The 288,358-nt window shown below is 40.5% G+C and overlaps 3 protein-coding genes across 3 annotated transcripts; 2 read left to right on the top strand and 1 right to left on the bottom strand.

Annotated features, from left to right (window-relative positions):
* The first annotated feature begins 85,094 nt into the window (after positions 1 to 85,094).
* Positions 85,095 to 208,824, top strand: LOC126474781 (integrin beta-PS-like). The gene is made up of 14 exons (XM_050102258.1): positions 85,095 to 85,195; positions 90,802 to 90,941; positions 118,681 to 118,837; positions 131,471 to 131,696; positions 132,137 to 132,233; positions 132,316 to 132,486; positions 148,202 to 148,465; positions 163,609 to 163,881; positions 179,025 to 179,237; positions 186,483 to 186,758; positions 199,429 to 199,549; positions 199,635 to 199,778; positions 205,214 to 205,353; positions 208,650 to 208,824. The coding sequence occupies exons 2-14, from the start codon at positions 90,837 to 90,839 to the stop codon at positions 208,722 to 208,724; spliced, it is 2,262 nt and encodes a 753-aa protein (XP_049958215.1). The 5' UTR covers positions 85,095 to 85,195; positions 90,802 to 90,836; the 3' UTR covers positions 208,725 to 208,824.
* Positions 208,825 to 221,913: 13,089 nt separating this feature from the next.
* On the top strand, positions 221,914 to 222,534 carry LOC126474780 (jerky protein homolog-like). The gene has a single exon (XM_050102257.1). The coding sequence runs from the start codon at positions 221,914 to 221,916 to the stop codon at positions 222,532 to 222,534; it is 621 nt and encodes a 206-aa protein (XP_049958214.1).
* A 2,912-nt stretch (positions 222,535 to 225,446) lies between these two features.
* On the bottom strand, positions 225,447 to 261,756 carry LOC126473404 (NECAP-like protein CG9132). Its single transcript, XM_050100422.1, has 5 exons — positions 261,582 to 261,756; positions 261,091 to 261,296; positions 260,818 to 261,008; positions 240,804 to 241,087; positions 225,447 to 229,661 (listed from the first exon to the last, which is right to left on the bottom strand). The coding sequence occupies exons 1-5, from the start codon at positions 261,665 to 261,667 to the stop codon at positions 229,619 to 229,621; spliced, it is 810 nt and encodes a 269-aa protein (XP_049956379.1). The 5' UTR covers positions 261,668 to 261,756; the 3' UTR covers positions 225,447 to 229,618.
* Between the last annotated feature and the right edge of the window lie 26,602 nt (positions 261,757 to 288,358).

Below are 288,358 nucleotides of genomic sequence, written 5' to 3'. Positions count from 1 at the left end.
TCAACTCAGAAGTGTACATATTGCACATATACAATATATACCCACAGATACAGTGTTCAATAAATTCAGTCACACACCTATTACTCTATGACAAATAGCTCATACTACTCCACATACACTCACTCACACACAAACATATGCTGTTTACAAATAAATGTGCCCATTCTCTCACTGTTACCCAAGTGAGTAGTGAGAGTACAGGAGGGCCTTGATGCCATCCTCACAAATGAACTGTTTGTCATGATAGTGCAACAAACGAACAACTTTCATTTGCAATGTAGGGTGTACCACATGGTCTCATGATTGGATGCTTACTTGGTGAACCTTGTGCAGAGGAGGAGGAGGTACAGCACTGCCAGCGTCACCAAGCAGGCATTCATTGTAATCACCAGTTGTGAGAGCCATTGAGGCCACACGAGGCACACCCTTTGCCCAACTTTTGGTGGCACCTGTCACTGTACAGCAAGTGCACATTTTCTATCTGAGGTCTATAAATTCCACAATCTGTGACCCATTCACCAGATTTTTCATTAGATTGATAACCTTGTTTGCAGGTGTCATGCCATATGGATTATCAGCTGCAAATCCAGATTTGTCAAGTCACTCGGGGTGGCACCTTATTACTTCATATGGATCACAGCTCTTCACCCAATAGATGAAGCTGTATGCATCCATATAAAGTAAATTTGGATCTGCAAAATGAGTTCTTGCAAACCTGTGATGAAACTGGTACATGTAGGGTTTGGATAGGTCCAATATATACGTTGTTGTTGTTGGTCTAGTCCTGAGACTGGTTTGATGCAGCTCTCCATGGTTCTCTATCCTGTGCAAGCTTCTTCATCTCCCAGTACCTACTGCAACCTACATCCTTCTGAATCTGTTTAGTGTATTTATCTCTTGGTCTCCCGCTACGATTTTTACTCTCCACGCTGCCCTCCAATACTAAATTGGTGATCCCTTGATGTCTCAGAACATGTCTTACCAATCGATCCCTTCTTCTAGTCAAGTTGTGCCACAAACTTCTCTTCTCCCCAATCCTATTCAATACCTCCTCATTAGTTATATGATCTACCCACCTAATTTTCAGCATTCTTCTGTAGCACCACATTTCGAAAGCTTCTATTCTCTTCTTGTCCAAAGTAGTTATCGTCCGTGCTTCACTTCCAACCATGGCTACGCTCCATACAAATACTTTCAGAAACGGCTTCCTGACACTTAAATCTATACTTGATGTTAACAAATTTCTCTTCTTCAGAAACACTTTCCTTGCCATTGCCAGTCTAGATTTGATATCCTCTCTACTTCGACCATCATCAGTTATTTTGCTCCCCAAATAGCAAAACTCCTTTACTACTTCAAGTGTCTCATTTCCTAATCTAATTCCCTCAGCATCGCCAGACTTAATTCGACTATATTCCATTATCCTCGTTTTGCTTTTGTTGATGCTCATCTTATATCCTCCTTTCAAGACACTATCCATTCCGTTCAACTGCTCTTCTAAGTCCTTTGCTGTCTCTGACAGAATTACAATGTCATTGGCGAACCTCAAGGTTTTTATTTCTTCTCCACGGATTTTAATACCTACTCCAAATTTTTCTTTTGTTTCCTTCACTGCTTGCTCAATGTACAGATTGAATAACATCGGGGATAGGCTACAACCCTGTCTCACTCCCTTCCCAACCACTGCTTCCCTTTCATGCTCCTCGATTCTTATAACTGCCATCTGGTTTCTGTAAAAAATGGTAAATAACCTTTCGCTCCCTGTATTTTACTCCTGTCACCTTCAGAATTTGAAAGAGAGTATTCCAGTCAACATTATCAAAAGCTTTCTCTAAGTCTACAAATGCTAGAAACATAGGTTTGCCTTTCCTTAATCTAGCTTCTAAGATAAGTCGTGGGGTCAGTATTGCCTCATGTGTTCCAATATTTCTACGGAATCCAAACTGATCCTCCTCGAGGTCGGCTCAATATTTCTATGGAATCCAAACTGATCCTCCTCGAGGTCGGCTTCTACCAATTTTTCCATTCGTCTGTAAAGAATTCGCGTTAATATTTTGCATCCATGACTTATTAAACTGATAGTCCGGTAATTTTCACATCTGTCAGCACCTGCTTTCTTTGGGATTGGAATTATTATATTCTTCTTGAAGTCTGAGGGTATTTCGCCTGTCCCATACATCTTGCTCACCAAATGGTAGAGTTTTGTCAGGACTGACTCTCCCAAGACTGTCAGTAGTTCTAATGGAATGTTGTCTACTCCCGGGGCCTTGTTTCGACTCAGGTACTTCAGTGCTCTATCAAACTCTTCACGCAGTATCGTATCTGCCATTTGCATAGATAAGAGCAACACATACTGCTTACTGATATCTGCCCACATACCTTATATATTAAAGGCTGACAGGTAACAAAATTATTCGAAACAATTTAAAATCATCCCTACTTGACAATTCTTGCTACTCCACAGATGATTTTCTGTTACGATATAGGTAAATACCATATTATCATAATGTGTCTGTAATATCAGTACACTGCACCAGCCACAATGCAGCCCCACAGTGAACATTCTTCTCAAACACGGAACGAGTTGGCTGACATTCAAAAGTAGCTGTCAAGCGACTGGCTACTGCTGCGAACTGATTTGTTGGAAGAGTGTCATGAACCTGTGGTACCAAAAGTATCTCAAGTACTATTCTCCTCTACTGGAGGTGCAGGATCTGTCATTACTTGTTCACTAGACTCCAAGTGGCATGTCAATGATAGATGTAGCCATCCTGTACATGGTAGACGGAGACCAGGGAGGACTCAGTGGTTTATACCAATTCCCCCCAACCAACTTGTTTGAGGAGCTGTCTTTCAATGGAACTGAGACTGAGCCAGTAGGACTCACTTCACCCATTTTGGGGGAATCTGTTTTTGCTCTGTGTCAACAGTAGGCAAACACAAAAGAGTAGGAATCTATTAATCATCGTCAGTTCAAACATACAGCGAATAATGGTATCCCATAGGGAGAGGACAGCAAGGGATAGGGAAGAACACTAGGTGGACTCAGTGTGTATGCCTGGGGGTCTCATTCAACACAATGAAGAGGCTATTCCAGTAGCTATTGAGGGAATATGGTGTAACCAACTGCAGATTGTGACACACATTGGATCAAATGATGCCTGTCATCTGGGCTCTGAGGTCACGTTAGATCATTCCAGTGGCTGGTAGAGAAGGTTGAGATGAGCAGCCTGGTGCATGGAGTTTCAAGCAAAGCTCACAATTCACAGTTCTGTTCCCAGAACTGATCATGCCTTCCTGGTACTGAGTCAAGTAGAAGAAGTGAACCAGATGCTTCGAAGGATCCGCAGGAAGCTAGGCTGTGCCTTTCTGGACTTGTGCCACATGTGCTCAGAACTGTAGGGTCCCCCCCAAAATCAGTTAGATATGCAGTTTTTTTTACTGGTAGCTACAGGGGACCCATAGGTATAAGTGTAAGATCCAAAAGACCCCCCCCCCCCCCCCCCCCAAAAAAAAAAAGCAAGAGTATTAAAATCCTTGCAGTTAACCGCAAAAGCGTTCACAACAAAATGCCATAGATTGAAGCACTCCCAAAAGGAGTGAAGCTCATGTAACATGAGGTACAGATATTGCTGGCAGTGAGACAACCAGTCTATGCAGACAGGGTCAATTCCATCACAGTGACTGTGCTGAAGTATGAATGATAACAGGAGATTTGGCGTACATTACACTTCTTAAGCAATTTCCAGAAATTCAGCGACAGTTGCCCAAACTTGTGACCAGTGCAGCATAATACAGTGTACTACATAATGACAACACTAGGCCCACTGGGGATCAGCATTATAACCAGAATACTTGCTGAAAACCCTGCTCTCTACAGGTTAAGTATCATCATTAGCCGATCATGTGGAAATAAAGGAACACTTACACAAAATTTATTGTTGAAGTAATGAAAAGTAACCTTCTTTAAACATGCATAAATCCAAGGTAATATGCACAACAAAGAGAAAGTACCCACTAGTAACTAATGCAAGAATATGGGAACAAACACTTGGAGCATGTCACATCATGTGATACTAAGAATCACTATCTTAAATGAGACCTACATGTAGTATGTAAGGTGAATAAAAGACTAAAGTATATCAGATGGTTTTTTGTGAAAGTGCACTGCATCTGTAAAAGAACTGACTTACTAACCACTGGTATGGCCAATGTTAGAGTAGTGCTCCTGCATTTGGAGTCCTCATATAGCATTGACAACAGCAGGCATCATCATACAAATTCACAGACACACTGCTGGTCATGTATCCAGTTAGTGTAGTCCACATGAAAGTGAAACAGATGCTCATAGATTGTAAATGGGAATTTTTGGAAGAAAAGCAACATTGTTCTTGAGAATTGTCGGTAAATTTCAGGAAAATCTGTGTAACAATTCTCAAAGTATACCTCATATAGGGTTCCTGTGACTAAGGTAAGAGATAGTAGAACTTGTACAGATGCACACAGGCAGTCAATATCCTCCACAATAGACTGTACAGTGGTTTGTAGAGCGTGAAACCAGACACAGATGTGAACGCAGGAGGGTAACATTAACACAGAAGTATGAAGTTACAAGACTATGGAGACGGGAAGAATTAATTAATAAACTAGGCTGTAGGTATCAAAAGCTGGCTAGCTACATACATACCTATGTAAAAAGATTTTGTGAACTCCGTCAAATCCTTAGCCATTTCCAGAGTGAGGAATTCTTCATTGGTAGCCTATTTAAAATTTGGCCCGGTGATATAATTCCTTGTGCCATAGCCCCCCTTAGAGTGATAAACTGTATGAATTTCACATAGGTTCCTCAAATTTGCCATTGTCTTGCATTCTATAATACTTTTAAAAACTATTTTTCAATGTCACACTTTGTGACAGCCCTTATGTCAGTATCAACATCAATATAGCCCTTCAACCATTGTGGTTCCTTCAAGAACATAGCACACATGACTCTAATCAGTTTCATCTCCAACTTGATGCAATGCTGGAGGCATCTGTTGTGCGTTACATATCTCTGTTTATCCCCAGTATTGTCGCCAGCTTGGGGAGCGAACCACCACACAGAACTAGGCACTTCAGACATAGTGGCAAATCGCTGCAAACTGTCAGGTTATGCCAGTTCTGCCTCCATGACATATCCTACACCAGAATCCACAGCCCCATCCTTGAATTCACCTAATCTAATGATTTCTTGATTGGGCAGCCATTGAAACCATCTAATTGGCAAAATTTGTTGCATTAATTTGTTTACATCCAGGCACAGAATGTAACTCAAATTACTGGATCTTTACATCTACATCTACATATATGCTCTGCAAACCACTGTGAAGTGCATGGCAAAGGGTATGTCCCATTATATCAGTTATTAGAATTTCTTCCCATTGTATTCACGTATGGAGTGCAGGAAGAATGATTGACTGAATGCCTCTGTGCATGCAGTAATTATTCTAATCTTATCCTCATGATCCGTAGGTGAGCAATATATATGGGGTTGTAGTATCATCCTTGAGTGACCATTTAAAGGTGGTTCTTGAAACTTTGTTAATAGTCTTTCTCGGGACAGTTTACATCAATCTTCAAGAGTCTTCCAGCTGAATTCCTTCAGTATCTCTGTGACTCTCTCCTATGGATCAAACAAACCTGTGACCATTCATGTTGCCCTTCTCTGTACATGTTCAATGTACCTTGTTACTCCTATTTGGTATGGGTCCCACACACTTGAGCAATATTCTAGAACTGGTCACACAAGTGATTTGTAAGCAATCTCCTTTGTAGACTGTTTACATTTACCCAGTATTCTACCAATAAACCATCTGCTTTACTCACAACTGAGCTTATGTGATCATTCCATTTCATATCCCTACAAAGTGTTACACCCAGGTATTTGTAAAAGTTGGCTGATTTTAATAGTTGGTTGGTTGATTTGGGGGAGAGGACCAAACAGCGAGGTCATCAGTCACGTCACATTAGGAGAGGATGGGGAACCATCTCAGCATTTGCCTGAACCAATTTAAGGAAATCACGGAAAACCTAAATCAGGATGGCTGGAAGCATGTTTGAACCATCAACTTCTTCCTGAATGTGAGTACAGTGCGCTAACCACTGAGCCACATTGGTTGGTGATTTGAACAGTGACTCATTGATGTGATTGTCATAGGATACTATTTTTTTTAATTTTTTTTTTTGTTCAATTTGTGAAGTGCACAAATTTACATTTCTGGATACTTAAAGTAAGTTGCCAATCTTTGCACCACTTTGAAATCTTATCAAGAACTAACTGAATGTTTATGTGGCTACTTTTAGACATAAATAACTGCAAGAAGTATGAAGTTACTAATAATGTTATATGCAAGGTTATTAATATACAACATGAACTGCAAGGCTCCCAATTTGCTGGGGATCTTGGATCCCACATGACAGTCATCGTTTGTTCCAACGTGTGCCAAAATCAGCAGTTGGTTGCATACCGTTCCCCCAATGGCTGTTGGAATAGTCTCTTCAACATGTTGAATGAGGTCCTCAGGCACGCACACTTAGTGCACCTGGTGTCCTTTCCTGCGCCTTGCTGCCATTTTGCTAAGTGGTACCATCATATGCCACACATTTGAACTGCCAATGATTAATACACTTCTACCCTACTGTGTTTGCCTCCTCTTGACACTGGACAAAGCAGGTTTCCCCAAAACAGATGAAATGAGTTCCCGTGGCTCAGTTTCAGTGAAAGACAGTACCTCAGACTTGTTGGTTAGGGTGATCGGTACAACACGTGAGTCCTCCCTGGTCCCCGTCCATCCTGTATAGGATGTCTAGATCTATCAGGGCGATTTGCAGCTGCTTACGAACATTAGCCAACTCACCCCATGTTCGAGAGCAGCATTCACAGTGGGGTTGCATTTCAGCTGGTGCATTGTGGTACAGGGAAGTGAAGAAGTAATTTCAAATGAAGTCTGCTGATTATCTTTTAATCTGTTGAGTTAAGAAGTTGCTAATTCTCTATAAGAGTTGAAGGAAATACACAAAACAAGATTTCTATTAAGGCAACACAAAAACCTGTGGTAAAAATTACTAGTTGCATAAAATGTTTTGAGGTTAATTATAGTTGTTAGCAACATTTAATTTATGATAAATGTAGATAATATATTGGCATACACCTCTTTAAGTGCAAACTAGATCTAATACAATATGTTAGTTAGAATATCTGCTATAGTGACTAAATCACAAACGCTGATTTACTACAAATTGCTTGTAGATTATGCAAACGACAATGACAGCCACAAATTCTCCAAAATGCACCTTTATTTACATTGATATACTGAGAAATTCGAGGGTGATGTATTCTTTGGCAGTAATTATGAATCACAAATACTAACTTGCTACAAAACAAATTACATATGCAAAACACTCACAGCAGTAACTTATGAAAATATAATTCTGTAAGCGTCCAAAAATTCTCAAAAATAACATATTTCTCACACAATTATACAATTAAATTAGAAACCAATTGTTTTGAATGTGAACAGGCCTACAGTTCTCAAAAAATTTAAAAGAGCACAATTAAGTTTAAGCCTAGAATTAACAATCACAGTATGAATTTATCGCCCCACTTGTGAATGTTTGATATTTCACAACGTATTACAATACAAATGGGCATTGTTACAATCAATGAAAGATTATGCAGAAGCAATGCAAACAGTAAAATATGCGAATCTAGAACTTCATATTGGCACAACAATCTTGTGCACGCGATGTGTTGAACTCCTCACTTATTCATAGGTTATTTGCCTTGGCATGCCTATGGACCCATTGGCAAAGCCACTGTGGATTTCACCTTCAAAAAAAGGATAATGTCAGTATCCTCAATAGTTCACTGTTGACACATGTCTTTTTCAACATGGCTTCCCACAAAAGTCCGGCACATGTGCTAGAAGGCAGGGTCCACCACGTATGTGGCCATGCATACTGTCCAGACATCTGCATTGTAAATTCTCCCATACTCCTCTAAATTAGGGATGTAGAATTCCTGCCAAACATTCACTGCATGTCCGTACTCTTCATCTGTTATAGCACTTCCTGTAAGATTAATGATGAATGCAGTTATGTCAGGCTGTGTGGTTTTGTTGAGTCTCCCCATCAAATCCAGATCATTTTGGAAGACTCTCTTCTTCATCATGAGCTGAAACCTTGCTTGGTTTAAGATATGCTGCATGAATAATGCCCATATCCTCCGAATGCATTGTTTGAGCAAGCTTCTGAAGCATTCCGTGCACAAAATGTAACAAGTCTAGAAAGCAGAATGTAATGTTCTTGGTTTTATATTTGAAGAATGAGATGTATTTTTCAGCACTTTTGGCCAGGATACTAAGCTTGTCATTTTTAAGCCATTATAAGCCAAGTTCTCAACCATGAAGTGAGCATCAAATCTGCTCACATCATGGAAGAGAATATGTATGTGTTAAGGTAGCTGGTATTTTAAGCTGCATGCGTATAGTGTTGCACTTTCTAAATTCCCTGTTAGATGTCAGTGGTCAATACATGAAGTTTCCATTTGTCTGTATAAAGAGATGCCACAAATATGACACTCAGCTGCTTTCTTTAATAAATCGTCATTTTCCTGGGATATGGTCATGGCAATTTGTGTGCAATAAATCTCAACACCCTTCACAAGTCATTCAAGCTCAGAGAGCAACCACCTCGTAGGATTATCCCCAGTGTATGAATCACGCTTAACTACTTTTTCTGCACATTGTGCTCTTCTTCTGGCTTGCTTTCTTCCTCCTTCAGGCCATAAACATGAGCTGATGTTCATTCAAATGAAACCTGGTCAGTGTGTCTACTTTTGCCTTACACATAAGGAAGCACCACGTAGCTGCGGGTATGGTGGTGCCATCTATTGGTAGAGAGACTGACGCGTGCACACCGTTTGATGTTGCATAGCGCCAGTGTGGTTTCATGCCAGAGATAAGGTAATCACACAAGTTATCGTCCACTACTGAACATGCAGGTGAGTAAGCAGGAACAGTGAGGAGTGATTCAATTTTTGGTGGCAGAGGGAGTTGGAGGCCCTTAAATGTATCAACAGATGAAGTCTGTGTATGGTGAGTACAGTCTGAGTTGTTCAAATGTTGTGGAATGGCGCAAACAATTCCTTGAGGGGCATGAGGCACTGGAAGACAATGCTCATTCTGGACAGGCTCATCGTGTCATCACATTGGAAATGGTTGCGGAAGTGAATGCTTTAGTCTTGGACAACTGCAGAATCACTGTGGACGAGATCCTCCGGAATGGGCATTAGCATGGGCACCCCATAATGCGTCAGCACTTGAACTTTCAAAAAATCTGTGCGCAGTGGGTTCCCCACTAACTGACCGCCAAACAGCACAACACTCAAATGGCACTGTCTTTGTGTCATCTGCAATGTTATCATGAGGAAGAATATGGTTTCCTGTCACGTATTGTCACAGGTGACAAAACATGGTGTCACCATTTTGAACCAGAAAGCAAGCGTCAGAGCAAGCAGTGGAAACATGCAACTTCACCACCTCCAAAGAAATCAAAGGCCGAGCACACCAGTTCCGGTAAGGTCATGGTGCCTTCTTTTTTGATCACGAGGGCCCGCAGCTTGTCGAGTTCCTGGAATGGGAAACCACCATCAATGCTCTGCGTTATCAAGCCACTTTAGAGAACCTTAGACGAGCCATCAAGTCAAAATGCTGAGGCATGTTGTCCAATGGCATTATCCTCCTACATGGCCAATGTGGTGAAGATGACATTGCAGCAGTTTCAATGGAAAACGCTGGAACATCCATTGTACAGTCCTGACCTTTCACCATATGACTTCGATGTGTTTCGACCTGTAAAACATGCTATTTGCAGACATTGATTTGCTATGGACGATGAAGTGTGTGACTGGGTCCAGGCCTGGGTCCGACAGCAGGCTACTAGCTTCTTCAAGAATTGAATCAACCGGCTAGTGTCACAATGGGATAAATGTGCCAACAGTTTTAGTGACTATTTTTGAGTTTGTGTACTGTGTATAACTACATTTTTGAGTTAATGAAACTGTTACTGGTACTTTGCACTAGTGACTAGGTTTTATTTGAATACCCCTTATACTTGGATTCTTTCTAATTTAGGTATGACGTGAAGTTTAATGGGGAAATCAATACCATAAAATGTATAAAGTCCACATACTTCATCACCCATTCAGTATGTACTAGGACACTACATATTTCATGTAATTACTTTCACAAGCCAGACGTGATCAAGTAAAGCAAGAATCATCATCTTTTTTTAGGCATTAATACAGCCACATTTAGCAGCTATATCCTCCACAAGCAGGATACAGCTAGACCCCCTCCCATTTAATGTGTCAAAAATATGTGAGTTTATGTTGAGTTGGAGAGTATGAATGAGTGTGTTACTGAACCCTGTGTCCAGCATTTCAGAAAATTGGCCCTGTATGACTCTCAAGGTAAAAGTTCAGAACCATATCATGCCACAATTCCCCCCTCCCTCCAAATTAGACAATGCTTTTCTCCAATGTTATTTTGGGGGTACATGAGTTCACAGCATAAAACTGCACCTCACTGGTGTCACATGTAGGTTTGATAACTGTGACTGAAACACTTTCCCTTCTGTGCATTGAAATATGTGGGTTGGCTTACTTTGTGTCATTCATGTGGAACATGTTGTTGTGAGTGTTTGGTTACATTCATCATATTTTACAGCCATGACACCTGATACATTATTAAAATTTGATAGCCATCACAACATTAATTTGTAAAACTATGAGGTTTTGCAAAAAATGATAAATTTATGGTGAAGAGACAACTTTTTGAATAATACAAGATCTTAAGTCTCTGCCTCCATAGCTAAGTGGTCAGTGCAATAGATTGGCATGCAGAGGACCCAGGTTCATTTCCCACCACTGTCAGAGATTTTTGCTTTGGGCAAGGACTGGTACAGGGTGCAATCAGCCTCATGAGGACAACTGGGGAACTACTCGACTGATTAGTTGTGATTCCAATGTCAAGAAATCTGAGAACAGCTAGAAGAGTTGTGTGGTGACTACATGCCCCTTCATCTCAGTTCAGTGACTCAATAGGCAGAGAATGACATGACAGTCAGTCAGGCCTGGTTGGCCCTTCTATGGCCAGAATGTGAAACTTTGTTTGACAAATTTTAAATATGAAATATTTAACAAATGCAGGTATGAACGAAGATAATTAGAAGCATGTTAAGGTTCAAATGACAGCCAAATTTGCAGAAAATATTATTTCTTTTGGCAAAAACATATATAAAAAGTTATAATCAATGAAATATGGAAACACTGTTCACATACTAACTTAAATTAAAATACTCAAAGTGAGTAGTTAGTGTGATGCAATTCTGACATTAAATAAATATGACAATCAATGACAGTAGTAAATAGTATATGTAAGTGAAGCGTGTCACAGCACACCAAAATTTCAGAAACCTGACCTCAATCCAAATGACAGTTTTGCTCCAGACACCGAAAAGGTGTTATGAACTGTATATTTATTACGTCAAAATAAATATGGTTCAATGTCCAATTACGTTACCACTGCAACCAGAACATTGAAATTTGTGATTGACTGTCCAACAACAATAACTGAGCAGTGGTATGATGTGAATTTTTTCCAGAGCAAGGAAATTTTTTATTTATTGTGTAATTCTTATAACATGAATACCAGACTGCTGTGGTTCACGACTGAAGAGTATTCTACAAAACTATTAAAAATCTAGCTTTGTCTTGTCTAGAGAATAGATTCACACATGTGGTCAGCATTAGTAGTTTATCCTTGCAGTACATGCCACACAGGTCTCACACTGCCAAGGGCTCTGGAGTCTTACTCCGCAATTTTTAGGGGACAGTTATACTCAAATAATAATGAATAGAAACTAATAATACTATTCGATATTGTGTGCATGCAATGCAGCAATATTTTTAAATCAGAGTTTTTTTAAAGCATTGGAAATAATAGATCTCTGATGCAACCCTGTATGTATCTTCAAACAATTGAAAAATAGTTTGTATGTAACTCTATTATAGCACATATTATGTATTACAAATTGGCACATTCTGTTCCACCCTTATCTGCTGTGCATTGTTATGAATTTGTAAAATAAGAGGCCCTACTGTTGGTAGACTGCCTTACATACATCGGGAGGCCTGGCCCACAATAAAGAAATTGTCCACTGACCCACATGAACCTACACTATTTAGCAAATTAAATCACCCACCAACTTCTACTTGATGAGAAGTACTACAGTAAATACACTATATAAAATCAGAAACTAACAGCTTCAGCTGTCCCGCAACACTAGAAGAAATCACTAATTGTATCCAGGTTGTAAATGATGATAAAGCTATTGGGGCAGCCCCACACATGTGGAGTTGCTAAAACACCTGGGCAAAAGAGGTACCAATTGGCTCTACGAAACATTCAAACACTGCCTGCAAATGTTCAACATTCTAAAGCTCTGGAGACAATCTCATGTTATCAGCCTAATCAGCCCTGGAAAATCACCAGATGATCCAAAACATTTTTGGCCACTATCTTTCTCTGCTATCCATTCAAGCTATCTGAATAAATTCTTTTGGCCTGGCTCACTCCACACACTGAAGATAAAGTCATTAGAGAATAAGACAGCTTCCAACCTGGGCAATCTTGCATGTGGCAAATTTTGGACCTTATCCAGCATATTGAGAATATCTTTGACAAAGGTCTCATTAACAGTGTTGCCTTTGTTGACCTGAATGCAGCTTTCAACACAGCACAGATCAGAAGCCTTCTCCCAAAGGTGTACAACACTGCAACAGATTATGGCTTTATGAAGATCACTGCAGAGTGTCTCAGTAATAGAAGATTTTATGTTAGATTTCTAAACAACAAAATTTAGTCATGGAAAACAAAAAATGGTCTTCCTCAAGGAAGCATCCTTCCTCCTACTAATCAACTTTTGCACCAATGCTCCACCACATAAAAAGGCTTGCATCTCATTCGTTTATGCAGATGATCTGGAACAAAACAATAGTCAGCACTTTCTACTTCCCCAACAAACATTCTAACTGCAAGTTACAAGTCTCATGGCTGGGGATTCCTTTCAATCACAGCTCTATCCATAAGTACCACATGGTTATTCATGACAGGAATCTGACATTCAGAGAGCAATGTGACAGTGTCAGAACGAAGGTCTCATATCAAAACACTGTCTTAAGAAAAATGAAAGGCACAAATAGGGGGACAAGCCCACATGTACTTCGGATGTCAGCTCTAGCATTATGCTGCTCAGCAGGGAAATATACTCCCCTTGTGTGGCACCAATCATGCCACTCAAAACACGTTGACATTGCCCTTCACCAAAGTTGGTGCAAGGTGACAGGATGCTTGGCACCAATTGCAAGCTAGAAGACAAAAGTTCTGGCTGGATTAGCACCACCTGTCACCATCCAGGTAAATACAACAAATTGCACATTGTTATTCTACAGTTCCTCAGAATATGGATTGGGGCTGCTTTTGTCAATAATGAGACTTTCATGGGGTAACTTTGGGCAGTCCCAAAGATACCCCATGGTCGACTTTGGGACTGACCAAAAGTTACCCCACAGTTACATTTTAAATGATTTTGATTATCTCTTTTGTTCTAGGAACCATCAAAGTATGGCACAAAAATATAAACGGACCCTTGGGTCAAGGATGTAAAGAAATTATACTGAGGAAAGTCTCCAAGAGGGTATTAACGCTATTAAAATGAAAACCCTGACATACTGGAAGGCATGTCAAAATCATGGCAGTCCAAAGAACACTCTAATACTAAAAGTTGAAGAAAGGCATGGGGAAACAGTTGGCAGGCATTTTGTATTTACAGAGAGGAGCAGTTTGTTTCCCATGCAATAACTTTATCAAGTTTTGGATTCCCCATGCAGACACTCGGCCTCCAATGTACGGTAAAGATACCTTGACAGACGCAGCAGGAAGGAAGACAGGTTTAAAAACAACTTTCCTGGAATAGCAGGGCACAATGCTGTTTTGACACACAGGGTGGCAAAAAACATCTCGTATGCAAGTGCAGCAAATGACAAAGAAATCATGAATGCATTCTTTGACAATTTGCTGAAAGAGATGGAATGTATCCAGGACAAGTCACAAAAACAACAATGATGGGTAACATGGTGTCCACCATAGAAAAATGTGGAAACAAGTGGAAGTGGTCCAAGAAAGATGATGTTCTAGAATATGCTGCAGAAAAAGTTATCCAAATCATCAGCCTGGCAGAGCAAGTTGGTCGTCGAGGTATTTTTTACATAATGGAGTTAGGACTGTATGAAATGTGTATTTTATGACATGCCTTTTTTTGATTTTCAATATTTTTCATGATTTTGTATCTTTTGTATCTCTGCACAGTTCCTCAAACTCTTTAATGTGTTAAATCTATTATTTTTTAAATTTCTATGTTACTAATTACTTTTATGTCATTGCAGTGAAGCCAATACTGGTCCAAATAAAGAATTGGTCATCTAACATTTGGATAGTTATTTTTGTTTACTGATTTTAGCCAGAAAAATGACTTGTTCAAATGTTACCCCAACCGATGGGGTAAAATTGGGACAAAATTGGGGGGGGGGGGGGGGGGGGGCGGCTCACTAGGAGGAATGGTTACAGAACATAATGCCTTTCAAATTCAAAAAGCAAGGAAAATACTAAAATCCGTCACAAAGTAACCCCAAACGATTGATAATTTCAACCCAGCATTTTTTTTAATGACAATTACTTTGATATTAAAAGGGGAGAATACTTCAGTGCTATATGCCAAGCACCAATATATCTTTTGATATTATGCTGCCTCTTCGATTTTACGATCTGTAATTACACCCTCATCTGATTAAATCCAGCATATTCAATGAGTAAGGAAATTGAGATAGAAAATACACACACACACACACACACACACACACACACAAAAATAAAGATATTTTTATTTGTGTACCAATAATGGTAGGTCAACTCTGAAAGGATTAAAAATCTAAAATAGGAAAACATATCAAAAAAGACAGATAAACCTTTATGTTATTAACAAAAATAGCCAGCAAAAATACAACTCATTAATATTCCTGAAAGTGGAGAAAATAAATATTAAAAACTTTTATTCAACATTGATGTCATCTATGTCACTGTTCGCTTACAAAACTTGATGTCTAGTTGTTAACTGACTTATTGTCATTATTTTCATCCCTGCTATATTTTAAAGTTGGCTGGCATACATAAAGCTAAATCAAATGTGTTTTGAAAGATACATTTTTGGATTGTTTGGGTAAAGTGTGACCCAGGACCAGAATTTGTCAAGATGAACCCTGAAAGCAACCTCATATTGGCCTGTATGATTGAGTCATGACAGTTGACGACTGAACCAAGAAGGTTCTTATCACACCAGTATTAGACAGTATCGTACACACATACCAACTGGACTGCTAAATCTGTATTAAATGTGCAAACAAACTTGACACTCAGCACAGTGGCTGATGGGAGTGATTGTAAATGGGAAATGCCTTTACAGTCACTCACATCACCCACTGCACTGAGTGTCAACTTTGTTTGCTAGTACAATAATTCTATGACAGCATGTTGTGCCGAGTTCCTGGAAGAAAGGAGTGCTAGTCCCACAAGTTACGCAGGAGATCTGTGATGTCTGGAAGGTAGGAGATGAGGTAATAACAGAAATAAAACTTTGGGGATGGGTTGTGAGTTGTGCTTTGGTAGTTCAGTTGACAGAGAGAGCATTTGCCTGTGAAAGGCAAAGGTCCCAGGTTTGAGTCCTGATCCAGCGCACAGTTTTAATCTGTCAGAAAGTTTCAACATTAATGCACTCTGGTGACCACTCTGTCTGTCACACAGAATTGCAACTCTAATAGTTTGCATACCTGCTGACAATGTGTACGTGTGCAAAATTCACTGACATATGGCCATGTCTCCAGGGCACTTCACTTTTTTGGCAGGCAGTAAATGCCATTGCATCTTCATAGGTATCATCCCTATCAATGCACTCATACATTTCAGCGCATTTGGTTCATTTTATATGGGTCATCACTGCAGAAAAAAACGAAGTTAGCATCTTTATTTGTTTGCAGATGTAGCACAGACTGAAATCCCTGTAACATAGCACACTGAAGGGAGAAACAAAAACAGAATGGTACAGCCAACACATAAAGTGGAGTATCATGCAATAATTAGTTTTCTGCATTTCGAGGGCAACAATGCTGCAAAAATCCTTGCTGAGCTGGTGGAAGTGGACAGCAGTAAGGTAGAATGTTGGAGCACTTTTCGGGATTTCACCACTAGCTAGGCCTGTAATATAAATTTAATATATTTTCTTATTCCATTACATAAGTTACTCAGGAAAATGAAGGTTTTTCCAAATGTGAAAAAGTGTTCCGAGGTAGAACATGGTCATATATGTAGGAACAAATATTCTATTGAAATTTAAATGTGTTGCAACTGAAAAAGTCTCCTCAGTACTGTATTTCATAGTCTGTTACATTATTAATTTACTATGCACCTATAATCAGTTAGTGAAAACAAATTAAGTAGAGGTATTATCAAAAACGAATTAAAAGTTAAATGCATTTTGAAATACAAGGTACTGAAAATCAACACAGGTTTCTATTTCCAAGACAGATAAAATTGTTAAGATATTAAAGAAACTCAGTTAATTACGAAATATCACATGTTTCATTGTAGAAGAACTTTTTCCACTTCAGAGTGCGAGATGTTGCACAACTAACAAAGTGTGGCTTAGCTGTACACAGGTTTATAACAATTTTAAAAAATACATTGAATTTTGTTTACCACAAAATTCTGTAACTGAAAATTAATGATATCCACCAAATAGCTTTAATATATTACACAGCACTTGCGTATGTAGATCTGAAAAATTTACAACAAATGAAAAAACACACGGCCTCATGTATCACAACTACAAAAACGGTAGAAAATGCCAGACGTTGCTGATGGCTCTCTCTAGCAGGCGTTCCTTCATGTGATTCTAAAATCGGTCACTAGATTTAAACAACAACCAAGAAACAGTGAGTGTTCCTTGGTACACCATCCTCAAGTTACAACACTCTTCCATAATGTTACATTGTATGACCCGTACATAACCCCAGTGTGGTCAAATGAGTCTGAATGTTGAACAAAAAAGTGGCCATCAATTAGTCTACGAAGGACCGGAAATCGCAAGAGAAATGATGACCCTGGTGCACGAAGATAGATGTGTCATAATCGAGGTGACAGGGGAAAACTGAAAAACAGTCATGGATCAGTTTTCAACATCTTGCACAACAATCTGAACATGTCAAAATCACCAGCCACTGGCTTCTGTGACTGCTCATAACCATTCAAAACATCTCCGAACCCAGTCAGCAGCGGAAATTTTGCAGCTGTGTCAGGCCAATCCAGATGACTTATTTAGCTGCCTCATGTCTATGGAAGAGTGCTGTGTATACCACTGTGACCCCAAGACAGAATAGCAAAACAATCATTGGGTATATGTGTATTCACTATTGCTGTAAAAGTCAGAGACCAAACCATCACTGCGCAAGGTGACACTGTTTTCTGGGTAGTGCTATTGCTAGGCATTTTGCTTCCCTAGGCAAGAACAAAATTGATGTCCTCTCTCTTTTACTACCAAAAGTTTCCTGCCCGGTATCTATCATTAAACTAAAGTGACCAGACATCCTCATTTTCTGCTGACAGTCCACAATTTTCATGCATTGTCCTCAGTTCCTTTAAGTGTTAATGACAACAAGTGTCTTCAATTTCCTATTTCTTCTCCTCAATTTCTGAATTTTCCAAAAATAATTGAAATAGGAAGAATTTAAATTATAATTCAGCTCAATATACCAGTGCATCCAAATTTGGTATCAATTACTTCTTTTATTTAATTGCAAGAAAATAAACTAATAAAGGTGTGGAAAAATATTCTGGTGCAAATTAATTATGCTGTACTGATGGGAGACATGCCAAAGCAACAAACTAGGTCATGTGGATAACCATGGTGTTTCTGTCTTAACTGAAATAATTTTAGAATAAGGAATAAATTTCATCTTTTCCAGCATCCAGTTTCTTGTGATTAAACAAGTAAATGGTGCCTTGTTTGACTTTTTCTATTGAGTGCTCTACAACTTTTGTCAGCCAACCTGGTACAGCAGTGGGCTAAGTGATTGGCATCTGATCATTCGTCAGATATGGGTTTGGGTTCGAATCCTGGTGGGGCATGTCTAAAGACACTGTGTCTTTCCTTTCCCTAGAGTCAGTGGCCCTAAATTAGGAACAGGCAACTGCTTGTAGTCCATTGAATTGCTCATGGTGGTCGTTAAATCGTAAGTAAAGAGAAAACATTTCTTAAGTACATTTTTTCATTAAACTCTTTCTTCAAACAAAGTGACTGAACTTGGAATATTCCTTCTATTGTACAGTAAATTTTTGGCTTCACATTTTTTTCTTGTACACAATCACAATGAGATTTCAGTACGAAATGAAATTGTAGCTTTGTTTTTTATGTATTGCACCCTAAGAGTAACATTTAAACTTTATCAGAAGTAATACTCTGCACGATAGTACTTTATTCTTATTTTATGCTTATTTCACATGAAAAGCATCACTCAGATTCATTGTATGTTTACTGGACACTCGTGATACAGTTCACAAATTCTTTGTTATCTTCAGCAAGCCAGCACACGCACTCTGCTCCAGAGCTAAACAGAAATGAATCAATGATTGACAATATATTCCTGGACAGACAAAGAAGCATCAGTATTATTGTAAGTCAAACTCTCAATGGTTTGTCAGATCATGATGATCAGCTGCTTACAGTGAATGATATCAAACTGTGTGATAAACCAAATCACTCCCTTAAAACTGTCAGGCCAGTCAATAATGATAACTTAGAAATCTTCAACCTTCCCTTACAGCAGATCGACTGGACCGCTGTATTTATGGAGAGAGAATATTAATGAAAAATTTAATATGTTCTCTAATGAGTTTGTGTCATTGTTTGAAGCTGTATTTCCAAAAATAACCCAGATAAACAATCCTCAGGCCACAAAACAGAAACTTTGGATTGTTAAAGGAATCAGAATTTTCTGCACACCAAAAAGAGATTTATACGAATCCCTAAGGCTGTCGAATGATCCCGTCAAAAAAGAGGACTACAGATTGTACTGTAAAATTTTAAAAAGGGTAATAAAAAATCCAAAACTATGCACAGAACATCTGAAATTGATAACTCAAATACAAATCAAAAACCATCTGGTAAGTTATAAAAAGGGAGAGTGGTAAAAATGTAGAGTACATGACTGACACAGAATTAGTTCAGGATGGAAATATTGTAAAAGATACTGAGGAAGTTGCTAATATCCTCAATAAACATTTTTTAACAGCTACTGAAAAAATTGGCTGTGAAAGCTCAGTGAGTGATGCAATAGACCTTCTGCATAAAGCTAACAATGCCAGAGTTTGCCAGATGCAGGTAAGCCCCATAACAATTAGTGAGATCATTATGACAATCAGAGAGATGACGCTGTGGGGTCAATAACATTTCAACTAAGGTACTTAAGCACTGTGATAGTTATATAAATGCAGTCTTGTATGACATTTTTAATGAATCCCTAAAACAAGGTATCATTCCACTTACATTAAAATATGCCTGTGTGAAACCACTTTTCAAGAAAGGTGAAAAATTGATGTAACAAACTACCACTCAAAACCCCTCCTATCAAGTTTTTCAAAGATCCTTGAGAAACTGGTATTCAGGAGAACAGCCATAACATTCTCAGTCACTGGTTTCCGGCAAGGCCTATCCATTGATGATGCCATTTTCTCTTTCATCAATCAAATTCTTAAATCTCTTAACAGAAAATTTGCACCAACTGGAATCCTATGTGACCTCTCCAAGGCTTCTGACTGTGTCAACCATGAAATTCTGCTAAATAAAGCAGACTACTAAAGGTTAAGTGGAATAATGGGGACATGAGTTAAATCCTACCTTACAGATAGAAACAAAAGGTAGTAATTGCTGACAGTAATGGAATCCCAGCTTAATCCAAGTGGGGCACAGTCAACACTGAAGTGCATCAAGGCTCGGCATTGGGACTGTTACTGTTTCTTACATTTATAAATACCTCTCACACTGCACCAACTCAGTGAGCAAGTTCACCTTATTTGCTGACGATACATTTCTTCTAGTTGATAAAGCAACAGGAAACTACTGGGAAACATCTGCAAACAATAAATTTGATGACATTCGGAAATCATTTAACTGTAATGGACTCTTTCTGAATATAAAAAAAACTCATTGTATACAGTTTCATACGGAACATAAAGAACCAGAGGATATAAATATAGAATTAATGGACAACAAATAAAGCAAGTTGACACAGCTAAGTTCCTGGGTGTGTACATAGATTGCAAACTAAATTGGTCCAACCATATCGTAGATCTAGAAAAAAGGTTACATTCTGCAACATTTCCCTTACGCATAATTAAATCAACCACACATAAGGATGCCATAAGCGCTGCTTATTTCGGATATTTCCACGCACTTTTGTCTTACAGAATCATCTTTTAGGGCAACCAGCCCTTGGAAAAAAAAAGTTTTAATGCTCAGAAGAGAGCTACATGCATCAGGAGTGGTGTGCAATCAAGGCACTCACACAGGAATCTGTTTAGGAAACTATACGTATTTACAAAGATATCTCAGTACATATACTCCCTTGTGTGTTTCATTAATAAAAAACCACTGTCTCTACAAAACCAATAGTAAATATCATGGTCACAACACAAGGTCAAAAGCGGACTTTCTCAGCAGCCAGTCAGACTATATCCTTGAACAGAAAGTAGTGAATTTTACAGGCATCAAAATTTACAATGGTCTACCCAGTGTCATCAAAAGTCTTGCTCCTGAAACATCAGAGTTCAAGAGCAAACTGAAGGAATACCTACTACAAAAGTCACTCTATTCAATCAGTGAATTTTTTTAGTGCAGAGGAGCAAGTTTTTATTATACAATTGAGTTAGCCATTCAATGTAAGTGTATGTGTAAACTACTTGTTGCTGTAGTGTTATATTGTTGCTCAAATGCTTTGGTATTGCTAATTTCAAAGTGTACACACAAGTATTAATTCTGATGTGTATAATATGTTTTTATTTCTTTTAGTGTTCCATGTTGTTACTATGAGTCATGCATGAAATAACCATATTATGTACTGCTGTACTGTTAACATTGTAAGGATACTGATTCATTCCATACCGTTGCAACTCCATTGCTCACAGGATCAATGGAACTCGCAATAAAATAAATAAATAAATAACTGTCATGTTTGTTTCCGTTTCGTACGTAGTAGCTGCTGCTTAAGTTTTGAGGCAGGTAGAGGCAATGTGTTTACTTTTGTCAAAATGAGCAAAGACTTATTAAAGTCTTCCGTAAGTTTTTGAAAACAATTTGGCGTTTTAATGTTTCCTCGTTTTCATTTCTTCTCCCAACGCTCAAATTTTTTGCTATTTGATTTGAAATTAATTTTTTATGCCCATTGCCAGCCCCAGATTTTGCCACCATAGGCCGCCGCCTAGTCTGGCCTAGTGGTAGAAGCGGCCCTGTCTTTGGGGCTGCCATGATGTAGAGTTTTCAGATTATTCTCGTAAGGCGCAAACCGTTATACGAGCACGCTACCGTAATCTCCTGATGCGGCTACCGAGGCTGTGAAGCAAAACCTTCGCCATAAGTTATCCGAAGGGGTGTTTCTGCTACACAATGCCACAGCTCTTCCTGCGCAAGACGCCATCATGTACTGTCTCTTTTGTACGAGGTGTGGGAGGAAAGTCACGAGAGTGACAAAACTGCCACCGATCTGGCAACGTTGCGTTTTTCTACTTATGTAGGCCGGTGTGTTCATTCCTTCCAGATGCTGAGTCTTAAGTTTCAGCTCTGTGCAGACACCATGTGACTTTTGAGAGCGCCATCAGTGAAACCACAATCTATATTAGACTGTGGTGAAACTGTGTTCTTGTTGTGTGTTACGAAAATGGAACAGCGGATTTAGAGCAACGTTACACCATAAAGTTTTGTGTTAAACTTGCGGAATTTTGAAAAGCTGAAACAGGCCGATTGGGAACGTTCGTTACCAAGAGCACAAGTTTTTCGCTGGCGCAGATCACTTTCGGAAGGCGAGAACACGTTGAACACTCAGGCACACCTTCAGCTTCAAAAATCGACGAAAACGTCGAACGTGTGCATAATATTGTGAGATCAGGCCGACGTTTAACAAAACGGGTGATCTGTTAAATTTGAACACTTTCACCTTACATCAAATTTTAACCGAAGTTATCCATATACGAAAGTTTTGCATATTCTAAGTTTTGCATATGGTACCGAAAAACCTCACAACTGAGCAGAATAACAATCGAAGAAATGTGTGTGTTGATCATTTTGAGAGGATTACCAATGATCACTAATTGTTCAGTCGTGTGCTTACAGGCGATGAATCCTCGAGTTTTGAGTATGTTCCTGAGACAAACCGGCAAAGGGAGGAGTGGCACGCTGAGACGTCTCCTCGATCGAAAAATGCTTGAATCAAAGATGAAAGCAATGACAATTTACTTTTTTGACAGTAGGGGTATCGTCCACAAAGAATTTGTTCCTCCAGAACGAACTGCCAAACGAGTGTTTTATAAAAATGTCCTTGAAAGGCTCAGGAAAAGGGTGAAACGAGTGAGACCGGACAATGCAGACAAGTGGATGCTGCACCATGACAACGGCCCATGTCACATGGCCATTTCCATCACAGAGTTTTTGATCCCAAAAGGCAGTCCTGTTGTTCCACAGCCCCCCTATTCACCTATCTAAGTTCTTGAGACTTTTTACTTTTCCGGAAATTAAGAAATGTCTTAAAAGGATGTTATTTTGGGGCTCTGGAGAACATTTAAAAGAATGTGACACACCTGTTAAAGGCCCTACCAGTTGAGCGTTTCAGCGCGGCTGCCAATAATGGAAACGACTCCGTCAGTGAAGAGCTGCTGAATGGAAGTACAACAATATTGTTGTTTGAAAAAATTAAATCTTTGGTAGATAAAAAAATCAGTCTCGCTTCTTTTCTCACACACTTCGTACATCAAATTTTGACTCAGCCCACTTAGCCTCCTGGCTTGGTAGCTGGTGACTTATTCCTCTTACCTCAGGTGAAGAAACGATTTTTTTGGTAGACATATCCAGGATGGCGGATAAGGTGATTTTCGATTATGATGATGATACACTGAAACGCCAAAGAAACTGGCATAGGAATGCGTATTCAAATAGAGAGATATGTAAATAGGCAGAATAAGGTGCTGCGGACAACAACACCTATATAAGACAAGTGTCTGGCGCAGTTGTTAGATCGGTTACTGCTGCTACAATGGCAGGTTATCAAGATTTTAAGTGAGTTTGAACATGGTTTTATAGCCTGCGTGAGGTAGCGATAAAGTGGGGATTTACCCATACGACCATTTCACGAGTGTTTTGTGAATACCAGGAAACCAGTAAAACAGCAACTCTCCGACGTCTATGTGGCCGGAAAAAGATCTTGCAAGAATGGGATCAACGACGACTGAAAAGGATCGTTCATCATGACACAAGTGCAACTCTTCCGCAAATTGCTGCAGATTTCAATGCTGGGCCATCAACAAGTGTCAGAGTGAGAACCATTCAATGAAACATCAACGGTATGGGCTTTCGAAGCCGAAGGCCCACTCATCTACTCTTGATGACTGCACGACACAAAGCTTTACACCTCACCTGGGCATGATATTGGACTGTAGTTTACGGAAAACATGTTGGCTGGGCAGACGAGTCTTGTTCCAAATTGTATCGAAGGATGAACGTGTACAGGTATGGAGGCAACCTCATGAATCCATGAACACTGCATGTCAGCAGGAGACTGTTCAAGGTGGTGGAGGCTCTGTAATGGTGTCGGGCGTGTGTAGTTGGAGTGATATGTGATCCCTGATACGTGTAGATACGACTCTGATGGGTGACACGAACGTGACCATCCTGTCTGACCACCTGCACCCATTCGTGTCCATTGTCCATTCCATGGAGTTCAGCAATTCCAATAGGACAATGCGATACCCCACACCTCCAGAATTGCTACAGAGTGGCGCCAGGAACACTCTTCTGAGTTTAATACTTCCTCTGGCCACCAAACTCCCCAGACATGAACATTACGGAACATGTCTGGGATGCCTTGCAACGTGCTATTCAGAAGAGATCTCCACGTCCTCGTATGCTTACCAATTTATGGACAACCCTGAAGGATTCATGGTGTCAGTTCCCTCCAGTACTTCTTCAGACGTCGTGTTGCGGCACTTCTGCGTGTTCACAGGGTCCCTACACGATACCAGGCAGGTGTACCAGTTTCTTTGGCTCTTCAGTGTATCTGGTCTGTGTAGCACTCAACTGCGTGGTTATAAGCGCCCATACAAATTCCCAATCTTTGCACTGTCCAGTTCCGCCACTTTCCCGAATGATGATGAAATGATGAGAACAACCAAACTACCCAGTCCCTGGGCAGAGAAAACCCCCAACCCGGTCAGGAATCGAACCCAGGGGCCGCGATCCAGCGGCAGCAACGCTAGCCACTAGACAACAAGCTGAGGATATGATTTTCGAGGTGACCAGTTTTCTGAACAGCCAAAATGCTGACTTCTCTAGCCAAGATATCCGCCAAGTAGTCCATCGTTGGAAAGAAAATGTTTCGCAGTGTAGCGAGAATACATACATCTACAAAAGTTTTACCTCATCCAGATACGTCGTACAGGTGTTTTATTACTTTGACTGTTGATGCACCAATCGGAATATCACCCCTGACATTGTTTGTAAACAAATACACAGTTACCAAGAGCTACCTACGAGTAGAACACAGCACTGTGAGGGATGTTCCGATACCGTCGAAGTGGTGCCTGCTCGAATGAGTAGTGCTTCAATCATCTTACGATATTACTCATATGAATACTTCAAAAGTGTAGATAGCTACTCATATTGATACTTTTTTAATTTAAATTTTTATGCAAATGAATGCCGAGTACATATGGTATTTTACTTGATTGCCTATTTTATGTAGTCGAAAACAACACTTTAAGTACCTTTATTTCCTTATTAATGACGGTCCTTAAACAGAAAGTTCACCGATTGGAAGGTTTCCCCAACAGGAGCATTGTGTAAATGTTTAGGAGACAACTTATTTCTATTCTGAGCCATAGTTGCACAAACTTTTGAAAATAAAATAATACTCACGAGGCCCACGTGTTGCAACGACAATGAGTCATTGTTGAGCACATGTATACAAACTTGGGAAAATGACCTTCATGTGTTCCAATTACGCAAATGAATTTCTTTTTAAAGATATTACAGTGTTTGACAAACAAATAGATGCTTCATCACTTCGATGTATTTCCTTTTTCTTTGTTGCGGTGACGAGCTAGTTGTTTATAATGTTTCCGAAAGTCGTAATCGCGTGTTACCGTAGACGAATCATGATCTTTCTGTGATTCACTTGGGCTACTTGGTGCTTATAAACCATAATTTTCAGTTTTTGTGTGGCTCGGCTCGCCCACATGCTGCTGGATCTTGAAAATGCAGGTTTGTGAACCTTGGGTCCAACAGAGCGGCAATGGCTACGTAATCATCTATTTCAGTTAACCCATACTTTTACTTCAGCTCTCTCAATAAAACATCCTTGCATTCATCGACAGTTGGTGGGACTGGTGCAATACTAGTGAGTTCTGTTGCAAAGAATTAATCATTAGTGTAAATTTGGATACTGTAACATATTTTTGTCCAGATTCTTGTCTTGTGACTTATCCGTAAGACCTTAATAAAGCTGTATGTTGGGTGAGTGCCTCTATCTCTACAGCAGACACAAGCAAACAGTCACTTACTACTCGAATATGCGTGTAAAAGCAGTTCGATACAAATACTTCACTTTCGATACCGAGTAAGTATCTAAAGAATGATTCGATTTTAGAAGTACTTGGTATCGAGACAAAAGCATCGAATACCTTCCTGCCTTTACTTCTATCGGAACATCCCTACGCACACTAAAGGACTGCAGCATCAGTTCAGAGTAAAGCACCACTAGGGATGCATTGAAGTCGTCCGTGGAATAGTAGAGTGAAATTCCATCATGCCACCACGGACAATCACCACCAACGATCGATTTCGCCTAATCACGTTCGTTGCAGAAGTCTTGCCTACCAAGAAATTTGCTCGACGTGTGCACGGGAGTCAAAGTTATGTGGTGCGGAGGACACGGAATTGGTTCCAGTTGATAGGTGGTGCTGAAGACTTACACCGCACAGACCGTCCACGTTCGACAGGTACACGGGAAGATCGATATCTACGACTTTTAAATCAAAGGAACTGTGGACTGAGTGGTCCAGAGCCGAATTCGGTGTTCGAAGAAGCTGCAGAATGCCCTGTAGTCGCATCAGTTGTTAGGAGTCGATTGCATGGTACGAATCTCCATTCCCGACGATCTCGGCGAGCATCACGTCTTACACCACAACACCATGGACACCGTTCCTAATGGGCAAGAAATCATCCAAATGCCGGCCGGAGTGGCCGAGCGGTTCTAGGCCTTGCAGTCTGGAACCGCGCGACCGCTACGGTCGCAGGTTCGAATCCTGCCTCGGGCATGGATGTGTGTGATGTCCTTAGGTTAGTTAGATGTGGTGTCACCGCCAGACACCACACTTGCTAGGTGGTGGCCTTTAAATCGGCCGCGGTCCGTTAGTATACGTCGGACCCGCGTGTCGCTACTATCAGTGATTGCAGACCGAGCGCCGCCACACGGCAGGTCTAGTCTAGAGAGACTCCCTAGCACTCGCCCCAGTTGTGCAGCCGACTTTGCTAGCAATGGTTCACTGTATACATACGCTCTCATTAGCAGAGACGACAGTTTAGCATAGCCTTCAGCTACGTCATTTGCTACGACCTAGCAAGGCGCCATATTCAGTTACTATTGATATTGTGGATCATGTACCTTCAAGAGCGACGTTCATCATTAATGGATTAAAGTTAAGTATGAAACTAATTACGTCCGCTTTCTGAATTCTGATTCCATGTCATGTTCCAGATCTCACGTCAGTATAGTCCTTCCCTCCTCACGCCAGCCTGCGTGAGCTAAAACGCGTGCATTTCGACCTCCACTAGTAACACGGTGTTGGCTCTTCTGCCAACACAACATTAGTTTTAAGTAGTTCTAAGTTCTAGGGGACTGATGACCTGAGAAGTTAAGTCCCATAGTGCTCAGAGCCATTTGAACCATTTTTCATCCAGAATGGACACTCCAGGATTGGCATCGGATGTTGTTTACAGATGAAACTCGGATCTGTTTGTACCTTGACAATCACAGATAAAGTTTTTAGAGGGAATCCGGTAATATCTAACGCCTCCAACACTGTGATCTACAAATGCAACAAGGTGGCGGTGAAGTGAGGTTCTGTGGTGAGATAACATGGGTGCAGGCTATCTTCTCGTGGTTATTAAAAGCAGTCTCAGTGCTCTTGCGGTGCAGGGACGAGATTCTGCAAGCAGTAGTGGAATCGTATCGCCAACGTTTTGGTGACAGTTTCTTCTTGAGGGGTGATAACTCGCGTATTTATCGTGCTGTTCTAGTGAACCCGTTTCTTCAGCATTCTGTGATCACCAGAATGAAACAGTCTACCTGTTCCCCGAGCAAGAACCCTATCGATAATGTGCGGGAGCGACTGAAACGAGGTGTTTTTGGACGTAGACAAAGACCACTTACGGGCTGGCTTGATGGTATGGTCTCATCGATGGTATGCCGCAATGAATTCAAGCCTACATCCGAACAAGGTGACATTTCGCCACGTATTGACATTGCTCAGTAGTGCTGTGAAGAAACCCACATGGGAAACAGACGATTCTCTTATTACACAAATGTTTGACTTTCTGATTTGATGATCTGAACACATTACAAATACGCGCAGCTCAGAACCGTTTTTGTTTTCTGGATTTCGAAAGAAAGGTGTGCTGCAAAACTTTTTTTATGTGTATTTTTCGAGACGTCATCTCCAAGTTTTATACTCGCAACTTAATTTCTCGAGGTGATAGCTGAAACTTTATGACTATCCATCGTAAATGTGAAATACCCAGAGAGGCATACTCGGAGGTCAGTTGACTGGTGTAATAGCATAGATTAAGGGTCGACCTGCGACAGCAATCGCACAACTTGCGTACGGGGCGCTAGACGCCGCCGCGAGCGCTAAGAGTACATTGCGATAGCAGGCGCGCGTGTGCCTACGGGCCGCGAGGTGCCTCCACGAGCGCAACCGTATATAAGTGCAGACGGAGTTCGGCCAGCTCTCTCAGGCGATCATTGTAGGCAAAACCACCCCTTCCTTCCGCCTCCTTGATTTCTACATCACCATCTATGGCCGTCCTATCGCCCTCACTCCCACCCTTAAGTACCTTGGCGTCACCCTCGACCGTCGCCTCTCCTGGACTCCCCACCTCCGGACAATCCAAGCTAAGGCTCGCTCCCGACTCAGTCTCCTCAAGCTCCTCTCCGGCTGTACGTGGGGTCTGGACCCCTCCACCATCCTCCACACCTATAAGTCCCTCATCCGCCCTATCCTTTGTTATGCCCATCCGGCTTGGATCTCTACCCCCCCTACCTTTTATAAATCCCTCCAAATCCTTGAACGTCATGCTCTCTGCCTCGCCTATTGCATCCGTCTCCCCTCCCCCACGCGGATCCTGTACAATCTCATCCCCTTCCCCCACCTCCTCCTTTCCCTTGAAGGGATACGGATCCTGTACACCTCCCGCAAACTTGATCCTCCTCACCCGCTCGTCTCCCCGATCCTCTCCCACCCCCGCCCGCTGCCGCGCCTGTATTCGCACGTCCCACCCGGTCTCCATCTCTCCACCCTCCTTACCCTCTCCCAAGGTGGCTTCCGCCAGCTCCCACTCCCTGATGATGTCCTCCTCCCCTGCATCTACCCCTCCTATCAACTTTGATCCTCCCCCCCCCCCCACCTCCTGTGTCCTTTCCTTTAGGCACCCTCCCTCCCTCCCTTCCCTTCCCTTCTCTTTCCTTTCCCCCCTCCCTCCTCCCCTCTCCCCGGGCTTCCCCTCACCCTTCCTCCCTCCCCCTCTCTCCTTTGCCCATGGCATCTCTGCTCTCCCCTCTCCCATTCCCCTTCCCCTTCCTCCTCCTCCACCTCCTCTCTTGGCAGGTCCCCGGACTCGTACACGCTCAGTGAACATTCGCGCGCCGGAGATCATCGCCGTCAGTGTTTCGTGTGTGTGCCTTCGTTTGTGTGTAGTGTTGTTCGCCGTCACGCCACCACCGTTCACGTGCCGTCGCCATCATCCATGTTATGTGCACCGTGTCGCCTCGTGTTAGTGATGTTTCTCGTCCAGCGTGAACGGCTCCATGTTTTTTCGATTTTTAGTGTCTACATTTCTTTGCCCACCGTTTTTACTGTCTACTCTGTGCCACCTTTATGTACTACTTGTTGTCAAACTCAAGGCTGAAGAGCGGCGTATTGTGCTGCTGACAGCCCGCCGTTGTATAAGGTGTTTAAAATCACAATAAAGAAAAAAAAAATAATAATTCGGCCAGCTCTCATTTTGTTGGCATCTCATTTTTGCCTAGTCTCTTATTTGCTTAGTTGCTTAGCTCTTATTCGTTTACGGCTCATGTTACTGTGCTCTCTTTCAGCCATTCTGATTGTTTTGATTTACTCCCAATTGAGAAGTGCTCATTGTGGCATTTCACTTTTGCATATTAATCATTTTGCTAATAATATGTTCCTTAGCTTTTTGCAGTTAAATTGATTAACATAGTCTCATGTACTGTTTTTTCATTTCAGCCTGTTCATATTTTGATGTTCTTTAAATACTGTAATAATTATCGGAAGCATTTCTTCCCTTAAACTTGTATAAAGTATTCTCGATCTAGGATTTGTTCTGTGACACAGGTGTAAGGTTTTGAATATAAATTATATACGAAACTGTGCTTTAAAAGGAATTTTTCTCAGTTTGTACTACATCAGACGACAATTTTGTGACATGAGGGAGAAATTTGAGGGGCGAACCCATGGAAATAGTCTTAAGTGATCCCCTTTTAAAAATAAAAATTTGTATGACACTGAAAGACGTGACACTGTAGGCACCGAAAATGTATATATATAAAATTATACGTCACACTGGCAAGTGCGAAAAAGCCCCAAGGCACATTTTGTGTCCCTTTCTTTTCTTTCAGAGCACCCTCCTCAGCTATCTGTCTTCTTGCAGGCAAAGACCTACGGCTGGGAAAATCTCGTGTTCGCTTCCAGAGATGGAGACGCACCTGGTATTAAGCAAATGTTTGCGTTAGATAACGCAGTGCAACGTCAATGGCCGATCTCTGTGGAAGCCCAGCGACACATGCCGATTCGGTTTCAGATAAACGTGTGTGCCTACCGGCGTCTTGCGAATGTGACTCTACAGTTGCAGTGGCGTCTCTTCCATCTGCAGTCATGACAAGATCTGAACTGCGCGACAAATGCATTACCGCACCACGAACGTAAATAATTTTATTTTCAGGCTGTTTAAATCTTGCGAGTGACGTAAAGTTCTGGACTTTACATCTTCAACTCTTCCACCGAGTGTGAAATAACAGTGATGGCAAACGAGCGACTAACCCGTACATACGGAATATCCAGGCCAAGTTACCAAGCGCAACGAGGTAAGAAAACAGATTTCTTAGACTGCCAGATCTCGTTATGTTTTCTTTTTTTCCGTCGTTCTTCGATTTTAGTTTACCCTACATTTGGGTTGACTGTGTTTTGTTTACAGTTACAGTGCTTGCGATGGCTATTCTTCCAACCTTATGGCGCCAGTTTAATGCGAGATGAACTCTGTTCTTTAACAGTTATTTTGTATGCAAACGTTATTTGTCTGCTCCTTTTAGTGCCACTTCTTGTTAAGGTCTATATCCCTTGCAGAGAGAACACAGCTGTCCTAAATCTGAACACCGGAGAACTTTCCTAGGAATGACCCAGGGCTGGCGTTAGAATGTGTAAGAGAAGAAAAAGAATCCGGGTGCCTAACTAAACAGAAATCAATTTTCAACAAAAAGCCCGGGCCCTGGAGTCCCTCACTGAACCTGTGGGACTGTTTTAAGAAAACGTACATACATATAACTAGTTGTTAAATTAATACAAAATACTACGGTTCTGCACGGGAAGCACGACCAATACATCACACACTACAGAGCAAAACGTATTGTTACTACGTATGTGCAAATGGTGCCATATTTAGGAACAAATTTTAATTTCCATCAGTTGATATCACACTTTAACGAAAGTATCAGAAAAAATTAATAAAATGAGAACAGTATTTTAATTATCAAGTAGGTTAATTTCTAGTCATATCGAACGTGCATGTTAGCGTACATAATATGTATGAATACGCTTGAAGGAATTTTAAACATCACACCCTTGTCAGGTTTTAGTTTCGCATACTGACTGAACTGCAGCGCTGGTTTTGACAAGTTCAAAAAGTTTTCTGGATTCATATGATGATGATACAAGTATTTGAAGCATGTTCATTAGCAAAAGGATTAAGTGCCTTAAAACTATTTTTGTGTGTTGAGTGGCTTTTAATTTACCCTCCAGAGAAAAGTGTTGCATACGTGAAAAGTCTAACTAATTGACATCTACAACTTCTTCATTTCGTCGTTTCTAAACGATTTTCGGTTTGTAGAACATATGGGCGACACTGCAGACAAAAATGTTTACATTTCAGTCATTTTAAAATGGTTTACGCTTACACTTTCGTTTACTTGAGATGGCGGCCAGCCGGCTGAGCTACTGTCGGTCAGCCTGTACTATGAACTACAGTAGAGACCCGCAGGTTGAGAGCAAGTTTTGACAAACCGATATTAAAGCACCGAATACGCCGAATCCGTGCAAGTGTGGACATGCAAAAGTTTGCTTTGTTTGTATTGCGTTATTTGTATTGTCGTTACTCATAAGTCAGAATAGTCAGAATCAGTCGAGTTGAATATCTGCTGCACGCTCTCCTTTGGTTCAAATGGCTCTAAGCACTATGGGACTTAACATCTGAGGTCATCAGTCCCCTAGAACTTAGAACTACTTAAACCTAACTAACCTAAGGACATCACACACATCAACGCCCGAGGCAGGATTCGAACCTGCGACCGTAGCAGTTGCGCGGTTCCGCACTGAAGCGCCTACAACCGCTTGGCCACCGCGGCCGGCACGCTCTCCTTTGCTTTGGAGTAGTGTAGGAAGTTACGTTTTTTTATCGTTGCATCACACAGTTTTAACAGTTTGTTTATAGTAGAAACAAATGATCCGTGTGGAAAAAGGAGTCACAGTGCTTCATCCGGTTATCAAAAACGAAAGCGTAAGGCTGAAAAAGACAGTGCTGCGAATAAGAGACAGTCTTTGTTACCCTTTGTGCCACTCGCTAACCAGCGGTGTCGGGGGAGTCATATGAACGTGGAGATGACGTTGAGGCTTCAATAACTGATACTGAGCAATATCAGGAGTCTCAGAAACAAGATAGTTAGACAGTTCCTCTTATAACTGATTAGATGCAGTGCCTGGCTTTTCCCGGATGTTTAATATTTTCCATACAAACTGATTGGCCCTCTGCGTTGTTGATACTCACAGTGAATGCAAGCTGCCTGGGAAACTGCTGTTGTTTTAAATCAAAGTCTATATGGGAATCATGGTGTGTCAACGGAATGCCACGAATGAGTACGTCTCCACCTGCGACGTTCATAAATATCTGGTTCTAGGCTTCCGGTTCTGACCTTTGCAAACAGTCAAATAAGATATGCGGCAGTAAATGACTTTAAAACTTTCGCTTCCGGAGAAAGTTGAGTTGTGCTTTGTTATCAGTATTAGATAAACAGGACTTCGATATTTCCGTTAAAATTCGGTAGGAACTAAATGATTTTATATCAGCATTTTTAATTCATTTCTTCAAGCATATTTTCACAAACTTTGTATTTTCCCTGTATGAAAAGAAGATTAGTTGCGCTATCTGTTGTTACATTTCGCAATAAGTGTCTCATTGTGTTTTTGGAAAATTCGTCTTCTATTGTTTCAGCTCAGTTTTCACTGTTCAAGTACGGCTGTGCTGGAGCACGACTCGAACTGTTGAAACAGTTTACGTCACAGTTCGGGCAATCGCGGATTCTGTTAAAAGCTTTTGATCGGACCACGATCTAGTGACTTTTCTTGGTACTATATCCACGACCTGCCTTAGTGTTTATAAGGCACTGCGGAATATAATAACAAAAATAACTGTGAAACACCGATTAAAATATTTTCTAAGGGATATGTCATATACAACAACAGAAACCAATCAATAAATAAGAGTATAGGAATTACCGTGAGCCAACCACTTCGCGTCCTACCTCACCGACACCTTCACCATTCCAGACGACCCCCACTTCGATTACTCCTTGTTCCCGACAGTCAATGAGTGTATCAATACCTCCCTCCCACCCCTCGCTACTAGCTTCCAGTACCTCGACAAAACTCCACAGACAAAACTCAATACTGCAACAACAGCGCAAGACATTCAACAGACACTCCATTACAACGCAACACGGCTCCCGGTTACGACTGCATCACCTACAGACACCTGAAACACTGCCCTTTCTACTTCCTGGAAATCCTAGCCACCCTTTACAATGTAAACCTACACAGAGGTTTCTATCCTGAGCCTTAGAAAACCTTCCGAACCCTCCTCTTTCTCAAATCCAGCAAGCCTGCCACTGACATTCCTCCTACCGTCGCATTGGCCTCACCTCTCTGTTTAGCAAGGTTTCTGAGTTCATCCTATGTCAATGTATCCACACTACAACAATATCTATCCATTCATGTCCAGCAGAGTGGCTTCCGTCTCAATTTTTCCGATGACCAACTCCTATGCCTTACTCGCCTCCTACCCCATCATATCAACAACCGCAAATCCGCCATTTTTGTCTCCCTAAATGTAGGGAAAGCTTATGACTGTGTATGACATTCCAGGCTTATCTTTAAGCTCCAGACTTCCCATAAATTATGTCCATCTCATCGCCTCCTTTACCTCTTTCCCTCTTATGTCACCATGAACAACACCAATTCCTACATCTTCCATCCCACTGCTATTGCCCCCTAAGGCTCTGTTCTCTCGCCTCTCCTGTGTGTTCTCTACACTGCTGATATGCCAAAACTCCCTCCTCCTGTTCGTCTCCTCCATTATGCCTATGGCACTGCTTTTCTCGCCCTCTACCCTAGCCTCCGAAAATCCGAATGATCCCTCCAGTTTCGTCTCAATCAATTCACTTCCTGGCTCCTCAAAATCAACCCCATCAAAACCCAGATAATAGTTATTGGCTGTACCACCTGCAGCTCCTGCCCCATGTCTTACCCTACCATTTACAGACCGTCCTACCCTGTGAACTAACACTCTAAAATATTTCTGACTAACACTAACATGGGAGATTCATCTGTTAACCACTGAACAGAAAGCCCACAATAGCCAAAAATTACTAAAACTACTAACTGGCCGAACATGGCGATCATGGGGATTTCACACTTCCACAATCCACCACACTTAAAAAGCCCTCATCCCACCCATCTTGTGCTTCAACAACGTGGCATGGACCTCTGCTCCTCCCTCCTTGTATCACGCCTTACAGATCCTTGAACGCCATGTTATCCGCCTAGCCTTTCAAATCCGCTTGCCCTTCCCCGTCTGCATCTTTAACCAACTTACAAAATTCACCAGCCTATTCTTCCATCTTGAACACCTCCGAATACCCTACGTTACCCATAAACTCGACACTACTCACTCCCTAGTTTCCCTGCTGCTCAGTGACTTTGGTACTCTTCCATGCCTCTACTACCACATTCCCAAACACTAAACATCCACACCTTCCACATATTCTTCCAACAAAACTATAATCGCCTTCCCATACCCGGCGATGAAATCCGTCCTGATATATACCTGTACTACCAGACCTACCCACCCCTCTCAGAGCTCAATCCCCCCCCCCCCCCCACCCCCCCCCCAATCCTCGCCACCCACTACCTAAGTCGTAGTTCGGAACCACATCCCTCTACACTCTTCTTCCATCCCTCCTCCAAACATCCACCCACACGCATATCCTCCAACACACAAACTTCAAATAGTATGTTCCCCTGATACTCTTATCCCTGACATTCTACATCCAACCATCTCTTCACTCATCTGTGTATCTATTTTAATCAGTCACCACATCGGCCTTTTCATTTTACTTTATGCTACTGTCTATCTGTTTTTCTACATTCGTGTGTGACACTCATTTTCCATCCATCTGCGTCTAGATTTTAATTAGTCACCATATCAGCCTTTTATATTATAATTTGTGCAATGACGATTGTTTTTATTGAACAAATTGTTTATTTTTGTCAACCGCCACGTCCAGCTTTTATAGCATGTTTTCTACAATTGTAGTCTCACGTGGCTGAAGAGCGGCAACTGTATCCGCTGACAGCCAACCCCCTGCCCATATGGGGCGGGGAAGGAGGGGGAGGAGGGGGAAAAATAACAAAAGAAAAGAAATGGCAGTCAGTTTACCACGACGTGTTTCGTTTATAAGGCATTTAATTTTTCATTAATTTGCATCATTGTTTCATTTGAATGGAGAAATTTAAAGTAAATCTGTCAAGTACTTTTCGAGAATGTGGTAACGTTTCTCCTTTGTATGTATATATATATATAGTGCATATTTAAAAATATATATAGCTTATGTCTGCCCAAATGTTCATTAGGGGATCATATAGGAAATTAAAGTAAATCGGCCAAGAACTTTTATAGATTTTTGTTTACAACCTTTCCCCTTAATGTATTATATACACATCTTTTTCAAGTCAGATTACGATATCTTACGAAGACAGTGATTTTCCTCTTGTCTTGAAGGTAAGGTGTGCAAAATTTCATCAAGATTGGCATAAAACTGTAGATTTGGATGAATTACAGTCAAAGAAACAAATGGACACTCTTTACAAAAAGGTACGGCCAAACTTTCAGGAAACATTCCTCACACACAACGAAAGAAAATATGTTATGTGGACATGTGTCCGGAAACGCTTACTTTCCATGTTAGAGCTCATTTTATTACTTCTCTTCCAATCACATTAATCATGGAATGGAATCACACAGCAACAGAACGTACCAGCGTGACTTCAAACACTTTGTTACAGGAAATGTTCAAAATGTCCTCCGTTAGCGAGGATACATGCATCCACCCTTCGTCGCATGGAATCCCTGATGCGCTGATGCAGCCCTGGAGAATGGCGTATTGTATCACAGCCGTCCACAATACGAGCACGAAGAGTTTCTACACTTGGTACCGGCGTTGCGTAGACAAGAGCTTTCAAATGCCCCCATAAATGAAAGTCAAGAGGGTTGAGGTCAGGAGAGCGTGGAGGCCATGGAATTGGTCCGCCTCTACCAATCCATCGGTCACCGAAACTGTTGTTGAGAACCGTAAAAACACTTCGACTGAAATGTGCAGGAGCTCCATCGTGCGTGAACCACATGTTGTGTCGTACTTGTAAAGGCACATGTTCTAGCAGCACAGGTAGAGTATCCCATACGAAATCATGATAACGTGCTCCATTGAGCGTAGGTGGAAGAACATGGGGCCCAATCAAGACATCACCAACAATGCCTGCCCAGACGTTCACAGAAAATCTGTCTTGATGACGTGATTGCACAATTGCTTCCAGATTCTCGTCAGCCCACACATGTTGATTGTGAAAATTTACAATTTGATCACGTTGGAATGAAGCCTCATCCGTAAAGACAACATTTGCATTGAAATGAGGAGTGACACATTGTTGGATGAACCATTTGCAGAAGTGTACCCGTGGAGGCCAATCAGCTGCTGATAGTGCCTGCACACGCTGTACATGGTACGGAAACAACTGGTTCTCCCTTAGCACTCTCCATACAGTGACGTGGTCAACGTTACCTTGTACAGCAGCAACTTCTCTGACGCTGACATTAGGGTTATCGTCAACTGCACGAAGAATTGCCTCGTCCATTGCAGGATTCCTCGTCGATCTAGGTCTTCCCCAGTCGCGAGTTATAGGCTGGAATGTTCCGTGCTCCCTAAGACGCCGATCAATTGCTTCGAACGTCTCCCTGTCGGGACACCTTCGTTCTGGAAATCTGTCTCGATACAAACGTACCGCGCCACGGCTATTGCCCCGTGCTAATCCATACATCAAATGGGCATCTGCCAACTTCGCATTTGTAAACACTGCACTGACTGCAAATCCACGTTCGTGATGAACACTAACCTGTTGATGTTACGTACTGATGTGCTTGATGCTAGTACTGTAGAGCAATGAGTCGCATGTCAACACAAGCACCGAAGTCAACATTACCTTCCTTCAATTGGTCCAACTGTCGGTGAATCGATGAAGTACAGTACATACTGACGAAACTAAAATGAGCTCTAACATGGAAATTAAGCGTTTCCGGACACATGTCCTCATAACATCTTTTCCTTATTTGTTTGTGAGGAATGTTTCCTGAAAGTTTGGCCGTACCTTTTTGTAACACTCTATATATATATATATATATATATATATATATATATATATATATATATATATGGAGAGAGAGAGAGAGAGAGAGAGAGAGAGAGAGAGAGAGAGAGAGAGAGGGTGGTCGATTGATCGTGACCGGGCCAAATATCTCACGAAATAAGCATCAAACGAAAAAACTACAAAGAACGAAACTTGTCTAGCTTAAAGGGGGAAACCAAATGGCGCTATGGTTGGCCCGCTAGATGGCGCTGCCATAGGTCAAACGAATATCAACTGCGTTTTTTTAAATAGGAACGCCCATTTTTTATTACATATTCGTGTAGTGCGTAAAGAAATATGAATGTTTTAGTTGGACCACTTTTTTCACTTTGTGATAGATGGCGCTGTAATAGTCAAAAACATATGGTTCACAATTTTAGACGAACAGTTGGTAACAGGTAGGTTTTTTAAATTAAATTACAGACCGTAGGTACGTTTGAACATTTTATTTCGGTTGTTCCAATGTGATACTTGTACCTTTGTGAACTTATCATATCTGAGAACGCATGCTGTTACAGCGTGAGAGGATATAGGTAAATACCACATTAATGGAATAAATGCTCAAAATGATGTCCGCCAACCTCAGTGCATTTGGCAATACGTGTAACGACATTCCTCGCAAATGGTTCAAATGGCTCTGAGCACTATGGGACTTAACTTCTGAGGTCATCAGTCCCCTAGAACTTAGAACTACTTAAACCTAACCAACCTAAGGACATCACACACATCCATGCCCGAGGCAGGATTCGTCCCTGCGACCGTAGCGGTCGCGCGGTTCCAGCCTGTAGCGCCTAGAACCGCTCGGCCACTCCGGCCGGCACATTCCTCACAACAGCGAGTTCGCCTTCCGTAATGTTCGCACATGCATTGAAAATGCACTGACGCATGTGACAGGTGTTGTCGGTAGATCACGATAGCAAATATCCTTCAACTTTCCCCACAGATCCGGTGAGCGTGCGGGCCATGGTATGGTGCTTCGACGACCAATCCACCTGTCATGAAATATGCTATTCAATACCGCTTCAACCACACGCGAGTTATGTGCCGGACATCCATCATGTTGGAAGTACATCGCCATTCTGTCATGCAGTGAAACATCTTGTAGTAACATCGGTAGAACATTACGTAGGAAATCAGCATACATTGCACCATTTAGATGCCATCGATAAAATGGGGTCCAATTATCCTTCCTCCCATAATGCCGCACCATACATTAACCCGCCTAGGTCGCTGATGTTCCACTTCTCGCAGCCAACGTAGATTTTCCGTTGCCCAATAGTGCATATTATGCCGGTTTACGATACCGCTGTTGGTGCATGACGCTTCGTCGCTAAATAGAACGCGTGCAAAAAATTTGTCATCGTCCCGTAATTTCTCTTGTGCCCAGTGGCAGAACTGTACACGACGTTCAAAGTCGTCGCCAAGCAATTCCTGGAGCATAGAAATATGGTACGGGTGCAATCGATGTTGATGTAGCATTCTGAACACCGACGTTCTTGAGATTGGCTGAATACTTCCTGTTTCCTTAAATAACGTAAGTACCCGGTGAACTGTCTGGACTCTTGGATGATGTCGTCCAGGATACCGAGTAGCATACATAGCACACGCCCGTTGGGCATTTTGATCACAATAGCCATATATCAACATGATATCGACTTTTTCCGGAATTGGGGAGCAAAATAACTGATGATGGTCGAAGTAGAGAGGATACAAAATGTAGACTGGCAATGGCAAGAAAAGCGTTTCTGAAGAAGAAAAATTTGTTAACATCGAGTATAGATTTAAATGTCAGGAAGTCGTTTCTGAAAGTATTTATATGGAGTGTAGCCATGTATGGAAGTGAAACGTGGACGATAAATAGTTTAGACAAAAAGAGAATAGAAGCTGTTGAAATGTGGTGCTACAGAAGAATGCTGAAGATTAGATGGGTAGATCACATAACTAATGAGGAGGTATTGAATAGAATTGGGGAGAAGAGGAGTCTGTGCCACAACTTGACAAGAAGAAGGGACCGGTTGGTAGGGCGTGTTGTGAGGCCTCAAGGGATCACAAATTTAGCATTGGAGGGCAGCATGGAGGGTAAAAATCGTAGAGGGAGACCAAGAGATGATTACACTAAGCAGATTCAGAAGGATGTAGGTTGCAGTAAGTACTGGGAGATGAAGAATTTTGCACAGGATAGGGTAGCATGGAGAGCTGCATCAAACCAGTCTCAGGACTGAAGACCACAACAACAACAAACAATGTATCACGAAGCAAATACCGTCCGCACTGACGGAATGTTACGTGATACCACGTACTTATACGTTTGTGACTATTACACCGCCATCTATCACAAAGCGAAAAAAGTGGTCCAACTAAAACATTCATTTTCTGTACGTACTACACGAATATGTAATAAAAAATTGGGGTTCCTATTTCTAAAAAAAAAAAACGCAGTTGATATCCGTTTGACCCATGGCAGCGCCATCTAGCGGGTCAACCATAGCGCCATCTGGTTTCCCCCTTCAAACTAGACGAGTTTCGTTCTTTGTAGTTTTTTCGTTTGATGCTTATTTCGTGGGATATTTGGCCCGGTCACTATCAATGGACCACCCTGTATACATATATATACCCTCTCGTTCAAAAATTAGTGCCATTTTTCACAATTTTACAAATGTTGGTATGCAAGAGAGACGTTTAGAAGCACCTGTAGAATCCGCGGTGCAGAGGTGGGACCATGTCGATCAAGAGAGAGGCATCAGTAAGTGAGATAACACACAAGAAGAGTTTGTGACAGTTGGTACTAGAAATACCGTGGACAACCGAGCACGAGTAGAAGTCATCAGTTGCAAGCTGTAAGTCAGTCCGAATCTTGCTAGGGACTTCCTGCAGAAAGTTCGTGGTGTTTTCACGTCTTCATGTCGTCGAATGAGATAGAAACAGTGGTTAACAGATAGACAGTGATTAGTCTTCAGTGGAAACAGAATAGCCAATGTAATTATCGTGTAAGGTCAGAGACCACCTACCTAAAGATTTTACTGAGTACTGTTAGTTTGGAACTGTTCTTCGAATAGTCCATCAAGGCAGAAGATTAGTTTGCTTCCGACTTTAGTTCGTGTTCGTGGGACTGCTGCCAAAGAAGGACAGATAGTCTAAACCTGCGTTCTACAATTGTTATAAACAGCGTTGAGTGATATATGTATCATTGACTATTTGTGTTATGGTGTGCTGCTCTAGAACCCACGCATCGGGCCTACCAATACACCTTTATTTGTCTTTTTAGAGAAACAAGATTTTCATCAAAGTGGACGCCCCCAGTTCGCTGTACAATATGGGTGAATTTGTGTGGAGGAGGAATGCACACAAGAAAGTGAAAGCGATAGTGACGAAGTCGTTCCATAAACTGAAGATGTTTTCACCGGTAGACTGACGGGGAATGAGAAGCTTTTTGATTTCGATATCGATCTGTAGACCGAAACAAAGCGCTTCAGCAGTTTAGAGGTAGAAGAAACTGTTAGGCGAGGTCCTGAGCAAACAGCGAAAACAATGCCGCGGGAACGAAAATGTAATGAACCTTTCTCTTCAAATGTGTTTGAGCTCATCTTAAAAAATAGGAAAAATTTCAAAAATGGACTGGCATCGAAGCATTGTACTGCAAGCATTGTACTGGTTTGCTTGCCCATTGTTTTTGCGACACACAAATGTCTCTAAGTGGCGGTTACGGCTGGGGATTATCAAGAGGCTAGAAATATCCAAAACAAAAAGGGAGTGAACATGAGACAGCACTGACCACAAAACGTCTTACTTAGAATAGCGTAAATTAGCAAGTGCTTTAAGTGCTAGTTGAGCCATAGAAAATCATCTCGATCGAAACACTATAAGAGAAGGGCATTGTTGGATCGAATTAATGCATTGCGTTAACGAAAGCGAATCTTTTTCCCGCGGAAAGCTTTAGCTTTGCGACGAGATAGTAATTTCGTTGGTTATCGTCAAAATAGCAATTTTTCGGGCATATTAGAGTTTTTGAAGAAGTCTGATCCAATTATGCTAGAACATTTAAGAACATTAAGTGTTGCAACAAGGAAGAAAACGCCTTGATCATATCCTTCACGCGATTTTCAGAACGAATTCATTGAAGCAGCTGAAGACTTTGTTCGCCAAACCATTTTAACAGAGGTAAAATGTGTATAGACGACACTGTATGTCGTATAAAGATACCTGTAAGAGAAACTGGAAAGTTAAAGTGTGCACTGTAGAGACACAAGAGATCGCTGTTTCACCTGTTTTATTTAACATCGTCTCAGAGTAGATAGATAGAAAATTTAGTACAACTAGTCTATAAGTGATTTAAGTGCAGGAGATGAACATAGATCTACGCAGATGACGTAGCGTTAGTACACAATTCCAAAACAGAATTAATCAGAATAATTTAATTTATTTCAGAACCACTGAGAAAACAGGATTACGTGTCAATGAATAAAAGGCAGAATAAGTAAGAAAATCCGAAGTGTTGCAGCTTTGGTAGTAGGCTGATTCACTTTCAAGACTATTGACTGCTTCAAGTACTTGGGGAGGTTTTTCTTTTGGGAGTTTTTTTTTTTGGGGAGTTTTTTTTTTGTTTTTTTGTTTTTAGTATGGAGAAACACGGATATAGAAATAGATGCTTGTCTAGCAACAGCAGATAAAACACTTTTTATTTTTGCCGGCCTGAGTGGCCGAGCAGTTCTAGGCGCTACAGTCTGGAACCGCGCGACCACCACGGTCGCGGGTTCGAATTCTGCCTCGGGCATGGATGTGTGTGATGTCCTTAGGTTAGTTAGGTTTAAGTAGTTCTAAGTTCTAGGGGACTGATGAGCACAGCAGTTAAGTCCCATAGTGCTCAGAGCAATTTGAACCATTTTTTGAACTTTTTATTTTTATAAAAATCTTAATAAAAAGAGCACTCAGTGTTGACTTCAAAATCCGTTTGTATCAATTGACTAAAATACGGGTAACGTTACACGGTTGTGAAGCGTTAACATTTCGAAAGAAAGATGAAGAAAAACTGTTAATATTCAAGAGAAAAATAACAAGTAAAATATTTGGACCGTATGTGATGAAAATAGCATGGACTGGACGATAAGAAAAAAAATGAAGAATTAAGAAAGCTGTACAAACCACGTAACATCGTCGAACTGCTAAAGGAGAGAAGTTTGAACTGGGCCTGCCATAGGGCAAGGATGGTGGAGAATAGAATACCAGAAATAACCTTCGGTAGGACGATAGATGGTACGAAAGGAAGAGGGAGATCCAGAAGTAGGTGGCGAGATAACATCCGAGAGGGCACAACGAGGAGGAACATCAAGAAAGAATGCACAAACAGTGCGCTCGACAGAAAGAAATGGAAGAGGCTTGTAGAGCAGCTGTATGGTCGGTAAGGTCCTTGCCACACGTAAAGTAAGTGAACTATAATAAACACTTTTTCTGTTGTGGTGGATGCGACTCTTGATGAAGCTCAAAGAGAGCAAAATGTTTCTATACTGTCCTTGCTGAAGAAAATCAACTCAGAATTAGAGGCCGGTTTCTCGACTTTGTTGACTGCGAGCAGAAGACTGATCGGTCAGTTGCTAAAATGAATTGCGATGGGCTGAAACGTCGTGGCTTGCATCTTTCAGACTGTTGTGGGCAGGGTTATGACAGTGGTAGGGTAGTTACGTAAGTGGCATCTATCATGGAGATCAAGCGCATATACAAGGTGGTCCATTGATAGTGACCAGGCCAAATATCTCACGAAATAAGCATAAAACGAAAAAACTACAGAGAACGAAACTTGTCTAGCTTGAAGGGGGAAACCAAATGGCGCTATGGTTGGCCCGCTAGATGGCGCTGCCATAGGTCAAACTGATATCAACTGCGTTTTTTTTAAATAGGAACCCCCATTTTTTATTACATATTCGTGTAGTACGTAAAGAAATATGAATGTTTTAGTTGGACCACTTTTTTCGCTTTGTGATATATAGCGCTGTAATAGTCACAAACGTATAAATAAGTACGTGATATCACGTAACATTCCTGCAGGGCGGACGGTATTTGCTTCGTGATACATTACCCGTGTTAAAATGGACCGTTTACCAATTGCGGGAAAGGTCGATATCGTGTTGATGTATAGCTATTGTCATCAAAATGCCTAACGGGCGTGTGCTATGTATGCTGCTCGGTATCCTGGACGACACCAACCAAGTGTCCGGACCGTTCGTAGGATAGTTAAGTTATTTAAGGAAACAGGAAGTGTTCAGCCACATGTGAAACGTCAACCACGACCTGCAACGAATGATGATGCCCAAGTAGGTGTTTTTGCTGCTGTCGCGGCTAATCTGCACATCAGCAGCAGACAAATTGCGCGAGAATCGGGAATCTCAAAAACGTCGGTGTTGAGAATGCTACATCAACATCGATTGCACCCGTACCATATTTCTATGCATCAGGAATTGCATGGCGACGACTTTGAACGTCTTTTACAGTTCTGCCACTGGGCACAAGAGAAATTAAGGGACGATGACAGATTTTTTGCACGCGTTCTATTTAGCGACGAAGCGTCATCCACCAACAGCGGTAACGTAAGCCGGCATAATATGCACTATTGGGCAACGGAAAATCCACGATGGCTGCGGCAAGTGGAAAATCAGCGACCTTGGCGGGTTAATGTACGGTGCGGCATTATGGGAGGAAGGGTAATTGGCCCCCATTTTATCGATGGCAATCTAAATGGTGCAATGTTTGCTGATTTCTTACGTAATGTTCTACCGATGTCGTCGAACCACCGGATCTGAAGTCCCCGAATTTCTTTCTGTGGGGAAAGTTGAAGGATATTTGCTATCGTGTTCCACCGACAACGCCTGACAACATGCGTCAGCGCATTGTCAATGCATGTGCGAACATTACGGAAGGCGAACTACTCGCTGTTGAGAGGAATGTCGTTACACGTATTGCAAAATGCATTGAGGTTGACGGACATCATTTTGAGCATTTATTGGTTAATGTGGTATTTACAGATAATCATGCTGTAACAGCATGCGTTCTCAGAAATGATAAGTTCACAAAGGTACATGTATCACATTGGAACAACCGAAATAAAATTTTCAAACATACCTACGTTCTGTATTTTAATTTGAAAAACCTACCTGTTCCCAACTGTTCGTCTAAAATAGTGAGCCACATGTTTGTGACTATTACAGCGCCATCTATCACAAAGCGAAAAAAACAGTCCAACTAAAACATTCATATTTCTTTGCGTACTACACGAATATGTAATAAAATATGGGGGTTCCTGTTTAAAAAAACGCCGTTGATATCCGTTTGACCTATGGCAGCATCATCTTGCGGGCCAACCAAGCCCTTCAGGCTAGACAAGTTTCGTTCTTTGTAGTTTTTTCGTTTGACGCTTATTTCGTGAGATATTTGGCCCGGTCACGTTCAATGGTCCACTCTGTATTAAGTGGTGCTCTATCATTCGATAGTTGTGACACCGACACTGCGGAGAGTTGCGCGGATTTAGTGATTTTTTTTTTTAATTTCTTCGAAAAAAGATTTTTTTTTCGTTCTAGTTCGCAAAGATGAAAAGTTTTAAAATAAAATACTGGATCGTCCCTTTACGAGTTGTCGGTAACGAGATGGTATGCACGCACAAATGCCGTCCGTCCAAATGCTAAGAATATGTCTGAATTACAATGATGGCTGAAATTGCTTATAACTTCGTTTTACTCCAAGGCAAGTAATGAACTAAGGCGCATTTAGAAGTATCCGAAGTCATTTCAAAGAGTCTTGATGTGTTCATTGTGATACAAGGTATTAGCTGCAATAAATATACTTAACGATGTGCTTCAAGCAAGGGAAGCCACAATAGACATAGAAAGTAGCAATATTAAAGGTCTAGAGGAAGAATTTCATAAACTGAGAAATATCTGGAATACTATTTACGCGGAAAGTCGCAAGGTAGCAGAAAGTTTGGAATACCACATGACTTGAATGTAACGAATCGTCGCACTCAGAAACGGAAGGGCGAAAAAAAACTCGTTGTAGACTAAACATCGGAAGAAGATTTAAACTGAGCCCAGAGAACAGTTTTAAACTAAATGTTTTTAAACTTGTTCTAGATGCAGTTCTAGGTAACTTAACCACAGTGACCGAAAAAATCGAGACATCAAGAGGGAGTTGCGCGCCGTAAATGAAAGTTGGTAGGCGTGTTTCTACACGTGAAAGATGACGCATATTCAAATTTCAAGTCAGTCGCATAAGAGTGGTGCTAGCAGCGCCACTATGAGGACGAAAATCAGGTTTGCTTTAAATGCACGCTGTAATGGTTGTGAGCGTTAGCTACCTGTGACACTGGACGTGGTGAGTTGATGATAGTCAAGAATGGCTTTAAGGCGAGAAAGATGCCATTATCAACGCCTCACTGAGTTTGAACGGGGTTGTGAACAGGGTTACGAAAAGCTGGCTGTTCCTTCTGCGACACTGCAGAAACACTTGGCAGGAATGTCGCCACTGAACGTGACTGCTGGTAGTGGTGGTAACGAGAATATACACTGTCAAGAGGACTGGGCTCCGGATGGTCGAGTGGCACTAACCAGAAGAAAGACCACCCGTCAGCGTATGGCTGTGGCGCGTCATACTGCATCTGCAGGAGCAATTTGAGCAGGAGATGGCACCACAGTAACACAACAAACTGTTACAAATTGGTTACTTCAACGACTGTTCCGAGCCAGACGCCCTGTAGCGTGCATTCCACTGATCCAAAACCACCGCTATTTGTGTCTTCAGCGGTGTCAGGCGAGAGCTCACTGGAGGTTAGGGTGGAGGAGGTATGTTGTGTGTTCTGACGAAGGCTGGTTCGCCTCGGTGCCAGAGATGGCCGTGTGATGGTTAGAAGGAGGCTGGTTGAGAGTCTGCAACCAAACTATTTGCATGCTAGACACACTGGAACTACACCTGGAGTTTTGGTTTGGGGTGCGACTTCGTACTACAGCATAAGCACTCCCTTGGTTATCTCAAGAACCCTGACTGCAAATTTGTATACGTCAGTCTGGTGATGAGACCTGTTGTGCTGAGATTCATGAACAGCATTCCAGGGTTTTCCAAGAGGATAACCGCTCGCCCACATATCGCTGTTGTAACCGAAGTCGGTCTGCAGAGTGTCGACGTGTTGCCTGGGCCTCCTCGACCATCAGAACTGCTCCAGTCGAGCACATAATTGTGGGACATCATCGGACAACTCCAGCATCATCCACAAACAGCACTAACCGTCCCACTATTGACCGGCATTGAACTCCATCACACAAACTGACATCCGGCACCTGTACAACACAACGCAAGCACATTTGCATTCTTGCATTCAACATTCTGGCAGTTACACCGGTTGTTAATATACGAGCATTTCACATTTCCAATGGTTTATCTCGCGCTTACATTAACCTGTCAACAGAACACAGCATCATGTTCTCAATGGAGAGACGTCTACAGACGTTAAAGCAACCTCTGGCGTGCCACAGGGAATGTTATGTGACCATTGCTTTTCACAATATATATAAATGACCTAGTAGATAGTGTCGGGAGTTCCATGCGGCTTTTCGCGGATGATGCTGTAGTATACAGAGAAGTTGCAGCATTAGAAAATTGCAGCGAAATGCAGGAAGATCTGCAGCGGATAGGCACTTGGTGCAGGGAGTGGCAACTGACCCTTAACACAGACAAATGTAATGTATTGCGAATACATAGAAAGAAGGATCCTTTATTGTATGATTATATGATAGCGGAACAAACACTGGTAGCAGTTACTTCTGTAAAATATCTGGGAGTATGCGTGCGGAATGATTTGAAGTGGAATGATCATATAAAATTAATTGTTGGTAAGGCGGGTACCAGGTTGAGATTCATTGGAAGAGTCCTTAGAAAATGTAGTCCATCAACAAAGGAGGTGGCTTACAAAACACACGTTCGACCTATACTTGAGTATTGCTCATCAGTGTGGGATCCGTACCAGATCGGGTTGACGGAGGAGATAGAGAAGATCCAAAGAAGAGCGGCGCGTTTCGTCACAGGGTTATTTGGTAAGCATGATAGCGTTACGGAGATGTTTAGCAAACTCAGGTGGCAGACTCTGCAAGAGAGGCGCTCTGCATCGCGGTGTAGCTTGCTCGCCAGGTTTCGAGAGGGTGCGTTTCTGGATGAGGTATCGAATATATTGCTTCCCCCTACTTATCCCTCCCGCGGAGATCACGAATGTAAAATTATAGAGATTCGAGAGCGCACGGAGGCTTTCCGGCAGTCGTTCTTCCCGCGAACCATACGCGACTGGAACAGGAAAGGAAAGTAATGACAGTGGCACGTAAAGTGCCCTCCGCCACACACCGTTTGGTGGCTTGCGGAGTATAAATGTAGATGTAGATCTTGCAATGTTACTCACGTAAATATTTTACTTAAACAAATGTATTCCCAAAATTTCATCACTCTACTTCAATTATTTTTTGATGCCACGATTTTTTTTCCGTCAGTATATAAGCTTTAAACATCAGTATATAAGTTATTCCGCCACAGACGACATGATGGACACATTTGGTTTTTTGTGAAACTACTTAAGCCTAGATGGTTGTAGTGTAACAAGAGCGCGTAGAAAGCGGCATCTTTGCACAGCGTATGTTATATGTCGTGCAGGTAGCCGGAACGGGAGCCTGTAGGCGCAACCATATAGTGGCCCGCCAGTACCTCGTGTGGCCTGCCCCAGCGCTCTCAGAGACTGACATGCACTTACCGGGGTTTTCTGGACTGGAAGTTTAAAAAAATCGATTTTTATTGCGCATTTTGATACCTTATATTGTGGAGAACACGCATTCGAAACCGTTATGGCCGCAAACCATTGCATATAGTTGAAATACACGACCATCGGACCCGTAGTCCCGCGTCGTAGCCGCACGGTGTTGGGGGCCTTGTCATTGTTCGCGAGGCTTGCCCCGTCGGAGGTTCGAGTCCTCCCTCGGACATGGGTGTGTGTGTTGCCCTTAGCGTAAGTTAGTTTAAGTTAGATTAAGTAGTGTGTAAGTCCAGGGACAAGTGACTTCAGCAGTTTAGTCCCATAGGAACGTACCACAAATTCCCAAATTTTCCGCGTCGTCGGGCGCCTATTGACGGCACTCGGAGACAGTCAGACCTGTATACGAAGACCTATCGGATGACACTTTACTGGACAGATGTGTTGGCGCGAGCACTCAAAACTCTAACGACTCGATAAATTCGCTGATTTGGGCGCTTTCCCCGACACAGACTGAAGCGCCTAGAATCGCTCGGTCACATCGGCCGGCCAACTACGAACACCTTCCACAGATAAACATCAACACAGCTCATTATTATCCTACCTAACGACGTAATACTTACAAACTCTTAATTCATCTAACAAACTACTCAAATACTTCTGGTAATAATGTAATGACCTATTTCTCTTCACTTGAATATTAGAGTAGACAGTTTCATGTGCAGTCTAATATTTCTGCTTCTTTCAAGCTCATTCTAATACTTATGCTTCTCCTTCACTGCACAAAAAGTCATCCCGTCCATATTAGTCGAATATTCTGCAAACAAAACGTAACCTGACAATCCAAGCACTTTTCAAATACATTTTCGCCTTTAAATGGCAGCGAAAATCCACTGTGGAAGTGGAAAACCAGGAGCTAGAAATGGATTCCCAGAACAGATCTTGGAGTATTTACATGACCAACCAGAAACGGTATTGTGAAATCGGTTTACGAAATCCGATTTTGGAAGCTCCATGTAAACATAGTGACTATCTACATGTTTCTTTCCCATAAATCACCCGTCTACATATTCCTTTTAACTTACAGCTCTCTCTTCTCTGCTTAGTTAGTAGTGGCTAGCCAACTAAGCTCTTGTTCATACAGTGGATTCTCTTTTCTACAAAGATTTCTTTAATTTTGCTGTAGGAACAGGTATTTTATGAGTATGGATTAACAGTTGCTTCCTTCATTCCTTCATTTTTAGGTTCTTACATTTAACATTACATTGCAGATGGTTATATTAATATAGAAACACATATGTTTTGCAAAGATAGTATCCTTGGGAGATGATGAAGGTCACAATTTGTACAACGCAATGATAATATATGCGCTAGTGAAGACAGTCAGCAGTAAAGTGAGAGACGCATTTTGTGTGCTTGTGTTCAGATGGCTCTGAGCACTAAACGACTTAACTTCTGAGGTCACCAGTCGCCTAGAACTTAGAACTAATTAAACCTAACTAACCTAAGGACATCACAAACATCCATGCCCGAGGCAGGATTCGAACCTGCGACCGTAGCGGTCGCTCGGTTCCAGACTGTAGCGCCTAGAACCGCACGGCCACTCCGGCCGGCTGTGCTTGTGTAAACAACATTTACATTATTGCTGTTTTTATGGCCTTCAGTCCGAAGACTGGTTTAATTCAGCTCTCTTCTCTAGTCTACCTTGAGCAAGCCTCTTTATCCATATGCAATAACTTCAACGAAAATCCCTTTGAACTTACTTGTTTGTCCCTTGGTCTCCTTCTACAGTTTTAATCCCCTAAATTTCATTGTATCACCAAACTGACGATTCTTCGATTCCTCAGAATGTGTTCTTTCAGCTGATCACTTCTTACAGTCAAGTTGTGGAATAAATGTCTTTCTCCCCAAGTTCTGTTAAATACCTCATTAGTTACTCGATCTATCCATATAATTTTCAATATTCTTCTGTAGCACCATATTTAAAAAACTTCTATTCTCTTCAGTTCTGAACTTCATATCGTTCACATTTTACTTCTGTAAAAAGCTGTACGTCATACAAAAACCTTCAGAAAAGACTTCTTGATACTTAAATTTATGTTCGATCTCAACAAATTTCTCTTTTTTAGAAAAGATTTTCTTGTTATTGGCAGTTTACATTTTATATCCTCTCTGTTTCGGCCGTCATCAGTTATTTTGCATCCCAGGTACCAGCCCTCATCTACTATTTTTAATGTCTCATTTCCAAATGTAATTCCTTCAGCATTGCATAATTCAGTTCGACTACATTCCAATACCCCTGTTTTACCTTTGTTGCTATTCGCCTTATAACAGGACAATCCTTTATGTTCAACGGCTCTTTCAAGGTTTTTGCCTTCTTTAACAGAATTATGATGTCACTGGCAAACCTCGAAGTTTTTATTGCTTCTCTCTGAACTTTAATTCTGATTTGAAATTACTCCTTGATTTCCTTTACTGCTTGCCCAATGTAAAGATTGGATAACACTGAAGATAGGCTAGAATACCATCTCACTCCCATCGCGATTACTGCTTCCCTTTCATATCCTTGGCCTTTATAACTGTCGTCTTGTTTCTGTACAAGTTATACATAAACTCCCCCTCCCTGTATTTTATACCTGCCACCTTCAAAATTTCAATGAGTGACAGTCAACATTATGAAAAGCCCTCTCTAAATTTACAGGTCTTTTAAACAGAGAATTGACTTTCCTTAACCAAACTTATAAGGTAAGTCTTAGGGTAAATTTTATGGTCAGTATTGCTTCGAGTGTTCTTACATTTCTCCGGAATCCAGAATAATCTTCCACGAGGTCGGCTTTTACCAATTTTTTCATTTTTTTGTAAATAATTCGAGTTAGCCTTTTGTGACCATGACTTTTTAAACTGGTGTTCCTGTGATATTCACGTGCGGCAGCAGCTGCCTTCTTCAGAATAGTAATTATTGCATTCTTTTGAAGTCTGAGAGCATACAACCTGCATACAAGGTGGAATAGTTTTTTTATGGCAAGCTCATGGCTATATCTCCTCCAGATATCTCAATAACTCCGAGTGAATGTCGTCTATAACAACAGCCTTGTTTCGACTTCGATCTTTCAGAGTTTTGTCAAATTCTTGGCGCAGTATCTTATCCCCCATCTCTTCGACATTTTCTTCCCTTTCTCTTTCTATGGTATTGTATGTATGTTTGTTCCCTTACATAGACCCACTATGTATATACCTTCCAACTTTCAGCCCTGCCCCTTCTTTGTACAGTAATGGATTGAAATTTCACCCCTTAATATTCATATAGTTACTTCTATTTCCCTAAAGGTCTGTTTAATTTTCCTAAACCCTGCATCCATCGTTTGCATAGTCAGGTGTATGTTTCTACAGCCTTGTATTTCCGGCTAGCTATTGCTGCTTTGCCAGTTTGCACTTCCCGCCAACCTCACTTTTGACGCCTGCATTCCCTTTTGCCTGCTTCATTTGCTGCACTTTTGTATTTCTCCTTCCCTCAGTTAGCTTCAATATCTCATGCGTTATCCAAGGATTTATACTAGATAGGTCTTTTTAGCTATTTCATCCTCTGCTGCGTTCACTATTTCACCTCTAAGGGATACCCACTCGTCTTCTATTGCATTCCTTATTCGCGTTTCAGTCAGTCGTTGTCTAATGCTCCCTCTGAAACTCTCGAAAATATTTGGCTCTTTCACCCAGTTCCCGTCTCCTTCATTTCTTAGCCTTAATTTGCAGTTCATAGTCAGCAGATTATGGTCAGAGTCCACATCTGCCCATGGAAATGTTTTGCACTTTAAAACCTGGTTTCGTAATCTCTGACTTACCGTTAGGTAATCTATTTCAAACCTTTCGTTATCTGCAGGTCTGTTCTACGTATACAAACTTCTTTGACGATTTTAAACCAATTGTTAGCCATGACTGAATTGTGTTCGGTGCAAAATTCTGCCAATCAGCTTCCGCCTTTGTTCCACTCTCCCAGCCTATGTTTTCCTGTTTTTCCTTGCCTTTCTTTTCCTGTTACCGAATTCTAGTCCTCCATCACAATTAAATTTTTGCCTCCCTTCACTATTTCAATAACTGCTTGTATCTCAACATATATTCTTTCAACCTCTTCATCTTATGCAGAGCTAATAGGCATATAAATTTGGACTATTTTGGTGGGTGTTAACTTGATGTCTTTCTCGGCTACTATAAAGCGTTCACTATACTATTCATAGTAGCTTACCAGTATTCCAACTTCCTTATTCATTGTTCGACATACTCCTCCATTACCCCTATTTGATTTTGTTTTGATAACCCCGTACTGGCATGACTAGAAGTCCTGCTCTTCCAGCAACCGCTATATCGAACTTATACCTATTTATTTCTCTTTTAAAATTATCTAACCTAACCACGCGATTAACAGATATAACATTCCACGCAGCTCCTCCTGAGTAGTCGCTACTCTGAGATACAAATGTGGGGCTATTTTGCCTCTGAAACATTTACTCGAAGACTGCCATCATCATTAAGGGGACATTGTATGTCCTATGCGATAAAGTTAAATTATCGAATTTTGTGACCCATTATCTTGGAAACTTTTTAAGACACCAACTTATAATTTTCCATAATTATTGAATGCACCTTTCTAGATACACTGAACTACAATTATTAGTAAAATTATATTATGGGGCATGTTATCTTTTTTCTTTAAACACTCAATTTTTTGACAGAATTTTGTAAATAAATGAACATAAAACAAAATAATCCATGATATTTTAATTATTCCAGTTCCATATGTGTTGAATCTCACATTTGGCATACTGTGAAAATTTCATGCCTCTACCATCAGTACTTTTTTAGAAAACGGTTCATTTATTGCAAAAAATGTAGTTCAGAGATATTGTGGTTTAAAACTTTCTTTATTAGAAATTCTTATATAGACTTAAATTTCTGCATCATTTATGCACTAGAATTGCCCTGGCCCGTAGTCTGTGTCTTCTTCAGTGTCACAACAGCCCAGGGCTTGCCTCCTCCATTTCTTTCTTGCTTCTTTTATCATTTGCTGAGCAACTAACGCTGCTTCGCATACACGAAGCTCATCCAGTTCCCGTAGTACTTTAACTGTGTTCTGTCCACATCTTAACCCTAACTTCTCTGGAAACCTTAAGTCTTTCATAGTTCCCACCATTAAAAGTTATTACAGCATCAGACACAGCTAACTTTACTATCATAAGGCCAACAGATACATTTTTAGGCGCACGGCACCACAGAACATTATTGAAGGACTATTCACATTCTGGGTTTTCCCACATAAACACTTCTTTAGTAGCTCAGAATTTGCCGTATCTCTGTAAATAGGTTCCGTAAAACAGGGTGACTTGGGACACTTTTTGTGTTTCCTTAGCTATTTCTCAGAGCCCATGCAACTTATGAAAAGCATATGTATATCAAAAGTTAGGTCTGGGTCAGTAGATTGCATTTATGTATCAAATATTATCTTAAATTCTGTCATTTATTTTTAATTTAATTTTTTGCTGGTGTCCCAAGTCACCCTGCAGGGTGACTTGGGACACCTACAAATATTTTCCACAAAACTGCATCCACCTCACCAAAGAGGTGACTGGGGACAGTGAAAATGTTTTTCTTTTTTCATTTTAAATATGTGACACCAATTTTAGTGTCTTTTAAGACGAAATAATCAAAATTATGATACATTAAAATTAAAAACAAATCTTGAAAAGTTAAAAAAGGATGAAAAGAAATTTTTATGATATTTATTGTCTTAAAATAGTGTTTCACATATATAGAAGTACAAAAATGAATTGTTTCATGTTGTTTTTAATTACAGTAATTAGATTTTTTTCACATTAGGTACTCTGCAGTTTCATACGGGAACTTGTAACGACCACGACGAACAAAGAGGGAAACAAGTTTGCACAGAATTTGTGAAATAGAAACTTCTTGAATGTCTTCTACATTTGGAAAAACATGAATGTCTGATTGCTTCTGAGACTTTCTCATAAATGAAGTTTTCACTTTGGAATCTTTTATGGCCAATATTTTCCCTATGAATGTTTTCAGAACAACCTGGAATTTTCGTCCAACATAGTTAAACATTACAGAAATGAAGTCTCCTTCACTTAACTCATCCTCTGAAGTGATAGGTACTGGTGTATAAGTTTCTCTAATTGCAGCATCTGTCAGCTCATTATATTCGTCAGTTGAAAGATGGCCATCTGTGTCATTATCATAGCTCGGATATTTTTCACTCTCTGATCTTAAATTGTCCTCAGCATAAGGCTTAGAAGTTGAAGGTAGTAATGGAGCATTAGTGTCACTATTGTCATGAGAGTGTGAGTCATCAAGATCATCCAAATCTACATTTGAAATGCTTTTACCAGGTGGAACAGAGAGTCTCTTTCATCTCACACGAAGTGGCTGTGTCTCCTTTCTGAACAACTCACGCAAAAATGTACGAAATGCATTGTACAGTGTTTCAGAGTCACCTTCATTTTCAGTAGTTTTGGGAATGAGTTTCAAGACCTGTTGTGGATCAAATGGTAAAATTCCAGTTTTCTTGAATCCGGCTTTTAAGTTGTCTCGTTTGGTCATTGTAATTCATAATGTTGAGCGTCTTCTTCAGTAATGCAGGAAATTTGTCCTTCGTAACAGGACCCCAATTCTTCAGCTTCCATTCTTCTAAAACTTTGCGCCACTCAGCCTTCAGTGGACGGAAGTAAGCCACGTCAAGAGGTTGGCACAGATGTGTTGGATAGGGTGGCAATAATATAAATTTAATGTTATGCACCCTGCACTTCTGTAAAACATTTATGGAGATATGACTGGACACGTTATCTCCTATTACAGCCTTCGGTACTTCTTTGGGCAGCTTTTTCACATATGGAAGTATGATTCCTTCGAACCAATCTTAAAATATAATTTCATTAAACCAGGAAGTTTTTGAACATCCATAAAGTGCACCTTTTGGGCTGCCCTGCCTCCAAGTATTTTATTTATTTATTTATTTATTTATTTATTTACGTCCTGAATCTTTGTGGTACATATACCATACCTTAGATGTTGGACAAAATATTACATTAATATACTGTTACATTGGTGTATAAATTACATTTATAAATTGTTACATTTTTATATTGCTATGTTGTTACATTACATTTTTATACTGTGACAACCAACTTATTTTTCAAGATACTGTGTAACTGAGTAAAAACAGTTTTCCAAGAGATATGATGTTACAGATTTTTTAAAGCTATGGATTTTGTTTATGGCCTTTAGATTACTTGGCAGCTTATTAAACAAATGTGAACCTGAGTGATATACACCTTTCTTGCACAGTGTGGTATAACAATGATGTCTGTGTATGTCACTGTTTGCCCTTGTATGGTGTTCGTGTACAGATTTATTTTGAATAAATACATTTCCATTTTTTAGCATGCTCTTTTTTAGGAACATTACAACTTCTAGTATATAGATACATGGTAGGGGTAGAATCCCCAGTTCTTTAAAGAATGGTTTGCATGATTTTCGGCTGTTGGCATTTTTCATTACCCTCACAATCTTTTTTTGTTTCCGGAATGTGGTTATGCAATGAGGAGAATTTCCCCAGAATATGATGCCATATCTTAATAGGGAGTGTACGCAAGCGTAATACACTGCTCTAACTGTTTCAGAACTTGTGTTGTTCCATATAATCCTCATCGCATAAGTCATTTTGGATAGTTTAGAATTTAATGAAGTGATGTGGGAATTCCATTTAAGATTGTCTTGTAAGTGGATGCCAAGAAATTTTGCTTCAGTGACACTGTTAATTCTTTGGTTTTCTATTGACATGTTTGGTTTTAAAGGGTTTTTATTTTGTTGTGTATGGAAGTGTAAGACGACTGTTTTTTGAGGGTTTATCAGTAATTTATTCCTCATAAACCACTCTGAGACATTATCACTTGTGACTTTAGCATTTAAACTTAGAGCCATTTCGTTTTCACCTTCAATTAATATGCTTGTGTCATCTGCAAATAGCACTGGTTCGGAGTGTTGAACGTGTAGGGGGAAGTCGTTTATGAAAATTAGGAAGAGAAAGGGACCTAAAATTGAGCCTTGTGGTACACCGTGGGTTAATGTGGAAGGTTTCGATTGATAAGCTTGGAGTTCGTTTTTTCCCATGTGTTTTACCTCTGTTACCTGAGAGCGATTTTCTAGGTAGGATTTCAGCCACTCGTGTGGCAGGCCTCTTACACCATACCACTCTAACTTTCTTAGGAGAATTTCATGGTCTATTAGATCAAATGCTTTTGTTAAATCCAGGAAAATCCCCGTAACATTTTTGTGATTATCCACTGAATTTAAAATACGATTTATGAGGCTAAAAGTGGCTGTTTCAGTACTGCACTGAGGCCTGAAGCCATGCTGACATCCTGAAATCATATTTTTTTTGTTAAAGAAATCAGTTAGTTGTAGCAGAACTAGTTTTTCAATGATTTTTGAAAAACCTGATAGGAGTGACACGGGCCTATAGTTGACCATCTGCTGCCGATCGCCCTTTTTGTAAAGGGGTACAACTTTTGCAGTTTTTAACTGTTGTGGGAAAATACCACTTGATAGTGAAGAATTGCATATATCTAGCAGTGGTGCGAGTATCTGTTCAGCTGATACTTTTATAATATAGTCTGGCACATCATCGACACCGGCTGAATATTTATTTTTTAATGACTTTATACTGTTTAACAGTTCTTCCCTACTTATTGGACGGAGGAACATGGATGTATTTGTTACACTATTTCCAGAAATTTCCTGTAATATTTTGTTTGATGTTTTTCCCATTTGTTCCTTCGCTAACTCACGAGCAATATTGGTGTAGTAAGAATTGAAGTGGTTAGCAATTAATTTTGGATCAGTGATCTTGCTGCTCGCCTGTGACAATACAATATTTTTGTGTGTTTCCACCTTACCAGTAAGTCTCTGTACCGTATTCCACATTGTCTTAGCTTTGTTTGATGATTCCATAATAAGTTTGTCATTATCCCTTAATTTTGCTTCCCTTATTACACGACTCAGAGTTAACTTGTATTTTTTGAAGTGGTGAGCAAATTCAGGGCTGCTATCTGTTTTTGATAGTGCAAAAAGTTCCCTTTTTCTTCTACATGATACTTTGATCCCTGATGTAATCCAAGTTTTGGGTTTGCTGGGGCCTCTACAAATTATTTTCTTTTTTGGAAATGCATCACACACATGTGATGCACCACAAACTACATAAGGTGGAAGCAGCTCACCACTAGCTGTGCCACAGAACATGACACTAATACTACTTTTTTAACTGTCCATTATACGGTACACACGTTTTGATCCTCTTTGGCCAATGACCCTTTTAACTCCAGGATCGTCAGTAACGTTGGTTTCATCATAATTGATTATTGCTTCAGGAGGAATCCCATCTAAACTTTTTTGAAGTTTAGAAAAATATTCTTGCATCATTGTTTGGTCAATTCTAGCACGCGCTCTTTTGACATTCATACACCATCGCTCAGACAGAATTTGCTTGTGTCTTTTTAGGAAAGACACAATCCAGTCCCGTCCTGGAAGGTTGTTATATTAACTTTTTCACTCTTTTTCCCAGCCTGTCTAGATATTGGTTGACAATTACTCTAATATCCGTTGAAGTCATGAGAAAACTCCACTCACTCGCAGTTACCAATTTGCTTACTATGAGGTCTTCCTCACGAAAACTGAGAGAAGTTTGGCCACCGTCTTTCTTGGGTGGAGAGTCTTTTGCTGATGATACCCATCTCTGAATAGAGCTCTTGGGGACACTATACTAATCAGCTGCTTGTCTTACAGACAATGTTTTAGCTTGAATATCTGCCACAGCTTTTGCAAGATTCTCCATAGCATATCGTTTGTAAGGCCTACCACCAACCTTCCTAATATACTCTCTAGGCATCTGAAACAACATTAACAGTTTTCTTGTAGATATTTAAAGTAATATGTTCTTCAAACTATATTGCAAAACCAAACACATTCATAAACAAGTGCACACAGTAATATCAAATGCGATGTAACCTAACCCCTTAACCTAGCCATAACACAATAAGCAAATACTAACAATGACTCCAATGTGTATAAGAAACACCAACAACTTCATTTTAATGCGCTTTTGTGCGTATAACTCTCTTTAGTTAAGTCTAATGAAAGGTTTCTGCCAACCAACGACATGTCCCAAGTCACCCCAAGTTTGCTGTCATTTTCAAAATCGAAAATTTCAGTCCAAAATGTGGGCCTAAATTTTTATATTTCTGTGGTTATTATTAGAGATAGAAGTGGGGATCTCATTTAAATATTAACCACATTTTCACTATTAATCCATGACAACCAACAGGCCTCCCTATTTCATTATCATTTTTTTGTTAATATTTTTACAATTTTCAAATATTTAAAAGCAGTACTTACATTGATAACAAGTTGTTCCCTTCAGCCTGAGGACATCAGCACACCATAACATAAATGATAACAATGAGCAAAACACAGTTCTGGCCACCCACTGCTGCCGACATAATAAAAAATAAAACACTGTCAAAATGTCCTGAGTCACCCCACTGTCCCAAGTCACCCCCTTTTAAGGTTTGATTGCCTCCATTATTGCCAAAGGAAGAGAATGCTTATGTGTAAACTCATGCAGGGTGCCAGAAAATTCAGCTTGCCTATATTTACACCAAGTGTTTGGTGGAGGTGGACACAAAGCATGACATGGCTTTTCATCAATTGATATTCGATGAAAGAAAGTTCTCCACACAGCTCTTTACATCTTCTCCAAATTTTCACTGTTATCTCTAATGGCCTTCCCATAACATTCCTGTAATTCATGAATTACTTTGTGCATTAGTCCTCCAGCACATTTAATGTCTTGCCATCAAACAGTTTTGTGTTACCCAGCTTGGTTTTTAGGTTACACAGACGTGTTCCCATCGTTTTCTTGACATGTCCTACACACTCAAGTTTTTGTAGAGGAACATCATATGGCTGTTTTGTACTGCAATGAAAGCCTTGCTGTCTCCATCACCTAAATAATTCACATATCCGACACCTCTCTCCTTCTGTGAACGTTGGAAAATGTTAACTGCTCCTTTTACCCCCATTCCGCCACTTGTGCCATCATAATTTTTTATACACTGCTGCTTATGAAGTAATCTGTTCTTCTGGTTCATTGTACAACCTTGTCAGTACTTACTGAGAACTTCAAAATCCAAAACTTGTCCAGTGTCAATACTTACTGCAGATGTAAAACCATTTTTAGAACTAAATCCAGGCTTTTGTCAGGATCCATCCACAGTAATGCTGATGTCTGTGTCACCCTCATTTTGTTCTACAGCTTCTGATGTAGCAGCAACCATTGAATCTACAGCCACAGCATTTACGGAGTCCCCAATTGCTGTTATATATTTCGTATACCTAGAAGGTGGTTTTGGCAAATTCAACACAGTGCAGAGAACATTACCAGCCCTTGCACCTTTACCAATGCATCTAAGACATCAGAATAGTCTCACATTAGTTTCATGCAATTCATTACCTAAACACTTTGATGAAGTATGAAATGCTTTTTCGTTTTTGCACTTCTGACATTTAATAATTGATTTAGACACAACACCTATTCTAGCTCCAGTACCCTCATAAGATTTAACTTCACTACCACAAAGACAGCAAGAGACAGTTTCAGAAAGAACTTGTGCAAGGATTCGCAAATCAGTAATGATGTTGTCCAGAATATCATTACTTTGACCACTGTCACCCGTTTCTACGGTTACTTTCCTTTCCAATGCATTAGGGACGTGGCCACTTCGGAAACATTATCATGGTTTCCTTCACTGCTAGCACACATGTTTTCAAGTACTTCAGAAGAAAATGCAGGTCTCACATATTTGTTATCCGCTAATTTGCGTTTGTTGAAATTACTTTTAAGCTTAGTCATTTTACTTATGTATAAAAAGCAATAGAAGTTAGCTTACTACAAAAATAGCCGATAATCACAGTACTTTCAATGAAAACTAGTATCAGAAACAAAGGACTGATTTGTTTATTCGTAATGCCAACTTCTGAGACGTAGCAGTAGGCACAAAACAAAGGAATTCACAGTCTTCTAGACTGTGTATTTCCCAAGATTTGACTGCTCAAGTGTATATGCGTAGCCGCGAAATCTGACAGTCACAGGTCAACATTCAAAAAATTATTTGAAGGTTTCACAATTGTCTGATTTTAATGTATTATACACCTAAATGTTCAGGAAAGTCCAAAGTACATTACGGAGTAGAAAACAGAAAATGTCAAATTTCAACGAATTTCATGTACAATGTCCCCTTAAGCCATAGAGTAGAAATGCATGCCCTCGGGAAATACAGGGCGAAGATGAATAAAACAGATAAACTGCAGGGATGGACTCCTGACTGGAAATGGAGGAAAAGAGGTACCATAAACATGTGTCCGGAAATGCATCATTGCCACTGTAGATGGCGCTGATGAAAGACAGTTCCTCTGACCACGTGGCGTATTCCTTCTGTGTTGCAGGCTGTATGATTGACTCAGCGTACTGTAAGCAGCAAAATGGTCTGGTATATGTCGGGAACAAGCTGGAATTGTGTTTCTATAGGGCCAAGCAGATGGAAACGGTCGAGAGGCAGCACAGCTATATCAAAACAATTACCCTCACAGACACCAACCACATCAAATAACATTTCTAGCCCTTTTTTGGGCTTATGTGTGACCATGGGTGCTTTCAGACAGATGAACGTGCAGGGAGGCAGAGGAATTTGCGTATACCAAATCTGGAGGACTGGGTTCTACAGGATTTTGAGATAAAACCTAGTACAAGCTCCAGGCAAGTGGCTGGCAACACATGATGCGACGTGTGAATGCATGCTTTGCATCCCACGGAGGCCACTTTGAACATTTCTTGTGACGTGGATACGATGCAGCTCTGTATTGTGTTCTGGGACGATTTGTTGTTGTTGCATGCACACTGTCCACTTCCGGACACATATTCATAGAAGGCTGCTGCCCATCTAGTCTCTGCACGGATACCCCTCCTATGTGGTTGCATCTACATTACGCTGAGGCACGCAAGACAACCAGCCTTGCCAAGTCCATGGTTCGTCAGGGAGGTGGGAGGGGCGTTTATGTGTTTAGGATAGACTTTTGACACAGCTGACTGCAAAATATGTTTTGATATTCTGACGGTGTCAATCGCAAAATAGAGGGAGAGAAAATTAACTGCAGCTCGTACAGAAACCAGACTGCTTCTTGTTATTCAATCTGTACTCTCCTTCTTGTTATTCAATCTGTACATTGAGTCAGCAGTAAAGACACCAAGCAGAAGTTTGGCAACTGAACTGAAGCTCAGAGATTAGAAAATAATCTGTAAGGTGTTCAAAATGGCTCTGAGCACTATGGGACTCAACATCTGAGGTCATCAGTCCCCTAGAACTTAGAACTACTAAAACCTAACAAACCTAAGGATATCACACACATCCATACCCTAGGCAGGATTCGAACCTTCGACCATAGCAGTCGGGCGGTTTCGGACTGAAGCGCCTAAAACCGCTCGGCCACCGCGGCCGACTTTGCAAGGTGTGCTGATGACATTGTAGTTCTGTCAGGGGCGGCAAAGAACTAAGAAGATCAGTTAAACGGTCTGGAGAGCGTCTTCACAAAAGGTTCTACAATTAACATACATGAAATTAAAACGAGGCTTTCGGGATATAGTCGAATTAATTGAAGTGATGCTTGCGATATTACATTAGGAAATGAGACGCTGAAAGTAGCAGATGAGTTTTGCTTCTTTGGGCTACAGTAAAGAGGAGATTAAATTCATACTGGTAGTATCCAGAATTTTTTTAAAAAAACAGAACTAGGTTAATGCTGAAGACAAATTTAAGTGTTAGGATGTCTTTTCTTGAAGTATTTATTTGTGGTGTAGCACTTTATGGTAATGAAGCGTAGATGATAAACAGAACATACAAGAAGAGAAAGGAAACATTCGATGTGTGGTGTTATACAAGAATCCAGAAGGTTAGATGGGCATCTCGGATAATCAACAAAAAGGTGCTGCAGAGCTTTATGAGACAGCTTGACTAAAAAAGAAATGTGACAGTCTTGGACGACACATCCAATGGCAGCAAAGAATTGTTAATTTGGTAATAGAGGGAAGTGTGTGTGTGGGGGGGGGGGGGTGGATTGTAGAGAGAGCGAGAGAGAGAGAGAGACCAAGGCTTGGATACAAGAAGTAGATTCAAATGGATGATGTAGGATGTTCAGAGATAGACATGCACACTACAGACTAGCGTGCAGAGTTGCATCAAACCAGTCTTCAAAGTGATGACTACAGCAGTAGCAATATAAGCTCCAAAAATATGCTGCAGATAATTGGTATTGTAGTTCTGTGGTAGTCAAAGCCGAGACCAGAGACTTGGAATAGAATCACAGCCTTTTGGTTTGTGCAAAGAAGGTCGGCATGATGCATCTATGGTGATGGTGGTCTGGAATTTCAGCAGCTACTCTCATCTGGAAATCTACACCTGCATTTACAGCCATACTCAACAGTCCACTGTGACGTGCATATCGTCGCACCAATGACTGGAAACAGTCACACCCATAAAACACCTAGGAGTAGGTTTACGAAGTGATTTAAAATGGAACGACCATATAAAACTAATGACAGGTGAGGCACATGCCAGACTGAGATTCCCTGAAATAATTCTCAGGAAATGTAGTCGACCCACCTGGAGGTAGCTTACAAAACATCACTTTTGATCGAAACTAGAATATTGGTCGTCAGTCTGTGAGCCATACTAGATAAGGTTGATAAAGCAAATAGAGTAGATCTAAAGAAAAGCTGCATTTTTATTACAAGTACATTCAGCAAACAAGAAAGCGCCACAGACATGCTAAGCTGGTATGGTTCACTGTTAAAATTCCGAGAGCGTACGGTTCTAGAAGAGTCAACCAGTATAGTCCTTTCAGGCAGCTATATCTTGCGAAAAGACCATCATCTTCGTCATCAACATCATCTTCCTTTCAAAGATTAGGTTCTTGCTTGCACTGAGCATACAAACAAAATCATTCCCATGTCTTTCGAGGTCTTCCTACATCTCTTTTCCCATTCAGCTTGTAGATCAGGGTATTTTGGGGAATTCTGTGACTTGGCATTCTCTTGAGGTGTTGTTTCCAATCTTTTGTCTCCAATCTTCAGGATAGTTTTCAAGTTTTTAATTCATTGAAAATGTTTAGTAACTCTATTCTAACATCTTCGTTTCTAATCGCGTCTCTTCTTACGCAGCGCTTCGTCCTCCTCACGAACCTCAACTCCGTTGTTCTTGTCCTATTATTTGTTGTAACCCAGCCTTCAATTCTGTATGATACACAGCACCGCCATCACTTTAAAGAATTTTTTTGCACCGAATGTTTTGCTAATGGTACCACAGACAGCTTGGAATTTGTGTATTTTATTTTCAGCAACAAAATCAAAACTTACAGCAGAGCGTAAATAAGAGATGTGAGATACTTGTGAAACTGAATTACTCGAAATAATCTTTGATTTGAATGGATACTTTCTTCAGAATTCCTTATTTTCGTTTCATTTCTACAGATTGTAAAGCTATATTTCTTGCATATTTCGTTCAACTGGTATACTAAAGTTTGGAGGTTATCTTCATTCTTTTGAATAACAACAACGATAGCATCTGCAAACAAAACCAAATTCAGGTATACTCCATATGTTACCGGTATCTTAATTCCTTTGTTTGCTTTTCACTTCCGGTTACAAAGAATGAAGTCAATGTAAATATTAAAAAGGGTTGGTGATAGTCCACATCTTTGTGTTACATTTTGATTAATAATTGTTTCTTCTACTTGATTTGTACCCGTGTTTATTACAAATAGCATGATAGTAAAATTAGATAGATTGGAGCTTACACGGAGGCTTACCGTTGATCTTTCATTCCGCGAACCATTGCGACTGGAATATTACAAGAGGAAAGGGACAGTGTTACATGAAGTACTCTCCGTCAAGTACCCTAAGGTGATGTAGATGTAGATTAAGCCATTTTCCCGTTCCATTTAGGTATGGAGCGCGAGAAGAATGATTGCTTAAACGTCTCCGTGCGTTCTGTAATCGTGCAATCTTGTCTTCGCGGCTCCAACGGAAGCGGTACGTGGGCTTTGGAGTATGTTCCTACATTCCTAACTTCAATATGGCCCCTGAAACTTTGGAAGTACGTTTCACGGGATAGTTCGCGTTTATCTTAAAGTCTCTGCCAGTTCTGCTTTTTCGAGTTCTCCGAGTCGATCACCAATGCGTCAAGAACTTGTGACATTTCTAGCTGTCCCCCTTTGTCTACATTCAACATCCCCCGTTAGTCCTAACTGGTGCAGGTCCCTCACGCTTGAGTAACACTGAGAGATTTTGTAAGCAACCTTCTTTGTAGACTGATTGCATTTTCCGAGCATCCTGTCAATGAACCAAAGTCTGTCATCTTCTTCACCTGAGACTGAGGTTAGGCCTACATGATTGTTCCATTTCATCTGCTTATAAATTGGTAACACAGGTATTTGTATCCGTTGACCAATTCCAATCGTGATATTGCAATTATGGGATACTACTTTTTTTCGTTTTATAAAGCATAAGTTTTACGTTTCCTATTATTTAAAACAAGTTGACAATCTTTGCAGCGCTTTGAAATATTATCAGGATCTAACTGAATTTTGTGCGCTAAAAGATAAACAATTCAAAGGAGAGCTTATCACGGTCTCTGAGAGGTGCCCCAAATCCGCAGAAACTTATCAGTGACATCTGTTTCGAGTGACATATTGCGTCAGCGTGGTTCGTGAAAGAGTTGAATGTTCGATTATTGAGAATGCAGTTTCCGATGTGTGTCATATCAACGAAGGGCAGTTGAGTTCACTCGCGAAACATCGCTTTCATTACGAAACATTCTTTGCTAACTGAGAAAGTAAATAGAGAAGAACCATTGGCCACTTCTTGCAGATAAAGAGAATCGCTCACTCTGATGTGATGCTAGTGATCTGGGTGTGCTATGGTGTACCGATGTAAAGTGATTTCCGACCACATTCCTAATATTTAACCGAGGATATGAAAAGAAGAGTGGCAAGAAACATGATGGTTCAGGGGCTGTCATTTCTATAATGTACAACCTGCCCCTCCGTCTGCCCACTCTCCCTGCGATAGATGATGTCTAAGATCAGATAATCAGAGAAACTTCCCTCGCAATCTCCACAGAACAGGCATTACACGCTCCCCAACTTGTCTATGCGACACAAGATCACAAAATTATCAAAATCGCAACACGCTGCTCTTCAAAAACCCTTTTGAGTCCTAATAACACACAAAAAAATTAATTTTAGAAGTATTCGCAAAACTGATCTCTATCACCATAGCAAGCAATAAATACAGGAAAAAAATTGGCAAAATGTAAACAATCTATTATTTTTAAGGTGGTTTCAGTTCGGAATATAATTTTAAAATTTTTCACAAAATTAATTTTTATTATCCTGTTAAGCAACGAATACAACAAATAAACAGTAAGTTGTCTTAAGGAGGAGGTTTCACTTTGGAACCACTGGGACATGCAGTTTTCAACCATCCATCATTTCATGAAATATATTTGAAAGTAGTTTCGCATTTTTGCTAGACATAACCACACATCTCAAAACTTCCATACAACCATAATGCCTAAAACAAATTACACTTCTCAAAAACAAGTAAAAATGGGCCTAAAATTTAATGAATGTATATCAAAAGTACATACTGCTCCAGAGCTTTTATTTCGAAACCACTCTTAAAAACAGTAGTACAAACTCAATTTTTCGTTACAGTGACTTCAGGTATATGTAACTTTCACTGCACTGATGTCCTCAATATGATCACTGCAAAGAAAAGCACATCACCATCTCCTACAATCACGTAGCACTATCTCCGTGCCTAGTGTTGCTCCGAACGCTGTGACTGCTACAATGCACTAGATTCGTAGAAGTACCTCATTGTGCCAATAGACGTCCCTGTCTTGCAGTAGTATTGGTGATTTCATGTGAAAGCCTCTAGAACTTACAAAGATTTAATAAAATGGTGGTTTCAGGTAGAATAATGTGGCCTGTAGATGCGCAGTCGTCAGGCCAAACGTGGATAGAGCGTCAGTGGTGGAGGTTGCAGGCAGATGGTCAACGCAATGTAAGGAAAATTCTGAGCGCATGAAGATAAGTGTCGTTCTAAACTGAAGCCGATGCTCACATCTTACGTAAATATTAAGTGGTGCCCCTCCACACCCACACTTGCTTGGTAACTATCGAAAAAGATCAACTGTCACCTTCTGCTTTGGTTAGCGTCTAAAAAGAATTCCGCTGAAAATTCAACAACGGCAGCGATTTATTTTCGCCTCATTTGTTAACCATTTGTAACTTTCACAGAAGTGTCATGAGCGGTGAATTTTGAATAAAATCTACACTTCTCTTGTTGCCATGTTGAAATTTGCTTCCTTGCCACAATACATGTCGTGCAGATGCAGTTGTGGGAGAATTTTTAAACAGTGGTTTATTAAGTTTATTAAGTGAGATACTGAGGACAAGTAAGATCAATAGTTTACGAAAAAGCACATTCTTCCTATAAAAATAATGTGTAATTTCTTCACTTATGTTGTTCCAGAACCTGCAGCATTTCTCTTTTCACCAGTTCTTGAGGGCCCGCAAAAATTATAGTCTCTCATCGAAAAAGTCTCTCGTTGTTGTTGTTTTTGTTGTTGTGGTCTTCAGTCCTGAGACTGGTTTGATGCAGCTCTCCATGTTACTCTATCCTGTGCAAGCTTCTTCATCTCCCAGCACCTACTACAACCTACATCCTTCTGAATCTGCTTAGTGTATTCATCTCTTGGTCTCCCTCTATGACTTTTACCCTCCACGCCGTCCTCCAGTACTAAATTGGTGATCCTTTGCTGCCTCAGAACATGTCCTACCAACCGATCCCTTCTTCTAGTCAAGTTGTGCCACAAACTCCTCTTCTCCCCAATTCTATTCAATACCTCCCCATTAGTTATGTGATATACCCAACTAATCTTCAACATTCTTCTGTAGCACCACATTTCGAAAGCTTCTATTCTCTTTTTGTCTAAACTATTTATCGTCCATATTTCACTTCCATACATGGCTACACTCCATACAAATACTTTCAGAAACGACTTCCTGACACTTAAATCTATACGCGATGTTAAGAAATTTCTCTTCTTCAGAATCGCTTTCCTTGCCATTGCCAGTCTACATTTTATATCCTCTCTACTTCGACCATCATCAGTTATTTTGCTCCCCAAATAGCAAAACTCCTTTGCTACTTTAAGTGTCTCCTTTCCTAATCTAATTCCCTTAGCATCACCCGACTTAATTCGACTACATTCCATTGTCCTCGTTTTGCTTTTGTTGATGTTCATCTTATACCCTCCTTTCAAGACACTATCCATTCCGTTCAACTGCTCTTCCAAGTCCTTTGCTGTCTCTGACAGAATTACAATGTCATCGGCAAACCTCAAAGTTTTTATTTCTTCTCAGTGGATTTTAATACCTACTCCGAATTTTTCTTTTGTTTCCTTTACTGCTTGCTCAATATACAGACTGAATAGCATCGGGGAGAGGCTACAACCCTGTTGCACTCCCTTCCCAACCACTGCTTCCCTTTCATGTCCCGCGACTCTTATAACTACCATCTGCTTTCTGTACAAATTGTAAATAGCCTTTCGCTCCCTGTATTTTACCCCTGCCACCTTCAGAATTTGAGAGAGAGTATTCCAGTCAACATTGTCAAAAGCTTTCTCTACGTCTACAAATGCTAGAAACGTAGGTTTGCCTTTCCTTAATCTTTCTTCTAAGATAAGTCGTAGGGTCAGTATTGCCTCACGTGTTCCAACATTTCTACGGAATCTAAACTGATCTTCCCCGAGGTCGGCTTCTACCAGTTTTTTCATTGGTCTGTAAAGAATTCGTGTTAGTATTTTGCAGCTGTGACTTATTAAACTGATAGTTCGGTATTTTCACATCTGTCAACACCTGCTTTCTTTGGGATTGGAATTATTATATTCTTCTTAAAGTCTGAGGGTATTTCGCCTGTCTCATACATCTTGCTCACCAGATGTTAGAGTTTTGTCCTGACTGGCTCTCCCAAGGCCATCAGTAGTTCTAATGGAATGTTGTCTACTCCTGGGGCCTTGTTTCGACTCAGGTCTTTCAGTGCTCTGTCAAACTCTTCACGCAGTATCATATCCCCCATTTCATCTTCATCTTCCATTTCCATAATATTGTCGTCAAGAACATCCCCCCTGTATAGACCCTCTATATACTCCTTCTGTAGCTACTGGAATAACAAGGTAGCTAATAAAATTTCAAATAATAGCATTATGGAAAAATGTTCTCCTCATTGTATGTTATCATTTGCCAAATCTCGTTTCGATATCTCAAACCATATATGAAATATGAGCAATGTAATGGATATTTCATTCCGGCTTTATCGCTGGCGAGTGCGAACGCAAATGAATATGCTACAAAAGCCCAATTTTCTCGAGATTCGTGAAAGATAGAGACGTCTACCCAAGTCTAAAGAACAATTGAATATGCAGGAATATATATTATGCACCAAACGCAAAATCATAGTGACCCAATTTTTCATTGCTAATTTTTTCGAATTTTACGCAGTCTTACTCAGCTGCAAAAATCACAATAGCTATGACCATACCGAGCGAGATGGCGCAGTAGTTAGACACTGGACTCGCATTCGGGAGGACGACGGTTCAATCCCGCGTCCGGCCATCCTGATTTAGGTTTTCCGTGATTTCCCTAAATCACTCCAGGCAAATGCCGGGATGGTTCCTCTGAAAGGGCACGGCCGACTTCCTTCCCCATCCTTCCCTAATCCGATGAGACCGATGACCACGCTGTCTGGTCTCCTTCCCCAAAACCAACCAACCAACCAACCAAGCTATGACCATTAACGAAATGGTAGGCACTTCATAATGAACCTGATATATAAAGCTATAAGTAACGCAAAAATGAATTTTTTTACCGAATAGTTTCTGTAAAATTGAGTGAGAAACATTGCAGGGCGTGCACCTCGATTCTGTCACCGCAGCGCGTTGCCAACCGGCCGAAAGTGGCCTGTGTTGGGCTTCCCTGCTCAGAAAACGAATGGAATTGCTCAGCGCTTCGGACGGAAACTGGTTTCTGCACAGCGACCACTGTATCTTGCGTGGACTCTGCTCAAAAGTTCAAGGACGAGATAGATAAAATAACATAACATACTAACATCTCGGTAGAAATGGACTAAAGTGCGAGAGCGTGTTGCCAGATGTCTCCCAGTCGTGCACGGAAAGCTGGATGCCACATGGCGGGAGGTGAGCACGACTGTACCGAGTCCTGCAATACGAAGCACTTGAAGAAACGGTTGAAGACTGTGTCTCAATTAGCAAGCAGTTATGGTGTACTGTAATGGTGTTGTTCATTATAATAAGCATCAGAACCAACATTTGGATGACTTCACAAAGGAAGAATCACTGGGAAACTGGAAGAATGAAGCTATCACGGTTTCCAAATAACCCTGTGATGAAACGCGCCGCTCTTCTTTGGATCTTCTCTATCTCCTCTGTCAACCCGACCTGGTACGGATTCCACACTGATGAGCAATACTCAAGTATAGGTCGAACGATTGTTTTGTAAGCCACTTCCTTTGTTGATGGACTACATTTTCTAAGGACTCTCCCAATGAATCTCAACCTGGCACCCGCCTTACCAACAATTAATTTTATATGATCATTCCACTACAAATCGTTCCGTACGCATACTCCCAGATATTTTACAGAAGTAACTGCTATCAGTGTTTGTTCCGCTATCATTTAATCATACAATAAAGGAGCCTTCTTTCTATGTATTCGCAGTACATTACATTTGTCTATGTTAAGGGTCAGTTGCCACTCCCTGCACCAAGTGTCTATCCGCTGCAGATCTTCCTGCATTTCGCTGCAGTTTTCTGCCGCATGGAACTTCCGACACTATCTACTAGGTCATTTATATATATTGTGAATGCTGACAGCAAAAAATCTAGGTAGGCTGTGTTACCATTATGCCGACCCAGGGGGTGTGGGGTTGGCTACATTATCAGAATGTTGAATAGCTGACGGCTGAGGCTGGGTGGCAGGCCGATGAACGCCCAGAGCCAAGTGCCTGTCAAAATCAATAATTTATTTTCTACATGTACATCATCAGTGTGTTAATATGGGGAGACGACCACACAGACCCCACAGAAAGAGCGCCGGTTCCTAGCCATGCAGCTGCTAGTCACTGCCCAGCTGGCTGCAACACGTGCTTGTGCCCTGCTTTGCTGACACCTGCACTCAGTGCCCGGCATGCATCGCTGATGTGTGAGCCATAGCACCAGCGTCAGTGGCATGTAGAGAAAGACAGTAATCTTGAAGAGGTAGCCAACTCTGAGATGAATGACCACATCCCAGCGACCAAAGCGTGCAGTGAGGATGCACGCCCATCCCATTGTTTCAAGGAGCTGCCCCTGGACAGGCAGGAGTCTGCCTCATACTGGAGTGCGCGAGAAAGGCCTGCCATGCCGTGGCACCAAGTCTGAACAGTGGACTTAGTGCATGAAGCTATTACTGCAACAGAGACTCGAACTGGTTTCTGCTGCTGGCAGATCCATGTCGCCTTCTTATCTGGCGTAGTCCCATAGTTTTGGTAGACCGCTGGTCTGCGAATAAATCTGTGACAAAATCGACAGCTATTTATTCCAGACAGTAACACATTTGTTACACCACCGAAACCTAAAATGGAGAAATCGGCTTGCCTGCACTGCTGTGCAGTACCACTGTATGGGCAGATTACACCAAGTCAGCCTAGCCTGTCTCGTAATAAATCAACATTGTTGTTGCCTTAACCCAAATGACAATATGCTGTGCTCACCAGTTATCAGTGACTAATGAAATTTTTAACCCCACCGTCTCACAGATTTTGCCCTTGAAATGGCAGTAGCGCATCACGTTGAACAACCACTATAGCAACCCAGATGTGATTCATTGAGTTCAGATCAGGAGATTTAGTGACCAAGACATCACCTAATAAAGTTCACAATCATGCTCTCAAACCACTGATGCACGAATCTCTCCTTTTGGCATGGACATATATCATGCTGTAAGATGCCGTCACTGTTGGGGAATATATCAAACATGAATGGCTATGGGTGGTCCAGGCAGTTGTTCATATAGTCCACAGAAGTTAAAATGCATTTGCTGACTAAATTTATCCAATCGAAATCCAGGTGAATATCCATCATAGGATGCTACTGCCTCCACAACATTCAGAGCACTCTACCAATCGTTCAGTTCCTCAATAACAGAGAAATCTGCTCCTTGCTCATGGACCCACTTGATAACTTCTCCGTGAACTTCCTCGTCATCGAAAAATCTGTGACTACTGCACTCAGTTGCTTGGGCTTTGTCATCTGTGGTCGGTGTAATGGCATTCCTTCCTGATCAGCATCATCCACGCCTGTGTTGCCTTGGTCAAACTGTGTACTGTAACGTGGTACTTTTTTCCCAAAACTGTCAAGCAATATATTTTGCGGTATAATATTCTCACCCTCTTGCTCAATGTAGTCACACTTTTAGGCTGCATCACGGCTACAGACAGTATTCGGTATGTCCAGAGACCGCCCAGCTTATTGCCTATTTTCTTCCCTTGAGGGTTTGTTATTTTCTGCATATCTGAAAGCGTCCAAGCTGACTGGGAAGAGATAGGAGGTTACTTGAAGGGATAGGGAAAGTTATCATAAAGTTGTAGTGCCGAAGCCTCAGTCACAGCGCAGGTAGCAGAGGAAACAATTCACTTCGCTCCTGATCCCACTCTCCATCAGGTCGGGAGGATCACCTAAGAAACAGTATTGTTGGCGCTTGGGAAAAACCTTTTAGAAAGATAAACATCTAAGCCAGCTGCAGCCTGTCAAAGATGCAGTGGCGTGAGAAACGTCGTTGACCCAGCACTCATGCTGTGGAAGAAAGTTTCGTTTGAACTTTCGGAACAGGCATCCCCAGTGGTTCATTCTACACTGAAGAGCCAAAGAAAATGGTGCACCCGCCTAATATCGTGTAGAGCCCCCGTCAGCATGCAGAAGTGCCGCAATACGACATGTCATGGACTCGACTAATGTCAGAAGTAGTGCTGGAGGGAACTGACACCATGAAACCTACAGGGCTGTCCATAAATACGTAAAAGTGCAAGGGGGTAGTTGCAAAGCATCCCAGATACGCTCAACAACGTTCATATCTGGGGAGTTTGGTGGCCAGAGGAAATGTTTAAACTCAGAAGGGTGTTCCTGGAGCCACTCTGTAGCAATTCTGGACGTGTGGGGTGTCGCATTGTCCTGCTGGAATTTCCCCAGTCCGTCGGAATGCACAATGGACATGAATGGGTGCAGGTATCAAGCAGGACGCTTACGTACGTGTCACCTGTCAGAGTCGTATCTAGACGTATCAGGGGTTCCATATCACTCCAACTTCACACGTCCCACACCATTACAAAACCTCCACCAGCTTGAACAGTTCCCTGCAAACATGCAGGGTCCATGGATTCAGGAGCTTGTCTCCATACCCGTACAGGTCCATCTGCTTGATTCAATTTGAAACGAGACTCGTCCAACGAGGCAACATGTTTCCAGTCATCAACAGTCTAATGTCGGTGTTGACGGGCCCAGGTGAGGCGTAAAGCTTTGTGTCATGCTTTCATCAAAGGTACACGAATGGGTCACTGCTCCGAAAGCCCATATCGAGGATGTTTCTTTGAATGGTTCGCACGCTGACACCTGTTGATGGCGCCGCACTGAAATCTGCAGCAATTTGCGGAATGGTTGCACTTCTGTCACGTTGAACGATTCTCTTCAGTCGTCGTTGGTTCTGTTCTTGCAGGATCTTTTTTCGGCCGCAGCGATGTCGGAGTTTTGATGTTTTACTAGATTCCTGATATACACGGTACACTCGTGAAATTGTCGTACGGGAAAAATCCCCACTATATCGCTACGTCGGAGATGCTGTGTCCCATTGCTCGTGCGCCGACTATAACACCACGTTCAAACTCTCTTAAATCGTGAGAACCTGCCATTGTAACAGCACTAACCGATCTAACAAATGAACCAGACACTTGCTGTCTAACGAGTATATAGGCGTTGGCGCCCGCAGTGCCGTATTCTGCTTGTTTACAAGTGTAAGCTCTCCCATTTGTAAGCTTCGGAATCGTACCGTTGAGTGGGAGAGATTTTCTGGCCTCCTCCCCATGCCTCAGTACTGTTGATTAGTAATAAAGAAATCCACCGGAGTGTGTTCAAACTTCTTATAAAATTATTACTGGACGGAACTCGTAATGTCTGCTACTACTGGCTGGCGAGATTCCTGCTCTGGCAAGAACAGCCAAGTTTCAGGACATTAAGTTAGAGAACACTTATTGCTGGTCTTAGAAAAATACACACTTACCGTTAGACAATCGAAGAGAACACTTGCGGGCCGACGACAGAAGAGCAAAGACTGGCTGCAAGACTAACCTTGTGCTCCTAGAGAAGGATGACTTCACTTTAGCGCTGAGTAAACTCAGAATCTCTAGCCGCCACAGACCCTCTGTTCTTTTTTTAATCATTAACCAATCTTGTCAATCCCGTAGCCAAAGGGGGAGTCCAGGGGGTCCGCATCACCAATCAGCTAAACTACCTGCAGTCAAAGATACTTTGATTTTCAGTCATAAGACGAGAAAGGGATACACACTATCGATAACAAACATCGCCATAGATAGATTTAAGCCCTCGATATGTCGGTAACATTCTTGGCAATCACCCGCCCTATTTTAACCAAGACCAATTGTTGATCTTGCTTGAGCTCAGTTACTGTTTTGTTAATCAGTTCAGTTCTTACTTGCACTTGAATTTAGTGTAAGTACTACCGTTCATTATTTTCTGTTGTGTACTGTTGTGATAGTTTCTAATTAGGATTAGTCTGTAACAAGAAAGGAGAGGAAAATAGATTCCGATTCATCCACTGGCGTTATGGTAAATTAAAAATATCACTACTATAATAGTCTAATTACCTATTTATAGCAGTTAAATGTTAGCACTGGATTCGTTATTTGGAGGCTGGGAGAAATTTGGGTTGCAATATTTCAGTATTTCAGAAGACACTGGAGCGGTAAATATCGTTACAAAAAACATTAATTTAAAATCAGTACACAAACTTACCCTTGGATTTGCCTACGTCGCCGAAAAGCCGCGTGGATTAATAAAAACATCGCCCAAACGGTTATGGTTGCATTTCTTTTAAAAAAATCGCTCAATATTCTATTCAAATGGCTAAATATCGCCCAATCTGGTCATCCGGGCGGTACTCAGTCGTGAAAACCGGTTCCGATACAGAATTATGGGAAGGGGTTTGTGGCGAGCGGAAGGGGTACGGGATGACGGCACGTTCTGTAGTTCGCTCACTTCTACAAGATTTTTCCAGCGGTCTGCTTGAAGTCGATGGAGTTGGCTGCCTTCTCATACCTCCCTCGTCCAAAATGTGCTTACGCCATTGTAATACTATAATAACTGAAGCCAGCAATTCCATGCACAGTTAAATATTAAAATATGCATGCATTCATACACTATCAAATGACTACACATGCACAATTAAAGAAAAAATACGCAGTGTCGGAATTCAAAAAAATGGCTCTGAGCACTATGGGACTTAACATCTGAGGTCATCAGTCCCCTAGAACTTAGAACTACTTAAACCTAACTAACCTAAGGAGATCACACACATCCATGCCCGAGGCAGGATTCCAACCTGCGACCGTAGCAGTCGCGCGGTTCCGGACTGTAGCGCCTAGAACCGCGTGGCCACCACGGTCGACCAGTGCCGGAATTCGATCTTTCTTGTGATGTATTTTATTTTATTTTAAAACGATGTACAACAACCAGTATTTCCAAATTCTCCAACGACTTGGGTGGCTCGGCGTGTTCGGCCGCTGAGTTAGCAGTCCCTGGATGGTGGTCTGAATCCATCCACCAGCAATCTTGAAAATGGTTTCCCATTTTCTGTTTAGGCCAATGTCGAGGCTGGGCCATTATTATAGGCCACAGTCAATTCCTTCTCAATATCTTTCTTTCCTGATAGACTCCGATTCCCTTTGCTTGAACGGTAAACGGCTGCATCGAAGGTGAGCTGGGCATCTCTTTGGAGACTCCCGACAACAAGTCATATGATAAATAAATAATAATCCAAATTCTTCTCGTTTAGGCTCATGCATTTGTCTGACGGGACATTCTTTAATGCAGAAACTGATCTTCCTTACATTGAAAGAATTGAGAGATACATACTTAAATGAGAAAATTTGAATAATTCCGGAATATTTGCATTTACGCCATCAAAAATCGTTCTAGCTTCTCTGTCGAACAGAGATTTCTTTATTCCAAAAGCACTGTCCCAAAAAATTAGCGCTCGTCCGTTCCTGATCACTTCCTCGGCCCAAATCCAGGCTCGCAGAAGAAGAGTTAAAATGACCCAGGAGACTGGAGCATGACTGCTTCTTAGTGGTTTGCCAAAATACAGTACTCTTAAGTAAGGAGATACTTCCGCTTGGTGGAACCTCCGAGATCATTCCCGAATGAAATGGTTTATGATGGGTACCGTAACAGGCAATTCCTGCCTAATACCTGAAGAGAAGATGACGATAAAATGGTTTATCGTTTTTTATGGAAATCTTATGAATAAATGAAAATAAGACTTTCTAAGGTCCCCTGCAACAAATCAGAGCCCCGTCCTTGCTCTTGTAGTCCTTGGTCACGTTCACGATTCTCATAATCATGTTTTATTTGTATCATCTCATCCACCTGTACCAAGGTAAGATTTTACAATTATAATCCTTTGGCTTTATTCAGCTATATCAGTGGCTAATTCATATGTTGATGCTCTAAAATGATAAATTTGATAGTCTTAGTGACCACTTAGTTCTGATATGGACGGATTATCCCTCCTTTTAGTGACATACTTACGTCTGTGGTGTGGTACCAATAGTTTCATGCTTGAACCGGCCACCCCTATTAATTATCGTTTCAGCAAGACTTTTCCATTTTCACAACACTATCATTTCCTTAAAATGAATTTGCATGATCTTATGGGATACTTCCCTACCCTATAGGTTGTAATATTTCTGGCTTTACAGCCATCATATTCAGCTACTAGAAGCTCCTCTTAGAGCAGCTGAGAAGGCAGCAGTGGGTAAATGACGTAATGTGGTGCGAGATATCGGTTACAGACGATTTATTCGGTATGTTTATCATGAGAAAGGCCGCCTAAATTGTGGTTCTTCTCCGCGATTGGCTGCTGTGTTCGGAAATAGCGGGTCAAAATGATAAACCTCCGTTATGATATTAGAAAAACTGAAGAGTGAATTTACTTGCATTTCATATAAAAGCATCTCTCAACAGCACGCTATCATTCTATCATTTCACAAGTATTAATTACCAGCAGAATAATAAACAACTGCAAACGAAAAAGCAGACGTAGCACATCGGAGATCTTCGGGTGGCGCCTAATTTGGATGGCGGGTGAGGTGGTTCGGCTGTAAGATCGGAGCTAGATCGGCAGTTAAGAAGGACAGACATGTCTGCCGCGGTCTATAGTGGTTAAGAACTCAATTAGCAATCTCTGGTTTTTGGACGTGTAATTGAGAACTAGTTTGACAGTACTTACACAGACACACAGTTCGTTATTTTCTTTATTCTCTGTGAAAGTGCGAAGAATGGAAATTATTTGTGATTTATAAAGTGGATTATAATTGTGCAGTTTCTTGTATTCTGCTAATAGAAAGCGAGTGGAGTGAAGTAAAAAAAAAAAAAAAAAGGAAACAGCTCAAAATTTAATTATTTATACAACACCAATTTCTCGCTAATACATTACAGCTTCAAGATTACGGATTCGCGACATACATGCTGTTTTCTGCGCAAGAGACAACAATTATAGAGGACTACAAGTTGGTGAACATTATTCAGAACTTACCCATTCCACTCAAGGCGTTGGAAGCAACTAGGCACCTCATATGTACTCTAAACTTAGTACAAATGAGATCAGTGACACATCATCTACGGTAACACAGAGAAAGTATGAAGGGAGAAAATTTCGATGGAAGAGATTTATTGTACACACATAAATCCCCCTCGCTACCTGTGTCTCTCTTCCACTAGCCATAAGGTCTCCAAAGATCAGCCCATAGCAGCTTAGCGATATGCTAAACAGCACAACCGACATCCTACAGTACCATTTAAAATTCAAATGGTTCAAATGGCTCTGAGCGCTATGGGACTTAACATCTATGGTCATCAGTCCCCTAGAACTTAGAACTACTTGAACCTAACTAACCTAAGGACATCACACAACACCCAGTCATCACGAGGCAGAGAAGTACCATTTCACTACAGCTGGTCGTGACGCTGTATTTAGTCCATATACCACATATTTTATGGTAAATCTGCGTACAATGTAGACGTTTTGCCCACAGGAACCGTACCGGTACTGTGCCACGTGCTTCGACTTTGGAGTACGTTTCCAGTTGTTGCGCCATTTCATTCCCACGCTGTAATGCACTTGTTATTCGAACTGCATTAGAATTGTGTCTGCAGAAACTCAGAACGTATACTGTCTTCTGACAATGCACCATTCTTATTGTTCAGTAGTCTGAACTTGGGATCATATGTGTAGTTTACTTTTTTAAGTTCTCCTCGTGCCAGATACACATAATGACGAAACGACCACTCTATGGGCACAAGTTCACTTGAGAAGCCTTATAATACCGGTAAGACGTCTAACTAACATACTCCAGAACGTAATATATACGCTGAAGAGTCAAAGAAACTAGTACACCTACCTAATATCGTGTAGGCGCTCCGCGAGCACGCAAAAGTGCCGCAACACGACGCGCAGTGGACTCGACTCACGTCTGAAGTACATCTACATCTACATCTACATCTATACTCCGCGAGCCACCTTACGGTGTGTGGCGGAGGGTACTTATTGTACCACTATCTGATCCCCCCTTCCCTGTTCCATTCACGAATTGTGCGTGGGAAGAACGACTGCTTGTAAGTCTCCGTATTTGCTCTAATTTCTCGGATCTTTTCGTTGTGATCATTACGCGAGATATATGTGGGCGGTAGTAATATGTTGCCCATCTCTTCCCGGAATGTGCTCTCTCGTAATTTCGATAATAAACCTCTCCGTATTGCGTAACGCCTTTCTTGAAGTGTCCGCCACTGGAGCTTGTTCAGCATCTCCGTAACGCTCTCGCGCTGACTAAATGTCCCCATTACGAATCGCGCTGCTTTTCGCTGGATCATGTCTATCTCTTCTATTAATCCAACCTGGTAAGGGTCCCATACTGATGAGCAATACTCAAGAATCGGACGAACAAGCGTTTTGTAAGCTACTTCTTTCGTCGATGAGTCACATTTTCTTAGAATTCTTCCTATGAATCTCAACCCGGCGCCTGCTTTTCCCACTATTTGTTTTATGTGATCATTCCACTTCAGATCGCTCCGGATAGTAACTCCTAAGTATTTTACGGTCGTTACCGCTTCCAATGATTTACCACCTATGGCATAATCGTACTGGAATGGATTTCTGCCCCTATGTATGCGCATTATATTACATTTATCTACGTTTAGGGAAAGCTGCCAGCTGTCGCACCATGCATTAATCCTCTGCAGGTCCTCCTGGAGTACGTACGAGTCTTCTGATGTTGCTACTTTCTTGTAGACAACCGTGTCATCTGCAAATAGCCTCACGGAGCTACCGATGTTGTCAACTAAGTCATTTATGTATATTGTAAACAATAAAGGTCCTATCACGCTTCCCTGCGGTACTCCCGAAATTACCTCTACATCTGCAGATTTTGAACCGTTAAGAATGACATGTTGTGTTCTTTCTTCTAGGAAATCCTGAATCCAATCACAAACCTGGTCCGATATTCCGTAAGCTCGTATTTTTTTCACTAAACGTAAGTGCGGAACCGTATCAAATGCCTTCCTGAAGTCCAGGAATACGGCATCAATCTGCTCGCCAGTGTCTACGGCACTGTGAATTTCTTGGGCAAATAGGGCGAGCTGAGTTTCACATGATCTCTGTTTGCGGAATCCATGTTGGTTATGATGAAGGAGATCTGTATTATCTAAGAACGTCATAATACGAGAACACAAAACATGTTCCATTATTCTACAACAGATTGACGTAAGCGAAATAGGCCTATAATTATTCGCATCTGATTTATGACCCTTCTTGAAAATGGGAACGACCTGCGCTTTCTTCCAGTCGCTAGGTACTTTACGTTCTTCCAGCGATCTACGATAAATTGCTGATAGAAAGGGGGCAAGTTCTTTAGCATAATCACTATAGAATCTTAAGGGTATCTCGTCTGGTCCGGATGCTTTTCCGCTACTAAGAGATAGCAGTTGTTTTTCAATTCCGATATCGTTTATTTCAATATTTTCCATTTTGGCGTCCGTGCGACGGCTGAAGTCAGGGACCGTGTTACGATTTTCCGCAGTGAAACAGTTTCGGAACACTGAATTCAGTATTTCTGCCTTTCTTCGGTCGTCCTCTGTTTCGGTGCCATCGTGGTCAACGAGTGACTGAATAGGGGATTTAGATCCGCTTACCGATTTTACATATGACCAAAACTTTTTAGGGTTCTTGTTTAGATTGTTTGCCAATGTTTTATGTTCGAATTCGTTGAATGCTTCTCTCATTGCTCTCTTTACGCTCTTTTTCGCTTCGTTCAGCTTTTCCTTATCAGCTATGATTCGACTACTCTTAAACCTATGATGAAGCTTTCTTTGTTTCCGTAGTACCTTTCGTACATGATTGTTATACCACGGTGGATCTTTCCCCTCGCTTTGGACCTTAGTCGGTACGAACTTATCTAAGGCGTACTGGACGATGTTTCTGAATTTTTTCCATTTTTGTTCCACATCCTCTTCCTCAGAAATGAACGTTTGATGGTGGTCACTCAGATATTCTGCGATTTGTGCCCTATCACTCTTGTTAAGCAAATATATTTTCCTTCCTTTCTTGGCATTTCTTATTACACTTGTAGTCATTGATGCAACCACTGACTTATGATCACTGATACCCTCTTCTACATTCACGGAGTCGAAAAGTTCCGGTCTATTTGTTGCTATGAGGTCTAAAACGTTAGCTTCACGAGTTGGTTCTCTAACTATCTGCTCGAAGTAGTTCTCGGACAAGGCAGTCAGGATAATGTCACAAGAGTCTCTGTCCCTGGCTCCAGTTCTGATTGTGTGACTATCCCATTCTATACCTGGTAGATTGAAGTCTCCCCCTATTACAATAGTATGATCACGAAACTTCTTCACGACGTTCTGCAGGTTCTCTCTGAGGCGCTCAACTACTACGGTTGCTGATGCAGGTGGTCTATAGAAGCATCCGACTATCATATCTGACCCACCTTTGATACTTAACTTAACCCAGATTATTTCACATTCGCATTCGCTAATAACTTCACTGGATATTATTGAATTCTTTACTGCTATAAATACTCCTCCACCATTGGCGTTTATCCTATCCTTGCGGTATATATTCCATTCTGTGTCTAGGATTTCGTTACTGTTCACTTCCGGTTTTAACCAACTTTCCGTTCCTAATACTATATGCGCACTATTTCCTTCAATAAGAGATACTAATTCAGGAACCTTGCCCTGGATACTCCTGCAGTTTACCAATATTACGTTAACTTTTCCTGTTTTTGGTCTCTGAGGACGGACGTTCTTTATCAACGATGATAATGTCCTCTCTGGTAAGCCGTCAGGTATTTTATCGTTTCGCCCAAGGGGGGGTCCCTCTAACCTAAAAAATCCCCGTGTGCACGCCACACGTACTCTGCTACCCTAGTAGCTGCTTCCGGTGTGTAGTGCACGCCTGACCTGTCTAGGGGGGCCCTACAGTTCTCCACCCAATAACGGAGGTCGATGAATTTGCAACCATTACAGTCGCAGAGTCGTCTGAGCCTCTGGTTTAGACCCTCCACACGGCTCCAAACCAGAGGACCGCGATCGGCTCTGGGCACTATGCTGCAGATATTAAGCTCAGCTTGCACTCCGCGTGCGATGCTGGTTGTCTTCACCAAATCAGCCAGCCGCCGGAAGGAACCAAGGATGGCCTCAGAACCCAAGCGGCAGGCGTCATTCGTTCCGACATGTGCTACTATCTGCAGCCGGTCACACCCAGTGCGTTCAATAGCTGCCGGAAGGGCCTCCTCCACATTACGGACGAGACCCCCCGGCAAGCACACCGAGTGCACACTGGCATTCTTCCCCGACCTACCCGCTATTTTCCTGAGGGGCTCCATAACCCGCCTAACGTTGGAGCTCCCTATAACTAATAGGCCCGCCCTCTGTGACTGTCGGGACCTTGCCGGAGAATCGGCCACTGGCCCAACAGGCGAGGCATCCTGTGGTGGCTCGGAAACGATGTCATCACCACTAGGAAGCACCCCGCACCTGTTGGAAAGGGGTAAGGCAGCTGCCACGCGGCCAGATCCCACCTTCGCCTTTCGGCCAGGCACGCGCGAGCCCACCACTGTCCGCCATTCACCCTGGAGTGATGGCTGACCGGTAAGATGCTCACTGCCGGAAGACGCAGCGACATCAGGGGTTCCATGTGATTCCAAGGCCACCGAAGTAGGCATAGGTCTCACCACAGTTGCCCCAACGCCACTACGAGCCGACGCCTGCGCCTCGAGCTCGATGAGCCTAACAGACAAAGCCTCCACCTGCCCCCGAAGAGTGGCCAATTCTCCTTGCGTCCGCTCACAACAACCACAGTCCCTACACATGACTATGTTTACCCTACTCTATACGGTGACAAATTCCCAAGATAATCTTCTGATGAGCTACTCTGATAATCAAGAAACACTCACTGAAATACGAGACGCGAAAACTACGCTAGGTTTTCCCAGAAAAACTATTTAAAAGCTAAGCGCAGCAAATAAGTACAAAAACGCTTTATACAAACAGTACTCGCTGCTGCTGGTGCTCTCGCTCTGGCTGTCACAAGACAACTGCTGATTCAAGTGACTAGTGGCTAACGGCCGCGAAACAAACAAAAGACGGTTTTAGGGCGCTTTCTGTTCTAAACGATCAAGAAAACACTAAGAAATCTAACACGAAAACTACGTAAAGTTTTATCAAGAACTGTTAGTTACTATGCAGAGCAGATAAACACAAATAGAATCCCTTCCTTAGTGGAAGGTCGTAAACAAAATGCAAAATAAACGCTTTATACAAACAGTACTCGCTGCTGCTGGTGCTCTCGCTCTGGCTGTCACAAGACAACTGCTGATTCAAGTGACTAGTGGCTAACGGCCGCGAAACAAACAAAAGACGGTTTTAGGGCGCTTTCTGTTCTAAACGATCAAGAAAACACTAAGAAATCTAACACGAAAACTACGTAAAGTTTTATCAAGAACTGTTAGTTACTATGCAGAGCAGATAAACACAAATAGAATCCCTTCCTTAGTGGAAGGTCGTAAACAAAATGCAAAATAAACGCTTTATACAAACAGTACTCGCTGCTGCTGGTGCTCTCGCTCTGGCTGTCACAAGACAAGTATTGCAGGAGGGAACTGACACAATGAAACCTGCAGGGCTGTCCATAAATCCATAAAAGCACGAGATGGTGGTTGCAAGGCATCCTATATATGCTCAACAATGTTCATGTCTGGGGAGTTTGGTGGCCAGAGGAAGTGTTTAAACTCAGAAGAGTGTTCCTGGAGCCGCTCTGTAGCAATTCTGGACGTGTGGGAGGTTGCATTGGCTTGCTGGAATTGCCCAAGTCCGTCGGAATGCACAATGGGCATGAATAGATGCAGGGGATCAGACAAGATGCTTACATACGTGTCACCTGTCAGAGTCGTATCTAGACGTACCAGGGTCCCGTATCACTCCAACAGCACATTCCCCCCACACCATTACAGCGCCTCTACCAGCTTGAACAGTCCCCTTCTCAGATTCAGGGTCCACGGATTCACGAGGTCGTCTTGATACCCATACAGATCCATCCACTCGGTACAATCTGAAACAAGACTTTTCTGACCAGGCAACATGTTTCCAATCATCAACAGTCCAATGTCAGTGTTGAAAGGCCCAGGCAAGGTGTAAGGCTTTTTGTCATGCAGTCATCAACTGTACACGAGTGGGCCTTTGGTTCCGCAAGTCCACATGAATTATGTTTCGGTGAATGGGTCGCACGATGACACTTGTTGAAATCTGCAGCACTTTGCAGAAGGATTGCAGTTCTGTCACAATGAACGATTCTCATCACTCTTTGTTGGCCCCGATCTTGCTGGATCTTTTTCCGGTTGCAGCAATGTCAGAGATCTGATTCAGATGGCCCCAAGCTCTATGGGACTTAACATCTGAGGTCATCAGTCCCCTAGACTTAGAACTACTTAAACCTAACTAACCTAAGGCCATCACTCATCCATGCCCGAGGGAAAATTCGAACCTGCGACCATAGCAGCTGCGCGGTTCCGAACTGAAGCGCCTAGAACCGCTCGGCCATAACGGCCGGCGGAGATTTTATGTTTTACCGATTCTTCATACTCACAGTACACTCATGAAATGGTACACTCATCGCTACCTCAGAGATGCTGTGTCCCATCACTCGTGCACCGACTACAACACCACGTTCAAAATCACTTAAATCTTAATAACCTGCCATTGTAGCAGCAGTAACTAATCTAATAACTGCGCCAAAAACTTGTTGTCTTATATAGGCGTTCCCAAATGCAACGCCTTATTCTGACCGTTTCAATATCTATGTAGTTGGATACGCATGCCTGTATCAGCTTTTTTGGCGCTTCAGTGTACAAAAAAAGGAGCAATAATTACACTGGAGAATGAACCACTCATATTTTGTTGCCTTCTCTCTCTGTGGTTTAAATACGGTAGATCATGGAGCGACAGCTTCTCAATTCCCGCGGAAAACATTGTTGAAAACTAGATATGACATTGTGGGCTGCACTTATTTCCAACTTGATATTTTAAGCCGATGTTTTGAGGATGTTTTTTACAACGCGACCTGAATCTATCACTCAGATCACTTTGAAATGTTTCGGAACGTTTGTTTCAACATTCTCAGTGACCAGGTGTTGCCCTTTCTTTTGCATTTCATGACGGGTAAGCTGTCAACACTCCCATCTTCCAGCAACCAACAGAGCTGCACACTTGTGTTCCTCGTCTAATGAACACTTGGGCACCTCGACTGGCTCACTAAATCACCCGCTATTAATCCTGTAGAAAATTCATGGGGCTACTTGGGACATCTTGTAAAACCCAATAATTAATATCCATGCAGTTTGTTAGTTCTTTGGAATCTGATCATCAAAGATTAGCTTTAGCTGGATATGGCATGCCCGAAGAAACACGTAGGCTCTCTTGTTCGCCGAATTGGGGCCATTATCAAGGCTAGAGTCGGAGTTACACGGTATTAGCATGACGGCTAATTAATGGGGAAGTAATCTTTCGTTCTTTGTGCGTATTTACCAGTGTGCATATGCCGTTTCAGACATCTACTAAAATAGATGAAAAAATAAGAAGTGAACCAAAATATAAATACAAACAGTGCTCGATTGAAAATGTGATACACTGTGCGGTCAAAAGTATCCGGATACCCCCGAAAACATACGTTTTTTCATATTAGGTGCATTGTGCTGTCGCCTACTGCCAGGTACTCCATATCAGCGACGTCAGTAGTTATTAGACAACGTGAGAGAGCAGAATGGAGCGCTCCGCAGAACTCATGGACTTCGAACATGGTCAGGTGATTGGGTGTCACTTGTGTCATACATATCTGTAAGCGAGAGTTCCACTCTCCTAAACATCCCTAGGTCCACTGTTTCCGATGTGGTAGTGAAGTGGAAAAGTGAAGAGACACGTACAGCACAAAAGCGTACAGGCCGACCTTGTCTCAGAGACCGGAGACAGTTGAAGAGAGTCATAATTTGTAATAGGGGTTACATCTATCCAGACCAGCACACAGGACTTACAAACTGCATCAAGATCCACTGCAAGTAGTTTGACAATTGGGTGGGAGATGAGAAAACTTGGATTTCATGGTCAAATGGCTGCTCATAAGCAACACATCATACTGTAAAACCCAAACGATGCCTCGCAAGGTGTAAAGAGCGTAAACATTGGACGATTGAACAGTGGAGAAACATTATGTGGAGTGACGAATCACAGTACACAATGTGGCGATCCGATGGTATGGTATGGGCATGGCAAATGCCCGGTGAAAATCCTCTGCCAGCGTATAGTGCCAACAGTAAAATTCGGAGGCGGTGGAGTTACGATGTGGTCGTGTTTTTCATGGAGAGGGTTTGCACCCCTTGTTTTGCGGGGCACTATGACAGCACAGGCCTACATTGACGTTTTAAACTCATTCTTGCTTCCTATTGTTGAAGAGCAATTCGGGGATGGCGACTGCATCTTTCAACACTATCTAGCAACTGTTCATAATGCACGGCCTGTGGCGGAGTGGTTACAAGACAATAACATCCCGCTTCCCATTGTTGAAGAGCAATTTGGGGATGGCGACTGCATCTTTCAACACTATCTAGCAACTGTTCATAATGCACGGCCTGTGGCGGAGTGGTTACAAGACAATAACATCCCGCTTCCCATTGTTGAAGAGCAATTCGGGGATGGCGACTGCATCTTTCAACACTATCTAGCAACTGTTCATAATGCACGGCCTGTGGCGGAGTGGTTACAAGACAATAACATCCCGCTTCCCATTGTTGAAGAGCAATTCGGGGATGGCGACTACATCTTTCAACACTATCTAGCAACTGTTCATAATGCACGGCCTGTGGCGGAGTGGTTACAAGACAATAACATCCCGCTTCCCATTGTTGAAGAGCAATTCGGGGATGGCGACTGCATCTTTCAACAATATCTAGCAACTGTTCATAATGCACGGCCTGTGGCGGAGTGGTTACAAGACAATAACATCTCGCTTCCCATTGTTGAAGAGCAATTCGGGGATGGCGACTGCATCTTTCAACACTATCTAGCAACTGTTCATAATGCACGGCCTGTGGCAGAGTGGTTACAAGACAATAACATCCCGCTTCCCATTGTTGAAGAGCAATTTGGGGATGGCGACTGCATCTTTCAACACTATCTAGCAACTGTTCATAATGCACGGCCTGTGGCGGAGTGGTTACAAGACAATAACATCCCGCTTCCCATTGTTGAAGAGCAATTCGGGGATGGCGACTGCATCTTTCAACACTATCTAGCAACTGTTCATAATGCACGGCCTGTGGCGGAGTGGTTACAAGACAATAACATCCCGCTTCCCATTGTTGAAGAGCAATTCGGGGATGGCGACTGCATCTTTCAACACTATCTAGCAACTGTTCATAATGCACGGCCTGTGGCGGAGTGGTTACAAGACAATAACATCCCGCTTCCCATTGTTGAAGAGCAATTCGGGGATGGCGACTGCATCTTTCAACACTATCTAGCAACTGTTCATAATGCACGGCCTGTGGCGGAGTGGTTACAAGACAATAACATCCCGCTTCCCATTGTTGAAGAGCAATTCGGGGATGGCGACTGCATCTTTCAACACTATCTAGCAACTGTTCATAATGCACGGCCTGTGGCGGAGTGGTTACAAGACAATAACATCCCGCTTCCCATTGTTGAAGAGCAATTCGGGGATGGCGACTGCATCTTTCAACACTAGCAACTGTTCATAATGCACGGCCTGTGGCGGAGTGGTTACAAGACAATAACATCCCACTTCCCATTGTTGAAGAGCAATTCGGGGATGGCGACTGCATCTTTCAACACTATCTAGCAACTGTTCATAATGCACGGCCTGTGGCGGAGTGGTTACAAGACAATAACATCCCACTTCCCATTGTTGAAGAGCAATTCGGGGATGGCGACTGCATCTTTCAACACTATCTAGCAACTGTTCATAATGCACGGCCTGTGGCGGAGTGGTTACAAGACAATAACATCCCGCTTCCCATTGTTGAAGAGCAATTCGGGGATGGCGACTGCATCTTTCAACACTATCTAGCAACTGTTCATAATGCACGGCCTGTGGCGGGGTGGTTACAAGACAATAACATCACTGTAATGGACTGCCCTGCATAGAGTCTGGACCTGAATCCTATAAAACATCTCTGGGATGTTTTGGAATGCCGACTTCGTGCCAGGCCTCACTAACCGACATCCGTACCTCTCCTCAGTGCCACACTCTGTGAAGAATGGGCTGCCATTCCCCAAGAAACCTTCCAGCGACTGCCTGAACATACACCTGCGAGAGTGGAAGCTGTCTTCAAGGCTAAGAGTGGGCCATCATCATTTTGAGTTCCAGCATTACCGATGGAGGGCTCCACGAATTTGTAAGTCATTTTCAGCCATGTGTCAGGATACTTTCGATCACATAGTGTACATACTTTATCGGCACCTCAGTACACAAGCACATCAATGCCTCACATCAGAGAATAAATATACCTGTCATGTCATCATAAACAGTCCTATCCTAGGTATACCCATTCATACAGCAGAAACAGTAGCACACTCCTGTGTTGCTGCTGTTTGCCTCACGAACAAGCACCCACCACTCTGCCCACAGTTCAGTTGTAACTCTTATACATATAGGTGCCTACATGAAACCATTATGTGACAGTATGGGAAACTCTCATATTGGATTTCCAATGTGTACAGTTGCATATCGTTTGTGCAATCTCTGTAAAGCCTACAAGCTGACCTTCTAGATGTAATTACTATATTACTCTATTAATTTTGTGCGTATTCTTTACACAGTGTGTAACAGGTGTAATCACAGGTAATTTTATATGTGTTATTTAAGTATGTATACACATAAGTGTGTTGGTTGTTTTTTCTCTGTGTTAAACAATCTTCCCACAAATACTCATATAATTTACTACTTGATGTTTCCGGTATGGTCATAACTGCACCACTAAATGGACTACCCCTGCAGTACAGACTAACCATTTTGTGTCCATGCATCCACACTTCAATACCTGATGTGCTGCTCAGGGTAAAATAAGCACTGGTGGCTTTCTCTTGTCACTTGTACTTGTGGATACTAACCAACCTAAAAACATACTGCTCTGAATAATTATAATTATTAATTTGCAAATGTCCGCCCCCGGTATCTGAGTGGTCAGCATGACAGAATGTCAATCCTAAGGGTTCGGGTTAGATTCCCGGCTGGGTCGGAGATTTTCTCCACTCAGGGACTGGGTGTTCTGTTGTCCTCATCATCATCATTTCATACCCATCGACGTGCAAGTCGCCAAAGTGGCTTCAAATCAAAAGACTTGCACCTGACAAACTGTCTACCTGACGGGAGGTCCTAGTCACATGACATCTACATTTTTTTTAATGTGCAAATGAAGTAAATATTGTTTTAATGTTGTTCAGTACACTCTCTCTCAGTCACCAATAAAAATACCTTTACTGATATCCAGTACACCCTGCATTTTAAATTACAATACAGAATATTTATATAACCTTTTAATTGTACAGCATTGCTATGTATGTTAACCAAAGCAATGTTTACATATGTAACTGTGAAAAATTCTTGCATCAAGACTGAACTAATCACCGAATATAAAGTGTACCTCTCTAGGGTTTTGGAACAACACAATATTATTTTAACAGTTTATACTGATTAGTTCGTTTGGCCTAACACCTGTAATTGATAGACATACAGAATAAACATATACCATAGCTGAAAGTAATCTGAATCTGTGCAAACTAAATAAATACTGTTTCTTGAATGCATTCAACAATGTCTGAAACCAGCCCTAAGGATGATATGGCTTACCTATGCAACAATGGAAACGTAGCTAGATCCTGCAGTGCATGTCTACCTAGATAACAATAATCTTCAACAAGATGAGCTGGAAAAATCACACTTTTTTCGATAGTACACAAATAAATCTCACTAGGTGCAACGCGAATAATACTTAAAAAGTTCTGAACAGGCAAGTGGAATGTGAAGGCTCACTAAAAGTAACATGAAAACCACAGCAGTTTTTTTGGTGTATTAACCATCAAAGACTAACATGAAAGTAATTAGAAATTTGAACATATCTCCAGTGATTATCATTGCTATTAACAATTACTGTAATTTGAATATAAAAAAGAAAGCTCACAAAGCAGAACTTTCTCTTACATTCAGTACTTTAAAAAGAAAGCGGCAAAGAATGATGTGATGCTTTCCTTATTTCATGCATATTATGAAATGCTTAAACTGATAATGTTCTACTAGTCAAAACACATAGAAAAAGCTTTTACTGATAATGCTCCCTAAACATGACATTAAGTTTCCTGCAATAGCTATGTATGGGCAGATATTACCTCATCTGATATGTTCCAAGCTGTAGCAACTGCATTCCAAAATGAAGCCTCCACACAAACACAGCCAGGAGAAAACTTTCGAGTCTACCAATGCTGGACAAAGAATTGCTCGCCAACACAGACTGATTACGCTACAACAATATAAACTTGGGCATCCAAAGAGTCTCCACTAAACGTGTACTCAGGAAATATGCTTTCTGTGGCAAATATTAAAAATAAAACTGCCATCTCTCATACTATAGGAATCCTACAAATTGCTCTCTTGTTTTTTAAAAAAAATCGCTTTCTGCTGCGACCTTCATTAACATTTCCCCAAAAATTGACGTATAAGGTCAGCTTTTCCCCTTGGCAACCAGTAAAGCGAAAGCTCCCATTTTCTCCCAGTTACACTTCTTTCTCTTTTGAGTTCTCTTTGAGTTATGCTATTTTCTATTCCCTAATTATCATTGTTTTCCTCATTCCTCTTTCTCTTCCTCTTGCACCCTTTTCTTGCATGTCCATTGCTGCTAGTGCTCATAGTTAAAATCTGCTTTACCATCATTTGTATTTACTGTTGTACTTACCTTGAAAGAACATAATGTTTATATTTATCAGCACAATGCTCATTTATAAATGCTGCTATTTTCCTGGGCCAAATTGTGAAACTAATTAAAAAGTTAAAGTAGATAATTTTGTTACATTTACTATTTGTTGTAGGCATTAATGTTTGATTTCTGTTACAGGCTTTGGCCCAACGAAAGCAGCCTCGTATGTAATCATGCTGTGTTTATTAACACTTCCTACTTGCTCTGACCCTTGTCTCACCAAGCAAACTTGCTCGGAATGTATACAGACACCAGACTGTCTGTGGTGTTCTGACCCAGTAAGTATTTATCACCTATGAAAAACTATGCTCATAGAAGATTTAATAATATAGCTAGCATATTTAAAAGATAACTAAATGAAGCAATACTAATTAGTAAAGTATGAGGCTTCCTAGGTAACGTCAGTGACAAGTTCGATCCATCGCCATCGAAATGGTTCCTTGGTAAGCCACACAGCATTTATAACATGTAGTTCACTCTTCGTAACAGTGCTAGTTATCAGAAGCTGGAAACACCTTCTGGCTGTGTATTAAAGTCATTTGAAGTGGATTTTTGTCAGGAGGGGAAGAACAGAGCAATGGAATAGATTACCACAGACACATATAGGCAGCATCATAATTAGTAGCAAAAATTATAATCCGTTGACATACACAATAACAGAAGTGAAAATGTTACATTAAACATGAGGCCCATTTACCAGATAATAGGGAACTTGTGGTTACAAAGGGCTGTCACTGACTTACTGGGAAATATTCTCCTAGTTGGTACGAATGTATTTTAAATGTAAATTTTACGATTAAGTAAATAGGATCCGTTTTTCCAAAACTTCTCTGTAAATGAAATAACAGCCCTATATTCAAATTAGACTGCCAGATCAATTGAAATTACAAGCGATGTATGAAAGTATGCAAGTAACTTTAAAAAAAGGATAGCGAATTTAATAAGTACTTCTTTTCAGTTCTGCAAGGCAATGATTATTATGTGTAACTTTTCTGTGAGCTGAGTCCACTGGTTGAGTATGAAAATACAAGGCTACAGTGGCAGACTGGCAAACAGCTCATAAAACTGTTATCTCGCTAGAAAGGAGAGTCACTGGCGGGGATGAACTGGGCGATGGCACTTCTATGGGACGGGCACTGTGGTCCGCTCTCAGCCAAAAGAAGCTGAATTCAGCAAGTTGTAAACCAGCATTCTGAGATGCAGTGGAAAGAATGCTTTATAAAAAGGTAGGTATATGCATACGGATGGACAAACATGAGATTCTCAAAAGGAACCCTATGAGTGCGAGGTTGCAAAAGGTCCCACATATTGTCTCCCATGGAACAACAGTACTGGCTACTAACGGAAACAAGGAGCAGGACTGGATGTATCCAGTGTTGGGCACAGCATGAGCTACAGAGCTGAATGACAATGTAAACAAATGAATTCGACTTGCGTACAAAACAAAAAACTGGGATGGTAGCTGGTCACCACAGGTTCTAAGTCTACGCCAGTCATGGCATGGGGCAAACAACATAGTCAGCTTGACTGTTCTCTTAGGTATGGCTATCTGCATATTCTAGCAACGCCGCAGACTGAGGAAGTTCCTGGAGTAAATCTCGTCTTCTGTTTGAACTTTTCTGTGATGTCTCCGCACATGGTCTAGCGATAAACGGCGCAGCATCTGAATGCAACAGCTGTTATTTGAGACAAGTTATTGCCAAAATATTTATATTTTGTAACAGTTCTGTCCAAAAACATTTTTATGGCAGGTCTCTTGGCATACAGTCTGCTTCTAAACACCACATAAATTCAATAATTGCATTTCATGCTTGACAGCAACGCAGGCAGAGGACCCGTTTTAATATGATGAGTATTATTTTACATACTGTATTACATTAATGTGAAATACAAGAGTATGGTTCCAAATTAATTTTTATAACTTTTGATCGAATTTAAATACCTTGCCAAATTGTTTAACGTTATTATTATAGCTTTATATCTTGTTTATTTTCCTTTTGGAGACGATTTTTCATGCAATGATCTGTAGCAAAATGTCTTTTTCCACTGAACTTATATGGTCATCCAGAATGGAAACACGCATGTATTTGGTTTTTATGAGCATTACCTCCTGACGGCCTAAAAGGCGACATTAGAAACGATCTATATCTATGCCATGCAATTAGATTTAATCCACAGTTCCCCATTTTTGAAGCTTTGCGGCATGGAAGGAGGTTGTTGACGCTGAATTCATAAATTCAGCCTTGGGGATAGCAAAGCTAGTGACATTAGTTTCACTTAAATAGCATACAGCATGTGAAACACTGAGGTATACTTGCAATGATTACAATTTCCACAAAAAATGAATAAACACTTACAAGGAGTTCCTCGTGTGTGAGGCCACATAAGGTCAATGATGTTTAGCCACTCAACACCCCACATATTGTATACCACAGTATTACCTGCTAATGGCAGTAGGGAGCGGGACTGCAGGTATCTAATGGTGAGCACAGCATGAGGCTATGGAGCATAGTTGAACTGCTTAGTCGACGAGTCTCACAAAAATCAAACAATGGAAAATCCAGGATAGAATGTAACAATATTAAGGAAAGGATAATTGCTGATCACGATACAGCAGAAATGCTGAATCAGTGGTAAGCACAGCAAAAAAGAAAAAAAAAAGACTGTCACAAAATAAGCTTTCGGCCAACAAGACCTTTGTCAAAAATAGACAAACATATGAGTGAGTGAGTGTGACTGTTGTGTGTGTGTGTGTGTGTGTGTGTGTGTGTGTGTGTGTGTGTTGTCTATTTCTGAGAAAGGCATTATTGGCAGAAAGCTTATTTTGTGACAATCTTTTTTTGTTGTGCCTATCTGCAGCTCAGTATCTCTGCTATATGGTGAGTAGCAGCTATCCTTCCCATAGCACACTCTCACAAAAATGTTACAGTGCTAGTGGTGTTGATACAAAAGAAAGCAGTGGCAATGATAAACAAAGCAAACATTGCATTATATCTACAACAACAGCTGCCAAAGATGACATTTCACAAAATGAGAAAGACGTGCCAGACAAAATACTAGCTCCACTTCAAGGTGAGTCAGTGGAATGTGTGGTGTCATATATGCTCAACTGTGCAGACAGTGTACATGAGTACAATACAATAATGATGATAAGTTGTATATATGGTTCTCGGGCGAGACGCCGGATGTCATAGTGAAAATTCCACAATATTTCGTCAGCGCAACTGGCCGACATCTTCAGTGCAATGAACACACTGCTAAGGTAGGTTTTTTTTTTTTTTTTTTTTTTTTACTTTATTGTTATTTTAAAACCTGTACAACAGGCAGGCTGTCAGCAGCATTCAACGCTGCTCTTCAGCCATAGAATACACAATGAGAAAAAAACAGTAAGAATACACATAAGTTCCAGAACGGTGGGCAATAAAACAATAGACACATAAAGACAAACAGGGAGCCATTCACAATCGACGATAATCCACACGGCAAACTTTTGAAACTACGCACAAACAATGAAGATGTCGATGGCACAGGTGAACGATGGAGTGCGACGGTGAACACTGAACACTAAACACGACGGCACACACGAGACACTGAGGGCGATGATCTCTGTCGTGCGAAAGTCCACGTAGCGTGTGCGAGTCCGAGGACCTGCCAAGAAAGGAGGAGGGGGGGTGGGAGAGGGAGAGGGGAGAGCAAAGATGCCATGGGCAGAGGAGATAGGAGGAAAGGAGGAAGGGGGAGGGGAAGCTCGGGGAAGAGGGATGGAGGAAGAGGGATGGGGGGAAAAGGAGAGAGAAGGGAGGGAGGGGCCTAAAGGAAAGGACACCGGAAGTTGGGGGGGGGGGGGGGGGAGCAGGATCAAAGTTGATAGGAGGGGTAGATGGAGAGGAGGAGGACATCATCAGGGAGGGGAAGCTGGCGGAAGCCACCTTGGGAGAGGGTAAGGAGGGTGGAGAGATGGAGGCCGGGTGGGACGTGGGAATACAGGCGCGGCAGCGGGTGTGGGTGGGAGAGGATAGGCGAGACAAGTGGGTGAGGAGGATCGAGTTTGCGGGAGGTGTACAGGATCGGTATCCTTTCAAGGAAAAGGAGGAGGTGGGGGAACGGAATGAGATCGTACAGGATCCGCGTGGAGGAGGGGAGATAGATGCGATAGGTGAGGCGGAGAGCATGGCCTTCAAGGATTTGAAGGGATTTATAAAAGGTAGGGGGGGTGGAAATCCAGGCTGGATGGGCGTAACGAAGGATAGGACGGATGAGCGATTTATAGGTATGGAGGATGGTGGAGGGGTCCAGACCCCATGTACGGCCGGAAAGGAGCTTGAGGAGACGGAGTCGGGAGCGTGCCTTGGCTTGGATTGTCCGGAGATGGGGAGTCCAGGAGAGACGACGGTCGAGGGTGACGCCAAGGTACTTAAGGGTAGGAGTGAGGGCGATAGGACGGCCATAGATGGTGAGATAGAAATCAAGGAGGCGGAAGGAAGGGGTGGTTTTGCCTACAATGATCGCCTGGGTTTTGGAGGGATTGACCTTGAGCAACCACTGGTTGCACCAAGTGGTGAACCGGTCAAGATGGGATTGGAGAAGGTGTTGGGAGCGCTGCAGGGTGGGGGCAATGGCAAGGAAGGCGGTGTCATCGGCAAACTGGAGAAGGTGGATGGGGAGTGATGGCGGCGGCATGTCCGCCGTATACAAAAGGTACAGAAGGGGGGAGAGGACGGAGACTTGGGGCACACCGGTGGAGAGGAAAAAGGTGTGTTATGGATGGTGACGTAGGAAGGACGGTGGGAGAGAAAGGAGCCAATCAGACAGACGTAGTTAATGGGAAGGGCAAAGGTTTGGAGCTTGAAGAGGAGACCGGAATGCCATACGCGGTCATAAGCACGTTCGAGGTCCAGGGAGAGGAAGATTGCGGAGCGACGGGAATTAAGCTGGTCGGAAATGAGATGAGTGAGGTGAAGGAGGAGGTCGTCGGAAGAGAAGGATGGCCGAAAGCCATACTGGGTAACAGGAAGGAGGCGGTGCTGGCGGAGATGCTGGTGGATGCATCGGGTGAGGATAGATTCCAGGTCCTTGCTGAAGACCGAGGTAAGGCTGATGGGATGGTAGGAGGAGACAGCGGACGGCAGTTTGCCAGGTTTAAGGAACATCAGGATACGGGAGGTTTTCCACAGGTCGGGGTAGTAACCGGTGGACAGGACCACATTGTAGAGCCTGGTCAGAGTGGAGAGGAAAGCGACAGGAGCTTCACGAAGGTGACGGTAGATGACACGATCGTGACCAGGAGCGGTGTTGCGTTTTGTGTGGAGTGTAGCAATGAGATCCTGTGTAGTGATAGGGGCATTGAGTTCCGTGTGTCCAATGTTATCCAAGTACTGGAAACCAGGTGTGAGGGGAGGGACAGAGGTGTCAGCTCGATTGCGGACATCCGGGAAGAGGGAGTAATCGAACTGGGGATCATCGGGGATGGAAAACACATTGGAGAGGTAGGAGGCAATGTGATTGGCCTTACTAAGGGCGTCGGGGAGGGGGTGATCATCATGGAGAAGAGGATAGTAGGGGGAGGGTTTAGTTCCGGTAAGGCGATGGAAGGCTGACCAGAACTTGGACGAGATGATAGGTAGGGTAGCATTTAAACGGGTGCATGTCTGTCGCCAGTCCCGGCGTTTCTTAGCCACGAGCAAATTACGAAGGTGTCGCTGGAGTTGCCGGTGGTGCCGTAGTAAGTCCGGGTCACGTGTGTGGAGGAAGGCACAGTAGAGACGGCGGGATTCACGGAGGAGGAGGACGGCCTGTGGGGATATGGTAGGACGGTGGGGGTGGATGGCGACAGTAGGGACGTGGGCCTCCACGGCCTCAGACAAGGTCTGCTGGAGAAAGGACGCAGCATGGGTTACATCATCAGGGTGGTGGTAGGTGAAGGGGTGGCTATCGACCTAGGTGGAGAGGGTATCCCGGTAGGCATTCCAGTTGGCACAGGAATAGTCATGGACGTACTTAGGGGGAGGGTCATGACGAGGGTCGGGGCGGGGGCGACGACCGTCTGAAATGGTGAGGAGGACAGGGAGATGGTCGCTACCAATAGGCCCCAGGACATCCACTGTTATGCGGCCAAGGAGGTTGGGGGAGGAAAGGATAACATCGGGAGTGGAGTTGGATTCGGGACGGGTGTGCTGGGGGATGGGTAAGAGGTCGCCTTGAAGGGAGGAGAGAAACCAATGCCACCACCGTAACTGGGCGGCGGAACGACTATGGATGTTGAGGTCGGCAGCGATCACGTAGGAGGAGAAGGTACGGTCAATGTGGGAGAAGAAGTCGAAGGGAATAGGGGCATTAGGGCGGACATAGATGGTGGCGCAGGTAATGGTAAGGCTGGGGAAGAACAGACTAAGGATCAGGTGTTCGGTGGGGTCGGGAAGGAGAGGTTGGAGCCGAACGGGGATCTGGCGGTGGTGACCAATGGCAACTCCGCCACACACAATCAGGAGGGGATTATTGGAGTGGTGGAGGAGATAGGGCAAAGTGTGGACGGTGTGGTGGGGTTGGAGGAAGGTTTCATTGAGGAGGAAGGCATCCACGCAGTGGGTGGCAAGGGTGTGCAGGAAGAGGTTCTTGTTGGCGGGAAGGGAGCGGATATTGTTGAAAAGGATACGGTGCTGTCGCGCCATGTCAGGGATTTAGACAAGGGTGTCAAGACAGGAGAAGGTGAAATGGACGAAGACCAGAGTCCCACGCTGCTGGCGCTGACGGCGATGGCGATGGCGACGACGGGTGGCAGGAATGCCGCAGCTGCTGCTGCTGCCGCAGACGGGGCTGGGGCGGCTGCTGCTGCTGCTGCTGCTGCTGGGCTGGCTGGCTGGCTGGCTGGCTGGCTGGCTGGAACGCTGCTGCTGCTGCTGCTGCTGCTGGAGGACGGGCTGGCTGCTGCCGGCTGGACCGATGCTGCTGGCCAGGACCACTGCTGTTGGCCGGGGCTGGGACCGCTGCTGTTGCTGCTGCTACTGCTCGGCTGGCTGGCTGGCTGGCTGGCTGGCTGGCTGGCTGGCTGGCTGGCACCTGAAAAACCTAGCACTTTGGTTAGTGCTGGAATGGCACAATCGAAGGGCGGTAACCTTGTGGAGTACCGCCGGAGATGCTAAGGCAGGACCAGAGCCCCCTATTTATGCCAGTCATAGGCAGGAAGTGCGCATGCGTGGAGGCGCCAAATTCGATAGCCAATAATAGCGACGATATCAAACGATAGCTGGAAGGACAGCAACGCCACCTACAGGATGAAGAACCAAAGACTGCGACGCACGCGCGGAGGCTGCCACTGCTGTTCTGCACTGCCATCGGCTGCCCCAGCGACCTCTGGTCGGAAGCCGCAAGCAAAAATGCGCGTCCAACGTAGGCGCCTTGATTATCCTCCCGTTGTCAACAGAATATTTATGTTGCTGGCGAATCGTCATCTGTCTTATGACCAATAGTACTCCTCTCTGCTCGAAGCGACTTCAATATGGCCAGTGCTGGATCCCAAGCTGTACTAAGCTGAAAGCCCGTGTCTCTGTTTACAAGATTCGTCGAGCTACGTATTTCCACTGCTTCCTTAACAACACTGTCCCAGTAGGGACTCGTCGATGCGAGAATTTTTGTATGTTGATAATTCATAGAATGGCCTGTACTGAGACAATGCTCGGCCACTGCCGACTTTTCTGGTTGCACCAGACGAGTGTAGTGTCGGTGTTCAGTGCATCTCTCTTCTACAGTGCGACAAGTTTGTCTGATGTACGACATGCCGCAGCTACAAGGAATCTCGTAAAAACCGGGTCTTCTTAGGCTAAGGCTGTCCTTAGATGAGTCCAAGAGAGCTCTGAGTTTTGCCGGCGGACGAAAGACACATTTAACTTTATGCCTCTTCAATAATCTTCCTATTTTTGAAGAGACACCGCCGATGTATGGCAAGATGACCATCCCCCTTTCTTCTTCGTCTTCTTCCACTTCCTCACGTTGGGTAACCCGCTTCGGTTGTAAGGCACGGCGAATCTCCCGTTCGGAGTATCCATTTTGTTGGAAAGTGGTACACAGATGGAGTAGCTCATTGGATAAGCTGTCTGAATCTGATATGGCTCGTGCTCTGTGAACCAACGTCCTCAGTACGCCAATTCGTTGCGAAGGATGGTGACAGCTGGTGGCCTGTAAGTATAAGTCCGTCTGCGTTGGTTTACGGTACACTGCGTGACCTAATGTGCCATCTTCTTTTCTCCGTACCAACACGTTCAGGAATGGAAGTTCGCCGTTTTTCTCCATCTCCATAGTGAACTTGATGTTGGGATGAAGCGAGTTAAGATGCTCAAGAAAAACATTCAGCGATGCAATGCCGTGAGGCCAGATAACAAAGGTGTCGCCCACATATCGCCAAAAACACGTAGGTTTCAAATCCGACGTCTGGAGTGCTCTCTCCTTGAAGTCTTCCATGAAAAGATTAGCCACAATGGGTGACAAGGGACTACCCATTGCGACGCCGTCAGTCCGTTCAAAGTATTTTCCATTAAATAAAAAGTACGTCGAGGTGAGCACATGTTGGAATAAGTCTAAAAATTCCCCATCCAACTTTTCGCTAATGAGCAACAACGATTCCTGCAATGGTACTCGAGTAAAAAGTGAGACCACTTCAAAACTCACGAGTATATCTGATGGTGCAAGTCGTAAGTCATTGAGCCGACAAATAAAGTCTTGTGAGTTACGGATGTGATGCTCACACTTTCCTACTAAAGGGCTCAGTTGCGCTGCCAGATATTTCGCGAGATTATACGTTGGTGCCCCGATATTACTCACGATAGGCCGCAGTGGCACATTATCCTTGTGAATTTTGGGCAATCCGTATAGCCTGGGAGGGACGGGAGCCTGTGTACGTAGTCTCTTAGCAACCACATCGGAGATCATGCTGTTTTTGAGGAGTTCCAAAGTTTTTCGCTGAATTTTGGCTGTGGGGTCCTTATTTAGTGTGCGATATGCAGAGTCGTCCAAAAGCTGGTGCATCTTGCTCAGATACATTGACGTGGAGAGAATAACAGTCGCATTTCCCTTATCTGGCGGCAAAATTACAGTATCAGGATCTTCTCGTAGGGATCGAACCACTGACCTCTCTGCAGCTGTTATATTGTTCTTACAAGGGAACCTCCCCATCACACCCCCCCTCAGATTTAGTTATAAGTTGGCACAGTGGATAGGTCTTGAAAAACTGAACACAGATCAATCGACAAAACAGGAAGAAGTTGTGTGGAACTATGAAAAAAATAAGCAACATATACAAACTGAGTAGTCCATGCGCAACATATGCAACATTAAGGATAGGGTAAGCGTAGGAGTGCCGTGGTCCCGTGGTTAGCGTGAGCAGCTGCGGAAAGAGAGGTCCTTGGTTCAAGTCTTCCTTCAAGTGAAAAGTTCAATTTTTTATTTTCAGACAGTTATTATCTGTCTGTCCGTCCGTCTGATGCGAGGTAACTGTGCCGTAGTATCGGGCAAGGTAGAAGAATCTTCTTACCCATTCGCCAAGTGTGCAAGTTAGGTGGGTCGACAACATATTCCTGTCATGTGACGCATATGTCATCACCAGTTTCGTATAGAATATATCAGACGTGTTTTCCTGTGGAGGAATCGGTTGATTGCGATCAAATGTTTTCGGTTCCCATTGGAGAGGCACGTCCTTTCGTCTACTAATCGCATGGTTTTGAGGTGCGGTCGCAAAACACAGACACTAAACTTGCTAAACTTATTACAGTTTTTTTTCCGTTATTGATTGTTGTGTTTGGTCGTTGCGGACGTCGCAAGACATCCTGTTCAAGTTCGGCGGTTGATCCTTCCACTCAGTTTTTTTATTACAGAGGTCAACCGGCTCTCTGACCGAACACGCTGAGCTACCATTCCGGCAATTACAGTGAACAGAGACGTCAATGAGCAAACGGACAGATCATAAATAAATTAAACTTTTCACTCGAGGGAAGACTTGAACTGAGGACCTGTCGTTCCGCAATTGCTCACGCTAACCATGGTACCACGGCGCTCCTACACTTACACTATCCTTGATGTTGCCTATCTTGCGCATGGACTACTCAGTTTGTATATTTTGCTTATTTTTTCATAGTTCCACACAACTTCTTCCTGTTTTCTCGATTGATCTGTGTTCAGTTTTTCAAGGCCTATCCATTGTGCCAACTTATAACTAAATCTGAGGGGGGTGCGATGGGGAGGTTCCCTTGTTAGGTACTTGAGCCCATGTCAGAGCACGGCAAGTCTCCCGCCGGATCTCCTCGGCAGATTCCCTGGGAAGTTTTAGGATGCCTTGTTCGATGGAGCTAATGATGTACAGAACAGGTGGTGCCCTCGGAGTGGGTGCGAAGTTCAGTCCTTTCTCCAAGACCGATACCGCCGCGTCAGGCAAAGGTTTGTCCGCTAGACTGTATACAGTTAGTCTACGAACTTCGTTGTTCTCTTCTTGTGGTAAACGGTCTCTGAAGCGATGAAACTCATCAATTTGACGTGCTGCGTCTTGTTGTCGTTTCCAGCCTGACAACGCCCAAGTAGCGCTGTCAACCCACGTCCAAGAATCAGTGGACAGTCTTGACGATATCTTCAAATGAAGTGCCAAGAGCTCTCTGGATACGAAGTCCAGTTCTCGCCAAGTATTGTGAATCCTTTCTCTTACCAGTGCGTGGCTTGCTCGATTTTTTATCCCTTAGCGGCTGCAGAGGTTATGAAGTGCGTCACCTTAGCGAACATCGGAATAACTCGATCATCTCGGCATTTTAATAAAAACGTAAGGGCACATAGCAGTCTGCTCTTCTTATTCCGTAGTTTATCAAAGCTATTAACTTCTTTTACCATCTCCTCCTCATACAGGTATCGGATGTGTTGCTTGAGGCTTTCCCAATGGACATGTTGTATGTATGGTTCTCGGGCGAGACGTTGGATGTCGTAGTGAAAACTCCACAATATTTTTTCAGCGTAACTGGCTGACATCTTCAGGTGCTACGAACACACAGCTTGGGATCCAGCAGTGGCCATATTGAGGTCGCTTCGAGCAGAGAGGAGTACTATTGGTCATAAGACAGATGACGATTCGCCAGCAACATAAATATTCTGTTGACAACGGGAGGATAATCAAGGCGCCTACCTTGGACGCGCATTTTTGCTTGCGGCTTCTGACAGAGGTCGTTGGGGCGGCCGATGGCAGCGCAGAGTAACAGCGGCAGCCTCCGCACTTGCGGCTTCCGACAGAGGTCGCTGGGGCAGCCGATGGCAGCACAGAGCAGCGGCGGCAGCCTCCGCGCGTGCTCCGAAGTCTTTGGTTTTTCATCCTGTAGGTGGCGTTGCTGTCCTTCCAGCTATCATTTGATATCGTCGCTATTGGCCATCGAATTTGGTGCCTCCACGCATGCGCACTTCCTGCCTAAGACTGGCATAAATAGGGGGCTCTGGTCCTGCCTTAGCAGTGTGTTCGTCGCACCTGAAGATGTCGGCCAGTTGCGCTGATGAAATGTTGTGGAGTTTTCACTATGACATCCGACGTCTCGCCCGAGAACCATATATACAACATGTTTGTCTTGAAAGCCTCAAGCAACACATGATGATAAGTGTTTAACAAGTGAAATTGGAAGTGATATTGACACAGATGTCAAGCCATGTAGTTTATCATCCTTGTCAGGCAGGAAGCCAGAAATCCAATCTCCAGTGAAACACAGTAAAGAACAATTGTTGTCCAGGGAGCAGGTACTAAACATAATCATGTACATGGATGATCATCTGCAGCTTAGTAAAAAAAAAATTATAGGATATCTATGACAGTGACCTATTACGTTTCAGACAAAGCTTCAACTTGATGATGCACGGCACACTGTAGAATTGGCCCAAAATTTGTGGATAAGGTAAACAAACTTATCCCTTCATGGAGTAAGGAATTTATTTTCAGCTCTGACAATCCGAATTTGAAGAAAAATTAGAGGTTCGAAGAGAGTTGTATCAAGACCAACTTACATCAATTCCTTAATACATTCATACACAATTATGCTGAGTACTAATCTGGCTGACAAATTGGATGGAAAGTTGTTTATGGTGCTGCGAAAAGTTGGAGGCGCTGCCCCCTACAATTCTTTCTCATTTCCATTATGTTGCAAGGGCAGTAGCGAATATTTATGTCACAGCAAACAAGAATGGGAAAAAGGGTATAAGAGAACTACAACTATGGTATGAGCACTGCTTTCGGCCAATAGCTGGTCAAAATGACTTGATTTTGCTTGATTCCTAGTCTGTGTATAAAAATAATTAGAGCACTCTTTCCCTCCTGAAAAGTGTGTGACACTGCAATTCATACCACCAGGAACAACAGGACAAACTCAGCCTCTGGATGGTTTTTTTTCCATGCTTATAAATATATTATCACACTGTCTGAAGCTACACCTTAAAGAATAGCCAGTTTCATGATAAGATCCATTAGAGACTGTTTTGCATTTGGTTGCATACCATCACATTCCAGCAGTTTTCATAACCCCGTTACATCAATATGCATTCTTTAAGAGTGGATACCTAGCTGAACATCCTGCATGGTTTGTAACTCCCGAGGAGTTCGCCTTCGATCTTGATGGTGCAAAATCACTGTGATGTGCCATTTTTCATATTGTGTTCATGGTGCAGGTTAATGGTTTGGTTTGAACATTTATTGAGTGTCAATTATGTCCGTTTTGTGAAGTGTAACACATACATCCCATAGAACATTGGCCTCTGCATCTCCTGGACACTTATTTTCTGCCACCCTCCTGGTGCAAGTGGTGAGTCATTACCAGCTAATACTTTTCCTGTCCTAGTTGTTAACACAACACTTATAAATGTGCCTTACTAAAGATTGTACTTGTGACCTTACGTTCAAAGGTCCCTTTTCAGACTGAGAGGAATCTACTGGATTCAAAGGAGGTTAGCAATAACCGTTGTGGGTCCCAGGATTGTCTCATTAAAATTAATTTTGTAGTGGGGATCAAAACTGGCAAGTACCTACATACAACTGGTATTGTTGGCCGAGACATGAAATCAAACTCATAGTGGGATAGAATTTACAATTTCTTTCCCCATTGTAGGAGTGAAATGTGTATTACTGGTTAATCACAGATTTTTTGAGAGGACGGAGATTGCTAGTATTTTTACGAATTTTTCATTGGACAGAACTTGGAACATCTACAGTGAGTAGCTAATGAGAATCCACTGTGTCAGAACCAGCAAAAATCGTTTAGAGGAAGAGAATATGAACACTTCATTCTAGAGCTCCAGAGGGAACACTCAGGGTCTTCCACTGCACTCCCTTTGGGTGTTGGTTGTTTTCAGACTCTGTTTCAGGGAGAATCACAGATGCTGCATTTCAGCTTGTTACTTGCAGCTACAATTGCAGTGAATCTCTGCATTTGAGTGTTGGAACGACGGTAAGTATGTGCATTTTTTGCACAGGTCATGATGTGGACATGAAGTTATTTGTTTCAGGTTAGGGTCTTGCTTTTCTGAGTTAATTCATGCACTCATCTAGCTGAACTTGGCAAGCACTTAGCCAAGGGTATAGGTGTTCATATGTACTTTTCTGGGTCTTTCCTTTAGTCTGTTAACTAATTCAGCAAACATTGTTGGTTTAATGGACATAGCAAATTGTGTAACATTATAAGCATTTCCTTTGCAATTCCAGCACCCTGTGCCAAGGTATTATTGTGTAAGGCCAATAATCCATTTAAATCATTGTGAATTAAATATTTACTTGTATAATCTGATCAGTGTTTGTAGTCAAGTCAATGTGTTGTAGCAATAAAACAGGACTTTATTGTAACTTTTAGTTTAATTCCATAGTCTGATGAGATCCTTTCTCATTATGTCTAAGTGATTATTGATTGAAATGCTAACCACTTCAGTTTTAGGAAGACCCCGGACATAAAACTCAAAAGAATTGAGTCACATGACTTTGAAGCACCTACTCGACCTATCCGTTTTGGACCATACTGGGGAGTGAGAGATGTCTTACCTCAGCAACAAAATGTGTTGGTGCCCCATCATGCATGTACAACATTCCCCAATCAGGGACCATGGGTGAAAGTTGAGCCCAGTATGACGGGGATTTATTCAAAAAGTAACATGCTATCACAAGTCATCACTTGTAGCAGCATGTTTCAAAGTATGAGGATCACAGTCAACCAATTTCAAATCATTGAGGGACATTTCATTTCTGTTGTCCTTTGTTCCTGAGAAAGGTGCTTCGAAACTATTTTTGCACAGAGTTTTCTCATTCCTAATTCATTTTTCAAAATCTAATAAGTGGTGATTTCAATCAAAATCCTCTGTTTGCCAATCGTTCTTGCAGTTAACAGACAATCAGAACACTCAGTTTTCCTGATTCCATTGATATTTTAATCAGTTCTCGATCTTATTGTTTCTCTGTTTTAAAGCTTGTCTTAAGTCAATTATTGAAAACTTTATATTAGATAGTTCCACCGGAAAAGACTGAAACGTTGTGTGTTATAAGTGGGAGATGAAGAGACTGAATACTCTTTGTCTATGTATGTCACTATGAAAGATCACTGAAAAACTTTACTAAGAACCCTATATTCTTTTCCTATAAGCAAGGACAGTCATAATGCATAACAACATTTTTTGGAAGTTTTGCAGCAGAAATTCAATATTCAAAATTAACTCCATCACAATATTTATCGTCGATTTCAAAATCAGTCAACGAAACAGCCCCTGAAGACCTGCCCTGGGAGTTGCTGAACATCACCCCATGATGGATGGTCCTAGAATGGTTCATGCCTTACAAAACCGCTTCCCCTTCAACCAAGCTGCTCAGTTCCAATATACAAATATACACTGATCAGCCAGAACATTATGACCACTGACCTACTATTGATATAAACCCATTCATGCAGTAGCAGCGTCACCTGGCGAGGAATGACTGTTACTCAGACACAGGCATGGTGCATGTAGTATCAGTGAGTGTGCTGTCGATGTGTAGACCGGCTTGGCATGCATTTTGGAAATTGCACTACTTTTTGGGTGTTCAAGGAGGGCTATGGTGAGTGTCTTCAACAAGTGGTGAAACCAAGGTTAAACCCTGTCCAAACGTCATGGGGTTGGGCGACCACCCCTCATAACATATGTTGGACATTGTAGGCTGGGCAGACTGGTAAAACAGAACAGGCAGCGAACTATGGCAGAACTAACATCAGGCTTTAATGCTGAGCAAAGAGCATGTGTTTGTTCACACAGTGCACCAACTACCCATGAAAGTACCAAAGTTAACACCATGACATCAGCAACAACTGAAATGGGCTCGTGACCATCAGCACTGGACATTTGCACAGTGATAGAGCATTAGTTGCTCTAATGAATCATACCTTCTTCATCATGCTGATGTGAGGGCACGAATCCGTCACCTTCCAGCGAAACATCTCCTTGACACCTGCACTGCAGGATGGAGACAAGGTGGGGGCTACTCCTTAATGCTCTGGGGAACATTCATGTGGGATCCATGGGTCCAGTGGAGCTCATGCAAGGCACCATAGTGGCCAAGGAGTATTGCACGGAGGTTGCAGACTGTGAACATCACTTCATAGTGATCATGTTTCCCGATAGCAGTGGCATTTTTCAGCAAGGTAGTATGTGATGTCACAAGGCCAGAAGTGTGATGGAGTGGTTTGCGGAACACAATGGCAAGTTGCAATTGATGTGTTGGCCCCTAAAATCGCCATATTTAAACCTGATCAAACTCATTTGAGATGTGTCTGAACATGGCATCAGAGCTCATCGGCCCCTCCCTGGAACTTACGGGAATTAAGTGACTTGCCCTATGTTCAGATGTGGTGCCAACTCCCTCCAGCGACCTACCAAGTCCTCATTGGTTCCATCCAATGATGCATTGCCACTGTTATCTGTGCCAAAGGTACTAGGTAGATGGTCATAATGTTCTGCCTGATCAGTGTAATGACCCAAGGACTGGCCTAATCTATTAAAACTGTACACAAACTGAGTTTGTGAAACAGCTTCTGGTGCAGTACACCTCTAAGACAATTTCTCCCTGCAACTGTTACACAGCTACACCCCTGGGTCAGTTAACAGGATAGGAAAGCGAAGGTTCTACAACGCTCCAACAAATTAGTAACATGGTCACACAAATGAGTTGAAAGGTTTACTTACCTTTGTGACTTGTTTAATAGTGAAGTCTGCAGCACTGCATGTAATATAACACAAAAGAGCCCCTCAGTGGCTAAGTGCAAATAATCGTAGGCAAACTTCACAGTACATAGCATATGCAGTTTTACAACAACTGTCTGTTCACTTCTAAGAGTTCACTAAACAATGTTCCCCGTCTAAGTCAGCCCTTGACGATGATCTATAACCAAGTGGGTGATTGCTGCTCTTCTGTTTTCCGAGTAGGCTTCTGTCCATTGTCGTCCGGTTACTGGCAGATTGTACTCGGCCGGCAACTGGCCGAGATGAAGTCGATATCTTCATCCTCAGCGCCACCCATGGCGCTGGTGGAACTTGCGCAAGTGTCTAGTCTCTATGGCACTGGCACCAGCTTGCATCTTTGTGCCTGTAGTGCTTTTGATCTGGCTGTGTCTTATTCAGACTTCACAGCACTAAGATTTCAGTTCCATATACAATTCCAAACAACTATTGGTAATGATTATGTTACTATTGTTACAGTACTATTTTAAAAAGTTAATTTTTATTTTAGCATAGGAAAGTAATAAATGCATGTACATTACACCAAGTTTCAACCCTATATTTCCTCTCATTGCTTCCAGTAGTTTGAATTACTTAGGATTTATCCAGCTGAATGGAACTTATAGGATTCTCTCTGGCATTATTTACAACAGGCTAGTTCTATATGCAGAAGAGATTCTGGGAGAATATCAGTGCAGATTTCAACCTAAAAGGTCAACAACAAATCAGATTTTTGTGCTGAGGTAAATACATGAAAAGGCATATGAGTGTAATATTGAGCTTTATAACCTCTATGTAGACTTCAAGTGGGGCCTTCGATAGTCTTGATAGAGCAGAAATGCTAAATGATTTGCTACTGCTTTTTAATCTGACTCTTTAAGCAATCATTTAAAAGCTTCAAATGTCTGGTTATACAGGCACACAGTCAACACAGATGAGTGCAAATGCTGATGATTAGCAATTATTAGTATAAGAAGAGTCTCACTAGAGAGAACAATAGGTGACCTGAAAATAGCCACATTTCCTAGAGACCTTGCTGTTAATGAAAAGGGGACTAAATACATGAGCTTCACCAGGAAGTGAAACAATAACTTGTATAAACTATCAGCAGCTGATATAAGTTTTGAACATGTGTAGAACTTTGATTATCTGGGGTCTAATATTAATAGGACAAATTACACATCAACCAAAATAAAACAGTGCATCCTAAGTCATAATAGAAGGTTCCAGAAGTTTAAGAAATTATGAGCCTCTGAGTTGTAAATAGACAACTAAAACTTCAAATTTATAGGGCCAGTTGCTACCTACGAATGTAAAACATGGACACCAATGAGTTCTGATGGAAGTAGCTCAGGATATTTGAATGCAGGATTCTGCGCAAGATCTATGGGACAATTAAGGATAACAATGGTTTCTGGAGATCTAGAACAAACACTGAGCTAGATCGCTTCATACAAGGAGCTGACATTGTAAGAACAAAAAAGAAAAGGAAATTGGCCTGGCTTTGACATGTCCTTATGATGGATAATGGAGAAACAACTAAAAAGGTTTTTGAATGGAGGCCAGCTGGAAGAAGACAGAGAGGAAGACCTTGAAAGTGGTGGATAGATGATGTGGAAGAAGAAATAAAATAAATCAGAATTAGAGGATGGAGGAGAACTTTGCTGGAGAGGGCAGAATGGAGGAAACTTGTTGAAGATACTAAGACCCATACAGGGTTGTAACACCATGAGAAGAAGAAGAAGAGCTTACAGTTTGGACCCTAGTAGAGGACGTCACATGTAAAAATATGTTTGTTGCATTTTACAGACAACAATGTTGTTTTTGCACACACTGAAACTGAACCTTGTTGTGTGTTCTTAGCAATGGTCAATGATTTCTCCAATCTTGAATGTCTGTTCACATTGATGCAATATGTAGCTCTGTGATGATTCTTCCAAGTCTTTTGAAGAACAGCTGCTCTCTTGGCAATTTCTTTGTGTACTGAAGTCAGTAAGACACAAATGCTGCACACAGAAACTTAAAAGGGTGTCATAGAAAACAACTATTGCCATCAATTAGTGTTTGTTTAGATATATTTGTTACTGATAAAGTAAGTTCTTTCATACCTCCAGACCACTTTTTACGCTAATTACCTATCTTAATGCCATGTATGATAAATTACACTTTTTTTTCTTTTTGTGAAGTAATTGATCATAGGAGTGACATCCAAGAAATTAAAAACAAAGTATTAAATTGCTTACTGGCCACTTTGCTCTGAGGTCTTGACTCGTAGTTCTGTATATTTCTCAGCTGTGTCAATTTCCTTATGAGATGAAGCAGTCACATATCATTAGAAATAAAACAGTCATTAAATGTTGCATTTTAGCCCTTAGTTCACTGGTGAGATCAAGCTGTACCTGCCCTTACATCCACAAATAATGTTTTGTTCTGATGAGCTCTCATGGAAAATTGATTTACAGTTGAACTCAGCTCATTGGAGTTTGTAACTATCTATGCCATTTGCAGTAAATTGCCATCTAAAACAGCTTTCAGCAGCAAAATCTACTGCAATCACTTAAAAAAACATGGTTTGAGTTATTGGTATCCATAATGAATGACTACAACAGATTAAGTTATACTGAATTTTGGAAAAAAAGAAATACACCTAATTTCGCAAATTCACAGCTCCCCTAAGGTGGCCATCTGCTATGGTGATCAGCGACAGAAAAAAATGAACTTAGGTTTCGTCATGCAGCCAGGGGTTTAATCTACATAATTTTAAATTAATTTTATTTGTTACAGATCATTATTTATATCGTATAATTCTTAAACGTGTGGGCAGCATTATGTTGATGGTATATGTGGATGTCTCAACTGACATTGTACAGGGGATAGGCAAAATAATGTGAATACCTGTACTTACTTGGGAATGGTTTATTAATAAGGGGTTGGACCCCCATTTGCCCGTAATACAGCTGCAATTCTTCTTGGAATACTGGCAAATAATGATTTTATATTCTTCAGTGGAATGTTATACCACTCTTCAATCAGGACCTCTTCTAACTCCTGTAGTGATGAGGGAGGTGGAAACATGCTCCAGAGTCTGCACTCCAATACTGCCCACAAGGGTTCAATAATGTTCAAGTCTGGGGCCTGTGTTGGGCAGAGAAGAGCCTGCAGTTCAATTGCATGCTCCTCATACCACGATTGTGCTTTCCTGGCTGTGTGAATTGGTGCATTATCATCCTGAAATATGAGATCATTGTTGGGGAATAACATTTGAATCATGGGGTGCACCTGATCAGTTAAAATGATCACATAATCGTTGGCTGTAACACGCCCTTTGAGAGAAATTATGGGACGAACAGAAGACTACACCATCAAACTTCCACTTCCATGCTTAACCATTGGAAACAAGCAATCAGGACTGTAGGCTTCTTTTCGCATTCTCCAGACATAAACCCAGCCCAATGTTGGAAATATCGGAAGCATTGACTTGTTGGACCATATATGTGTTTCCACTGATCACCCATCCAGAATTTATGTTCCTGACACCATATTTTACACTTCTTTGCATTGATTGTCGTCAGTAAAGGTTTTGGTATAGCAGCTTGTCCATGAATATTCACTGTGTGGAGTTCTTGGCAGTGTCTATAGATACGGGGTCTTAAATACGGCTATTGAACTCTGCAGTCACTTAAGCCACCGTAGTTTAGTGTTGTTTTGACACAATTTGTGTTAGCGTGTTGTTTAGTTTTGATTCACGCCCTCTATTACATTTACACGATGATGTCTTTCCATGGTTTATGTAGGCTGTCATGATTGCTGAAACAATTGCTCTTGAAACATTCAATAAGTTGGCTGTTTTGATTACTGATGCTCCAGTTAATCGGGCCCCCACAATCTGTCCTCTGTGTAACTGTATTAAATCTTTCACTGCATGTTGACCTCAGCCTCTGAAAGCATATACAAAGTGTGCACTACTCATAAACAACCTGCACTTCTACCTAGTCCATACTGAACATGCACAGTCCAGCACAAAGTGCGACATGTCGCTTACCTGCATTGTTGACTGTCAAACACAACCATCCCATTACTACCACTGCTCACATTATTTTTCCTACCCCTTTATCTCAAGGGTGCATCACTAGAGCGTATAGAGTGTGGGCAGGTAGGGCAACTGGCCCTTACCCCATACCCTCCTCCTCACAGAAAAAGTCATTTTCGCAAATTGAATTTGCATCCTGCCCTGAAACATAGGCAGATATATCAATTCTATATCAGTTCGACAAAAGCGAATATGCACAACGGATATTTGCTAGATACTAATGTGCCTATACCTATTAGTCTGTTTCCCTGCTACTGCTTGCTAATGGTAGCCGTTGCATGCTATTACTATTGAACACTTGCCTGACAGAAGTTGCATTATAGCACAAATGTGGCAACATCATAATAACAAATAACATTTATTAAGAGTGTACGTCCAAATGGTACTTTGATACAATTTGATGCATGGCAGTTGATGTCCTAAGCCTAATACATTATATGTAAATATCTTTGCTGTCTTTTGGCAGTCTATGATATATATCAGATAGTAATGTTGCAGATACTCTTAACAGTCCAAGTTCTCTGTAAATAGCAACTGCTATGTCGAGAGGTAGTTTTCAGAGTACTGTGCTGAGTGGGCTGCAAGCACTAAACAAAATCTTCACCTGAGCCCACACTACATATGAAACCTAACTGATTCCTCAACAGCCGATGATTGTTTTCAGGTCACTTTACTAAACTATTTTATATCATTTGCTCGAGTACATTTTGAAGTGACAGTGGCCAGCAATATTGCCACATTGTCTTTCATGAATTGAGTGTTGGTGATACTGGCACTGTAATTATTGTGCTAAATTTGATACTTCATTCATTAAAAGCTGTTGTATAAGTGATGCCGCTAGTTAATCAGAACTTTAGTTTTAATGCATCTCTTGAAGGGTTAGCATATGTGTGTTTAAGTAAATGAGAATCAAAGAGTGGCAGTAGTCAGAGTACTGAGAACAACAAACATTAAGTACCGTACGAGTAGCATTGTAGTACTGGTATCTTTTTGAAAGCCTTAAATATATGTATAAAGCAGTTGTGATGGTATTCATCAATTTAGAGAACAAAAATTGCGATTTGCTGTACTATATTTTACTAACAAGTTCGTTCACTTTATACTTGTGTAGCGAACGCTACGTAACTCGATATTCTCTGCTGTGGTGGCAATTAAGTCATTTTCTTTTAATGTAAGAGATATCATATTTCGTGGAGAACATTTAACTAACTGAGTAAGGTCAATTTGTCACATACATGCATCTCTTCCATTTTTAAACCCTCGTCGCCAGTTTTGTGGAGGTTGAGTTGCCACTATTGTTAAGGTAGGCCAAGTTTGTGAGTTCATAAAATGGTTTCTGGTGCAGTACATCTCTAAGATAATTTCTCCCTGCTACTATTACACATCTATACTTCAAGTTCAAGTAACAAGATAGGAGAGTGAAGGTTCTACAACACTCCAACAAATTAGTAAAAAATTCATACAAATGAGTTAAAAGGTGTACTTATCTTTGTGACTAGTTGAAACATGAAGTCTGCAACACTGCTTGTAATGTAATAGCCAGCTGCTGTTATGGTCGCAGTTTTGAATCCTGCCTTGAGCACGGATATGTGTGATGTCCTTCGGTTCATTAGGTTTAAGTAGTTTCTAAGTCTAGGGGACTGATGACCTCAGATGTTAAGTCCCATAGTGCTTAGACCCATTTGAACCATTAGTAACATAACAAAGAAAAAGGCCCTGAATGGCTAAGTGCAAATAATCGTAGGTTAACTTCACAGTACATAGCAAATGATATTTACAACTACTATCTGTTCACGTCTAAGAGTTCACTAATGACCTCCTCTGTCTGAGTCATCTCTGGATGATGATCTATAACCAATTGGGCGAGAGCTGCTCTTCTATCTTCCGAGGAGGCTTCTGTCCATTGTCGTCCAGTCATTGGTGGATTGTACTCGGCCAGCAATTGGCCAGGGCAAAGTCGATATCTTCATCCACAGTGCCACCTGTGGTGCTGGTGGAACTTATACCAAGTGGCAAGTCTGTATGGCACTGGCACCATTTCACATCTTTGTGCCTGCGGTGCTTTTTCCCTGGCTGTGTCTTTCTCAGACGACACAACATACAATAAATTATGTGTGGGTATTTGACGCCATAAAACTCTAAAAACTTCCATACTGGTATTCACAATTTTTCATTGAGCAGCTATGGTACCACTAAATAATCTTTCTAGTTAAAAACTCATTACCGTGAAGAAGAATGGAAACAGCCATAGGGCAGTGGGAAATGGCCGACAGTATTACGACTGTCTACAATTTTTCTTGTTGACACTGAAAGGCAATCAGTTTTGGATAGAAATGAAGCTAGCCTTTGGTACTATAGGAATTGTGTGTGTATAGTACCCCATGATTATGGAGAAAGAGCAGCCATTCATAACACTCAATGCTGAGCTGACAATAACCCAGGGAGAATTAGCATGTGTGTGATCTATGGCGGGCAGTGCAGCAAAGTTAAGAATAGGGTAGATGACTGAATTATGATTAAACCTGCCACATCAGGCAAGAGGTTCAAGAGATGTTGCAAGTGTGCTAGATGTAGTCTAGATGTCTCACACAGCTTCACTGCTCCGGAGATTGTAGATGAAAATTTTCAGACAAGCCAAGCACTTCAGGAACATATAAGACAGATAAAAAAATACAAACTAACATTAGTAGTAGGTAGAGGGATAAAAAGACCAAGAAAGTCCTGCTAGTTAGTAATCATGAGAAAGGAATGTCTGAACTAGTACAGAACTCCCTGGGTAATGAACATCAGGAACTAGTATTTTTAAGTCAGATGGAGGGCTCAGCAGTGTCTCCTGTGATTTAGGCTCTCTGAGGAAAGATCTTGATAAAGACCATTTAGTGTTATTGAAGTTGCTGGGAATGCAGAGAGATTGAAAAACATGTCGTAGCAAGCTGAGATGTTTTCTAGTTTTTTATTTAAAATCTGGTGATAGGTTTGGTAGGTGATAGGAGAACGCAGTTACAAGTTTTCCCTTACCGTAGATACTGTCTCTTGTCCAAACAGTGTTGTATGTGGCTTCACTTTCTATCTCGGTGAATGTGAGTTTCTTATCTACTGTGACAAACACATCACCTCCATTTCCCATTAACTTTTCCTTCTGATTTACTCTTAGATTTACCCAAAAAATCTCATTGCTTTCTCTTTTGCATCTTAGCTAGCTTTCTGTTACTTAGTAATATGTGAGCTCAACTGATTTGTAGACTGCTTCAAAATCTGTGGCTTTGTTTTGACTGCTTCAGTAGTTTTAATCTTTTCATCTATCATAGGGGTCATTTCTTTGGGTGTTACAGTAATACTTAAGGAATTTCTACATGTGTTATTTTCTGGCTTCAGTGGACATTCACTTAAGCTGAAAAAAGACCTGGATGTAATCTGTACACAGTCAGCCTCCTGTGTGTAGCAGTGGAGGGTATTAACAGTGTTTTTGGAAGGTTCTTTACAGTGACAGTATACCATGGATGGTCCCTCTCATTATAAACTATTTTACTACCTACATAGCTTCCCAATGCACTCTTCACCCATTTAAGGGGACCCTTATCTGGATTTATTCATTCACTCATTCAGTTATTCATTCTGTTTATAGATTCCATCCAAAAGGAGAACCTCTAGTGATATGAAATGAATGACAGTCTAGATTAAAAAAGAGAACACCTCTTAAAATTTACTCTGTAAATGGCATTGACAGTAAACTATAACTATACTACTTCATAGTTTTTGTGCTTCTATGTGCTAAAGGAACCCTAGTAAATTAGCCCAAAACTGCTGCACCCTTCATGTATTAAATAGCTGCTGTTAATCACCTATTGGTAACTTGATATTTCCTTAGTTATTGAGAGGAAGTAGTTACCTACACTGTTGTAACTGTGATAGGAATGGTCGCAGGGTTGCCGCTAACGAAAACGCAGCGGGACCAAACGGGAGCGGCCCGCGAACAAACAAGATGGGCAACAGGAATGGAAGGACAAGCACGATGACAGACAACCAAGCCAAACACCAAGATCAACAACAAAGAATTAAACAATGGGATTACAAGAGATAACCTAACAAAATCAAAACAACGCCCACTCGTAAACGGGAAGTAAGCACACGCAACGTAAACACGATGTCTGTAAGCGAGATATCAACCAAACACGAATACCAGACTGCCTCGCTGAGTGAGAGGCAGCCGCCTAAATACATGACAGGGTATGTCACTATTGGCCGCTGGGTCCATGTGCTCCGCAGAGGCACCCTCATGTTAGACTCGGGGCCAAGAGCTTACGCAGCCACGGCTTACGGCACAACTGTAGCAGAGACCTCTAGTGGTCATTGAGTTCCATGTCACCTGGCACAGATTCGAAACCCGTGGCACTCTGTACCACATACATCTCCACAACATAGGCTTGTTTACAATACATTACTATTTACCATGTACAATGTACACCTATTATCATATGGATGAGTCAGGAAGAGAGGTAAATGCTTTGAGGGGTGATAGTATTAGTGATCCTTAACAAAAACTGTCACACGGTCATATGTCATATTCCAAATGGTTTCCGAGATAGAAAACATTTACTTTAGATTGTTATTTATTTTCTGTATTATTAAAACACTGTCATTGTTTACGATGTACCACAGAGGTGTAGAGGAAGTTGTGACAAACAATTTGATACAGGACACTTGAGAGCTATCATGTTCAAAAACTGCCTGAAATTGACCAACAAAAACTACCTAAGCTACAGCACACGTGCATCTTGTGAGATTTTCAGTATTCTCGTGATCTCTTTGTTCAAACTATTAGTTGCAGAGAAAAATGAATAGGACCTTTTTTTCTAGAAACTTAAATGTAGTTTAATTTTGTATCACAATGTGTTTTCACTGGAGGGTTGAGTTTTTGAGTTATTTAGGAAAAACATACAAAAGTGATATTCAATTAGTTCTATCTTGGAAATAATTTGGAATAAGGTGCATGTCCATATGAAGTTTTTTGTCAGAATCACTGATACTGTCATCCTTCAAAGTGTATATCTTTCCTCCTGACTCATCCTGCATAGCTTTAACTTAGATAATCAGAAAATTTATGGAAGCACTGCCTAATGCAGACACAAGAAGAATGAAATAAGAAAAAATGTATTGGAATGTGGTGACTGGCGGCAGCTATTTTTTGACATCACCTTTGAATGAATATTAGGCTCTTTTTTCCATAAGCTATGTGGTGTATGTACAATGGGTGGTGTAATTTTTTATTGTGTGTGACAAGTATTTCTTTTGTGCAAATTGACAATGTGTATTGAAAGTAGCAATAAAAGTTTGTATTTACAAAAATATTTTGTATAAAGTAAAAAAAAAATCAAGAAATATGTGATTTGTTTTTTCTTGCTTCTACAATTTTTCTCTGGCAGTTAACTAGACATTTAGCTCTCATTTTTAAGGAAAAAAATGAACCTGCATCATTGCTCAAAACTCACATTAAACTGTAGGTTTCCTTATGACTGGCTGCTTGGTGTTCTCAGGTGGTATGAAAGCAGAAGCAAATTCATCAGTAGATATAATGCTAAGGTAATAGTAGTAATAATTTACAGCACATTCCATAAATACTTCATAATGACACCAATGAACATCAATCTACACTGTCCGACAAAAATAATGAAGCATCCAGAAGATATGGTTGGCTGTCAAAATAACTTCATACACATACATAACATTGGCAAGTATGTAAATGATTTGGATTGTAATTCTCTGTGACAGGTAGCGTAACAATCAGACTGTATTATTACTGTTCGTGTTTATTGTTATCAGGCCTAGTAGGCTATGTAAGAGGCATTAATAATGTCAGACATTGAGTGATCACTGTGAAAGACATGGAGATGCAGCATCGTCATGTGAAACTTTGTTATTAGCATGTGACAGAGTTTGAAAGGATCTCCACTGTGTGTCTCTGTTCAATATCAGAGTAACGGGGTGTCTGGATGTAACAGTGGTTTGATGCTGGATGGAATGGGAATGTGAGGGCAGGAATACTCATCGTTGAGGTTCTGGTCAACCACATCTGACTATTTAATGGTAGGATTACTGTATTATGTAGCAAGTACATCATAACACTTTCACATCTGCACCTACCATCTGAGAACAAGTAATAGACTCTCTGTAATATTGTGTGTTGTCCTGCACCTTTAGTTGGAAACTAGCTCCAGCTGGACTAGGGAATTACTCCCCCTTGCATAGGCTGCCATTAACCATAACACTAATGATGGACTGCTAGATTGTGTTCAGTGATTTATCATGGTTCTGCACTACCAAAGATGACCATTGTCGACGAGTAAGGTCGTGACCTCATTGGAAGTTCCATTCTTCCACTTTTTTGGAGAGACATAGTAGTATTACTCCTAGTGTCATAGTGTGGGGAGCCATCAGGTATGATTGCAGATTGTGGCTGGTACTGATTGAGAACTCCAATAGCACAACATTACGTCATGGACATTCTCTGTCCTAGTGTGGTACGTCTCATGCGACATTACCATGGTGCCATTTTTCAACAGAACACTGCTCATCCACACATGGCATGTGTGTCTATGAACTGTCTGCATGATGATGAGGCAATCCTTTGGTCAGCAATATTCTCAGATCTGTCCTTGATAGAATGTGATCAGCCTGGACATCAACTTCATTCCAGTGTCAGTACCTGGGATATTAAGGACCAGGTACAACAGTTGTGGTGTCATCTTGCCTCAGGAGAGGATAAATGGTGTTATGACACTCTTCCCAATCGAATCAGTGCGTATACATATAGGCCAGGGATGGTGCAATGTCATACTGATAAGTGTGGGTCACATTGCCAAGTTCTTTGTATGTTTAATTCAATTTTGTAATCTCTGAAATAAAATCACATACCTTACCGGCCCATGAAGTTTCATTACATTTTGTTCTCCCCTTCTGGATTCTTCACTTTTTTTTCAGGCAGTCTAATCTCCTATATCATTTATAGTTTTTAGCTAACGAGATAGGCCACAAATGAATCAGTGCTTGACACTGTGAGATGTTATACATCCTTTCACTAGAGCTATTAATTATTACTTCGGTAATGTATTTAGATAAAGATATATAATTCTGGAATACACTGCTCATGCAAGAATATGTCATATTTCTCAGCAACATTTTACTATTTACACATCAGACATGTATGTCAAGCAGCAGTAGATAGTAACATGATATTTGTCTCTTTACAGAATATACAAAGTTTCTTACTTACACATGAATTGTAAGATACTTTTCACTCAGACGTGGGCATGGTTTTTTTCCTAGATTTCATTTATTTGCTAGAATTGTTTGATTTAAAATAGGCCTATTTTCATGTAACAGTAAGTACTTACAATGTACTACTTAGGAGTTACAACTCCAGGAAAGTGTTACTTCATATTCAATATGAAATCTATCTCAGTGGGTCAGATTTGCAGTAAATACATTGTATTGTAGTGTAATTTCATTGTACTGTATTTTTTAAGATCCTTATTGCATGTGAAATATGCAAGAAAATCATTATAGTGATGTAACAACTTTTCCTGGTACATTTGAAAATTGAATGTCCTTTTCACTTTCAAGTTTCTCTTTAAGTGCTTTAGTAATTTTGTGTCTAAATATATTCATATATGCATACTACAGTACTGGTTGCACCCTTATAGACGCTCAATGGAACCCACCGATGTTTCAACAGTTCTGTTGGCATGGAGATATGTGCAGATGATTTCATCTTCAACCCACAAAATAAAATTGTAGTAACATCAGGAGAAGTTCTGAGCAGTTTCTCACCACAAAGGATCTCTGCAGAGCTTAGAGCAAGTAAGTGTTAGTTATTATCTGCTTTGAATTGAAAATGATATGTAAAGCTTTGTGACAGTTTCACAGCAGAATGTTATGAAAGGCAATGAATCTTGTTTGTTTTCTTTTACTCAAATTTAATTTCATTGTGAAATAAAGTTCTATTATGCCCTCACTTACAGAATGTAAAGAAAATTACGATGATAGCAACATTAGTTTTCTATGTGTAGTAGTGGTAGTTAAGTTTACTGCCTGACCAAAAAAAGTGAAGCCCCAAGAGTAGTAGGAGAAAACAGATTTGTAGTTCATGGAGTGAGAGAGTATGTGGAGTTATTTCAGTGATTACAAAACTGAGGCATATTTACAAAGAACTTGTGAACATGTGCCCACTTATTAATGTGAGGCTGCACAATCTCTGCCTGGGTGCATGGTCTGATTTGATTGGGAAGTGTGTCACAAAGCCATTGTATCCTCTCATGAGGCAATCTGGCCCACAACTGTTGCAAATGGTCAGTGATATACTGGCACTGGGATGGAGTAGATGTCTGAGCTGGTCACACATGTTCTATCAGAGGCAGATCTGGGCATCTTACCAGCCATGTGAACACCTCAACATCATGCAAGCAGTTCACAGACAAGACACACCATGTGTGTATGAGTATAGCCCTGTCACATGTGAGGTGACACAGGAGGATGGAGGATTTCCGTGAAGGACCATATGGTTATGCTGTCAGAATTACTTCAATCACTACCATCCATGACCTCAAGTTATACCCAATGGTTCCCCTCACTACGACACCGGGAGTGGCACCACTGTGTCCGCCCAAAACATTAGAAGAATGTGACCTCTTCCCATGTTGCCACCATACTCATTAATGATGGTTATACAGAGTAGTGCAGAGTCATTATGCACCGCTGCATCAGCAGTCCATGCTTCCCAGTCACAGCAGCACTTCAAATGCGGCCAGTTGTGTTGTGGTGTTAATGGCAATTATGAATGTGATGGTAATTCCCTAGTTCAGTTGCTGCTCGTCCCTGATCAATGGTGTGTGATGATACAGAATGTTGCAAGGAGTCCACTACTTGTTCTTGGATGGCAGCCACAGGTGTGAAGGGGTTATGGTATGCTTGGTGCACAATAGAGTGATCCTCCCTGCAGTGGTTAGATGTGGTTGACTAGAACCCACATTCTGTTTTAGTCCAACATTGAATTTCTGACAAATCCAAATGACGCACAAATCTGAATGTTTCACAAGTTGATCAACTGACCAAATGGACACCTAGAATAAGGCCCCTGTCAGTCTCTGTCAAGTGCTTATAACACAGTCTCACATGAATATGTGGCCTCTTCAACAGCCTTCACAGTGATCACTCAACATGTGATGCCATTCACACACCTTATATACTCTACCAAGCCTGGTGACAATACTAAATGTGAACAAAACTAATGCACTCTAGTGGCCATTCTACATGTAACAGAGGAGTGCAGTTCTAATCATTTATATACCTGCTAATGATATGTGTTTGTATGAAGCTACATTGACATCCAGACATGTCTTCTGGGTGGCTAACTTATTGTATCAGGCAGTGTATTTTATTTCACATACTGTTGATATGAAACCATCCACGTCAGCATGTGTGAACTAGTATCCTTTCAGTCTGTCACACTGCTAAATCATCAGTTTGTCAGCGAAGCCTGAATTTGTATATCAGTCAGCTACTTTCTTTTGTTTCTTTTTTCTCTTCTAAAGGTTTTTTTCTAGCTCTTTGTTTCCACATATGTTTATCTTTGACATACCATAGAGTTTACATACTTGTTCCAGGGCTTTTTTCAGCATTGGAAGCACTTCTGGAGCTCACTTTTCATTAAGGTGCTCACTCCACATAACACAAAAATGGCTTCATTCATAAACTCTGAACAATAACAGAAATAAGTCTCTCATGACTCCACACACAACAAGACAAAATAATCACACATGTGAGTGATACAAACTAAAGAACACAGTGAGGGTGAGTCAGCACTGCTCCGCACATATATAGGCAAGAGTCAGTGGCAGACATTGCAGTGGAGACTGTGCCATATGCATGCTTCTTACTGTCAGCCTCTAATGGTCGACCCATGCTGCTACAGTTGGCAGTTGACTTAAATACACACACTTGGCAACACTAGATGCACTCAATCACACACACTGGTAGTGGTATACAGGACACTTCTCCCTCATGCAAAGAGGGGGTGTCCACGTGACAGAGGAAATGTCAGAAGCCTGATGAGAGACACATCCATCAGACCCGGAGCAGTGGCAGCAAGTGCCGACGGTGGGGGCAGGATGATGTGCCAGGTGGGCATCAGAGCACAGAGCTGGAATGCACAGAGACATGGGCATGCCTGAGAGTTGTAAGACTACACAGTGCCCGATGACAGCACCAGGGAGGAAGGTGTCATTGCCATCTCTGCACAATCAGCAGCAGGCAGGTCCCAGTGTGGAGGACACAGGGCTGGACCCACCAGTGACAATGGCTGAGGCGATGATGGCAAGGAGGCCGGTGGATGTGGCCTGACCAGAACAGCAGGCTGCAGCAGTGGACCCAAGGCCAGTGATGGACTTGCACCATGAAGCTGGAACTCCAGGATGCCACACATGGAGGAGGCAGCCAATGGGACAATGTTGCCTCCACAGCAGGCAACAGTGGACACGAGGCAGATGGTGGCAGGATGGCCTATGGAGAGGGGGACCACACTCACAACCCAGTAGCTTCTGGTGTCTGATGGGGCCACAACTGATCAAAGTGGCACACCACCAGCCCAATGGGCATATGGACGTCACAACAATGGCGTCCCTGGTGGTGGACAACAGCGGCTGGTATACACTTAGGCCAGTGACCAAACTCACACTGGAAATCCTGGTGCGAAGCAGCTGGACATACGCAACTGTGGCAGGTGTGGTGCAGGCTACAGAGAGTAGAGCATAGCTGCTGGCTGTGAAGCAACTCAGTTGGGCTCTGCTCCCCCATAGGTGTGAAGCAATAGGTGCTCAGAAAATAGAGAAGGGTGTTGTCTGGTGAAGAATCCACAACAAACTTTTCATTTGGGATGTTCACACTAATCATTCTGCCTTGTCCTTTGATTGAGGGTGGAATGGTGGAGACCTAACATTATGAATACTGTTATGGGAACAAAACAATTTAAATGTGTGAGAAACCAACTGGTGAGGTCCTCCATGGACAACAGCAAAACACTGCCAAAAACCGAGAGGCAATACTAAGGTGAAACTTGGAGGCATACAAAAAACATGAAATTTCTGGAGAGCATAGACTATGGCAAGATCCTCTTTGTCCACCTGACAGTGATGCTGCTGGGCTAGAGGGGGGAGAGATTCAGAGGCGAAAGCAACAGGTTGTTCAGAGCCGTCAGCATATATGTGCACTAGGACCAAGCAAAGGCCATACTGAGAGTCGTGAGTTACCAAAATAATGTGCTGGTCCAGAGAGAATACAGCAAAACAAGGGGCTGAGAACAGTATGGATTTCAACATTTGAAAAGCAGTTTTGCAATCTTGGCTCCAACAAAAAAGTACATTCTTGTGTAACAAGGCATGCACATACACTGTGAGCTATGTGACAACATGTTATATTGGCCTGCTGGTACAAGCCATTGTGATGAGGAAAGACAAACAGTACATAGGTGTGGAAATGGTCTCCAAGGATAGCTGCATAGTTGTGTTGATCTATTGTGCTTTCTAGAACAACAAGATCGCCCAGGGAATGCCAGAAATACATTCCCCAGCCCAGATTTGTTGCACGTGTTTGCTTTCAAACATGTCATGCGGTACATGACAGTGGCCATCTGTCCGATGGGCATAAAATGTGAGTCATGTGAAAAGGCACCATCTTTTTACTTAGTGGACAACCAGTTGTGGTACTGGCATGCAATTTCTAGCCTTCATCGCCTATGAACAGCAGTCAGTATGGATGCGTGAACCAGGCGCCCACTGTGGAGGACCATATCAGCAAAGTTGACCGAATAGTCATTGAGGAGACATTGTCAGTAGCCCCTTGGTTCTTCTGGCTGGTTAATTGCTCAGCAGTTGCAGGTCTATTTTCTCATATGTATCTCCACAGCTGTCATTCCTCCTTGTCATCTATGGCCCATGGTGCAACACAAGTGCCTGGGCACCAGTTTTGAATAGCACCATTTTGCCATGCATAGTATCCTTTAACCACAGCATCATGCAAATGGTTTACAAACTTAGCAATTTCAGAAATGCTCCAACCCTCAGCCCAAAATCAAACAGTCATGCCCTTCTGGATGTCAGATAAATTGCTCAGTGATGCTACCTGTTGCCTGTGAGTGGTTATTGCACATTGACGTCAAATATAGGCTGTGGTCACATTAATGTGACTGGACCTTGTATTTGTCATTCAAGCTGCCTCTCTTCTAGACTTCTTACCAAATATTCCCTAGGTAGGTTGTAACTGCCTGCATTGCAGCCTAATCCATAGGTCTGTATCCTTTGTTTACCAGTTCAGGAGTTGAGTTTACTATGATTCCTTTCAATACTGACATTGATATGACATGCCATTACTAATTTTTCTTACAGTGTAAGAACAATGTGGGAAGATGTTATCTATGACTGTGTTCCTGTTTTTCTCTGCTCTATTTTAAGTGCAATGTGTGTCTCAAGCAAATCTTTTACCGTCCTCTTTTCCAGAGAGTCAATCAGAAAGTTCATATTGAAGTGACCACATGAAATCAGCTTGGTATTTCACTTAATGATTGGGCTTAGCAGAGTTGCATGCCACTTCTAAGTTTGCTTTTGGTGGTTGAGAGTAAATATCTCTTTATCTGCTTAGCTACTTTTCTTTCAATGAGTCTCATTGAGTTTAGAATTTTTGTAATTGCAAGTTTTGTTGTATGCCAAACTTTTTCTTATCAAGCTTTATCTTGTTTTGCAACTCTTCCCAACATTTTTTTCAGAAAATCGCCCTCATTTCTTGAATCTTCCTAACTTTTGGGCACTAGTACATTTTAGAGAACAGATATTATAAATAATATATCCCTATCCCCCCCCTCATGAACCACGGACCTTGGCGTTGGTGGGGAGGCTTGCGTGCCTCAACGATACAGATAGCCGTACCGTAGGTGCAACAGAGGGGTATCTGTTGAGAGGCCAGACAAACATGTGGTTCCTGAAGAGAAGCAGCAGCCTTTTCAGTAGTTGCAGGGGCAACAGTCTGGATGATTGACTGATCTGGCCTTGTAACACTAACCAAAATAGCCTTGCTGTTCTGGTACTGCGAACGGCTGAAAACAAGGGGAAACTACAGCCATAATTTTTCCCGAGGGCATGCAACTTTACTGTATGATTAAATGATGATGGCGTCCTCTTGGGTAAAATATTCTGGAGGTAAAATAGTCCCCCATTCGGATCTCCGGGCGGGGACTACTCAAGAGGACTTCGTTATCAGGAGAAATAAAACTGGCGTTCTATGGATCGGAGCATGGAATGTCACATCCCTTAATTGGGCAGGTAGGTTAGAAACTTTAAAAAGGGAAATGGATAGGTTAAAGTTAGATATAGTGGGAATTAGTGAAGTTTGGTGGCAGGAGGAACAAGACTTTTGGTCAGGTGAATACAGGGTTATAAATACAAAATCAAATAGGGGTAATGCAGGAGTAGGTTTAATAATGAATAAAAAAAATAGGAGTATGGGTAAGCTACTACAAACAGCATAGCAAACGCATTATTGTGGCCAAGATAGACACGAAGCCCACACCTACTACAGTAGTACAAGTTTATATGCCAACTAGCTCTGCAGATGATGAAGAAATTGATGAAATGTATGAGGAGATAAAAGAAATTATTCAAATAGTGAAGGGAGACGAAAATTTAATAGTCATGGGTGACTGGAATTCAAGCATAGGAAAAGGGATAGAAGGAAACATAGTAGGTGAATATGGATTGGGGCTAAGAAATGAAAGAGGAAGCCGTCTGGTAGAATTTTGCACAGAGCATAACTAAATTGTAGCTAACACTTGGTTTAAGAATCATGAAAGAAGGTTGTATACATGGAAGAACCCTGGAGATTCTAAAAGGTATCAGATACATTATATAATGGTAAGACAGAGATTTAGGAACCAGGTTTTAAATTGTAAGACATTTCCAGGGGCAGATGCGGACTCTGACCACAATCTATTGGTTATGAACTGTAGATTAAAACTGAAGAAACTGCAAAAAAGTGGGAATTTAAGGAGATGGGACCTGGATAAACCGAAAGAACCAGAGGTTGTACAGAGTTTCAGGGAGAGCATATAGGAACAACTGACAGGAATGGGGAAAAGAAATACGGTAGAAGAAGAATGGGTAACTTTGAGGGATGAAATAGTGAAGGCAGCAGAGGACCAAATAGGTAAAAAGATGATGGCTAGTAGAAACCCTTGGGTAACAGAAGAAATATTGAATTTAATTGATGAAAGGAGAAAATATAAAAATGCAGTAAATGAAGCAGGCAAAAAGGAATACAAACGTCTCAAAAATGAGATCGACAGGAAGTGCAAAATGGCTAAGCAGGCATGGCTAGAGGACAAATGTAAGGATGTAGAGGCTTATCTCACTAGGGGTAAGATAGATACTGTGTATAGGAAAATTAAAGAGACCTTTGGAGAAAGGAGAACCACTTGCATGAATATCAAGAGGTTTGATGGAAACCCAGTTCTAAGCAAATAAGGGAAAGCAGAAAGGTGGAAGGAGTATATAGAGGGACTATACAAGGGCGATGTACTTGACGACAATATGGAAATGGAAGAGGATGTAGATGAAGATGAAATGGGAGATATGATACTGCGTCAAGAGTTTGACAGAGCACTGAAAGACGTGAGTCGAAACAAGGCCCCCGGAGTAGACAACATTCCATTAGAACTATTGACAGCCTTGGGAGAGCCAGTCCTGACAAAACTCTACCATCTGGTGAGCAAGATGTATGAGACAGGCGAAATACCCTCAGACTTCAAGAAGAATATAATTATTCCAATCCCAAAGAAAGCAGGTGTTGACAGATGTGAAAATTACCGAACTATCAGTTTAATAAGTCACAGCTGCAAAATACTAACGCAAATTCTTTACAGACGAATGGAAAAACTGATAGAAGCCAACCTTGGGGAAGATCAGTTTGGATTCCGTAGAAATGTTGGAACACGTGAGGCAATATTGACCCTACGACTTTTCTTAGAAGAAAGATTAAGGAAAGGCAAACCTACGTTTCTAGCATTTGTAGACTTAGAGAAAGCGTTTGAAAATGTTGATTGGAATACTCTCTTTCAAATTCTGAAGGTGGCAGGGTTAAAATACAGGGAGCGAAAGGCTATTTACAACTTGTACAGAAAGCAGATGGCAGTTGTAAGAGTTGAGGGGTATGAAAGGGAAGCAGTGGTTGGGAAGGGAGTGAGACAGGGTTGTTGCTTATCCCCAATGTTATTCAATCTGTATATTGAGCAAGCAATAAAGGAAACAAAAGAAAAGTTCAGAGTAGGAATTAAAATCCATGGAGAAGAAATAAAAACTTTGAGGTTCGCCAATGACATTGTAATTCTGTCAGAGACAGCAAAGGACTTGGAAGAGCAGTTGAACAGAATGGACAGTGTCTTGAAAGGAGGATACAAGATGAAGATCAACAAAAGCAAAACTAGGATAATGGAATGTAGTCGTATTAAGTTGGTTGATGCTGAGGGAATTAGATTAGGAAATGAGACACTTAAAGTAGTAAAGGAGTTTTGCTATTTGGGGAGCAAAATAACTGATGATGGTCGAAGTAGAGAGGATATAAAAAGTAGACTGGCAATGGCAAGGAAAGCGTTTCTGAAGAAGAAAAATTTGTTAACATCGAGTGTAGATTTAAGTGTCAGGAAGTCGTTTCTGAAAGTATTTGTATGGAGTGTAGCCATGTATGGAAGTGAAACATGGACGATAAATAGTTTAGACAAGAAGGGAATAGAAGCTTTTGAAATGTGGTGCTACAGAAGAATGCTGTAGATTAGATAGGTAGACCACATAACTAATGAGGAGGTATTCAATAGAATTGGGGAGAAGAGGAGCTTGTGGCACAACTTGACTAGAAGAAGGGATCAGTTTTATAGGACATGTTCTGAGACATCGATGGATCACCAATTTAGTATTGGAGGGCAGCGTGGAGGGTAAAAATCGTAGAGGGAGACCAAGAGATGAATACACTAAGCAGATTCAGAAGGATGTAGGCTGCAGTAGGTACTGGGAGATGAAGAAGCTTGCACAGGATAGAGTAGCATGGAGAGCTGCATCAAACCAGTCTCAGGACTGAAGACCACAACAACAACAACAACATCCCTATACATCTTTTTATTTAAAAGAAAGGTCTTGGTTCAAATTAACAGCTCTTTTCATTGAAACAATAATCAGAGGAGGAATTATACACAAAAATACTTTAGTGCAGAAAAGTGTATTCCAGAGCACACCTAGTCAACAACTTGCCAACAACTACAAAAAGCTACTACAGGTAAATTACAGTTTGTGTGGGGTACAAATGATTTATTAGTAGCCAAAAATTCTAAATTTTTGATGTTTTCAACAAAGTCAGTCTTTGTACACATTTTTTAAAGTTTCGCATAATGATAGTACTTAGGCACATTCACAGTGCATTAATGGGATCTATGTACATAAGCACTGTAAGCCAATAATATTATGAAAAGATTAGATCGCTACTCACCCTAAAGATGACTACATTGAGTTGCAGACTGACACTACAAAAAGACTGTGACACATTGAGCTTTTAGTCAAAGCCTTCTTCAGAAAGGAAAAGAAAACCTTACACCATTCAGCAAACACATCTCACACACACAACTACTGTCTCCAGCTGTTCCATTCAGAATGCAGCAGTGCAGCATTGGACAGAAGCAATAAACTGGAATGAGGCAGGGAAAGGGCAGTTGTAGCAGGGTACAACTGGGGGAGAAAAGTCACTACTGCCTTGCGGAACATACAGGGACTACATGGTGGCAGGACAAGGCTGACAGGAACAGCAACAGGAGGCTGTGGAGAGAGGCAGGTGGAGGGAGATGGGGAGCAGAAAAAGAGAGGAACAGTAAGGGGAAAAGACTGTTGAGTGCATTGGCAGGGAGTTGCACACAATGAGGGTGAGGGAACATGAATTGAAAGGAAAAGATGATTTGAGGAGTGGTGAATGTATTGTAAGGATAACTCCAATCTGTACAGTCCAGAAAAGGTAGTGGTGGAATGGAGGATACCGATGGCCAAGGTTGTGCTGGATGCCATGCCACAGTGTGGTCCACTTTGCTCGGGGCCTTAGTTTGGCAGTGGCCATTCATTCTGGTGGACAGCTGGTTGATAGACATGCCAATATCAAAAGCTGTACAATGATTGCAGCAGAGCTGGTACATGACATGGCTGCTTTCACAGGTGGAATGAGGGAGGAGGGCATCTCTTGTCATGGGAAATATGCTGCCGTCAGTTTGCAGGTCATGATCTAAAGAGAATCTCAAATACACTGGCAGACCAACAACATTAAAGATGTTATATAAGGAATCATTTGTGTTTCACATTGCTACTTACAGCGTGTAGTCTTGAGTGAGGATGGTTACAAGCTGTCAGTTGAGTGATTTTGATGAAGGGCAGTTGACTGATCTGTGCCAGGTAAAGAGGTCACCACTGCAACGGAAGTGGAGCAAAGTGACTGAAGAAAGCCCATTAAATGCAATGAGCAGTTTGAAGACACCACCTAATAAGGAGGGAATGAGATGTACTGGAAAATGACAGTTATGCTAAATGTGGATTAATGTTTGAGGCATGTATCACTACCAGTCCAAGAACATAAATGAACATGTGCATGGTATAGTCAGTTTCTGGGGGAATGGTATTGTGCTAAAATGATGATGATGTTTGGTTTGTGGGGCGCTCAACTGCACGGTCATCAGTGCCTGAACAAAGTCCCAATTTTTACTGAGTCCAATCTTTACACAGTACAAACTAGCCACTGTCACGAATAATGATGATGATGATGATGATGATGATGAAATTATGAAATACAAACACCCAGTCCCCAGGCAGAGAAAATCCCCAACTTGGCCAGGAATCAAATCTGAGACCCTGTGTTCCAGAGGTAGCAATGCTAGCTGCTAGACCACGAGCTGTGGACATTGTGCTGAAATACTGGTTTATCTACTATGCAATGGGCCCTGGCTTCATTTTCAAATTTTGCACATTGTTGAGACACAGCAGGAAGGCATTACATGAATGAACTGGCTTGTGAATTCAGGAGATCTGAATCCTGTAGAACATGTGTAGGTTTCCCATGAGAAACTTGTTAGGTGTGAGATACTATCCTTCAGATGCTACAAGATGCAGAAGTCGTACTTAAGGAAAATAGGGAATCAGACAAATACAAAATTTGGAAATGCCCTGTGGAGAATGAGACCTACTCTTAACCTCTCTCTCTCTCTCTCTCTCTCTCTCTCTCTCTCTCTCTCTCTCTCTCTTCCATGTGGAAGAAACCCTTATGTGTGAATAGAAACAGAGATACACTAATGTGTCACCATTTTTTTGCATGTGCTTTTGTAACTGCAAGGGAGGCTTTGGCCATGGACAGAAATCTATTCCTCTAATTATACAGTATATTTCACAAAAGGTTTGGTAGTCATGTCAGTGTGCCCAACCTAGAATTTCAGCACAGCTATTTTCATATAGTAATGCTGTATACCAACCATTGCAACAAAAAACATAAGTATCAAAAATTTTGTGGATTTTCAGAACAGTATCTTATGTTTAATAACAACTAATTTGAGAACTGGTTTTACCTGTTTATGTGCCAGCCGGCCAAAAGGAGAAAGAAATGTGAGAAAAAACTGATTGATTTGATTGTAAAAGCATAAGGTGAGGTACTGAAGGAATATCTTTGTCATTGTACGCACATCAAGAAAATTTTGTATCATCTCGGTTCCAAGATTCTGGAATCTGTATGGAAAATTGGAATAGAAATCAACATAAACATCATTTCCTCCCTTTTTACTGCTCATGAAAACCACACATTGTATGTTATACTACCATGCAGTGAGACCTTCAGAGTTGCTGGTCCATATTGCTGTATACACCAGTACCTCTAATACCCAGTAGTACATCCTCTTGCATTGATGCGTACTTGTGGCATACTATCCACAAGTTCATCAAGGCACTGTTCGTCCAGATTGTCTCACTCCTCAACGGCGATTTGGTGTAGATCCCTCATAGTGGTTGGTGGGTCATGTCATCCATAAACAGCCCTATTCAATCTATCCCAGACATGTTTGATAGATTTCATGTCTGGAGTACATGCTGGCCAATCTAGTCAAGCTATGTTGTTATCATAAAGGAAGTCATTCACAAGTTGTGCATGATGGGGGCATGAATTGTTGTCCATGAAGATGAATGCCTTGCTAACACACTGCCAATATGGTTGCCCTATTGGTTGAAGGATGGCATCCACATATACAGCTGTTACGGCACATTCCATGACCACCAGCAGTGTACATCTGCCCCAAGTAATGCCACACAAAACAGCAGGAAACCTCCACCTTGCTGCACTCACTGGACAGTGTGTCTAAGGCGTTCAGCCTAACTGGGTTGCCTCCAAACACATCTCTGACAATTGTCTGTTTGAAGGCATATGCGACATTCATCGGTGAAGAGAACATGATGTCAATCCTGAGCCGTGCATTCAGCAAGTTGTTGGGCCCATGTGTACTGAACTGCATGGTGAGATGGTTGCAAAAGTGGACCTCCCTTGGGCATCGGGAGTGAAGTTGCACATCATGCAGCCTATTGCGCACAGTTTGAGTAGTAACACGACGTCCTGTGGCTGCACGAAAAGCATTATTCAACATGGTGGCATTGCTGTCAGGGTTCCTCTGAGCTGTAATACATAGGTAGTGGTCTTGGGCAGCCGGAGCGAGGCATGTCATTGGCAGTTCCTGTCTCTCTGTATCTCCTCCACACCCGAACAACAACACTTTGGTTCACTACGAGGTGCCTGGACACTTACCTTGTTGAGAGCCCTTCCTATCACAAAGTAACAAAGCAGACATGATTGAACCATGGTATTGACCATCTAGGCATGGTTGAACTACAGACAACACAAGTCGTGTACCTCCTTCCTGGTGGAATGACTGGAACTGATTGGCTATTGGACCCCCTCCATGTAATAGGCACTGCTCATGCATGGTTGTTTACATCTTTGGGTGGGTTTAATGACATCTCTGAACAGTCAAAGGGACTGTGTCTGTGATACAATATCCACAGTCAACATCTATCATCAGGACTTCTGGGAACTGGGGTGATGTGTGTATATCATGGCAAGAAGAATAAAGTCATGAGCAATTAACTGGGCTATGGTTATTGATATCAATCACCTGCTCATCCTTCATGACCACACACCCTACCACAGCTCATACTGAATGAAGTCACTTGTACATTTGTAATTGGTTCAATTTTATGTTAAATCCTCAAGTGCTAGCATTATCAAACCCTGGTTTCTTACAGTGAGAAGTACGGAAATTAACTTTTGCTCTTTATACAGTACGTGTAATGAACAACATCTACAACACTTCTTGCCTCATTTTTGTCTTTTACATTGCAGATCAGAAGCATTACATAAATTTTACCTATGAAGTGCAGAATTTGCCACTAGATCTCTATGTACTGATGGATCTGTCTGGCTCAATGACTGATGATAAAGATAAATTATCCAGCCTTCAGCAATCACTAGAAGAATTTATGAACAACATTACATCAGATTACAGAATTGGATTTGGCGCCTTTGTGGATAAACCCACAGCACCATACATCAGGACGCATGAGGACTGGTAAGAATATAGAAGTAGTGTCTGAGAAGCTTGGTGAATAGACTGGTATCTAAATGGCAATGATTGTGGCTTGGCTACATCACAAGATTGAAAAACAAGTGGCTGATGGAGAAATCATAGAATTGTAACAGAAAAGTGATATAGAGAAGCTGAGGAAATCTCAAGTGAAACTGACTTGCAGTCTCACAAGTATTTACTGAAATTGGATTGCAACTATTCCAGCCAGGTAATCTTGGAAGCATTTAGTGGTCTCTCTGCCAGAGAGAACCAAAATTCATGAACAGTAGAGGTGTTAGCAATGAGAGATTTGTATTTTATTTCATTTTACTCTTAAGAATAAAGAACAGAAATTTAAATCTTCAATATGTTCTTCATAACATTCAGAATTCCCATTAGCTTTGCATGCACTGCTAAGTGTGTTATTTTTCATTACTTTTAAGGATAAAACATCCATGCAGAAATCGAAGTGTCCCTTGTGATCCAGCTTATGAATTCAGAAACCACTTGAGCCTACAAAAAAATATCACGTTGTTCACTGTAAGTTGTTCTAAACATTTTACTTTCTGTACAGTGTGTAAATAAATCTGCATCTTTACCCATTGTTAAATACATTTTACAGGAGACAGTTCGAAAAGTGAACATGTCTGGGAACTTTGATGCTCCAGAAGGAACTTTAGATGCAGTCCTCCAGGCTGTCACATGCACAGAACGCATCAACTGGCGCAACAACTCTCGCAAGGTGGTGTTGGTAGCCACAGACAATGGATTTCACATAGCTGGTGATGGCAAGGTCAGAAACATGTTTTCATTTTGTGAAAGTTGTTCTTGAGCAGTAATCTGTACTAATGACCATAAAACAAAGGTTCTTCAAGATCTGTTGTGCTAACCAAATAAGTTTTATATTTAACATACAGGTGGCAGGAAGAGAAACACCTACCACAGAAAATAGTGGCTCTTATTGAACTAGCTTTCTAAGCACATAGCAACTAATCAGCTCTGTCAAAGAGCAAATTGGAACTGTGACAAAATAGCGTTGGCAGCATAGATAAGTGACAGTTAACAATAATTTATTAAAATAACTTTACTTAAATATGATGATGTTGACTGTCCCTCACAAGGTTGTTAAAATTCAATAACTATGAAACTGGTTTATTCTTGAAACCAGTGAATAATGACTGATTAAACTAGTAAAATATCCAGTCTTGCTCTGCTGGCAGTGAAAGTAGAAGTGTCTGTCACTATCTTCTGATACACGCACACTGCAGGACTTACCAGGTACTGTGACACTGCGAGAGACTGACAGAGTGGAGCTGTGCACACACTCAACCATCGCAATAACAAGGCAAGGGGGACTTTACATCCACCTTTTGAAAATATTGCAATCTATTCAGTACTTTACTTTTTAAAATTTTCTAAAAAATATTTACTGTCTTTAATGAAGTCTTCTTCCAGATTCTATGATGGTTTTACATTTTTCGTTTAAGCTTAATCAGAAAATTTGAGTTTAAGGGAGGTGGTCATAATGTCTCTCCTCCTTGTTAGTTGATGTGACTTCCCACAACGGCCTTCTTACTACACAAATAATAGCATTATGTGACTTTAGAACACATGGACATTATATTTCTCTGGGTTGGCAGCAACATTGGTCTCAACAATGATTCATTTTTCTTTGGTTTTTTATTGTTTCCTGTTTACTGACACTTAGTCCAGTGTTAGAAACAACTGGGATTGAAAATCTATTGACAGTCCCTTACTGACAGAGAAATATCGCAGATTTTGGAAGACTCTGCAGATTCTCAAATTGAATTTGATGAAACTGATGACTTAGTGAATGAACCTGAAGAGGAATGTGTTGTGCATGAGGATGTGAGCAGTGATAGAGCACCTACAGACACTGAAGATGAACTCTGGGCACCTGAAACTGGTGATGCAGCTTGCAAGGTTAGTGACAAGTATATTATGAGTACTGGAAAAATTTATAGCTCCAAACCTCCTCACATTAGAAGATGGGTAGCAAAAAACATAGTGACAGAAAGAGAAGGCATAAGAGATGAAGATAAAGTAGGGACAATAAGAGAAACATTTCAAAAGCTTTTGTCTCCAGAAATTTTCAACATCATAATAAAGCATACCAATGAAGAGCCATTGAGGCAGAAAATATCTAAGACAGACAGACTTGAACCCATGGTATATATAGAGCTACTTGTTATTACGGGGAAGGAAAGTGGCAGTAAGTCATCTGTTAAAGATTTATGGTCCTACACCTCAGGAAGGTTTGTTTATACCATGAGCCAAACCAGATTCCAGCAGCTTACTGAAATAGTAAGATGTGATGACAGAGAGTTGCAAAGCAACTGCAGGAAATATGATAAGTTTGCTGCAAAATGAGAAGTTTTTGACAAAATGAATGAATTACTGTCAAAATATTAATCTGTTGGAATGCACACTGTTATTGATGAAGTGTTGTCATTGTTCCATGGCAGGTATCCCTTCAAGGTCTTCATGAAGGTAAAACCTGGTATATAAGGTGTACTTACATGCATGCTCACAAACGCTAAAACTAGATATGTTATCAGCATGGAGCCTTATTCTGGAAAAAGAAATGATGATACACAACAATCAAATTCTGCTGCAGCTGTGGTCAAACACCTGGTGGTTCCTACACATAATTCAGGGCAAAATGTCACCCCAGACAGATATTATACTTCAATTGATTTGGCTGAAGATATATGGAGGAATCACAAGCTAACTCTTGTGGGAATATTACAAACTAATAGGAAACATATACCTCAAGAACTGAAAGACATCTCAAGATGACAATTATGTTCTAGTAAATTTGCTTTCACTGAAACTAGTACTGGAAATATTCCAGTCACAATTGTTTCTTATATATGCTGTGAAAAACCCAAAATAAATCTTCTGTTTGTATCATCTCAACAGTAGGACACTGCAGCTGGTTCACCTACTGACACTAAGAAGAAAACAGTTATAAATTTATATTATAATGAGACTAAAGGTGGCATTCACATGATAGATCAAATGGTGATGAAATATTCAACTAAAAGGGCTACAAGAAGGTGGCCGCTGTCTGTTTTCTATACTCTTGTGGACATAGCAGCGGTGAATAGTTATACACTATTTTTGTTGAACTTCTTGGACTGGAATAAGAAAAAACTTAATAAGCGACAACTTTTTCTTCAAAAACTGGGGCTACAGCTCATGATACCATACATTGAAGAAAGGGCTACAAATATTGCAGGCCTGATAAAGCCTGTAGTTTCAAGTGCAGAGGGTATTCTTGGATGGAAAATCAGGCAGAAATTTGGTGCAAAGGAAGCTCATGGAGGTAAAGGTAGATGTCATTTATGCGTTAGGGAAAGCCGTTCAAAAGCAGAAAAGTACAACAAAGTGAACAAAACAACCACAATCTGCAATAATTGTAAGAGATACACGTATGGTAAACACAGCAAAAAAACTGTTGTAATGTTCCAAGTCTGAGGTAGATTCTGAAGAAAGTGGTGAATAATTCTTCTCACAAAACTATGTTATGTACCTAAGCTATTTGTATGTTACCTCAAGTTTTTGTAATATTTTTAATTATAGTAAAGTGTACTTCAGTAGTACTATGAAGACTTTTACTACAACTCTTTCTCAAGATAATTAGACTCAGTAAACTTAAATGCTGAAGTAAGTGAAAGATATAAAATGAATTTTTTAAAACAGTTTTAAAAGTAATATTCAGGTTCTGGATCCTGATTCTGCATCAATAGATCTTTCAAAAGTATGTTATTAATATAATTCAAGAACAATTAATAAACTTTATTTATTTTAAAATTTGTCCTTTATGGTAGGCACAAAGTACCCCCCGCCATCACCCTTGGTAATAAACATTACTGAAAATGGCTTGGTACATCGAGGATTAAATCTGCAGTTTGAAAATGAATGTTCATTTGCAAACTATTTTATTTTGACTAAAGTTCAGTCTTGATCACACCATTTATGTTTCAATGACATAGGTAACCGGTTTCGGTTATTCTTACATAACCATCATCAGACCCATGGCTCCCTTAGGATGATAGGTGGAGCTCTCCTCAGCTGCTACGAAGTCAACAGTTGACTTCATAGCAGCTGAGGAGAGCTCCGCCTATCATCCTAAGGCAGCCATGGGCCTGATGATGGTTATGTAAAAATAACCGAAACCGGTTACCTATGTCATTGAAACATAAATGGTGTGATCAAGACTGAACTTTTTTCAAAATATAATAATCTATTGATCGCTGTATTCCAAAAATGTTTACCAAAATTGCAAACTATTTGCCCAACGTCAGGTGGAAGCAGGATATAGTCCCTGGTATGTGCGCCCTTTGTGATGTCAGACCATAATTATGTCAGATAGACAGGACTATGAATTATGTATGGCAGATGCATAATATGGTCTGTTATGTACATCTTCTGTGGCATCTGACCAAAATTATGTGAGATCAAGCTGAAGAATGGCCTTACCTTGTGGTTCCCTCGATGTGTATGGCTGCATACTGTATCTACCAAGGGACACAGGAAGATTAATGAAGAAAGACTGTGCCTTAGTGATGTGTTACAGACTGAATAGTAAAAAGGGAAGACAGGAACAATTTATATGCTTGGCACACCAGGATGTGTCTGTTTAACCTGTCTGAGATAATCTTTGTGAGCACAGTTGCAGAATTTATTTATCCAGACTATCTACTAAGTTTATGTGACACACAGCAGTCATATCATAGCGAAGGAGGATGTCACAGCAAACACACTCACCAGATGCATTTTCTTCACACAATACTCACTGCTCAATGAAAGTAGTATCTTGACCATTGTGATTGAACCCACTAGCAGTGTGATAACTTCCTGCTTGCAAATGACTCACAGTTTAGCCTGCAGTGTGATTCTGTCCATTTTTTGATCTGAAGTGCCTGTGGAACAGGATACAAAAATCAGCTGGCATTCAGAGAGGGACTGATGTGATGGTGACACACATGAAGTATGTTAGGACATGAATGACGTCACATGGTCTGATTTTCTTTCTTTGCACCAGTATCACTTTGAAACATGTCATACTGGTGCCAGGGCATCTTTTAGTACACACTTTATTACCATGTTCAACATTTTGCACACATTTTGTAGGTTCTTTAACTTACGGGCTTCCGAGTACCTTATAATCATGGGAAGGTTCATTGACATTGTATAAATGTTGACTTAAACTGCATGATTACTTACTCATATCTCAGCATTTATGGATGTTGAATGTCAAGTGACACTTTCAGAATCTACCTCTAGTACCAACATTACCTAACTTTTTTTACACAGTTATCTTCAACTCTCAACTGTCATAGGTCATACATGACTTCATCCAACCACTGCTTCTGGAGTCTGTCAAATTGGCATGTTCCATTAGATCCACTGGCCATCACAGATTCTACTCAAAAGTTTTCAGGCTTGAGAGAGACACATCATCGAGAATGAATTTTCACTCTGCAGCAGAGAGTACGCTGATTTGAAACTTCCTGGCAGATTAAAACTGTGCGCCAAGCCAGGACTTGAACCTGGGACCTTTTTCTCTCACAGAGCTGTGAGGATGGTCATGAGTCATGCTTGTTTGTAGAGAACTTGCCCATGAAAGGCAAAGGTCTCAGGTTTGAGTCCCTGTGTGGCACACAGCTTTAATCTGCCAGAAGTTTTATGTCAGTGCACACTCTGCTGCAGGGTGACTATTCATTCTGGAAACAGTCTCACAGACTCTGGCTAAGCCAAGTCTGAGGTATAGCCTTTCTTTCAGAAGTGATAATCCTGCAAGTTTTGCAGGAGAATGTCTGTGAAGCCTGGAATGCAGGAAATGTGGTACTGGCGGAAGTAAAGCTGTCAGAACGGGTTGTGAGTCGTGCTTAAGATAGCTTAGTTGGTAGGCCACTTGCCCATGAAAGGCAAAGTTCTCGGATTCAAGTTGCAGTCCAACATACAGTTTTAATCTACCAGGAAGTTTCACATCAGTGTGTTTTCTGCTGCAGAATGAAAATTCTTTCTGGAAACAGTTCTCCAGATTGTGGCTAAGTTTTGTCTCCACAGTCTCCTGTCTTCCAGCAGTGCTAGTCCCACAAGTTTCACAGAACGTCTGTGAAGTTTGGAAGATAGGAGACAAGGTACTGGAGGATGGAGAGCTTTGAGAACAGCTTATGACTTGTGCTTGGGTAGCTCAGTTAATAGAGTACTGGCCTACAAAAGGTAAGGGTGCCATGTTCAAGTCACATTCTCGCATACAATTTTAAGCTTCCAGACCTGTTAATATAAGAGCACATTTTGCTGCAGAGTGAAAATTCATCCTGGAAACAATCCCCCAGGCTGTGGTCAAGCCATATCTCCCCAATATCATTTCTTCCAGTAATGCTAGTTCCACAACTTTTGCAGGAGAGCTTCTGTGAAGTTCAGAAGATAGAAGATAGGAGATGGAAGTAAAGCTGTGAGGATGGGCCACGAGTTCTGATTGTGTAGATCAGTTGATAGAACAGTTGTCTGTGGAAGGCAAACGTCCTGGGTTTGAGTTCCAGTCTGGCACAGAGTTTTAATCTGCCAGAAAGTTTCAGTGCCTGTCTTGTCTGACAAAGTTGCCCTGCCTGCATCTCATGGACAACATTAAATTGTCAGTCATTTACACAGTTCTTGAGTCTTCTTTCTCCACCAGATATCCATATCTGGCATTGGGCCAATGATATGCCTCAAAATATTCCAGTAACAAATAATAGTTTATTATCTTCTTCCTTTATAGTAGTCATGGCCTTCAGTCCTTAAAGTAGCACTAGAGCAATCATTATTTACATGGCTTTATTTTAGGTTTATTGTTAGATATAGTGTAAGTTCACAGTCTGTTTCATACTGAAGTATGTTCTGGATGTGTCAGTAATCTATTGCTTCATCATCAGCTTTTTCTATAGCAAGAACACAATTTATGGAACATAGTACTTTATAGAGCAACACATAGGACACAATATTGCATAGCAGTGAACGTACTGACTAGACAACACTAATACAGGGCACAGAAGAGGCTGATCACTCATTTGCAATTGCTTAAATAATACTGTTTCCTGGGCTGTCCAGCAGAGCATGCCAGGGGAGCTGATACAGGTGGCTTCTATAAGCTGGCCTGTGGACTGTATGGACACACAATCTCTGAAATAGCACACGTCCTGAGTGAAGGTACATCTCTCCTCCCTTCTAGAGGGGTAGGGAAACCACATACAGACAGGCACTGAAAAATACATGGTACAGAAAAAAAGCACCGGTACCAAAAAACCACTCGTACCATGGAAAAAAGCACTGATCTCACAAGGCCCTGAGATTATGAGTCATGGAAATTACCAATGATGGAGCTGACGTTCATTTCATTTCCCAGTGACAGTGACTACTGCAGCATGTAGCAGGCAGGCACTGGCAGGTAAGGGCTGTTTGGTACGCCATCTCCCCTCTAATGAGAGGCAGTAGAACAGGATTTGGGCCAGCATCTCTTTAGTGACATCCTCATCAAGGTCAATGGGGACATCAGAAATGACAGCCGCACAGAACCTAGCAACACAGGCAGCGAAGGTGACTGTGGCATCAAGTGCAGCGAATGCTGCACTGGCAACGGCGGTCAAAAAGTGGGGCTGAAGGCAGGAACCCCAGACAGTGATCTTCCAGGCAGTGACTCCCGCTGCAGCATGAACTGGACCATCTGCAATGCAGGAACAGGCATCAGCAGCAGCGGGGGAGGTGATGGGCCCTTCATGCATAGCCACAGATGGCCACAGTGTTGGAACATCTGCCCATCAGGAGTGTGGACAACACACAGGCACCAGCCCAGTGGCACTCAATGACGGCAGGAACCCTGTTTGGCTGGCAGCAAAACCACGAGTCCAGACAGGCACACTCAGCCAGAACCGTTATGGAGCCAGTGACACCAGTGGACCAAGTGTCAGATGCAGCAAGTGAAGGAGGATCTGGGGTGGCATCCATGTAGCAGCTCTGCCAGTCTCTTGTCCCCACCAGAGTGAAATGGTACAAACTCAAAAAATGGTGTAAAGCAGCTTCAGGAGGCCTGCTGGATACATACTTCTGCATCTGAGTTTCAAATGTCCAAACCATGCGTTCATCCTCACCATTAACTAAGGATGAAACAGGGGAGCTGTGACATGGCTAACAGGAGGAGGAGATTAGTGTTTAATGTCCCACTGACGATGAGGTCATTAGAGATGGAGCACAAGCTCAGATTAGGGAAGGAAGTCAGCCATGCCCTTTCAAAGGAACCATCCTGGTATTTGCCTGAAATGATTTAGGGAAATCATGGAAAACCTAAATCAGGATGGCCGGAAGTGGGTTTGAACCGTCGTCTTCCCGAGTGCAAGTCCAGTGTGCTAACCACTGCGCCACCCTGCTCATTGATACGGCTGACAGCACTAGCCTGGCAAAAAGAAGTATATTCTTGAGAAATAAACAGTGAGCCATTATCAATAACCGTGGCATACGCAAGCCCTCGGTTGCAAAAACCTTAGACAGGGAAAAAATAGTGCCCACCATGGATGTGGACAGACAACATGCCACATAGGAAAACTTGGAGTAGATGTCCATTATAGTGAGCCAATACTGATTTAGGAAGACCTACCAAAATCAATATGTAGATGCTCCCATGGGCACTATAACATTGGCCAGGGTGGAAAAGACGCCCGCAGGGCCACCTGATGCTGAACACAGTGAGTGCAAGTGGTGATAACCTGCATAATGACCCCATGGAAGACTGGCCAATACACAACCAGCAGGGGGAAGCTTCAGTGTGAGGGGCCCCCAATGACTGACCTGTAGTAGAAGCTGCAGAACATTACAGTATAAGGAAGTGGGAATCAGAACCCGGGGAGCAGTGTCCTCCGTAACTAATGAAAGAGCCCTGTCAAACACAGAAAGGCGTTGCTGGTGGGAGAAGTGATTACACAAGGGATATGAGGCATTGTCTGGGGATTTTTTGGCCAACCATGCTGCACGAAAGTACAGGCTCCGTGGCGACAGCTGATGCTGTTTGGCATTATTGATGGGAAAACCATTGACATCATTGTGGTTCTCAGTATCTAAATACACTCCTGGAAATGGAAAAAAGAACACATTGACACCGGTGTATCAGACCCACCATACTTGCTCTGGACACTGCGAGAGGGCTGTACAAGCAATGATCACACGCACGGCACAGCGGACACACCAGGAACCGCGGTGTTGGCCGTCGAATGGCGCTAGCTGCGCAGCATTTGTGCACCGCCGCTGTCAGTGTCAGCCAGTTTGCCGCGGCATACGGAGCTCCATCGCAGTCTTTAACACTGGTAGCATGCCGCGACGGCGTGGACGTGAACCGTATGTGCAGTTGACGGACTTTGAGCGAGGGCGTATAGTGGGCATGCGGGAGGCCGGGTGGACGTACCGCCGAATTGCTCAACATGTGGGGCGTGAGGTCTCCACAGTACATCGATGTTGTCGCCAGTGGTCGGCGGAAGGTGCACGTGCCCGTCGACCTGGGACCGGACCGCAGCGACGCACGGATGCACGCCAAGACCGTAGGATCCTACGCAGTGCCGTAGGGGACCGCACCACCACTTCCCAGCAAATTAGGGACACTGTTGCTCCTGGGGTATCGGCGAGGACCATTCGCAACCGTCTCCATGAAGCTGGGCTACGGTCCCGCACACCGTTAGGCCGTCTTCCGCTCACACCCCAACATCGTGCAGCCCGCCTCCAGTGGTGTCGCGACAGGCGTGAATGGAGGGACGAATGGAGACGTGTCATCTTCAGCGATGAGAGTCGCTTCTGCCTTGGTGCCAATGATGGTCGTATGCGTGTTTGGCACCGTGCAGGTGAGCGCCACAATCAGGACTGCATACGACCGAGGCACACAGGGCCAACACCGGGCATCATGGTGTGGGGAGCGATCTCCTACACTGGCCGTACACCACTGGTGATCGTCGAGGGGACACTGAATAGTGCACGGTACATCCAAACCGTCATCGAACCCATCGTTCTACCATTCCTAGACCGGCAAGGGAACTTGCTGTTCCAACAGGACAATGCACGTCCGCATGTATCCCGTGCCACCCAACGTGCTCTAGAAGGTGTAAGTCAACTACCCTGGCCAGCAAGATCTCCGGATCTGTCCCCCATTGAGCATGTTTGGGACTGGATGAAGCGTCGTCTCACGCGGTCTGCACGTCCAGCACGAACGCTGGTCCAACTGAGGCGCCAGGTGGAAATGGCATGGCAAGCCGTTCCACAGGACTACATCCAGCATCTCTACGATCGTCTCCATGGGAGAATAGCAGCCTGCATTGCTGCGAAAGGTGGATATACACTGTACTAGTGCCGACATTGTGCATGCTCTGTTGCCTGTGTCTATGTGCCTGTGGTTCTGTCAGTGTGATCATGTGATGTATCTGACCCCAGGAATGTGTCAATAAAGTTTCCCCTTCCTGGGACAATGAATTCACGGTGTTCTTATTTCAATTTCCAGGAGTGTAGAAACAAAGCAGCTCATCCTGATCAAATGTTGGATCTGACCAAATCAGAAGGCAAGGTAAGGCATTGGCACTGGGCTGTTGTGCTGTCAGCTGGTAAGGAGAGGAGGAGAGCTGACCTCTGCAAACAATGTGCTCCCTTGTCTGGCATGGAAGCCAAAGGGCTACAAGACAACCAATGGCTTATGATCCATGAGTAAATGGAACTTAGAACCATACACAAAGGTGTGAAATTTCTTGAGGGTGAACACAATCACTAAAGCGTTGTTGTCAATCTGAGAATACCACTGCTAAGAGGGATTTAAAGTCTTAGAAGCACAAGCAATGGGTTGTTCATACCCGTCCGCACATTTGTGCACCAACACCGCACCAAAGCCATGCTGAGCGGCATCTGCAGCCAACATGAAATGCTGATCCAACTGAAAAGTGGCTCAACAGGGTGCAAATTTAAGCAAAGCAAATGCTCAGTCACTGGCTGGGGACCAGAAAAAGGCACATTTTTATGCACAAAAACTTATGGTAGTATACAACTTTACCTAGAAATGCCAGCAGTTCTTTAATGGAGGTCGGCCACAGCAAAGCTGCAATTGCATCAACATGGTGACCCAATGGCTTGACCCCTGTGCAAGAAACCTCAAAACCAAGGTACTCAATTGATGTCTGAAAAAGTTGAGATTTGGCAAGATTGCACTTGAGACATGCAGACTTCAAAACAGAAAACAACGATCGGAGATTACTAAGGTGACCTTCGGTGGAAGAATGCAAAACACTATATTCTAGTTAACTGAAGCAGCCAGGCACAGAGGCTGTCAGCTGTTCTAAAAAATCCAGAAAAATTGGAGATGCACAACTGACACCAAAAGTTTGTTGCAGAGCAAAAGGTGTATTGAAAACAAGAAGGCACCTAGTGGTCTCATTCAAGGGGTCCTGGAGGTACACTTCCAACAAATCAACCTTGGAAAAGAAGTGGCTACATGATAATTTTGCGAGTGACTCATCCCAGCAGGGCAAAGGATATGTATGTATCCCAGACTGTGCATCAATCGTGTGACACTAAAGACACCACAGAGACGAAGCTTACCTATCAGCTTCTCAACAATGACCAGTGGTGTAGCCCCACAACTGGAAGAAATAGGCTGAATGACATTGAGTGATGTCAAATGAATGGATTTGGCCTCAACAGAGTTGCACAATGTGACAGACACCTGCTCATCTGACAAAAATGACGGCGAATGGACTCTTTCATGGTAATATGGGCCTAAAATCAGGTAGCACAACATAAATAAGGGGAAAACAGAGATCAAAACTTAGACCAGGGGGCCTCCAGTTGCTGATATGGAATTGATCTGACACTAAATTTACCTCCTCAATGGAGAAACCAAAAGCGTTAAATGGATCCAACAAGAACATGTCTGTAGTATGGGAATGATCCACTAAAAGGAAGGTAAGACAGCGAACAACAGATTTATAAGAGACAGGAGTGTAGCTAACTGACTTCTGTGAAACCTATCTGAGGGGAGGGAAACCCAAGTCCATATATATTTATGTGTTTACTAAAGTCACTGCAACTCCTGTGTCCACTTGCATTTTTAGTGGTTTATTAAATACAAATTGTTAATAAATAATTTGTTCAGGGAGATAGTCACTGTTGAGATACAGTTTATGTCCATCAATACTTCTGTACCCACCATGTTTGAAGAGGAGTTACACACCAATTCAGTGTGGGCTTTCTTTCAACACTTGTTGCAGTGCTTTTTCATGGACTTCCCTATCTGGTGCTAGATGAATAATAACATCACGTACCATATGATCAGCATAGAATTCATGATGGATAGTATGACAAATTTACAACTTCTCAACCCTTGAAATTCCACAGCCCAGGCTTTGCAAGATTAGTTTGGGCATTTCCGACAACAGTAAAATTCTACATGCATTGCAATGAGATCTGTTCTGTAACAGTAATAGGTTGAGAGAGGCTTGCACATTTCATCAAATGATAAGCTGGCTGGGTCTTGCAAAGATGCAAGTTGGCACAACAACTGATAAACACATGGCAAAATCCAGGAAAGAAAGAAAGCCCTACACAGGTTTGCATTGTCCATGGGAGGAACCTGAAAATGTGTCTTGTAGGAGTGCCAACTATCAGTCGATTCATCATATGCTGGAAAGGGTGATGGTTGTATTGACAGGAGAGTAACCTTCTGTGAATTAATTGTTGGTAAGGCGGGTACCAGGTTGAGATTCATTGGGAGAGTGCTTAGAAAATGTAGTCCATCAACAAAGGAGGTGGCTTACAAAACACTCGTTCGACCTATACTTGAGTATTGCTCATCAGTGTGGGATCCGTACCAGATCGGTCTGATGGAGGAGATAGAGAAGATCCAAAGAAGAGCGGCGCGTTTCGTCACAGGGTTATTTGGTAACCGTGATAGCGTTACGGAGATGTTTAATAAACTCAAGTGGCAGACTCTGCAAGAGAGGCGCTCTGCATCGCGGTGTAGCTTGCTCGCCAGGTTTCGAGAGGGTGCGTTTCTGGATGAGGTATCGAATATATTGCTTCCCCCTACTTATACCTCCCGAGGAGATCACGAATGTAAAATTAGAGAGATTAGAGCGCGCACGGAGGCTTTCAGACAGTCGTTCTTCCCGCGAACCATACGCGACTGGAACAGGAAAGGGAGGTAATGACAGTGGCACGTAAAGTGCCCTCCACCACACACCATTGGGTGGCTTGCGGAGTATCAATGTAGATGTACATGTAGATGTAGAACATGCAGAGGCCACCTGACTGAGAGCAGTGGTGAGAGCCTGTTGTTCCACCAAGCTTGCTTCTGGGCAATGATATGTTGGAGTATTTCTTCCTCCGAGATGTTTGTCAGAAGACCTAGTACTGACACTAACATGCAGAGAAAACATAAGCCTTATTCGTCACCAAGTTTTCTACAGCAAGAACAAACACAATTTATGGAACATAGTACTTTATAGAACAACAAGTAAGATACGGGTTGTGCATAGCACTCAACACATTGACTGGGCAACAGTAACATAGGGTACAGAATAGTCTCAGTACTCATTTGCAATCGCTTAAATAATATTGTTTCCTCAGCAGCTCACCAGAGCACACCAGGGGGCCAACTCAAGTGGCCACTATACATGAGCCTGTGAATTGTATGGATGCACGATCTCTGAAAGGGCGTGTGTCAAGAGTGAAGGTACATCAGTTTTAAATGGTAGGTGCTCAAAAACATTTTGGTCTCCACTCTATACAATTAAGAAACCAGAGGTTGCTATGTACTGCTCTGGGCACTCCCATGTATAATGCCATCATTTTCATCTTCTTAGTACTAATTTACAGGCCAGTTTTGCTTTCGTTTTAAGTGCTCTTTGCCTTGACCACTTAAGCTCCAACTGTATGACAGATGTGAAACCATCTGCAAATGTTATGGATTCATCCATTCATGTCGCCATCATTCTCATTTCGCTTCATTTCTGGATGACTCTTTCAAGTACTATGTTACACAGTATCAGTGAAGTGACGCCACCTTATTACAATCTTCTGCATGTGTAGAATACCTTTGATATCTCAGCCTAGAACTTCATCTTTGCTCTTATTTCTACAGCCATATGTCACAGAGAAATCAATACATGTTGCCAAAATATGTTTGCTAAACTCACTGTACTTCTTCCAAAGTTGCCTCTTAGTATATATCTCTGCAACTGATAATCTCCAATAACCTGTTCAGTAGACTGAGCGAGGTGGTGCAGTGGTTAGCACATTGGACTCACATTCAGGAGGATGACAGTTCAAACCCATGATCAGCCATCCTGTTTTAGGTTTTCCATGATTTATCTGAATCGTTTTAGGCAAGTGCCAGGATGGCTCCTTTGAAAGGGCATGGCCAACTTCCTTTCCTCACCCAATGGGACTGATGACCTTGGTGTTTGGTCCCCTTCCCAAAACCAACCAATCAACCTATTCAGTACATGATATCTTTTTCTTTAAAACATGTATTAATGTGTTGTTAAACTAACCTGCTCAAAAAACATCTTGCATCACCCTCATGACTTGCATAGTTGCTGCTTTTTTAAAATCAAAACTTCTCTGTAAATACTCTTTTCACTCAAGTAAATCACTATGCACAAGCATATCTTAAAGGAAGCACAGTAAATATGCATTCTGAGTGCAGTTCAGTAGAGTGTGGAGGCTCCAGTTGTGTACAGAACAATCTTGTTTGAGTAATGTAACTTACCACTCACTTTCCACAGACAATCACTTAAGAACAAATTTAAAGTAAAATTTGTACATATCTAAAGGCAGAAGCACTGAGTTGTCAATAGGTACACAAATAAAAGGTACATATCTTGGGTAGCTTTTCAAATGCACTTCCTTTTTCTAGCTGTATGAAAAACATGCACACAAACACACAGTCGACTGAGCACAATGTAGAGACGTACATGTGCATGTGAGTGACTGTAGGTGCGCTTTTGTGCATGTTTTTCCTACAGCTAGAAAACAGAAGTGCATTCCAAAATCTAACCAAGCTCTGTACATTTTGTTTGTGTACCTATCGACAATGCAGCACTTCTGCCTTTCAGTCAGTCGACTACTTTAATTCCTAAATAATTTGTAATTTTCAACCAGAACTTTCTGTACATTATCTGTACTTATCTAATTCATTTGCAACTTTGTAATCCTTGTCAGAATTCTCATTTCCAGGCATTCATGTGGTTCACATGATCTAAGGCAGTGAGCTCAACTGCCATGTAGAAAACTGTTCACATTGTATGCATTTTTGATTTATTAAATTTGTTGGGACACCATCTATTATTTGCAAAACTTTTTAAATCAGACATCACATTACTATTATCAAACACAATCATTCCAGGATGTTTCACTATGTACACTACGGTATGAGCTCCCCCAAAGAACATCCACAAGCAGCTCGATCTTAGAACTCGCTTGTATGATGACGTGCTTGAGTTGAGCAGTATCAAGACAGGCTTCTCTGGCCTGTTTTTCACCCTTACAGTCAACATTCTGGTGACAGGTTCATCTGTCAAGGCTATTAGCACCACCCAGGGAGCAATTGTAGCTTAGTAATGCAATGGAGATGGTGAGTATTACTTTCGAGTAAAATAGAGCCTTCTGGTGAGTAAGATTGGATAGTCTTTTGTTAAGCTTTTAATTAATGTAGGGTTATAAGAATTTATGACTCTTTTGACATTACCTGACTTTATTTTAGTTTCTGAGTTTGCCTAAACTGCATTTAATTTGTTTTATTTGCTTCTGAGTGTAAACTGTCCCTTTCTGATCAAAAATGTATTTGCCTCACTGAGAAGGTAACTGTTGCTCACAAACATGTACTTCCATTATCAGCTCCAGTGTATAACTTGTGAAAGTGATACATAGCACTATGCAGTGCATTGATTTATTTATGGAAATTAGAAATAATATGGATACCACAGGAATATGTCTTGCACTGATTTACTCATGAAAACTGATTAGAATGTTGATAACAGAGCCACACTTGAAAAACATTTATTATGCAATGTAATGGTTTAGTAAACATAAAACATATATTATCTTAGCACAATGAGACATCACATTTGCTGGCTTAGTTGTATTTTCATTTTTAAGAAACATTTTACTGGGAAATGTTTCACTCTAGCACAAATTCTGTTTTCAGTGAATTGTAAAGTCCCAATTTGCAGTTACCTGTTACTGATTTTCTTTCTTACATACTAAATTGGACCTCCATGCAAATAACACAGAATAATCATAATGTAGACACCAATTACAGTAAGAAAACAAAATAGAATAATAAAACACAGAACTGTGAAAAAATAAAATAAAAAAAGAACAACACTAAACATGCAATATAATAATCTATTCATTTTACAAGTTTTAATAGCAGGCAAGATAATGTGTTCAAATTATAACATGATATTTTGTTACAGTTAGGGGGCATCATAATTCCAAATGACGGTGAATGTCATTTAGATAGTGAAGGCTACTATTCTATGTCAGTATCGCAGGACTATCCTTCAATATCTCTAATTACTCAGAGAGTTCAAGAAGAATCTGCTCATGTAATTTTTGCTGTGACAAGCAATAGAATTGAAGTGTATCAAGAACTGGAGAAATTATTACTGGGATCAAGAGTTGAAGTTTTATTGGAGGATTCTTCCAACATAGTTACACTATTGCAAAATCAATACAATGTAAGTAATGACAAATTAATAAGAAATAAAGAAGTCAGTAATATTATTTCATCAGGTCTGTAAACAAAATGTCCATGTCATCATGTGATTCTGTCTTTACAAGTATTTAAGTACAGTTTTGCCGTGTGTCCATTTTGTGTTACTCTTAAACAATTTTAAATATGTATAAATACATTTGTTATGTTTCATCTTAAACTCTACTTTTGGGAAATAAAAATTACATTCCATGGAGAAAAGTGTCTAAATACATCACTGTTCATGCTGTGTGTGGTATCAGGCTCTGCACTCAATGTGCAGAAACAATGTATCAGCACCGTAGTCATGTTTTCTGTCAAAATGAGTCAATGTAGAGAACTAAATGAGTTCATACAGATCAGGACTGAAGGTGCCTTTAAATCTGGCCAATCTTTCAGAGGCATTTCTCAGAAATGATGTGTATGCAGACTCACTGTTAGCAGTATTACTATAAAATGCTGAAAGGACAGAAGCACTATATCTGATTGTCACTCTTGTAGTGCAAACACATTGATAGTTTCATGGATAAGAACACATTACTACCACAATTACTACAGAAATGACGCTGAAGAAGTCAGTTTACAGCTACATATGCATGATACATCAACATTTGTGACTGCTTTAAGCCTATTTACTTGCACTGAAATAGCACAATGACTTAAATTTAATGAAATAGGACATATTAGTCTTTGACATTAATTGTGTTGCTAGTGAAATATTTTTAAACTCTACATCAAAAGTAAACATCTTTGTCTTCTATATTACACATAATAACAGTTGTTAGCTGAAAATTTATCTGCAGATAAGAATGAAATATTCAGAAGATTCTTGTTTCCATTTCATATTGGTTGGCTGCCTGTTACATATTTTATGATCACTGGACAAGTGATTAAAAATATTTGTAGTTATTATTGCAACATACCACAATGTCTCAGCAACAGTCATTTAAGTGATTAAGACTTCATCCACAGTTTAATTTTTCTAAACTAAATATATATCAGGCAGATATAAATATAAAATATCTACTTACATGCTTCAACCGCAATTTTGTAGTCTATGTCAAAATCTTGTCTCCTTAACTCCAAAAATATCAAGAAAACATATGAATCTTATGGAACATGTTCACAGTCTTGTGTCAAAAATTGTAGTTTAAATTGTACAATCTTCCATTTATTACATTCACCAGCAAACTGTCTGTTACATGCAATATATTTTTTACAGTGTCACACACTCTAAGGCTTATTCATTTTCAATTCCAACAACTCATTTTCATTATCTCATTCACTTCCAATTCCAACAACTCATTTTCATTATCTCTTCATAAGCTCAACCAAACAGTGGCGCAATGACAACACACTAAGCGGTACTGCTGTACCAACATTGTGACTGGTCATGCAGGCAGAAAAACAAATAAAATTAAAATGTTGTAGCAACTGACATTTAATGTTACAAGTTTTTGTAATACTTTTCAGTAATTTACAGTTATACTGTATATACAGGATTTTACAATGCTTTTGCACTGTAAAATTCTGTATATACGGTGTAACTGGTGTTAAGTGCAGATATTTCTATTGGTGGCTGAAGACAGTGTAGCGAAAAACATTACATCAGGATTTGTTTCACTTGAAAACTAATTATTATAGCTATTAGGAGTAGCATGCCTTTAGGTTGGAAAAGAACTTCAAGTACATGTGGCAAGGCCAAGACATTATTGCTTATTTTCCCCTGGGCGGGAGGCCAGGTATTGAAGTGTGGACACAAGGATGCAAAATGGGTAATTTATACTAACAAGTGTAGTCCATTTAATGGTGCAGTTACAAACATGCAGAAAGCATCAGGTCACAAAGTTTATGATGTGTTTGTGGGAAGACTATTTGACACAGAGAAAAAACAACCAACATACTGATGTATGTACATATTAAGATACCACATATAAAAATATAAGTAATATCTGCACTTATATCTTCACACCCTGTATGTGTGTGTGTGTGTGTGTGTGTGTGTGTGTGTGTGTGTGTGTCCAGTCACAACCACCACCTATGTCTGACATCAGCATCCAGTAACATATTAGCAACGGAGGCTATATAAGACATGTTGCAGGCCATGGAAAACAGTGTAATTGTTGTTGTAACACAGAAATGGTATGATTTAACTGACGTCCAAAAGGACATAATCTTGGCTTTCAGGCCAAGGGTGAAAGCATTTCTGAAATAGTCAAGTTTGTGAACTGTCTGCATGCCACCATGGTTACAGTAGAAGGTGTGTTCAAAAAGTAAAGGTGACTATATTTTTATGAAAAAATATTTATTTATTCAAAATATTCATGTTGTCCCTTTGAAAGTAATCCCCCTCAGATACAGTACACTTGTGTCAACACTTCTTCCAATCCTCGAAGCACTTCTCATAAGCACTTTTGGTACAGCCTTGAGTACTTCCAGTGATGCACTTTTTATTTCCTCAATCGTTGAGAATCTTCATCCTTCCATACGTCTCTCTAGTTTTGGGAACAGGAAAAAGTTGCAGGGAGCCAAATCCTGTGAGTATGGTGGCTGAGGCATGATTGTCATGTTGTCTTTGGCCAAAAAGTCTCTCACAAACAACAATTAATCAGCAGGTGGATTGTCATGATGCAAAAGCCATGAATTGTTTCTCTATAATTCCTGACGTTTTTTGCATATTGCTTGTTGCAAACAGTGCATACCATCAAGGTAAGACTCCTTATTAACTGTACAACCTGGAGGCAAAAATTCATGATGCCATGGTAAAACAGTGAGCAAAACTTTGACATTTGATCGAACTTAGCGTGCTTTTTTCGGCCCTGGCTCTCTGAGATGCTTCCTTTGGGACAACTAGCCTTTGGTTTCGACATCATAGCTGTAAACCCATGTTTTGTCACCAGTCATGACACTTTTGAACAAATGAGGATCATCACTGATGTCATTCAAGAGCTCCTGAGCGATGTTCATGCTACGGTTCGTCTGATCTAAATTGAGAAGTTTTGGAACAAATCTGATACATGGCTCATGCCTAAAACATCCAAAAAAATTGCATGACAAAAGCTGACCGATTTATCAACATCCTCAGCAACTTCTCTTATGGTAATCTGACAATTTTCCAAAACAATTTTCTTTACAGTTTCAAAGTTATCATCTGTTGTTGATGTGCTGGGGCGTCTTGAGCAAGGTTCATCATTGGCATCTTCTCAGACATGTTAGAAGAGCTTGTACCACTTGTCAACATATTTTTTTCCTTAGAGCAGACTCACCATACACCACTGTCAACGTTTCAAGTGTTTTAGAGCACTTGATTCCATTTTTCACACAAAATTTGATGCAAATGCTTAGCTCCATTTTTATAATATTTGAAAATCACTGAGCACTCTAAAACACATCTAACCTTTCTATCTGTCAAAAACAAACAAAGTATGCTGTACACTTGAAACTGTGCAAAAAAAAAGATTGATAATAGAATGTACATTGCCTGTGCAATTTGAAAAGTCACCTTACTTTTTGAACATCCCTCCTATACAGTGCATGGTAAAACGGCGCTATCCAAAACTGGCACCGAGGCAACTGCAGTGCACCATGGATCATAGAAGACAGGTGGCCTGTTCAGATGAATCATTTTTATGTTCCATCAGATCGATGCCATTGGTGTGTACAGCATGAAACATCTGACAATAAAAACTATACATGAATTATGTTTTCACTGCATTCCCTGGGTAATCTTATCATTTTGGAAGGCACAGTGGATCAACACAAATATGCAACTATCCTTGGGAGTCATGCCCATCCCTGCATGCAGTCTGTTTCTCTCCAGCTTGATGGCAACTATCAGTAGAACATTGGCACATGTCACACATCTTGTAGAGTACGTGTGTGGTTCAAAGAACACCAGGATGAGTTTGCCGTACTCCCGTAGCCACTAAATGCCTCATATTAAAACCCAATCAAGATTCTGTGGGACCACCTTGATCGGGCTGTTCGTGTCATAGATCCTCACCTGAGAAACCTGGAGCAGCTGGCCATGGCACTGGACTCAGCATGGCTCCACATCTCTGACTGTACTTCCCAGAAGTCACTGACCCCTTCCTACACATCTTGTAATGGTCCACCACAAAAGTTGGTTTTCAGGCTTTTGACAGGTGTTCATATTAATTGACAGGATAGTATATACTAATGGAAAAAAATTGCAACACCAAAAAATAATTAATCAAGAGTAATGAAACTTTGGGAATATGTTTGTCTAGGTAACATATTTAAATGGTTAACATTGCAAAATCACCGGTTAATGTAAGTAAGAGATAAACCATTGCCAAAGTGAAATGCTCGTACATTAATAACCAGTGCAACTGTCAGAATGTTGGCTGCAAGATTGTAATGACGCATGCATTGTGTTGTTATACTGATGCCAGATGTGAGTTTGTGGGATGGAGTTCCAGGCCCGTTGCACTTAAAAGTCAATACAAGGACGGTTAATGCTGTTTGTAGATGACACTGGAGTCATCATCCAATGATGCAGCATATGTGCTTGACTGGAGACAGATTTGGTGATGAGTTGGCCAAGGTAATATGTTGACACTGTGTAGAGCATTTTGGGTTACAACAATAGCATTATCCTGTTGGAAAACACCCCTGGAATGCTATTCAGGAATGGCAGCAGAACAGGTTGAATCACCAGATTGACATACAGATTTTCTATAAGGATTCTGCTGTCATACGCAATCACACCCCAGACCGTAACTTCAGGTGTAGGTGCAGTGTGTCTAACATGCAGAGAGGTTGGTTGTAGGCCCTCAACTGACCTCCTCCTAATCAACACACGACCATTGGTGGCACTGAGGCAGAACCACCTTTAATCAGAAAATACAACAGATCTCCACCCTGCCTTCCAATGTGCTCTTGCTTTATGGCACTGAATTCGGAAATAGCAGTGGTTTGGGGTCAATGGGATGCACACTACAGGGCATGTGGCTCATAGCTGTCCTTGAAGTAACCAATTTGTAACAGAATGAGATTTTCACTCTGCAGTGGAGTGTGCGCTGATATGAAACTTCCTGGCAAATTAAAACTATGTGCCAGACCGAGACTCGAACTTGGGACCTTTGCCTTTCGTGGGCAAGTGCTCTACCAACTGAGCTACCCAAGCATGACTCACACCCCGTCCTCACAGCTTTACTTCTGCCAGTACCTCGTCTCCTACCTTCCAAACTTTACAGAAGCTCTCCTGCAAACCTTACAGAACTAGCACTCCTGAAAGAAAGGATGTTGCGGAGACATGGCTTAGCCAGGGCGTTTCATATCAGCGCACACTCCGCTGCAGAATGAAAATCTCATTCTGAAAACATCCCCTAGGCTGTGGCTAAGCCATGTCTCCACAATATCCTTTCTTTCAGGAGTGCTAGTTCTGCAAGGTTTGCAGGAGAGCTTCTGTAAAGTTTGGAAGGTAGGAGACAAGGTACTGGGAGAAGTAAAGCTGTGAGGACACGGTGTGAGTCATGCTTGGGTAGCTCCGTTGGTAGAGTACTTGCCCACAAAAGACAAAGGTCCTGAGTTCGAGTCTCGGTCTGGCACACAGTTTTAATCTGCCAGGAAGTTTCAATTTGTAACACTTTGTTGTGTCACTCTGGTGCCAACTGCTGCTCAAATTGCTGCTGCTGCTGCAGATGCAGTATAGTGCACCAGAGCCATTTGCTGAACATGGTGATCTTTCTTCTTTGTAGTACCATGTAGCTTCTCAGACTCTGGTCTTCTTCCAAGCATACTTTCTCTTGACCACTGCTGCCAGCAATCATGTACAATGTCTACATTCCTGCCAAGTCTTTCTGCAGTATCACAGAAAGAACATCCAGCTTCTCGTAGTCCTATTACATGGCCTCATTCAAACTCAGTGAAGTGTTGATGATGGCAGCTGTGTCACCTTGAAGGGATTCTTGACTAACATCACCTCACTATGTCCAATCTCAGAGGTAACTACCACTCACAACTGTTACAGCATGTATTTAAAGTAGTCTCATAGTGACACTACTAGTGCCACTCTTATGCAAGCAGCATGAAATTTTGATAGGCAACATCTTTCGTAGAGACACCTAACAACTTTTGTTTGTGTCTCACAACTCCTTTGTATTGCTATCTTTTATCTGTCAGTGTGTGTGTGTGTGTGTGTGTGTGTGTGTGTGTGTGTGTGTGCGCGCGCGTGTGTGTGTGTGTGTGTGTGTGTGTGTGTGTGTGTGTGTGTGTGTGTGTGTGTGTCCATGTGCTTTGACCATTGTTGCTAACATAATTGCATATTTCTATATAATATGATGTGTCCCATACTGAGTGATGCACGCTATTAACTAATGAATGTGCCCAGGTAGGTAGCAAGAGAACAATGAAACATTATTAGTCTTCTGTACAAATATAGTAACAGTTTCTTAGAAGGTACAAGCCATCTTCATTGTGCTAGCTGTAGTAATTGGCATTGCACTGGTCTGTCCTAGTAGGGTGTCACTAATGTACCTAGGAATGTTCATATGTGGATATAGTCCATGGTTGATTCACTCACTATGACTTGGCGGTTTGAAAACAGCATGGAACACAGCAGGCTCCAATTGGAGTGCCTCTGGCATGGCCAGCATAAGGCCTGAAGTGTACTGCATGCTTGGTGTAGGAATTATAATTGAGGAACCACTTGGTGTGGTGGACATTAAGCATAGAGAAGCATGAACTGTGAACTCCTGGTGTTGATTCCTTGAGAGTGAGCAGGTGACATTCCATAAAGCTGTTTAGTGGAAAGGTACTGTTAAACTTTGGTGATGGCACATGACTTATGGAACCTGCACTGCATACAGTGAGTGTATCACCACCGGGTACCATGGAGTCTGCCGCACTTGTATCCCACACGATTGCATTGCTGGCATAATGGACAGGCAGCAACCTACAATGCACCACTGTTGGTTGGTGGCTGGGCTGTAAGGACTGCCAAGGGAACATCATAATATATGATTTTTTGAATAAAATTATAGAATCTATAACTGCAATAAATTATAGTATAAACTGTCATAAAATGACATATAAACATTAGGAATACGAAAACTAGGAAAGTTTTTCACACTAATCTGCCTTGTCAAGTGCATCTACTACTGAGAACTGTAGTGTGAAAAAATTTAATTAGATTGGCAGAGCAACGACCATCTAATGACAGATTCAGTATCTCATTCCTCAGAAATCTTTAATGATGTTAGAAAGAACTCTGCTTACAGCAGGTAAAATTGTTGTTTATTAAAACACAAGTGGTTTCATAGCTTCAAGCTGCATCATCAGGTGAAACTACGTGGTAGAAAGGAAAGTATGGTGTCACCACATTTTGTGGATATTAAAATTAGTAAAGGACTGTCTAAAATATACTCACAGCATTGAAAGATAATATCCATATCCATTGCTCCTAGCCAAAATTTTCTATTCAGAGAATATCATCAGTACTATGGAGAGTGAAAGGTAATGAAGATGTGCCCCATTCTTTAAAATTTTCCTGCATCTACAAAGAGAAAAGAAAATATTTTATAGTGAGCAGCTGTTAAATTTTTTTAAAGAAAAAGAGGCCAGATGGCAATAAAGAATTGTCACTGCTAACATGATTAGTCGTGACACCTGTGTGAAAAGAATCAGATAGCAGTGTCTTACCAGCGTGTTTCCTTCCACATAGAAACTTGAGGTTGCCATGACTAATCATGTTAGCAGTGTCAATTCTTTATTGCCAGTCTGGCCTCTTTCTTTTTTAAAAAAATTAGCATCTGCTCACTATAAAATATTTCCTTTTTTCTTTTTAGACGCATGCAAATTTTAAAGAATAAGGCACATCTTATTTTGCTTTTTACCATGTAGGTTCACCTGATGATGTGGCTTGAAGCTGCAAAACCGATCATGTTTTAATAAACAACAATTTTACCAGTTGTAAGCGGAGTTCTTCCTAATATCATGGCTTTCAGCAGCTGTGGTTGCCTGGAATATAATATAGTTTGGAATCTTTAATGACTGTTGGGCACCATAATTATATTACAGGACAGCTCCCCTCCCATCTCCCAGAATTCCATACAACATGTTGTAATTTGTATTTGTAAGTGTCATTCTGCTAGCATCCTGATGTGGTTGCAGTACTATTATAGAAAAAAAAGAAAATGAACATAATTTTCAAGAAGTCATTATATAAGAAATGATGTGAATTGAAAGTTCATTACAATACTCTTACATATAAATTAATACTAAGCTGCTGAATATTGTCTTCCACAACTGACACAGCTACATTTGATTTGATAGTCCTTTGCAAGTTTGATCCGTAAGTTTCATCTTCTTAGACATAGGTTGCTTTCATTTCCTTATTTTTCGAATTTCTTCCAACAGTTCAACATCATATTAGGACAAATGTTAGCTAGCACAGTATCACAGATGTAAAAAATATTCTTAATCTTCAAATGACATACACAGGACAGTGTAACTAAATGTTTACAGTAGTTTTGAGGTTTCAAAATTGAATGTCATGTATAATTAACGCATCTTTTTTCGATAGTGTGAACAGTACAATTTTCATAAACATCACCCAAATAGAAGTTCTACTTCAGCCATATAATTGCTTAAGCTATTGCTTAAGTAATAGTATTATACACAGCCTCTAGACAACAGTGACCGTGTGTGGGTGAGAGAGTTATATATATATATATATATATATATATATATATATATATATATATATATATATATATATATATATATATATAAAAAAAACAAAGATGAGGTGACTTACCGAACAAAAGCGCTGGCAGGTCGATAGACACACAAACAAACACAAACATACACACAAAATTCAAGCTTTCGCAACAAACTGTTGCCTCATCAGGAAAGAGGGAAGGAGAGGGGAAGACAAAAGGAAGTGGGTTTTAAGGGAGAGGGTAAGGAGTCATTCCAATCCCGGGAGCGGAAAGACTTACCTTAGGGGGAAAAAAGGACAGGTATACACTCGCACACATGCACATATCCATCCACACATACAGACACAAGCAGACATATTTAAAGACAAAGAGTTTGGGCAGAGATGTCAGTCGAGGCAGAAGTGTAGAGGCAAAGAAGTTGTTGAAAGACAGGTGAGGTATGAGTGGCGGCAACTTGAAATTAGCGGAGATTGAGGCCTGGCGGATGACGAGAAGAGAGGATATACTGAAGGGCAAGTTCCCATCTCCGGAGTTCGGATAGGTTGGTGTTGGTGGGAAGTATCCAGATAACCCGGACGGTGTAACACTGTGCCAAGATGTGCTGGCTGTGCACCAAGGCATGTTTAGCCACAGGGTGATCCTCATTACCAACAAACACTATCTGCCTGTGTCCATTCATGCGAATGGACAGTTTGTTGCTGGTCATTCCCACATAGAATGCATCACAGTGTAGGCAGGTCAGTTGGTAAATCACGTGGGTGCTTTCACACGTGGCTCTGCCTCTGATCGTGTACACCTTCCGGGTTACAGGACTGGAGTAGGTGGTGGTGGGAGGGTGCATGGGACACCACAATGACCCCATTAAGTTGTATTTACATTCCCTCCGCAAACATGCCTTCGCCCTAGCCAGATTACGCTCGCATATTTTATTTTCTCAGGCTTGTCTGACATTTGGCATTACCCCCAAAGGCCTCACACTCAAAGTTCCCATCTCTGGCTGCAACCCTTCCTTCCATCAGTCCCTATACCAGTTCCAAACTGAACAATCCATTGCCCTCACCCACCTAATCCTTCACCTACACATCAACTCAGCCAATGAACACACCCGTCAACTCCTATCCTTAATAAAAGTCCTTAATCTTTCCTCTCCCACATCCACACCGGCTGTTCAGAGCATCCTCCTACAGGCCAACCGTAAATTAGAACAGCATGCCACCCTCCACCTCAAAAAACTATCCAATCTCCTGGTTTCCCACCTCCGGAAAGGCAACTCACTCACCCTTCACAACCTTTCCAGCAAACCTCAACCTCCTCTCATTGCACACAAACCCAGTCTCTCCCATCTACTCAATCTCCCACTTCCAGCTCCACTCCCTCCAAAACCTCAAAATTCCGATCAACACAATCTGGAACCACAACACCCTAATTCAGTAGTTAACCTTTCCTCCAAACCTCTCTCCCAATCCGAAACCTCTGTCCTATCCAAAGGCCTCACCTTCAGCCCCACTCCCAGATTCAACCAAACAGCCCTCGTCAAAGATTTACTGTCCTACACTCGTACTCTCTGCTGGAAGTATCACTTTGCCACGAAGAAAAATGATCCTAATCCTACTCTTAATGATCCGACTCCTCAAGACACCATCCAAATTGAACCCTGCCTGGAACAGTTCCATCCTCCGTCACAGCGGGACCCACCTCCTCTTCCTCAAAATCACCCTCTCCAAACCTTCCAGGAATTTCTGACTTCCAGCCTTGCATCTCAATCCTTCTTAAAAAACCTTAATCCTACACCCAACATCACCACTGCTGAAGCCCAGGCTATCCGTGATCTGAAGGCTGACCGATCCATCGTCATTCTTCCGGCGGACAAGGGTTCCACGACCGTGGTACTTGATCGTCGGGAGTATGTGGCTGAGGGACTGCGTCAGCTTTCAGACAACACCACATACAAAGTTTGCCAAGGTAATCCCATTCCCAATGTCCAGGCAGAGCTTCAAGGAATCCTCAGAACCTTAGGCCCCCTGCAAAACCTTTCACCTGACTCCATCAACCTCCTGACCCCACCGACACCCCGCACCCCTACCTTCTACCTTCTCCCTAAAATCCACAAACCCAATCATCCCGGCCGCCCCATTGTAGCTGGTTACCAAGCCCCCACTGAACGTATCTTTGCCTATGTAGATCAACACCTTCAACCCATTACATGCAGTCTCCCATCCTTCATCAAGGACACCAACCACTTCCTTGAACACCTGGAATCCTTACCCAATCTGTTACCCCCGGAAACCATCCTTGTAACCATTGATGCCACGTCCTTATACACAAATATTCCGCACGTCCAGGGCCTCGCTGCGATGGAGCATTTCCTTTCACGCCGATCACCTGCCACCCTACCTAAAACCTCTTTCCTCATCACCTTAGCCAGCTTCATCCTGACCCACAACTTCTTCACTTTTGAGGGCCAGACATACCAACAATTAAAGGGAACAGCCATGGGCACCAGGATGGCCCCCTCATAAGCCAACCTATTCATGGGTCGCTTAGAGGAAGCCTTCTTGGTTACCCAAGTCTGCCAACCCAAAGTTTGGTACAGATTTATTGATGACATCTTCATGATCTGGACTCACAGTGAAGAAGAACTCCAGAATTTCCTCTCCAACCTCAACTCCTTTGGTTCCATCAGTTTCACCTGGTCCTACTCCAAATCCCATGCCACTTTCCTTGACGTTGACCTCCACCTGTCCAATGGCCAACTTCACACATCCGTCCACATCAAACCCACCAACAAGCAACAGTACCTCCATTATGACAGCTGCCACCCATTCCACATCAAACGGTCCCTTCCCTACAGCTTAGGTCTTCGTGGCAAACGAATCTGCTCCAGTCCGGAATCCCTGAATCATTACACCAACAACCTGAAAACAGCTTTCGCATCCCGCAACTACCCTCCCGACCTGGTACAGAAGCAAATAACCAGAGCCACTTCCTCGTCCCCTCAAACCCAGAATCCCCCACAGAAGAACCACAAAAGTGCCCCACTTGTGACAGGATACTTTCCGGGACTGGACCAGACTCTGAATGTGGCTCTCCAGCAGGGATACGACTTCCTCAAATCCTGCCCTGAAATGAGATCCATCCTTCATGAAATCCTCCCCACTCCGCCAAGAGTGTCTTTCCGCCGTCCACCTAACCTTCGTAACCTGTTAGTTCATCCCTATGAAATCCCCAAACCACCTTCCCTACCCTCTGGCTCCTATCCTTGTAACCGCCCCCGATGCAAAACTTGTTCCATGCACCCTCCCACCACCACCTACTTCAGTCCTGTAACCCAGAAGGTGTACACGATCAGAGGCAGAGCCACGTGTGAAAGCACCCACGTGATTTACCAACTGACCTGCCTACACTGTGATGCATTCTATGTGGGAATGACCAGCAACAAACTGTCCAATCGCATGAATGGACACAGGCAGACAGTGTTTGTTGGTAATGAGGATCACCCTGTGGCTAAACATGCCTTGGTGCACAGCCAGCACATCTTGGCACAGTGTTACACCGTCCGGGTTATCTGGATACTTCCCACCAACACCAACCTATCCGAACTCCGGAGATGGGAACTTGCCCTTCAGTATATCCTCTCTTCTCGTCATCCGCCAGGCCTCAATCTCCGCTAATTTCAAGTTGCCGCCACTCATACCTCACCTGTCTTTCAACAACTTCTTTGCCTCTACACTTCTGCCTCGACTGACATCTCTGCCCAAACTCTTTGTCTTTAAATATGTCTGCTTGTGTCTGTATGTGTGGATGGATATGTGCGTGTGTGTGAGTGTATACCTGTCCTTTTTTCCCCCTAAGGTAAGTCTTTCCGCTCCCGGGATTGGAATGACTCCTTACCCTCTCCCTTAAAACCCACTTCCTTTCGTCTTCCCCTCTCCTTCCCTCTTTCCTGATGAGGCAACAGTTTGTTGCGAAAGCTTGAATTTTGTGTGTATGCTTGTGTTTGATTGTGTGTCTATCGACCTGCCAGCGCTTTTGTTCGGTAAGTCAGCTCATCTTCGTTTTTATATATAATTTTTCCCACGTGGAATGTTTCCTTCCATTATATATATATATATATATATATATATATATATATATATATATATATAAAGTCCTTTATCAGATGTAAACAAGACACACACACATATCTCTCTCTCTCTCACACACACAGACACACACACAAACACAAACACACACACACACACACACACACACACACACACACACACACACACACACACACACAGCCACACATGGCTAATGTTGTCTCAAGGAGACAGACTAAGTATGACAATAGGCCTGAAGATTAATTAGTTTTGTTTAAATGTAATCACCTTGCCTATCTCCTTTCTTATTACGAACTTCTCACTTTCTTGTTCAAACAGAGGATGTAGCCTTGTTATTTACATTGCTCTTGTCTTCAGCCTGAAGACTGATTTGTAGCAGCCCTTCACATCAATTTATGCTATGAAAGCCTCTACATCTCTGTGTAGCTGTTACAATCTGCATCCATTTTAACCTGTGTACTGTTATCATACCTTGATCTCTCTCTACAATTCTTATATTCTTCCCCCCACCCCCCACCCCCCACCCCCTCCACCACCACCTTCACACACACACACACACACACACACACACACACACACACACACATGTGTGCCCACTTCCCGCCATTACCAAATTGGCTACCTTGATGCCTCAGGATGGGTCCTATCAAATAATCCTTTCTTTCAGTCAAGATGTACCACAGATTTCTTTTTTTGTTGATTTGCTTCAGTACTTCTTCATTAGCTGTTCGCTCTATCCCTCTAATTTTCTGCAGTGCTTTATAGCACCACATTTCAAAAGCTTCTATTCTCTTCTTGTCTGAACTGTTTATCATCCATGGCTCACTTCCATACATGGCCACACCCATCTCTAACACAACTGCAATATTACTGACAAACCTCCAGGTTTAGTTTCTTTCCCATTAACTTTAATTCTCTTTCCAAATATCTCCTCGGTTTCCTTTATTGCTTGGTAAATGTAGAGGCTGAGTATAATCAAGGATAGGCTGCAGTACTGTCTTACTACTTTCTCAATTACTGATTCCCTTTCACATCCTTCAACACTGTATTTTTTGAATTTAGAAGTGTGTATTCTGGTCAGAACTGTCAAAATCTTTCTCTTCATAATTTGTGTCAGTATTCTGCAACTGTTATTTTAAACTGGTGGTTCTGTAATGTTTGCTCTGGCCAGTACCTGCCTTCTTTGAAATTGGTACTACTACATTCTTTTTGCAGTATTTCCCATCTCAAATATTTTACATATTGAGGAGAATAGTTTTGTCATGAGTGGCTCTCCCACAGATCTCAATAGTTCTGAGGGAGTGTCATTGACTCTAGGTGCCTACTATTGACTTAGGTTTTTCTCTGCTTTGTCAGATTCTTCTCGCAGTATTTCATATCTTCCCTCTCACCTTCATCTACTTCCCGTTCCCATAATATTGTCTTCAGCTTTTTTACCTTGTATAGCCCTTCTATATATTTATTTTCCCTTTTAGCCTTTCCCCATTTGCTTAGCATTTACTTAGCACATGAGCTCTTAATATTCATAAAAGTGCTTCTGTTTTCTCCAAAGATTTCTTTAATTTTCCTCTATGTGGCATATCTATTTCCTATCGTCACACATACTTCTACAGTTCTGCATTTCACTTCTAACCATTCCTGCTTTGCCATTTTACACTTTGCCTCTAGCCATTCTTGCTTTTCAATTTTGGACTTTCTGCCAATCTCATTTTTTAGATATCTGTGTTGCCTCTTGCTTGCCTTATTTTCTGCAAGTTTATGTTTCCTTCTTTTATCAGTTAAATTCAATACCTCATGTTTTGTCAAAGGATTTCTACTGGGCTATGTCTTTTGACCTATTTGATCCTCTGATCCCCTAAATGTTTCATCTCTCGAAGTTACCAATTCATTTTCTAATCTGTTCTTTTCCTCTGTTTCACTCAATTGTTGCCTAATGCTTCATTTAAAACTGTCATCTACCTCTTGTTCTACCAATTTATCAACCTTCCTCTTCATGATTTCCTATATTACTGTGGTTTCTTCAGTGTTCTATTGATTCTTCAACAAACTGATGTACTATCAGTATGGCAATAGGAGACTAGAAAAGACTAATAATGACACTATCTGAATTATACATTATGAAAACAGGCAGGTAAAAATGCTTTGGAGTTTGTTTGAGAAACTGAACACTGTATTCTGAAGTAAATTCCCGATATGTCTTAAACAGAAAGCCTACAACCAGTTTATGGTAGCAAGTAGTAACTATGTCAAAGATGACAGACATTCTCAATAAGATATTTACTAGATAACAAATAAATTAACTTATTTTTCAGTAACAATGATATTTCCATCAATTTTAGGAAATTTCTGCATCTGTTGAACTGAAAGATGATGCAGAATATGTATCTGTAACATACTATCCCAAAGGACCAGATGGAAGTGTGTCAGAAGGTAATAAAATATCAATGCTGAAGAGTGGTGATATAATCAATGTGACAGCAGAAATTATTGTGAAAGACCCACCAAATATGAATGATTTAATGTGGAAAGAAAATTTTCATATAATGGCAGTTGGTATAAGGGACAGCATTGCAATGGATTTACAAGTGTTCACTGACTGTCCTTGCAGTAAGGTAAGTGTGACTATAAATTCTTATCGTACAGTTTTATATGCAGTGGTATAGAGTTGACATATCATGCTAGAGGAGCATATCAAGAAATTTATAACATAGTAGATAACATAGTTGGAAACAACAAGTCCATCAGTACATAACCACAAGACCGTACCTAGGATCTGATTAGAAGATGGCAACTCATGTTAGTTTCATGGTGAATGATGAAATAGTTTTGACATCTCACAACAAATGCCTCTGGGTGCATTTGCTACTAGTTAGTAACAACTACACATTCAAGTTTTCTTTTAAGTGATGCTGAACTGATATGTATTTTTGTTTGTGGGGCAGAATGCAACCCCAGATTACAAAGGTACTTTTATCCAGAGGATGAGGAAAAGCAGGGGAGGGAGGGGGGGAGGGGCAGCTGCCTTCCTCTGGCTCTCACTGAGTTATGTCCTTTGGGCCATAATCTATTATCGCTTAATCCATTTATAGAATGGTCTTTTGCAAAGATTATTAGTATCACTTCATAATTTACATGAATTGTGGTAAAAAGCTAGAAACTTGAAAATATATGTTTCATTTTTAAACAGAAAGTGATGGATCATAATGCTGTATAATAATAGTACCACTTCATAAGTGAAAAGAACAGGCAGAATGGACCATTGAACTGTCTTCCAGACATTTTTATATAACTGTGCTACAGGATTACAAAAAACATGCACTGTGGCTGTACATGTAACAATAAATCATTCATAACTGGTTGGTTGGTTGTGGGGAAGGGAGCAAATGGCGAGGTCACCAGTCCCATCAGATTTGGAAGGATGGGGAAGGAATTCAGCCATATACTTTCAAAGGAACTGTCCCTAGCATTTGCCTGAAGCAATTTAGGGAAGTAATGGTAAATCTAAATCAGGATGGCCGGACGCATGTTTGAACCATCGTCCTCCCAAGTGCTGAGTCCAATGGGCTAACCACTGTGCAACCTACTCTGTCATTCATAATTAATCATTAAAATGTTGGGAACATAGATAATATCAATGTGATATCTAAAGTAACCAAGCTCATCAGTTTTTAAGCCTGCAGGAAGCTACCTTTCCAGTGTTTTCCATCACTTTGTTTAAACATCATGAGCACTAGCTTAGCAGGGAATTTGTAATCAACCATTAAAAAAATTCAATGAAATTATAATGGTTTACCATTCATATTGCTTTTTCTTTCAGTGGCCCTTCTGGAAACAAGAGGGTTTGTGGCCTCCAGTATATTGTTTCTGGAAAACAAATGTTGATGGATAATTTCCCAAATGAAATGGAAATAACCACAATGCAGCCATAAAAATGGTTAATGATTAGTCTCTCATCTTTCAAAGTTATCTAAACTGCCTGAAGAATCAAAGAGCATTACATATTTATTTCTGTAATAGACAAAGTCGAGTCATTTTGTAAGCCAAATCAGTCATTTTAATGTTTGCCACAACATACAAATGGAATTGCAATCCTTGTAAACCTGCCAGATATATTGATGGATCAGTTGATGCAATTATAGATATATGCAGTGAGATCGCTAGGTGTGGTGCAGAGTGGCACATGTGCTGACACCAGGCCAGGTTGATAAACAATAGAAGTAGATTTAAGGACTGCTGCAGACCATCACAGTGTCAGTTGTCTCAGTTCGCTGATGAGTTCTATGTGCTCTCCAGTGAACTTATTTATCTCAACTTTGCAGTACTTGGCTATTTTCTGGACATTTGGACTTGAATATTTGGCTTGCACACAAATACGTTTATTTTCCTAACATGGTGCTGTCTCCATGTGAATGCAGGTCATGCATTCCATGAGTTAACTAATGGTGTGTGCATGCATTGACACAATGATACACTTTTGAATGGTTCCCAACTGGACTGACTTACCAGACTGACTTACAATGTTCTCCAGCACTAACATTTTAGTTATTCAGGAATATGCAGTGTATCTAAATAACACCCAACAGGTATCTATCTCCAAAAGTCCTCATTTCTCTTTAGTCCAAAAAGAATCAGGATCTGTTATATCCTGTGGTTTATCTGTTCTTCATTGGTGTTCAAAGACCTTCTGTTGAAGAAATAGAAGGCACACAATAGTTGGAGTTAGGGTTCTTTGGAACTACAGTCCACTGTGTCTCAGAATAGGACTTACCAGGCCACTTTGCTGAGTGTTACAACCAAGATGGACAAGCAGTTTTCTTAGCTTTGGACACAACAGCTTAATCAATAGCACAAACTCATCCAGAAGCTGACAACTCCACCATGGTTATAATAGTACCTGGCAGTCCAGGCTTTCCAGCCTTTTAATGTAGCTCAAGAGGGCTGGGAAGTGTTTAGCACTTCTTTTACAGGTCAGTGACATGAAGTGCCCTGAGAGACAGTGAAATTTTTTATTATGTACAAACCCACAGGCTTATAATCCTGTGCAAAAACTGGACCCTTTGTTTGAACTATCAATACTGCCCTTACCCACTATTAACTAACTTTTAAGTGAACATTTTGCAACAAAAATGTATATGATGGCTACTCACTTAAGAGTTCCTCCAACATTGTAAGGCAACATCAGACAGTTACATATAATGGCTCGTGGACCTTGCAGGACCTGAGTAGAAAATGAAAGTTTGTGTGTTCTTGCGAAAATTGTATGAAGAAAAATTAATATGTGAAGTACTGGTCATATTAGCAAAAGTTTTTGCAGTAGCATTAAGACAGTGATATCACTTCTTTAGCTGACGTTTTGCTTATTGCCTCGGCCCTCAAGATTTCACAAGCTGTTCAGGCTATCTTTTCCACAGAATATGATATATCAGAACTGTCATCTTAAATGGCAAATGCAACATGATCTAGTCCGCCAGATGACAAAATGCAAATGTCTCATGCAGTCCGGGTAGAAATGAATCAGCCCTGCTTGACTGGTCAGGCAACAAGCACTGCATCATGACAGTTTTTGCACTCAGTCTCAGCAACATTTTTTGTGAACAGCCCAGTTGTCCTGATGGCTTTTCTTTACATGCTATATATAATTTCCTACATAACAATGATGTCTATTAACGATGTTTTTGTCAGTATCACATAACAGTGTTTGTCAGAGCTGACCAAGTCATCATCAGTCAAGTGCGGCAGTGAAAATAAACTTCACAAATTCAGTGGCAGGACAGTGCCACCTTACTCTGTTAGCAATGGTTTATCATATTCCAATTTTATTCCTTTTTTATGTGGGGAACTCAGTCTAATTATTAATCAGCCTATGTGTCTCTGATTGGGGTCTCCAGCCTTAAAACAAGTAGCAGCTAAGCTGTTGAGTTATGTTCATCCTGAATTTCTGATACTAGGCTGGGTAGTTGTGGAATTAATGTAAAAGCAAGTTATCAGAATCCTTCTTTGTAGTGGCAGAACCCTTGGCAGAAAAATAGTTTTGGCTTCAATACATATATAGTTTCTGGGTTTTCTATCCAACATTTGTAGATGTGGATCCTTTGTGTCTCCAATATGCCCCCTTATTTTCTACAGGCTTTAATTTTTCTGCCCACTTTGCACTAAAACAGTCGGTAATGGTAAAATTTTTCAGAACCCAGCCAATATCTTTGGCCTTTCAGGATGAAGTCAGAGTAGAACTTATCACTTAGAGTAGTTATAAGTGCTGTCCCAGATTCCTTATAGCAGTTGGGCATCACCTTTTACTTATTGTTCACACAGCAGGTGGTGCATTATGCCTTTGTGGGCGATTATCCACTCATGTACCCTTCCACATCCTAATGATTTATTTTCAAATTTGGCAGGGGTGAGTATTACTCTAAGATTCAGCTTTCAGAATATTATTTTCAACTGCATTTGAATGAGGCTTCTAAAGCTATTCTAGTGTTAGATACTCCTTATGACCTCCATTAATATAACAGGTAACCTTTCAGTATTCCAAGTGCACCAGCAATCTTCCTGAAGTTTCTAGAACAAACTATTGCCAACATTCCATAATGTCTCTGTTATCTGGGTAATATATTAGGTTGATACTTAAGTTCATAGAATTTTTGTTTTGCATGTTGGTATCACGGTTGATATAGGTTTATTTCTCAATTGCCATTTTTTATTTTTAGTTCACTTTTGCTATTTGAGTTTCCATTTTGTCATTTGGAGATAGTTAGTGGAGATGTGGACACTAGAAAATGGAAAAACAAGTGTAAAAATCAGAAAATTTCCAACATAGTCTGCTGTTTGAGTTTAGTCGAGGGGTGGCAACAGTGGAGCCACTGGAATCATTTGTGTCGTTTGCAAGGATATTGTCATTAGACAGAGCATGGCAAGAAAATGGTCTTCTCATTCTGAGGAGGATCATTTTGACATTAATGACCCTCCATGTTCAGGAAGACCTTTGGGGTTTGATGACGATTGTTTAAATACATTAATCCATAATGATCCACATCAGTGTATTCGAGAACTGGTAAAAGTGATTAACTGTGATCATTCCACCAACCATGCCTATTCTTTATTGTTACTGATGACAAGAAATGGTGCTTTTTGGTGAACATAAGGAAAAGAAAGGAATGGTTGCGCCAAAAAAAAAAGCAACTACCTGTACAAAGACACGTGTGCCACCCACCCATATTCTGCTACACTGACAAAAAACACTATACAGGAGTTGGGTTGGGAAATCATTCTGCACCCACATTATTCACCTAATCATGTACCCCCAGGTATTTTTTTTTAATCAAACAAACTTCAAGGAACTTCTTTCCAGATGAAAATGCACTCCAAACATGGCTCAATGAGTTCTTTGCCTCAAAACCACGTGATTTCTACAGTCACAGAATTGAAAAGTTACCCCAATGTTGGTAGACTGTTGCAAATAGTGAAGGAGAATATATTATTAATGACTAAAGCCTCTGTTATGTGCATCTGTTGTCTTCATTAAACTTACGGAAAAATGCTATGAACTTATGCACCACCCTAATAGTAGTGACAAGAAAAAGCCAAGAGGAGTGTATATTGAATCTCCAGCAAATATTTTCAGTTCTTTTGAAAGCCAGGTTTAAGTGCTATTTATCAAAATGCTCCTTCTTTCAGCATTCTATTAATTGTGCAGGATATGTCATTCGCCTGGATTGCCTTGAATCAAAGTCAGAGAATGTGGTAGGTATCTCCCATATACCATTACCAAAATATTAAAGGATTTGCTAGTTTTTATGTGTGAGGTTACATATATGCCCAATGTATTCCCCCAAAATTGTGATGATAGCCCATGCATTGAATTAACTGTGTAGGAAAGTGATCCCTTCCCAGTGGTCCACAGATTGTCAACAAGCATTTGTAAGCTGAAGCAATGTCTCAAAACTGCTCCATGCATAACCTTATATCAGCCGCATTTTCCAACTGTCAGTCACTGATGTATCACCATACATCGCAGGGGCCATCCTGTTGCATACGTACCCACATAGTTTGGAACAGCCTTTCACATTCATTTCTAAGATGTTGACCACACCCCAACAAAAATTATTCACAGATAGAGAAGGAGGAATTGGCACTTACTTTTCATATCCAGAAGTTCTGTATGGTAAAAAATTTCATCTGGTCTCAGAGAATAGGTCATTGTTGTCCATATTTGGCCAAACGTCAGAGTTTCATGAGTGGATATCTCAGGGGTTACAATGGTGGGTACTTTTCTTTTCAAATAACCAGTATTCAATTAATTATCATATATCAGCTTAGCACACAAATGCTAATGTGTTGTCAGGATTCCCTTTGAGTCTGGATCATTAATTTGATAAGGAGGAGACTGTCTGGTTCCAGACTGATTCACAGTAAGACATTCTGGAGCAGCCACACATAAGGATCCACTATTCACCAATCATACAAATTGGCTGACTGCAAGCACTTCCTTCAGCAGCCTTTGTGGAATTTAGCTCTTGTTTCTTTTCTATGACAACAGGCCCTTACTCTTTCCAAATGCATCCTGTTGCTAAAACATGATGACTGCCAGGGTTGAGTAGGTGACTCAGGAGGTTCTGCACTTGGTATGTTGCAACTCCTGCATCACTTCCACTGGGACATTTCCAGAATGAAGAATATTGTCTAACAATATGTGTATTGATCAAACAATGGAAAATCCAGGATGGAATGTAAAAATTTTAAGAAAAGGAAAGTTGCTATGTACTATATAGCAGAGATACTGAGTTGCAAGGAGACACAACAAAAAGACTGTCACTGTAATAGACCTAGATGCAAGACCTGTCCCATACATCTTCCCACCACCATGTACTCCTGTCCAGTCACAAACATCACCTATCCCATGAATAGCAGGGCTACCTGTGAAATCAGTCATTTGATCTACAAGCTAAGCTGCAACCACTCTGCTGCATTCTATGTGGGCATGATAACCAACAAGCTGTCTGTCTGGATTAATGACCACCAATAAACTGTGGCCAAGAAACAGGTGGACCACCCTATTGCTGAGCACACTGCCCAACATGACATCCTTCATTTCAATGACTGCATTACAGCCTGTGCCATATGGATCCTTCCCACCAACACCAGCTTCTCTTAATTGCGCAGTTGGGGACTTTCCCTGAGATTTATCCTGCGTTCCCCTAACCCTCCTGGCCTCAAATTTCATTAGTCTTTGTTCTCACCCATCCACCCCATTCCCTGTTCTCATTCCACCACTACAAGCTCTCATTCCACCATCGCCTACAGTCGTTTTATACTACTGGCCATTAAAATTGCTACACCACAAAGATGACATGCTACAGACATGAAATTTAACTGAAAGGAAGAAGATGCTGTGATATGCAAATGATTAGCTTTTCAGAGCATTCACACAAGGTTGGCACTGGTGGCAACACCTACAACATGCTGACATGAGGAACGTTTCCAAGCAATTTCTCATACACAAACAGCAGTTGACAGGCATTGCCTGGTGAAACGTTGTTGTGATGCCTCGTGTAAGGAGGAGAAATGTGTACCATCACAATTCCGACTTTGATAAAGGTCAGATTGTAGCCTATCACAATTGTGGTTTATCGTATCGCGACATCGCTGCTTGCGTTGGTCAAGATCCAATGACTGTTAGCAGAATATGGAATCGGTGGGTTCAGGAGGGTAATCGGAATGCCGTGCTGGATCCCAATGGCCTCTTATCACTAGCAGTCAAGGTGACAGGCATCATGGCTGTAACGAATCATGCAGCCACGTCTCGATCCCTGAGTCAACAGATGGGGACATTTGCACGACAACAACCATCTGCACGAACAGTTTGATGACGTTTGCAGCAGCATGGACTATCAGCTCAGAGACCATGACTGTGGTTACCCTTGACGCTGCATCACAGACAGGAGCGCCTGCAATGGTGTACTCAACGACGAATCTGGGTGCACGAATGGCAAAATATCATTTTTTCGGATGAATCCAGGTTCTGTTTGCAGCATCATGATGGTCGCATCCGTGTTTGGCAACAGCGCGGTGAATGCACATTGGAAGGGTGTATTCGTCATCGCCATACTGGTGTATCACCTGGCATGATGGTATGGGGTGCCACTGGTTACACATCTCAGTCACCTCTTGTTCTCATTGACGGCACTTTGAACAGTGGACATTACATTTCAGATGTGTTACAAACCGTGGCTCTGCCCTTCATTCAATCACTGCGAAGCCCTACATTTCAGCAGGATAATGCACAACCGCATGTTGCAGGTCCTGTACAGGCCTTTCTGGATACAGAAAATGTTTGACTGCTACCCTGACCAGCACATTCTCCAGATTTCTCACCAATTGAAAACATCTGGTCAATGGTGTACACGCCATCCAAGCTCTGTTTGACTCAATGCCCAGGCATATCAAGGCCTTTATTACAGCCAGACGTGGTTGTTCTGGGTACTGATTTCTCAGGATCTATGCACCCAAATTGCGTGAAAATGTAATCACATGTCAGTTCTAGTGTAATATATTTGTCCAATGAATACCCGTTTATCATCTGCATTTCTTCTTGGTGTAGCAATTTTAATGGCCAGTAGTGTACTTCTCTTTTTTTCCAATTCCCCCTCCCCCCCAACTCTCCCCTGCCCTCCGTCCAATCTCCCAACTGCACACAGCTGCTCTACTCTCTCTCCACCTCATCCCTGTGCACTCCCCAGCAGAACTTCACTGTCCCACACCCTACTATCCCGCCTCCTCCCCACCCCAGCCTCCTCCTTACCCCCACACAGTCGCCACTCCCATCATGCGCTGGTGCTGCTTCTCATAGTGTGGCTTCAGTTGCCAGAGACTGCAGTAATGTGTGTGTGAGTTGCATTGTGTGTGTGTGCGTGTGTGTGTGTGTGTGTGTGAGTGTGAGTGTGTGGCTGAAAGCTTATTTGTGACATTCTTTTTGTTGTGCCTATCTGCAACTCAGCATCTCCACTATATGGTGAGTAGCAACTTTCCTTTTTGTAATATGTATATTGGCCAAATATAGATGAGGACATTGTGTGAGTGGCTCAAAAATGTCAGGGTTGTCAGTCACAGCAGTCGGCACCAAACCTATCAGCCATACCCTATGACTATCCAGCTTTGGGATCAGATGCATGTAGATTTTGTAGGCCCATTCCATGGAGCCATCTGGTTGATTCTGATAGATAAATATTATCATCTACATCTACATCTACATCCACACTCCATAAGCCACCTGACGGTGTGTGGCGGATGGTACCCTGAGTACCTTTATCGGTTCTCCCTTCTATTCCAGTCTCGTATTGTTCGTGGAAAGAAGGATTGTTGGTATGCTTCTGTGTGGGCTCTAATCTCTCTGATTTTATCCTCATGGTCTCTTTACGAGATATACATAGGAGGGAGCAATATACTGCTTGACTCTTCGGTGAAGGTATGTTCTCGAAACTTCAACAAAAGCCCGTACCGAGCTACTGAGCATCTCTCTTGCAGAGTCTTCCACTGGAGTTTATCTATCATCTCCGTAATGTTTTCGCGATTACTGAATGATCCTGTAATGAAGCGCGCTGCTCTCCGTTGGATCTTCTCTATCTCTTCTATCAACCCTATCTGGTACGAATCCCACACTGCTGAGCAGTATTCAAGCAGTGGGTGAACAAGCGTACTGTAACGTACTTCCTTTGTTTTCGGATTGCATTTCCTTAGGATTCTTCCAATGAATCTCAGTCTGGCATCTGCTTTACCAACAATCAACTTTATATGATCATTCCATTTTAAATCACTCCTAATGCCTACTCCCAGATAATTTATGGAATTAACTGCTTCCAGTTGCTGACCTGCTGTTTTGTAGCTAAATGATAAGGGATCTATCTTTCTATGTATTCACAGCACATTACACTTGTCTACATTGAGATTGAATAGCCATTCCCTGCACCATGCGTCAATTCGCTGCAGATCCTCCTGCATTTCAGTACAATTTTCCGCTGTTACAACCTCTCGATATACCACAGCATCATCCGCAAAAAGCCTCAGTGAACTTCTGATGTCATCCACAAAGTCATTTATGTATATTGTGAATAGCAACAGTCCTACGACACTCCCCTGAAGCACACCTGAAATCACTCTTACTTCGGAAGACTTCTCTCCATTGAGAATGACATGCTGTGTTCTGCTATCTAGGAACTCCTCAATCCAATCACACAATTGGTCTGATAGTCCATATGTTCTTACTTTGTTCATTAAACAACTGTGGGGAACTGTATCGAACGCCTTGTGGAAGTCAAGAAACACGGCATCTACGTGTGAACCTGTGTCTATGGCCCTCTGAGTCTCGTGGACGAATAGTGCAAGCTGGGATTCACACAACCGTCTTTTTCGAAACCCATGCTGATTCCTACAGAGTACATTTCTAGTCTCCAGAAAAGTCATTATACTCGAACCTAATACGTATTCCAAAATTCTACAACTGATCGATGTTAGAGATATAGGTCTATAGTTCTGCACATCTGTTCGACGTTCCTTCTTGAAAATGGGGATGACCTGTGCCCTTTTCCAATCCTTTGTAATGCTACACTCTTCTAGAGACCGATGGTACACTGCTGCAAGAAGGGGCGCAAGTTCCTTCGCGTACTCTGTGTAAAATTGAACTGGTATCCCATCAGGTCCAGCGGATTTTCCTCTTTTGAGCGATTTTAATTGTTTCTGTATCCCTCTGTCGTCTATTTCGATATCTACCATTTTGTCATCTGTGTGACAATCTAGAGAAGGAACTACAGTGCAGTCTTCCTCTGTGAAACAGCTTTGGAAAAAGACATTTAGTATTTTGGCCTTTAGTCTGTCATCCTCTGTTTCAGTACCATTTTGTTCACAGAGTGTCTGGACATTTTGTTTTGATTCACCTACTGCTTTGACATAAGACCAAAATTTCTTAGGATTTTCTGCCAAGTCAGTACACAGAACTTTTCTTTCAAATTCATTGAACACCTCTCACATAGCCCTCCTCACACTACATTTCGCTTCACGTAATTTTTGTTTGTATGCAAGGCTTTGGCTATGTTTATGTTTTCTGTGAAGTTCCCTTTGCTTCCGCAGCAATTTTCTAACTCAGTTGTTGTACCATGGTGGCTCTTTTCCATCTCTTACAATCTTGCTTGGCACATACTCATCTAATGCATATTGTACATTGGTTTTGAACTTTGTCCACTGATCCTCAAGACTATCTGTACTTGAGACAAAACTTTTGTGTTGAGCCATCAGGTACTCTGTAATCTGCTTTTTGTCACTTTTGCTAAACAGAAAAATCTTCCTACCTTTTTTAATATTTCTATTTACGGCTGAAATCATCAATGCAGTAACTGCTTTGTGATCGCTGATTCCCTGTTCTGCATTAACTGTTTCAAATAGTTCGGGTCTGTTTGTCACCAGAAGGTCCAATACGTAGTTGCCACGAGTCGGTTCTTTGTTTAACTGCTCAAGGTAGTTTTCAGATAAAGCACTTAAAAAAATTTCACAGGATTCTTTGTCCCTGCTACCAGTTATGAACGTTTGAGTCTCCCAGTCTATATCCAGCAAATTAAAATCTCCACTCAGAACTATAACATGGTGGGGAAATCTACTCGAAATATTTTCCAAACTATCCTTCAGGTGCTCAGCCACAACAGCTGCTGAGCCAGGGGGCCTATAGAGAAATCCAATTACCATGTCGGAGCCTGCTTTAACCATGACCTTCACCCAAATTATTTCACATTTCGGATCTCCGTCAATTTCTTTCGATACTATTGCACTTCTTATCGCTATAAACACGCCTCCCCCTTCACTGTCCAGCCTGTCTCTGAGGTATACATTCCAATCTGAGTTTAGGATTTCATTACTGTTTATGTCTGGTTTCAGCCAACTTTCTGTCCCTAGTACTATATGGGCATTGTGACCGTTTATTAATGAGAGAAGTTATGGGATCATTTCCTATATGTAATAAAAATGCAATAGACTATGATGGAAAATACTACTAAGGCCCTTGCAATTACTTTTTCTAATGAAGGAGCTCCATAATCTCTTTTCACAAATAATGGACTGCAGTTTACTCCCATGGGATTTTAACAGTTTTGCACCCACAATGGAATAAGCATGCTACCACATCTCCATTTTACCCTGCATGTAATGACATCGTAGAATGTTTAGTGAGAATGTTTAAGATGCAGATGGAAAAATTTTGATGTCCACTCCTATCTGTACTGTACTTATGTCCTTTTTATCCTTAAACTGGGCAATGCCATTCTAAGATCAAAACCCAGCAGACCTTTAAGATGGGTGCTCGCATCTTTCCTTGCCTGATTTGGTGCAGCTTCATCATCACAAGAAGAAGAAGAAGAAGAAGAAGAAGGGGTATGCACATTTGGACATATGCCTAGCTGGATATGTGGTTCCATCTACACTCAGCAAGGCTGCCAGCTGGTCTTGGTGAACCCACTTAACAAGTCTTATGGACTGGTGGTATAACCAGCTCTGTTTGCAACATTCAGGGCAAACTTTGGATTTGCCACACCAATGGGGACAGCCCATGTTGCCCACTCCTAGGACAGACTAAAGCAGGCACATGGACTATAGCCAACATCCCGGGATGCAGATGCCAAGCATTTATGATTCTCCAACTGCCATCCATGACTCCTAAGAATCTGGACCTTGATGACATCACAGGAGGGCCTAAATCTGTGCCAGGTCTGATGTCAGACCCACAGCCCTCTCTAGAACCAGCACCAAGGTGTGGTCTCACCTACCATTACCTCCTGCATCTCTGATGTCAGATCCGGGAACTGTTCCTCAGCCACCAGCAGCATCAACAGCCACACTCTGGCCTCTGCAGCAAGCCATGTTCATCTCATTCTCCCCCACTACAGCTCGGATGATTCTGGCCCTATGGCGCAACTCAAGGTGGGAGGAATCTTGTAATCCCACATCCATATTGATGGATCAGTTGATATAATTGTGCATGCGTAGAGTGAGGCCACTAGGGTGCCATAGAGCAATACATCCACTGGTGCCGAGTCACATGGGTAAAGGACAGTGGCAAACATAAGTACTGCCATGGCCTGTATTGGCCACATTTGGCTCAGTTCACTGATGTGTAGCACATGCTCTCTGGTGGACTTATTTACATGGACCTTGTGATATTTGATTATGTTATAGACACTGATTTGGACTTAGTTATTCTCTCCTTTGACATCTGGCTTGCACATGGACATGTCTATTTTTCTAATATATGATGATTCTCCATTTGACCGCAGATTGTGCTGTCTGTGAGAGAACTGACACTTTATGCATGCATCGAGAGAGCTGTTTGTATTTGAATGCTTCTATGTTGGACAAATGTATAGTGTTCTCCAGTATTAAAATTTGATTTATTCAGTAGATCTCCATATTATTTTAATGACTAAGAGGTATTCACCTCCAGAAGTCTTTGTTTCTGTTTAGTTCAAGAAGAGTAAGGATCTATTATATTCTGTGATTTATCTATACTTAATCAGCATAGCACCTGTGTTGTTGAAGAAGCAGACTTGCAACACTAGGTTTTATGAAAGATAAAGAATACTATGCCCACCATTCTAGTCTACTTTTCAATATTTTATTGCTTGGGAAGGTACACAAAACATACCAGAGTAACAAGTAATAGGTGTGCCATTGTAAGCATCCTTCTTAAGCACATCCCAAGAAAAGTAACTGAATATTGCAAAATTGTCACAGAAGTATCAATTCAGAAATTTCTGATCACCAACACAACTGCAGTTGATTCAGAGAGAAATGAGAGCTACAAAAATGTCAGTGGGAAAATGGATGAAACAGTCTGGTATTACCTCATGTGCAAACTAGACAAGATGCTTTGCCCCGTGTAGGCAACTAAGGCACTGCCGATAGTGAAAGCAAAGTTCTCTGAATGAAGATCCTCATCATTTCTGGTACATCCTCAAAATGAGAAGTGTGTAGCTGAGATACCACATTGACAACATAGATACAATGAAGGAAAAAGAACCAAAACAGCAACAGATTTTGTTGATCATTTTCTGAGCTCCCATAACAGGTATCACAAAACTTGTGGTGTTTTATGACCTCCCTAGGGTATGTATTTGTATTGGTGCTGATGGGTTAAGGAAATATTAAAATGCTACAGAATTAATGCTATCGAAAGGACAAGTCACGTGATAAAACACCTAATCCCCACAACAGGTGGGACTCTCGCATCTTGAAGTCTGAGTGACATACCCCACTGTTCTAACCTTCCCCAACCCATCCCTCTTTCCTCTCCAATGAATGAGCTAATAGTTCTGAAAGTTGGGCTATATTTTGGTATTTCATGTGTTTTGAAATGATTGCAATTTCGACATGTTTATTTTCAAGCACTGTGGGATGTTGTAACCCACTCAATAATATAATGTGTGGTAATGTGTGGTGTTGTGAATTTATATGCTGTTCCATATACCATACACATTAGAAAACTTATGTGATCCAGATTTCTCCCAGGTAACTCTGACAGAATAATTTATGATACACTATTTAAACTAATCCTTATTCACTTAAAACTTCACAGATACATTCAAAATTTTCAAACTGACATCTGCGATAAAATATTATCTTTCAGATTAAATGTACAGAAACATAAATTCCTATATCTGCATACTATATAAAGTAAGCAGTAACAAATATCATTATTAACTGATTATAGGACCAACTACAAAACTATATACAGGTTTCTGTGCCTTTACAACTACTACTCTGTCATTAAAGGTATCCAGGTGTTTGCACTACAGCCCAGGAGGAAACAAACTACAGATATTCTACTGTAGATGTATTTATTCTTTCACATATACTCTCTGGCCCTTTCCAGCTAAGAGCCATGGGTATGTCATATTTTTCTGGAAGCAAAAATTTTGTTGAATGTAAACTTATGCCTTATAAATTTCTGGCAGGGGTTTGATGCTTTAAATTACATGAGGAATTATTTACAATGAATATAAAGAATATGTACAGTAAGTACTAGATCCCATACAAAAAAGTATAGTAGTGGATCCACAAAAATGTGCTTTTAATATCTTAGGTTTATGTATCTTCCTAGTAATTGCTCACACTATGTGTGCATTTTTTTCTTGTAGATCTGTTTTATATTGTCTTCAAAGAGCATACGTCATCCTTTTATTTCCTTTAATATGTTATGTATATTATAGAACAAAACCTGCCAACTTGATCAGGAATACTCACTGACAGTTTGAGCAGGTCATCCCTTATACATTAATTCTGATACTCTTATGTTGTATGCTAGTGTAAGTACTTGTTGTACTGACACAATGGTGTCTCTCCACGAATGGCTCTTCAAGAGAAAATGATCAGCCGAAGAATTTCCTTGAACTTATAATGAAAGTATTGGTTAATGCTTTAAAAAAAAAAAAATACATGAAACACTATTGTTTGTGATGTGCTTTTACATCCATTTCTAAAACTTATTTCCAATCATTTATAATGCTTTACCATTTTTCACTCTTCATATGTTAAAGGGCAGTAAAATCATTTTTTTTTTTTCCTTTTGTACTTTATGGCTAATTCTGTGGTATCTAGCAACACTAAAAATTCTTTCTTGTTTATTAATTTGAACCTACTTGTTGAATGATGTTATACCAAACTGTAAGTATTAACATATTTGTTGAATGAAACCTACAAAAAGTGATTTTCATTTTACCTTCAGGAAAAGAAGCCTAATGCCTCTGAATGCAATGAAATGGGAACTCTTGTATGTGGGAACTGTGCATGCAATTCAGGTAGATTTGGAGAAAGGTGTGAATGCAATGGTACAGATATTTTAGATGATGAAGAAGTTTGTCGTAGCAGCAACTCCTCTGAAATTTGTTCAGGACGAGGACGATGCATTTGTGGAAAGTGTTACTGTGAAGAAAAAGAGGTAACGGTCTTTCATGTACGCCAAACACTGTAAAATGTCTGTAACCTAATGTTTATGCCAGTAACATATTTGACAATAATAACTCCAACAACAAATCACTGATATCTCAAATTTAATAATTTAAACTATAATGGGTGCCATTCAGGATATCATTTAAATTTCTTTTAGTGACACACTTCATAAAAGAAGTACTTGTTCCAAAGGTTGGTTTGAACTATACAGTGCCTTACTAGACATGTCCTTTTTTATGTGGTATGCTCTTGCCTCCCAGCAACATGAAAACTGATGCACCCAATCAGTTGTATAGGAATTTGCAATTTAATATGTACTCCAAACCATGATTCTTTTTCCATATATAAGGCATTGCCAATGGTGAACAAACTCCAACAGTCAGAAATATGTTAGATATAGAGTACTGAAAGTAATGTTGTGATTGAAGTGGAGGAAAGTGTATTAACATATATTAATATAAGGGGCAGGGAAATGAGACATTGGGAAAAAAGTTAGTAAACTGTTTATTATTAAAAAAGTAACCTTTATGATCATAACTACATTTATCCCACTGTGAGACAAGACTGTCAGTGCCTTCATGGAAAAACGTTTGCAGTTGTTTATGCAACCATAATTATCTGAAGCAAATTGACAGCCATGAATGTCTTTCTTCACAGCTCCAAAAATACGGAAATCACATGGGGAGAGATTGCGACTCTATGGAAGATGTGTAAGGGGTTCCCAGTGGAACTTCTGCAAAGTAGTCAAAACAATTTTGACAACATGTATGCCATGAGGAAAGACATTTGTGCTCATCGATTTGCTTCGGACAAAGAGGTGCATGCTTGGGTACAATCGTCATTCAACAGGCAACTGCAAACATTTTTCCATGAAGGCACTGACCATCTTGTCTCACAGTGGGGTAAATTTATTAACAGCTATAGTGATTTGACATAATAAATGGTTTACTTAGTTTTTCCATCTGTCTTGTTTTCAATTGACTGCAACTTATAAAAATCAATCATCCTATTATCTAGAGGTCAGCAAGTAATCATACAAACAAATAGACAATGTGACCAGATAGTTACTTACCTGGAGTTTCCATTGTTTAATAGATAAAGTGATACTTTTTTAAATAAATCGATATGTTTCACATCTTAATGAGGTTTCATTTCATTACCCTCATCGGTGAATAAAAATAATTAAGTTGTTGACAGTATTAACAAGCAATAAAAAGCTTGAAACCTAAAATGTCAGCAGGATTAGATGAAGTGCCACAGTCTTATTGTAAGCAAGTCTGCTCCACAGATTGCAAGGCCCTTGTCATACATAGCCAACTTATCATTTAGTGAAGTGCAGCTTTGGGGTAGTATATCTGTGCCTTGGCACCACTACTATGGCAGAGAAAGAAAGAGAAATGTAGAGGAACTGCACATAAAACATTGTTCCTGAGTATGTGTTCCATGAGTTGTGCAGCACATGCTCTCATGGTAGTTTTCTGAAGCTTAGAGCCAACTCCAGATTGACCTGTTTACTCTTGTAAGTGCTGTGTATAGAGGCTAGAGCATCTGTCTACAGTGTTCCTATGGAAGAGGAAGAGCTAAGATTGCTCAGATGCAGAGCTTGTGTTCTATTCTGTTAGAGAACAGTAATGCAAAGAACCTACAAAAGCATAATTCTGCCATCTAGTGACAATGGTAGAATACATCTTAGGCTGAGCCTTCCTTTAATGCAGTGTTGTCATCTTGCTGCAAGTTAATGATAATGCATTTGGAATCACAAACTAATGCTTAATTATATTGAACACAGAAATAATACACTTAAACTTTCTTATGAATAAAAATATATGGTTTTGAATATAATTATGCCATTAGATTTTGAAACTAAGAGGCACCATTTCAATATTTGTGTGTTTCACAGCAGTATGGTTATTGGTACAGAACAAAAAACTAACATATTCACCATGTGTTGTGCCTGTGCCATCTAGGTTACACTGGTTGAGTACAAAACCACAGTCAAGTATTCATGTTTGTGTAATATAGTTCAGTCCAAAGATGTTGTACTTCATTGTGAGGTCAGGTAATGAAAACAGTATAGATGTGTGTAGAGTGTTTTCTTTAAGTGAAAATTCAGTTGCATGTGGAAGTTACAAACAAGAACGAGGGAAATGAGTCACTAAAAATTCAACTGAGTAACAGGATTCTCAGTGAAAAAATTCAGCTAAAAATACCAGGCAGGCCACTCCTTAATCTGCAGCAGCAAACAAAAAATTGATGCTATAATTCAGTTCAGAAATTTATCAAAAGAATAAATGAATTTGTGGCTGTGAGGAAAATGTTGCTGTTTTATGTTCTTCTTGCATATTGTTTGTGGTAGATTTTCATTGGTATAAGACTGGAATAGCTGATATTGTGCATATATGATCTAAAATGAAAGTGCATGAAATGTTAAATTTTGTGACATGTGAACAATGTTCTGAGTCTTTCATTTCTAGGCAAAATGAAAATTCAGCAGAAATCAGATTCCCCATATAAGTAAATGATTAACAGCTACAATAAACAATAAGGGCATTTTTTCCTGAACTATTTCAGTTTTGTGTGGAATTGGATAAAGATCCTCAGTCAAGCATTAGTACTCAAAGGCATTTCTAAAAAATGGTTCAAATGGCTCTGAGAACTATGGGACTTAATATCTGAGGTCATCAGTCCCCTAGACTTAGAACTACTTAAACCTAACTAACCTAAGAACATCACACACATCATGCCCAAGACAGGATTCAAACCTGCGGCCATAGCACCAGTGCAGTTCCGGACTGAAGTGCCTAGAACAGCTCGGGCACGACCGCTGGCAAAGGCATTTCTAAAACTCCAGAATGAACTACTGTGATACATGTTGATGGTGTACAGCAAGGAAATTCATAAGGAAATAAAACATGCAGATAATGGAATAATCATTGATGTAACCACAGATGTATCTTGCGAATTTCAATTGATTAGTGTTTTGCAATAAATTGTTAATTGAAAACCCATAAAAGGTATTGGAACTCTGTTGACCCAGAAAGAATGTTCTTACTATCTCAGAACATATTCTGAAAGAAATTGAACTTTTAATTGGTGATGACTGAATGAAACTAATGGCTCAGAGTTATGATGGTGCAAATGTTATGTATGGCAAGTCAAATTGGGTGCAGAAATTAATAAAAGACAAATATCCTAATGCAAACTGTATCCACTGCAATGCAGACCAGTTCAACCTTGTAATGTCTGTGGCAGCCTCTATTAACTGCAAGGCCAGCATCTTTTTTGCACATATTTCAGGTATTCTTCTTTTAAAATTTGTCACGGAGATCACTGCTTATTTACAAAAGCTTGGCCCATATGTCCATCACAAGATGGAATTATCATTCACATGTAGCAAAAGATGTTTATGATAACAGGCAAGACCATATTTATTATTGTCTCGGAAGTCATTGAAACAAGTAAGAGCATAAAAATGTCATCTACTATTGACAAACCTGATTCATACAAATATAGACTGCAAGATGAGGGCTTCATTTTCTGTCTATAGTTTTTACATAACATAACACCTCATGCAGACATAATCAGTTTTAAAACATACATAACTGAACCAATTAAAGCAAAACAACAAATTTATAACTTTGAAATGGTAATGCAAAACATCAGAGATAACATTGACTCCATTGAAAATGGTGAAACAATGCCTGCCAAGAGACCACGGGCTGCTGATGATTATAAAAATGGATATGCGTTAGAGGTGTGCAGTGCCATCCTTTCTGAAATACAATTACATTTCCAGTTCACTGGACACCTCATTACAACCAATTTTTTGATGTAAATCAGTTTGACAAATAGACAGCAAACTTTCTAGACAAATACCTTGAGATTGGAAGCAGAAGTTAGCAAAAGGATACTACAGAGCAATGCAATTTACCAGTGTGTGGTGGGCTTAGTCTAGGGAATGGAGGTGCCAATGAAGTGTAAGGAAGTGCTATACAACACATGCGTTACATCCATACTGACATATGCATTGTAGACCAGGACAATGACAAGAAGAGAGGAGAGTAGAATCCAAGCCAGTGAAATAAAACACCTAAGAAGTATGAGAAGAGACAAAGTGAGAAATGAAGACATTAGGAACAAAATTTGCAGTAGAGAAGCTGAATGGGAGAACTGAGAAGAACAGGTTAAAATTATTTTGACATGTAAAGAGAATGAAAGATTACCAAAATGAATGATGGAGGCCAAGTTTGAGAGCAAGAGGGAGGCCCAGAGTAAGATGGATTGACTCAATAAAGATCAGTCTAAGAAGGAATCTGGACTGGAACAAAACTGTTCTAGATGAAGAAAGGTGGAAAGACAGGGGAAAGTGGAAAAGTACCACAGATGTCCCAACCCAGCCTGATTCTGGATAAAGGGGAAACAAAGGTGAAGATGAAATACCTTGAGATTATGCACACACATTCATTTCTGGAGAAAAGAAAGTTGAAGGGAAACCTTCAAATTTTCTGTGTTAGGCCTGCATTGAAAGCAATTTCCAGTACAGTACTGTCTATAATGACCGCCTCGTCTCCTCCTCCTCCAGTACAATTCCACTTCTTTTACTGATTCTAGAGGTTGAGCGTAAACTGATAATCATGATACCTATCTCAACATCATTAGCTGAGTCGTACTTTTCAGTGCTCAAGAGGATGAAAACATTTCTACAACACACTATGAAAGAAGAACATCTGAGTCCCATAGGGGTACTATCTTGTGAAAAATCATTCATGTGAAAAACTGAAATTTTCAAGTAAAAATAAAAAAAAAGATTGATTTACTTGCCCACGAAAGGATTTTCAGTACCATTCCTACTAATTATTGCAAAGCTTGTCTCCCAAATTCATGAAGCTGCTGCTTTTGGTGATTACAATGCCTTTAGTTTTAAATGTTGGTGAGGGTAATATGAGCACACACGTACATGCATTTGCGTGTACGAGAGAGATTTTTTGTAGTTGCTGTTACATTTTATTTTCAATGCATACATGAGAAAAAGAAACAACTTCTTTCTCCTGCCCCCCCCCCCCCCCTGCCCTGCTCTCTCTCTCTCTCTCTCTCTCTCTCTCTCTCTCTCTCTCTCTCTCTCCATTTGTGAAACTGTATACAAATGCTTCCCAACACAGTCTCCCAGAATATATGGAACACTTATTATGCATAAGAAGAGCGCCATTGTAGTAAACATTTACTTGTGTTTCTCATACATTTTGTTTCTTTGATCCAGTATATTATGAAATATAGTAATTATTGCCGAGATTGTCTTATATGTTCGATGCTACCACATGAAGTTGATAAACATATTATTTTTGGCACTGCCAACAGCAGCCCTCAGTGCTTGCCACTGATTGCCTGAGAAGCCGAATGTCTCTAAAGTGAATTTGTTGTTTAAAAGTGGCAACAAGTACAAACCAATAATCAGTATAGCTTCTAGGCAGATGTATACACAGAAAGAACAGTACTATGTTGCACTTAACAAATAATCAAAAGACCAGGGAAAGAAACAATAGCATAGTAGAAGTAAACTTAGATTTCTCCAAAGCATTAGATACTGTCAATCATGATACCCTTTTACAAAAATTGGAAGTGTTATGTATTCGTGCAGCAGTAAGAAAGTTGTTTGAATCATACCTACAAAACCGAACACAGCTCATAGGACTGATGTCACCTCACTCCAACCATATAATCCATTCAAAAAGAACAACAAGGTAGTATTCTAAGTCACAAATTATTTCTTGTCTATATAAATTACATTCACACCTCGAATAGTGCAGCCAGTGTCATACTATTTGCTGATGGTACTGGAGTGATAATAAGTGCATCAAAGCAATTGCTGAATACAACTACTGATCAAGTTCTTAAGTATGTTCACTTTTGTCTGAATGCAAACAGCTTGACATTAAATGTAAATAAAACAAATTACATGAAATTTGGGAAAATAAGTCGAAGGTATCTGGTATTGGGGTACAAAACCATAGCAGAGTAACATCTGTAAAATTGCTGAGGATTCATTTTAATGAAAACTTAAGTTTTAATGATCGTACAATAAAACTTGCACACAAACTCAGTTCATCATGTTTTGCTCTTAGAAGTATGGCAAACATTTGTACCTCACAGGGTGCCACAATGGAATATTTTGGCTGTTTTCAGTCTTTTGCAACTTACAGAGTAACATTTTAGGACTCCACCACTTGCCACCTAAAACAATTTTTTTCTTTACAGAAGAAGACCAAATACAGAGTAACATTTTAGGACTCCACCACTTGCCACCTAAAACAATTTTTTTCCTTCCAGAAGAAGATCCAAATAAATATTTCATAGTCATCCACAGAGACAGGGCAGACCCATGTTGTCCTTACAATGTATTTTATATGTTGGGGTCCAACTTGCATGTTTTCAGACAAGTGCTGACTCTCATAGCCACAATATCCAAAATAGCACAGCACTCCATACTCAGCACATAAAAAAAACACACACACACAAAAAGGCATGTGGCCCATATTGGCATTAAACTTTACAACAAGCAGCCAATCAACATAAGTCAATTAGATGATAGAATTAAATTTAATGCATAGTTTAAAAAAAATTCTATGCTAACAATGATTTTACTTGGTAGGTGACTATGTTGGACTATAATATCTTTCTGACCACTTTTTTTAGTAAAGCAGAACCAAAAATATTGTATTTTGCCTATATACTTTTTCATTATATTTGCATATCTAATGAACAGCTGTTGTCTGATGTAAAATTTTATTGGATCATTGTAGTGTGTAGAAGGATTTGCTGGTTAGAGAGGACAAAAGTAAAGGCCTGTGAAAAACAGACTATACAAAATAACATAAGAATATATTTATATGAATTTATCTTACTATACATTTTGTGACTCTGTATTGCTTTGTTTGTATTATTTTATCTACATATTGGTATGTTCCCCTTCCTTGAAATGATTTCACACAAATTTATAGTACATTTGAACAACATCCATACAATATTTATTGTCTCTGTATGGATAAATAAAATAAAGAAATAAAGTATTTGTAATCTAATAAATAATTTTTTAGATAGATTACCTGATAATAAGTAATTTTTCTGGTATTCTCATATTTATACCTTATGTATAACTATAGCCTTTAAATGATATTTATAGCTGAATACAAAATTTGTGTTAGTTTGAAAATCCACATCAAATTATATTTATTTGCAGGGTGTTAGTGGTGCCTATTGTGAATGTGATGACTTTTCCTGTGAGGTGGTTAATGGTAAGATATGTTCAGGCCATGGCAGTTGTAAATGTGGTACATGCATTTGTGTGTTGCCATGGACAGGAAAAGCATGCCAGTGTTACAATGACACTGATTTATGCAAATCACCAATAACTGGAAAAGAATGTTCAGGCAATGGTCACTGTGAGTGTGGCAAATGTGTGTGTAAGACCACAGATGGACTTCCATATTCGGGAGATTTTTGTGAAAAGGATCCCGTAAGTATGAGGAATGATGGCAAATATATTTGGTGCTAATGTTAATGTTACTGTATGTGTTCATAGCCACTGCTCAAATTATTAATCATCTTGCTGGGGTTGGAAGCTCATGTCGCCAATTTTCCATGTTTGCAAGTTTTTCTTTTAGTTTTTTTTTTCTTTAATTTTTTTAAATGTACCTTCTCCAAAACACAATGCCTGTTTCCTTTTTTATTCTTTACTCAAAAATGTTTCCACACCTATGTATCATCTTCAGTGATCCTTGTTTTACATCTGAAATGGCATTAATTTTTAAGTTAATGCAGTTTCGGAAATAAAAAAAATCTACTGAAATGGCACATAGGTTGTGATGAAGCAATCTGGGATATTTTTTACTTCCCCTCTTGTTTTGCCATCTGTTTCCTTAAAATTCATTGTTTTTCAATTTTAACTAATTAGCATTAATATACGTGAATATAATCTGCATTGTCATAAAAGAGATAGTTGGCCCTCAGTTTTAAAGAATATTACACCAGATCTAATTTGTGATTAGTTTTAGGCATGTGATTGACTTTCTAATTAATTTCAACTATCCCTAGTTAGTATCTTTTGTTACAGGGTGAAATCAATGATTGTTTTGTAACTTCAATTCTATTGTTGACATATAAACAAATATAAATTCTGTACTAATTATAAACATTTGGGGGAACAACTGATAGTAATCTTAAAGGATTTATTTGGCTCTATATGAAAACATGTTACCATAGCCAGCCCTTAATTAATTCCAAAGTAATTAACAGTTTTGTCAAAAGTATTGTTTGTGTAACCATATATGTTAATTTCATGATTTAAACAAATAATTCGGCCTAACTCTTGCAGTTGAAGAAACTGTTAAAAATATGCAATTTTTCAATATATTCAATTAATTTAATGAGTTAAGTTTTAATTGCTGTTTCTGTAAATTTAACTTTAAACAATGTGTAGTTTCAGTACCTATTATTGTGATGATATGTAAGGGTCTGATTTTTGGTCATGAGACAGTCAGTCCACAGCCGAGTTTCAGATGAGGAACCTGTGTTGGTTAGAATGACAACAATGCATCAATTTAACAGTGAAATAAGTGTTACATCAGTAGGCCACGTGTTAAAGCAATGACAGTGACTGTTCAATTTATTTGAAAGACTGTGTGCTTAGGCTTTTACTGCTCATAGATGTTCAACTGTAAACTATTGTAGCAGTATGTGGATGTTCACCTGAAAACTATTAATGAGGCTTATGGAAACTTTAAACAATAGTGCACTGGCCGTATATTAAATGTGTATATTGGGGGTTGTGAAAAATGAAAGTAAGCTGCTGTGAAACACAACAGTGCCTCTGTCGGCTACATCATTTACAGTAGACAGTAGTTGCACTTACACCCCTAATTTTTCAGCCAGTACACTGACACCGGGGACAACCTATGAAATCAACAAAATATGCGAACCGCTGCAAGGTGTCAAAGCATGTTTTGTTGAAGAATACATAAATGAAAAACATTATATTTAGCTTAAGATGGTGTGTTTAAAAACCTGAAGCTGGAATTATCACTGTTAAAATCTATTGCTGTACTGGTACTTGCTGATTGATATAACCACTAACAACTATGCATCTTTGTTTTATTTTATAGAAATTATTTTTAAATAGAAAGATAATGGTCAACATAAGACTCTTAATATTATCGAATAGCATATAGTTACAAAAGTTACACTTCTTAAATAACTTAGAGTATAAAAACTGTAAATGAAAGTGACCTGATTATCAACTGCATGTCATAGCTATGATAACTGGTATTTTATCACTGAAATTTGAAGAGATATTATATTACACCAACTACACACGTCAGCAGCAATATGGATATTTATTATTCCTGTAAAAACTAATACTTCATTTTCTGACATAACTGTGCTTAAAGACATGATGTGTACAGGGGAATAAAATACTTGCAACTTCTCCCATGCAGACAGGCCACCAGAAATTAATGAAAGAAAACCTTGAATTAAAATTACCTGGTCATCCACGATGTCAATGGATCTGGGGTCAACATTCATCCTGCTCCCTCTAGAACACCCAGGTGTTGTGAAACATCAAGAAACCTTTGTCACAGTATAGAAAAGTAAAGATGTCAACACTGGCAAAGAAAAGGTTACAAACTTAATACAGGATAAACAAAAATTAAATGTAGGCCTTGGAACATTCTCCAGTGCTGCGGTAGTGTTGAGTGAGGCACTAAATGTGAATGAGCTTGACACAGTAGCACTCCAAGACATAAGGCAACCAGGAGAGGATGTGGACAAACAAAAAAACCGAGTAACTCATTCTGCAACCGAGACAGAGATGGAAAAGAACTAACATCAAGTTGGATCATAGTGCCCAGTAGAATAAGGGCCAGAATCTTGGACATTAGAACACTAAATGAGGAAATCTATATGAGACTTGAAGGAAAGCTCAAAAATAAGGATGGTATCTCATTATGCAGCAACAGTCAACAAGTATGAGAATGGTAGTTTCTATACCACCACTGAATCAATAAACAAAAGAACATCTTTGAATAAAACTCAAATCTTTTTCTGGAAAGTAAATGTGTAAGTAAGTTGTGAAGATTTAAGAAGGCCTTGCTTTGGACCCTACAGTCTTCATGACAACTCAAATGGTAATGGAACAAATGCGATTAATAATTCTAGTTACGGTCAAGAATCTGAGGGTAGGCAGCACCTACTTCACATAGAAAAACACTTATAAAATTACCTAATAATGGAAAATCCAGGATGGAATGGAACAATATTATGAAAAGGATAGTTGCTACTCACTATGTAGTGGAGGCACTGTATCACAGACAGGCACAACAAAAAGAAAAAGACAGTCACAAAATGAGTTTTCAGCCAAGAAGTCCTTTGTCAAGAATACACACACACACACACACCCACACCCACACCCACACACACACACACACACACACACACACACACACACACACACACACAGTGTTTCTGTTGTACCATCTGTGACTCAGCACCCCCACTGTATGGTGACTAGTAACTATCCTTTTCATAATATTGTTATAAAATTACCTAGTATTCATGTGGCCAAACAACTCAAACCTAAATCACTTTCTGGTAGCTACCATACATAAAAGCAGAGTAGAATAAGAATATGAGGTGCAGCAGATATGAGGTGTAGTAGTGGGTTCAAATTATTTTCTGCCATCGGCACATCCAGAAGAATTGACCAATGGACTGAAGAATAAGAATACTGGATTTAATGCAAATGTTGATTTGTTGGATGAGAACGCCATTAAACAATGATTCTCAGTAAAAATGCACAATATTTTTGCTATGTAATGACTGCTATATGTGGGAAGAGGATATAACAGACTTGTGATCATACCTCAAGGAAGGAATCCTGGGAATAAGTAGTAAGCTATTAAAGCCATCAAGAAGTGAACAGAAGTCTTGAAGTTGGTCAGATGCAGAGAAGCTGTCAGAATGATGAAATAAACGAAATAGAAATAGCTTACCAGCACAGGAGGTAAAAAAAGTGAAGGAATCAATATGACACAGCTGTTAGGTATGAAAGAGGAAGACCAAGCAGACAAAGAGAAACTCCCTCGAGCAATAAAACAAGAGGAGCTGACGAAGGTAGGACAACTGGGGACATAAGAAACTTCTTCAAAATTGCCATGAACTTCAAGAAATTGTACAGTGCAAAAACTGAATTGTTTCAAAACAAAACTGGAATGCTCAAAGTACATGAAAAAAGGTACTTCATGGTTGTAAAAAATATTTCAGTAACCTGTGGAATACTAAGACAACCACCACAACTCCCAGAAAAGAAAAGAGGAGTAAATTCAGAAAAAAAGTTGGTAAGGGATGAAGTTGAACCAACACTGAAGGATATTATGAAAGTTTCGAAGAAAATGAAAAATGGAAAGACACCAGAAATTGACTGTAAGCAGACAGAGGTTGTAAAAAAAGGTGGAATATGAATGCTTGAAAAGTACATAAATGTGAAATAATTTGGGTGAAGGTCACAGTTAAAGTAGGCTCAAACATGGTAACTGGATGTCTCTACAGGCCCCCTGGCTCAGCAGCTGTTGTGGCAGAGCACCAGAAGAAAAATTTGGAAAATATTTTGAGTAGATTTCTCAACCATGTTATAGTTCTGGGTGGAGATTTTAATTTGCCGGATATGGACTGGGAGACTCAATGTTTATAATGGGTGGTAGGGACAAAGAATCCAGTGAAATCTTTTTAAATGCATTATCTGAAAACTACCTTGAGCAGTTAAACAGAGAACTGACTCGTGGCGATAACATATTAGACCTTCTGGTGACAAACAGACCCAAAATATTTGAAACAGTTAACGCAGAACAGGGAATTAGCGATCATAAAGCGGTTACTGCAGTGATGATTTCAGCCATAAATAGAAATATTAAAAAATGCAGGAAGATGTTCCTGTTTAGCAAAAGTGACAAAAAGCAGATTTCAGAGTACTTGATGACTCAACACAAAAGTTTTGTCTCAAGTACAGATAGTGTTGAGGATCAGTGGACAAAATTCAAAACTATCATACAATATGCGTTAGATGACTATGTGCCAAGCAAGATCGTAAGAGATGGAAAAGAGCACCTATGGTACAACAACTGAGTTAGAACACTGCTGCAGAAGCAAAGGGAACTTCACAGCAAACATAAACATAGCCATAGCCCTGCAGAAAACAAAAATTTCACGAAGCAAAATGTAATGTGAGTGGGGCTATGCAAGAGGCGTTCAATGAATTTGAAAGTAAAGTTCTATGTACTGACTTGGCAGAAAATCCTAAGAAATTCTGGTCTTATGTCAAAGTGGTAGGTGAATCAAAACAAAATGTCCAGATGCTCTGTGACCAAAATGGTACTGAAACAGAGGATGACAGGCTAAAGGCCGAAATACTAAATGTCTTTTTCCAAAGCTGTTTCACAGAGGAAGACTGCACTGTAGTTCCCTCACTAGATTGTCGCACAGATGACAAAATGGTAGATATCAAAATAGATGACAGAGGGATAGAGAAACAATTAAAATCACCCAAAAGAGGAAAGTCCGCTGGACCTGATGGGATACCAGTTTGATTTTACACAGAGTACGCGAAGGAACTTGCCCCCCCCCCCCCCCCTTCTTGCAGCAGTGTACCGTAGGTCTCCAGAAGAGCATAGCGTTCCAAAGGATTGAAAAAGGGCACAGGTCATCCCCGTTTTTAAGAAGGGACGTCAAACAGATGTACAGAACTATAGACCTATATCTCTAATGTCGATCAGTTGTAGAATTTTGGAACACGTATTATGTTCGAGTACAATGACTTTTCTGGAGACTAGAAATCTACTCTGTAGGAATCAGCATAGGTTTCAAAAAAGACGATTGTGTGAAACCCAGCTCACACTATTCGTCCACGAGACTCAGAGGGCCATAGACACGGGTTCCCATGTAGATGCCGTGTTTCTTGACTTCCACAAGGCGATCGATACAATTCCCCACAGTCGTCTAATGAACAAAGTAAGAGCTAATGGACTATCAGACCAGTTGTGTGATTGGATTGAGGAGTTCCTAGATAACAGAACGCAGCATGTCATTCTCAAAGGAAAGAAGTCTTCCGAAGTAAGAGTAATTTCAGGTGTGCCGCAGGGGAGTGTCGTACGACCGTTGATATTTGCATTATATATAAATGACCTTGTGGATAACATCGGAAGTTCACTGAGGCTTTTTGCAGATGATGCTGTGGTAATCGAGAGGTTGTAACAATGGAAAATTGTACTGAAATGCAGGAGGATCTGCAAAGAATTGACGCATGGTGCAGGGAATGGCAATTCAATCTCAATGTAGACAAGGGTAATGTGCTGCGAATACATAGAAAGAAAGATCCTTTATCATTTAGCTACAATATAGCAGGTCAGCAACTGGAAGCAGTTAATTCCATAAATTATCTGGGAGTAGGCATTAGGAGTGATTTAAAATGGAATGATCATATAAAATTGATCGTCAGTAAAGCAGATGCCAGACTGAGATTCATTGGAAGAATCCTAAAGAAATGCAATCCGAAAACAAAGGCAGTAGGTTACATTACACTTGTTCGCCCACTGCTTGAATACTGCTCACCAGTGTGGGATCCATACGAGATAGGGTTGATAGAGGAGATAGAGAAGATCCAATGGAGAGCAGCGCGCTTCGTTACAGGATAATTTGGTAATTGCGAAAGCGTTATGGAGATGATAGATAAACTCCAGTGGAAGACTTTGCAGGAGAGACGCTCAGTAACTCGGTACAGGCTTTTGTTGAAGTTTTGAGAACATACCTTCACCGAGGAGTCAAACAGTATATTGCTCCCTCCTACGTATATCTCTCAAAGAGACCATGAGGATAAAATCAGAAAGATTAGAGCCCACACAGAGGCATACCGACAATGTTTCTTTCAAAGAACAATACGAGACTGGAATAAAAGGGAGAACCGATAGAGGTACTGAAAATACCCTCCGCCACACACCACCAGGTGGCTTGCAGAGTATGGATGTAGATGTAGATGTAGATTGATAATTTGTATGTGGAGAATGAGAAAAAATCCTAATGGATGGAAAATATTGGTCATATGAACAATCCTCAAGAAAGCATCAGATGCACTAATTACAGAGTAATTGCACTTCTCAGTCTGGCTTATAAGATGTCAAGCTTACTAATATTGAAAAAAAAAGAAAAAAAACACTCTTAGTTTCCAGTAAACGAGATTTGAAGATGTAGGTCTGCAACTACATACTATAAGTCAAAAATCTGTGAAAAAGATGGAAAAATGAAAGAGTTACACATTGTTTCTTGATGACTTTCAAAGTGTATATTATAATATTAGAAGCAAACAGTTTGGAAAAAAATGGTGTGTGCTAAAGTAAAGTGAAGCTTATCCAGCTGATGTGGGTGTGTAGGCCTATAGGTGATGGTAAATGGTGAAATGTCTGACAGACTCAGTGTACATTCAGGAAACCAACAAGATGACAGGCTTTCTCTCCTCCTGTTTAATCTGATGCCAGAAAGAGCTTTGATGGAGTGGCAAACTTGGGTATGAGCATTTGACTAGGCTGAACATAACTATTTGAATCTATGGTGGTGTTGTTTTACTTATAGGCCAGGGTGATCATAAAATGTTACTAAGAAAACTACAAAATTGTAGTGTTCAAAGCATAACCATTCCACGGACAAAATCATACCTTCACAATAGAAAACAGAAGATCACATTAGCAAGTGATACCAAAGGAATAAAACTTTAATTAAATTAGGTGCACTGGTAGCAACAATGGCTTTACCCCAATTAGGCAGCTAGTCAGACTGTGTTTGGATGACATACTGGTATGTAATTCCATGGTGCTTCAAGTTTATGGCAGAGTTCATCAGTCATAGTGGCTGGTTACAGGTGATGTGTCACTTTTACACCATTGCATTACCAGATTATTTTCAACTGATGATATATCTGGAGCATATGCTGGATAGGGAAATGGTCATCCTCTGTATCAAGTTAAGTCAGCACAGCACAACTCTTGCATTATCTTGTTGAAAGATAATATTAAGGAGACTCTGAAAATAGCCACTGGCCTTAACTCGTCAGAAATGTAAAACCAGCTGTGCAATTACCATATGCAAATCAGAGATGATCCTATTGTGTGGCACACTATACCATCATGCTAGGTGCTGGGCCCATATGATGAGAACAAATGCAGTCCAGCAATGTTCAGTCTCATAGAGACCTCCACACAAGGTAACCTCATGCTGTATGCACAACCATGACTCATCTGGAAAGATTATGTGGTACCACTTCTGCACCCCACAGTACTGTTGGGCACTCCTCTTCTGTCATACCTCTTTCTGCTGCCATGTCAAAGGAACCTGCAACAAGTTCATAATGGTCACAGTCCCTGGGGCTCCAGACATCTCCTGATTGAAGATACAGGATGTGGCTGTAAAACTCAGCATGACTACATCAACAGTCCTCTCAGGCACCATTCATGTGGGTTGCTGGGATCCAGCTTAGTGTTGAGTATGGCTTCTTGAACCCATTGATTCCATATCTACATGACAGTTTGCGAGATGCTGTCCAATGGGAAGAACCCATTGATTCCATGTCTATATGACAGTTTGCGAGGTGCTGTCCAATGGGAGCAGCAATAGAGCAGAACAATAAACTGCAGTCTCTGCCACTGTTGAAGTCTGACTCATGCTGCTAAATGTTCTTATTGTTATATGAGGCCTACTACTATCTTGTCACAAACAACAAACATGCAAATGCAGTTTACAAACGAGAAACATGCTACAGATAGTAGGTAGATTATCTTTTTCCTGATTATTTTGTGCAGTTGTGCTGAAACACTAATCATTTTTATATCCAACCATTTAGTATATTTCATGCAACTTTGACATTATTGTATGTTGTCTTTAAAGGTATTGCAATTTTAATGGGAAGCAGTGTACAAAAATGATGTACAAAAGACTCTGGAGAACTCATCAAAAACTGTGATTTTTGCTGATGGTACTATACAGGGGTCTTTCTCATTTTCCTTCACAGGTTTGGCATGTTATTCTGAATTCAGCAATGTTGTGGTACAAGGTGGCCAGATGCCCTTCTTGTTGCCACTTCTTAACCCACAGGATGGAATTTGTGTATGCTATCTGTCTGCGTCTAGAGTTATCACATGTGAAATGTGAGAACGTTTTCTAAATGTTTACAATCATGGGACATTGTTGCCAGCCCAGCATTCACCTAGATAGATGTGGAAAACTGGATGATACTAATATAGCGATAAAGGGGCCAAACACATCCATAACAGGCACACCCAGGAAAATGTTAAAAAATTTATAACAAATTGAGATGGCACCTACACACGGATGAGGCAACTAACAAGCACTTAGAAATCACTCTTAGTTGTTTGACCTGTAGACAAAATTGTTAGCATATGGTGTATTTTTTTAAGCAATGCTGTCATTTGGTGTAATCAGAAGTGTGCAGTAAGACAGTTATGAACATCACACAGAAGCCCCTTCAGGGACTCTTAAATTTTTGCTTGTATACCAGTACATTAACTCCATGATAGTACTAGTCATCAGTAATAATACTAAATTTTGGATGAGGTGTGAAATTCAGAATTAGTAGAAAAATTTCTGCCAGCAGACATTTGGTGGAAACAGGAAACCCCCAGACATTTCAAAAGCAAGGTAAAAGAGCACCTTATTTGCCATTCCTTCTATGACTTACTAGAATTTACTAGAATATTGATCTCAGGGGATGTAAATTCTGTTAAGATAAATGCTCATATGAAACATATTTTAACTTCTACATCTACATCTACATTGATACTCCGCAAGCCACCCAACGGTGTGTGGCGGAGGGCACTTTACGTGCCACTGTCATTACCTCCCTTTCCTGTTCCAGTCGCGTATGGTTCACGGGAAGAACGACTGTCTGAAAGCCTCCGTGCGCGCTCTAATCTCTCTAATTTTACATTCGTGATCTCCTCGGGAGGTATAAGTAGGGGGAAGCAATATATTCGATACCTCATCCAGAAACGCACCCTCTCGAAACCTGGCGAGCAAGCTACACCGCGATGCAGAGCGCCTCTCTTGCAGAGTCTGCCACTTGAGTTTATTAAACATCTCCGTAACGCTATCACGGTTACCAAACAACCCTGTGACGAAACGCGCCGCTCTTCTTTGGATCTTCTCTATCTCCTCCGTCAGACCGATCTGGTACGGATCCCACACTGATGAGCAATACTCAAGTATAGGTCGAACGAGTGTTTTGTAAGCCACCTCCTTTGTTGATGGACTACATTTTCTAAGCACTCTCCCAATGAATCTCAACCTGGTACCCGCCTTACCAACAATTAATTTTATATGATCATTCCACTTCAAATCGTTCCGCACGCATACTCCCAGATATTTTACAGAAGTAACTGCTACCAGTGTTTGTTCTGCTATCATATAATCATACAATAAAGGATCCTTCTTTCTATGTATTTGCAATACATTACATTTGTCTATGTTAAGGGTCAGTTGCCACTCCCTGCACCAAGTGCCTATCCGCTGCAGATCTTCCTGCATTTCGCTACAATTTTCTAATGCTGCAACTTCTCTGTATACTATAGCATCATCCGCGAAAAGCCGCATGGAACTTCCGACACTATCTACTAGGTCATTTATATATATTGTGAAAAGCAATGGTCCCATGACACTCCCCTGTGGCACGCCAGAGGTTACTTTAACGTCTGTAGACGTCTCTCCATTGATAACAACATGCTATGTTCTGTTTGCTAAAAACTCTTCAATCCAGCCACACAGCTGGTCTGATATTCTGTAGGCTCTTACTTTGTTTATCAGGCGACAGTGCGGAACTGTATCGAACGCCTTCCGGAAGTCAAGAAAAATAGCATCTACCTGGGAGCCTGTATCTAATATTTTCTGGGTCTCATGAACAAATAAAGCGAGTTGGGTCTCACACGATCGCTGTTTCCGGAATCCATGTTGATTCCTACATAGTAGATTCTGGGTTTCCAGAAATGACATGATACGCGAGCAAAAAACATGTTCTAAAATTCTACAAGAGATCGACGCCAGAGATATAGGTCTATAGTTTTGCGCATCTGCTCGACGACCCTTCTTGAAGACTGGGACTATCTGTGCTCTTTTCCAATCATTTGGAACCCTCCGTTCCTCTAGAGACTTGCGGTACACGGCTGTTAGAAGGGGGGCGAGTTCTTTCGCGTACTCTGTGCAGAATCGAATTGGTATCCCGTCAGGTCCAGTGGACTTTCCTCTATTGAGTGATTCCAGTTGCTTTTCTATTCCTTGGACACTTATTTCGATGTCAGCCATTTTTTCGTTTGTGCGAGGATTTAGAGAAGGAACTGCAGTGCGGTCTTCCTCTGTGAAACAGCTTTGGAAAAAGGTGTTTAGTATTTCAGCTTTACGCGTGTCATCCTCTGTTTCAATGCCATCATCATCCCGTAGTGTCTGGATATGCTGTTTCGAGCCACTTACTGATTTAACGTAAGACCAGAACTTCCTAGGATTTTCTGTCAAGTCGGTACATAGAATTTTACTTTCGAATTAACCAGTATACAGATAGCTAACAGTGGCATCTCATAATAAATATGAAGTAATACATGAAAGGAGCAGCTGAGTAGTGTAAGAAGTGAAACAGTAGATTTTTTTTTAAGAATAATTGATTTGCTTCTAACATAAATTTGTAAATGAAACTAGAATTAAATTCCATGTTAGTAGATGAGCACTACTAATAAATGGCTGTTAATATATTTCACAATGTAACCTGTAGTGACTGATTCTGCCATTTATGATATAACTTGACTCATTCTACCTCCCTGACGTCTCTCTTTTATGACAGATTTATGGGAGATGATGTGTAAATAAGTGATTGAATCCACAAGAGGTGTGACATCCATATGTACCAAGGTTGCAGGCAAGGGACTTTTGATATGTAAAGAGTGGTGTTTGTGCAAATGGAAGTATCATTGGTGACAGGTAGCTTTGATAATCACAGACATTTATATTGAACTTCCTGTATGGTCATGGTCAACAAAGGAAGGCAACTGGTTGAAATGAGGTGGACCAGATGAATCAGATTTCACGATGGGTGTTGAGTTGCTGAAAGAAAAATCTGAGGTTATTGTCCTTATTACAGGTCTACACTGAGATGACAAAAGTCATGGGACACCTACTAATATCATATCGAACCTCATTTTGCCCAGATTAATAAAGCAGCTCGACAGATGGACTCAGCAAGTTTTTGGAAGTTCCCTGCAGAAATATTGAGCCATGCTGCCTCTATAGTTGTCCATAATTGCGGCAATGTTCCAGTGCAGAATTTTGTGCACGAACTGACATCTCGATTATGTACCATAAATGTTTGATGGGATCTGGGTGACTAGACTGCAAATGTTAAGTGAAGTTCATCGCCACTGCATTGTCCAAGTTGAGAGATAATGTCCAAAATTAGGTATTCCTGGCACACTCTTGACAGTGTGGATCTCAGAATATTGAATTCCCTAATGATTTCTGAAATGGAATGTCCCATGCGTCTAGCTCCAACTACTAATCCACATTCAGAGTCTGTTAATTCCCACTGTGCAGCCATACTCGTATCAGAAAGCTTCTCACAGGAACCACCTGAGTCCAAATGACAGCTCCGTCAATGCACAGCTCTTTTATACCTTGTGTACATGATACTACCACCATCTGTAGATGTGCGTATTGCTATCCCATTGATTTTGTCACTCAGTGTATATCAAAAGGATGTTTAGAATTACACAAATGTAGCTTTGCAGTGTTGGTAGGAGCTGTAAGAAAATAAGATTCATCAGCCGTCTTTAGGTCGTCATTCCAGTTATAGTCTCAAGAGACGATTAATTGTTGATATTTAAATAATGGCAGGTATTAAGACTAAAACAGGAGCTGCACTAGCTTTTGGTCAAATCCAGGATGTATTATGTTAACTTATATATTAGAAACGTTATTGTAACTTTTTTTATCCTTGTAATATGAAAATTAGCATTCATGCAGTAGATCTGCACATGTATCAGAATACTTGTATACTGCTCTAAAAATAGGTTATTATCATCAAACATATATTTCAGGTTAGTGGTTCCAAATGTGATACTCTAAGGGATTGTGTTAAATGCATGGTTGACAATGAAGCAGTCAAGGATCAGTGTGTAAACTGCAACTTCACTTTCACACTGACAGAGAGTGTTGAAGGTATCACAATTTCCATATTTTAAAGTAAAATACGAACTTAAAATATCTATTGTCACTCACGATCTACTGTTTGTGTGTATTTCAGTCAATGAAGAAAAGAATGAGGTCCAGTGCTTCATAGAAGGTGAATGCAAACGTTCATTTGTGTACTACACAAATGAAATGAATGGAGAAGTAGTGGTACGAGCATCAAGGAATGAAATCTGTCCTCAGAGGGCCAACATAGCTTGTATGTACTGATCTCCACAACTTTAAAATTGCTCATTATTTCAATTATCTGACTGTTATCATGTGGAATAGTAGCTATGTAGATTTTTATTTCAACATGAAGTATGTCAGTGTGTGCAGCTTATATATCTACAAAATTGTATACACTGCTGTTAGGCATCCACATCTCCTCACAGGACATGAAAGTCTGAGGATTGCCCACTTTGTGTTTTTGTTTGTGGTTTTAGGGCGCAAAACTTCTATGGTCATTAGCGCAAACCCCACTTTGTAAAACAGGATAAGCAGTGACCTGTGATAGATCTGACAACAGAGTTCAGTGATACTGTGGGCAGAAATGTTTTGGAGCACAATATCCAGTGCACATTGTTGAAAATGGTGCTGCACAGCAGATATGTAAATGTAAAATGTGATTTATTAATCTCATTACATACATTGTACAGATCATATGATGTGTTGTACAGGAGACACATCAAGTTTAGCAAAAATATAATGTATAATGATTTACAGAAATTCTTTTTACACTATTTAAATAATAATGCCAATAAATACAACACTACAATATTTACTATAAATTAACAGTTTACCAAGTTCCTTTGTTGTACACAGACGACACTGCAATATTAGCTATAGATTTTTATTGTTCAGTGTCAGACTGTCTTCCATGAATTCTTCAATGGTGTAGTAACACTTCTCTATTAAAATAATTTGGAGTAAACTTTTCGGCAAACCAAGGTCCACTGTTAATATGTTTCTACCTTTTGATTTGTTATATACTTTTAGCCCCATGTACAGTGGTGTCTGAGCATAAAGCTTTAAGTGATGTAAAGGAAATTTGAAGCTTTCCTTGTGACTAGTACCATAGCTATGTGTTTCCAAATTGACCCAGTGCCATCATCAATGACAATTGCAGTGACTATGAGGTCTTTGAGATTGGGCTGTGGATCAATGGAAATGTGTCATTTGGTCAAATGAATCACATTTCTTGTTAACCCAGGTTGATGGTCCTGTTGAGTATGCCAATACACTAGCACAGTGTCTGTATTTGACAGTGTCTGTAAAGTTCAATGCAATTTTTCTTTCAGACATGCATGCATGCATTGCAAAGCCAAGACAACCTGATGAGAAAATGAAATAAGTAACTCTCTGTGCAGGAATCACATAATTGTGTGAACATTACGGGAAGCAGACACTGAGATATATGGAAATTTGGGCCTGTTTGTGAAGCACGCCCAGATAGGGTTGGGTTGTTTCGGGGAGGAGACCAGACAGCGAGGTCATCGGTCTCATAAGATTAGGGAAAGATAGGGAAGGAAGTCGGCCATGCCTGTTCAAAGGAACCATCCCAGCATTTGCTTTGAGCAATTTAGGGAAATCACGGAAAACCTAAATCAGGATGGCCAGACGTGGGATTGAACCATCATTCTCCCAAATGCAAGTCCAGTGTGGTAGCCACTGCACCACCTCACTCGGTCATGCTCAGATAGCTGAAGCAGGTGATCGCTCATGTAAATCAGGAAGCCTGGGCTTGAGTGCCAGTCCAGCACAAATTTTCATTTGTTTTCAGTAAATTGTATAGCTGTTGTGGTACCGTGAATACATCTAATGATTGAATATGGCTATCAATCCTCAACAATGTCTGTTCCTTTGGATACACATGCATTTCCGAAGAAACAATGCGTCAAACTTTACTGACACTGCCAAATACAGACACTGCACTAAAATATTTCATATAAACCTTTCATTGATCTTCATCTGTATTATTGTTAGGTCAATTTTTAGGTCATTTTTTGTAATTTGGAGTTCTCTTGTATCTTCCTATAATCCATTTAATTTTGGTGTTACTACTCCACAGTTGTTCTATTATTCTCTTACTAACTCCATTTTCCGGTGTTCTGATCAAACGTCCAAAGAATGACATGTGTGTCTTCCTGACAGTGTTTATTACTGGTTCTATTTTTTTGCACACTGTCTCATTTGAAGCTAGTCTCCTATGGCTATTTACTTGATATTGTTTACTTAGGTATGTCCTAATTAATCTTCTTTTTATCTTCACTATTCTTTCAATTTCTGCTATATTAGCTATTTTGAAGATGGTTTCAGCTGTGTATGTTATTTCTGGCTTTGTGACTGTTTTATAATGTTTTAATTTTGTGTATGTGTTTTTGGTAATGTAATTTGCTTCGGGAATTATATGGTATGGTGTGGTAGCCCACCATACCATACGCATAAAGGAGGTTTTTATTTGGAATTGCAATGGTTTGGTTCAAAAATATGGGTGTCAAAAGAGAGCATTGCAGCAATGGACTTCTAATGGGATTCAGTGAAACTGTTGGGAGCTGAGTGCTGAACTGGTCGAGACTGGCCAGAATGTTATAGAATATTCCAGAAGGTTTGAAAATGTTCAGTTACATTATAGAATCTTCCACAATGTTTGAGAATGTTCTAGAATGTCCAGGCTTTTGAAAATGTTCTCAGATGTCCCATTATCCTGTTGTGGTGAGGATATGTTCCAGTGCAGAAGGGGCGATGGTGAGACATCTGTGTCAGTATATTTTTAGAAATTGATTAGTTGTATCAAGGAAAAGTGACAGTGATACACACCACCATGTTACATGCCACAATTGGGAGACCTCTAGCACCAAAAGGTTGCAAGTTGCATCAGGGAAATTGGAAATCAAATGAGTAATATTTATGATACGTAATAAATCAACCAACACTGAGAACAGAATGAAACAATTTAGAGGTGTTACTTTTCAGCACAATCTCATAGATAATCATATAACTTGTAGAATGAGTGGCTGATAACGAAAACTGTTAATTTTGTTTTGAATTTACAGAGATCACCAATTTCCTAGTTTGCCATATAGAGCTTGTTGAGGTCCTTAATACAAGAACATGGAAACCCATCCAAACTCTGGGCATGGCAGCAAAGTCTATGTGAAAATTGTTTCTCTGTATTCTATGTGGTTACGTAAACAACAGTTCAAATGATTTTTCTTTTATTTCTATTATTAACTGTTATTTACAGTAAGAAGCATCTTCTGGGAGGTAAGTGTTGTAATTCTGAGGTTGTTAAAGAGAGCTCTGCAAGATGTACACAACATTTTTACTGCTGAATTTTGTTGAATGAATACTCCCATTACTTTAGCTGCAACACCCCATAAGATATTTCTGTAAGTCAACATGCTCAATCACATTCAATCTCCTGTGAGAATCTCAAACTAGTGAGCATGGAGGACAAGGACAGAGACGGTGGCTAGGTGGTACTCGGTGGAAGTGTGAGTCAGCTGAGAGGGGTGCTGAAATAGTCTGTGCAATTGCAATAAACAGTGTCAGGATGGCACAGCGGATAACACAATTGCCTAGTAGGCAGGAGATCAAGGTTCAAGTCCTGGGCCGGCACATATCGTCACTCATTGCCACTAATTCCACATGAAGTCCCGATGTAGCTGACACCAATTATTCCTTCCCTTTCCTTTCTTCCCCCTCCATCTTCAACTTATATAATGTGTTCCACAAGAACATACACCATGCATTCACATAACTGATTCACCTCGACAGGCCATGAATCCACCACCTTCAGTGCGGATGCACAATTACATTCAATGTCGAGAGGGAGTCTCAAAGCAGCGAACATGGAGGGCATGGTCGGGGACCCAGGATTTGTTGCTTACTAGGCCGTTCCATTAACCACTGCACTATATGGACACAGTATTTATCGCAACTGTGCAGACTATCTCACCACGCCTTTCAGCTGACATACACACCCACTGAGGTGGCACTCGGTGGGTGCGTAGGTCAGCTGAAAGGCGTGGTGAGATAGTCTGCACAGTTGCGATAAATACTGTGTCCATATAGTGCAGTGGTTAATGGAACGGCCTAGTAAGCAACAAATCCTGGGTTCAAGCCCCAGTCTGGTGCACATTTCACACATCACAACTGATGCTGCATAAAGTTCTGATGCAGCTGACATCAATAATTCCTTCCCTGTCCTTTCCCTTCTCCCCCTTCCACCTTCAATTTACATAAAATTTTCAGGTGTGTTGGCTCTATCTATCCTGCTGGTCCCCTAAAGAATTCTGCAAATGGTGGTTTATTTTTGAAATAGCAGGCTACTTTTATTTGTTTGGAACTATTTAATGACCGATGACCGTAGCAGTCTGGTCCCTTTCATCCCCCCAAACCAACCAACCAACTATTTAATGTGACACTTTGTAAAAGAAAGGCTTAAACCATTGGCTGTGAATCATTTGCAGGTCTGTACAGTTACTGTATGGTCTGTCTGCTATGGTTGAATTTAAGCCCCTGATTAGTATGCTAATGTCATCACTGAACATGAACAGTAATTTAGTCATTGTGAAGTTCATTTATGTTGGCTAGGAACAAAAGGTTAGTATGTTAATGTCACCACTGAACATGAACAGTAATATAGTCATTGAGAAATTCATTTATGTTGGCTAGGAACAAAAGGGCTTCACTACAAAACTTTCTGGACTCCACATTTCAATTGTCCGCATTCTTAGTTTAGTTTTATTCATGTTATACAATTTCTCACTAGTACTTTTTGCTGTCCATCATTGACATACAACTGCATCCATGCAGATGTGTCTATCCACTACTTGACACGTACTTTAAATGATGAGTCACGGTCTACATTCATCCCATTGTTTATATTCCACCCAGGATTTTCCATTATCTTATTAAACTTTAACAGCTGTTGGACTTCCGCTCATTGGGAATGTGATTGGAAAATGAGGTGATGAAGAAACAATGGAGTTTATACCACCAATATAACTGTTGTTAAAGACAAGTTATCACAGCTGGATAAAGTTGGAAGAGAAAAAGAATCATGGCCTTGTTGAATGAATCATTTTGATGTGAAGCCTGCTTCCCTCCCCAGTGCCTCATAGAATGCGGACAGGTTACACAGCAGAAGGTGATCGATCCATCAGCTGGGATGCTAAGCTCGTTACCCCAGCTGATGTTATACAAGGGGAGTAGGCCATGTTTCCACCCTTTCTCTTCTACCTGCTGTTACCATTGAAAATTCCACTACACACAACCATCACAGTCACCAAAAATAATAGTTACAGTTGAGATGCAGCTCTCACAATTCACCAAGGAAAGTTTCTCACTGGGTTGTGGGTAATGAACACTTTTCTGATTTAGATTGTTGCACTTTATATCTAAAAATTCCATAATACTGTACTTTATTATAGCACAGGAATGTAATGTAAGAATGTATGTTATATTTACAGCTCAAAAAAAAAAAAAAAAAAAAAAAGAAATTAGAGCTGTTTTTAAATAGTGTATTATACATTTGATATTGTATCAGTTAATAGATTTTTTAACATTTACCTACGTGCCACATGTAAGCATACAATTTGAAATGGTTATTTCATTAAGACTGTGACAGTATTATTTTTAATTTTGCAGTCATATCTGGAATTTTTCTTGGAGCAGCTCTCCTGCTGGGAATCATATGTCTCATTATATGGAAGTTGCTGACCAACTATTATGATCAAGTGCAGTATGCAAAATTCGAAGAAGAAGCAAAAAGAGCCAGAATGAATGCAGTAAGCTATTTATGAGTTTTATATTTCAATTTTCTAATGTATTAGAAATATGTATCCCTAAGCATTTGTGGAAAAGTAAAATAAGACTACTTACCAATGGTACTATAATTCCATTGACATATATGGAAGGTGGCTGAATTTCAAGTTTTCAGAAACATCATCTCTTTCTTCAACAGCTAGAAATAGAGGAGGATAAACAGAAGGGACTTAACTTTCTCCAGCTGGTTTTTCTTCTCTTAAATTTCCTCTTGCATTAACATCTTTCATTTATAATTCTAGAATAATGACAAACTGTTGTGGAAAAACAAATGTTCAGTCTGCAAGCCTGAAACTGTACTTCTTTTTTTGTCAGTAAATAACCTTTATATTTCATTTTACTTCAGAGAGATGTATTCATACATTCATATTTTCTTGGAAATTTGTTTTATATACTTTTATTTTTAATTTATTTGCTTTTTATATTGCATCCTGGTATCTGTGGCCTCTAAATTGTTTACCCATTTTTATCCAATACTGATGCCCTTTCCATAAAAAGAAAAGAACATATTACCCTATTCTATATAGAAAAGGCATTTACTTAACCACTTATTATTAAGTTGGTGCTTAAGTTTGTAACATTTTTGTTTTGCATGTTGGTGGTATTCTGGTTGGTATAGATTTATTTATTGATCATCATTTTCTATTTGTATTTCACTGTTACTATTTGAGTTTACATATTGTCATTTGAAGACAGTGAGTGGAGCTGTGGATGCTAGAAAATGGTATGTCAAGTGGAGAAATCGAAACAGTTCTGACATACTCCTTTGTTTAAGTTCAATATAGGGGTGACAGCAGTGGAGTCAGCCAGAAACATTTGCACCATGTATGAGGATAATGCCACTGGATAGAGCACAGCAAGATATTAGTGATTCAGCACATTCAGGAAAAACTTAAAGTCTTTGACGAAGATTGTTAAAATGCATTAAGCCACAATGACCCACATCAGTGTACTCAAGAACTGGCAAATGTGATAAACTGTGATCATCCCACAATCATGTGACGTTTGCATCCAATGGGGAAGGTTTAAAAATTGAATGTTTAGGTACCGCATGCTTGAAGCCAAAATCACATGTGCATCTCTGCTTGCTCGTTATCAATTGGCTCATGGACAACACTGACCATTCCTGTTCTGTACCATTGCTGGTGATGAAATATGATGTATTTATGCTAACATAAGGAATATAAAGAAATGGCTGAGGCAAAACAAAGCAGAAACCCCCCCCTTACAAAGACCTGTGTGCATCCACAAAAGATAATGTTGTGCATGGTGTACTATGAACTGCTTCCCCAAGGTGTAACCATCACTACTGACATTTATTGTCAACATCTGAGATATCTTGCAGACACTGTCCAAGAACAATGACAAAGAAGACTGTGTGAAGCTACGCTACTCCATGATAGTGCCCACCCCCACAAAAAATATTGTACAGGAATTGGGTTGGGAAGTCACTCCGCACCCACTTTATTCACCTGGGCCTGCAGCCTCTGATTTTCATCTTTTCCACTCTCTAGCAAACAGTCTTCAAGGAACTTCCTTTCTGAAAAAAAATACACTCCAAAGTTGGCATGACATGCTCTTTGCTTCAAGACCCCGTGCTTTCTACAGTCACCGAATCAAAAATTTATCCCACCATTGGCAGAATCTTGTATGAAGGAGAATATACTATTGATGACAAAAGTCTCTGTTATGTATACTTGTTCTGTTCATTAAAATTATGGAAAGACACTATAAACTTATGCACCAACACAGTATATTGACTCCCCCCACCCAATCAAACACACATAATGCCAGCTGACAAAGGATCAGTTTTCTGATACTCAGTTCTTATCTCTGTAACTGCTTGTCTTTGGCATCCTTTTATAATCTGTTGTGTCCTAGCTACCTTTCTTCAGCATTTGAATGAATGAGATTTTCTCTGGAACAGTATTTCCTTTCATAGAGAAGATTCACTTCTTATTATATTTTCTTCTTTAATCCAACAATTGATTGCTTCTGTCTGATGTTTCATTGGCCTTTTCCATTTATTACTTTTGTCAAAGTTCTATGCTAGCTATATCTGAGCATTTATTTTTGTTTGATTTTGTTCTTCGTTGTACTTTTTTACAGTTACAGTAGAAGGCAAGAGTTACCTTGTTGTAAAGAACAAATCTGCCTTAGAACATGATACACTATGATGGCAGATACAGATATGAGCAGAAGTTCCAAGGCATTTCTGTTTATATCTGTATCTGCCATCATGGTGTATCAGTGGAATTATTTTATTTCAGCTTACAATCTTACTTTTGCAGCTCTGCTTCCAGTATTGTGGTAATCAAATATTCTGGAATGTTAACTAGCTCTTTAACAATAAGTAAAGCCATTAATAACCTTGATGGCTGGTGTGAATAGAGCAATGCTTTACTAACAATTATAATATTGGCTACCTTCCTCTGTCCTGTGAACCAACTTAATCATCAAGTTACTGGAGAGGACGTAAGACTTAACACTGAATCTGAAACAAAGTGTACCTTGGCAGCAGTGATTGCAAGTCAAGAAACAGGAAAAGATAGAGAACCAAGTAGGGATTAAATGCCAAACCTTTGCACCTGTAACACTGAGCCTTTACATCATTTATCAATAAATCAACGGAACTGCATTAGTTAACAATTTTATCAATAAGCAATTCCCAATCTGTGTCAAATTTCTTGGCTGTTCAGAGTGCAACATTACTTTGTTTCATTCTCTGATTACACATAGTATGTCTTGTCACAGAGAAGGAACTTCAGGGATGTGGAACACGTCAAGAAGTACATCACCAGAGAGAATCTTGTCTAGTGTCTCACCATAACTGAGGTTGCTTGAAAGACCAGGATAAATAATTTGTCATGGGACAGGTAGTGTCAAATGTAATGATAACTTTGACAACATTTCTTCTTCTTGCTCTTCCTCCTCCCTCTCTCTCTTTTCCTTCTAAAGTTTTTCTATAAAAAGTCTTAGTTATGTTTTCAGAGTTTCACCAGGAAGCTTTCTGAATTCAAAGATTTCCTCCAGACAGAACATAATAAGAATTGTTTCCAGCAACTGAGTATGTGACCTCTGTTACAAACTGAAAATAAGTACAATGTATTCAGTATTGTTACTACATATCTTTTATTTTTTAACTGTTTTTCTATAGAATTAGTGAAGAATGTGAGTAGCTGAAAATTTTCATTGTGACAGTATTAACTGAATTATAGCTTGTTTGGTGTCCCTGTTCTGTAAGACCTTTTGTTTGCAGATGGAGAGTCCTCTCTACAAACCAGCAACATCAACCTACAGGAACCCACTGTACCATAAGCAGGCTGACAGTTAACTTACTCTACGGACTTTCAAGTTGACTGATCAAGAACCTGGAAAAAATATTGTGAATTTAAAATAATGCTTTGAAACCTCTTTTAAATAAAATCTATTGAATAAACATGTAAAAACAAAGATGAGGTGACTTACCGAACAAAAGCGCTGGCAGGTCGATAGACACACAAACAAACACAAACATACACACAAAATTCAAGCTTTCGCAACAAACTGTTGCCTCATCAGGAAAGAGGGAAGGAGAGGGGAAGACGAAAGGAAGTGGGTTTTAAGGGAGAGGGTAAGGAGTCATTCCAATCCCGGGAGCGGAAAGACTTACCTTAGGGGGAAAAAAGGACAGGTATACACTCGCACACACGCACATATCCATCCACACATACAGACACAAGCAGACGAAAATATGTCTGCTTGTGTCTGTATGTGTGGATGGATATGTGCATGTGTGCGAGTGTATACCTGTCCTTTTTTCCCCCTAAGGTAAGTCTTTCCGCTCCCGGGATTGGAATGACTCCTTACCCTCTCCCTTAAAACCCACTTCCTTTCGTCTTCCCCTCTCCTTCCCTCTTTCCTGATGAGGCAACAGTTTGTTGCGAAAGCTTGAATTTTGTGTGTATGTTTGTGTTTGTTTGTGTGTCTATCGACCTGCCAGCGCTTTTGTTCGGTAAGTCACCTCATCTTTGTTTTTATATATAATTTTTCCCACGTGGAATGTTTCCTTCCATTATATTGAATAAACATGTAACATACATTTGTGGATAACACAACATGGCAGTATTGAGATACATACTTTTAGCCATGTTCGATATTTTTTCTGTAAATGTGATGTATGCTTCTCATGTACAGTTATCGTAAGCTTGCAGAAAATACAATGTATACTGGTTTGTATTGTGTATAACAAAATTTTTCGAAACAAAATGTCATCCATTGTTTGTTTTATAAAGTTTTCTGTGTATCTGCTATTGGCCATTTTCGACTGTAGGGCCATTATCTACATTTTCAGCTACATCTACATGTCTTCTCTGCAATTCACATGTAAGTGACTGACAGAGGTGACTGAGCAACTTTCCACTGAGCAACTTTCCACTATTTCTCTACCATTCTACTCTCAAACAGTGTGTGGGAATAGCAAACACTTAAATCTTTCCGTGCAAGCTCTGACTTTTTGTATTTTGTTATGACAATCATTTCCCCAAAAGTGTGTGGGAAAAGCAAACACTTAAATCTTTGTGTGCGAGCTCTGATTTTTCGTATTTATTTATGACAATCATTTCCCCATAAGTAGATGGTGTCAACAAAATACTGACATTGAAGATTGAACGTACAGATATCCCTATGCAGTATGCTGCAACAGATGTTGCACAGAGATATTCTGTATGTTTCTTGATGACTCTACAGTTGAAATTGGCCAATAGCAAATAAAAGGAAAAATTTAATAGCCTATAATGGACAATATTTTCTTTGGAAAAATATATTGAGCCAGTGGACTTGAGTAAAAACAAGATCATCTTACAAAAAGTTGTATAAGTATCTCAAATCTCCTGATTCAGCTTTTAAAACTACACTTTGCCCTTTTTCTTGCACCTAAACTGTAGGAGTGTTTTTGTACAAAAAATATATTGGATACAGCCATTTTCCACCTCTTTCTCTCCATCATCAACTTCACTAACTTTTTATTTTTATCTGTGCCCACTTCAGTTATATTTATAGGTACATGAACTGTAATTTACTCTGTTTTATCTCTCACTGTCCTACATCTTCCATGGCTCCCATGCTATTTCCTGCTCCTGCATGCATCTTAACTTCATGCACCTACCTTCACAGGCACTTGAATGAGTTACGTATGGTCCTTTCTCTGCTGCCCCTCACCCTCATTAGCCCTCTTCCCTTCCTACTCCTCTGTTTCATCATTTTGAGAAATTTAGCCCTAATGTTATTTATTTTTTTACTAGGTGGTTCCCACAATAAGCACATGTTTTTCAGAATTTAATCCAAAAACTGAACAAAGACATAATTTTTTCAGTGTTTTAAGGCAAACTACAGATTTGTGTTTAGCACTCCAAAGAAGATAGAGCAATAAAATAAAAGACTCCTCAAAACTTTCCAGTAAGAAACGCCTGATGACTGGGTTATAGGTACCATTCACATAAATAGAAAAAACCATGCTACAACTCAACCGAACTTGCTTTTTGAACTGGAAATTAGTTCAGTGAGTGCTGTAACAGCATTCAATGGCATGACGAAGAAACATATATGTTGTAAAGATCTCATACTGCATAAACAGGAAAAACAAATAACCAAAGCATTTTCGAAAAACTGAGATGCAGCTTGGATTACAATCAATCAGTGGATCAGTGGACAAATGTGATAAGATATTAACTGTATGTTTGAAAAATATTATCCTTTTTTTCACACAGCAGATATGTTTACTAAATCCCTGTTATTTACAAAGGACATGGGAGTGGGAGGGGCGTGAGAGAGGGGGGCTATAAATTTCTGAATTCCTAGTGACACTTATTCCTGTAATTTTAGAGAAACTCACCAAGAATGGACAAAATCAGGTAACCAGTCTGCAGAGGAAGGCCTTGTGACTATGAGGTATGGAGAAGATATGTCATTTGTAGCAAGAAAAACAAGCAGAAGGAACCATAGTATTGCTGTCAATAAAGCTATGTGTTGTTATCTACATCCTTACTCTGCAAACTATGGTAGAGGGTACCTCCCTTTGTACTATATATTAGGGTTTCTTCCCATTCCCTTCAACCTTGGAGTGCAGGATGAATGACTGCTTAAATGCCTTTGCACACTATCTGCCCACAAAGTTCCAAGACTGAGATCATACCTGGCCTGTAAGTGACATCAGCACAGTAACTGCGGTGGCAGTTTGGACTAACATGGTTGCAGATTCGAATCCTGCCTCGGGCATGGGTGTGTGTGATGTCCTTAGGTTAGTTAGGTTTAAGCAGTTCTAAGTTCTAGGGGACTGATGACCTCAACATGGCCACAGTGCCTCAACATTGTTGTGTCACAAATCACTATGGAGCAACATTCCTAAATCAAGAGTTCAGTACATTCTCTGAAATAATTTGAAGAGAAAAGTGTGTGCACATTGTAGTGCACACCTTGAGTTTGAACAAAAACTATGATGGAAGGACACCTACCACAACCTCATTGAAAAACAAAATGTGGGCAACTCTTTTCTGGAAACAATCATGATGCATGGCAAGGCTTGATGTTATCAGTACAAACCTAGAGCAGAAACACAGAGTGCAGAGATTCACATGATGGAACAAAGCATTGAAGTTATTTGAGCAAATGCGATGTGCAAGGTGAACATTCCAAAGGACTTCTCTACGAGTTCCATATTGTTTTATGAACATTCTATGCATCATACTCTAGTGACAGGAGACTATGTAGAACACCCGAAACATTAAAATTATCATCTAAACTTTTCTCTATTTTTATTAATCTAGTCTCAAAACCTTTTGGACTGACAAGCTTAATTTTGTCCCCCCAGAAGTGCTCTCTAGGAGATAAAATTCATTTGTGCCAGCACTTTTTTCCGATTTTTTGAATAATTTTGGACATGGCATTTTTGCCCCTCCACTGTTAGTCTATTCCAGCCCCCTACGGGTATGACATGTATGGGATTGCAGTGTATTCCAACATCCCTCACTTAATACTGGTTCTCGAAACTTTGTGAGCTTTTGTAGGATAGTTGCTATACATCTAAAAGCATTTCCATGACATTCACTCCTGGGTCAAACAAACCTGTCATCACTCATGCTGCATTTCTTCATTTATGTTCTACATAATGTGATATCCCTGTCTGGTATGGGTCCCACAAATGTGCAATATTCTAGGATAGGTCACATGAGTGTTTAGTAAGCAATCTCGTTTTTAGGACATCTACTTTTCCCCAGTACTCTATTAATGAGCTTACGTAAGTCTGACACATGCTCTACTGTATGCAATCTTTCCCTGCTGTAACCCATATATTGTGGTGTCTAGCTGCTACTATGACCGACTGATTGCAATTATTACTTGTTGACATGGGATACCATGTTTTGGCATTTCTTAACATTTAAAGCAAGTCACACATTTTTGCACCACTTTATAATCTCAGTCCTGGATCTACGATATTTCCAAACCACAGCAAAAACTTGGTAGTGGAAGCCCCCCCTTGAGCATTTGAAATAGAACGTGAAAATGGAAAAAAAATATTTTTTTCAAAAATATGTTCATTTTGCAGCGCACATTTTTATGAAGAGGTTGATGTATAAAACATATATGTTTGAGAAACTGTAAGACATGTTATTCGGTCTTAAGTGTGCCGAAGTGCAGCCCCACTCCTCTTCACTCATCGTTCTTCTGTCGCATGTCACTGTATTTCACTCAATGGAATTCAAATATGTATATTTTGTAATGGAAGTCATCAAACCTATATTCAGGACAGTAGAAATTAAAATGTCCTGTGGTGCCTCTCCTGCTACCAGTCTGCCGATTTGACATCCTGCCCGCCGTAAAAAAAATTCACAATTAATTATGGATGGGATTATTTGTGACCAGGAGAATAAGAACTCTTCAGTAAATTTGCACTCTTTACTGCCTATTAGCTAATAACTTTCTCTTTTGTGTGATATAAAATTAAATAAGGAAACATAAAACCAGTAAAGACAAGAGACAAGCAAGACAGTATTGTTTGCACAAACAAAGTTGGCCCCCGGCGCGTTGGCTGATGGGAGCGACAGTAAATGGGAAATTCCTTTACGGTCTCTCCCCTTAGCCACTGCGCCGAGTGTCAATTTTGTTTGCATGTGTAGTACACATTTCTTCAATCCTCAACTCCCAGCATTCTTTTCTCTTTAATCCTGCTACAGCTTTACACGGAACGTTTTCCTTTCTGCAAAAGAATCTATTACCTCATCAGTCTTCGTCAAATGTTTTGCTACATGAAAAATCAAAATGTCATTGTCTGATACTGAAAAATCTGTTAATAAGCATAGTACCGAAGACTGGTGTGGTTTCTCAATTTGATTACATCTGATTTGTCACTGTCTGCTACATAAAACAAAACAAGCCTTTCTAATGCTGCAGCAGTTGTAACACACGCCAAATAAGCAAGCCTGTTTTGGCGCAAATGGTCATTTTTATGTACCTCAATTACATGATAACAAGACCAAACATAATTCATGATGTACCAATATCAAATGCCTTTTAGGCCTACTACTACAAGCAAAAAGTTTTATGTTACGAAATAGTTTCACATTTCATTCCTATGCTCCAGTTTCTCAAGCACGGTATGGGAAAGTAGTAGTACAAAATTTTTATATAAATTTGGAATCGTCATATTCTTCCTTATAATTTATGTGATGTCCCCATTTCTTCTCCTTCCTCGTTCTAGCAAACAGTCATGCCATCTCTAATTCTGTAGCTATTCCTGCCATTGTCAAAATATATTCTCAGGTTAACGGGTTAGTGTAGTGATATGGTAAAAATTTTCTATCAAACTTTTATTTTCTTGGATACACTATTATTCCTGTTAGTCGTCTATTTCCACTCTGGTAATCTGAGTCCATGGATTTTGCTAATAATTATAACAATACTGATCATGCTCACACCCAATCAATCACACAGACAGATAGCAATTGGCATTCACTCATTTGAATTTGTTCAGCTCAGCTTCTATAGGCCCATCCCCTTTTGTCTGCGGGAAAGTTTTTTATTTCTAGATGTGACAGGGATTTCCCTGGCACAGACATCATGTACACTAAGCACACATTCAAAAATCAGCTTACGATTCGTTCAGAAAATAACTTAGAAAGTGTTCCAAAATTTTAAAAAACCAGTTGGAATGTGTTTCAAAATCATATGAATGATCGACACATCAACATGCGCTGGATGCTAGGCGCTTTGTGAAACAATGTTTTCTTCTTCAAGAATATAAATTTGGCAACCCCCCCCCCCCCTCCGAAATTGTTGCCTGGGGCAGATACTCCTGTTTGCACCCCCCCCCCCTCCCCCCCACATCTGGCCCTGTTCAATCTTATCAAAATCTGACTGTATGTTTGTGCCATGTGCCATTTTTCCTGATACTGCTTCACGGTGGACAACTGCATGATCTGCAAAAAGTCTGCCATTAATGTTATTGCCATGCCATTAGTAAACAATATGAACAGCTATGGTGTGACTACAATTCCCTCAAAGTACTCTCAGCCTAGTCACAAACTTTGTTTCATATTCCTTTACTGTCAATTCTATACCGTTCACCAGCCATGGCTGAACGGCAATGTCATATGTAGTACAGAATGGTAGATGCTCTTACCATAGCACAAAAAAGGCAAACGTCCTACACAGATTTAGGGATGTAAAAAAAGGGAACTAGCTTTCCAAGTTGTCTGACAGCTTCAAGGTCATTTAAATTGAAAAATCTTGACATATTCGGAGTTTCTTAGTCAAGTAGAGTAACATGATATATGTCATATCATATAAAATGACACACGCCATCATGTCATCCAACATGACATTTGTCATGTTTTGCAATATTACACAATGTGTCATTACACTTTCAGACGCATGCACCCCCACTCTGGAATACTTCCTATTATAGGCGCACCCCCACCCTAGTTACTTCCTGTTGTAGATGCATTCCACTCTCTAGAAGCCCATATATTTGTATCTATTTGTCCTTACACCCCTCAGGGTACATTTAACAGGGGATGGATTTGGGGGAGAAATGTTCTCCTCAGGGAAGAAAAATCAGGCTACCCCAGAAATCAAAAAATTGTTTTATTCTGGTTTGGTACATGCATTGTTTTGCACATCCAAATATTTTCCATTGATTTTCAGCCACTGGTAAATAAAATCTTTGTTAAACAACAAAACGATAATCAACTTTAATAACCAGTTTTTTTTTTAATTATATCCAAATGCAATGCTTAAAATGAAATGCATATCTATGTAACAGTTTCATGTGCAGATACATGGTTTTTCGCATGTAAAGCTCGAACGATGAAACATTTTTGAAAATGCATCTTATATTTGGCGTTAGAATAAACTTTTATCATCATTTGTTTCATTTTGAACCATCTCAGAAAGTCCAATTCGCGTAAAACCCAATTTTATGTGAATTTTATGCATAGATTTCTATCACTATATCCTGGCAATGGATAAAGCTTTCACAAAACAACAGGGCTACCATTAATTACATTTATTTGTCAACCTTCTCACAAAATTTGATCTGATTTGCACAATACTGAAACAGAGAAATAAGCACATGTAAAAACTCATAGAAAATGTGTTTTTTGCACTAAAAATGGGAATAAAGCTAGATTTTTGTAAGCAAGTTTTTAATTCTTTTTCCATAATAACGCATTTTTTTAAAATTTATTTGATGCACTTTAAACCACTTCCGCACATTCAATTCATGTAACAATTTTCACGTGCTACATTTAGCTCGACATCACAGTATGTCAACAACATTTATAAATTAGTGGATGAAAAAATTTGTTTCGACTTTAACCATTTATCTACTTTCTTGCAAAGCTTGAAACAATTCGAACACATTTAAGGTACAGAAGTGGCGTGCTTCAAAAACCTCCCAGAGAAATATGATTTTTCCACAAAAATCCAAATGAAGCAAGATTATTTCCAAACGGTTAAAATTCTGTTTTCGTCTTAGACTGAGCTTCGATACACTGGTGGGCCAAATTTGAACCATCAGTCTCGCACCAGTCCAGAGCTGTATAAGACTGACTGCTACTCCACGTAAAATCTGAACAAGGATGACTGTTCATGTAAAATCTGAATGGTGCACATACAAGTGGTGCCATTTGCTACATTAATTTCAGCCCAGTTAAAATCTTTTGCAAAACGAATTAATCAGTTGTACAATTTGCCTGGGCGCCAGCTCCTGCCCTTGTTCAAACCTTGCTTCATATACTGAAACACAGCAACATTAAGACAGATTTTTGAATGGCTATACAAAAGGCAGATCTGGGCTAAAGCTAAAACTTTTCGCCCCGTGTCCCTAGCTCAAATAGGAACCGAGCTCCAGCATTCTTCCAAACTGCGATTCAGCACATGTCCTTTTCAAGCGCTTCCGCGCTGTAACAATTGTTTCATTAGTAAGTGCTGGGATATTACCGTGTCAGATGATTCTCAGAAGACAAGAAATGCCGCATCTACCTGATTGCTTTGATCCATGGCTTTCAGGATATCATGCAAGATAACCAAGGATAGGGCATAACCCATGTTGGTTGATATGGAAGAGGTCATTCTGTTCGAGCGTATATTCTAAGATTTGACTGCATACAGATGTCAGTGTTACTGGAGGACTTCTGCTACCCTTCTTCCAGATGAGTTTGATGTATGCTTTGTTCCAACAACTGGACACAGTAGTTCAAGGGATTTTCTGTATACTGTGGTTAGAGAGGATAAATAAGTGACGAATTCTGTATAAAATCTGACAGGGATTCTACTGGCTTCTGTGTAAATTTAGCACCTACTGCTGTTTCACAGCACTGCTGACACAAATATTTATATCATTCAGCTTCACAGTAATGTAACAGACTGAGACAGTACTTCTGAACCTCCCTTTGTAAAGAAATGTTTGAAAACTGGGTTCGCCATTTCTGTTTTTGGTTTGCTACCCTCACTTCCACCTCCTTTGTCAGCTATATGTGTCATGATACAAACTTACCATCTCTATCCGTCTGCTTTAGACTGGCAATGGCAAGGAAAGCATTTCTGAAGAAGAGAAATTTGCTGTCATCGAGTATAGATTTAAGTGTCAGGAAATCGTTACTGAAAGTATTTGTATGGAGTGTAGCCATGTATGGAAGTGAAACATGGACAATAATTAGTTTGGACAAGAAGAGAATAGAAGCTTACAAAATGTGGTGCTACAGAAGAATGCTGAAGATTAGATGGGTAGGTATTGAATAGAATTGGGGACAGGAGGACTTTGTGGCACAACTTGACAAGAAGAAGGGACCGGTTGGTAGGACATGTTCTGAGGCATCAGGGGATCACAAATTTAGCATTGGAGGGCAGCGTGGGGGGTAAAAATCGTAGAAGGAGACCAAGAGATGAATATACCAAGCATATTCAGAAGGATGTAGGTTGCAGTAAGTACTGGGAGATGAAGAAGCTTGCACAGGATAGAGTAGCATGGAGAGCTGCATCAAACCAGTCTCAGCACTGAAGACCATAACAACAACAACATCCCTCTGCTTTGTTTTCCACCAGTTACCGTTCCCTTAGTAGTTTTGTTACAATCGTTGTATCCATGCTGGATCCCTCCCACCTATTTCTCTAAACTGAGCTGCAGTTTCTCTACATTTTTTCCCTCTTTCCGCACCCATAACTGGCTCATATTCACTGATACTAGATTCAATGTGGACATCCTCAAAAAGGTTAGGTCTATCTGTTGCCACTGGTTCCAACAAACCGTATATCTGCAAAACAAGGTTTTTCCCAAAATTTTGTGCCCAAAAGTAGAGAGACATGTTGCATTCATGGGGTATTAATGTACTTTTTCTTTTCTTTACCAAACAGAACCTCGAGGTTCCATTAAGAAGTAACTCTACTCTCTGCCATGCCTACCTCTTTAATCTTGAACATATGCATGTACTTTGACCACTGTTGTATGATAGGAGGAAGTATTTGTTGTGGCAATTTTTTTTTCTTTTTTTTTTTCAGTTGCTCTTTGACTTTGGAGATCCCACTTTTCAACTGCGTATTTAAGTATGTAACGGACTGTGGTGTGGAACAACATGGTTCAACATCAAATTTTTCAACAGGATGCAGGCATTACTATGACACAGATATCAAAATCATGGTTGTTTGTCATGCAAAAGCAACAAACAATTGTTTGGCTTCAAAGAAGTATGGACCACAGAGGCCAATGTTTAGAGGTTGTAAAAGAAGAAAGGACATTTACAAAATGTGAAGCCAACTAGGAAAGCTTTCAGTGGCCCATGTAGTGGATGTTTCGAAAATATTGAAGTGGAAGTAATAGCATTTATCGTGAGAAATGTAAAGAAAGAATGCCATTTCCCACAATATTTTATGAAATAAAGCATGTGAATTAGCATAGGAACATGGTGTCCAATATAAAGCCAGCTCTTGGTATGTATAAGGATTATGCAGCACCATGGGGATGTACTGTGGTGTCAAACATTCTGTGCTCGGTGTCTTCCAGCATCATGCGTAGAGAAATTGGTCGAGTATCAGCGATATGTCATAAGACTGAGAAAGAAACATGCCTATATCTTCAGGCAAATCGGAAACACTGACGAGATCTCTGTTTACATTGATGTGCCGTCAACTACAACAGTTGAAGAGAAAGGTGTCAAAAGTTATCGGTATGCACTATGGGGAATGAGAAATCATGAATCACCATGCTGTTGTGTGTGCTTGCTGAAGGTAACGTTTTGCCATCTGGTATCATATTTTTTGATCCATACAATCTGGAGCAGAAGGCCAGGTGCTCTCCTACAGAATAGTGCAAAGTTGATGCCCTCAAGAGGCACCTAATACCAGCAGTGATAGCAGAAATCCTGAAATGAAACAAAGATCTTGTCATTCTAAAAGGCACAACTTCACAACCACAAATGTGGGATATGGTGGTGAATAACACATTTAAAGACCATCTGAGGAAGCTGTACCAAAACTGTTTACTTCAAGGTCGTCAAGCCCTGATCCCTACTGCATATGTGATGAAAACTTCAGTATCTCTAATTGTGGAATGAATTTAGACTACTTGAACATGCATATTCAGTGCACCAATTGTGAACAGCTTTAAGGGGTGCTGTGTAACAAAGCATTGGGTGTGAAGGTGGTCTACTATGTGAAGAACTGCAAGATAATTATGACAATGGCGTTCCAGAGAGGAGGACTAAGTGGCATCTGTATCTGACTGTGGGAGATCTTTACCCGATTTTATTTTTTGTACCGGTACTTTCACTGTCTACTTCACTTACGTGTACAAAGGTAACCATTTATAAATTTTCAAAATAAACCAAATGTGTGCCTAAGTGCTTTTTATGTAATCCCTTGTTTTGAACAATGGGAAGTCATCTCGCATTTGGATTCACCTTGAATTCAGAGATACCTGGTGTTTGCATCGTAACTGGTATTCTAAACCATCCGTTCTTAATAGTTTTCAGAGTATTATACAGCATGTCTTGGCATGACCATCACTTTAAAAAACTGTAATCATCCTAATCAATTCTTGGATTTTTGTCTTCTGTAATAATGACAGCCTAATTGGGAACATGCACACTGGCAAGCTGGGGTTTCGGTTACATCTGGGGGTGAGTTGTGATCAACAGAAGGACCCTCAATACTGGGTCTAGCCAACTCAAGAAAACAGCTTCAGTTTTCTGTCTCACTGGATTTGAATTTTTTTTAATGCATGTAATGAATACCATCTCCATTTTCCAGTTAACCTATCCTTTTCATAAGCTCTTATATTTACTACACAAATATCACTGCAGTCAGTTTCAGGTTTTAGCCAGCCTCCTATTATGTGCGTTCCACAGCTTTTTATGAGCACTTCAAACTCTGTGACTTTGTTTAGTATGCTTTAGTTGACAACCAGGAGTTTAATAATCTCATCTGTGAAAAGCATTTCTTTCGGTCTTACACCAACACAAATGCATCTTGCACAGCTATCATTATATGGAATGGATGGAGAGACACATCACCTAAAAACCCTTGAGAGCACCAAAATACAGTCAGCTAACTTGCTAGCAACCTCCAATGTGTAATACAGTAAAAACTCGATTAACCATCACTCTTTAAACCGTCAGTTTCTGTTAACCGTCACTGCTGTAACAGCATAATAATACTGTAATAACAGAATGCTCTAAGGTGCAGTGACGCGTTCACTTTGTTTATTTACTCTATTTTAGTGGGAAGTGAATGTACCCCCCCACCGTAGATTGGTACATAAAATATGACCTTCAGTTGACGTGCTAACACATCTCCCCCTTTTCTTGTCTTTGTGTCACTTGTGAGTCAACAATCACCACTGGATCGGTTTCCAGTTGTGGCGAGAAGACTGTAATTGTCACAGTGTATCTAGCGGGCTGTGTCGTGTTACGTGTTTTCCACTTGAATAAGCTTTATTGACTAATATTTTACACTACCGTATTTAGTGCAGGTGTGTGTGATACAGTGACTTGATAAAATGTCTGAAAAACATAAACGTGTTGTTTTAGGACTTAATCAAAAACTTGAAATTATAAAATGCTTAAGAAAGGGCGAAACTGCGACAAGTGTAGCGCTGATTTATGATATTGGATAACAACAGTTAATGATATAATACGTGATGCTGATAAAATAGAACAACATGTGTCAACAATGCAGAGCATGGATGGAGATATGCGAACAAGAAAGACAATGAAACCTGCAAAATATGATGAATTGCACACTGCAATGTACCGATGGTTTATACAAGCAAGAAGTCAGGGGCTTCCACTTTCAGGGCCTATAATAATGGCCAAGGCTGTTGAAATGAACAACAAACTTGATGGTGACTCGTCTTTTAAAGCAAGTATCGGATGGCTCGACAAGTTTAAATTTCGTTATGGCATTCACCAACTTGATATCAGTGGAGAAAAACTCAGTGCGGATAGCTCTGTAATTGTCGAGTTCCAGGAACAATTTAAAGAAAAAATGGCTGAATTGAATCTTGTTAGGGAGCAAGTTTACAATTGTGATGAAACTGGGCTTCATTGGAAGGCTTTACCACAAAAGACATTAGCATCACTCTCTGAAAAAGCTGCTCCAGGTTTCAAAGTACAGAAAGATCGCATCACTGCTATGGTTTGCGCAAATGCGACCGGCAATCATAGGCTACCCCTACTTGTGATTGAGAAATCAAGAAAACCTCGTGCATTCAAGAATTTGAATTTGAATGCTCTCCCTGCACAATACTATGCCAAGAAAAGTGCTTGGATGGCTCAATCAATTTTTTCTGACTGGTTTCACAAACAATTTGTACCTGAAGTTAGAGCACATTTGGTGGAAAAACGTTGCCACAGAAAGAGCTATTGCAATTAGACAATGCCCCAACGCACCCTACTTGTGAAATGAAAAGTGATGACGGCAACATAACATGTCTCTTCCTTCCAGCAAACACAACTTCACTTATACAGCCCGTGGATCAGGGAATCATCGAAAACATGAAACGTCGTTATAGAAAAATATTTATCGAAAGTTTGCTCTCATCTGATGAATCAACATCTTCAAAACAGTTTTGGAGGTCTTACAGTATTAAAGATGCCATTTTCAATGTTGCCATTGCATGGAGTGATTTGTCAGTGTCAAATCTCAAGAACGGCTGGAATAAACTTTGGCCTCAACCTAGAGGTGAAGAATTGGAGAAACCCGTGTGTGTGACAGTTGACGAGATGGTCAATTTGTGCAATAATTTACAAATCAGCAAAAATTTGACGTCAGAAGAAGTATCAGAGTGGTTAGAGTGTGACAAAGTGGACGGGGGTTTTCAAATTTTGAGTGATGATGAAATTGTTGCCAGCGTAAGTGCCACCAAAGAAGAAGAAGAAGAAGAAGAAGAAGAAGGGGCTGATGAAGACGAGTGTTCAAACCATGAAGAAAAACAAACTCCTAGCCATTCAGAGGCCAAAACAATGCTGTCCAAGTGTATAGAATGGTTTGAAAGTCAAGAAGAGGCTAATGCAACACAGGCACGACTGCTCCGAAAAATACAAAATATTGCCACGGTGAAAGCTCGAACATCAAAAAGGCAGAAGAAATTGACTGACTATTTCCAAGCTAGATAAACTATTTCACCTGTAAGTTTATAGTACAGTACAGTACTGAACATCATGTATTTTGCAACTTTTGTAGCTACTGTACGGATGTTTTTATCATGTAATAAATAATTTTATTTGCTATTACAATTGTGTTTAATTTGTTTTCACTCCGAAATATTATTATATTACTGTGAGAGTGATATGTGTCTATACATAAAATAATTGATTGAGGTTATGTTTTGGAGGAATACAGTGTTTCTGTTATACGTCTATTTGCTCAACCGTCACGACCACGGTCCCGAAGATGACGGTTAATCGAGTTTCCACTGTACACCCAACTTTTACAGCGATATGACAATTCTAGGAAGTCACAGCCTCGCTTGTCAGAGAACCTTCAAAGTATCAACTTCCACTCATCTCACAACCAGGCTACACATTGTGAGCATCATTGAAATTCTGTAAGCAGGGCTGGTTTCTCATGCCTCCCAGCCAATTGCTGGAATGATCCAATTATTTACCTTGGAATCTAGATGACAGAGATTCTTTCTAACATGTGCTACAACCCGCACCTCTTTATATCCTGTTCCTTCATGGACAGCCAGAAGATACAATTCAACATCTTGAATAAAGCCTCATGCGTTCGCAGTGTGTGTACATGATCTTCTTTTCCCTTGCTATCGTTTTCCCAGTTGTTGTTGTTATTCACTGTACATTTAAACTTTCAGTGTTTCACACTCCCGTACCCTTTTGTGTTTGATCTCCCTGACACAGTAGGCTTTCCTACTGCTCAAATGGTCCCACTGGCTCTGTTTCAATTTCCTTTGGAGACAGTGGGAAGGGGGATCAGTTTAGTATTGACACTTGCCTCTACTGAACCGAATCCCTATACGTAATGGAATACGAGTGTCAGTGACTCACGAAGCACAGCTGCTTATCTGCAACAACTAACACATCCCATACCCAAGAATAGCATTCACAGTGGGTCTGCATTCTGACTGGTGAAATGAATTTTGAATCAGAAAACAGCTAGGACTTAACTCGAAATTAAGCTCGAATCTTTTTTTAATTTCAAGATCTTGACACTACAAGAATTACAACTTCCCACTTCGAACTGAACATACAATGACTGAGACAGTAATTTGTTTTGTGACAAGAGAAAAACCTGGCTTCCTTGAAGCTATTCAGAAGTTTCTGCCTGGAACTTTTGTTTTGTTGAGGTTATGCTAATAAAAAGTGAAATTTTATGAAAAACAGAGATAACAGACACTGCTGCTGAAAGGGGAAACTAGAACACAACATCAGAGTTGTAATGTGCACACATAATATTACATCACAGCATTTTACAGTCTTGAACTATTAAACTCTTTCCAAGAACAAACTGGTCATTAAGTGGAAAAAGGTGGAAGAGCACATAAGTACTTACTGCAATTATAGGAAAAAAAATTACCAAACAGGATATTGCTCCATAAGTTTAAAAAATATGCAACTGCAGATCACAACTATTGACTCACAACAAAGTATGTTACGCCTAAATATTGGAAGCTTCTGGAAATCCCCAAAACTGTGCTTTTAATCACATAAATATACACTAAAATTAGGGTAATGATTGCATATCACTCCAAAAATTGGTAAATAGCACTACTTGCAACTGACTATGTATTGTGAGTTTTACGTAACACTCAATGTTTAATTTATCTTGACACAATCTTTTGATACAATCAATGAGGTATAATTGGGGAGTGGGGGGTGTAAAAGAATTTATCAACATAGCCCTTTTCTTTACTGTAAAGTATTTTAAAAACGAATTAACAAATACACAAAAATTATTATTTAGCACAGCAGAAACAATAAATTAGGAAATGGCTAGCCCTGCTGTGACAGTGAGGTGCCACATACCACATACAGATGACACACTGCTGGCAGGAACTCAACAGTGAACATGTTCCATTAACCCAGTTCTCAAAGTAGTCATATTTGTCAACAAAAAATCTGATAGATCCAAAAAATCTGATGTTCTGAATTATCTGTCCAGGCAGTTTTCATACAATTGTGTCAGAGCAAGTTTTGTCTCATTTTTCATTTATGTAACAGAAATTTCTCCACAAATTTCAGATTGCTCGTTACCTCAACCATTACAGTAGAATAGAGAAACAAGTGTATGTTTATTGAACTAAGGTTCTCTTTGAAGTTTTCACTTGTTTCTGCTGATGTGTCACATGGCTAGTAAAAGGATGGCCAACTTTTAGACTACTACTGACAATCTAACTGTAGCAGTGCTTTTCAGTTTCCGCACTCTCTTCAAATTCTTAACAACTTCTGGTTTTCAAAGCTTTTCCTAGAACAAGACAATTGATAATAGTACCACAATCATGAACACCAGACTGAACAAGGAGATAAATAAATATGTGCCAGGACAGAACAACCAACATCAAGAGGACTGACAATTCAAAGTAATTCAAAGTAATTCATACTTGCTAGCAGAAGCTCCAGAAAAAAAACTGACTTCATGATTATACTTCATTTTTCCATTCAAAGTCAGATATTAAAATCAAGAAATATTTATTTTCAGCCTTGCTGGATGATTACTTAACTGACATTCGGTCTCATCATTAGGAAGACAATTAGGAAATGTTCTTAATATCTCAGTGAAAACCAGCACCCGTTGCCCATGCCTTTTAGAATAAGGGTCATAGTTTGGAAACAGGTATGGTGAATTTCCACTAAATGTGTACACAGTTTAAAACTACTACTTGGTCTGTAAAAATGTATATCTATACCATTTTGAAGAACACATACTCAGGTACTGAACATACATTCAAATGAGGAGGAGGGGGAGGAGGAGGAGGAGGAGGAGGAGGAGGAGGAGCAGCGGCAGTGGTGGTGGCAGCAGCAGCAGCTGCTGATGGCAGTGTTGCTGCTGTTGTTAATAATAATAATAATAATAAAATAACAAACAAATATCTGTTTATTTTTGCAGTGAGGCTTATTTTTTGAGGGTACATTAAGTAATCATATATTAAAATGACAGTACAAATCAAAATTTTTTATCATTTATAATAAACAAAACCTTTAATTCTTTCAAATGATTGTAAACTTGTGTTGCATATGACTGAACCACTGATTTACACAGAATAAGTTGTTCATTTATTTAATTATAGCTGCAAGACTCAACGCAACAGGAAAATAATTTTATTCTTGAACTCATAACCATCACACATGTATTAATTCAGATTGACAAGCTTTACATGCAAACACATACATACCTGTTATAGGCCATCAATGTTAAAATGACTGATATACAGTATATTATCAAATGTATTTAAAACACTTGTGAACACATAATTACAAAGCAGTTCGTTTACATGATTAAATATCAGTGACTAGACATAAGTGCAGCACTTTTCACATTTAGTATGGAATGTGAGTTGAGATTTGAAAAGAAAATCTGTTATTAAAAAAGACAACTTTTGCCCCAGTACGGAGTGCTTGATACATAACCAATCATAGGAAACATACAATGGTACCATCAAATACATTCAAAGTAATTGGGAGAATAGAAAATAAAAATGGGGGAAGAAGAACCTCTTCCTGCGAAACACGTGACTGTACTGGTTATTTGCTACTGCTCGATAACATAGTTCTCAATATATAGCAAAATTTAAGTAACTCTTTAGAAAACGTAACTTTTTTGTAGCAGTCACACAAAAACTAGGCCACTGCCACAGTATACAAGCACTAGATATAGGTATAAGAATTCACAGGAACTGAACCAACAAAGACAATACCTACAAAGAAATAAATTACCTAATCTTCAGCTCTTAGTCAAGGTATGTATCAAAAAACTGTAGTAACAACAATGTTTCCAGAAACAAACTCAGTCTATTAAGAGATATAGAACGTGTCCACCAGAAACAATAATTATAAATTATAGTACAATTATTATTTTAAACATTGAAAAACATTACTCCTATCTCCACGCATCCACACTGCAGGCACATACACAAAAATGATAATTACATACCAATGCATCCCTCATTGTACTCACAGGACAAAGCAATTCAGTCACACAAGTAAATTACTAGTTCTGCAGACAACGGAGGTAACTAAGAGTCCCATTTATGTTCAGTATCCTAACCACTAAACTTCATTTTGTTCTAATCTGTACAATAACGCATGAAGGACACCACTGTTTTTTGTAGACAGTAACAACAACCAAAATGAGAGTCAAGACCTGCCAGACTAAGACATCTTGGAGCATGGTGAGGAAGATTCACCATGTGCGAGATCCATTTTAATGTTTGACTTGTGTTTTCATATACAAAAAATTTAATCACCAAATTATAGGGATGATTTTGAAATATCAACTCCTGCCACACTGCACAAAATGCAAAAATATAGGGGGTAAAATGCAAAAAAAAAAATATAGGGGTTAAAACAGACAGTTCTGCCTCTCATCTGTGCCCAAGAGTATGCTATCTTCAATTACAAGTACTGTTAGGGCAAACACGCACACAGATGTTACATGCTCCAAGGCAAAGATAGACCTAAGTAACACTAAAACAATGATTATTATTTCCACTGACTAGCACCAGAGGAAAGTAAAAGGATGAGTTCCTTGCAAAGCAATACAGCCAATCATTTTAATAGCATTACTAGCAAAATGTCACCTTATCACAAAATCAACAGAATTGTGCCCCAAATATGAGTACTTCACACTGTCCACTAGTACTGCAAGGAAATGTCTGGCTGTTACAACAAAAACAGAAAGTGAGAGAATCATTCGTTAATATTTCAGCCCATTTGACTCAGATTTCAGAACCATAGAGATTATAGCTGACATACTGATATTGGGGGTGAAGTTGCTGGTCACAGTAATATTTTCTTGTATAGCCAAGAAGATCCATTCTTACCCCTGCATTGCGAGGACATACGGATTGTAAAAAGAGATTTTAATACCACTGCAGACTATCTGGTAGACATAAATGGACTGCATTACACTGTTTCCAGTGAAACTTAGGAGATGTAACTAATCATAAAATCTACCATACCAGAGTAGCTTTTTCTTGAACAAATTTCCCAAGCTGTAGGTAAATTAAATCTGCAACTTGTCAAATAATCACCAGTTCTGGTTGTTCTTCCTGCCAACAGCATAAATCTTACTTCAATGTACCCATGCATTACTTGTCTGCTAGCACCTGCCTGTTTTGTATCTTTGAACTTTTCTCGTCATTCATTTTTGCAGCTTCCGCTGTCACCACTTGAAAGGCAAACCACCTGACGCATCAGAACTGGTATTCATACATTACGACTTCAATACTGATCTCTGAAACCCACCTGTACAATACAATTCTTAAGTAAATATCTCCCCTATTTTTCATTTTAGGAACCCTCAATCCAATGCATCACTGTGTGAGACTTCCATTTTCATGGAGCAATTGCTGCAATCAAAAGTGTGCAGTGAAGATACCTGATTGGAACAACAGTAATTTGTTATTGTGGTCACCCCAGTTATTTGACCCTATGGTAAACCTCCGCTGGTAACTACATCACAAGATGTCAGTAATGTATATATTTGACAAGAACAACAGTGTGACATAAGATATGACTTAGTTAAAACTAATGTTTTACATTACAAAGCTTCAATGATTAATATTGTAACATTTTATAGTAACATTTTCAAGTTGACATCTAGTATGATATTGTACAGGATGATGTGAAAATGTTTTTGTAATATGAAATCAATATTGTCAAGTAATCTTTATCCTGTTACACTTGTAAGTAGCGTGTACATTTTCAAAATCAGGTGAAAGCCTATTGTGCAAACATAATAATTTTTAAACAATCAAAGTTGAAGCAGTAATTTTGTAGCATGTCACCCAGTGTTAGAAAAATCAATTGATAGTGTCAGCAATGTCAAAATGATGATTATTTCACCACTGGTTCAGTTGTTCAACAAAGAATACAAATTCTACAGCAAAGCAATAACAACAGCACCATTTTAAAGATATTTATGTTTTTACAAGAATTGACAGAAAACTAGTGTGTGCTCACGAACACACAATAGGCTTTCATTTTTGATCTCTTCTGGGTACAATGGTGGTTAAATATATATTGAAGATTGTAATCAGACAATTATCACTGTTTTTAAAAATTTCAGTGCTTGCTTCATTAATGCAGATCTCCAGTTCTTGTACGAATAATTTATAAAGCAAGTCAATATCTAAAAGTCTGAAAATAATTTTCTGGAGTATACTTTATTATATAATATTACGCCAAAGTAATAATGTACATGCAGACAAAGGTGTTTAAAAATGATAAAAACTTAAATTATTGTATTTTGTATTCCATAACAAATGTGTGCACTGAGCATATTTCAGATACAGTAACGATCTTAGCCAACAGGGGAGCAAAAACAAAAGATTCGCATAATCTTTTTTAGCAGTAATCATAATAGATACTTCACCAAATGCCTGCACCGTACTGCTAGAATTTAGCAGAAATGGAAGAAAGCAAGAAGCACTGACATGATTTTTCCATTTTATCCTTCAAGTTTTCTGTTTTGAATATGATTACTCTCTGCAGAAACAATAAACTGAAGCTAAAATATAAACTGAAGCTATATAACTATTAGTTTTTCATATGTGATCTTTATTAACAATTTTCCCCCTTGATATTTAACTGCCAACTGTAATAAAGTAACTCAACTATCAATTATTTTTCAAAAATTTCCACAGTTTAGCGTAACAGCCATATCGATTGTATAACCATAAATTTTCTACTCATGTGAGACAGCAACACTATAATTTTTATGTACGTATGTGTGTATATACACAGGTAAATATATATATCTCTAAACATACAAAACTGAATTTTAACACATAAAATATAATTTAATTTTTTCAATAGGTTTTCAACTTTATAACAATTCTTCCTGTAATTTTATTAACACTGTATCAGATTATATTTCATCTGTGTGATAGATTCCCTTCACAATATTACACTAAGATAGCTATTTTTAGCTATAAATTATCCTAATCATGTTTATTTTAAGTTATGAATGAACCACGATCCATTCAACATCAAGCTGCTGTTTCTCTGAAGGCAGATCTTCTCAAAATTGGACCCAATTGGAATTTGCACTGGACTGAGAAGGACTGAAAAAATTCCACATTTTTTTCAGTGAAATACTTTGGCATAATAAATATGTTGTTCTGTACATATACATAACAAACTATTCCTGTAAGTAAACAAAACAAAGCATGCCAATATATCATCTTATAAGCCCCCCCCCCCCCCCCCCCCCCCCCCCGTTTCATCCATGGAACACATTAGCTTGCTGCATTTCCAAGACAGACACACAGTACTAACCAATCAAATGTGCATAAATGTGAGACCATTAAAGGTAACTAAGGAGTCTTCATACTCATTTTTCAAGTAAAGCTTAAGTGGGAGCACTAATGTAATTTGCATTATAATTTTACATTTATCAGTCAGGTGTGAGGCCAGAATCATTTCATTTTTTATAGACCAGAATTTCTTTGGTTTTGTGACAAATCTTTTGATACAATTCTACCGTGTTAGTCAGTGAAGGCTTTAACACTGCTCTACAGACAGCCAAATAAAATTCATTTTAGAGTATCCCTATCTTAGCTCTATGCTGCACAATAGCAGTAGGTATTTCTTTATAGAGGTGATAATGTTTTTATCAATAACAAGTAAGCTAACAGTGCAAGTTTTACATTTTTCTGAGTAAAGAAGGTCATTGGGGTTCTATGGCTAGTAAGTTATCAAATGTATGGCAGATTAAAGGACCAAACTACAAGGTCATCAGTCCCTAATTCAATGCGTAATTCCACAGCAAACAGTGTTCCCAATCTGAAGCAAATACTGCCTATTTGGTGTTATATGGTGTACAGAAAATAGTGGGGCAGGGACATCTAGCACATTAATAATCTTAAGAGTTAAAAGTAATCACAGGAGTTAGTGAGAAGATCAGAGGCTGATGTGCAGTGGGGCACAACTGGTGGAGAGAGTCACTCTTCACAAAACTCTGTATCCTTGACGCGAGCATACTGAGAGGAAAGGCCAGTCGGCCCTCCCTCTGCCATCTCTCTCCCACTCACTAACTCCCACCCTCCCTCCCACGTTTTCTGTGTCCCTGTCCCTGACCCTGGCCTTCCATCAGCAGGGAATACAAGGTTAAGAAATCCTTAAGACTGTGTTTGTCAGACTGCTGTGAGGATAGGACACACTGCAAGGATGTGAGCCATGTCGGTGAAGCACTGCAGTTTCAATGGGTAAGGAGGAGAGGTTGTCTAATTGCACAAGACAAAACTGTCAGACAGGTGTCACTAATATGAAGCTCGAATAAGGCTCTTTCCAGCACAAAAGGAAGGAGCAATCCAACACTGTTGTGGCCTCCTTCATGATGTGTAGTTTGTTCCAAATGTGATGGGTCACAAGTCTCACATATGCTCACAAATTAATGCCCAGTATCCCTACTATTAATGCTGCCCACACGGTCACTTCATCGATCAGCTACCTCATTCCCTGGTAGTTCCACATGACTTGGATCTACATAAAAACACATGAGCAAGCAGTAAAGCTGAGATTGTAAAGGAGGCTGTGGATAGCGGTCTTTACCTGTTGGTGAGGGTAGCATCAGTCAATAGCCTGCAGACTGTTCACGGAGTCACTGCATACCAAAAATCAGCTGCCAGTTTTCATCTTGATGAAACTGCGTGTTCTAGCACCATCCATGAGTTCGGCCGTGAAGGTGTATGGGGATCTGGTAAACTGTTGCACATGGCCTTCAGTGTGTGTGGAAGCTTATCAAGTCTTTGCTGCACTTTTAGAGCTATCACTATCAATCACTGCAGCACATTGGTGTTCGTCGAGAACTCAGAAGAAGCTACGTCAGGAAATAGGCTCTCAGAATAGGTCAAAAGTCAAAATGGATGTGTGGTCTTGCTTAACACCAGGGTGGACCTACTCCAGGTTAATTATCAGAGGAATTTGTTCACCTGGGAGGAAAAAATAATCACACAATTCAAATGGCTCGCAAATTGGCAGAAGCAGTTGCATAATTGGAATAGCAATTGGTAGTGTCGAAACTGCACAAGTAGGAACTTATATTCTGCCAAAAGACTGAAAATGGGACTTTTATACACGGTGCCAGTACGCAGCCTTACTCCACAATGAAGAATTGGATCTACCCGTCACAAAGACGATGGTGTTGTCAAACCATGTATCTGACATCTGTTGCCTAGAAGCAATAAGACCAATGCCCTATTGTGGTGTGGCACAAGCTGTATGGCTAAAAAATTAGAGCTTAATGCTTTTCTGTGAAACATATTTTAAACTAGCTGGAAAGTGGTCCATGGTGCACAGATCATCATGCACAGAGAACTGTATCAAGTTAACAAGAATGGGTGTAGAAATTACAAGATCAATGATCACGAACATGCTGTCAGCTGCACTAAAATGGATAGGTGTTACTGTACCTCCTGTGGTTCCTGTCTCCTCTGCAGAAAGTACAAAATATGTCATTTGCCATCCATTTGACTGCAAGTGGCATGTCAATGGTGGATCTAGATGTCATACGGCGAGTGATGGTACTCCTTAGGGAAATGGCAGGAAGGGACAGAATAGGACACCATGTGCACAGCATGTATGCCTGAGGGCCTCACCAACATGTCATCTGGGATCTGAGGGCATTCTTGGGTCACTCCAGTGACTGGCAGAGATGGTTGAGAAGACCAGCCTTGTTTATGGAATTTCAAAGCAGCTCACAATTTGCAGCATTGTCCCCAGAACTGACCGTGGCCCTTTGGTTCTGAGTGAAATGGAAGGACTGAAACACACATCTGAAAGTTCTGTGACAAGCTAAGCTGCAACTTCCTGGACTTGCGCCATAGGGTTTAGAACTGTAGGGTGCTCCTAATTAGGTCAGGTGTGCACTACACATCAGATGCTGCTACTCAGGTAGCTGACTGAGTGTGGGATGCACACAAGAGGTTTTTAAGATTAGGCGACACTCCATCCAATCCAGATAACGACAGCTATAGGAAACAGAGAAGTATCGGTGTAAGATCGAAAGAAATGCCTCCAACAAGTGAGAGTATTAAAATCTTAATAGTTAACTGCTGAAGCATTCGCAATAAGGTGCCAGAGTTTGAAGATCACTTAATACTAGGTGCAAAAAGCTGGTTGAAACCTGAAAGTGGTAGTGAGATTTTAGGGGAAAATTTAAGCGTTTATCGAAAGTACAGGCAAATCCACTGAGGTAGAAACTGGAACTGCGTGTGAGAGTGTATGGACAAGACTCAGGATCAGGGTTGGGCCTAAAATGCTAATGGTATCCTCCTATTGCCCACCTGACTCATCTCCTGATGCAACCAAAAACTTTTAGAGAAAATCTCCGTTCACTTATAGGTAAGTTCCCAATCATACTGTGATCATCTGTGGAAACTTTAATCATACAATGATTAATTGGGAAAATTGCAGTTTTGTTCATGGTGGGGGTGTGGTAAGATATCCTGTGGAACTTTACTAAATGCCTTCTACGAAAACTACATAGAACAGATAGGAACTAAACTCAAGATGGATCTAATTGCAACAAAAAAGACATGTCCTCTTTGAGGATGCCCACACCGAAACTGATATCAGTGACCATGATGCAGCTGTTGCATCAATGATTACCAAAGTACAAAGGAAAACTAAAACAAGCAGAAAGACATAAGTTCAGTAAACTAGATAAAAAATCAGTATTGTCATATCTTAATGAGGAACTTGAAACATTCAGCACAGGGCAGAAGCATGTAGAGGAACTCTGGCTCAAGTTTGAAAGAATAATTGACCATGCACAGGATTGACATGTACCCAGCAGAACAGTTCATAATCGGAGGGAACCTCCATGGTATACAGCCACTGTAAAGAAACTTCTAAAGAAACAGAGATTACTACATAGTAGGTCTATAGATAGAGAGACGCTGGATAAAATTCATTTGGCTATCAAAAAAGCAATGCATGTTGCCTTCAATGACTACTGCAGCAGAATATTGTCAAGTGATCTTTCACAGAACCCAAAGAAATTCTGGTCATATGTAGAGGCTGTTAGTGGCTCCAAAATTAGTGTCCAGTCCTTAACAAATGAGACAGGAACTGAAATTGAGGCTAGCGAAGCAAAAGCTGAAATGCCTAACTCCATTTTCAAATGGAGCCAAGCGAATTTCCCCAATTTAATCCTCACACCACCAAAAAGACGAATGAAATAACTATTAGAGTCAGTGGTGTTTGGAAACGGCTGAAATCATTCAAATTGAACAAAGCTCCAGGCGCCGACGTAGTCTCTGTCAAATTCTATTATGAAAATGCGGCTGAGCTAGCCCCTCTTCCAACTGTAATCCATCATAAACCCCTCTGTCAAAAAGCCATGCCCAGGTGTTGGAAAAACGCATAGATCACATCTACCTACAAGGACAGTAGAAATGATCCACAAAACTATGATCCAATATTCTTGACATCAATTTGTTGCAGAATCTTAGAACATATTATGAGCTCAAATATAATGAGATATCTTTAATAGAATGACCTCTTCAATGCCAACCTGCCAGGATTTCAAAAACATCGATCATGTGAAACCCAACTGGCACTTTTCTCACATGACATAATGAAAGCTTTGGATCATGACAACCAGGTATGTGCTCTATTTCTTGATTTCTGAAAAGCATTCAACTCAGTACTGCACCTACACTTATTGCCAAAAGTACAATCATATGGAGTATCAAGTGAAACTTTTAACTGGATTGAGGACTTTGTGGTATACAGGACACAGCACATTTTCTTGGATGGACAGTCATTGTCAGATGTAAAAGCAACTTCAGGTGTGTCCCAGGGAAGTGTGTTGGGACCCTTGCTATTCACGTTGTATATTAATGACCTAGCGGACAATATTAACAGTAAAATAAGGCTTTTTGCAGATGATGCAGTTATTTATAACGAAGTAATATTTGTGAGAAGTTGCATAAATATTCAGTCAGATGTTGATAAGATGTCAACATGGCGCAGAGACTGGCAACTTGCTCTAAACGTTCAGAAATGTAAAATTGTGCACATTACAAAAAAGGAAGTAGTAACCTACTACTACAATATCAATTAGTCACTGCTGGAATCGGCTGACTCATACAAATACCAGGGTGTAACACTTTACAGGGGTATGAAATGGAATGGTTACATAGGTTCACTCATGGGTAAAGCAGGTGCCAGACTTTGGTTATTGGTAAGATACCGGGGTAATGTAATCATTCTACAAAGGAGATTGCCAAGACTGCTTACATATCACTTGTGTGACCAGTTCTAGAACACTGCGCAAGTGCATGAAGCCCATACCACATAGGACTAACAGGGTATACTGAATGTATATAGATAAGGGCACCACAAATGGTCACAGGCTTGTTTAATCTGTTGGAGAGTGTCACAGGGATAATGAAGGAACTGAACTGGAAGACACTTGAAGATAGATGTAAACTAACCAAGAAATTCTATTGACAAAGTTTCAAGAACCGGCCTTAAATGATTACTCTACATACATACTAAAACCATATGTGCATCCCTCACATCGGGATCATGGAGATAAGATTAGAATAATTACTGCATGCACAGAGGCATTCAAACAATCATTCTTCCCATGCTCCATACACTAATGGAACAGGAAGAAACTCTAATAACTGATACAATGGGGCATACCTATTTCCATGCACCTCATGGTGGTTTGCAGAGTGTAAATGTAAATGTAGACCATCCATAGACACTCATTACTATGAATGTCTGTGCATAGAGAACCCTCCTATAGTCTCTCAGGGGTGGCAAAGAATTTGCAGTAGGAATGATAATTTTTGAGGGTAAGGTACTGCTTTCAAGAGAACCACATTTATTGTAGGGCTACACAGACTGCCAAGTAGAGTGACAATAGCTGTTGCAGTTCCGAGAGGTTGCAATAATATGCAATATAGTTCCACAAAATAATATGCAATATAGTTCCACAAAATGATTGTACTGTGGGTGTTGTAGTGGAGGGGAGGAGACAGACAGGTTATGCCCCACAATCATCATTTGGCACCTGTTAATATCTACAATATCTACAAACTTTGGTTAAGAACCAGGTGAGGAGGGAGGGGTCTAGCATAACAGTAACACCAGATTCACCTTCATATGTAAGTTGTTCCACTTTTTTTTTCTTTTGCATCTTTTTAAGATGTTTAGTGCTGAAGGTGTTTATTCATTTTAAGATCAGGTAAAGGGGAAGAACAGACAGACCTCTAATCCACAATGCTCAGCTCCTTCAGTTACTGGTAGTTGTAGGGACATGACCCTGTACAATTCTGGGAGGAGGCTTTCCCAGAGTGTATCCTTCTATTGGAAGACTCCAGAGGAGTGTGCTACTTCTCCAGCCGATGCTGGTGGACTGAGGAGCCATGTACAAGTGTGCTGATGGCTTGGGTTCATCTGAGCAAGTGTTGCAAAGCCAGCTATTTTGACAGTGTGAAGGTATTTACACTACTTTATAATGTTGATGTGCAACAATCGATTTAGTGTCTTATATCCTGAAATGTTACACTAGTTTTTGTTAATTGTGTACATTGGTGAGTAAGTGGCATTCACCCTGGCAGTTAAGGAAGGTTGGAGTGCGTCCATAAAGTATTCTATTGCGTTGGGCATGTCAACAGTTACCACGGATGGGCTCATGAGATCACCGGAATGTTATGCGGCAAATGAAACGGCGTTTAAACACTCTGTTATTAGTAATACATACGGCCTGACAACGCAATGGTAGTCCATCCATAATATTTACTTTGTTTTGGGAATGTGATACTAAAATGATAGTTACATGAACAAGGGAGCATTTGTTCTGTCTTTTGGCTCTTTATAAATATGGAGGCGAAAATGTAACTCCCCTCCCATTCCACGTTAGTATCTAATTCCTTGTCCAATTGCAGAATCAAGTCGTGGTGGAAAATTATCCCCTGCACTATGTTTAAGATTTATGTAAGGGATAATAGTAACAACCAACAGATACACACACAAAAAGTAAATTTCACAACTGAACAGTCCTCTGCTTCAGTCAGGAGAAAGATGCTCTGCATCTTATCTGATGCTGCTACCTCTCCAAATTTATCATCAATGTCTGTTGGAACAAATGGGTCTGTTTTTGTTACGTACAAACTAGGTACTGTAGGGAATATTTACCTCTATTCCAATGCTGCTGCTGTTTCTCCCACCGCGGAGCCAAGTGCAAGAATACTGTAGTGCTGAAATAGCACCATAATCACCTAATTACCATTTCTATGAGGAGACTACTAGGGCTTCATGGCCATCAGCTTGAAAGAGAGTATTCCATTTCACTGCAGATTATCTGCCAGGGTGTCACCCATTTCAACTGAAAGTTGCTGTTTATGAGTTTCATAACAGCCACCTGGCACAGCATCTGATCCAGAAGGAAGGTAAATGTTACATGGTTTAACATGGAGAGTTTGCAGCTTTGGCGATGACAGTTCTTCCCTCTCCTCATCTTCTCTATCATTCTCATGAATGACTAGCTACCTGTTGGTTATTGGCTATATAATTGGTGATTTCCCAGTAGCAGAAATCAAGATTGTCACGCAAAGATGATTACTAACGTGCCACACTGGGTGCCCTTCCTGGCGCAGTTCATACATCAAAAGGATGATGAATGCCTATAGGCTTGATCACCAGTGCCCTTGGTAAATATGAATGTGAACGTGTGTATTCTATTTACTGATCAAAGAGGTCTTTCCTTACAAATAATGATACTGTGGATGTGTATTGTAGAAATATATTAACAGGTTTTTGACAACGTCATACTTAGGTGGGCATGAATGGCTGCCCCTCTGCGTAAGACCTGTGGGGAGAGCAAACACCTACCAAATGTCAAACTGACCCATTTAGTACTGTCTCAAGTTAAGAAAGTATTTTTGGCAACCCCGCCTAAAACAAACACAAATTTACTATTTAAGTAATTAGAACAATTCATAATTTAAAATAACACATATATTAAAATAAAAAACAAAATGTGTGTGTGTGTGTGTGTGTGTGTGTGTGTGTGTGTGTTTGAGAGAGAGAGAGAGAGAGAGAGAGAGAGAGAGAGAGAGAGAGAGAGAGAGAGAGAGAGACCATGCATGCTTAAGCATTATGCTCCACCACTCAAAATTATGGCAGTCTTATAAAATAATACTGCGTAAAATGAAGTTAGTTGGATAAAAGCACTAAAGCTTTCTCGACACACATGAGGCTAGCTAACCATCAATATAAAAAATGGAAAGGAGTCAGCAACACAGTCATTGAACACTGCTCTCTAACACAGATTCCTCACAAAACTTTAAAACCCACGCTACAGTCGTCCAATTATCACTTAAAATAAAGGGGATACCTACAGCCACAATATTCAATGCTCGCTGATCAGCATACAAAAAATATTTAGTTACAGTATCACACCTATAACATTAACATCAGATGCATTACATTCTGGAGGATCCTAACACACAGGAACAGGTTACATGGGTCAATGGGTAATGCTATCCACAGAGGTCAGGTGAGCTAAGCTAAAATGATCCGCTTGACTTTATGGAAGTGCGTCACTGTTTAGTAGTCTGTTTAACTGTCCAAAGTTTATTTTCACTCATTTCCAACCACTCTCTTTCCCTTATGCCCATGACACTGGAGATTCTCTGACTGATTAAGTTTTAAGGCAGGGGTGTCCAAACCCATAGACTGCATGCAACTCAAAGCAATTATTAAAGCGGCCCAAGAAGTGAGAATATATCACACGAACAGAAAAAAATTATCCATAAAATTCCATTTATGTTAATTGAAAATTGGATGACAAATTGAACATATTCAATTCGAAAGTCACACTACATGATGCTATTCTCTCACTGGTCCATTCCCTTCCCCCCCTCCCCCAGCGGTTGTTGTTAGTGCTAAGTAGAATATATTAATTTTAATACAAAAATACTTTTCATTGTCTTCTTCTTCTTCTTCTTCTTCTTCTTCTTCTTCTTCCAGTGCAGTCCAGATAAGCTAAAAGGTTGGACATCCCTGCTTTAAAGGCATGTCACATGCTTAGGAGTGATAGCAGTGACTCACTAGCTTTGACATGGATGCTGGGGGTAGGGCTTGTTCTGTAAGCCACTGTTTGCAGTCTGGTGTGTGCATGGTGTTTTGTGTCCAAGGTCTTTCAGTACAGAGGTGACGCTGACCCATAAATTGTATACTCAACTGTCTAGATGGGAGTGGACAAACTTACAAAATTATTGTAGACTAGATCTGTCTGCAACCCAGACCTTCCCATTGAAGTATTTTAAAATGCCTAAATCTTTCTTAAAGTGCTCATACTTTTAAGCTCCTGCAAGTGTAGGAGCCATGCGAGTCTTTAACAAAATATGAGGCTCTGATACTTGACTGATTAAACTGGAGAATGATGCCATTAAAACCTGCCTTATGCGTACAAGCTTACAACCTCTAGTACCTTAAACATAACTACCTATTTGTTTACGCAAGACAGCAGGGGGAGCAGGAGGAGGAGTACATCATAAAATAGTCAAGAAGTCTTCACTGGACTGTTCGGTGAGTCATGTATGTTATTCATAGCATCAGTGGTGCCTCCCACACAGCTATCTCCACAAGAGCCAAGTTGTGTAGGGTACAATGATACTTCCTGAACCCACACTGGAAGTGACTAACTAGTTTCTTCCTCTCTAACAACCAAATTAGACAACAAATTACTATCTCTGACACATGCACGTGCACGCACCTGCCCCCCCCCCCTCTCTCTCTCTCTCTCTCTCTCTCTCTCTCTCTCACACACGCACACACACGCACACACACACACACACACACACACACACACACACACACATTCCACCACCAATACAACCACCCATGTATTGTGGGTTACTTAGCAAAGTATATGTTCACTGAGCATATTGCCCAAAAGAATTATTACATCACTTTTTCTTTGAGGTGGGTAAACCTTACCCACATGGTAGAACTGTGCTGAAATAGTTCCCTCATTGAGTGCCGCAGACATGACTAGTTACTACACTTCTGTGCCTTTTGGGGAAACTGGAGCCTTCAGTTTCTTCACCATTAAAGGTATGCGAAACCATGGCTTTGCTTGTTAGTATATCGTTTGGGAAATTAGCCATCCCATTATCCTCATTTTATTTGTGCTGCAAGCTGAATGTTTTTCATGGCTTTTGTGTACTCCTTTAATGAAAATATCTCATTTATTCTGATTCTGTGATGTGGCTGATTAATGAGATGCTGCATTCTGAGCAGCAATTCAAACAGCCACCATCTTAATTTCAGTGTTTCAGACACTTGCTGTATCAGTGAGCAGCCAAATATCAGTGCACGCAACAGAACTCAGGAAAGAAACATCTGAAGCCGCGAGGTACAAGGGCCTGCCGCAGAATAGAAAACATCGGCAAGCAGAAGTCTAGCAATAAATCACTGACTGATGGCAGACAGTACACAAGGACAAGGACAAGGACAAGGACAAGACCAAAGCAACAAACAATTAAGTGCAAAGTGGAAACCTTTGTCACAATGATGTCCGAGAATAGTGACCATCAATATCAGATGCGAGTACAGAACTGACTGACCATTCACTGGGCGGCTGTATTTATATCGGCCGCAAGGAACACTACTAGCCAGCGTATTCACACGGCGGGACAGGTGGCGTGCTCACGCTGTGGCGAGATTGTCCTCTAAACAGCCATCTCGGTCCATTACTTGCAGTGGGCATTCAACTTTTGTGGAGCCGTATACCAGAAAGCTAATGTGCTTTATTTGTTGAATGTTTTATCTATACTCGTGTATTCTGAAAATATGTAGTTTCAGTAATACTGTGCATTACAGATGTCTCCAAAATGCCGTTCTTTTTGTATAGTTTGTTGTGCTACTGTGACAGGAAATCCGATAACCATATATAAATATGGTACTTAACACAGGTTAGACTTGCAGAACAGAAACGGAAGTACTGCAAAGGTCCCACATCTGCCAATCACATTCACACAGAAAGAGTTGTGAGACCTCTGGGGGCACTTTGGAAGAAGTGCAGATTCACTCTAGCACAACAAAGGGGAAATGTTCAGGGCAAATGACATGTATTACCACAAATTTTATCTGCTTACTCACCCAATTATCTACTTTAAGCTTATGACCATAAGTACCTTCAAATTCACTCATTAGAATCTTCAAAATCAGTAGCTTACCTTGGTTGTGTTGTACCTGCTGCAGCAAATTCACCCCAGTTAGCTTCTGGGGGTGTTGCACCATGAGATGATGAAACAGGCAAATCACACAGAAGATCATTTCCAGCAGTAGGTCTCGGCTGATGAGATGGAGAAGAAACAGGCGTCACTCGTGACGCATTTGCCGGAGCTCCTGGTGGTGGCCCAATTTTAACTCCACCAGGAGGAGGTGGGAGGATACCTGTGCTGTTGCCACCAACACCACGAGGCTTTGGCCTACTCGATACTTCAGTTCCATCTTTCTTCTGAACAGTGAGAGAAAATGCATTCTCAGAACTAGTTTGGTAATGTCTGACAAATTACATTTATTAGATGAAAAAAATCTAATCACCAAGCAGCGGCAGGAGAACACACACACAAAAAGGTTTAACTTTTACAAGCTTTCGGAGCCAGTGGCTCCTTCTGGCAGAAAAGTTGAAGGGGAAGGAAGAGGGGTGACAGAAAAGGATTGGAGAGGTTTCGGAAAGACTCTTTCCTTCTCAACGCTTTCGGTAGGTCTCCCCTGACTCAGGGTTCTGGGTGACTTTTCTGAACTGTACCCCTTTTCTCAAACCTCTCCAGTGCTTTTCCTTCAACCCTCATCTTTCCCCTTCAACTCTTCTCCAGACGAAGTATCCACTGGCTCTGAAAGCTTGATAAAGTTAAACGTGTGTGTGTGTGTGTGTGTGTGTGTGTGTGTGTGTGTGTGTGTGTGTGTGTGTGTGTGTGTGTGTCTGGGCGCGCGCGCGCACACATTTTCTCCTGCCACCACATGGTGAGTACTTTTTTTATCTATCCATTTACATTATATTGTTAACAATTGATTATTTTGATTGTTAAATTACATTTGTTGCCATATGAATAGCAATTATGCTAGAATTTAATCCCAGTAATGGGTAACATCCCCCCCCATGAACCATGGACCTTGCCGTTGGTGGGGAGGCTTGCGTGCCTCAGCGATACAGATAGCCGTACCGTAGGTGCAACCACAACGGAGGGGTATCTGTTGAGAGGCCAGACAAACGTGTGGTTCCTGAAGAGGGGCAGCAGCCTTTTCAGTAGTTGCAAGGGCAACAGTCTGGATGATTGACTGATCTGGCCTTGTAACAATAACCAAAACGGCCTTGCTGTGCTGGTACTGCGAACGGCTGAAAGCAAGGGGAAACTACAGCCGTAATTTTTCCCGAGGGCATGCAGCTTTACTGTATGATTACACGATGATGGCGTCCTCTTGGGTAAAATATTCCGGAGGTAAAATAGTCCCCCATTCGGATCTCCGGGCGGGGACTACTCAAGAGGATGTCGTTATCAGGAGAAAGAAAACTGGCGTTCTACGGATCGGAGCGTGGAATGTCAAATCCCTTAATCGGGCAGGTAGGTTAGAAAATTTAAAAAGGGAAATGGATAGGTTGAAGTTAGATATAATGGGAATTAGTGAAGTTCGGTGGCAGGAGGAACAAGACTTCTGGTCAGGTGACTACAGGGTTATAAACACAAAATCAAATAGGGGTAATGCAGGAGTAGGTTTAATAATGAATAGGAAAATAGGAATGCGGGTAAGCTACTACAAACAGCATAGTGAACGCATTATTGTGGCCAAGATAGATACGAAGCCCACGCCTACTACAGTAGTACAAGTTTATATGCCAACTAGCTCTGCAGATGACAAAGAAATTGAAGAAATGTATGATGAAATAAAAGAAATTATTCAGGTAGTGAAGGGAGACGAAAATTTAATAGTCATGGGTGACTGGAATTCGAGTGTAGGAAAAGGGAGAGAAGGAAACATAGTAGGTGAATATGGATTGGGGGACAGAAATGAAAGAGGAAGCCGCCTGGTCGAATTTTGCACAGAGCACAACATAATCATAACTAACACTTGGTTTAAGAATCATGAAAGAAGGTTGTATACATGGAAGAACCCTGGAGATACTAAAAGGTATCAGATAGATTATATAATGGTAAGACAGAGATTTAGGAACCAGGTTTTAAATTGTAAGACATTTCCAGGGGCAGATGTGGACTCTGACCACAATCTATTGGTTATGACCTGTAGATTAAAACTGAAGAAACTGCAAAAAGGTGGGAATTTAAGGAGATGGGACCTGGATAAACTAAAAGAACCAGAGGTTGTACAGAGATTCAGGGAGAGCATAAGGGAGCAATTGACAGGAATGGGGGAAATAAATACAGTAGAAGAAGAATGGGTAGCTTTGAGGGATGAAGTAGTGAAGGCAGCAGAGGATCAAGTAGGTAAAAAGACGAGGGCTAGTAGAAATCCTTGGGTAACAGAAGAAATATTGAATTTAATTGATGAAAGGAGAAAATATAAAAATGCAGTAAGTGAAACAGGCAAAAAGGAATACAAACGTCTCAAAAATGAGATCGACAGGAAGTGCAAAATGGCTAAGCAGGGATGGCTAGAGGACAAATGTAAGGATGTAGAGGCCTATCTCACTAGGGGTAAGATAGATACTGCCTACAGGAAAATTAAAGAGACCTTTGGAGATAAGAGAACGACTTGTATGAATATCAAGAGCTCAGATGGAAACCCAGTTCTAAGCAAAGAAGGGAAAGCAGAAAGGTGGAAGGAGTATATAGAGGGTCTGTACAAGAGCGATGTACTTGAGGACAATATTATGGAAATGGAAGAGGATGTAGATGAAGATGAAATGGGAGATATGGTACTGCGTGAAGAGTTTGACAGAGCACTGAAAGACCTGAGTCGAAACAAGGCCCCAGGAGTAGACAATATTCCATTGGAACTACTGACGGCCATGGGAGAGCCAGTCCTGACAAAACTCTTCCATCTGGTGAGCAAGATGTATGAAACAGGCGAAATACCCTCAGACTTCAAGAAGAATATAATAATTCCAATCCCAAAGAAAGCAGGTGTTGACAGATGTGAAAATTACCGAACTATCAGCTTAATAAGTCACAGCTGCAAAATACTAACACGAATTCTTTACAGACGAATGGAAAAACTAGTAGAAGCCAACCTCGGGGAAGATCAGTTTGGATTCCGTAGAAACACTGGAATACGTGAGGCAATACTGACCTTACGACTTATCTTAGAAGAAAGATTAAGGAAAGGCAAAACTACGTCTCTAGCATTTGTGGACTTAGAGAAAGCTTTTGACAATGTTGACTGGAATACTCTCTTTCAAATTCTAAAGGTGGCAGGGGTAAAATACAGGGAGCGAAAGGCTATTTACAATTTGTACAGAAACCAGATGGCAGTTATAAGAGTCGAGGGACATGAAAGGGAAGCAGTGGTTAGGAAGGGAGTAAGACAGGGTTGTAGCCTCTCCCCGATGTTGTTCAATCTGTATATTGAGCAAGCAGTAAAGGAAACAAAAGAAAAATTCGGAGTAGGTATTAAAATTCATGGAGAAGAAGTAAAAACTTTGAGGTTCGCCGATGACATTGTAATTCTGTCAGAGACAGCAAAGGACTTGGAAGAGCAGTTGAATGGAATGGACAGTGTCTTGAAAGGAGGATATAAGATGAACATCAACAAAAGCAAAACAAGGATAATGGAATGTAGTCTAATTAAGTCGGGGGATGCTGAGGGAATTAGATTAGGAAATGAGGCACTTAAAGTAGTAAAGGAGTTTTGCTATTTGGGGAGCAAAATAACTGATGATGGTCGAAGTAGAGAGGATATAAAATGTAGGCTGGCAATGGCAAGGAAAGCGTTTCTGAAGCAGAGAAATTTGTTAACATCCAGTATTGATTTAAGTGTCAGGAAGTCATTTCTGAAAGTATTTGTATGGAGTGTAGCCATGTATGGAAGTGACACATGGACGATAACTAGTTTGGACAAGAAGAGAATAGAAGCTTTCGAAATGTGGTGCTACAGAAGAATGCTGAAGATTAGATGGGTAGATCACATAACTAATGAGGAAGTATTGAATAGGATTGGGGAGAAGAGAAGTTTGTGGCACAACCTGACCAGAAGAAGGGATCGGTTGGTAGGACATGTTCTGAGGCATCAAGGGATCACCAATTTAGTATTGGAGGGCAGCGTGGAGGGTAAAAATCGTAGAGGGAGACCAAGAGATGAATACACTAAGCAGATTCAGAAGGATGTAGGTTGCAGTAGGTACTGGGAGATGAAAAAGCTTGCACAGGATAGAGTAGCATGGAGAGCTGCATCAAACCAGTCTCAGGACTGAAGACCACAACAAACAAAACAAATGGGTAACATAGGCAATGCATACTCATTTCTGCATAACATTATTATTAAGTGTAATAACAAGATATGTGGGCTGAAAGAGAACTGATATTCATATGGGCAATGAAGCACATCTGAAAACTGTGAAACTTAAATATAGAATTCAATACCTAAATAGGTTATACTGCAAGTCATTAACATTTTTTCTATCTTGATTTCCCAAAGATGTACAGACTCAACACCAAGCTTCCAATGTTGTGCCGCCATACTAGCAGGGGGCTATTTGAGGCGGGGTGGGGGTGGAGAGAGGAGGGAGGGGGGGGGTTGCTTGGCATCTCTCAATAATGACTTTTCTTTCCTCTCAACTATAGTGTAATTCCAACCTTTCAATATTGATATAATTTGTAAGGACTAATATCAAGTAATCAACACACTCTGAAATACTGAGTATTTTAAATTTTGTTGTTTATAAACCTCAATAAAACTGAATTCCAATGTTAGGCTAAAAATACAAAATTCCCTGTGATCTTACAAAATTCCTGAAATTCCCTGAAATTTTCCAGATTTTTCAGGTAAAATGTAATTCCTTGAGAATTCCAGGCTTTCGAAAAGAATCACCACCCCACACCAGTCAATTCTGTAGTGTATACTAATAAAAAATACATCCATGTCAAATCATAAATATGAGAGGCAGAAAAATTTAAGAAACAGAAGTAGGCTGGAGGGATCTAAATCCATATGGAGCATCTTCTGATATCTATTCAAACAAACAAGGCTGATAGTTTTTATATTAACGATGACGATTGTGTGTTTAAATGGACTATACTACTCTGTCATCAGTCCGTCCCTTTCAAGAGAGAAACATATATGAAGGTAAAAAACGAGAAAATTGGGGACTTGGCATTTCCAACAATTTAAGCAAGTCAAAGAGTTGGAAATGGGCACGATAATAGTTGCAACATGATAGGTAAAAGAAAATAGAGATAACTTATGCAGTATCTTGCACATGAGGGTCTAAAGGAACAACGAGGTGGGGGAGAGGGGAGAAAGTAACCTGCAGACACATAGAGGATACCCATTACAGGAGAGGTGGGGGGGGGGGGGGGGGACCATGGCTCTTCCCCCACAACCACTGCTAACAGTTAAAGTGGAGCAGTATTATAGTTTAGTGTAAAAATCACTCTCCCTTAGAAAATACAACACTCTAGTAGTGACTGTCTCATCATCCACAAGCATCCGAGGTAGTAAGGTAGGCAACTTGAGGGAGTGCCACAGACTGGCCAGCATGGCGCACTCAACAAGAACATGTGCTATCATCAGTAGATTACCCCAGATGCAGTGAGAAGGATCCTCCAGACACAAAAGGAACTTGTGGGTGAGTCTTACGTTACCAATGCATAGTCAGCACAACAGATAGCATCTTTCCAAGAGGCCTGGAAAGATGTATGTCACACATTAGTGAACCCTTTACTAGCTCTCAACTTGTTTTGAGTCATAGTAGCCTGCCATTCCAATTCCCAGGGCGTCAAAATATTGCATCAAAGTTGTGATTGTAAGCTGGTAGCCAGCGTTCTGACATCAAGTTGATCTCCTATAGTTGCATCTTTAGCTACATGGTCGGCGAGTTCACTGCCTGGAATGCTTATGGGGCTCAGTGTCTTTCCAGAGCTGTAGACGTCAAGGAGGAGGTCCTGGACGTTGGCGACCACAAGATTTTTGGAACAGCACAGGAATATGCCTTTTAAGCAGCTCACAGACTCACTATAGATCATTGTGGCCAGGGATTTGACATACTGCAAAGCCTGATGTGGCAACCAACTCTGCAGTGTATACAATGAGAGAGAATGCTTCTCATGCCACCTTGCAGAATAATCGTACCTCCACGACAACAGGTGTCAGAGAAGGGTACGATCAGCATCCTTCTTGGGGCCACAAAAGAGGTCCATCCATATCACAGGACAGGGGACAGACCACAGGGAGTGTCGAGAGAGAGCTCTATGAAGACAGACTAAAAGAGGCTGTTTGAGGTCCTTCAGTAGAGTATAGAGTCAGAACCCAGCTGGTCTTCCCAGTTTTGGGTGATGCGCGAACAATCTTGACTGTTAGTTGTGGAAGAGAGTTGAGTGACATGGGTGAGTGGGCATCCGACAGATTGGAACTGTGTAATTTGCCTGAAGCTGCTGTCATCTAGCCCACAGTGGTGGGTCACAGACTTCCAAGAGGAGGCTGTCAGCAGGGCTCATACGGAAGGCCCCCATTGCCAATTGCACACCAGTGTGGTGAACAGGGTCCAGCAAGCTTGGTATGAATGGTGCTGCCAACCCATAGGCCAAGCGGTAAAATCAGTACTTTGTAAAATCTCAGATGAACTATGCAAACTGACCCCCTCACAAGAGGTTACTAAGAAATCAGAGAGCATTTAGCTTCTTCATACAAGTTGCATTGAGCCAGAGGACATGCGACAGCCAAGTTAGCTTGTTGTCAAATAAAATACCTAAGTAACGAAAAGTTTCCATCACAAAGTAACTGGTCACTGAGATAAATTCCTGTATGTGGGTAAGCAGTCCGTAGTCTTCAAAAATGCACAACTTGTCATTTTGCAGGAGGAAACGGACAACTGTGATTCATGGCTCAATCATGTACTCTCCAGACAGCTCCCTAAAGTTGGCGCTCAGTGGAGCACAGTGATGCACAGGTGCAGCAAAGGCAAAAATCATCCACATACGGCAATGGAGAGAAACTGTGGGGCGCACTGCATTTATGATACCATTGATGCTAATACCAAACAGTGCTATGCTGAGGATCGATCCCTGAGGGACTCGAGTTTCCAGTACATACTGGTTGCTGATAGTCAAAAAAGTCAGAGACAGGAAATTCTGGATAAAAATGGGTCAACTGCCCCAGAAACCCCCTCATGAAGTGCAGATAAGATATGATGTCACCAAGTGGTATCGTATGCCTTCTGTAGGTCAAAGGAAACAGCAATCAGGTGTTGGCAATCTGTGAAAGCATTGCACAATGCAGTTTCCAGATGAACCAGATCTATGGTGGACTGGAAAATCTGAAAGCCACTTTGCAATTGTGATATATGCCCTCCCGCTTCATGGCACGAACAAAGAAGGTAGTTGACCATTCATTTGATTAGCTTATGCAGCCCATTTGTGAGAGAGACTGGCTGTTAGTTAAAATATGTGGGTCCTTTCCCAGTTTCAGGACAGGAAAAATAATACCTTCCCACCACTGAAATGGAAATTCTCCTTCCCACCAAATATGATTAACAAGCCCAAGAATACATTTCATGCTACAAGCATGAAGATGTTCGAGCATTTGGTTGTGGATTTTGTCGGATCAAGAAGCCGCATCTCGACACACTGCCCAAGTGCTGCGAGGCTCCCAGTCACTAAAAGGAGCACTGTGTGACAGAGTGCCATGGGCATGGAAGGATAGCATGTGGCATTCAATATGATATTTCTGGGTCAGAAAATGAGGATGGTAATTACTGCAAGCAGACATTTCAGCGAAGTGTGATGTAACACATTCAGCAAGTACCGCAGGATCAGAGAAGATGTTACCACTGACATGGATGCCACAAATGTAGTGGAATTTAGCCTATGCTTGGGATGATTGAGTGTGGGATCGCATAGACGATGCATATTGCTCCCAAGATTCCTGCTTTCTTTTCTTTATTAAAAACTGCACTCTCACCCAGAGTCTCTTGAATACTATTAAATTATCCACAAAGGGATGGCATGTGTGCCATTGAAGTACCCTGCAGCATTCCCTGATAACTGTGGCTGTATCTTGAGACCCCTATGGCACCGGCAGCCATCAAGAAGATCCGGAGGAGTAGAGTATCGTTTCTGCTACAGCATGAATAACACTGTCAATAGTATCCTGTACCACTTTGTTCCACAACTGGCTGCAAAAGTGGCTGTGGAGGAGGAAGACTGCCAGTCAGCTTTCTGAAGTGGCCAACGTGGAGCACGCTCCAGATATATGAGAGTGGAGAGGGAGAGAATGAAAGGAAAATGGTTGCTGTTACAAAGATCACCATGGACACACCACTGAATCAGTTTTAAGACACTCAGGCTCCAAACTGTAAGATCAATAATTGAGTATGTACCATGGGCCGCACTGAAATGTGTTGCAGCTCCAGTGCTGAGTAGGCAGACATCCAACCCTGACAGGAGGTGTTCTAGTACTCAGCCTCTGCAATACAGTGTTGCAGTGCCACAAAGAATTATGAGCATCAAAGTCTCCCAATAACAGGAAGGGAGGAGGTAGCTGTTCCACTAACTGTAACAGCTTGTGACACTGGAATGATCCATTTGGGGGTAGATAAGCATTAAATATTTTAATCCGAACTGACAGGTAGACACTAATGGCCGAAGTATCTAGTGCAGCGGTAAGTGGCACCTCCTCACTGGAAGTACCAGAGTGTATAAGGGTACAGAGCCCACCAGACACTTTCTTGACTCGAACATGATTGGTACAGTAGGATTTGTAGTTTCTCAGAGGAGGGATGTGTGTTGCTGTGAACGGTGTTTCCTGAAGTGCTATGCCAACAATGGAGTAAGTAGCCATTAAATGAGGAAGTTCAGTCAGGTGGCAATAGTACCCGTTACAGTTCCACTGAAGGAGCACTGGCATTGATATTAGATTTGAGAAAGTGGCAAACGGAAAAGATGGGTGCAATTACTTCGCTGCCAGGTCGCAGTCCACCTAATTGTGTGATCCGATGTCAGTGTGTATGGGCTCGACTGCTACAGGGATGTGGACCAGAACATTTGAGGCATCAGAAAGTAGTTCATCATTGTGCTTATCCTTCTCATCCTTGTGAGACATCGATTTCTGTGAATATTTCCCCATTTTATCTTCCAGGAGCGAAGAGGACCGTAATTTCCCTCAGCCTGCAGCCCATGGCTGCTGGTCCTTGTCTTGAGATGTAGCAACTTGGGAGGTGTCATTCCTGACGGGGCCAGATGATGACAAGGCATCTTTGGCCTCACCAATGGTGTGGGAACCACTGGTGCTACAGGTGTAGGGTACGAGGGAACTGACATTCCCTCCATCAACTGTAGGGCAAGCCCCGGAATACGACCATGTCCAGGAGAGGCCATGTGAGACCTTATTGCGTGGGTATGGACTGTGAGGCAACAGTCTTAAAATTTGAGACTGCATCAGTCGGATGCAGTCTTTCAAACTTTTTCTTCTCATCTTGATAAGACAGTCAGTCAGGCATTTTATACTCTTTAATTTTCTTTTCCCTTTTGAACACTGAGCATCACAGTGAATGAGGAGGATCCAGTTCTGGACATATAGGAGGCTGGTCACAAGGGCTGTCCTCATGGGATGCCCATCCACATGCCTTACAGATAGCCACATCAGAAAAGCAGGAGAATATGTATCCGTACCTTAGGCACCTAAAACATCTCATTGGAGGAGGAAAGTAAGACTTGACAATACACCTATGGACCATGCATGACCATAATCTTCTCAGGCAAAATGTTGCCTTTGAAGGCTATGTCAAAACCTCCAGTATCAACTCAATTATCCTTGGGTCCCCTCTGGATGTAGTGCACAAAATGGACTCCACACCATGCCAGATTAGTAAGCAGCTCTTCATCAGTTTGTAGTGTTAGGTCCCAATAGAGGATGTTAATTGTTGTTGTGGTCTTCAGTCCTGAGACTAGTTTGACGCAGCTCTCCATGCTACTCTATCTGTGCAAGCTTCTTCATCTCCCAGTACCTACTGCAACCTACATCCTTCTGAATCTGCTTAGTGTATTCATCTCTTGGTCTCCCTCTACGATTTTTACCCTCCACGCTGCCCTCGAATGCTAAATTTGTGATCCCTTGATGCCTCAAAACATGTCCTACCAACCGATCCCTTCTTCTAGTCAAGTTGTGCCACAAACTTCTCTTCTCCCCAATCCTATTCAATACCTCCTCATTAGTTATGTGATCTACCCACCTTATCTTCAGCATTCTTCTGTAGCACCACATTTCGAAAGCTTCTATTCTCTTCTTGTCCATACTAGTTATCGTTCATGTTTCACTTCCATACATGGCTACACTCCATACAAATACTTTCAGAAACGACTTCCTGACACTTAAATCTATACTCGATGTTAACAAATTTCTCTTCTTCAGAAACGATTTCCTTGCCATTGCCAGTCTACATTTTATATCCTCTCTACTTCGACCATCATCAGTTATTTTACTCCCTAAATAGCAAAACTCCTTTACTACTTTAAGTGTCTCATTTCCTAATCTAATTCCCTCAGCATCACCCGATTTAATTTGACTACATTCCATTATCCTCGTTTTGCTTTTGTTGATGTTCATCTTATATCCTCCTTTCAAGACACTGTCCACTCCGTTCAACTGCTCTTCCAAGTCCTTTGCTGTCTCTGACAGAATTTCAATGTCATCGGCGAACCTCAAAGTTTTTACTTCTTCTCCATGAATTTTAATACCTACTCCGAATTTTTCTTTTGTTTCCTTTACTGCTTGCTCAATATACAGATTGAATAACATTGGGGAGAGGCTACAACCCTGTCTCACTCCTTTCCCAACCACTGCTTCCCTTTCATGCCCCTCGACTCTTATAACTGCCATCTGGTTTCTGTACAAATTGTAAATAGCCTTTCGCTCCCTGTATTTTACCCCTGCCACCTTTAGAATGTGAAAGAGAGTATTCCAGTCAACATTGTCAAAAGCTTTCTCTAAGTCTAAAAATGCTAGAAACGTAGTTTTGCCTTTTCTTAATCTTTCTTCTAAGGTAAGTCGTAAGGTTAGTATTGCCTCACGTGTTCCAATATTTCTACAGAATCCAAACTATCTTCCCCAAGGTCCGCTTCTACCAGTTTTTCCATTCGTCTGTAAAGAATTCGCGTTAGTACTTTGCAGCTGTGACTTATTAAACTAATAGTTCGGTAATTTTCCTTACCTAACTCACATCTTGAGGTATGGTCAGAGGGGGAAATGCCATAGGAACATGAACTCTGTATTAAAATCGCTGTCCATTAACTGCTGAGGTGACCGTTTTGGCATGGCCACCATTAAATTTGATCTGTTTCATTGCGGATCATCAGCACCAATGCCACTCACTCCGCTCAGAGGCTCTCCCGGTGGGCGCCACACTGCCAAATCAAAGGCCCCCTGGCACAGCAGCGATAGCCTGGAGTCCTGGTACCCCAAAAATGGAGATAGGTACCTACTCCTTCACTGACATGGGGAACTACAGCTCAGGCATCGGTACTGTGATCCCTGCATTGTCAGGTGGCTACCACCAAGAGGATACTACATGACAACCCCACCACGACAGACTGGCTACTGCAATGTATCTCGGGTGCAAAAATTGATCTATCTCCAGAATGAGATTTTCACTCTGCAGCAGAGTGTGCGCTGATATGAAACTTCCTGGCAGAATAAAACTGTGTGCCCGACCGAGACTCGACCAAGTTCGAGTCTCGGTCGGGCACACAGTTTTAATCTGCCAGGAAGTTTCATTGATCTATCTGATTGGTAGGTGCAAAAGATAACAATGCACAGTGGAGCATTAATGCATCACAGTAAAGTGTCCTTTCCCAAACAGTCCGCACTTCGGTAAAAATTGGAAAGTAGAGGTCAAACACAAAATGGGGACCAGAATTTAAAAAGCCAAAAAACATAAGGGGGAAAAGCATTAAAAAAGTAAAAAGAGCAAAAACGTAGAGAAGTACAATGAACAGTCAAAATACCAAGGTAAAAATGTGACCAAATAGAGAGACTCCTATTAATAACCTCTTACAACTGGCAAGGAATGGCCACTGGTCTACTCTAGCCCCTGACACTAAAGGGTAAGTTTTTATATTTACTCATAGAAAGGCTATCACAGTATCTGATGCACATGCAATTAATACTATATCTTAACTAGAATTAATCTGCTGAGCTGTTAAATGAATACCTTAAGAGGCTGAAGATTAAATTACAAGCAAAAGCAAGTTTCTCACAGAACATGAATTCATGTAAGGATTGTAAGTGATCCTCAGCCATTCATAAACTGTGAAAAGTCCATTGTAAAAGCTTACATAATGAGTTTTGACAGAGGACACTATATAGAAACTAAAAATGCAGAGTTTATGACTGTACAGCAATACAGGTGGTTTAATTTTAATAGTAGAAGTAAAAAGTAATGAAATGGCATGCATAAACATTCTCTCTCTATTTTCTTTTTAGTATTAATCTTTGCTATTTCTAGGCAATGAAACTACCTTCACAGAGTAAGTTAATAACACCACCAAACAAAATATTAGTAATTCCTTTAAAAGGGCTGATTGCTTTGGAGTCTTGTAGATCCCATGCCAGGCAGTCATGATCCTCCACCACTGGCATTAGTCATGGCGGTGAATTGGTTGGTCATAAGGAATCAGTACAGTAAGATGCATCTACATGGTGGAGATGTGATAGAATTGCAGAAAGGACCTACCATGCTTGGATGTGTCCATAACCACACTGAATGAAATTTGCATGAATTATTGGCATATCAATGGGGCCCATTCAGTGTGTTTACCAGGAATGGCGTGCCACTGGCAGCCATGTAACATGGTTTAAGAACAGTTATCGAAAAAAGATCATTATCGACAGGCACTGGAGGCGAGTGTCACACCTCATTAATGGCAACCGGTTTCAAGCCCGTCAGGAATTGCTGCTGTCAGTGAACAAAGGTCCATATCAAGACTCTGAAAGAACAGTGTTAAGGGAATTTAATGTAATGGACACATGGAGTATGGAGCCTCACAAAAGGTCATTGCTCACAGTAGCACATACAGATGCACTTCTTCAGTGGGTCAAATCACATGAAAACTGGACAATAGCTGGTACGAGACATAGTGTGGTCCAACGAGTTGCCGTTTTGCACTTGATGATGCAAAGCAACGAGTGCGACAGCCTACTGTAATGATTAACCTGTAGAGTATGGAGTGTGTAGCTCAGGCTGAAGGTGGTTCTCTGATGATTTTGGAGTGCTTTACCTATCATGACTTGTGTCCATGCATTCAGGTTTACCATGAAAATGAACCAGGGAGTTAATGCCAACATTCACGGTGACGAAGTGTTGCCCTTTCTTCATCATCTTCATGACAAGTAAGCTGTGGGCACTCATCATTCAAGACAGCAACTGTTGTGTGTCAAGGACTGCACATAAACAGCTATGCTATAAATTTTTAGCAGAAATGCAGAAAAACATTTTATCTGCAATATAACTGTTACAACTTTTCAACATACTATCCATGAGCACTTATACATTTTTCCGTCCCTTGAAACCACTTCAAAAATGTCTGTCCAAGCTTATTTAGGGAAGTATGCTGTTGTACGCTGCACTAGCCTCTTCGCCGGGTGAAAGATGCTACCCATGAATTTTTGCCTCTGTCTTTGGGAACAGAAAGAAGTCACACGCAGCCAGGTCAGATGAATGTGGCAAGTGTGCAATTCCCCAAGAAGTCCTTGTTCTGGCAACCATGTGGGCTGCAGCATTGCCATGATGCAGAAGAAGTTGTCTACACCTGGAATTTGTGAGCTGTGACCTTCATGTTGTAATAACTTTTGGCAATATCATTCACCTCTGACAGTGGGGCCTGCGTTCAAGGTCACAGACGTGTGACGACCCATCTTGGTGCAGAAAGTTACCACCATCTTCCTTCCATCATCTTTGAAATTTTATATGTAGTTCCTCACCTGGAAAGTCTCGTACTTAAGACTGCCTCTCAGTTTCAGAATTATGATGGTACATCCATGTTTCGTCATCTGCGACAATATTGTAGATGTCTTGGACTGCCCTTTATCATATTTTTCAAGCATAAAATGACACCAATTGATTTTTATTTTCTTTCTTTCTTTTTTTTTGGCTGTTGTCAGGGACTGTGGTACTCAATGGTCTGCACTGCAGTTGATGCAACATTTGGGTCCCTTTCATGTCACAAAATGTGAGACAAGGAATATGTTGAATCATTTTGTTCACAGTCTTAATGTTTTATTGGGTCACTGCCATTGATGGGTGACAGACAAGTTTCATCTTCGAGAGACTCTTGACCTCTTGAAATTTCACGAAACCAATCTCCTATGCTGGCCTCAGAAGACCCAGATTCACTAAAAACGCATTGCAGAAAACAGTCACATTCTTCTGTATTTAACTCCTTCTTGTAGTCGTAATACATCACTGAACAAAAATCATGGCACAAGAGACTCATCTTGCACGTTGTTGTCAGGCTCAGGACTGCCTGCATCCTCACCCACCATTTGCAATACAGTTTGAAATCCAGTGAAGAAACCCCATTGTAATCAGACTTCCAGTTTAAGAGCTGCTGGAGAACTTCAGCACAGCCCACACATACACTTATGTCTATATTCTGCAAACCACTGAAGTGCATGGCAGATTACACATACCACTATACCAGTTATTATGGTTTCTTCCTGTTCCATTCTTGTACAGAAAACGGAAGAATGACTGAATGATGCTGTGTGTGCTGTACTTAATCTTGTCTTCAAGGTCCCTATGTGAGCAATAAGTAGGGAGTTGTATCATATTCCTAGAGTTCTCATTAATCCAGTTCTTGAAACTTTTTAAGTGGGCTTTCTCAGGATATCTCTCTCTCTCTCTCTCTCTCTAGGACGCAAAAACAACTGGGATCACATGCACCCAAGTCAAAACTATAGAACATGAAGACAGAGAGGAGTCCCAATTGACGTAAGAGAAGACAGCTAACAACAGGGATGTGGAGAAAGGGCTAAAAAAAGACACCATACAGAAATGGATGTCCAAAACTAAAAATTAAATGGCCTTTGCCATATTGCTGTGGCAGATAAAAAGTAAGACGCGGTATACAGCCCGCTTATCATTTGCTAAAACGGCCAATAACTGAGTCGCCAAAACCAAACGGGAACGTAAAAGGTTAAAAAATGGACTTTCCATCAGGAAGTGACGGACACTTAAAACTTGAGTGCAATGTGTACAAAGTGGTGGGGTAGCGCCACTTAGCAAATGACGATGGCTAAAAAGTCAGTACCCAATACTCTGCTGAGTTAAAATAACCTCCTCCTGGCAGGAGGGCCAAGAAGAGGTCGTCCAAGCCACTGGGAGAGGCTTAATAAGCCAGAGCTTATTCCAGTGAAGATAGGACCATTGGCGATGCCAAAGGGACACCACCTCCTGACAGACGGCAACACAGAGATCATCAGAGGGAATATAGGTACTCGCAGGCTGAGGTAGGAGGACTGCAGCTTTGGCAGCAGCGTCAGCAACCTCGTCTCCTGGCAGTCCAACATGACCAGGAACCTACAGGAACATCAGACTGGCTCCACCAAGAGTGAGCAGATGAAAGTTTTCCTGGACTCACTATACTAAGGGATGGGCGGTGTACAGTGCACATAGACTTTGTAGGGCGCTGAGTGAGTCCTAGCAGAGCACACAATTGAAAAGGCTGTGTCACCGGATGTACTCCGTGGCCTGATACAAGGCAAAGAGCTCGGCTGTAAATACTGAGGAATGTGCTGGAGGCTGATATCAAAAGACACGGGTGCCAATGACAAAGACACACCCGACCCCACGGTCAGTATGAGAGCCATCAGTGTACACACAGGTACTATCGCAAAGTTCCATGTGAAGGTCATGAAACTTAAGGCGATAGACCGATGCTGGAGAAGTGTCCTTAAAAAGGGAATGAAGGCCAAAGTTAGCATGGGCCGCTTCATGAAGCCAAGGTGGTGAAGGGTTCACGCACAATGGGAAAGCTGCAGGTAGTGTCAAGTTAAGCTGCCGCAGCAAGTGCTGAAAGCGGACTCCGAGAGGTAACAGAGAAGGAGGGCAAGCCCCATACTGATAATCAAAGGAATCATCAAAAACGGAGGCATAGGATGGGTGGCCACGCATGGCAGACAAACGGCATGCATACCTGCTGAGGAGAAAGCTACGGCAGTAGGACAGTGGTAGTTCAGCAGCTTCAGCATACAGACTCTCAATTGGGCTGGTGTAAAAGTCACCCACGGGCAAACGGATGTCACGATGGTGGATAGTGTTGAGACAGTGTAAGAGGGATGGGCGTGGAGACGCATAAACATAGCAGGATTTTCCTCTGCTACACTCAATTTCAGTTCCTGTCTCATTCACTACGGACTGGACACTACTTTAGTGCCACTAGCAGCCTTTACATGCGACCAAAATTTCTTTGGGTTTCGTGAAAGATCATTTGACAATAGTCTGCAATGGTAGTCACTGAAGGTCTCATGCAACACTCTCTCAACAGCCAAACGTGTTCCATTGTGCACATCTCTACCTATAGCCCTATGCTTTGTTTTACACCTATTATGTAGTAATCTGTTTCTTTAGAAGTTTCTTCACAGTGACTGTACACCATGGAGGGTCCCTTCCCATCATGCAGGGCCAACTATTCTTTTAAACTTGAGCTGTAGTTTGTCTACGTGCTCCTGTTCTGTGCTGAAAGTTTCAAGTTCATCATACATTTCTGGTTTCATTGACATTCCAGCATCTTATTGCACTTTGATTAGGTCACTAAATCATCCAATATTAACCCCACAGAAAATGTCCGAAGCTATCTGGAACAGTGGATGAAACATAGGAATCAATATCCCTGCAGCTTGACAGTGCTAAGGATCCCGTCAACTGGTTTCAGGTGGATATGGCATACCTGAAGAAACTTGTGGATTCTCTTCATCATCATATTGAGTCTTCTATCAATGCTAGATGTGCTGTTACATAGCTTAGTATGTCGTCTCCCAGGGTTGACCTTTTTTTGCCAGTGTTCTTACTCTAGTTACAAACTATTATGTAATTTTACTACTGATTTCTTTGTAGGACATATTTCTGAAACATAATTATGTGATGTATTGCTGAAATAAAATTCAGTCACAAAACTGAAACAGTAGTGAGACCTCAGGGCACAGAAACAGTAATGTCAGATACATGTGATCTTGCAAGGAAGAATATGAGAAAAGCTGCATTATACTTCTAATTTGAATGCTACTAAGAAGCATATTTCCGACCACGTAATACCTCATATGTACACCAGATTTGAAAAATTAGATAAAAAATTTAAAAAATCTTGACATAAAAACTCCGGCTCACACAGAGGTTTATCAGTTATCTTTCTTCCTGTGAACCAGTCACAACTGGACCAGGAAAAATGAGGAGTGATAGTGGCTAGACAAAGTACATTCCACCTCACACTATAAAGTGGCTCACTGAGTAAAGATATAGATTCCATAAGATAAGGAAAGACTGATAGGCAATGTAATGTAAGGTTAGAAGATGACATTCGAAAAAATGTAAGAACAGTATGGATACAATGGTGTGCTTTTGACGGTTCAGCCAAGTCGTCAAATCTACATGTCCAGCAGTGGATGTCAAATGACCGATGATTAGTACAACTACCTTTCCTTTGTAACTTATTTAGTAAAACATTTCTATTTCAACTATGTACTAACTCACCTCATCCGAATCACTGTTATGATGTTTCAATACCACGCAGGAATTAATCTCACTTTATTCTGACTCTCAGTGCTTACAACTGTAATATAACGACTTCAAAGAGCTTGTATGAAGAGAGAAGAACAGAATGAGTATGAATCAAAGATTTTCTTCCCTAGTATGATTCAAAGATTTTCTCCCCTCAATAAATGCAGTACACTACAGGTGGCTCTGACAATGTCCTTTGTTTTGGTGGCTTCTCTTCTGCTGCTGCACACAATGTGCTGTATAGATCAACACAAAGATTCAGTCTTAACAACAAGCCACAGCAGCTTTCTGGATGAAATTGCCCATTCAGCAATTTAGTGTGCACCAGAATGATGCCAGCCGTGGTGGCCGTGCGGTTCTAGGCACTTCAGTCTAGAATCACATGACCGCTACGGTCGCAGGTTCGAATCCTGCCTCGGGCATGGATGTGTATGATGTCCTTAGGTTAGTTAGGTTTAAGCAGTTCTAAGTTCTAGGGGACTGATGACCACAGATGTTAAGTCCCATAGTGCTCAGAGCCATTTGAACCATTTTGAACCAGAAGGAGCTTTTGATGCAGATTAAAACCAAATAAAACAGACTCAAAACTTCATGAATATATAACGACCCCTGTCTGGTTAATGATATAATTTCAATAAAATGTGAAAATTGGAGACGAATGCCAGAGGCTGAAGCCACGAGGCACTATTCAACATTACAAAATCAGTCCGAGAAATTTTACACAAGAAAGAGCAGACAATGTAGGATGTGAAAACTTATTTCAACATAGGCCTATTCACTGATTCAGTGAAGAGATTCACAGTAGTTTTAATTTGATGGAGAATTTGTTACTGTGAAAGCCCTGTCGATTAATCATGTTTCTCAATATTATATTGTATCTTAATAACATAGATGTAGCAACTTCCCTAGCAACACATTAACTGCAAGTTCTTTTTGCATAGATATTTGTTTGCACAAAATAACTTCCGGGCTGAGAGGCCACGGTTTATGAATTAAAACATTGCCTGATTATTATCTCCCAAATACAGGTAAAAAGCAACTAACTAATGATAGTTGTGTGGAATATCAAATAAAACACAATTATACTATATTGTGAAGAAAGATCACCATATAGATGAAAATATAGAATTTCGCCAACACTGACACTGAAGAGCATGTGATAACAATACAACAGAATAAAACATTCTCTATTGAATACATGGACGTCTGTCAAATTTTAACGTCCCACTGAAAACTGTGCATCAGCTTTACCAGGCTGGATTGGGGAAGTGATGGCTCACAGCTTTGCTACCAGTATTGCGGACACAAATAGTTGGTGCAGTCAACCTGTCCAATCAAGGCTTAGCTACAAGTCTGAACGTTCAGACAAAAGATTTCTCGGAAGTTCACGATGGACAAAATTCACTGTTACAGAGAATCAGAAAATAATGTTTAATGGGAGTTAGGAACACATCACAAGCATTTCAGATAAACTAACATTTGGACAGCTGTCCATACGCATAATTCCTGAGGGACCAAAAAAAATTGCACCCAAAAGCGAAGCCACTGCACACGCAGATGTAGTTGACCAAAGGGAAAATGTGGAAAAGACTAGTCAATTTCATCTTGAGGAAATGGTTGTGGCTGTCAGTTACAAATAAGGCTACTATGGCATATGACATATTGGAAATCCCTAGATTGTTTATCATAACTAGCCACATTGTATGGAAGGAACAACTTACAAGGTTTAAAAGCAAGTTTCCTAGAATAAATTTCTTACATATACTATTACACTTATCAGCCATTAGTGATTTACATCTTTAAAATATGTTCTCAATCAAAAGTGACTTCCCATGTTTCAATATTAATGTTTTCTACTTTTGTAGTGGGTCACATACTTGTTTCCAAAATGGCATTCACAAAATTTCCACCGTTTTCACAATATGTAACTTGTTTACAGTACAGTTAAGGGAAGAAAATGATCAAACTACGATCTGTCAAGCATTGTGTGCGACACCAGTAGGAACAGACAAGTACAGTTAATAATTATTTTAGCCATAAACAAGATAAAAAGACCCAGATGTGCAATTTTTCTCTATATGCAGCATACATTTAGTGTGTACTGTACTGACATAAAAAGAAATTAAACTGTTCCCACAAATATCTACAGTGACAACACTTGAAATTTTATGAATTCAAACAGTGTATTGTGGGACTTTACTGACCAGACTAACAACAGCAAATAGGCCTATTCAACATGTATTGAATTAATTTTGGGTAGTTTCTTCACTCAAGGCATTAATCTTAAAACAATGCTTCTAACTCACAGTTATTTTCATGTTTATTTTTATTGTTTCCCCCTCCTTGAAGCGAAGGTCTAATTCTTGTTTTGGATCTTCTTTCTCCTTCTCAATTTCTTCTGATTTTTTGAGCCATTTGAAATGATCCTGTAGAGCAACATTCATATCAAAGCTGTCAGATCTGTCACTAAATCCGAGTCCGATAAAAGCTGCCCTTCCTGCGCAAAAGGAAAATCAGTTACAGTATTTCCAAACGCAAATAAATACTGCTAATAAACGAATATTAATTTCGTAACCTACCACTGTCATCTTGAATTCTAATGACAAAGTAGCGTGAAGAATCTGAAACAGCCTCTATTGCAATTCCAGGATAAGCATCAATGGGGCATTTTGCGAATAATTCGCCTGTATTTTTATCTTCCAGCTTCAAAATACAATCATTTCCTTTCGACACCAATCTCATACGACCTGTCCATTGAGGCTCATTTAGATTCCAGTCAGCTGCCCTAGATGAATAAAGTATGTTAAGGTGTTGCGAAGCAAATCATACCATACATGTAATAAATATTTTACTACTAATTTCAACAACAATAAATCTATAGCTTGTCTGTCAATTCCATTAAGTTTGATCCTTACACATGCAATTCCATAATATTAAACATAACGAATATTAAAACTACAGTAAGTTTTCTCTAGTTTATCCATTTTGAACTGACACAGCTACGAACAGCTCACAAAGAATTTTGTGAATGATTTTAAGAGATGCGCATTAATCATAACATACAGTTTACCTGTAACCTCTATTTGTTGTCCTTGGAGGCAACTTATACACAAAAACTTCTGACTTAACTAACAATACGCTTTCGTATGTATCCATTATATACAGACTTTCCAACACATACACACTACTTCGTATCACTGACGAAGCTTCATAGCTCGCACAGGCGTATCGGAATTTTCAAATATCTTTGCTTCTGACGTTGATCTGTCAGACGCGTTTCTCCCAAAGATTACCAAAGCAAAGGGAAGGAAGGAGTGAAAGAAGCTATATTAAAATACTGCGCGAAAGGTAATTACATGAATAACTCCACGTGGATCTGTTGTATACTGGTACTATATTGACCTCTAACTTCTCATTTTCCTCCACTGATAAAGGAAAATACGTCTTTTATTTATTTTCTTGCAACAGAAGCAGGGCAGTACAATACTGCATATAAGCCTAACCAATTGAGCCAAGCACATTCCCGTTGGGAACCGGTGTTTCATTATCTGGGATTCTCCATCTGTAACCACAAGAACCAATCACAAGGAAGCAGGTTCTGCTGGTAGTAATCAACAATGCTGTACGGTAGTTGCTCCCTGTCTCGTCGTAAACTAGTAATAGTATTAGTAGAGTTGTATACACTAGTACATGTTGTGGTCTTCAGTTTTAAGACTGGTTTGATGCAGCTCTCTATGCTAGTCTGTATGTAATATAGAACAAATTAGAAGTAAATAAAGAAGACTTCAACTTATGATTGTTTTTAAATAATTAGCGATAATGTATGCGGCACTACCAAACGATCCATCACCGTTGTTTAATCACATTTCACCAGAATATATTATAATGTTTCAGAAATAATTTGCAGCATTTGTATTCTGTTTAGCAATCAGAAGATGCTTCCATTATGTCTACCACTCACAATAGCATTAGATGATATGTGCTTCCATAACAATTTGGCATTAATCCATAACTCACGAGGTGTTGTCTCTCAGACCACACCAAAAACTTTCGAACACGCTCTCCAAGGTAAAATGCGGCAGAGTGCTTCTATATCTCACCTACACTCCTTAAATCGACAACTCAACAATGCTTTATTGTGGGTTCCATTGCCTCCTTTGTTTGTCACTGACATGTGTTAGGGTCTCCCAACTGCACCTCGTGAATCGTAAACTACATTCTTATTTTCTAAGTATAGCACAAAATATATTTGTGGGGGTGTGTCAATTTTAACAGTCCTAAGTTTGATGAAATTGTTAGTTGTGATATAGATAAAGAAAGAGACGAAGGAATCAAAGTTTTTGCAATAGCAAGTGATCAGTTCTACTGACAAACAAAAGTATGATTCAAAGGAAGAACTCCTGGACAATTGTGTTGCGCACCTTCCTGTTTCTCCAATAAAATACTTGAAGTTTTAGTTAATATCAAATGCGTTTTGAGCTGTGACAAAGGAAAATGTAGATGCCAGCAGTGAATGTCAGCTTTGGAGATTTTCTTTTTGTCGTATCTTGTGGAGTTCTTATGTACAAGTTTAGGCCCTGGAATTTAGTTGTATGTGAAAAATTCTGGTCACAAAGACACTATAATTTTGAGAATATAAAATTAAGTTCTCTAAGAGTTTCTTGGTTTGCAATATTGAAAAAACTGCATGAAAGTATGTGAATTTGTATGATAAAAACTATTCAATGCCATAAAATAAATGATGAATATTTAAGCAACACTGAAATAACTGTAAGAATAGATCTTATATTTAACTTTAAATTTTTTTTAAATGAATTGTCCCCTAACTCTCAGATTAAACATAGGGGTCCCAGAGACCACACCTCACAGTATACATTACAGAAAAGTCACCTGGTAAGTTAATGTTAAAACAGTTTGCAAAGGAAAGGCTCCTTGTACTTAGTTTATTTGTATTTATTTTATTTATAAGGTCGAAATTCAATGAAATGTCTGCAACAGAACTGTCATGCAGAAATCTTATGCACAGTAGATCAATCATCAAATTATGTAATTAATCAATTTAGTGTGTCCAAAATTATTTCTGTATGATACACGCCATCCAGAGTACAAAGATTGAGGCCAAAGATTTGGGCTCCAGTGCGGAAGTGCCGTACCTAAAAAAGGCGGTGCACACTGACATTCCGCTGTGGCAGCAGAATGTCAACCGTCGTCTTGCGGAGCTGGAAAACAGCTTGCTGCACGGCGACACACAGGCGTGTGTCAAACAAGGCGTAAACCTGGTAGGAAATATGCGCGAGTCAGAATCAAACAGGCATTACCTTATTTCCCATAATTACAGACAAATGTTTACTTATATATTTTGTATTATTACATGAACAAAATACAGAAAAGTACAGTACATTCTTGCATAATGTTGTAAAATATAGTTCAAAATGTTAGAAGAATAATATCCTATGACAATCATTCAGCCAAAACTGCTCCAGAAAAAATATTATAGATGTTTTTGGCTGCATACAATATATGTAACATGATACTAATTTCTAGTTACTAGCTATTAACAATACACATATGAAACTGGTCTCATAAAGCATAAACGGAAATACACGATCTCTTTTTTAATCTTTGTGTATCCGAAAATGTATTAGCTGAGTGGTTTTGAATGTGCTCCTCTTGTTGATAGGTATATAGCCTGCATTACTTAGAAGGACGTTATGTAGACAGCATTCTGCTTTGATGACAACTTCTTTAGCATCAATTTGTAAGTCTGCTGGTCGTAAAAAATTCGCCACCTCTGAATGAGAATTCTGAAAGCATTTACCAGCTTATGCTATGCCCTCCATAGATAGTTTTTTATAAAACGATCTCCCAAGCCTGCAATTTGGGAAAAGGGCACATTAAATAAACCTGCAATTTAAACCCTTCAACATCTATTAACACATGGGGCACACAGGAGCTTGCACCCGTCAACAACTTCAAAGGCAGAATACATTTTCCTGTATAAATCTGCAGAAAATGCAGAATTTTCAAAAATAGCGCATCACTGTGTCTGTCACAGCCCCCCACATCGACAACTAAAAAAGTTGTAACTGTGATTAGTGAGTGTAAACAAGGCAATTCAAAAAAGTTTTTGAGCAAACAATAACTTGAATTACTCTTTTTAGGACATTTATCCATACATGTTTCCCACAGTTCCTTGAAACTAATCTCAATATTCTTCCACTTTTCTTCAGGTGGGTGGGGTAAATACAGTGGCTGTAAAACATTGTTTAGTTGTTGACATACGTTTTACAAAATGGTTCAAATGGCTCTGAGCCCTATGGGACTTAACATCTGAGGTCATCAGTCCCCTAGAACTTAGAACTGCTTAAACCTAACTAACCTAAGGACATCACACACATCCATGGCCGAGGCAGGATTCGAACCTGCGACTGTAGCAGTCGCGCGGTTCCGGACTCAAGCACCTAGAACCGTTCAGCTACCATGGCCGGCTCATACGTTTTACACTGTGCTGGAGTTATTTGATCTTCATACACAATAGGAGAGAGCATCTCTTTGGTGTAAATCGCAAGTAGTCAAATATCTCAGATGAGATATACCTTCTATAAACTACTATTAATTACATCACTTTAAATAAATACAGCTCTTGATCTATATTTTGATTGATAGGTGAGGCTGCAAAGGGAATGTGGAAAAACTAAAGAGACCCCTATAGTAAACACCCAAAGCTTGTAAGAGGAAGTACATGTTCAGAAATAAATACCAGGATTAGCCATCGACTGGCACTCGGAAATTCTTTGCGACACACTTTCCCATCAAACAACATCATCTAATGTAGATGTTATGGCAGAGTTACTGCCTTATGACACAGAGTGCGAGGATGACACATCCAGTCCTTCCGAAGTGCAAAACATATGACAACAAAGTTGAAGCGAAAGGACATAAATCAAGTCTTAGCTGCAGTTTTAAGTTATCTACAGGACAAGGAATTTAAGAAGACACCAAAGCTCAACCAAGTAGATAGTTTTCTTTCTGAGATATGCACATACTTTTAAAACGTTTCCATCTCATACACAAATGATTTTTAAATGAAATTTTCTCAGTTCTTTGGAGAGGCAGAACTCTACCCATTAGATAAGACACCAAGGGTACAATCTCCTGTGACCACTGCGTCAGAGCGCTCAGTCCACAGGAACACTGTTGCTGAAATATCTAATGATATGAACTTTGTATGTGTACCTTTAGAACTTTCATCAGTGAGACAATTGTTTGAGTTAGCACAACGTCATTTTAATTGAATGAGCTGGCAGCAGAAAATAAAATAATTGTATATGAACAATTGACAGGAGTTATGATTTGTTGGCTGCTTTTGTGTAACACTCACATTAAATTTTTCATTAATAATTTATTTTCTTATTTAGTCATAGACTCATTCTGCAACATTTTGAGCGAAAAGTATTGCTCATCTTTTCCACTCGCTGTCGAAATTTTTATATTTGAGTGTTGGCTCTTATCCAAGCAGCAGTTCTCACTGAATCAGCCAAAAGGAAAGATGTTTAGTTAGAGTCCGGATACACGCAATGTGTTATTTGTTTTGAAATGTGATAATATTAATGACAGGTTTTTATTGTTGTGGCTGAATTTTATTTGCAGTTCATAGTATTAACTACAATTGTGATACATAGCTGTAAGTGATATGTCTCATAGACTTAAAACATGTAGTTACAAAAACAATAGCTGAAATGATAAAATGAATGAAAAGATAATGTGCTAACCTTAAACAAACTGACAGTCTTTCCTGCTACCCAATCGGCTTCCTCCATTTTGTTGCAATTTTTGCAGTACCTGATTCAATAAGGTTGCAAAATGTTTATGTTCAGTGGGTGGAGAGCTTCGGTTGGTGGGGCAAGATTACTGTTGAAAAAAGGATTTAAATAATAAAAGTAATAACAATAAATTTAAACTTGGTTTCAACAAAAAATTATCTCTTCTATTTTCTCCTTGTTTTCTTTGCAATTATGCTACTAAGATCTGGAACAAGGGATTGGCTCACATCAATTTTTATGTTCAAATGTGTTTGAATTCCTAAAGGACCAAACTGCTTAGGTCATCAGTCCCCAGACACATTACTTAAACCAACTTATGTTAAGAAAAACACACATACCCATGTCTGAGGGAGAACTCGAACCTCTAGCAGGAGGGGCCACACATTCCGTTACACGACACCTCAAACCACGCAGCCACTCCATATGGTAGCAATTTTTACAGCTTTTTAAAATTAGAATCATAAATACTTGAATGCAATCTAGCTTTCATGCAAGACAAAACAGAAAAAAAAATCTTTCAGATATGCATATCGAACCGAACATAAAAATAATCTCTGGCAATTCTCCGTGCAGGTCAGAAAATTCTTCTTTCTACAAATTCTGTTAGAATTCGAGCAAACTTATGGTTCTGGAAAATAAATCCTTTCGGTGATCATTGGTCTGCAACTTGATTAGTTCAAAATCTAAGTCAGGAGGTGCACTTCCAATTGCTATCGAAAAGGGCCTTACAAATACATCAAGTACTGGCTAAAAATGAGTACTTTCCTGTAACAAAGACAAAAACAAATGTTAATAATTTGGAAGTAATGTATAAAGTTGCTTTGAAGAACTAAACGGCGATATGTTTTAATAAGTAGGTACTGTGTTCTATTGTTTTGAATGTAATGGTACACTCCTACCTGTAACAAAATCGACTTTATTTTGCTGTTAGTAATATATCAGTACATTACCTAGAATTGTTCACTAAACTCATTTTCGAAGGATTGTAGCACCTTGAGTACTTTTCAAAGTGCTCTCCCTCCCACAGAGACGTTATCAAACAAAACTGTAGTTCCATTTTGAATAAAGTACTATTAAAAAAAGATGTTATATTAAAGGTAAAATTTATATATCGCTTACCTAGCTTAGGGAAATGTTGTGTACTTTTCTCTGGAAGGTTGTTTTTGAAGAGATGAAGTTTACATTGGAATACTTTTACTTTGACAACCATATTGTTGATGAGTTTTTTTATTTCTGTAGTTTCAACTTTGACAATTTAGGATGTCTGCTAAAAATCCTAAAAACCGGTTTCCCATTCAAGGTGATGTAAAAGTGGCTCTGGACATCCTTTGTCTCCCAAAAGCTGAGCCACTAAATGACATAGTTGATAAACTTGGGATATCACTTTTCCTTTGCTCAACCACTGTACCTCAGCATGTTAGAGGATATCTGGACACCCCTCTTCGAATGAAAGGAAAAATACTTTAAACTCATAATGTATGAGCCTGTGAGAACGAATATAGTTGATAATATGCATCACTACAACTTTTGCACAAAGGGTATTTTGATGTGCACAACAATGAACAAAGATAAATGTTACACTTTTCCTTCACAAGGCCAACAAACCCATTAGTAAACCACTCATTGATGGTGTCTGCAGTGTGGCAATGGGGTTTCTGGGACAGTTGTAATCTATTCAAGATGGTGGACCCTCACTCTCTGGGAAGTCCCCAGCGCATCAGAGGGTCCTCTCACCTCCCCCTGTGAGAAATCCCCAGCCCTCCTCACCCTTTCCTCTCTAAAAATGGCAGGAAATTAAAAAATCGATGCAAAATTCAAATTTTTGTTGTTGTAATTCGAAGTTTGGTGCAAATTCAAACGCTAATTACATTGCAATGTACAGGATATGATAATAATAATAGTATTGATAATAATAATAATAATACTGGAACAAAATAATGTGCAATCGGAAGAAGAAGAAAATACAGTAATGGACTCAAACATCCCAGAGCAAACAAACAAAGGACAACACACATCAATTACACAATCAGACGAAAATGAAATCTTAAGACAGCCACCAGAAAAAGCACAAATAGAACTCGAAGTAACACACATGTTAGATATAGAAGAAAAGTTTCAGCTGGCACACATAGAACACAAAGACACAAATACAGACATTAGACCATTCTTGCATAGACCGTTTAATAACCCACAAGTTGCAACAACAATAAAAACTATCAACACAATCATACAAAACAAAATAAATGAAAACACAACTATGGAAGAGTTACAACTACTGGTTTACATAGGAGCACTCACTACATTAAATATACACACTAGGCAGAGATCAGAACCAACCAACACACAGAAGAAACCCACAAAACCAGCATGGCAACACAGGCTACACATCAGAATAGAAAAACTGAGAAAAGACATCGGACAGCTAACACAATTTATAAGAAATGAAATGTCAGAAAAAAAAACGAAAAAGGTTAGGTAAAATCTCACAACAACAAGCGATAGAGCAATTAGATGAAAAGAAGCAGAAATTACAAGCATTGGCCAAACGACTTAGAAGATACAAAAAAAGTGAAAATAGAAGGAAACAAAACCAAACTTTCAACACAAACCAAAACAAATTTTACCAGACAATAGATAACACACACATTAAAATAGACAATCCACCAAACATAACAGGCATGGAACACTTCTGGAGCAACATATGGTCGAACCCAGTACAACATAACAGGCATGCACGGTGGATACAAGCAGAAACAGATACATACAAGATGATACCACAAATGCCTGAAGTGATAATTTTGCAACATGAAGTCACCCAAGCAATTAATTCTACTCACAATTGGGAAGCGCCTGGAAAAGATAAAATAGCAAATTTCTGGTTAAAGGGGTTCATCTCAACACATTCACATGTGACTAAATTATTTAACAGTTACATTGCACACCCATACACATTCCCTGATACACTTACACATGGAATAACTTATCTGAAACCTAAAGATCAAGCAGACACAGCAAACCCAGCTAAATATCGCCCCATAACATGCCTAACAACAATATACAAAATATTAACTTCAGTCATTACACAGAAATTAATGACACATACAACACAGAACAAAATTATAAATGAAGAACAAAAAGCCTGTTGCAAAGGTACACGAGGATGTAAAGAGCAACTGATAATAGATGCAGAGGTGACATATCAAGCTAAAACTAAACAAAGGTCGCTGCACTATGCATACATTGATTACCAAAAAGCTTTTGATAGTGTACCCCACTCATGGTTACTACAAATATTGGAAATATACAAAGTAGATCCTAAATTGAAACAGTTCCTAAACATAGTAATGAAAAATTGGAACACCACACTTAATATCCAAACAAATTCAAATAATATCACATCACAGCCAATACAGATTAAGCGTGGAATATACCAAGGAGACTCATTAAGTCGTTTCGGGTTCTGCCTTGCTCTGAACCCACTATCCAACATGCTAAATAATACAGATTATGGATACAATATTACTGGAACACAAAATCACACATTCGCTATACGTGGATGATCTAAAACTACTGGCAGCAACAAATCAACAACTCAACCAATTACTAAAGATAACAGAAGTATTCAGCAATGATATAAATATGGCTTTTGGAACAGACAAATGTAAGAAAAATAGCATAGTCAAGGGAAAACACACTAAACAGGAAGATTACATATTGGATAACCACAGCGACTGCATAGAAGCGATGGAAAAAACAGATGCCTATAAATATCTAGGATACAGACAAAAAATAGGAATAGATAATACAAATATTAAAGAACTAAAAGAAAAATATAGACAAAGACTAACAAAAATACTGAAAACAGAATTGACAGCAAGAAACAAGACAAAAGCTATAAATACTTATGCTATACCAATATTGACCTACTCATTTGGAGTAGTGAAATGGAGTAACACAGACCAAGAAGCACTCAATACACTTACACGATCACAATGCCACAAATATAGAATACATCACATACATTCAGCAACTGAAAGATTCACGTTAAGCAGAAAGGAAGGAGGAAGGGGATTTATCGACATAAAAAACCTGCATTATGGACAGGTAGACAATTTAAGAAAATTCTTTCTAGAACGAGCAGAAACTAGCAAAATACACAAAGCAATCACTCATACAAACACATCGTCTACACCATTGCAATTTCATAACCACTTCTATAACCCTTTAGATCACATAACATCAACAGATACGAAGAAAGTAAATTGGGAAAAGAAAACACTACATGGCAAGCACCCGTATCATCTAACACAGCCACACATCGATCAAGATGCATCCAACACATGGCTAAGAAAAGGCAATATATACAGTGAGATGGAAGGATTCATGATTGCAATACAGGATCAAACAATAAACACCAGATATTACAGCAAGCATGTTATCAAAGACCCCAATACCACAACAGATAAATGCAGACTTTGCAAACAACAAATGGAAACAGTAGATCACATCACAAGCGGATGTACAATACTAGCAAATACAGAACTCCCCAGAAGATATGACAATGTAGCAAAAATAATACATCAACAGCTTGCCTTACAACACAAACTTATAAAACAACACGTTCCCACATACAAGTATGCACCACAAAATGTGCTGGAGAATGATGAATACAAATTATACTGGAACAGAACCATTATAACAGATAAAACAACACCACATAACAAACCTGACATCATACTCACCAATAAAAAGAAGAAATTAACACAACTAATCGAAATTGCCATACCCAATACAACAAATATACAAAAGAAAACAGGAGAAAAAATTGAAAAATACATCCAACTGGCTGAGGAAGTCAAGGACATGTGGCATCAGGATGAAGTTGACATTATACCAGTTATACTATCAACTACAGGAGTCATACCACACAATATCCACCAGCACATCAACGCAATACAGCTACATCCAACCTTATATATACAACTACAGAAATCTGTAATGATTGATACATGTTCAATTACCCCAAAGTTCCTAAATGCAATGTAACATATACCATACAGTTAAAAAGAAGTCATGCTTGATCAAGGTCCACGTCACTTTCCATTTTTAACCAGACATAACGTCTGAGAAAAGAAATATAATTATAATAATAATACATCCTTTAGTTACAAAAATTCAGTTTGCATATCACTGGTGTGGAAGGATGTAAGGTACTCTCTCTATTGCATCACTTTGGAATATTGGCACAGTCTAACTATGACACCACGATCCAAGTTGGCTGACCCAAAATACTGGCACAGTCCAACTTCCCTCCTCCTATTGGCAGGAGATTAAAAAACTGGACTGAAATTAAAAAACCATAGGGAAAATTCCCTTTAGCTGTGATGCATGGGAGATGGGGAGGAGTGGTTGCCATTGTTCAAGCATTGGAGAGCAGCTCTAGTAAGTTTTGTCAATAGCTGCTGGATGTAGAGAGGATCGCCATCAGTCTGGTCCTAGTGAGTTGGTCCATCCAATGGCCCTCCATGGGTGGGATGGGTGACAACAATAGGATAGTGGACTATCACTTAGGTGGAGGAGAGAAGCCTGCTGCCGACCTACAGGTAAATAGGTACTAGGAGGGGTATGAGGATGGGTAACAATATTAGGAAAGTGACCCACATCCTTTACTGAATTTCCATTCCCCCCAGAGGGGCTGACACTGATAATGAGGAGATAATAAAACAATAGAAACAGACGACAAAAAGGCGATTGTTTAAAACTGGAACATGGCGAAAAGTTGGGAAGTGGAAACAAAAAAAAGAAAAGGTTGGTGATGCTGATTAAAACTCATAGTAATTAGACAGGCACAATTAAAAAACATGGGGACAGTCTGGTTTCTGTTCGCAAGGTTTAAAAACACACCTTGTGACAGTATGGTATCTATTCGCAACACTGAACACTCACTTAAAACTACATCAGTATGTCATAGAGGAGACATGAGAGTAGATATGGGGTGGGATAGAGCCCAGACGGATGAGGGGGGGGGGGAAGAGGGCAGAGGAAAAAAAGAGGGGAGAGGAAAAGAAAAGAGTGGAGAGGATAAGAAAAGGCGGGAGCTGATGGAGAGAGAGAGGACACACAAATAGGGGGCAGTACTAGCTATTTTTTTTCCTTTATTGAGTTTCAATTCCCTCCAAAAGGGGTGAGCTGGCAGCAGCTTAGTACACCGCTCTTCAATCTACAGAATTTTTAAAACATAAGAAGAAGATAATAAACAGTAAAAGCAGGCAATAAAAACGGTGACCTAAATTGTAAAATGGCAGAAAATTGGGGAAGTGAAAACAGAAAACAATGCGTTGGCGATGATAATAAAACGCACAGGAAGCAGACAGGTAAAATAGTAGACAGACAATCAAAAAAACATGGTGACAGTCTGGTTTCTGTTTGCAAGAGATATAAAAAATCGCACCCAGTGACAGTATGATTTCTGTTCTCAACACTTTGGAAAAGATGCACAACACTAAACACCCACTTAAAACACTGGCATGAAAATGACACACCACAGCCAAGGGCAGATAGGGGGGCCCTGGACAGATTAGGGGGAAAAGGGGGCGTGAGGAAAAACGAGGTGGGGGGGGGGAGGGATTTATAGATGTGAGAGGGAGTGAGGAAAGGCAGAGGAGGGGAATCCAAAAGGACTCTGGGAAGAGTGTGGTGGGACGCGAAATTGAAGTGTCACCCATCCACCAGTGTCAGCCCAGGTTGCAGGCGAATATAAGTTTAATTTAGTGTTTTGTTATTATATTTTTGTAATATTTGTAATTGTTGTGAATTATCTAAAGTTTTGTATTTATTTTTATGTTTTTGTACGGAGAGGGCGGCGCAACGAACGGAGACAGCATCTTCACTGCCGGGACCAGAGAGAAAATTGCTGGCCACTAAACGTCGCGGGTCGACAGCCAAAGAGCAACAGAAGATCCTGAAACCGAGTTGTTGCGTCGTGCTTCTAAAAACTGAAAAAATAAGAATTTGTAATGTTTCTACAACAATGACGTCATAGAAAGTTTAATCATGTTGTAAATGTTCAGTCCTATCTTGTCTAGGCTCAGGTTCACGTCTATATGTAGGAAGATAATAAACTAGTGAATGCTACTAAAGTTTAAATATGTGCTCCGAGAATTTATTTATGAAGAATTATATTAATGAATTACTAATTTATTTAACAAGATTATTAATTTTGACAACGTTCATCGTGAGTTTGAGTCTTGAAAGTTTATTCAATGTGGTCCTAATATTTATTAAAGCAGATAACTTGCATTAACATAATTTCTGAGAAGAAACAAACGACATCTAAATTGAAAAAATTTGCGCAAACCAATTGGACTGAGTCACGTAATTCTGCGCATACGACTCAAATGATGATGTTTTAATTACAGTTTCCTTCAAGAACCATTCAGAGACAATTTTAAAAAGAATTTAAATAATTTTAAAGTGTTTGTAACTGACGTAGGTGACGAAGCCTGCACATGGTCATATGTCAAAAGAAAATCATTTATACAAAACTTACGTCGTTACACTACACCGTGGCAACCGTGACAGGACTTGTGTGCAACTAAAGCACACAGGTACGAATCAATTAAAACATCGAGAGTCCTTTGGAAGTCAACGCGTGTCTTCTTGGAGCCTTCAGCAGCCAGCGGCGACTTCGCAGGTGTGGGCATCTGACGGAGCGCAGCCAAGCAGTACGGTCACACAGTTATTCCACGAGAAGGCGCATCTGTTGGGCAGCAGCTGAACGCTGCAAACCCTGACAACCTTTTTCTCCCTAAACTAACAGGCCCAGTACGTCAACTGGGGGCGTTCCTCCAGCTGGTATTAGAGGTGGTGCTGAGGGCTTCGCCTGTCTACAGTGCGGCCGGGCGTGGTAGCAGCCAGTGACGTCTCCGGTGTTCGACTCAGCGTCCTGCCAGTTGCGGAAGCCGGGTCGCAGCATCTCAATGAAGAGCAATCTGTGTCTGATAGGAGCATGAGATCCCTTTTAGGGCGATCGCTAAATTAAAACAATCTAACGAAGAATCTACGGCTAGATTAAAAGAGGAACTTAAAGGGGAGCTAACAAAATCTACAGACAGGTTACAGGAACATCTTAATGAAACCAGTCGAGAATTAAGTGATAAAATAGAGGCTTCTAAAGTTGAAATGCAGGAAAAACTAGTAGGACTTAGTAATAAGATTGCTGATAATTGTAAAAGGTTAGAAGAACATATCCAGGAATCGTGTGAGGAAAAAGCTCGCATGCGAAATGATATTACTGACTTAACCAAGAGACTAGATAATGTCAATGTCTTAGTTGTAAATGAAATAGAGAAAAATAACGATAAGTTACGAGATGAATTTTCTATGCAAACAGAAATTGTTCGTAGAGAATTATTAGAATCTATTAAAGAGGTTTCTACCAAACCTGTAGAGATTTCTTCAATAGATAATGTAGAATTAGAGACATTAACTCATCGAGTAGAAAAAGATCATACTGAAATAGAAAACATGAAATTTTTAATTACCGAAATATGCAGTAACCTTGAGACTTCCAAAGATAATAACATTGATGAAGGTACAGAGCGTTCACATCGTGAACACAGAGAAGAATCGATATTAGCTAACCGCGTATCCAATACAGAAATGCGAATACAGGAAATTACTAAACGGTTATCGGAATTAGATAATAATGAAAACATTTCGAGTAGTAGAAGCAATAACGTAATCAGAGACAACAGTCGCATCGTGTTTGCTAGCTCAGACGACAACAACACAAATAAAGAAATCACGGCAAGCAAATCCGACGCAACTCCATCTCTGCAATCTAAACAAAATCCAACTATGTCTCTCGCAGAATGTTGGGATGATATAACCACAAATTCAAAGGTAGCAAGTCGACTGTATTCAAATCAGGAGGCGAACTTCACCTTATAATCTTTATAAAAGCTTTTGAAACTTCATTATCTCCTAAATGGAGTAATGAAAAACGGATTCAATTTGTAATAGGACATTTAGAAGCAGAAGCTGCAGAATGGGCAGTACTGCATAGAACTGAATTTAGGGACTGGGATGATTTTGTTAAGCAGTTTAAACAAAATTATTGGTCAAGAGGAAAACAACAACACTTAACTTTAGAGTTGTTAGACCCTCCTCCATAGTCTAAATGGTGGGGAGGTTATAGGAATTATTTCGAATGGCATTTAAACCGTGCTAAATTAATTGAAGAACCAATTATTGAAAGTCATCTAATACGAGTCCTAATTAGTAGGTTACCGTATTATGTAAAGGAAAGAATGATAGAAAGGGAATGGTCACAACCTTGCGAATTATTAGGATATTTAGAACAGTTAGGTATACTTAATAGAGAATGGGAAGACGAGAAATTTAGATTTGGTAGAAATGACAATTCTCGAAATAATAATAATTCAGAACCACGAAAATTTAACAACAATCATAGCCGATTTTGTTATATAAAACGTCAATCTAGAGATAAAGAGAGCCAACAAAATCGGGGTAATAACTCTAAAATGCGGAAATTACATAATAACGACAATGAGATAAATCATCCTCAAGTAATTAATGAAGGTCAAGTTGTAGGTGATGGTATCATAGAGAGTTCGAAAAACTAGTAAAGTCCTTTAGTACAGGTCAACTAAAGGGAACTGTTAGTCAAAATTATACCAGACCCAATTGCAATTTATCATTAAGCTGCCAAAAGGAAGGTGATTGGCAACAAGATTTACTTCAGGAGAAGGGAGTGTAGGTGGGGAAGAGGGAAAAGAAACAGGATGGGAGGAGGGGGTGAAGAGGGGAAAAGGTCAGAGGAAGGGAGGGGGAGGTGAGGATCATAGTTGATGGGAGGGATAAATTGAGGGAGAGAGGGCATCATCCAGGAGGGGGAGTCGATGGAAGCCACCTTGGGAAAGGAGTTGAAGGGTGTAGAGGTGGAGGCTAGGGGGCACAATGGTGAATGTGCGGCAGAGGGCAGGGGTTGGAGAGGACAGGAGCTACCAGGGGATAAAGGGGATCAAGTCGGCGGGAGGTGTAGAAGACGTGGGTATGTTCAAGGAAAAGCAGCAGATGGGGGAAAGGAATCAGGTCATAGAGGATCCGCATGGGGGATGAGAGGCATATACGGAAGGCGAGGCGGAGTGCATGGTGCTTGAGGATCTGGAGGGACTTATATAATTTGGAGGGGGTGGATATCCAGGCAGGACTGGCATAACAGAGGGTGGGACAGATTAAGGATTTGTAGGTGTGGAGGATGGTAGAGGGGTTCAACCCCCATGTCGAGCCAGAGAGGAGTTTGAGGAGTCAGAGGTGGTTATGAGCTTTGGATTGGATAGAGCAGAGATGAGGGATGCAGGTGAGGTGAGGTGACGGTCAATGGTGAGGCCAAGGTAGGTGAGGGTGGGGGAGAGGCGGACAAGACGACAGCAGATGGTAAGGGAGAAATCAAGGAGCCAGAAGGAGCGAGTGGTATGACCTACGATGATCGCCTGGGTCTTGGGACCATTGAACGGTAAGAGCAAGGGCAAGGAAGGTGGTACCATCGGAGGTGTACTGGAGGGGGGGGGGGGTTCGGGCATATCGGCCATGTACAGGAGGTAGAGGAAAGGGAAGAGTACAGAGCCCTTGGCCACACACAGTACTAGCTAGAGATCCATGGCATTATATAGAGGTGGCCTAGCAAAAGCATTTGGAAATTAAACACATTTATATCTATTTACAAGTCGCAAGTCACTTTCTAACCATCAGAAATGTGGGAAATATATTGCACGATCTCAAGACAAAAACCTAGCCAGTCACCTGCATTCTAGTCCAGCACCATCTAGCGAGTGTGTTGGGTACCTGAAGAGATGGCGCCTTTCTTTGCACCCTCCGGTCGAGAGAGGCTAAGCTGTCGCATCTGTTCGTCGAACTCCTTGTGACCATATCTGTCATTGGGCTCAGATGGGCCTTGCTAACTTCTACCATACTGCGATACAAGCAGAACGTAGAGTTCTAACTGCAATGCAGTTTCCGACGTAGACTCCCCAATTTAAAAAATCCATTTTATCCTCTTCAGGACAGGGAGGTTCTCGTCCATACACCTCAAATTTCTCATGTGAAATCCAGATTCCTCCCTTTTATGTGTGTTACTCTCTAAGACAGAAGAAATTGGAGTGTACAAACGTTTTCACATCTCTAAAGTAACGTTTTTAGTGTGCAAATCCTGTACAACATTATGACATAGGCTATATTTCCTCTAAGTACTCTCTCCTCCAGTAAAAAAGTCTGTTTTCATCAGCTTAATATCTGTTACATCCTGCATCATGGGACTAGAATAATAAACTCATTTTCGTCTGATGACGGAATGCTAAGAGCATCCTCTACCCCTATCACAGGATACCTCCTCACTATCATTCATCTTAATGTAGTCAAATGCCTCGTCACCAATTAAGTCTCTTAAGATAATCAAATAGCAGCACAGAGGACTTGTAAATATCAGCCGAATCATATCCGTCATCACAGGACTTATTTGTAAAGCAGCAAAGTGCTGTGAACATACACAGTTTTACAGGAAGTTGTTTGTGGTTCAGTGAAGCGAGAGTAGATCTACAGCACTGTTTTCTTTAAGATAGTGGTGCTATTCGTGATTTTGGTCACTCAATTATTCTAAGATCAATGAAAGTTAATTACAGTATGGTATACCTACTCCAAAAGGCTTTGCATGAAATAAATGTAGAATTCAAAGCACACAAAAAGCAACTATTTGCGAAATACTATCACATAGTTTTCAAATGTCGGTCAGTACTATTTAACATAGTGATGCTGTGTATGGTACTCCCTCACTCCATTAACAAATGTTCTGTCAAAACTAGAATCTTCCACGCTATTTACGTGCATATAGGCTCCACTCTAATTTCTAAATATAATCTGTCTACGATGAAAATACAGCCCACCCAGCAAAGCAATGGAATCAGCTCTCTGTAACACGGCTGCCAAGAGAGTATCAGGTCTGTTTAAGTAGAGTGACACTGTGTAGGGTATTCCCTCCAATCATTAACAAACGTTCAATTAAAACTAGAGTCTTCCATGTCATATCCATGTATACAGACCTAATTCCAATTTCGAAATGTAATCTGCCTACGAAGGAAAAGACACCCAGTAATCCTATTGTCAATTGAAGTCAGACGCTGGTGACGCAGGCCAGGCCTATTAAAGTACAGTGACGCTGGTATAGGGTACTCCCTTCCATAATTGACGAAGGTTCCTTGAAAATTACAGTTTTCTCTACCATAAACACCCCAAACTGATTTTTGAAATGTACTTCCATATCGCTAGCATTTAGGCATGATAGCATTTCTAATGCTATAAATCAGAGCTTAAAAACCAGGTACTTTCTAGCAGGGGAAGATGTAAACGTTTCTCCCAAGCGTTATGTAGTCACACATGTCCGTTCTGATTATCTATAGTCTTCTATAAAAGGTCATTCTAATACTTTATTTTCTCTTGGGAGCGCAGCATTGTCGTTGTCTTATAATGACATAAGAAGCTAAAAGATGGTAATGTACCAGAATGCTGCTATAATTGTTAATTGCTAGACGTTTCATGCTAGCAATAGGCCTATTTCGTTATTATCGCCATCTTCATGCTACCTGCAACTAACTATGCTTTGTTACAAGACAGCAACAGCTCCACGATGAAATATGGAAGGAAGTACTAGCATACAATAAAACAAAATTGTTATTATTTATAATGTTACAACCTTTAACAAAGTGCATTTGGTTGCAGATAGCCTGAAGATGGCAATAATGCCGAAATAGGACTGTTTGTAAATGTAAAACGTCTTGTTGTTGTTGTGGTCTTCAGTCCTGAGACTGGTTTGATGCAGCTCTCCATGCTACTCTATCCTGTGCAAGCTTCTTCATCTCCCAGTACCTACTGCAACCTACATCCTTCTGAATCTGCTTAGTGTATTCATCTCTTGGTCTCCCTCTACGATTTTTACCCTCCACGCTGCCCTCCAATACTAAATTTGTGATCCCTTGATGCCTCAAAACATGTCCTACCAACCGATCCCTTCTTCTAGTCAAGTTGTGCCACAAACTTCTCTTCTCCCCAATCCTATTCAATACCTCATCATTAGTTATGTGATCTACCCACCTTATCTTCAGCATTCTTCTGTAGCACCACATTTCAAAAGCTTCTATTCTCTTCTTGTCCGTACTAGTTATCGTCCATGTTTCACTTCCATACGTGGCTACACTCCATACAAATACTTTCTGAAACGACTTCCTGACACTTAAATCTATACTCGATGTTAACAAATTTCTCTTCTTCAGAAACGATTTCCTTGCCATTGCCAGTCTACATTTTATACCTCTCTACTACGACCATCATCAGTTATTTTACTCCCTAAATAGCAAAACTCCTTTACTACTTTAAGTGTCTCATTTCCTAATCTAATTCCCTCAGCATCACCCGATTTAATTTGACTACATTCCATTATCCTCGTTTTGCTTTTGTTGATGTTCATCTTATATCCTCCTTTCAAGACACTGTCCATTCCGTTCAACTGCTCTTCCAAGTCCTTTGCTGTGTCTGACAGAATTACAATGTCATCGGCGAACCTTAAAGTTTTTACTTCTTCTCCATGAATTTTAATACCTACTCCGAATTTTTCTTTTGTTTCCTTTACTGCTTGTTGTAAAACGTCTATCAGTTAACAATTAAAGCAGCATTCTTGTACATTACTGTCTTTTACTGTATAATGTCATTATACTAGTACAGACTGAAGGTACATTTCAACGACAACCAGTTCTGCTGTAGACGGATTTTTTTATATTTCTTCTGCATTCATACTAATTTCTCCTAATATATACCATGCTCCTGACTATGGAATATGGTACAATGTCTCTAGAGTGTGCAGACATCTTCCTATTAAAGTACTAATATATAACACCATCCTTCTACCCAGCATATGGCGCCTATGTTCAGAAACCAATCACCTTCATCTGCCAGTTCCGATTACATCTGCTATATAATGCTTTATACTAAAGTAATGTGATGCTTGCCATAGGCAGCACTCAGATTTTCGTTTTCCCCTTGAAATACACCCAACACAGAATGTAGTCACTAATGTAGTCACTCTCTACTAGCTTAGTGGGGTGAATATGTCGAAAAGTACTTGTTACTCGGTCATATGGAACCCTATTGCACAGATCTTAGCAACAACACTCTGATGTTTTTCTTTTAACTCCATAGAAGAGTGCATACAGTGACAGAATGATGGTATTGTATGTTGATTCCATGCTTTGACACTAAAAATTCACTATTCTTCAACACAGGTCCTTGTCTAATCCTATCATATTAAGAGCAGGCCTAAGAATGACTGAGGAAGGAAAAAACACGAAAAGAACGCATTTTAACAATAATGTTTTATTTATTGCTTGTGAAGCTTGCAGTAGGCCAATGAACCCTTTTACTTTACAGGGCATTGCTGTCTGTGGGTACGGCTATGGTTACAGAAAACAGCTTTTCTCAAGTGAGTCCCATTCCTTCAAATGCTATTTAGACCACTTCTAAAATACCTGCTACTGGACTACTGTACTCCATCGAAATTGTATCTAGGAGCTCTTTTGTTACATCTAGGTCCTCGTTCAAGCCATGCAAAGAATGACTAACTCAGCCATGTCGCTAAAATGTGGGCGCTCATGGCCAGCCGGGGTGGCCGAGTGGTTCTAGGCGCTACAGTCTGGAACTGCGCGACCGCTAAGGTCGCAGGTTCGAATCCTGCCTTGGGCATGGATGTGTGTGATGTCCTTAGGTTAGTTAGGTTTAAGTTTCTAAGTTCTAGGGGACTGATGACCTCAGAAGTTAAGTCCCATAGTGCTCAGCCATTTGACCCATTTGGGCGCTCATCAAGTGTGATGGAGTACGCTAAGAGGTTTTAAATTTTGGCTGCCAATTGTTCATCCGAATTCCCCGGCAATGTCGCTGATTCTCTGAGGCTTTATCGCACTACAAAGTGTTATTCAGCTGTATGCTGCAGCTGATGTTGGAAAACAAAATAGTCTTTATTAATGGAGCTTCCATAAACGGCTTTCCGTCTCTTGCTAGATGTCGAGCAACTTTATAACTACCCCTAAGAGTCCTTCTTCTGTGTAAGTTAGAGAAAAAAGATTGTGTTAGGGATAATACAAGGGAAACCGAATACACATTTTAGAGGAATGTAAAAAAAACTGCAGTTCGTTTTACAGGACTTTTAATCAAATCAAACACTGGTACAAATCTCATCTGTGGATACAAAATTCTCTTCTGCAGTAGTTTGTAACTTCCTACATTCTTCATCTCTGGCGTCATCTATGATTTCACTATACTTTTCTGACACTACAATTTGCTGTAGTGTCTTTCAATAGACGATTTTCTTACACATGTAATTCCTGTACATGAGTAAGGCGTTTGGCTTTATCATCACAACTAAAAAAATTAGGAAATTTCCATTCTTGTTTAAATAGGCTTCCAGAAATCTTTCGTTCTTTTGGAGCAGGTTGTTCTGTTATTCTAGTAACTGCCTTGTTTCAGTGTTGAATGAGTTGCTATCAACACACTCCGCAGTGCACCATGGCGGCTTCAACATGCAAGTCAAGTTGAGACAAATTAAGCTGGTTGTACTGATGGAGCGTACAAATACTCTCCGCAAGTCAATTTGCGTGCCCACGATTTCCCATTTGTGAGAGGTCCTGCTTTAGTCCTTTGGCAACACAACATGGGCAATGTGCTTATGTTGTTTTCATGTGTAAAGTAACTCATCTTCACGTTTTTTATCTTTTTATATTTAGTCGTTGTTTGTCTCCTAGTTTAGCAAGGGAAAAAGGAAAGTGTGTGTTTAGTGTTAATTTGCAACAGGAATACAAATGTTTGAAATTCTGCAATGACAGTAACAATGAATATGTTTATTGCACATAGTGAACTGGAGAATTTGCTGTTGCACATAAACGAAAGGTTAATGTTAAAGACAATGTGAAAATAACTAAACAAAGGAGTGCTATTAATGTTATTGCATCACCATACATAAGAAATTTTTTAAAGCTGAAGACGGAATAACAGTGATCTGGTGTGTGCTGCTAAAGAGATTACTTTTCCTACCCCACTGCTAGACACAAATTCAGTTTCAAAATATCACAGTGATATCTAAAATTTTCATCTGCTAGAACCAAAACCAAAGCAGTTACTGTAAATGTTATTTCGCTATCTATATTTGATAATGCTGTGCATTCTTTGGAAAATATTAATTGTGTAATAGTGATGATGGATATCTCAAACAAAAGTGAAATAAAACTTGTTGTCCAGGTTGTAATAAGATATTCCAGCCTAAAGGAGAAAATTTCGACGAAGTGTCAGATGAAACTGCTCCAATTTAGAGTCTTTATTTGCTGCACTATGTGAAAAAATACAAATTTGAAGAAAAGTTGATTTGTTGTACTGCTGATAACAATAACAGTAATTTTGGCTGTGTGAAGAGAAAGGAGAATGAAAATGTGTTCAGAAAAGTTTAAAGTGATTTAGATAGAGTTACAGAAAGAATTGGTTATTCAACCCATACTGTACAAAATTCGGTGCAATCAGCATTTGACTCTTTCCTTTTGGACATAGAAGTTATTGGTATAAAAACGTTTAAATACAGAGGGGTCCAAAAAACTGTAGACTCTCTTTGATAGCTAATATTAATGGAACAAAGTGACGTACCATTACAATTCTAGCATGAGAAGAAGGTTATTTTATGTACTCGAAGTGACCAGCATCAGAAGTCAAACAAAAAGTGACCACCATTAGAAGCCAAACAAAGTGACCACCATTAGAAGCCCAACAATGTTGATACTGGTGAACTGTCGACCGAATTACAGCTGTAAGTTTGCCAGTGTAATAGCCACACAGGACGCCTCGATAGTTTCTCGTAGCTCATTCAGTGTAGCAGAATTCTGTTGATAAACTTCATTTTCCAAGGTCCTCATGGGTAGAAGTCAAGACGTGTAAAGTCTGGAGACTATGGTCAGTACTCAGCAGCACCTCTTTGACCCGTCCATTGCCCAGCCAGATTTTTATTCAATTATGGTCTAAAATCTCTATGGTAGTGAAGTGGAGCGCCATCTTGTTGTAGACAAAAGCTTTCATTTCTAAACATCTCTCAGATTGTAGGTCAAATCGATGTTTGCAGCACATGAAGATATACCTCACCCAGTTAGGTACTTTCAAAGAAGAATGAGCCAATGAAACTGCATGGTGATTGACCACTCCATACATTAAAATCTGGTAGATTAACATGTTTGTCCATGTGAATGTGACGATTTTCAGGAGCCTAGTACATGCAGTTGTGTCAGTTTATGGTAGCGTTCAGTTTGAGTTATGCCTCATCAGACCAGATAGCCATCTCTGCAAACCATTCATCCTCACAAAGCATGCCTTGAAACCATTCTCAATACTCTATTCTTCTATCTGCCTTGTTCTTGTTGACAGCGTGCAGTGATCTTTCCTCTTTGCACCATTCAGAATTCGTTGTACACGTGATCGGCTTATCCCCACTTTCATGAGCACCCTGTTTCACCGATTTATGGGGTGATCTAGTAAAATGTTGCAATGTAGTGGTGCTGGAAGCTGGACCTGTTGATATTTTTGGTTGGCCAGACCTCTCCTTATTTACATCCTGAACAGTATTGTCAGCTTCAAATTTATCCCAAATACTATAAATAGTTGTACATGTTGGTGACTGAGTTCCATTCACATTACGCCATTTCCATTGCACCTCCATCATTTTTTTGTACTTTCAGTACCATTCCAATATGGCATTGCGTTTCTCAAACGATGATCTTACTTCATTCATTGCTGTCATCTGCTGGAAAACACCTGCCAAGATCTGTTGAGAAAACAATGGACTACAGTACTGTCCAAAATTGCAACAATATGTCCTTTAGTTCCAAAGATATTGACTGTCAAAAAGTGTCTACATTTTTTCGGCATCCTATGTATTTTCACATATACATATATACAGTAAGACTAACAAAACTGAAAAGAGTTCTGTGAAATTGTGAAAACAAATTACAACAAAGTGTTATCTCATGGGAGCACAAATTTCCGTAGTTTGTTACTTGCAGTAGAAAGAATTATTTTCATTTTTGTTAGCTTGAAGTCATACTTCTTATCTTGTGAAACAAAATTATTATTTGATTTTTGGACAATCTGGCAACTGAACTGTTTTAGACAATTTTACATGGTACTCCGCACTTATTTAATAATATAGTGCTGAAATTGGACACTAATTCTATCACAACAACAGAAGAATTTCTAAATGCTAAACCAAATTGTTCAACTTCAGAAAAGATAAACACACAAATTTATACCATTTCCTGCTAAAGAATTACTATACATTCTAAAAGAAAACTGATGCTCAAGAACAAGAATTCTTCACAAGCACTGAAAATTTTTACAATTCTAGATCCAGTATTAGAGTTGTTGAGGTCTGGTTTTGAGAAATTTACTAAGTTTCAGTGCAGAAATCTGTAAATTGAAGCTGCCTGGCCTGATTTAGGAGAGAATATACAAGCTTTTAATGAAATTATAAAAGACTCCTTAAATATTGATGACCCACTTGATGAATATGTATTGTTTAACCAGGTCATTCAAGACCAAAGGGTAGTGTGTGGCTGAAGTGCTGAAAAAGAAGCACGTGCAATTGAAGAAAAGACTGATTTTTCAAGTTGCAAATTTCTAAAATGGTTGAGTTTGCTATGTCTTTACCTGGGACACCTGCTTCAGTTGACAGTGATTTTTCAATTATAGGGTACAATATGTTTGCAAAAAGAGGACGATTACAGCCTCACCAGAAGTGAAGTGCTCAGCATCAAAAGAGACAACAATGGTTCAGCTACAGAAGAGGAATACAGTAACTCCAGCTCACTTAAGTGATTTTTTTTCTGATGGGTACCTTAAAAACGTCAAAATGTTAAGTACAGGAGGAGTAAATACCTCAGTCAATACATTAATAATTACACATCAAAGCATTCACTCAATCAAAAACAAACTCTTAAACTTACAAGTAGCTGTAGAAAGGAGTGGTATAAGACCTACTGTTCTCTGTGTAACTGAACATTGGCTAAAAAAACAATGAAATAACTTGTATAAACTTAGACAATTATAAGTTAGTATCATAGTTTTGCAGAAAGAATTTACAAAATGGTGGTAGATGCATATTTGTCACAGATTGCATCTCCTACCCTGTAACTGCAATTCCATTGGAAAGGTATGCAACTGAAAAACATTTTGAGTGTAGTGGTATAAGAATTGAACTGCAAAATGTAACCTGTGTAATAACGTCCTTATATAGAGCTCCCAGTGGTGATTTCAGTGTGTTCATAAAGAACATCGATAGGCTGCTATCACAATTTTGGAAGAACAAGTTAATTTTATGCAGAGACTTGAATATTGACCCCCCCATCTCAATCAAAATATAAAACAGACCTAGAGAGCTTACTTATAATGTAAGGTTTACATAAAACAATTCAAAACTATAGGAGAATAGGTATGAACACTCGAACTGCCATTGATTACATAGTTACAAATATTCATTCTGGCAGAAATTATTGCCTTATAGAAGACATGAATTTATCAGATCACAACTCACAGACAGTAATAATAAAAGAAGTAGAGAAATTAGATTCACTCAGCTTTATCCCTTACAGAGATATGAGAAGTTCTAACATAACAGACCTAAAGATAAAACTACAAAATGAAAAGTGGACAGAAATGTAATTATCTAATAGTGTTAATGATTAATATAACAGTTTCCTAGATATCTATTTGAAGAGTGTTTGCCAACCAAAACTAAACCAATAAAGAAAAAGTGAGGAAATCTGCCATGGCTAACAAAAGGTCTGTTAGTATCCTGTAAAAAGCTGAAACTTCTTCATGCAATTTGGAAAGCTCCAGATAGGCCTATACATTTTGTTGAATATTATGGAGCCTATAAAAACATTTACAATAAAACTTTAATAGCTGCAAAAAACTATATGATGGAAATGTTATTACACAAGCTCCCAACAAAGTCAGAAGCACTCGGAAGATAATAAACATAGAAACAGGAAGGTCATCAGGGAATAACAATAAAAGCTAAAGCCTAAAAATCAATAATGTTGTAACTGAAGATCCAATAAACATTAGCAACACTTTCAAGCAATATTTTACCAGCATCTGCCAACAACTTACACAGGGTAACAATAGTGATTCTCTGCAAGCCCAGAAACTAGCTGAGAATAAACAAAAGTCACCCAGTAACTCATGTTACATGTATCTGGCAACTGAACAAGAGATAAGAAAAATAATAGAGAAACTAAAAAATACAGCATCCACAGACATAATAATAAAATGTTGAAGCTAACTACTAGGGAAATTGCTAAACCCCTCTGTCACTTAGTCAACTCATGTCTCGAAAAAGGAATCTTCCCAGATAGAATTAAGATTGCCAGAGTACTACCACTATTCAAAAAAGGTGATGACATGTGCCCATATAATTACAGACCAGTCAGCCTCCTTCCCATTTTGTCAAAGATTCTTGAAAGAATAATACTTGTTAGGTTAATGCCATTGTTTGACAAAAATCATAAATGGTAGACAGTTTGGGTTCCAAAAGGAAAAATATAGTGTCAGCTGCATTTGAACTTATTAATATAATCTCTGCAGGCCTAGATCAAGGCCAAATCCCGGTTGGTGTCTTTTGTGACTTATCTAAAGCTTTTGATCTTGTCAATCACCACATATTAATAATGAAGCTACACCACTATGGAGTTAGAGGAGCTCCTCTTGATATCATAAAGTCATTTCTGCAGAACAGAAAACAAGCAATGGAAGTGTCACACAATCAAGGTACACAGCTATCAGAACTACAGGATATAAAACATGGGGTGCCATAGGGTAGCATTCTAGGACCCCTCCACCCCTCCTTTTCCTTATATATGTAAATGATTTACTTTGTAACGTAGACAGTGAATTGATACTCCTTTGCAGATGACACAACAAGTATAACTGAGCTTACAGGAGGTCATAAGTAAAAGTAATCAAATAGTTGAAATGGTCACCCACTGGCTTGAAGTGAATAGGTCAATTCTCAGTTACAAGAAAACTAATGCAATCCTGTCTAGGAACAACAAAAGAAATACGAGTGAACTAACAAATTTGCAAGAGCTCAATGTAAGAGTAGTTGAAACTGCTAAATTTTTAGGAATCAACATGGACAGTTGTTTGGGATGGAAAGATCATGTTTCAAATACAAGTAATAAACTTAGCAGTGCTGTTTTTGCTATAATAACTGAAGATGATGTGTGCATGGTGTATTTTTCATACTTCAATGCTATAATGAGCTATGGTATAGAAATCTGGGGCCCCTCGACTGAGGCAATTAAAATAATCAGATTACAAAAGAGGGCAATTAGAATAATAGGAAACAAAAGATCAAGAGATAGTTGCAAGCCTCTTTTCAAAAAATATAAGATTCTAACCATCTACAGCTTGTATATATATAAAATTCCACTCCTTGCTTGGGATCATAAAGATAAATTCAACAAAAATGAAGATGTACACCGCCAGGACACCATAAACACCAAGAAATTAAGAATTAAGTTGAAACAGTCAGTCAAACAACTGCTATGAGAAACCCCTTTATATTTAATCAGACAATTTCTTTCAAACAAAAATAACTGAAGCAAACAGACATAGTATACTAAAAGAAAAATGTACACAGGTGTACAGAAAAATAAAAAGTAAAATTTATTAACTCCTTAACAGCATAGTTTTATCTAAAGATTTTGTTTTTCTACAGTATTATTGCTGTTAAGTTTTTTATAAATGTAAGCAAAACGGGATCCAGAGTATGTATGTGCTATGTGACTGTATTATACTGCATATATAAAATGACAGACCCATAGCATAGAATAATTACAATTAAATGTTCTGTAATGTAGGTACATATATT

The sequence above is a fragment of the Schistocerca serialis genome, chromosome 4 (genome assembly GCF_023864345.2).
Source record: "Schistocerca serialis cubense isolate TAMUIC-IGC-003099 chromosome 4, iqSchSeri2.2, whole genome shotgun sequence".
Lineage (NCBI taxonomy): Eukaryota > Metazoa > Arthropoda > Insecta > Orthoptera > Acrididae > Schistocerca > Schistocerca serialis.
Note: the sequence above shows the minus strand (reverse complement) of the source record. Positions and strands in the feature narration are given on the sequence as shown.

Excerpts from the sequence above, each read along its gene's own strand:
- LOC126474781 (XM_050102258.1), top strand. The coding sequence starts at position 90,837 with ATGCTGTGTTTATTAACACTTCCTACTTGCTCTGACCCTTGTCTCACC. Across the intron at positions 131,697-132,136 it reads ATCAGGACGCATGAGGACTG|GATAAAACATCCATGCAGAA; the intron begins GTAAGAATATAG and ends ATTACTTTTAAG. Across the intron at positions 205,354-208,649 it reads AAAGAGCCAGAATGAATGCA|ATGGAGAGTCCTCTCTACAA; the intron begins GTAAGCTATTTA and ends TTTTGTTTGCAG.
- LOC126473404 (XM_050100422.1), bottom strand. The coding sequence starts at position 261,667 with ATGGATACATACGAAAGCGTATTGTTAGTTAAGTCAGAAGTTTTTGTG. Across the intron at positions 241,088-260,817 it reads AAATAAACATGAAAATAACT|AAGAAAGATGGAACTGAAGT; the intron begins GTGAGTTAGAAG and ends CTCACTGTTCAG. Across the intron at positions 229,662-240,803 it reads GCAGGTACAACACAACCAAG|TCCTTCTCAGTCCAGTGCAA; the intron begins GTAAGCTACTGA and ends GAATTTTTTCAG.
- LOC126474780 (XM_050102257.1), top strand. The coding sequence starts at position 221,914 with ATGAAACGTCGTTATAGAAAAATATTTATCGAAAGTTTGCTCTCATCT.